Source organism: Pogona vitticeps, chromosome 3 (genome assembly GCF_051106095.1).
Source record: "Pogona vitticeps strain Pit_001003342236 chromosome 3, PviZW2.1, whole genome shotgun sequence".
In the NCBI taxonomy this organism is placed as follows: Eukaryota; Metazoa; Chordata; class Lepidosauria; order Squamata; family Agamidae; genus Pogona; species Pogona vitticeps.
This window is the reverse complement of record NC_135785.1, coordinates 220,288,532-220,576,889: the sequence shown is the minus strand read 5'-3', so window position 1 is coordinate 220,576,889 and position 288,358 is coordinate 220,288,532. Positions and strand designations below refer to the sequence as shown.

General features: G+C 40.6%; 7 protein-coding genes across 15 annotated transcripts; 5 read left to right on the top strand and 2 right to left on the bottom strand.

The window, feature by feature from the left end:
* Positions 1–14,564: 14,564 nt before the first annotated feature.
* STYXL2 (serine/threonine/tyrosine interacting like 2) lies at positions 14,565–42,077 on the bottom strand. The gene is made up of 6 exons (XM_020810626.3): positions 39,850–42,077; positions 37,006–37,130; positions 23,211–23,305; positions 21,363–21,594; positions 19,169–19,386; positions 14,565–18,497 (listed from the first exon to the last, which is right to left on the bottom strand). Exons 1-6 carry the CDS (start codon positions 39,886–39,888, stop codon positions 15,670–15,672), a joined length of 3,537 nt encoding a protein of 1,178 aa, XP_020666285.3. The 5' UTR covers positions 39,889–42,077; the 3' UTR covers positions 14,565–15,669.
* Positions 42,078–42,090: 13 nt separating this feature from the next.
* On the top strand, positions 42,091–76,157 carry GPA33 (glycoprotein A33). Of its 2 annotated transcripts, XM_020810647.3 has the most exons (7): positions 42,091–47,070; positions 54,446–54,600; positions 63,315–63,525; positions 64,802–64,966; positions 68,924–69,037; positions 71,612–71,735; positions 74,393–76,157. In XM_020810647.3, the coding sequence occupies exons 1-7, from the start codon at positions 47,028–47,030 to the stop codon at positions 74,544–74,546; spliced, it is 966 nt and encodes a 321-aa protein (XP_020666306.3). In that variant the 5' UTR covers positions 42,091–47,027; the 3' UTR covers positions 74,547–76,157. The 2 variants fall into 2 exon arrangements, with proteins under 2 accessions (XP_020666306.3, XP_072850091.2); XM_072993990.2 differs by lacking the exon at positions 68,924–69,037.
* An 11,376-nt stretch (positions 76,158–87,533) lies between these two features.
* On the bottom strand, positions 87,534–121,296 carry MAEL (maelstrom spermatogenic transposon silencer). 2 transcript variants are annotated; one of them, XM_020810711.3, is made up of 12 exons: positions 121,018–121,296; positions 119,940–120,023; positions 116,717–116,810; positions 104,845–105,000; positions 104,597–104,638; positions 100,172–100,299; positions 98,074–98,128; positions 97,820–97,961; positions 92,980–93,042; positions 91,502–91,634; positions 90,693–90,771; positions 87,534–88,626 (listed from the first exon to the last, which is right to left on the bottom strand). In XM_020810711.3, the coding sequence occupies exons 1-12, from the start codon at positions 121,147–121,149 to the stop codon at positions 88,526–88,528; spliced, it is 1,209 nt and encodes a 402-aa protein (XP_020666370.2). In that variant the 5' UTR covers positions 121,150–121,296; the 3' UTR covers positions 87,534–88,525. The 2 variants fall into 2 exon arrangements, with proteins under 2 accessions (XP_020666370.2, XP_072850094.1); XM_072993993.2 differs by lacking the exon at positions 104,597–104,638.
* Positions 121,297–121,429: 133 nt separating this feature from the next.
* Positions 121,430–207,850, top strand: ILDR2 (immunoglobulin like domain containing receptor 2). Of its 6 annotated transcripts, none has more exons than XM_020810689.3 (10): positions 121,430–121,549; positions 149,399–149,731; positions 151,147–151,266; positions 176,342–176,398; positions 183,346–183,492; positions 185,382–185,552; positions 191,102–191,215; positions 199,830–200,040; positions 204,203–204,884; positions 206,825–207,850. In XM_020810689.3, exons 2-10 carry the CDS (start codon positions 149,422–149,424, stop codon positions 206,858–206,860), a joined length of 1,848 nt encoding a protein of 615 aa, XP_020666348.1. In that variant the 5' UTR covers positions 121,430–121,549; positions 149,399–149,421; the 3' UTR covers positions 206,861–207,850. The 6 variants fall into 6 exon arrangements, with proteins under 6 accessions (XP_020666348.1, XP_020666338.1, XP_072850092.1 ...); XM_020810679.3 differs by lacking the exon at positions 121,430–121,549 and adding an exon at positions 128,678–129,079; XM_072993991.2 differs by lacking the exon at positions 121,430–121,549 and adding an exon at positions 136,030–136,391.
* A 1,611-nt stretch (positions 207,851–209,461) lies between these two features.
* On the top strand, positions 209,462–229,986 carry LOC110088694 (uncharacterized). 2 transcript variants are annotated; one of them, XM_072993994.2, is made up of 5 exons: positions 209,462–213,126; positions 214,319–214,612; positions 215,390–215,698; positions 226,833–226,976; positions 228,813–229,986. In XM_072993994.2, exons 1-5 carry the CDS (start codon positions 213,030–213,032, stop codon positions 228,908–228,910), a joined length of 942 nt encoding a protein of 313 aa, XP_072850095.2. In that variant the 5' UTR covers positions 209,462–213,029; the 3' UTR covers positions 228,911–229,986. The 2 variants fall into 2 exon arrangements, with proteins under 2 accessions (XP_072850095.2, XP_020666830.3); XM_020811171.3 differs by having other exon boundaries at positions 228,808–229,671.
* A 5,867-nt stretch (positions 229,987–235,853) lies between these two features.
* LOC110088432 (uncharacterized) lies at positions 235,854–256,603 on the top strand. Its single transcript, XM_020810724.3, has 6 exons — positions 235,854–237,237; positions 238,804–239,073; positions 241,619–241,873; positions 247,374–247,511; positions 254,511–254,630; positions 255,435–256,603. Exons 1-6 carry the CDS (start codon positions 236,970–236,972, stop codon positions 255,623–255,625), a joined length of 1,242 nt encoding a protein of 413 aa, XP_020666383.3. The 5' UTR covers positions 235,854–236,969; the 3' UTR covers positions 255,626–256,603.
* A 16,001-nt stretch (positions 256,604–272,604) lies between these two features.
* On the top strand, positions 272,605–283,288 carry CD2 (CD2 molecule). The gene is made up of 5 exons (XM_020810735.3): positions 272,605–272,792; positions 275,030–275,335; positions 277,620–277,883; positions 279,580–279,702; positions 282,546–283,288. Exons 1-5 carry the CDS (start codon positions 272,732–272,734, stop codon positions 282,764–282,766), a joined length of 975 nt encoding a protein of 324 aa, XP_020666394.3. The 5' UTR covers positions 272,605–272,731; the 3' UTR covers positions 282,767–283,288.
* Positions 283,289–288,358: the final 5,070 nt, after the last annotated feature.

Genomic DNA, 288,358 nt, shown 5'->3' with positions numbered 1-288,358 from the left:
GGTCTACAGAAGCTTTCAGTAGCAACCCTCAGGACAGTTGCATTTGACACCATTTTTAATGAGTGCAAATGTTTCTAGATATTTACAGTGGTGCCTCGCTAGACAGTTACCCCGCATGACAGGTTTTTTGCTAGACATTGACTTTTTGCGATCGCTATAGTGATTCGCAAAACAGTGATTCCTATGGGGGAATTTCGTTGGACAATGTTTGGTCCCTGCTTCGCAAACCGATTTTCGCTAGACGATGATTTTGACAGCTCCCTCCATGCTCGCAAAACGGGTGTTTTGGGACCTAAGCTTCGCAAGACAGTGATTTAAACAGCTGATCAGCGGTTCGCAAAGCGGCTTTCCTATGGCCGATCTTCACTAGACAACGACGGTTCTTCCCTATTGGAACACATTAAACAGGTTTCAATGCATTCCAATGGGGAAATGCTTTTCGCTAGACAATGATTTCGCTAAACAGCGATTTCAGTGGAATGGATTATCATGGTCTAGCGAGGCACCACTGTATGTCACTTTTTCACCTACATATTGAGACTTCCTTCCCATACAGTATCAGCATATTATCTTTGTTCTTTATATTTTGCCTGCCAAAAATATGCCAGAAGTTTAGCAGAATTGGAGCTCTCCAAGGAATAACTTTGCAGGATCAGGCAATGTACTCTTCTGCAAAGTAACAGTCAGAACCCTACTGGTGTTTCTGGAAGGTTTGCATTATGTGCAGCAGCTAATTACAATTAAGGGACAAGGTGCCAGGTGACATTATGTCACATGACTGGTCATGGGCCTGATTGCACAGCCATAATGTGTCCCAGCACCTATCAGTTACCTGCAATTAACCAGAAGAACTTACAGAAATCATAAGTAAACAGTAAGATTCCAGCCAGCATGACCAAATATTTAACAGGGTTTGGAGGAACTTGAACTTGGGAGTGATAAACCATGCTATCTCCAACACTTGAGAGTAAGGTCCTCTGCAAATACTTATTGTCTTTCAAGAAAGATACTGTATACCCTCAGTGGCAATCATGATGTTCTGTACACCACTTTCTATTTTTGACAGGATGGCTTGTGGCATTATAGAGACCTGCTAATTATCTACTGAAGGGGTAAACACTGATGTAGATAGGGAAAATGGACTTACAACAATCTTCTAATGTCTGCTCTTCAGATCAAGGAGATAAAGCTGTGGTGCACAAGCCTCCCTAAGGACCGCTTAGCACTTGGTCAGAGAGTTCCACAGGCCACTTACCTTCCACCTTTGCAAGTCTTAAGACCTCAGCAGTGCGTAGCCCAAGAACCTTGAACAAGTCTGACCTTAAACAAGTACTTTACATCATGCAACACACTGCAAATACTGAACCATGGGCTTTGTAATTATTTAGAATTCACAACAGCTCAGTTAGGTAGGACTCTTAATGATAGCTAGTTTGTGGCCCTCTCCACTCTCCTTGATTTAGCCATATCCTGCTGTTCAAGAGTCCAGTCCTTTGTAAGAATTTTTATAATTATTTTTATTAGAAAAATAGAGTTTCATAGAATCAGTTTATTTTGCTTGAGCTTTAGCATAAAGAACATATTCAAAGATTATTACAGTTTAATAAAACAACTAAACCCCATTAAAATAAAAAACACTATTAAGGTGGGCTAACCCCACTTCCTTCTGGCAATTACATACTGTACTTTACCATCCAACTACATAATGCATTCCAGAAAGAATCATAATCTTTCAGAAATCAGTTAGCTTGTAGCTAAGTTCTAACACACACTTCTCCTTCCATCTTTTCTACATTCTCTAACTCCTCCCTTGTTCTTGACACTTCATGGCTGTTAACCAATTAGCCTCAACGCGATGTAACACCTTCCTCCACTCTCAATTCCCATGAAGATCCAGGTGTGTTATCTCTTCTCCAATTAGCTCAGAAAGTTAAGTCTTTTCACAAGCCTCTTTGTCCAACCTTTAGCTTTTCACGAATCATGCTGTACCAGTCTTCAGAAAAACACTCTCACACCACTTAGAAAAACACATTCCAATGCCTCTCAAATTATCTTCACACAGAACCTGTCTGACTCCATTTTACATTTCTCTGACTACATATCCCACACTGCTTCAGCTCCATCACAAAAACCACTTAGATCCAACAAACAACACCAAATCTTCTTCAGTTCAGGATATAGGATAAACATTTCTCCTGATGAGATACTTGAAGTTCTCTCACCACCCTCCTTAACGTACTTGAGCATAGTCTCACCATCTGCATCCACACAAACATTTTGGGCAGTGTGATTTCATAAGGTGTTTCATTTGCTGACAGCCAAACTTTCTTACCGTTCACCTTTCTCTATCAACTGTTTAATCTCCTTAACTTCTCAGCGGAATGTTTCATGGAGTTTGGAAGGTCAGTAGAAATTGCACATATTGTTCATTGCCACCAAAAACAAACAAAAACAAAAACAAAAACAAAAACAAAACAGAGCCATATGGCTTTCCTTGTTTTGACAAGCCTTCTCGTGCAGTAACATTTCCCTGTACCAAAGATTACATTCCAAGCTATATTCTATTAATGTTCCTTTTCTTATTATTGATAGCATTTCTGAATCCTCCAGCAGTTGTTTTACTTGCAGTTTCTGGGTTTCAACTGGGAATTGGAGAATGACATGAAGAAACATTCGGTCTGAAGGATGTGTGATGGTAAGTGGCAGTTTCCTCATTAGACTTTACCACACATTCTGCTATTGCCTTTTGCACTTCTACAAAAATAGTAGAAAAAGCTGTAGAGCATACATGCTGACTGGGGAAGGAGGAAGAAAAACCCTGGCTCACTAGAAAACATGGTACAGCTTTAATGATCTGCTTTTTTTTTTGTTATCACCAGAAATGACAGGAGAAATGTTTTTTTATATTCTATTTCATCTGTGCTTTCCAGTTATCTACCAGTTACTTTATGCAGAATGTCTTACTTTATTGTTTGATTATACAGTATACTATTTCATTCTGTACCTTTACAAATGGCAATACTTTCCTTATTAGACTGTTGTTGTTTTTTAACTCGAGACAGACAACTTTAATGGGGCCAAATTTTTACCCTCAGTAGTCCCAGAGAGCCACAGCTGGCCTAGGAATTATTTTTTTAAAAAAAACTGGAAGTAACTGGACACTGATTTCTGATTTTGCTTTTTAGATTTGGGCATGCTTGATGGTCTACAATCCTCCAATGCAAAGATTATTGCTCATCGAGGCCTCCAGGAGTAGGGAACACATTTGTTGTTGTTGTTTTAACCTGCTATGGAGGATCTGGGTGTCTCAGGAGCCTGGGCCTCCACAAAAATGGCCTTGATCCCTGCTCCCATGGGCTGCATTTTTCATCCCTATCAGAGTCGTGGGTATATTGAGGCCGTCAGACTGCAACACCCAGCAGCATTAACCAGGATAGCCAAAGATGAAGGATGAGGGGAGTTGTGGCTTATCAACATCTAGATGACATATCAGATCCTTATCAATATCAGCATGAAAAACTCTACTCAGTCTAATTTACTGATCTGTAGCTAGACTGCAATGCTCATAAAATTCTATTCTGCTGACAAATATACAGCCAAACAAGCTTACTTCTACAGAAACAAGGTAGTTGGGGGGGGGGGTATGCAGTTATTTTCCCAAGCACCAGACAGAGCTATCCCTGTTTGGACAGAAATACAAATTTAAGATTTTGTGTTCATTCTTTCATTTTTACAGCTGTGATTATATGACTATCAAGAAACAAAATCACTCAATGATTCATTCATTCTTTCCTTTAGTACAACTGAATTTGTCAAAGTAAAAAACAGATGAGATACAAATGCTGTAAATATATTTTATGACAAGATAAAGCAGAATTGTGCACAATGAGACTGTGCAGCCTCTGAAATATATTATTACTTAGTGCTACAGGCTCCTAATACATTATTGCTTAGTGCCAACAAAGCAAGCAGTGCATGAAGAGATCCACAGGCCCAGTTTGGTGCTGTTTTGGTGAGGTCAGCCTTTCTCAATAGGCACCAAAATGGAAGTAAGAGGCCAAATGAATGTACAACAACATTCCAGTTATGTCTCGCTGGTTTCTGAAGGGTGTGTTCTGCTTCCTTCACCTGACTAGATCAGTCCATTCACCAGAGTTCAAGGAATGTTACACTCAACAGTGTGACACAACTCTAGTTATCATCCCCACTCTCCAGCATTTTACCAGAGTGGGGCAGCCTGACATAGGGCAGTGAGCCAAACATGATGTAGTCGTTGCTTTGCCAAACTAAAAATTGGGAGACCTGGATTCAAATTCCCATTCAGCCAAAAAACTCATTGGATGACATGGCACCATTTTTCAGGCTAACTTCAAGCTTATTATGAAGATAGAAATGGTGAAGAAGACCATAAACATACACTGCTTAGAGGAAAGATGCAATAGAAATGTAACAAACAACTTTTAAAACAGGTAACAGCAATTATATAAACACCTTAACATTCATACTAGTAAGATGGGTTTAGTACCATGCAGGTTGTGTGGGCCCCAAATGTCTCAGCAGGTTCTGTTATTGAGGCCTCCCTAGCCTCCATTTTGCAGCACTCCAGAGATCCCTTGGGTGGCTTGAAGCCATCATTTAAACTTACTACAGCACTTCAGAGCACGCACAATAGTGTTTCTCTCAGGCAGTTTAAAATGTCTATGATACGGTAAGGAAACACTACTATTCTTGTGTTTCCTTGAATGTGCAAAGAATTGGATCAATGGTGGAGACAGGAAGATGCAAACATCCTCAGCACCTGGAAAGTCAGTCATGCACCATTCAGTTATTCATATATGGGAATGTGAAAAAAAGGGACAGTGAGCAACCCCTGTCTACCATGTCGTCATTCTTCTCATGCAAAATGACAGGTTCGAAGAGAACCTATGTTCCGGCTCATGTGCAGAGTCTTGACAGATTGAGGAACCTCCTTTCTTGAGATCTGTCACTTCCTCATAAGATTGTTCTATCTAACTACTGTATGGCTGTATAGGGCTGTAGACCTTCGCACACTGAGTACAAAGATCTAAAGAGGATTTGGAAAATGTGCTTGGCTGAATGGGCTGGCAGTGTTTCCATGATGAGTGCTCTCTCTCCTACCACTTCATCACAGTAGCTCAGCAAGGGTGTCTAGTCAAATACACTCAGAGAATCCTCTTCAGATCTTCATGCTCAATGTGTGAAGGTCTACATGACGTCTGAACAGTGGGGGTGTTTGGTTGGGAACACTTTTATGCATTCAGATGGATAAAGCTCATGCTGCAGTCTAGTAAGCTTGATGAGTCTCAAAGCAGGGCCCACTGACATAAGAAGAAACCACCACAGTCTTTCTTTAGTTCTGAATCTGGCACTGTATAGCAGCATTACATTCAACAATATGGTGTTCTAACAATATAGGACTAAAATTCATACAAAATGTGGTGGGGGAAGGGAGATAAAATTAACATTAAAATTAACAGAATTCTGGATAATCAATTGTTGAAAGTGTTGTTGTTGTTTAGTCATTTAGCTGTGTCCGATTCTTCGTGACCCCATGGACCAGAGCACGCCAGGCCCTCCTGTCTTCCACTGCCTCCCGGAGTTGGGTCAAATTCATGTTGTCCAACCATCTCGTCCCCCATCATCCCCATCTCCTCTTGCCCTCACATTTTCCCAACATCAGGATCTTTTCCAGGGAGTCTTCTCTTCTCATGAGATGGCCAAAGTATTGGAGCCTCAGCTTCAGGATCTGTCCTTTCAGTGAACACTCAGGGTTTAATTCCTTCAAAATGGATAGGTTTGTTGAAGGTAGCTTTGAATAATTTGGTTTTCACCAGTTTCCTAAACATAAAGAGAGGAGGAACCTGGTGTATCTCAGTTGATAACTTATTCCAAAGTCTGGGGGCCACAACCAAAAAGGCCCAATTCCTTGTTGTCACTAGTACTGTTTTCAAGGGGAGCCCTATGTAAACTGCTTTACATTAGTCTATTTTGTAGATTACTAATGTGTGAACGACTATTACTAGGCATTTTTTATCCAGGTAGGGGCACAACTGGGTAATTAACCAGAGTTGATAAAAGCCATTCTTGGCCATGGCTTATATACGATCCCTCACCGAGAATGCCAGGTGTTGGAGTATCCCTAGGTTGATCCTTCAGAGGGAGTGAAACCCCTTCAAGGTCAGACAAGTTTCCTTCTTATCCATCTGACAATCTTCCTAACAGCTACAACAAAGAGGCCACTGAATACAGTAGCTTATGTAGAGTACATAAACTCTTTGGAGGTTTGCAATACTCTGTTCATTAATATGACTCACCTTTTCTCACCTGCAATTGGCGAACAATCTATCATTGAACAGTGTTGTCTGAATTTTCAACTAGGGTGAGGGAGAGCCCGCAGTAGCCTATAGACGGTTACTGCCCAAACTCTCTCTGATTCTGTGTGGTGGCTCTGCATAGGCTCAGATCCACATATGTGAATGGACAGAGACCACGACGAAGAACCACTATTTTGGAAATAAACGAAAACAGCTATCATGGAGCAATGTGTTGAAATAACTGGGGAAACTGGGAAGATACAATGGAATTATTCAATAAAATGAACAAAGAATCTTTATTTGATAGCAGCTTCTTGTCATTTTAGAATATTCCTCACATATGGAAATGACAGCTACTTGTCATGAAACAGGAATCCAGAAATGTTGTATAATTTTTCCATCTTCATGTCTTATGAAAATCTCATACAAAGGAGAGAAGAAGGCCATTGAAAGAGAACAGGAAGGTCTACTGTGACAAAGTACAGTGGTGCCTTGCTTAGCGACGTTAATCCATTCCGGAAAAAAGTCGCTAAGCGATTTTTAAAAGCCCATAGAAACAAATTAAAACTTGTTTAATGCATTCCTATGGGCTTTAAAACTAACCTTATGCGAAGATCCTCCATAGGGGCGGCCATTTTCGCTGCCTCTAAAGCGAGGCAATACAGCGGGTGGCCATTTTGTTTTCTGGCGGATAAAAACTCATTTATTAAATCAGTGTATCATTAGACATGGAATAAACTAAAGGGGAGAACCTTTGATTTTGGTAGTTACCTGGAAGAGGCAAATCAACCTGATATTCCCCTACCACTCTTTGTCTACAAATCCAGATGTGCAAATGGAAGCATTGTTGTTTTTGTTTGTTTTCAAAGACTTGCGATATGCCCAAGGAAATGATAGCAATACTTGTTTTTTGGGTTTTTTTTGTGCATAAAGATGTAGAGATTTTAGACAACAATATCTGATTAAAAACTGGCCAATCAGGTAATGTGGCATCCAAAGACTAAGAAAACAATTCTAATTGGCTAACACCAAGGACCTGCTGAACTGATACTAGGCCAGCTGAATCTTTGCTGAATCCAAACTCCTCCCAGCCTGAGGATGTTGGAAAAATGAGGTAGGACTACTCTCAACCGGAGCTCCTTTTGTTCCAGCATGGTGGCTGCATTCCTGGGCTGGAGGAGGTTAATGTGACATAACACAATTCATCCTTCACTCTGCCCCTGCCGCACCTCGACTTTTGGCTGTTCTGTCAACATGTTTTTGTTTGTTGATTTGCACAGCTGTTCTCCTGTCCAACAGTTTAATGGGAAAGAGGATATGGTTGCTTGCAGTCATTTGTAAATGTAACCGGAGATTTCACTACACATTAAAAACATGAATCACTCGGTTATGTTACAATTTGATTGGCAGGAACAAATTGCAAATCACTTACCATCAGATGAATTCTGATATTAGTTGGTGCTAATTTACAGCACAGTATTTAAAAAGAGAATGAGGGAGATCATTTATTAAGTGGTGTTAAAATAGTTCAGGAGCAGATACCTTTAAATGGCATGGGGGGATTTAATCAAGAAGATCTCCCTGCCTGTACCCCATCAACATTAGTTGTTTTCCTTCTTACTGTCACCATTTGGTCAGCCAGTTTTCACGGAGAACCCAGACTCTCTGTACCAAGGGTCTCAAACATGCAGCCTGGGGGCCATTTGTGGCCTGCTGGATGATAGTTTGTGGCCCCCACCTTGCCTCCCCCCTGAAGCGCCCACGTGTCCTCTGCTGTCAAGAGTAAAAAAAAAAAAAAGCCTCGCCTCGCTCGCTGGTTGTCTCCCAAGACAGTGCCTCTTGCAGCACCACATTTCAAATGGATCAATGATTTTCCTGCCAACCTTTTCTAATTGTCCAGTTTTCACACACATATATGGTGACAGTGTGGATGATCTGGGTCTGCAGTGACACATCCGGACACTTTAGCAATATCAAAGTTGTGTACTTCTTCTGTAATGATTTTTGTGTTCTTAACATTCAGTTACAGTTCTGGTTTGGCACTTTCTTCATTCACTTTCACTTTCACTTGAACTTGTTTCAAGTCATTGTTGCTTTCTGCCAGTAAGATAGTGTCAGCACATCTTAAATTATTGATTTTTCTTCCGCAATTTTCACTCCTCCTTCATGTGTTTTGAATACAGATTGAGTAAATAAGGGGATAACTGATACCTTTCCGTTTGAAAAATAACCCATAGTTTTTAAAGATCCACTTTCCTATAGTCTATAAAGCATAGACTGATCTTCTTCTGAAATTCTTTGGTGTTCTCCAGTAGCCAGCAGATATTTGCAATAAGATTGTGAGCACCTCTTTCTTTTCACAATACATCCTGAAGTTCAGGCACGTTTCTGTGGCTTGAAATAGTTCTATTGGCATTCCATCCACCCTGGTGATTTATATCTTCCTAATACTTTCAGAGCAGGTTTCACTTCACTTTCTAGAACCACAGTTTTTTCTTCTATTCTTGTTCTCCTCTATTTCTTTGCACTGGTTATTTCAATATTATCTTTGTCTTTACATCACAGTTGCTGGAAAACTTTATTCAGGATTCTGACTCTATTTTTGTCACAGTTTACTTTTGCTTCTCACCTATCTTTTACAATTTTAAATGTTTCTTCCATCATCCGTTTAGGTTTTTCTTTTCTTTTTATTGTAAAAGTTGTCTTTTTGCATATTCCTAATAATATTTCTGGTTTTACTCTACAGTGTTTCTGGTTCATGGTCAGTTGAGTTTAGCAAAACTACTGCTTATTTGGAGTAGTCATCAGGAATGTTGTTTAAATTATATTGGAGTAGTCATCAGGAATGTTGTTTAAATTATATTTTGGCACTATGATTCTTTTAGTATTCTTTTTCAGCTTTACTCTAATGTTGGATATTGACCATTCATGATCAGTACCAAAAACCTGTAGAGTATACAGCTTCTCATGATTCCAATTATGTGGTCTATTTTGTTTCTTTATTGACCATTTGGTGATGTCCATGTGTACAGCTGTCTGCTCTGTTATTTGAAGCAGGCATTTGCAATAAAGAGATTGTTGGTTTCACAGAACTGTATGAGTCAGTATTTTGCTTAATTTCTGTCCCCTAGACAATGTTTTCAAATGACATTTGGTTCTGTTCCCTACTTTTGTGCTCCAGGCACCTACGATTATAAGCATGTCTTGCTTATAATCATAGGTTCCTGGAGCACAAAAGTAGGGAACAGAACCAAATGTCATTGAAAAATTTGGTCTCAGTGTCTTGTTTCCTCCTGGATGCTTGCTGAAAAGCTTTGAATTTCATCTTCTTCAGTATTTGTACAGTAATTGGAGGATAGATTTGAATAATGGTTATGTTGATAGGTTTTCCCCAGAGTCTGAATGATATTATTTGGTTAGATCTTGCATTATTGGCCCTAACTGCCTGCTCTATATCTTGCTTTAGTATTAGAGCTGCTCCATTTCTTCTGAGTTTGTAGAATACTTTTTAGTTGTCTGACTGAAAATATCTCACTTTATTCTACTTTAGTTCACTGACACCAAGCAAGACAATGTTTATAAGTTCCATTTCTTGCTTTATGATTTCCAGGTTACCCTGATTCATACTTCTCATGTTCCATGTGTCCGTTATATATAATGTGCAGCATCAGACTTTCCTCTTACATCTGTACACACCAACCATTAGACTTTGTTTCAGCTTTAATCTAGTTGCATCATTAGCAACAGAATTATTCATACTTTTCCTTTTATCTTCTCCAGTAGCTGATTGAGTGCTTTCCAACCTGTGTGGTTCATCTTCCAGAACTATCTCTTGTTTTGTTTTGGACTGTCTCATGATAGGGTTTTCATAGAAAGGAAAAGTCCAGCAGAGGTTTACCATTATCTTCTTCTGTGCAGTAGGAACAGCTGTTAGCTTGAGTGTCACTGCCATTGCCTCGTCCACCAGTTTACCTTCAGCCATTGCCACTGCCCTGTAGCTGCCTTGAAGAGGGTGGATGTGTCCTGGTCGGGTGACTCACCTGTGACCATTCTGCCTTGGGTGACCTTGTGAAGAGTCTAGGCTTGTAATGGAGTCTGGCCTCCTGACGGCATTGCTTTCAACTTCACTGACACACTCAGACCCCTTCAACATATAAAGGTGGGCATCCAAGAAAGGGAGCTGCTGTATGAGACATTATTTATTTATATAGGAGAACCAGATAGTCCAGGGCTGTGGAAGTTATTTGGATGACATAATTATAAAAGAAAGGAAAATCATTGGCTCTTGATTCTGTTTGATAAAGTGAGGATTTCCTCATAAAATCTTTTAAAAAGAGGTAGGTACAAAATTCTCCTCAGCCTTGCTACCAGAGTCAATTTCTTATATAGAAAAGGGCCAATTTTCTAAAGCTTTTTTTTTTTTTTTTTTGCACAAAAGCTGTTCTACTCCAGAAGGATATAACTCTCTGGTTGACTGAAGTGTTCCCCTTGCATTTCCACAGAGACCCTCCACAGCAAGTAAATTCTGGACTTATCCAAAGCATCCCATCTCAGGTTTTAATCCATGCTGCCAGGAATTCTCTAACACCTGGGAAGTCAGATCCCCAAAGGATTCCAGACTTGGTAAAATGAATTGTTTAAACATTTCTCAGCCAAAAATGTACTCTGGACTGGTAAAAAAAAAAATTTTCCACTAGATCTTGTCTCCTTTTGGCTATGTCACACTGACTGGACCAACAACAGAACTGGGCCATTGTTTCTACCTATTCCTGCTCTTGCAAAATGACAGCTATCACAAACCACATTTAATACTCTGTGATGACTGTTTCTTGGTTATATCTTCGAAAACTAGCAACGCCACGGTCTGCTAATCTGCATTTTGTTCATCAGGTATAGTCATATATATGTACAGTATTAATTTTATATATTTGTTTGTGAGGCGTCTTTTTGGACCTTTTAATATACATTATTCCTCCCTGCCTTCCAGGAATAGATTCCTGAGAATATACAAAATAAACTGTTTTTCCTGTATATTACCAGTCCTTCTTCACACCTGCAAAAGCATAGAGAGCCATGGCACAGCGTGGCCAAGATGATGCTAGGAACAAAACCCAGAAGACAGTTTTCGGATGCAGCTACTTTAACACAAGAAAAATTCTTCAAAGAGCTGAACTCTTTCTGCCCCTCTCACAGGAAGGGGTCTTGTGGGACGAAGAGAAAACAGCTTTCCTTTTAACGAGTCATCGTATTTATGGACCTTTCATGAGTTTTGTTTGAAAATATGAAAGTAGATGGACAAACCTGTTTCCAAAGGGAGCAGAGACGAGGTAGGAGTATGTGAAGGGCAAATGGAGGATGAATCATCATTTAAAAAAAGAATCAGGTGCCCTTTTTGCCTTAAAACAAATCTCTTATTTCAAGAATGATAGATTGCCATAATTATATGTAGCTATATATCCATGTTGTTCCAAAGCAACTGATAATCTCAAACATGGGTCAAATTGGGAGGGGGAAAAAAAGAATGGCATTTCTGTTTGGTCAGATATTTCAGGTTTAGGTTTATGCTGATATATATTTACAAGCAAAATGAGGTGGTGAAATCCAGTAGAGTGAATGTTGTCTGGCCCAAGCACAGTACACTTCTCCCTTCAGCAACGCTGGTCTCCTGTGTAGTTCAAAATCTTCAGGAACAGGTGATACTTTTATTGGACTACCACGTAAAGAAAATAAAACAAAAGCAAAAATGAAAAAAAGCTTCCTATGCTAATTTATCTTCCTCAGAATGTGCACCTAGTGCTTGTGGGTGGTTCCAAAGAACATGATTTACAGCCTGAAGAAGATGAATTATCATTGATTATCACTGTTTTTTAATTATTATTATTTCTTTAGTGATCCAATAAAGGTATCACCGGTTCCTGCATTGTTATTGTTTTGGGGACCACACAGCCTTTTCTTGACAAAGCATATAGACCTGATACACAAACACACAGAGACACAGAAAAATTCTTTCTATCATGATCCTCTTCCGTAGCATTGACAATCCTTTCCATACAGTACCGTGAGCCATAAAGTTGCTTGTTAAAGTTCCTTGTTAAAGTTCTGATCTACAAGCTGAATTAGAGAAGCTGTATTTGAGGGTATCATTGACTATGCAAAAGCCTTTGACTGTGTGGACCACAACAAACTATGGCAAGTTCTTAAAGAAATGGGAGTGCCTCACCACCTTATCTGTCTCCTGAGAAACCTATATGTGGGACAGGAAGCAACAGTTAGAACTGGATATGGAACAACTGATTGGTTCAAAATTGGGAAAGGAGTACGACAAGGCTGTATATTGTCCCCCAGCTTATTCAACTTATATGCAGAATACATCATGCGGAAGGCTGGACTGGAAGAATCCCAAACCGGAATTAAGATTGCCGGAAGAAATATCAACAACCTCCGATATGCAGATGACACCACTCTGAAAGTGAGGAGGAATTAAAGAACCTTGTAATGAGGGTGAAAGAGGAGAGTGCAAAAAACAGTCTGAAACTCAACATCAAAAAAACTAAGATCATGGCCACTGGTCCCATCACCTCCTGGGAAATAGAAGGGGAAGATATGGAGGCAGTGACAGATTTTATTTTCCTGGGCTCCATGATCACTGCAGATGGAGACAGCAGCCACGAAATTAAAAGACGCCTGCTTCTGGGGAGGAAAGCGATGACAAATCTTGACAGCATCTTAAAAAGCAGAGACATCACCTTGCCAACAAAAGTCCGAATAGTCAAAGCTATGGTTTTTCCTGTCGTGATGTATGGAAGTGAGAGCTGGACCATAAAGAAAGCAGACCGCCGAAGAATTGATGCCTTTGAATTGTGGTGTTGGAGGAGACTCTTGAGAATCCCCTGGACTGCAAGGAGAACAAACCTATCAATTCTAAAGGAAATCAACCCTGAGTGCTCACTGGAAGGACAGATCCTGAAGCTGAATGTCCAGTACTTTGGCCATCTAATGAGAAGAAAAGACTCCCTGGAAAAGACCCTGATGTTAGGAAAGTGTGATGGCAAGAGGAGAAGGGGACGACCAAGGATGAGATGGCTGGACAGTGTCTGCGAAGCAACCAACATGAATTTGACACAACTCTGGGAGGCAGTGGAAGATAGGAGGGCCTGGCGTGCTCTGGTCCATGGGGTCACGAAGAGTCGTGACACGACTAAACGAAACGATTTGAGGGTAAGTATACCACTATGACACCTTAAAGTGTTGAACTCACAGGATTCTGAGTGGCCTGTATTTATTAAATATTTATTTATTTGTTTATTGGAATATTTGTTTATTAATTTAAAAATCCATGTATAACCAAAACTGTGCTGTTCAGACCTGTGCAACCCAAGAGAGAAGCGTATCTGGAATCCTTGGTTAGTTGCTGCTGTTCCAGAACAATGGCAAGGCTCAATGGTGCCAATTGGCTTATGCCAAGTGGCTATGTTGACAAACTGACATTTTAAATTCCCTAGAATCTGGAGTGATGCTGCATCACTTCCAACATAAAGCCATACACTCCAGCTGCCCGGCAAGCTTGTAGCCATAGCGATGTTAGGATAATGAGTGAACCACTAGAGGGCCCGTTGTCAAAATCTCCCTCAAACCTAGAGCACATCCTTTAATATTTGAAAATGGGTTGCAATTTAGTGTGCAGGGAGAGGTAGGACATTTTTTTATTGCTCTCCCATGAGGCAAACGTCTTGCAAATGAAGAAATAAATAAATGCACCAAACTGCTTCTGCAAGGAAGGGTCTATCCTAGTTTATCCCTTGTTGTGCTAATTTTCTGTCTGCAGTGCATTCTTAGTGGAATAGAGCATTCAGAAAAGGGATTCTTCAACTACTGACTTAAATAAGATTGTCCATTCTGTCATTTCAGGATTCTTGTGTGCTATTCCATCCTCTTTTATTGTGTGTGAAGTGAAGTCATTGTCAAGCCCTCTCAATTTATTTGGGATGATAAGAACCAAGGAACAAGATTAAGCACTGCAAAGACTAGAAAGCTCCAGACAAAAGCATAGGCTGTGCCAGGCACATCTGAGACAGGGATTGGCAGCAAACTGAGGTGCTTTGCTGGTGAGCCCAAAGAAGCGGGGCTGACTTCAAAGCTCTCATAGGGCTGTCCATATCACCTGATCTGCTATGGTTCATGGCCTTTTACGAATTTTTCCATACAAAATGAAAGAAATCTACTGAAGCATTTTTACTGGTATATTTTACTTCGGTTTCAATGTCCTTCACTGTGCATACACCAAAAAGCAATCTGGGCACATTCGGATTTAAAAGGAACACAGACCACTACAAGATGTTCTTCATAAGGTTAGGCCTAGCATTCTGTTCGAATGGTAAAAATGTTCTCATCTGGCATTGCCTCCTTTATAGCAAATAAAATTCAAGTCCTTAAGAAAGTCTCCCGATACAACTGATGGTGGATGTTTTGCTCAGTTACAAGTTGCCATGGGAACAAACATTACATTCATTCCCTCTGTATTTCCTCTGTATTAATACTTGCAGGAGAGAGAAAATGCTTGTTGGTTCAGAAGGAATGGAATATTAAAAGTCCGCTCTTATTTTCCACATGGAAATAGGGTACTCAAGATGTAAGAGTGACATTTTCAAATTGGTTCTGAATGCTGCTTGTACTGTTTGAGTATTAAGAATGACATTACACAAAATCTTCAATTACTTTAGAAAACAGAATAAAATGTATATCTGTAACAAATTATTTCGGTCAATAATGTTTACTCTGACTGTTGGTGCTAATTAATTTACTGGTTTGTATAAGACATCGGCCAGTATCCTACGAAGCTTCCATTGAGCAGAAAGTCCCACCAACACAATAATGCAGGGCCTTGCAGTGTTGCCACTGTGCAAGTTCTCACCATGGAGGTCACTACTCCCACAACAGCTATGCTTGCACAAGCAGCACAATCCTGATGCGAGTATGTGATCCCACCAATATCCTGCTTATATTGGTGGGGCCTTTTGCTCAGCAGAAACCTGATTACATACTAGCCATTTTTCTTAAATAGCCCTGGAAACATTTCTATATATCAATAACTGATCATTATTGACACACAACCTGCTTTCTTTGGGAAGGGCAAAGATTACATCCTCCCCTATTGGCAGGGAACAAAGAATAACAGAACATCTGCAAGGCTAAACACTGCTTTGCTAAGAATGATGATATAAAATACAGTGGAAGGTGATAAAAACAAGACATTTGAGTCTAGGATCCTTGCAGAGATCTGAAAGATTTCCTTCAAACGAGAGAGACACGGATTTTGCATCAACTCAGCTCCCCATCACTCGGCTCTTCTTCGTCGGAGTTTTGCCTTAGTTTCTTCTTGCCGATTTCTCCAGGCAGCAATGATAGCATCATCATCCATTTCTTCTTCCTCCTCCCTACGAGTACTTTGCCTGCTTCTAAATGACTGCCTTGAGGAAAAACATTCTTTCCTTTCTTCTGACTTTTCTTCTTCTCCATTTTCTTCAGACTTCGCAAAACTCTGAGTGAATTTTCTCTTGGCTCCAAATTCAGCCACATCTGAACTGGATTCCTCCTCATGCTGTTCCAAGTGATGCAATTTGACCCGACTCCGTGTGGATGGACCAGAGGATTCTGAGCTGCTGGATTGTTCTGGGGTTCTTCTGTCAAAATATGCCTCTGAACTGTCTTCTGTGGAACTTGTTTCACTTTGTTTTGACCGTGTAAATGTATATACCTCCTTGTCTTCCCGTGCAGTGGCAGAGGATGTTCTTTGCAAGTTATCTTTGCCCTGATAAGCTGAGTATCTGTCTATTTCTTCTCTTTCAGTTCTGGAAATTCTGTAGCTAGAAGCTTCAGTGTCAGTTTCTCTAAATGTGGATGATCTCCTGTATTTCTCTCCACTGGTGTCTGTACAGTCCTGGTATGAGGACCTTTCATCTGCTTTCAAACCTTTCAGCCACTTGTTTACATTGTTCTCTACCTCTGACCTTACAACATAATCTACATTGGCAAATTGGCCAGAATGAATGGACGCTGTGTCACTCCGATTAGGATCTGACTGCAAAGAGTACTTGCCAATGATTGTGTTTCCTATATTATTTTCTGGCTTCTCATCTTGTTCATAGCCTTCAGATTTTTTCTTCTTAAATAAAGTGCTACGTTTATTATCACTAATAAGCTTCTCAGTCTGGTAATCTGACATTTTCTCTTTCATTTCCATTTGCATCTTCTTTTCTTTTCTGCTAAGGTTCTTTAGGTCAACTTCACCGGCAAAGAGACTGAAAAGAGGTTTGCTGGTTTGTGTGGCTTTCCTGCTTGAGCTGCATTCTCCTGTTCTTCCACTCAACGAGGTGTTACAAGACAGGATGGACTGAGTGTCAGCATACTGGTTCTCTTGGTGAAGCAATGAACTAGCTAGGGACAAGCCACTTTGTGAACTAAGCAAAGATGTCTTGTCATCATCTACATACCTAACTGGATGACCTGACTTAATACTAGAACCCATAACTGAAGAAGGACGGGACAACATCAAGATCTCACTTTGTTTCTGAGCAATAGTTTCACTAACAACATTTGCAATCCAATTCTGAATACTGGCTACTGATATTGTGTTGTCTGGCCCAACGGGCAGGTTGGGTGCACTTGTTGCTACTGCATGAGTTGACATAGCCCCACAACTACTTTGGGCTGGAAAGAAAGATGAACGGTTGGTCTGCATACTCAATGCTGAAGCAGAATCCTCTGCACTATTTATAGATGCTGCTGATGGACCAAATGCTGACAATGGGATACTTCCACTCACTGTGCTCTCTGCATCCCAACTGCAGAGTGATTGGCTTTCTTCCAAGAGTTTCTTTGAATGCTCAAGTAACTCCATTCTTTTTTGCTTTCTCTTGGCAGATACAGAGTCTTCACCTTTAGCAAGCTCCACAATCTCATCCTTATTCTCACTGCCAATTTTTTTCTGGTGTTTGGCCTTCCAGGCCTGATAAGCGGTCAAGTTGATTTCAGACAAGTTCTTCTCCTCTTCTGCATCCTCTTTACTTTGCTGGCTGCTGTCTTCAGTTTTGGCTTGCTCAGAGGCTTCCAAATCTTTTTTGTGAAAGCCAAACTGGATTCTTTTGATCTTCCATCTTTCCAAAGCAGTCAACTTGTCTTTGTTCTTCTGACAGAAATTATAAAAGGTACTAGCATCAGATAATACACTTTCCTCATCTAGGTCCTTTTCCTTTGTTCCATTTTCTGGCATTAGATTCTCATCACCATGTCTCCTTCTGGAACAATATCTCTGAGCAGCTTCCTTTTCTATTGCCATCATCCTCTCATTCCACATATCCCAGCTGCTTTCTGTAGACATAGAATCTGTGCGTCCTCTCCTCATTCTGTTAATACCACTTGCTTCCAGGTGCTGTTTCAATATTCTGATCTCTTGGCTACTCACACTTTCAGCATCACTTGCATCATTTATGGGGCATGGCCTTTCCCCTATGCTAGATTCTCTCTCTTCTTCCTTGGCAAACAAGTAGCTTTCCATCTGGTACTTCTCATTTCTGCACTGCCACTCTTGTATCATCTGACCTGTATCATCCTCAGATTTCTCCTGCAACTGAAAAGTAAGGTCTGAAGATTTCCTTTCTCCATCCTTGTTGGAAAGGTTCCTTGCAGGCAAACCTTGCTTCTTCCTCCATTCTTCATAGAGCTCTTCTTCCTCTTCTTCACTGATAAGAGTAGGCTGTTTAGAAACCAAGCTTGATTTTCCAATTGAAGAAGCACTCATTACACTTCCCAGGAGGCTTGTTGTGTCTTCTTCCTCAACTGTGATAGAATGGGCTTTGGCTCCCATAATACTCCCAGAATCTTCTCTACCAGATAACAAGGAACAGCTGCCAGCTCTAAGAACAGAACTTTGGCTACCAGCTGAGTCATCAGAATCTTCTGCACCTTCCTCTTGTCGTTCCTCCAATAACTTTTCATTGAGCTCCCGGAGCTGTTTCAGAAAGCCATCATTTGGATAAATGGCCCTTTTTTTACGTATTGTCATCAAGGCTTCTAAGATTGTCATGTGATGGAAGATCATCAGATAAGCAGCAACTAGCACAGCTGAGCGACTGATTCCCATTTCACTGCTGACCAAAACTTTCCCTAGAAATAAAATTTAGTAGGTGATTAACTGCTTTCAGTGTCACACAAGGGTATTTTTAAACGGTTTCAGGATCAAATTTCAATTGTTGTTTTCTGGCATTAGATATTTATTTAATTTACCATTAAGACTAATGTATGTGTGTGTATATATAACTTGTTATCTGAGCCTGGGTTTTTAAGTTTAGAGAAGGAAGTTCTCTTAGTTTTTCAAAAAACAAAAAAAACTTTTAATTGATTCAGAAGAAAGTCCCTGAATACACATTTGCTTCAAAACTATTTAAAAACAATATTCATATTTAGGGTGGATGCTGGATATCTCCTCATTGTGAGAAAAAAATAAAAAAATTCTGCCATTTTAAATTTAGTGCAATTGATAAACCACAGGTGTGAAATTCCATTCAAATGTCATGTTGATTAATGATGTTTGAATCCTTAGGGGATATTTGTTCCATCTTACCAATACTAAATATCCCTGTGTCTCAAATTTTTCCTTTTATTATATGAAAACAAATAATGCAAGCACTGTACTAATTTTCATGCTCCTAGATTAACACATTTGTCTTTCCACAAGCTGATAGAAATATTTAAATGGCACGTTTTCTGTTCATGTTTACATGGACAATAATAACAGGTTAATGAGAAGCAGAAGGAGCACAACTTGTCCCATTTACCTCTATAGGTTAACAGTGCTTCATCAAGAAACTCAGCAGCTTGGCGGAAGTGTTTAGAGATGTCCATGTCTGGGAAATCATCCACCTCTATGCCCAGGTACTGGATATCCATGCCACTGTAGAAGTCTGGTCCGGTGTACACACCAGTGCCATGAGCTGCATTAAGGATGTGTGTAATTCCTAGTCTCTTTAGGCGACCCTTATTCACTGCAACACTCCTTCAAGGCAAAAAAAAAAAATAGAGATTAGAGACTGGCGTCTATCTTGAGTACTTAAAAGCTAATCTTCCATCCAAAGAGAAGAGAAAAGAAAATTGCTTGAGTTAATAAGAATCTGATAAGGAATTAGTGCAGACCCAGTAAAATTATGCAAATTGATAATACATGTGAGCCACCTCTCAGATGGTTAAAGTAGCATCAGAATTGGAAAGAACAGAGCAGGTTTATTATGGATTGATTGACTGATTTAATTTCTACCCCATCTGTCTCCCTGTAGTGCAACTCAAGGTGGCTTACAAATGGTTTGAAAACACAAATATTGAAAAACTACAGATCTAAAAATCACCTTTTAAAAATAATTAAACATATTATTAAAAAGGCCCAAAATAAAACCCTCTTACAACAAGTTAAAGCACCCACATTTTAACAAAGACATTTTAACCATTGTCTTCTTAAAATCCCTTCTGCAGCAAAAGTTTGCATATTAAAAACCTGCCTAAAAAAGGAAGATCTTTGCATGGCAATGGAAACACAGAAAGGATGGGGACAGCCTGGTCACCCAGGGAAGGGAATTTCATAGCCTGGGATCAGCCACAGAAAAGACCCTCTCCCATCTCCACATCAAGACTGCATGTATTGATCATTATAATGTTTTCTGCATGTGGCTATCCTTTAAAAGGGTCTGGGATCTTCAGCTGGTGCAATAGGTTCCCCTTGACATTTTTAATCTAGTTGTGTCTGACTTTAGGGGGCGGTGCTCATCCCGTTTTCAAGCCGTAGAGCCAGCGCTTGTCCGAAGACAGTTTCCATTGTCACATGGCCAGCGTGACTAGGGAACACTGTTTTACCTTCCCACCGAGGTGGTACCTATTTATCTACTCGCATTTACATGTTTCCGAACTGCTAGGTTGGCGAGGAACTGGGACAAAGCAATGGGAGCTCACTCCGTCACGTGGAATTGATCTTATGACTGCTGGTCTTCTGACGCTGCAGCACAGGCTTCTGCAGTTTAGCCCACAGCGCCACCATGTCCCTTGCTGGTGCAATATGCAGAAGCTATTCTATTAAATGTCACAGCATTATGGTCCTATGATCCAGACAGTGAAAGACTTGCACTGGTTGCCAGTTGCTTATCAAGTACAAGTCAAGGTTTTGATATTAACCTTTAAAGCCCTAAACTCCTTGTGACATGGTTATCTAAGGGCCGCCTATCTCATCATGAGCCTGTCTGGACTTTAAGATATTTAGGAGAGACCGTTTTTAAAATGCCATGTGTTTCAGAGGCCCATTTAACAAACATGTGGGAAAGAGTCTTCTGCTGTGTGGCTACCAGACTATGGAAGACACTCCTCCCAAGCTGTGATCTGTTTCCATTGTGGCTGAAAGAAATAAAACACATATTTTAAAACTGGCTTATGCTGTGTCTCCTGCACTGTAGTATTGTTTCAACCATATTTTTGTGCATTTTAATTGTTTTTAATGTATTTACTTGTCTTAATGATTTCCCATTTGGGTTGGTTGTATGATTTTACAATGTTTAACTAAATGGGTTTTTTACCTTTTAAAAATTCTTTTAAAAAGTTTGTAAGTTGCCTTGAGTGCCATCTTTTCAAAGAAAGAAAGAAAGAAAGAAAGAAAGAAAGAAAGAAAGAAAGAAAGAAAGAAAGAAAGAAAGAAAGAAAGAAAGAACCTCATAAGTGGCCTACTGGGGAAATTCTTGTTCACTGGGCATTGTGACAAATATAGGAAACAAATCACCTAAAAGTCATCTAATGACCCTCCCTACTCACCTCCAATATTTTCTTTGTATTTGATTTTTTAAATGTAACCTTTGCATTTTTATTGCCTTCTTACCATAAGTTTAAATAGGTAGATGATAGAGATGATAAATATTTTAATTGTTGCCTCTTTTATACAACAAGGCTTGAGATGAGAAATTCATTTCTAGGAATTTTATTCAAACTATTCATACTTACTTTTCTGCTATGAAGACATTTGGCCAGACCTCATCAATAGCATCCCTTGGAGATTCAAGACGGTCTTTCACAAGTGCCCTTTGCAAATCCATGACACAAGGTGTGTTGAATAAGCTGGTGTCATCTATTTTTTCCTTGACCCGATTGTACAGGTCTTCTACCAATAGTTGCTCTGCAGATTCAAGCATTCCTGGACACACGGAATCTACTTTTACCTCCTTTGTCTTTAATTCTGGAATTAATCAACATTTCCATTTTCAAAATTACAAGAAATCTCACTTACCCTTAAAAAGGTCTCTTAAAAAGTGTTCATCTCATCCCATTGGGCAATGCACTGGGAAGCTGCTTTCTACTTAATGAGATGACTAGTTTCTCTACCTATGTATTCACGAAGGCTTTCACAGCCGGGATCTAATGGTTGTTCTGGGTTTTTCGGGCTCTTTGGCCGTGTTCTGAAGGTTGTTCTTCCTGACGTTTCGCCAGTCTCTGTGGCCGGCATCTTCCCAAGCCAACTACACCAGAGCACAGGTTGCTGTCCTTTGAAGATGCCAGCCACAGAGACTGGCGAAATGTCAGGAAGAACAACCTTCAGAACACAGCCAAAGAGCCCGAAAAACCCAGAACAACAATTTCTCTACCAATGATTCCCAACCTTGGGTCCCTAGATGCTCTTAGACTAAAACTCTCAGAAGTCTTTACTGCTAGCTTTGCTGGCCAGGATTTCTGGGAGTTGTTATCCAAGAACATTTGGAGACCCACGGTTGAGAACCACTGCTCTAAACCAGTGTTGTCAATCCCAAATAACAATAGTTCAGAGAGGGATTTCATTAGCAGAGATTCCAGAAACTGAGACCTTCTGCATGTAAATCATGTGTTCCACCAATGAGCTATGGTTTTAGCAATTTGACGGACTGTTACACTTCATCATCCTACCACACAGCAGCAAGAAATAATGAGATGGAATTAAATTGATCACTGAGAAGGTGGCTGAAAGCAGTTTGTTGAACTGTTTGGTAAGACATTTGACTAGTACTTGCACATCATTCCATATTGCACCTTGATGCACCATGACACTTATTATGGTGCTATATTATTTAGCACAGACAGTTCCCATGATCAAGATTCTCCTCAGAAGTAATCCATCCTGACTTTAATTTTTTTTAAAAAAAACAACCCTCCCCATTACAGTTTTTGCTTCCAGTAGCTTCTTCACCACCATTACTAATAAAATACCGCTTAATAACCCTTTGTAGCTCAAGGGAGAATGTTTTAATAACTTAATTTATCTCACTTATTTTTCTTTTGTTTAAAATTGGCAAATAGTACTATTTTATGGGTGTTTTTAAAAAAATAAAAAATAATGATTTTCTTATGGGAAGTAAGCATTGACTGATTAGGAAATCCATCAATAATTCTGATACCGGGAAAAATAGGAAGCAATTAGGAAGTTAAAAAAAGCTTCTAATTAAACTCATATTAGGTCTAGAAAGTTACTGAAATAGCAGTCCTGTCTACATTTAAATTAAAAAAAAAAAGAATTACAGAGCAGGTCTAGAGTGATAGAACAAAAGTGATGAGAGCTCACATTATCTGAGTTCTATAATTTAAAAGTGAGTGAAGAAAGAATAACAATTCTAGATTAGATTTTTTTTGGTATGGAAGCAAGCAATCCCATTTATTAGAAATAAGGATTCTGTAAATTCTCTGTTTATTGTACAGTTTACTTTGAAGGAAGCAGATATCATCTGGTCTACTCCTTCTCTCCAAAATGGTCTAATGAACTCACATATTTCCCTTCAGTTTAAAACCCATTTTCTTATCTTCCTTAACTTTTCCCTCTGCCCCTACCTTCCTTGATGATCTGTTTTGCAGCCACGGCAGATGATAGATGGATGGGCTCCATGAAGATGCTCTCAGTGTCTGTATCTGATATCACCGAGTATCTGTAGATCAATGATAACTGTATGAAGAAAGCTTTGGCAAGTCTTTCGACACAAACCTCTTTGACAGATAGGAGTAGAGTTTTTCAGCTTTTTCAAAACAAGTTAATATAGGGGGAAGTTATGAGGAAGACAGTGGGTAAGTCACAAGGTTATTTTGGTGGCAGGCTCATGTTGGTGTGAGTTGCACACTGTTCAATTTCCATGTAATTCTTTCCTTATTCTTGTCAACATGCTCCTCCAACAAATGCACCAAATTACAATAATACAACAACATTTCAAGAACAGAAATTAATACTGCCATTTCCATTGTTTTATATTGATGGTGCCACATTGATGCATGAGGAATGATGGGAGATAAATAAGGAAACATTTCATAGAGATTTCCCTGAGGGAAAAGAATGCTTGTATAGACTGACCTCTTTGTCTGTTCCCAATTTATCCTCTGTAAAATGGGAACAGTAATGTTCACGTACTTATGTTAGTAATGGCGATCACAGATATTGTGAAACATAAAACTCTTTGATGTATAGGGATGAAAAAACTTGTGGAACACATTGTGTTGCTAAAAAGCAGAGCTAAGGCACATTTCACCAGGCAGCTCTAAAGCAGATGATGGCTGGCTGCCTCCATTCAGCTCCAGGGTTATTAGCCCATGCCCCCTCCCTAGGAAATAAAGCAGGACACTGAAGAGGATAAAATAAGCAAGCAAAGTCTGAGACATCTTCTGCCCTCAACCAACACGCTCATGTATTCAACACTGTGGTAATGTTAAGGAGCTAAGGATATACTCTCTCTTTTTTATTGTTGTGGATGAGGTTCTTTTCCATCCACCAGAGGGTCCAGACAGCTCTGTGTGTTGTAAACACAGGCAGCTGCATTAATCAAAATTGGTCTCCATAGCAACAGGTCATGAAACATTATATGGACAGCCAGTGGCAACTAAGAAGGCCTGGACAAGCAAGAGGTCTGGCCTATCTTGAGTTTAAGAGCACACAATATTTGAGAGCACAGATTTGGGCTGATAAAAAGCTGGACCAAGCAAATTTCTATTTCCTCCCTCAAAAGTAAATAATATTTGCCCTATTTCCCCCCCACCCCTTAGCTCTTCCAAAATCAGGACAGCTATTTCATTGAGAATTTTTGGAATACCATTTAGATTTTTGTAAAGGGACATGGTGGCGCTGCAGGCTAAACCGCAGAAGCCTGTGCTGCAGGGTCAGAAGACCAAGTAGTCGTAAGATCGAATCCACGCAATGGAGTGAGCTCCCGTCACTTGTCCCAGCTCCCGCCAACCTAGCGGTTCAAAAGCATGCAAATGCGAGTAGATTAATAGGGACCACCTTGGTGGGAAGGTAACAGCATTCTGTGTCTAAGTCGCACTGGCCATGTGACCACGGAAGATTGTCTTCAGACAAAACACTGGCTCTGTGGTTTGGAAACGGGCATGAGCACTACCCCTAGAGTCGGACACGACTGGACAAAAATTGTCAAGGGGAACCTTTACCTTTTTATTTAGATTTTACTTGAACAACCCAAATTATCAATACTGAAGCAATTGCCTTGGTTCTCTTGTGCCAAAGAAGTACCATGTGGGAGGAAACAATTTTATCTCTGTCAGTACCCTCTATATCTGAACTGGAGAATCTGCAGTTCAAGGGCAGCATAAAATCTCCTGATTTCATCTGGCTCTCAGCACCATCCCATTCTCTAGCCATTGTGGGCCCAATCCTTGCTTTTTTGTTTTATTACCCTCTATGAATTACTTCCTTTTCCACTCTAGACCTACTCAGTTCTTGCTTCCCCAGTTGCTCCTTAAAAAGGAGCAACAGATACATCCTTTGTCAGTTGCCAGCTACCCCATGTGGAGAACTGGGTTCTTGCTCATGTGAAGAGTCTACGGGCAAGTAGGAGTTTTCCCTCTTTGAACATTTTGCTCTCTACAATACAAGGAGAAAGTGATGACAGAGAATGGAGGGGCTAGTTACTCTTCTCTAAACCTGTTGAAAACAACCAGTGAGGGACTTCCAGCTTCTGGTTGATTAGGGAGTTTCCTGGATCAAATTAAGATTTTATATCTCACCCAGTGGTTACAACGATGTTAAATTGGCTGATCTATTGCTTCTTCTTTTGCCATTTGATCCAGGAAACTCCCTAAAGAACCAGCAGGTGGAAACAAGCAGCTGAAACGGCTTGCTTGCAAGTCGTTGGCAGCTGGCAAAAGAAGAAGCGATATATCAGCCAACTTAACATTGTTGTTACCACTGGGTGAGATAGAAAATCTTAATTATATTGTTCTCTCACCATCCCTGGATGGAATAATTCCTTTAAGAGAGAGAAAAAAGTGTCTTTTAGCCCAACCACTAAATTGAGCAGCGGTGGATCTGGAGAAGGGAAAAGAGACACAAGAGATGCAAAGAAAATAAATTGGACATTGACTAAATAATTATACTTCAAGGAAGGAAGTTTAGTAATATTTTGGAGTTAAAATTAAGAAATTCTCCTCTTTAAACTATTTTAGCCTAACTAAGCTGCGAGTTTCAAACTGTTTTGACTATCTACAGAGTTTGCAAAATGCCTAGAACATGACCTTGAATACTCAAACTTGGAACTCTTATTTTGACTCTCCTTTTTTTCCCTGAGAAATGACCCAAACATAGACAATTAATTCTGGGAAGTCTGAATACAAGCATTGAGTGAACAGGGCTGCCAACTTATGTCAGAGACTGGTGTCAAATTAACCCTAAAGGTGATCAACTTCCTAAAGTGACTTACTGAAGCAATTACTGGTGGAACTGAACTGACTGCTCTAAGCTACTGGACATGTTTTACTTGGAATACAAATACTTGTCATCTTAGGACATCATGCTACAACAAGGACAATTTTGGGATGAAACAAAATCTACCCTTCAAGCAATCCTAGAAACAGTGAGATCTCATAAAGATGTGAAATCATTCAAGACGCAACTAAAGAACTACTATATTCAGCATGAGACTTGGAATAATGAACAAGGAAATGTGAGGGTGGAGGACGATGTATGCCAACCAACAGAAGGGCTGGAGGAAAGTAGAGAGGAAAAGGCAGGAGATTTAACTCCAACCCTAAAACCAAAGATAATCTTAGCTGCACTAAGGGGAGAAAACAGCAGAATTAATTAAACATAGCCTGGAAGATTTAATGGAGATAGATCAAGTGCATAAAGATCTATTGGAGATCTATCAACTGTATAAAATGACACAAGGAACAGCAGAATCTTTAGGGAGACAGAAACAAATATTGGGAAAAGACAAATAACAGAAGGAATCACTTAGATGAAAAAGGGGGAAATATTAAGGTGGCTCTCAACACTGAAAGCATGTATATACTTAACTTCTGGAATTGTAAAGGGGCATACCTTATACATTAAATGGGGGAATTAAACTGAAATAAGGGATTACAAATCAGGGTAAAGTCATAACACGGTGGTTTACAAGATCAATTGAAGCTGCATATAAGGATGGAGCAAAACAAATAGTACTTAATGAATATGCACTAGATATGATACTGATATAGACATGCTAGAAAATACGGTGATAGAAATGGCTAAACAATTATATAAAGAAATTCGGTATAAAATGGTTTAGATAACATCTATTATGTGTTAGAAATCCACTCAGTTATTAGTGGTATAAAATATAAAGTTCGTTGGTTAAATCACCTCAAAGTTACGTATATAGATATGAAACTGGAATTACTTTTGTTGGGTATATTTCCAGAGGATTTCGAGAGCATTATATATTCTGAGAGCAATATCATGATAGTAGCTAATACTGTATATTAAAATACACAAATGAATGTTTTAGATGTTTAAAAAATGTATAGATTTTGAAGAGATAACCAAGACACAGAAAACAAATAGTTGTGAGCAACCCATGTAACAAGCATGATGTTTAACAAGCATGAATGGAATCTAGATAGACTGAAAAAAAAAGTTTGAAAAAGAAAGAAAAGAAAACAAACCAGTGAGGAAACAACTGAATAGGGCATCTATGCATGCATCTAAGGACTAAAAAACTGACTGGCCGATACAGAAAGAAAGATCTATGCATTCCTACAGTGTTGTAAGCCCTGCACTCTGGGCTCTACTACTGAGCCCTTATCCAGTAAGAGCGCTCACTCCACCCAGTACAAACTGGGGATCCTATCTGAATTCTTCAATGGGTCAAACCTGACTTTCTTCAGAAAAGAGCATCTAGTTCTGCTGTGGACAAACACTTCCATTTACAGTACCAAAGGTCCTTAAACCAAGGAACTATTAAGTGTTTTTCTGACACAATTGATAGGCAGTGCTTGCACATTCTCTCTCTCTCTCTCTCTCTCTCTCTCTCACACACACACACACACACACACACACACACACACAGAGAGAGAGAGAGAGAGAGAGAGAGAGAGAGAGAGAGAGAGAGAGAGAGAGAGAATTTCCACCACCAATTGTGTTTCTCATCTATTTGGTTTTCTGAATAAACCGTGCTGGCTGAGTTATCCTGATGAAGCAAGCTGTAGTCCAATATCCCTAGAGAGGGTTCCCTAAGGGATTTGCGACTTAAAATACCTCAAGGACAATGTCTTCCCTTTCAAGTTGCCCATACGTTGAGATATTCTGCTGAGGCCCTGCAGAATGGGAAATATGGCATTTAGCAACACAGGCAAGGCTTTTCATCCATGGCCATGTCCACTTGTAGAATGCCTTTTAAAGACAGGCCAGTCTAATCTTGAACTTATGATTTTTATAATGAAAACCCAAAGCAACAAAACAGGAGTAATGCCTAACCCAAAAAGTATATTCCCCAAACTATTATCTGATTTTTTTTACAGAGCAGACAAAACCACTTTTGTTCATTCGGATATTTATAATTCATGTGGATATTAGTTCATTTTAAGAATTTTGTGTTTTATTATTTTTATTACATTTTAACATAATTGGTTGTTTATCCCCCTGAAATCCTAACAAATAGCAGAAGATACCTGTTATGAAGAAATTAACTGAATAAATATGCGATATTTTATTTTTGAAGATAATAAAACAAGTAAGTGTCAAACTGAAGATGTGTACTCTATACCTAAAGAATGGAATGAGCTGTGATGAATAATTGTTTAAGGATCACTTCAATACTCCATTTTTGATGTGTATACAAAAAAGGTCTGGTGTTATTCAGATTTACTTGGAGATAAGTCCCACAAAATTCAATGTGACTTTAAGCAACGGAGACTTAATCTGTGTATCTGATTGGAAGGGCTGTATCTCTGAGGATATCCAACTACCCTGTCCACCCCCCAAATAAGACCTAACCTGAAAATAAGCCCTGGTATGATTTTTCAAGGGACGTGGTGGCGCTGTGGGCTAAACCGCAGAAGCCTGTGCTGCAGGGTCAAAGATCCGGCAGTCGTAAGATCGAATCCACGCAACGGAATGAGCACCCGTCGCTTGTCCCAGCTCCCGCCAACCTAGCGGTTCGAAAGCATGCAAATACGAGTAGATAAATAGGGACCACCTCGGTGGGAAGGTAAACAGCGTTCTGTGTCTAAATCACACTGGCCATGTGACCACGGAAAGATTGTCTTCGGACAAACGCTGGCTCTATGGCTTGAAGAGCGGGATGAGCGCCGCCCCCTAGAGTCGGACACGACTGGACAAAAATTGTCAAGGGGAACCTTTACCTTTACCTTTATGATTTTTCAGGATGCTCGTAATATAAGCCCTACCCCCCAAAATAAGCCCTAGTTAAGTGAAACCCCACCCTTCACCATTGTGCAGCAACCGGAAGATGACATGACCCTATTTGGATAAATGTAGGTTGTTGTAAGTGAAAAAAATAAATAAATAAAATATGCCCTAATGCATTTTTGGAGCAAAAATTAATATAAGACCCTGTCTTATTTTCAAGGAAACATGGTAGAGGAGGAAAACAGCTCAATAAGAAGAAATACGTTCTGCCTTTCACACTTTGTTTGACCTGGGTACAGTATGCCTCTGAATACAAGTTGCTTGGGAATATAAACGGTGTGTGTAGGGATGTTGTGCTGATGGACTATTGTGCATTTCCCGAAAGTATTGCAAGTTGTTCACTGGAGTACACACTTCCAAACAACGAAATGTCATCCACCTCATGCACGTACACATGCACACACACGCACACAAAAGGCAGAAGAATTAAAAGGTATTTTCAAGCTGCTACTCTTGATAAGAACTGTGGCTACGACATCAGTATTTAGAGGAACCTCAAGTTCTGTCCTCTATGAAGTGGTAGCACCATGTATTTCTCTGACCTCCTTGATAAAGGGAAAAGCCTGTTAAAGCAATGGGGACAAAAAGTACCTTGACAGTTTTCCAGCCATTGTCTCTTGATTTCTCTTAAGTTGTGGATTAGTGTCCCAATAACAACTACTGTCTCATATACACTTATAAACTCTTATATATTTAAAGGAATCCAAAACATTTTTCAAAAAGTAATGAAAAGTGTGTTTAGGGTTTACTAACAATGCACACTCCTTCATGGATTGCTGCCTTGTCGTGGCGAAGGGGCTTGAGTAACTCAGAGAAGCTATGGGCTATGCCGTGCAGGGACACCCAAGACGGACAGGACATAGTGGAGAGTTCCGACTAAATGCAATCCACCTGGAGTAGGAAATGGCAAGCCACTCCAGTATCTTTGCCAAGAACGCCCCATGATCAGAAACAAAAGGCTAAAAGATATGACGCTGGAAGATGGGCCCCTCAGGTCGGAAGGCGTCCAACATGCTACTGAGGAAGAGTGGAGGACAAGTACAAGTAGCTCCAGAGCTAATGAAGTGGTTGGGCCAAAGCCGAAAGGACGCTCAGCTGTGGACGTGCCTGGAAGTGAAAGGAAAATCCAATGCTGCAAAGAAAAATACTGCATAGGAACCTGGAATGTAAGATCTATGAACGTTGGGAAGCTGGAGGTGGTCAAACAGGAGATGGCAAGAATAAACATCGACATCCTGGGCATCAGTGAACTAAAATGGACAGGAATGGGCGAATTCAGCTCAGATGATTATCATATCTACTATTGTGGGCAAGAATCCCGTAGAAGGAATGGAGTAGCCCTCATAGTCAACAAAAGAGTGGGAAAAGCTGTAATGGGATACAATCTCAAAAATGATAGAATGATGTCAATACGAATCCAAGGCAGACCATTCAACATCACAATAATCCAAGTTTATGCACCAACCAGCATTGCTGAGGAGACTGAAATTGAACAATTCTATGAAGATTTACAACACCTTCTAGAACTGACACCAAAGAAAGATGTTCTTCTCATTCTAGGGGACTGGAATGCTAAAGTAGGGAGCCAAGAGATAAAAGGAACAACAGGGAAGTTTGGCCTTGGAGCTCAGAACGAAGCAGGACAAAGGCTAATAGAGTTTTGTCAAGAGAACAAGCTGGTCATCACAAACACTCTTTTCCAACAACACAAGAGGCGACTCTATACATGGAAATCACCAGATGGGCAATATCGAAATCAGATTGATTATATTCTCTGCAGCCAAAGATGGAGAAGCTCTATACAGTCAGCAAAAACAAGACCTGGAGCTGACTGCGGTTCTGATCATCAGCTTCTCATAGCAAAATTCAAGCTTAGACTGAAGAGATTAGGAAAAACCACTGGGCCACTCAGGTATCATCTAAACCAAATCCCTTATGAATACACAGTGGAAGTAAAGAACAGATTTAAGGAACTAGATTTGGTGGACAGAGTGCCTGAAGAACTTTGGATAGAGGCTCGTAACATTGTCCAGGAGGCAGCAACGAAAACCATCCCAAAGAAAAGGAAATGCAAGAAAGCAAAGTGGCTGTCCAACGAGGCCTTAGAAATAGCAGAGAGGAGAAGGGAAGCAAAATGCAAGGGAGATAGGGAAAGCTACAGAAACTTGAATGCAGACTTCCAAAGAATAGCAAGGAGAGACAAGAGGGCCTTCTTAAATGAACAATGCAAAGAAATAGAGGAAGATAACAGAAAAGGAAAGACCAGAGATCTGTTCAGGAAAATTGGACATATTAGAGGAACATTTTGCGCAAAGATGAACATGATAAAAGACAAAAATGGAAGGGACCTAACAGAAGCAGAAGACGTCAAGAAGAGGTGGCAAGAATACACAGAGGAATTATATCAGAAAGATTTGGATATCCCGGACAACCCAGACAATGTAGTTGCTGACCTTGAGCCAGACATCCTGGAGAGCGAAGTCAAGTGGGCCTTAGAAAGCCTGGCTAACAACAAGGCCAGTGGAGGTGATGGCATTCCAGTTGAACTATTTAAAATCTTGAAAGATGATGCTGTTAAGGTGCTACATTCAATATGCCAGCAAGTTTGGAAAACTCAACAGTGGCCAGAGGATTGGAAAAGATCAGTCTACATCCCAATCCCAAAGAAAGGCAGTGCCAAAGAATGCTCCAACTACCGTACAATTGCACTCATTTCGCACGCTAGCAAGGTTATGCTCAAAATCCTACAAGGTAGGCTTCAGCAGTATGTGGACCGAGAACTCCCAGAAGTACAAGCTGGATTCCGAAGAGGCAGAGGAACTCGAGACCAAATTGCTAACTTGCGCTGGATTATGGAGAAAGCCAGAGAGTTCCAGAAAAATATCTACTTCTGCTTCATCGACTATGCGAAAGCCTTTGACTGTGTGGACCACAGCAAACTATGGCAAGTTCTTAAAGAAATGGGAGTGCCTGACCACTTTATCTGTCTCCTGAGAAACCTATATGTGGGACAGGAAGCAACAGTTAGAACTGGTCATGGAACAACTGAGTGGTTCAAAATTGGGAAAGGAGTACGGCAAGGCTGTATATTGTCCCCCAGCTTATTTAACTTATATGCAGAATACATCATGCGGAAGCCTGGACTGGAAGAAACCCAAGCCGGAATTAAGATTGCCGGAAGAAATATCAACAACCTCCGATATGCAGATGATACCACTCTGATGGCAGAAAGTGAGGAGGAATTAAAGAACCTTGTAATGAGGGTGAAAGAGGAGAGTGCAAAAAACGGTCTGAAACTCAACATCAAAAAAACTAAGATCATGGCCACTGGTCCCATCACCTCCTGGGAAATTGAAGGGGAAGATATGGAGGCAGTGTCAAATTTTATCTTCCTGGGCTCCATGATCACTGCAGATGGAGACAGCAGCCCTGAAATTAAAAGGCGCCTTCTTCTTGGGAGGAAAGCGATGACAAATCTGGACAGCATCTTGAAAAGCAGAGACATCACCTTGCCAACAAAAGTCCGAATAGTCAAAGCTATGGTTTTTCCTGTCGTGATGTATGGAAGTGAGAGCTGGACCATAAAGAAAGCAGACCGCCGAAGAATTGATGCCTTTGAATTGTGGTGCTGGAGGAGACTCTTGAGAATCCCCTGGACTGCAAGGAGAACAAACCTATCAGTTCTAAAGGAAATCAACCCTGAATGCTCACTTGAAGGACAGATCCTGAAGCTGAGGCTCCAGTACTTTGGCCATCTCATGAGAAGAAAAGAGTCCTTGGAAAAAACCTTGATGTTAGGAAGGTGTGATGGCAAGAGGAGAAGGGGACGACCGAGGATGAGATGGCTGGACAGTGTCTGCGAAGCAACCAACATGAACCTGACACAACTCCGGGAGGCAGTAGAAGACAGGAGGGCCTGGCGTGCTCTGGTCCATGGGGTCACGAAGAGTCGGACACGACTAAACGACTAAACACACACACAACAATGCACATGCAAATGAGGTATATGCAAAGAAAAAGCTGAGTTTGGCCAAGTGTAGCTAAGCTGCAGCAAAGACAGATGGCTTGGCTACCGGTGCTCCCTCTCATTGCCAATCGTGGGAGCACAGAGGGATGGCGGGGGGAATGGATCAGAGCTACAAAGCACGGTCTTTTCATTTCTCTAGGAAGAAACATAACAATACTCCAGAAAATTGAATTCCTTTCAACACATGCAGGAAAACACTCAAGGGATAAGGGACTTGTGCTTGCTATCCTACGTCTTTTCCTTCAAAGCATCATTTTAAGATCTGAATAGAGCCTGCAAGTTCCCAAGTGTATGTGCATAAGTTCTGTTTGAACCTTCAGTGGAATGTGTGGAAGCTGGACTGGATATAGCAGGTGAGGTCCAATTCTTAGTGCATTCATAGGATGTGCTATCATCTCTGTCTTATTGCGCAAACAGCAATGTGTAAGTGAAGATATCAGGATATGTTCAACTTGTGAAGCACAGCTTTTGCTAACAATTACCCAGTTAACAAGAACTCTTGTTTATTTATGAACACTGAAAACAAAGTCATGGCAAACGAAAGCCTGAGATGAATGAGATTAAAGTGACTAATGGGGAAATAGCAACACGTGAGGTGAATCCAGCCCACTAGGTTTCCTTCGCCAAACTTGAATCCTGTTTACTCGCCTTCTGTTCTCACGACTTCAAAGCCTTGTTTCCCTGCTGTTCAGCTTCCCCCTCCCCCCAGTCATCTGTGGTGGGAGGAGATAATATGTCTAGGGATTCTACGTTCCCTTGTTGCTTAGTTAGAAAAACATATGAGAAATAGGGAAGAGAGGTATTAGCTGTCACTGAATTGCCTGGAAAGGAGAGGCAACTTACATCCTCCAGAGGCAGCAGGCTTTCTCAGCCTGGGGCGAGGAAGTATGCTCCCCGTGTGTCTGAATGGGAGTGGAATGTCTCTGGATGTATGTGGATGGGTATATAAGCATCAGAGATGCATGATTCTGGGAGTCGTAATGCATGAACAGAAATGTTCCATCTCTGCTATGTACAGATGTACAGTTGGATACATATATTTTAATGAGACATGTATCCATATGGTCATACCTACTCTTAGCTTTGCTACCTCCCATCTCTGCCATAAGTTTCCCCATAAGTGAATGTGGCCCTTGCACGGAAAAAGATTTCCTACTTATGGAGTAATCTCCTTGACTAAACTCACTTATACCACCTGATCCTCTCTTCCCCTTGCATTAACCAGCAGTATTCAACAGCAATATTGCTGTTGCTGCTGAACTAGAATAACAAAGCTACCTCTCTGAAAACTTCAACTGTTGTTTTTAACACATGCAAAAAGGTAGGAAGTTGCAATAGAACAGGAGATGACACATCTCCTGTGGTGTACTCGCTAGGTTGAATAAGTTTCTTAGCCTTATCAAGCAGCTAACAAATTCTACCAAGATGTAATGCTTTCCTTGACAATTTTTTGATTCAAGGATCACTGTCCTAGGTAATGCATACCATCAAAAGTCATTAGGGATAAAAATTAAAAGCATCTTCCTCTAAAGTAGGGATGTGTGGATTTTGTTAGTTGCTCTCCATTAAAATGGCTTAGTAAAACTGGAACAATAGTCAAATGAAACACTAGGTTACAAAAAAGCATACACACCATATACCTTGAAGCATCTTGCATTTATTTCTAGTGCAAAAAATGAAAGAAAACTGAATAAATTTTTTCCAGTGCAGCAAAATCGTGCACATATTTACTGAGAAGCAGATCCCACTGAGTTTAGTGGGTCTAACTTTCAAGTACACGGGAACAGGATTTTGTACTTAGAACTGGTCCATGCAATAGTGTCGTCTGTGATTGTTCTAGGATTGTTCTAGTATTTTTTTAATGTTGCAGATTGGAATAATCATCTTGGTATTTTCATTCAGACAGCGGGAGGGTAATTGTTGCTTGAGATGTTGGGTTGTCCCAGTAGCAAATGTCCACTCACTTTCCCTCTATTCTTGTTCTCAAAACTGATCACCCCCCCTTTTTTTGCCTGTCTTCTCACTGCACTTTTATCCCCTTGTTTAATTTGCCCATCATTCCTGGAGTTTTGCATTTTACCTACTTTGCTCTGTGATAGTATTCTCCTTTTAATTTTGTTTGCTTGATTTTTTTTAATTTTTTCACTGTTGTGCATTTAATTCATGCTTGGTATATTTTATAATATTTTCATATTCTAACTTATAGTGCCTAGGTGCATTCATGCAGCACTTATTCATACAAAAGACAACACACACACACAAACAACTGAAGGCAGCAACAGTAGATGTCTCAGCAATACAGGGAGAAAATTGAACTGAACAAACAGGGGAAAGTGGTGCAAAGATGTAGAAGGCTAGAGGCTGACAAGCAGAAACACACTGACAAGAAATTGTCATCTGATGTTGTTGTTATGTGCTGTCAAGTCACCTCTGGACTTGTAGCGACTCTATAAATGAGCAGTCTGAGAGCTGTTTCATCAACAGCCCTGCTCATCTCTTGTAAACTGAAGTCTGTGGCTTCCTTTAAAAAAAAAAACAGTCCAACTTGTATTTGGTCTTCCTCTTTTCCTGCTACCTTCCTCCTATCCCAGCATTATTGTCTTTTCCAGAGAATTCTGGCTTCTCATGATGTGTCCAAAGTAAGACAGCCTCAGCTTCAGCATTTTTGCCTCCAGAGATAGTTCAAGCTTGATTTGCTCTAGACCCCACTTGCTTGTCCTTCTGACAGTCCAGGGTATCTACTAATCTCTTGTCCAGCACCACATTTCAAATGAATCAATGCTTTTCATGCCAACTTTCTTTACTGTCCATCTTTCACACCCATACATAGTGATCAGGAATACAATAGTGTGGATAATCTTCATCTTGGTCTCCAGTGACATATCCTTACACTTGATGGATCACCTAATTCCTTCATTGCTGCCCTTCCAAGTTTCAGACTTCTTCTGAGTTCTTGGCTGCAGTCTCCATTTGGATTGATGATTGAAGCAAGGTATACAAAATCTTTAACAATTTATGCTTCTTCATTGTCATTATTAACAATTCTTCTGTAATCATAATTTTTGTCTTCTTAAGCAGCTTTGGATCCAATCTGGGACATAATCTAATATGACACACAGTTCAGCATAGATAGACATGAACAGATATAATACTAAGGTCCATGTGAGCAGATTGTACATTAAGCAAATCGATCCAATGCAGAATAAAAATATGCCACCAATTGGCAATAGTGTAAATTAGCCCAGAAGATAAAGAGTATTCTGTTTTGACTGAATAGTTAGCACCAGTTTCAGCCCTTTGTCATGTGGACAGCAGGAAAAATATTGGTATCATGGATGCAAGGACAGTAAAACAAATGCTGAGTATGCACACAAGATACTGAGACAGAATGTCTTGAACAAAAGAAGGTGCAGATCACTGTTTTGGTGCATTGAGAAAGGTTAGCTCAAGCAGACTAAAATAACACTGGTGAAAGAGTGGCAATTTGAAAGTTATGCTGTTTCACTCAGGATCCTTTTTTTACAAGACCCAACAATCCTGCTGCATATCTCAAATCTCTGTAACCAATCAAATCATAGCCTTTGAACCCAGACTTGTTACAACTAAGGCAAGACAGTAAAGGACAGCAGTTTGACTGGGCTCTGCTTCTTCAGTCTTGCCTTAAGAAATATGGATAATGCTTCCCCAATAGCCAAGAGTATTTGTAGAGACCCTCTGTGAAATCAGTTAGATTAGCTAACTGCACCATGCCTTCTGAAAAAGAGCACAAAAGATTCTTGGTCAAATTTGGATGATGTTCTGGGCTAAGTGTTAAAAAGGGAGGTGAGGAAAATTGGCTGCAATTCATTTCATGCATTCAGAGAAGGGGTGGCGGCTTGGACAACAGAACAGAAAAGAAATCCAACACTCACCGGCTGGGTGAAGGACTTCGAAGATAGTGGGCTTGCACTGCTTTCACATCAGGCCCTTCTTCGTCTGGCACCACCTGCTCACCATCTGAATCCATACCATTGGCCATAGCTGCTGTGGGAACTGGCTGGAGTCAGGGAGAGGGTAGGATTAGAGGGATCAGAATCAATATACTAAACCACAAGAGCTCTATAATGGGATCCACCTGTCAAGTTGCACAAAGCAGTTCAGTATATTTTAGAAGAAGGGGAGGGTAAGTGCAAATATGAAGCATGCAAAGCTTGGAAATTTTATTTGTTGAATTCCCAGAATCAGTATGAGACGTGAGGAGCTGCAGTCCAAAACAGGAAATTTCCCAAGCTCCGGAACTATGATGACTTTGCCTTCCATAGTAAAAACAGTCCAAACAGTCAAGGCCACACCTCTGAGTTCAGAGACCTTTAAAGTTTAGGACTCAAGAGTCAACCTATAGGAGATGCTCAGCTTGCATATAGAATGTGAGAGTACATTAGCTCCCAAGTGACAATTCCCCAGGGTAGGGTTATCTGTTCAATCAGACTTGGATAAGAAGCTTGTCTTTATCTCCCAATGACCAATCATAAAAAGCAAGTTAATTTGCAAAATACAGAAGCAAAAAACTAGTACCAGGACAGACATCATTTGCTGCATAAGGAAGCTTCATGTCTAAATGTGGAGCTGTGCATCTTATTCATCTTGACTCTGAGTTTAAAATGTCTTTTTTCATGAGCTGATATAATCAGATGGAAAGAAAAGAAGGTGAAAAAACTTTCAGGATTTCCTAAGTAAATGCAGAAGGCAGCTACAGTATATCCATCGCCAACCCACTAGCTGTTCTTCAGTCACAGTCACACTAACAGACTATTAATATAAATAGGTCTATCTGCTAGGGACACCTGCCAAACCCCAAGTAGTTTTCCTTTACAAGAATGGCTGAAGTCTTGTTGCTTAGTGTAGTAAGTCATACTAGTGTAGGCGCACTGAATCAGTGGGGATTCGGTAAACCAATTCCTCTGTAGGTTCCACTAATTCAAATGGGCCTATTTTAATTGTGATTTATTTTAGCATAGAAAGTCACACTAGAGTTTTGCTGTTGTTTAGTCATTTAGTCATGTCTGACTCTTCGTGACCCCATGGACCAGAGCACGCCAGGCCCTCCTATCTTTCACTCTCTCCCGGAGTTGGGTCAAATTCATGTTGGTCATGTGGATGACACTGTCCAACCTTCTCGTCCTCTGTCATCCACTTCTCCTCTTGCCCTCACACCTTCCCAACATCAGGGTCTTTTCCAGGGAGTCTTCTCTTCTCATGAGATGGCCAAAGTATTGGAGCCACAGCTTCAGGATCTGTCCTTCCAGTGAGCACTCAGGGTTGATTTCCTTCAAATGGATGGGTTTGTTCCTTTGCAGTCCAGGGGACTCTCAAGAGTCTCCTCCAGCACCACAATTAAAAAGAGTCAGTTCTTCAGTGGTGAGCCTTCTTTGTGGTCCAACTCTCACTTCCATCCATCACTACTGGAAAAACCATAGCTTTGACTATGCAGACCTTTGTTGGCAAGGTGATGTCTCTCCTTTTTAAGATGCTGTCTAGGTTTGTCATCGCTTTCATCCCAAGAAGCAGATGTCTTTTAATTTCGTGGCTGTTGTCACCATCTGCAGTGATCATGGAGCCCAAGAAAGTAAAATCTATCACTGCATCCATATCTTCTCCTTCTATTTGCCAGGAGGTGATGGGACCAGTGGCCATGATCTTGGTTTGTTTTTTGTTTGTTTTTATGTTGAGCTTCAGACCATTTTTTGCACTCTTTCACCCTCATTAAGAGGTTCTTTAATTCCTCCTCACTTTCTGCCATCATTTAAATCAATGGAACCTACATAGGAAACGGACTCACCAAATCCCCATTGATTCAATGGGCCTACACTAGTTCTGTTGTAAAGTAGTTAATATTCACTAGAATTTCAGCTAGTGAATATTAACTACTTGACTATAGAACTATAATTATTTTAAAGCAGTGGTATCCAACCTTGGGTCCCCAGATGGACTAAAACTCCCAGAAGGCTTCACCACTAGCAGTGCCGGTCAGGAATATCTGGGGACCCAAGATTGGGAACCAGTTATAAAGTATAAAATATAATTACAGAAAGAACCAAAAACAAAATGCTCTTTACAATGCAGTTCCAGGCCTATTTACTCAGCATTAACTCCCGTCTGCTCCCATATGTGTGAATAAGGCTATAACCAAAAATATACTAACTATATGGAATGTAATTTCCACTTATTTAACAGTGGGCCTTTAAAATTTTGTCTCCATACTGAAATCACTTTCTTTCCCATCCCCAATATGAGGTAGCACCCTGGTTTGGGATCCTCTTCTGGGTTTCCTGTTAATCTTATTTGAAGTTTTTAACTAGTTTTAATTAGCCTATTCTGAGGACTTTTATATTGATACACACACACACATTAAGGTTGTTGTTAAATGTGTTGCATTATATATATGATTGATTTTAATGGAATGCACTCTGGTGTAGAGCACAATATAAATAAATATCGTTCTTATTATTAATCTGAGACACAGCAATTGTATTGTCAGGTTTCTTGTTTGTAATTCTTTTGGTCTCTCTGTAAAAAGATCTCCATTTCAGCCCCCAAAGACCTCTAGCTTATCTTCCCTTGCATAGCTCCCATTACCACCCGCTTGTAACTTGTCTCAAATGTCAGGAATGCAGTCAGGCCTCCATAAGGAAGGAGTGGGTTGTTGTTACCACAAAATGACACAGAAATATCAAACACAGAAGTTATGAGACACCTTTCACCCACAAGCAACTTACTGTTTGTGCTGGGGAAGGGAGCGTCTCCTGATAGGACATTTTTCCTGAAGCAGTGAACTGGAAAAGTAGGAAATCGGTGCTAGGATAAGGGCAGTTGCCTTCCTTCTCTTACTCTGATTTCTTCTCAAAGAGGCAGGACAACTGTCAGCGTCAAACTTTATCAGCCTTCTAAATATAGCATTTCTAGTCATTGCCTGTTGGGTTGCAGAAGCTGAATTGCAGTGCCTCACAGACAGAGCTTGACAAAATCACTTTTTTTGGATTACAACTTCCAGAATCCCTTGGTGAGCATGGCTAATGAACTTTTAGTTATTTCCCCACTAAATCAAGGAACTTCTTTTAGCTATAGGGTGGACATTATATGTGTGATGCTTTACCCTGTAGATGTCAAGAAGGGAATTTCTTCCCTGCCAAAAATTTTCAGATCCTCTACTGCTCTTCTCTTTTTCGTCACAAGCTGCCACAAAATAAGACAAAATACTGAATAACAGTTAGAAACAAGACTGTTTTTTAAATTTTCTGTATTGCATCAGATGGGTATTTTAATTCAAACTGCTTAGAGAGTTTATTACATTGACCAGCATAAAATCTTTCTTTCTTTCTTTCTTTCTTTCTTTCTTTCTTTCTTTCTTTCTTTCTTTCTTTCTTTCTTTCTTTCTTTCTTTCTTTCTTTCTTTCTTTCTTTATTTATTTATTTATTTATTTATTTATTTATTTATTTATTTATACCCCGCCTATCTAATCATTTCAACCACTCTAGGCGGCTATAAAAGCAACTATAAATACATATACACATACAATGCCACAAATCTTCTATGAGGAATTACAGTGGTGCCTCGCAAGATGATTTTAATTCGTTGCGCGAAAATCATCATCTTGTGAAATAATCTTGTGAGGTTCCTTATGCATCGGTCTCAAAAAAAACCAAACTTGCGAAGCATCGGTCTAAAAAAAAGTCTTGCGAAGCATGGTCATAGAAAAAAAGTCTTGCGAGGCACCATAGTGATAGCAAGAACCAATTGTCTTGTGGGTTTTCGTCCCATGAGGCAATCGTCTAGTGAGGCACCACAGTAGTTTAGAGTGCTGCAAGACAAGATCAGTTCTCTTTTCTCCTCCAGCAGCCCACTTGATGGGGGGGGGGGGGAAGGGAAAGCGTAGAAAAGGACAAGTCAGGGGGAAGAAGAGGGAGAAGGAAAGAAGGACGGAAAATGGTTCACCCTATCCACTGTTGGCTTTGGGCTGCACACAGTCTCCAAGTATAACATAGTTTGTTATTGTTCTTTTTACTTGGACTCTAATTTCTCTGCACTATTGACATCTGTGCATGCCTGAGGAAGTGAACTGTAATCCATGAAAATTAGCAGATTGTATGATTTTTAAGTGACCTAATAAAGGTATCAACTGTGTAATGACCGCATACAGCTCTCTTCAGTTTTTTTTGGAAATTATGAAGGTACCAGGAAAAGCTGCCCAGTACAGCCTCACAAAGACAACATGTACTTTTAACATCAGCCAAGCAGGACTACAAACTGAAGGAAACACCTACATCCAACCACTAGGTAATAACATTGTTAATTTGGCTATAATTTGGCTCCAGTTGGCTCTAGTGGGTCAACTAAATTTTCACCTCAGTTCCCAGATGGAGGACTCTAAGTATTTTTGCATTGCCTTGTTCTCTAGCCAAATAAATACTTGTAGTTTTAAAAAACCACATGGGTGTGGGGGTGCCATTCCAAAGGTTGCTAAGCCACATGGGTGTTGTAGTGTAGAGAAAACTCTCCTAGCATCCTGTGGCTGTTTCTGAGGGGAGGAGCTGCCACCATTCTTCCTCTTTCTCATTATCATAGAGAGCTTGCCATAGAGGCCTTTCCTTAGGCCAATCAGAGGGCTTGATTAATTGCCTTTCCCCAGACCAACCCTAATAACATGATGTAACCATTGTCCTATCTGAACCCTGTCTACTATCTGTAATGCTGTCACCAATTGTGACCTTGTAATGTTAATAAAAGAGCAGTCTCCTGGGGCAGGGCAGACGGAGAGAGAGAGAGAGACGGTCAGAGAGAGAGAGAGAGCTAGAAGAAGCCAGATGACTTCTCATTCTGCTTCCTTGCTGTGTCACCCACCAGGAGTACTGCTGGCAAACATCCATCTGTGTGTGTGGCTGACTTCTTTATTGCTAAGAGACTCTTTGCTATCCTATTATCCATTATCTGGTGATCACCACAAAGCCCATCAGCCTGCTCATTGCCTGAACCCAACACACGGGTATGTAGGCATCCTTCAGTCTCAAGAGACTATTGTAACGTGCTCTGAACAGAGGTCTTGGAACTAGTGTGGCTGAGAAGGCCAATAGGAGAGTAACAATCCCTTCCACTCTGAAGACAAATACAATCTGTCCCCTGTCCAGCTCCCAGATTTTGCTTGTTTCAGGACTGCCTCTTTGCCTTGGCCTGCTGAACAAGTGTCTCTTCAAAGTGGGAGAGGCCACGATGCACCACCTCCCTCCAGGCTGAATGCTCAGATGTCAAGGATTCCCATCTGTTGAGGTCTATTCCTAAGGCTTTCAGATCCCGCTTGCAGATATCCTTGTATCGAAGCTGTGGTCTCCCTCTGGGGTGATTTCCCTGCACTAATTCTCCATACAGGAGATCCTTTGGAATCCGACTATCAGCCATTCTCATGACATGCCAGAGCCACCATAGACATCACTGTTTTAGTAATGTATACATGCTAAAAATTCCAGTTCATTCTAGGACTACTCTGTTTGGAACTTTGTCATGCCAGCTGATACCAAAAATGTGTTGGGGACAACGCATATGGAACATGTTCAGCTTCCTCTCCTGCCACGCACAAAGGGTCCAGGTCTCACTGCAGTACAGGAGTGTGCTCAGGACACAGGCTCTATAGACCTGGATCTTGGTCTATGTGGTCAGCTTCTTATTAAGCCATACTCTCTTTGTGAGTCTAGAGAACATGGTAGCTACTTTGCCAATGTGTTTATTTAGCTTGGCATTTAGAGAGAGAGTGTCAGAGATTGTTGAGCCAAGGTACACAAAGTCATGAACAACCTCCAATTCTTGTGAAGAGATGGTAATAGAGGGAGGTGAGTCCACACCCTGGTCCATGACTTGTGTTTTCTTCATGCTGATTGTTAATCCAAAATCTTGACAGGCCTTACTAAAACTATTCATTAGTTGTTGGAGGTCTTCAGCAGAATGGGCAACAACAGCTGCATCATCGGTGAAGAGGAACTCCCGCATGCATTTGAGCTGGACTTTGGTCTTCACTCTCAAGATTAAAGAGCTTTCCATCTGATCTAGTTCGGAGATAGACACCTTCTGTTGCAGTTCCAAAAACATGTTTCAACATGACAGCAAAATATATCCCAAACAGAATTAGTGCGAGGACACAGCCCTGCTTCACCCTGCTTCAGATGTCAAAGGGATCCGATGTTAAGCCATCAAAAACTACAGTGCCCTTCATTTCCTCATGAAAGGACCTGATGATGGACAGGTCAAGGTGGACATCCAATCTTGGGAAGTATTTTAGAAAGGCCATCCCTGCAAACCAAATCAAACGCCTCTGTAAGATCTGTGAAGGCCACAAAGAGTGGTTGTTGTAGTTCCCTACATTTCTCCTGCAACTGTCTATGGGAAAATACCATGTCAGTGGTGGATCTATTAGCCACACTGTGATTCTGGATAGACTCTGTCTGCAAGCACCTATAGCCTCTTCAGCATGACACGGGCAAGCAGCTTCCCTACAAAGCTGAGAAGAGAGATGCCATGGTAGTTATTATTCGAAAAAAGGTTTGAGACACTGAGACAAAATATAAATAATAAACTTTATCTAGTTTTCTTAGGAAAAGGGTATCTGTATATGAGAGCACAGCGGAAGCCAATAATCATTAGAACATCTCATGGCAGTCTGTTGGACTTTGCTAGGAGCAACTCGAAGAACCCTCAAGTTGTACTCACTAGCACAGGCTTGATCCTGGATGCTGCTAAAGCTCTCCTCTTTTCCTCTATGGCGGGCATCAACACCTCCAAATGGGCTTCAAACCAGTCTGCCTTCTTTTTGGTCTATAACACTGCCAAATGTGGACAAGGCAGTGTTATAAACAGCATTCTTGAAATATTCCCATCGTTCAGGTACATTTGCATGAGCTGGGTCTGGAAGAGTTTCCTCAAGCGCTTGGGCAAATCCCTCCACTTTTCTCTGATCTTGCTAATCTCAATACGTGGTCTTCCTTCCTTTTTTGTGTGATACAATGTCTTTATCCACATTTTTATTCTGCTACACACCAGGTAGTGATCAGTATTGCAATCAGCACTCTGTGTGATCGTAATACTAGGAAGGCTAGAGCCTCTAGTTAGGATCAAATCAAGCTGATGCCAATGCTTCGATCTTAGATGTCTCCAAGGGGCTCTGTGTCGAAACTTCTTATTAAAGAACGTGTTGCTGACATAAAGACCATAATAACAGCAAAACGCTAGCAAGCGTTGGCCATTTTTGTTCATCTTCCCAATGCCAAACCAAGTGGGCCAAGAACTGTGATCAGTACCAACTCTAGCATTAAAGTCTCCAAGAAAAAAGAGTAGCTCTCTCTCGGGGATTTTTTTATAGTAGCTGGCAAATAGTCATAGAATTTGTCTTTGACTTCTGCTGTAGATGACAAATAAGGGTAACGGTCCTGCTGATGAATGGAGCTGCAGAGAAAGGATTCTTTTACTCCCCACAGTAGGTGGAACAATGGATCTCAGCAGAGTATTACTATCTGCAAAGCCAACACCATATTCCCTGGTCTCATTCAATGGTTTTCCCTGCCAGAAGAATGAGATTTTTTTTTCTTTGATGGATCCCGAATCTGGCAATCTCATCTCTTGGAAGGCAACAATGTCCATCTGCAGCCTATTCAGTTCCATGTCAATGACAGCTGTCTTGTGCACGTCGTGTATTTCCTGCATGTCATCAGAAAAGTCAGGGGTCATTGTCTGAACATTTGAAGTGCCCAACTTTAGGGAATAAGTTTTCTTATGATTGTTGTATGGTGCAGGGTTATCAATCTGCTTGTTGGCTTTCATCCTAAACCCCACATACCTGTGAGGTTAACAGACTATGGTGAGGCAGCACCTTATTGGCTGGGGGCTGCCCAGCTTAAGGCGGGTGGTAGCTGCCTAGTGAGGTGTAATGACCTCTCCCACCATCGGAAGTAGCCCCTGGCATCACTCTCTATGCCAATCGAGCAAAGACTTATAATTGGTAACTGCTACTTCCCATGTTGTTTCAATGCTGTATGCGAAACTGGAGTGTCCTCTCCAGAGCACAAGGTCTGGGTAAAATAATATGGAGGATACGCTGTTATGCAAGCAGAAAATCACCCCTCTCCATGTCACTGAAGTAGTCCAATGGAAAGGCATGAGCCAATACAACTGGTTCCAGCGACAATGCAGGAGTTGCCAGAGCATGACTGTGCACAGTCACGAACTGCCTCCGGGACACCGGCTCCAGATTTTGCTTCTAGGTTAACTCCTAAAGCCTTTCCCATCAGTAGATATAGCCACAAGGCAGTGGAGGTTTGAAACCAGAGGTTTGAAATCAGTCTTTTAAAAGACCACATGGGGGGGGGTATATGCACAAGGCCTGAGTTTCTTTGAGGAGCTGAGATGTGATAGCCAATCAACAACTACCTGTGTTGTAGTTTGGAAACCACATGTGTAATGAATCCTGAATCTTTTCTAACTTACCTCTAAGAAACAAGTGTGGCACAACCAACTGCCATAAACTTTTGGGACTCTAATTTCTCTGCACTATTGAAAAGACACTAATGCATGCCTGAGGCCATCAACATTAATCCACAAAAAGCTAGCAGACTGTATAATATATATAGTGGTCTAATAAAGGCATCACTTATCCCTGTGTTGTATTACTATTGCTGTTATTTTTTCTCAATTAATTATTTATTTGTCAAAAATCCATTATTTTCTTTTTAAAATTTGACATTGCCCAGATATGATATGTTGAATAAGGACTCAGAGCAAGAAGGAAAATGGATATGGGTGGCTGTCATTTAATATACACCTTAATTGCCATTCTCCTCATATGCATTGGGCACTTGACCTCCAGAGATCAGAATACAGGAAACATCTTCCTATTCCAGAATGCTAAATAGGGAAAACCTTATGCTAAAGAGCTGTTAATCAACAGCAGTGCAGGCCTTGACTGATAAAAGGGTTCTCCATTACTAGATGAGATATATTCGATGAAATAAATAAAATAAAGTGACCTTTCAGAAGATGAGGAAGGAAGTATGACCAGTTAGCCTCTATTTCCAAACATCTACAGATGCTATATAGGTGCTGGTCTAAAGAACTTGAGCAGAAGCAGTGGTGCCTGAAACAGAAAGCAATTTTGTAATCTTTAGTTATAATGTACTCAAAACAGTAAATTGTAACACAGTGGGTAAAGAGAATGGCAAGTATTTAGCAGGACAAAACAATGTTGAATAAAGAACACAGAATGCTTCAGCGAACAATTTAGGTTAGTAGAAGAAATAGAAATTAGATCAGGGTGTAATTGGTAATAACTAGTATTCAGAAAAGTGCTATACAAGTATTAATGGGTACAGAAATCAGTATTTTAAAAACTATTGCTCTTTCTTTTTAATTCACTGCCTAGAACCATACCACTCATCTTACTGCAATGTTCCTTTCATATCAGGCAAAAGCAAAACAAAAAAAAATAAAGATGAAAACGTTGTGGCACCTTAAAGACTAACTGTTATATTTCAGTGTTTTCCTTTCATAGTACTGTATTTGCACAAACATGTTCATCTAAATGTTTGAGATCTCTTATTCCCTCTGCCTGTCAGGTGGATTCAAGGAAGGTGGCTTGTTTGCTTAGGTGAGGGCAGGGCCAGTGAAAAAAGCACAGTTGTTTTCTTCAGTTAGCAAGAGAAAGATAAGGAGACAATCTTAGTGGTGAAAGTATCTGTCAGAGGGGGTGGGAAGGTGAGCAAGGGTGAAAAGGAAAAGGAAGTGGGGAAAAAAGAATGTGCAGGGCGGAAGCGGACAACGAGGCCAAACTGAAGCTGGGAGCCAGATCGTCCTTCCTTAAACTCCAGAAACAAACTAATACTTGCCAACTCAAAAAGGCTTAGAAAAGGCTAAGGAGGCACCATGAAGACAAACAAGGAGCCTGTGTTGTTTATGCTCAGTGCAGGTAAGCAGTTTGATTGCCCTATTACTAGTGTGCGCACTGATGGGAAGGGTAACTGTCAGTGGGTTGTCTCTTTGGTGTGTGTGCTTATCTTGTAATCCAAATGCCAGACTTTGTAATGCAATTGTGTAGGATCCAGAGGTGTTTTCAAAGGGATACCAGGGAAAAGACATTTTGTAGTCATGCCAACTTTCCTTCTTAGTGTCTTCCTCCCAGCAGAGGAGGAAGGTCACAAACCGAACAATGTTTGGACTAGAGCTCAGGAAAGATTCTTTTCGGATATCATTTTCCAGGCTCTCCACTCATCATGGCCATTGCCCTTGTTGGCTGAGGGATTCTGGCGGTTGTGATCCAAAAAATTATATTTCCCCCACCCCACGGTTTGGTCTGGAGTTCCGTAAAATTCCACCAGATTTTGCAGCTATGTCTGGAAGAACCCAGAATATTTTCTGAAAATTTTCTCTTAGTGGGATATGCATTTGCTCTGTGTTCAGACCACAAAACATTTCTCCTGACATTTGAAAAATGCTGCTTTTTCCCTATTGCACTCCTTGATTTTGCAAGTACTGCTTGGAATGCGAGCATATCAATGTCACACCAGGCAACTATTGTCAGGAACAAAGAAGCAGAGGTCATTTCATGAGAGTTTGCTTTTTTACATTTTATTTTAAATCTTGTCTTCAATAGTATCATATGTGAGGCAAAATCAAAAGAAAAGTAAAAATTAAAAGAGACAAAAATGGCACCTTAAAGACTAACTGGCATATTTAATGGGTTTCCACATGAACTAAAAAGAGCCATGGGCTAGATTAAATAGCAAATGAAATCTAAAACGGCAGGACTACCCTGACCTGCTTCTGTGACAAGTAGTTACGTGTCAGTTTGTTTACAGTGTTTGACATGGGATAAGAACACTTTGAAATGGCTTTACTGGTCAGATTAAATATGATTACTCAAGGATGCTCGGAAAGACAGCCTGCATTCTATTTGTAAAAGTGTGTGTGAATGTGCTGCCAGAGAAAGAGAAAATCAATAACGTATGTGTGTGTGTTAGAAAGAAAGCAAAAAGATGTGAACCAACCTACTGCCATACTTCCATTCCTTCTACTTGTGTTCACCATGAGCCTGTAGACTCTGAAAAACTGCTCTCAGGGCGCACTGTCTCCTGAGATTTGTCACCACACTCTTGTCTTCCTTCTCCAATACAGAAACACTGGCTGAAATCCTATTCACATAAATTTACACCGTGCAGCATGGATTATGTGATCACCTGTCGAAAAACATTTTTACTTTAAAATCATCTATTCTCTTCCCCTCAAAGGTCCCAAATCCTTTTTGCCCATAGGAAGTCTTTGGGAGTCTTGGGACAGAGAGACAGCCTTTAATACTGGAAAATCGCCAGCATAGGTCCCACCACCAGATGGGGACTGCTACTGACAATCTGGCAGCAATTTTGCAATTTAAATTCTCCCTCCCATCCTGAAGTCCACAAAAGCTCACCCAGGCAGAAGGTACCCCAGGAAGCCTTGGAACCTGAAAGGGAGGTGTAGGAAGTTTTAAATTAAATTAAATTAAATTTTTCAACCATCAGATGATGGTATCATTGAGTTGTGCAGTGTAAATTTACACCAACAAGTTTTAAGCCATTGTATCTCATATTGGTTGAAATCCTGTTGTGCTGCTCCTTTGAAGGCTATGGAAGCAAATTGTATAGGCATTTGTTGCCTACTGAGCTGTGTGACTCTGCATACAACAGCTAATGTATATGGGGATTTTTTCAAACCAAATCGCTTCCTGAAGTTATGCCTTTTGTGTACTGGCACAATAGAACTGCAGCCACTGGATATTTATAGCAATTGAAGAATGTTTTGGTGTTGAGCTTGTTTCTAGTGAAGTGAAATTAATACTGTGAAAACTCACTAATAAAGAAAAAGGAAAGAAAATGTACACTTTATCATCCATAGAAATCTATATAGTAAAGCTCAGAAAATGAAATCTTACCTGAGGGCATGGTTACACCATTGAAATGAATCAGGAGCTGGGCCTGGGTATTTGAAGTTGGTTTAAAGTCATGCGGTTTTTGGGCTGGGGTATGCTTCTTCTTGGACCAATTTTTATTCCAGTTGTAAGCTGTATATATTGATAGAGGGCAATACATAGAACTTCAAATCATTGGATAGCTCAGTAGTTTAGGTCTCTGTCTGTGGAACCAGAGGTTGGGAGTTCAGTTTCTAACTGTGTCTCCTTGACGAGGCTGGACTCGATGATCCATCAGGTCAAATATTCTCTCTTAAGATGTGTGCTTGTGTGTGCACAACTCTAGCAACCTCCGCACACTGATAGTGATATAGTAGTTTGCAGCCCCTTTGGTTCTGGTCACAACAGAACTTTGTGTGGGTGTGCAAAGTTGCACATATGAGAGGCAGAGCCACACCCAGTGGAGCTGAAAATTAGAGGGAACATTTATAGGCTCCCATCCAGCTTTGCAGTTCTAATGTGCATTGATGTTGCATTTACAAGTATGGTGCACTTATATATAATGCCTGCCATCAAGTCGATTCCAACTTACAGTGACTCTTGCCAGGGTTTTCTAGGTTGAGAGTACTCAGACATGGTTTACCATTCCCTGGGACTGTGCAGGTTGCCCAAGGCCACACAGGCTGGCTCTTCTCCGAGGAGGCACAGAGGGGAATTGAACTCTCAACCTCTGGCTCTGCAGCCAGATACCTCAACCACTGAGCTATCCCACCAAAAAAGGCTATTAAGGGTATCTTGCAGTTTGAAACACATGATCCTGGCATCCAGTATTTGGCAAACCTGCAGACAGCATTTACTCCAACACTGCTATTTGTATATGCCAAAATGATTTGAAATAAATTGCATCAAGAATTGAGTTAAAATAAACAATCCTCTCATGGCTGTTTAAAATACCTTGCTTTCTGATGAAAAAAAAGAGGGGGTAGTTGTATGTCATGCAAACAGATATTTGTAAATTGATTTTAACATGCTAAATGTGACTCAAACCCAGGAATATTTCAATGTATAACCAATGTGTAACCACACCCTTAGTTTACAAAGGTTTCTAGAACTGGCTTTCATGAGTGTGGGTGTGTTTGTACTCATTATGGAGTCAGGTCAGTGAGATGTTCCATCCACCTACTCTTCTGCTCCTTCCTCAAAGCAAACAACATCAACTACAACTTTCTGTTAAAGAAGGAAAACAATGAGATGTGTGTTTTTGTTTTTTTTTTGGAGGAGTCAAATAGTCCCAGTGACACCCAAAGCATATTTTTCTGCTTAAGTCTTAGCACTCCTAGGATCCCTGGTGAAAAGATCCTCTGGAAGTCATGTGGATCCACTTACCCTGCCCGGAATTCTGGTAACTGAAGTCAAGTCCCAAATGCCTCTAAAAAGACGTGGCACTCTAAGCACCCTTCTCCTGCCAGGAATCCTGGGATTGATAGTCCACTTTTGCAATTACTGTACTGAGCTCCATACCAGGAAGAACTGCATGAGGAGGAGGATCAATCTCCAGTTCAGTGAGAGGGACTGGAGAATCTGTAGTCCTTTTGTGCCACATTACCTGTGGTCTGAGCAGAGAATGTGCATCATCCCACTAGTTCAGGGTGGGAGGCATCCTATCTTGCTCCAACAATCAGTTGATACTACATCATCTGTATCTTTTATTGTATTGTAATTGATTTATCTTTTTATCTTTTTATTGCATTTAAATTGTTGTAAGCCGCCCAGAGACCTTTGGTTGGTGCGAGAGGCATATAAATTAAACAAATAAATATTGTGCTTCTAAAGAACAGTGCTGGGATAAAAGGCAAAGCTGCTTGAGGGCTTGCAATACAGAAACCAACATGAGGAAAAGGTTAAGCACCTTTTGTTTTCCACTGTCGCCTCCCTAAGATAATTTTGGTTATTTAAAAAAAGAATGTTGGGACTTATTCACTAGTGTTTGTACATAACGTATAGTTAGTTTCTCAGTTTATTTATTTTGAGACTTGTGGGATTTCCACAAGCTTCTGAAAAACCATTGACTCTTCTTTGGGGATTTTATAATATAGATCTAGTGTATTCATGATTAAATATGGTATTATCTTCCCACCACTCCCATTGTGATGGCGTTTGATAAACATTAAGCACTGAATTTGTGCTTTTTCAATCTCCTATGTGGCATTCTGTTCCTGCACTCTAACAGATGCATGAAAAACAAAAACAGAGGCTTGGGTGAAAGTTGGGAAGGGAAGATGTTGGTGGGGGAGGCAGCAATGGCAAAGGCATTTGCATATGTTGGTGCTTGCTTACTCTGGCTGACTTGCCAGCCAGAGGTAAGTGGCTGGGAGAGTCACTGGAGGGCTCTTTAAAAATTAATGGAGGCGTTCACATATGGGGAATTGATTTAAATGAGTTGATTCCACATCTGAGTTAAAATAAATGGCCCTCTAGTGGAAGAGTAAAAAAAAAGCTAGCTGTCATTCAAAACAACCCACAACTCCTATGTCATATTAATCTGTGTTTCCACATGCCTCATGTATTCACCCCTTTTTACACTGATTTAAAACATGCTAAACCCATTTTATACATTGTGGATTCTTTTAGTAATATAACCACATCCACAGTTCCTCTCACATACAGTTTCCTTATTTTAGGTGTTAAATATATTGCTTCATTAAAGCTCATCAACTCCACAAAGGAACTGGTAGATAGCTAAATGGTTTAGGTCTCTGACTACAGATCCAGAGGTTGTGAGTTCGATTCCCCACTCTGCCTCTTTGACAGGGGCTGGACTCAATGAACCAGTTCTAAGATGATTCTGTTCTTAACACCCTGAATGAGTGACTCTCCTTGCCTTGACTGCTGGACAATTTTTGATGCAGAATGCTACTTTTGCTGGTTATGCTTCCTTGGTGTTTCTTCTTAATTAGATTCAGTAACAGGCAGATCCTTGCTGGTAGATAAATGGCATATTAGATGCTACTATGATTGTTACTATATAGGAAGGAAAGGTGCATATGGAGCCCACAGTTTGCTAGTGTTCTGAGCTTAATGGAAATGGCTATTCAGTTTGACTGCAAGCAATTAGTTCAGATATGGAAAACACACCAAATGGAGGGAACTGAACCTCACTATATTCCACTACCCTGCCACATGCTTGTTGAAGTCCTAAAATTATTTCTCAACAATTATTTTTGAAAATAGGCAACTCTGCATCAAACAGAAGCTGTAAGGTGAGAAGAAGACACAAAACCCCCTAGATTTCAAGTTAAACATCATACAAAGTCAGTGTTTGCCTGTCTAGCCCAATTTTGTCTACTCTGATAGTCATGGGCCCAAGTGCAGATCTTTTTCATCACCTGTCTATTATAACCAAATCAGATACTTGGAAAAGGCAGGTATTTGCTCTGCCACTGAACCATGATCATTCACTTGAGGAGACTTGCCTGAGAAAATACTGCAAACGTTCTGACATCCCAGCAGGGTATAGTTTCTTTCTCATTCTCTCTCTCTCTCTCAAGACTGGTTTCAAGTGTAGGAAACCAGTTTCACCAGCATAAGTGAGCCATAGTAAAAAAATATGAATACTGTGACAAAACAAACACCTTGTGGGCACCCTTGCTTACTGTCTTTCTTCTGATGAAGAACTGATAGGGAAGCCAAGCGCTTCCCACAGGCAGCAAGCTAGCATTTTGTCCAGATACAGTACTGGGAATATCCAGGAAGTTTGACAGATACTTGAGGGATCAAGGAAAATATGTCAAGTTAGCATTGTAGAGTTTGAAGTGCCCAACAGATTGCACTCTAGCCTCTACCTGAAGATATCTGGTGAGGGGCAGCGTGCCCCCCTGCAGTTAATTGGTGTTACCACTGAATTGTTACAATCAAAATATTTTATGTGTGCAAACTGGATAGTGAGGAATGACTCAATGCTGGTTGGGTGTGGTGTGCCAATAAAGATGTTACTAAGCAGGACCTTGTCCTCTCGTTGTTACTTCCTTCTTGACACCAGCAGGCACACCTTATTGCTATGAGTCAATAGACTCATAAAAGTAGAAAAATGAGAGATCTGAGAACAGATGAATGCTAATCACAGTTGAAACCACACTCTACCCTGACCTTTTCTTGTGTTGTGTTTTATTCAAAGCTCGGGGGGGGGGGGGAGAAATCCTGTTTCAAGTCCAGCCCTCAGAATATCCTTACCAATATGGCCACTGTGGGATTCTGGTAGTGCAAGCAGTAACTCTTCAAAGCTTTGGTTTTATTTTATAAATTCATGAAATGAAGGGCCACTTGTGAACTTTCCCAATCTTTTGGTTGGCAATGCCCCCTGCTGTGGTCATGAGCTGCCTATGCACGTGATTTTACACTGAAAAATAGCTGCTGACTTAGAATTAGGAACACTGTGGTTGTGACCCTTTAAAAATCAAAATCCCCTGTTTTCTGGGTCCCTCTGTCTGTCCGCTGCCTTCCTAAGAAAATAATCAAAGACCCATTGGTGCTGGCATAGTTATTTTCCTTGTGATCCTGTGAAACCTCATGAGAAAAACACTGGCAATATTATCAGAAGTACAAAAAGGCCTGCACATTGCATGGAGGCTGTGATATTTTTGGCACTGCCTTCTCTCTCTCTCTCTCTCTCTCTCTCTCTCTCTCTCTCTCTCTCTCTCTCTCTCTCTCTCACACACACACACACACACACACACACACACACACACACACACACACACACACACACACACACACACACACACACATTGATTCATGAGGAAGGGCCATGACAACTTCATTGAAAAAGAAATGATTTGTGTACAGCATTTCCAGATTTAACCCATGGTGTATCTAGTTACAATGTTTAGTTGAGATATCTGCCTGAGCACCTTGCAAGCTGTCATCCATCAGAGGAGATGATATTGGAGTACAAGGACCAAAGGTTGGATGGAGGGAAATATGGCTTCTTGGCATTTGTATTCAGCCTGGTGAATTACTAAGAGATTGAAGGAAATTGTTCATCTGGAATTTATTTTGGCATGAAAAACATTGGGTAGGTTGGGTAGGTGCAGGGAAGATTCTCTCCCTCTCTGACTCCTTAAGCTAACCATCTGTTATGGAGAAGATCATAATGCTGCCCAACTAAGGAAATTGAGATGATCTTGCCTGCTTTCTCTAGAACAGTGCTTCTGAACCTTTCACATCCCAGAGGCTTTGAGCTTGCATGGGCAAGCAAATGAGATTGTCTGCTATTTCAGATACAGCACAGATTTACTTGGTTACCTTAGCAGTGTCCAGTCTCATTTACTTCAGTATTTTGGTTTTCCAGTCAAGGTGGAAGAAACCAAGATGGATTTTCTGCTCTCTCTCTCCCCCTCTCTAGTTGTGGCAGTTGTTCATGCCGTCACAGTGCAAACACCTCAGGTGAAAGTGGAAGCAGCAAGAGACAAAAATGCCACCCTACAATGTATCTTCCACACTTCTGCTACTAATCGAGTACCTGGAGACAATGTTTCCTGGAGGAAAGTACCTGCTATGGTGAGTTTTTATGGTCTATAGCAGTGGTGGCGAACCTTTTTGGGCTCGAGTGACGAAACTGAAAACAAAAAACAAAAAACCCAGTTAGCAGGCAGTGGCACTGCTGGAAGTAGCGGTGGAGGAACCAGAAGTGGCGGCGGAAGGGGGAATCCTGGGCACGTAGATGCCTCTGGATCCACCACCAGCGCTAGCTGCTCCGGATCCTGGCCCACCACCTGTTGAAGCACCAGCACTGCAGCTGCAGCCACCTCCTGAGGTTTGGCTGCGGGGGGGGGGGGAGTACCGATCTGGCTACTTACAGCTCACGTGCCCGCAGAAAGGGCTCTGTGTGCCAGCTGTGGCATGCATACCATAGGTTCAGCATCGCTGGTCAATAGCTGCAGTGCATGAATATCTGTAAGGAATATAGAAGTGAATGAAAAAACAGACCAGTCAGGGAAACAAAGAACATTCAAAGGCTTTTTTGGCTTTGGCTGAAAGCAGAACAGGACAGACTGTAGCATAAGATCTGTTCAAGCCTGATTTTTTTGGGGGGGGGGTGCTATATCCTGTAACACAGGACAAACGCTTTGGCCCCAACGCTGCCCAACTGGTGGTGATGGATAGGGATATACATCCCTGCATATAAAAGTTGCATCTAGCCAGTTAATTAAGCCTAGATGAGTATCACTTTATAAGTGATGTTGATTCAAAAACAAGTTTGTGATTGTTAATTGTGGGGCTTATTGACAAATAAGCATGAATACTGTTATAGGTATATATACCAGCTCTGTGCATGCTGATACAAATTTACGTCTTCTTGAGTAAAGTGGGCCTTTCAGAAAAGTTGTGCATTGAAGTCAAGGCTTGCTAATGCTTAAGAGATCAGAGAGGAAGATGCTGATTGTTTAAAGGTAATGTGGCAATTGGCAACACAGCACGTTGCTTTCAAAACTCTTTTCTTGACTTCAGAGTGTATCCTTTCCTTCCCTCCACCTCCCCGGAGAGATGGTGAATCTAAAGAAATAAAAAACCCCTATATTTCTGTGGTGATCACTTGTGAAAATTCAGGAAAAGGATGGTGGTGGGGGGAATGTCAAAACTGCCCAGAGTGCTTCAAATAAGGCTCTGAAACTGGATTCCAGATTTTGAAAACAAAAAGCACAAGCTATCTGAAGTGCATTCAGAGCTGCACTTGTCTTTTGCACATATACACCACTTGGCTGAAAGAACCTCACAGCAACTTAAGTATGAAATCTGCAAAAAAATAAGGGCTGCATGAAGAGACCCTAGCAACTTTGATTCTGCTATGAAGAAATAAAGAAATGAACCCAAATTCGAAATAGAAATGTTTCAGAGAATCAGTCAGACCATTATTTCTGTAAGCAAATCCCTGGTAATTTTGAAGTTTTTGCTGGACAGAATTACAGTTCCTCTAGCATGACAAGCAAGGAAGTGAAAGCAAGCGGCAGCTAGCTTTGTCTTGTTGCCTAGGCAACACAACTGGACGTGGTGCTCACTGCAACTACCTTTGCCTGGTAAAAGAGACACGAGGTGTGGGACTGCTGTGGAAGAATGAAACTCTCAAGAACATGTAGCATAGGATGTGGTTTCTTGAAAGACATTTGCACATCTCAGTAGTAATACATCACAAATAACATTAACTGTAACTCATTACATTTTGTAGGGGGAAAGAGGGCATAATGATGTTCCTTCCCATCCCCCAGGTAATGGCTGGTACTGGTTGGAGGAGTGTGTGTGTGTGGGGGGGGGGGGGAGATAATGTTTAGTTACTTTTTAAAATTACTTTTTGAGTCTAACAATACTTTTTTGGAACACTTTGATGCTGCTCCCTTCCTCCCACCCTCAAATGTCAGGCCATTTTCTAACATTTTAATAGTTCTTTTCTTCAGAATAAGGAACTAAAAAGCAACCAGCAAAGGAAAAAAATTCAGCTTTAAATATTCCCTTTCAAGATAATGAATTTTTTTTAATGATAGTCCCAATCATGATGCAAACTTGCAAATGTAAACTCCTTAATGCGATAATTAAATTGTGAGTAACAATTTTGCTTGGAAGGTGCTACTTCCAAACTTAGCAAGAATGATTATTTGGGACACAAGTGAATCTACCTTTCAGTAAACATATTTATACTTAGAATTATATTATATTTACAGATCTTGGCCATCAGCACATTGTTGTTCTTATTCCTATCTGAGAATGGGAAAGAGTTAGATTTCAGAGTACTGGTGAACTATTTCTGTTCCCTAATATCTCTGTCACACACAGGAGTGTATGTTTTATTGCACATTAAGAGGCTATTTAAGGTTACTGGTTAAAGAACTGCAGAAGCATTAGTCACACAAAGACAATATACAGTAACTCTCACCACAGGAGGGAGCAAAATTTTACTCAGGAAATCTAGTTCACATACATAGGACAAATACTCATCTGATATATTCTTAATTGAGATACAAATCAAGGGCTCTGTGCATGTGCAGAGTAAATTATGATCAGGTTCTTTAATCAGGCAGATGTAGGCATCCTTCAGTCTCAAGAGATTATGGTAAAGTGCTCTGAATAGAGGTCTTGGAACAGCATCTAGTGTGGCTGAGAAGGCCGATTCAAGAGTGACAATCGCTTCCACACTGAAGACAAATACAATCTGTCTCCTGTCCAGTTCCCTGATTTTACAGGTTTTGGAACTGCCTCTTGCCTCAGTCTGCTGTACAAGTATCTTTTCAAAGTGGGAGAGGTCATGATGCACTGCCTGCCTCCAGGCTCAACGCTCAGATGTCAAGGTTTCCCATCTGTTGAGGTCCATTCCTAAGGCTTTCAGATCCCACTTGCAGATGTCCTTGTATCGCAGCTGTGCTCCCACTCTGGGTCACTTTCCCTGCACTAATTCTCCATACAGGAGATCTTTTGGAATCTGACTGTCAGCCATTCTCACGACATGCTCAAGGCAACGTAGACATCGCTGTTTCAGTAATGTACACATGCTAAAAATTCCAGGACTACATTATTTGGAACTTTGTCCTGCCAGGTGATACCAAAAATGCATCAGAGACAATGCATATGGAACGTGTTCAGCTTCCTCTCCTGCTGTGCACAAAGGGTCCAAGTCTCACTGCAGTACAGGAGTGCACTCAGGACATAAGCTCTATAGACCTGGATCTTGGTATATGCTGCCAACTTCTTATTAAGCCATACTCTCTTTGTGAGTCTAGAGAACATGGTAGATGCTTTGCCAATGAGTTTATCCAGCTCGACATCTAGGGAGAAAGTGTCAGAGATCATTGAGCCAAGGGACACAAAGTCATGAACAATCTCCAATTCTTCTGTAGAGATGGTAACAGAGGGAGGTGAGTCCATGCCCTTGCCCATGGCTTGTGTTTTCTTCAAGCTGATTGTTAATCCAAAATCTTGGCAGGCCTTGCTAAAACGATTCATGAGTTGTTGGAGGTCTTCAGCAGAATGGGCAACAACAGCTGCATCATGAGTGAAGAGGAATTCCCACATGCATTTCAGCTGGACTTAGATCTTCACTCTCAATCTAGAGAAATTAAAGAGCTTTCTATCTGATCTAGTCCGGAGATAGACACCTTCTGTTACAGTTCCAAAAGTGTGCTTCAGCATGACAGCAAAGAAGATCCCAAACAGAGTCGGTGTGAGGACACAGCCCTGCTTCAGATGTCAAAGGGATCTGATGTTGGTACTCCACCTTCCCTCCAGCAAAGACAAAACATTTCATATAGTTCAGTGGTGATGGTCTCTTTACACCACTTCAGCACTTCAAGAGGGATGTTGTCCTTCCCAGGTGCCTTGCCAAGGCCACTTTTATTTCTGCTAAAGTTGGTTCACTGTCCAACTCTTCCAAGACAGGCAGGTATTCAATGTTATTTAATGGCTCTTTGGTTACTATGTTCCCTCTGGAATATAGCTCAGAGTAGTGCTGCACCCAGCAGTCTATCTGCTGTACTCAGTCCTAGATGATCACGCCCGTAGCAGTCTTCGAAGAAGCAGATTTCTTCTGTACTGAACATAAAGCCTGCTTGATAGTGTCATACATTCCCTTGATGTTACCAGTGTCAACTGATATCTGAGAGCAGAGCTGAAGCCAATAATCGTTAGAACACCTCCTGGCAGTCTGTTAGACTTTGCTACTCAAAGAACCTGCAAGTTGTACTTACTAGTACAGGCTCGGTCCTGGATGCTGCTAGAGCTCTCCTCTTTTCCTTGATGGCGGGCATCAACTCCTCCAAATGGGATTCAAACCAGTCCACCATCTTTTTGGTCTTCTTGCCAAATGCGGACAAGGCAGTGTTATAAACAGCATTCTTGAAATGTTCCCATTATTCAGGTGCATTTGCCTCAGCCAGGTCTTGAAGAGTTTCCTCAAGCATTTGAGCAAATTCCTCCACTTTTCTCTGATTGCGAATCTTGCTGATGTCAATGCTTGGTCTTCCTTCTTCGTATGATACAATCTCTTTATTCACAGTTTTACTCTGCTACACACTAGGGAGTGATCAGTATCGCAATCAGCACCCTGATAGCTGTGTGTGATGGTAATGTGAGGAAGGCTAGAACATCTAGTGAGGATTAAATCGAGCTGATGCCAATGCTTCGATCTTGGATGACTCCAAGAGACTCTGTGTCGAATCTTCGTATTAAAGAAGGTGTTGCTAGCACAAAGACCATAATAACAGCAAAACTCCAGCAAGCACTGGCCATTTTCATTCATCTTCTCAATGCCAAACCAACCTAGACAAGTGAGCCAAGAATTGTGATCAGCACCAACTCTAGTGTTAACATCTTTTAGAATGAACAGCAGCACTTTCTTGGGGATTCTCTTGATAGTAGCTGCCAGATCACCATAGAATTTGTCTTTGACTTCTGTTGTAGATGACAGTGTTGGTGCATATGCATAATAAGGGTGACCTGTCCTGCTGATGAATGGAGCTAATTAGACAGGATTCTTTCACTCCCCGCAGTAGGTGGAACAATGGATCTCAGCAGAGTATTTCTAACTGCAAAGCCAACACTATATTCCTTGGTCTCATTCAATGGTTTTCCCTGCCAGCAACAATGTCCATCTGCAGCCTACTCAATTCCATGTCGATGACAGCTGTCTTGCTCATATCATCGATTTCCTGCAGCTCATCAGAAAAGCCAGGGGTCATTGTCTGAACATTCTAGGTGCTCAGATTTAGGGCAGAAGTTTTCTTATAATTATTGCATGGTGTAGGGTTATTGATCTGCTTGTTGGCTTTCACCTTAAACCCCACGCACTCTGTGAGGTTAACAGACCGTGGTGAGGCAGCACCTTATTGGCTGGGGGCCGCCCAGCTTAAGGCGGTAGCTACCTAGTGAGGTGCAATGACCTCTCCCAGCATTGGAAGGATCCACTGGCATCATGCTCTACACCCATCGAGCAAAGACTTATAACTGGTAACTGCTACTTCCCGTGTTATTTTGATGCTGTATGTGAAGCTGGAGTGTCCTCTCCAGAGCACAAGGTCTGGGTAAAATAATATGGAGGATAGGCTGTTATCCAAGCAGAAAATCACCCCTCTCCACGTCACTGAAGTAGTCCAATGGAAAGGCATGAGCCAATACAACTGGTTCCAGCGACAATGCAGGAGTTGCCAGAGCATGACTGTGCACAGTCACGAACTGCCTCCGGGACTCTGGCTCCAGATTTTGCCTCGAGGTTTACTCCTGAAGCCTTTTCTGTTGATGGATATAGCCACAAAGCAGCACTGTTAACGAGTTTTCCTTCTCCTGGGTTGGGTGCCTTCCAAGGCTAACGAGCCCCATCTACCCAGAGGAAAGGAGTTTAGAAGGGGTGGAAAGGAGTTTTGAAGATGTGGAAATGGGAATGGGATGGAAAGGACTTTAGAAAGTGGAGGGAAAGAAAGAGGGCAGAAAGGAGTTTAGAAGGAGTCAAAAAGGAATTTGAGAAAAGAGATTTGGAAGAGGTGGAAAAGGAAAGGGGCAGAAAGAAGTTTAAAGGGGTGGAAATGGGAAGAGAGTGGAAAGGAAGGAAGTTAAAAATTGGGCAATCTGGCAGAATGACTCAGTCAATAAGTGTGTAGTATTCAGGGTTTGGCATAAGTCACAAGGAAAAAAGTTACCCTACCTAGTTTATTTTTTGTAGTAATGAGGACGTAGTGAAGTTTCTATTTAGAAATACTGTAATAACTAGCGGTGGAGTTATTTTAGTGGTGTCATTACTCTCATAACTCACTTTCAAAGGTGCATTTCAAGGGATTTCCTCAAGGTTTATGCCACTTTCTTATCTATCCAAAATTTTAAAATAAAAAAGCAAAGTGGTAGAAAACTAGCAAGCAGGGCAACAAGCAACAGAACAAATTACATTTCCAACACTGTGGCAACAATAGATTATATAGCATTGTTAACTAGTAAGGTTGCCACATCCCAGATCCTGACTGAATTCTTTGGAACTAAATATGCTGCTCTGGGTCAACAAGTAAAGAAACGAATCAGAGTTTGAGAAGTGCTGGAGGAGGAGAATGGTTGGTTTTTGTATGAGAGATGATTTTCAACCCTGAGTACTCATGTCGAGTTCTTCCCAGCGTATTGTGAAGGTGTTAGCCTATTTCTTTGGTAGCCAATTTCTTCTCATGCCAGTTTACACAATCAGCTGGTCCAAAAGTTATTCCAGTCACTCTTGCTTGTTCCTCCCCTCTGACATCGTAAGGACATGCACCTTTGTCTCAGAGGCTGAGTGGAAAATGTCAATAGGATGCTGCTGATTTGACAACTATAATAACAAGAATAAACTACTTTCTAAAAGTAACTTTCTAAACTCTGGCAGAATGAGCTTTGAGCTCCTATCTTTTCTTTCACCTGCAGGAGGAAAAATACCTGCTATCCTTACTGTCTTACTGTAGATATTTAAACAGCACAGTATATGAATTGTATTTGTATGTTGCTTAAGAGGAAGAAAGTAAGGATCCATCTATGTGCATATAATAATAGTCAGGACCTTAAAAGGTTCCAGAAAAGCAAATTTCCTCAATATTTCAGGTGTGAAAGTAGTGTTGCATTAAACACCACAATGTACTGACTCTTCATGAAATAGGACAGAACATTTTAGTCCTTTAAAGTCATGTTTTGTGGCAATATCTACAGTATAAAAAGGGAGACTTACAAGACAGTATAGGCATTTGATGGCATTGGCAATGGAACATAACAAAGAACCCTCCAAATTTCAGTCAGTTTCCATGAATAGTTTTTTTTAAAAAAACAATAACAATAGCAGCCTCAACAAATTGTTTTGTGCCATTGGGGTCCTTTTTTTGTCCCAGTCAATGTAGTGAACTGGAGCATTAACAAAAGAAGTTCCAAGCTGGTTCTAATAAGACATGATAAAGAGAAAATGAAATGATATATTCTAGCCAGGCCGGGCAATTGAGGGGCCTAACTCTGAGGGAGGCTCGGAAGGAAAGAACAAGGAACCTGGCCTTCTCGGCAGTGGTCCCTCGCCTCTGGAACAACTTGTCCGTAGAGATCTGCCTGGCTCCCTCTCTGGGTGTCTGTAGAAGTAAACTAAAGACATGGCTATTTAGGCAGGCTTTCCCTCCTGCTCTATTTTAATATCTATATTTTTACATCTTGAATTTTCATGTGTTGTTGGTTTTATTGTTTTTAAACTTTGTTATGCTGCCCAGAGTAGACTATCTGTCTAGATGGGCGGAGTATAAATCTAATAAAATAAAATAAATAGTTTTAAATAGGTGGAGGAAGGATTGGAATTCTTAACTGCAGTGAGAAAATACAAGATGTGTACATGAAACACAAACTTCAGTGCCAAACTTAATAGTCAGTAAAATAGAATTCAATTAGAATGTTCTTCCTTTTTTTAAAAAAAAACAAAACATCTGACACATGAGGTTTAATTCCTATGAGCACGTTTAACATTACATTTGTTAAGTAAAATGAGCTTATGAAAGAATAATCTCCACAAAAGTTTAGAGTGTGCTCCTCGAATATTCTACTCTTATTCCATGTTTTGGTACCAGTGGATAGGAGGAGGCACAGCCATTTTTGTTTTCCCCAAATGAAACCAAACGACATGGTGGATGCCAGATTTTTCAGATATTCTCTCCTCTCTCTTTCTGAATCCCTGTTGTAGATTCATAGAACGCCTCTATAAACCACAATGCCAGGTAAGATGAACATTTTTATTGGCCTTGATCATTTTGGGCTGGCTGGAAAGCTCAGCGTTTTTGGTAGGTTGGGAGTTCAATTCCCCACTGTGCCTCCCTGGAAAAGAGCCAGTGGCCTCAGACAAGCTGCGTGGTAGTTTCAAGATGCCTCCAGAAGAAAGGAATGGGAAATAGCATCTGAGTGCTCTCTGCTAAGAAAACCCTAAAAACTGCTGCTATTGTCTGAATGGACTTAACAACAAATAATTATTCTTATCCTTTTGAGCCACTCTTGAAAGCCTCTGTGGGAAAAGAACCCAAGAGGGTCTATGTAGAGTACTAATAAAGGGTGGAAACAGTCACCAAGGATTGTGATGGGACTGGAAGGGAACCCCAGGGTCTATTCAACTATTTTGAACTTTTACAGATTTAATAGTGAGGTGAATCTCTATTCAGAAGACAGAGGTTCATTCCTTTCTCCTTATTAGTGTATTTAGCCAGACAAAGATTTGTGCCACAGTAATTACATATTTTAAATGGGTACCCTTCTCTCTAATCTAGGAAGATTTTGCTTACAAGGTTATTGGTAGTGACTTGGAATACAAAGGAAATTATGGTGATCGTATGACCTTCTCCGGAGATCTTAATCAGGGCAATGGCAGCATCACCTTCAGTGAGTTGACCATGGCTGACAACGGAACCTATGAATGTACAGTCCAGCTTTTCGAGGATCCTCCTCCAAGAAGTGTGCTGATTGATCTTTTGGTCCTTGGTAAGATACATTTTGCCCTTTGTATCAGTTCCAGATGCGTAGTTTAGTGGTAAATTACAACAAGCAGGAATAATACTTTCAAAGACCATGAAAATACTGTTTCTTACTAGTCTGTTGCTCTATTGCAACACTATTGAGACACCAATGCCCAATCATTCTATTAACAACTTCTGAACAACACTTGTACCATAATTAGATATTTTAGCCCATTTTCCTTTGAACCGAGATATGGCAAAGTGAGAAGATAGGAAACTGCCTCATAAAAATTATGGCAAAATTTGTAACTGGGGCTGGTTACATGGATCTCAAAATTCGTGTTACAGCAGCTCCAGCAGCTGCCAATCTATTTCTGGGCACAATTCAAAGTGCTGGTTTTAATCTATAGAGCCCTAAACGTCTTGGGTCCAAACTGCTTCCCTCTATGAGCTTACCCAGGTCTGAAGATCAGCCGGCCTTTTTCTTAGTCCTGCCATCTTCACAGGTGTGTTTGGTGAGGACGTGGGAGAGGGCCCTTTCTGTGGCTGCTCCCAGACTTTAGAACTCCTTCCCACAGGATGCCAGGCTGGTTCCATCCTTGACATCCTTCTGCAAACATACTAAGGTCTTTCTCTTCAGGCAAGCTTTCCCTTAGTGACTGATTGTCTAGGAGACAATGCTTTTACCTAACATTTTAAATACAGTATGTCACTAATTCTTCTTTAATGTTTGAATAATTATTTGTTTTTAACCTTTAATATTATGTTTTTAATTATATAAGCTGCCTTGAGTCCTTTTTTTTAAGGAGAAGGGAGGGGTAAAAATATTTGAAATAAATAAACAAACAATATTCAGTCATACTAGCTCAGTATTGTCTGCTCTAACTAGCACCCTCTGTTCATGGTGTCAAACACAGGCATATCTTGCCAGGAGCCAGGGGAGATTCTCTGTAATTTGGAGTGAACCTACCCCTCCTAGTTCACAAGGTGCTTTGGGTCTCAAGCAGAAGCTTCTCCCATCACCAGCTCTTTACCCTTTACATGGAGATGCATCTGAATGGGCAAATGAATCTAGGATCTTCTAGGCTAATGTAAGTTAGCCAATGAGTTATGGTCTCTGGCCATATTAAAAAAAAAAAAAGGTAAATACACATTGCAGATTTCAGCAGAAACATATCACAGATTATTCAGTTTACAAAAAGCAAAATGCATTCCTACTAATGATGGGAGGAAAGGAGCTCCAAAGATTCCATGTTTGTGATATTAAATCTGCTTGACTTATTCTTTCTCTCCCCGTTTAGTGATTCCATCAAAGCCTACATGCAAAATTATAGGGAAAGCAGAATATGGACAAAACATTAACCTGACTTGCCATTCTGATGAAGGATCCCCCAAACCTACATATACTTGGCAAAGATATGATGCCCAAAATCAGCCACGGCAACTTGTGGGAACACCAATGGAAGGTATGGAAAATTAAATTAGATGACTGTACTTAGGGGAAACATGCAGGTTATTTTCATATTTCAAGTGTATTTAAATATTGCTGAAGACTGTGCCCATGATGACCTCAATTTCCAACTGTCTTTTTTAAAAAGGCTTCTACAGAATGGGATACCTGTGGCTCTCTAGGTGTTGTTGAGACCTACCTTACTTCACCTTTGACCACTGGCTATGTTGGCTGGTGCTGATAGAAGCTGACTATCTGGAGAGTGACTGTTTCCTCCTCACCCCTGGTCTAGAGTTTCCCAAATTACAGGTCACAGGTCCCACTGACATAAGCCATTAAAGCTTTATAAGCAATAAATTCATTCCAGTAGTGGGAGCAGTCTTCCACGTGGCATCACACTTGGGCACATCTCATTCATCTGCAGTACAGTATATTCTTGACTTCCTTCGCTGTTTCCTCGTATTCTTCTCTACTGCAACCTCTGTACCCATCCTTTCCTCTATGGCAATTCTTATGTACTAAATTCTTTTGATTGTGGCTACAAATGTGCAGTTTTGGATTTTGCCTTAATCACGGGTGCAGAACAGAAGTGATCCTCCAGTACTCTTTAACCAGAATGTTCCCCCTTTTTTCTTTCTAAAGGGATGTGGACCTGTAATTTCTTTCACAGCCATTTAAGTATGTTTTGCATACAAGAGTGTGCCATCCAGACCATTGTCTAGTTCTTATTCTCCACTGTAGAATAAAAGTCATTACCTTCAAAGCCGAGGATGGTATGATGAGCGCAAATGTCCACATCTGTGGTAGCTTAGCACAAAGGGCATTTAACCACTTAGTCTGTTTGTACAATCTTGGTTATTTCTTGCCTCCCAAACCACTAATGTGCATATTCAAGATCTTTGTTCTGTGCTGCTGGGGCACGTACACCATTCCCCTTGAGGTAAGATATGAAGAGGTATCTCAAGATTTTTATTTTCAAGAGCTGGCTTGGTTTGTTGGAAGGAAACAGATTAAATCGCCCTGTGCTGGGATCTCTCTATTGCATGGGTTCTTAACCTGTGGTCCACAGACCCCTGGGGGGGGGGGATGCAATATTGTCACAGGGGGTCTGCAAAGGCTAGAAGAAATGTTATGATATTTCACAGTTAAAGAAGAAAGAAAGAAAGAAAGAAAGAAAGAAAGAAAGAAAGAAAGAAAGAAAGAAAGAAAGAAAGAAAGAAAGAAAGAAAGAAAGAAAGAAAGAAAGAAAGAAAGAAAGAAAGAAAGAAAGAAAAGTAAACATCAAACAAAATCTTAATTTCCCTTGCTTGTTTGTGTAAAACCTGGCCTTTCTAACCTACCACTTCCATTAAAAATAGACAACAGAAAAAAATCAGTTATAAAAATATCTGTTTGATAGCAATAATTGTTTGATATCTCTGCACATGGTTAGAATTTGTATTGAATCATTCCAATAAAAATATTATAACAGGAGTTTGTGCATTAACTGATTCACTTATTTTTCCCTTTTCTCCAAATGTGAAGACCCTTAATGAGAAACTTTAAATATATATTTGATATAATTTTAAATCTTGACTTAACTCTTGGCGGTCCGCAGCAACAAAAGATACTTAAAGGGGGTCAATGGTAAAGAAAAGATTAAGAACGCCTGCTCTTTCAGAAGAGTTAACACAACATATTGTGACACATGCTGCCTTTTTTGCGCACAAAATGTCAAATTATGACATTGCTCCTGTGCTTCTTTTGTGTGTGTTGAGGAGACTTGCAGAAAAGTTGCACTAAAAAAAATTACAATTTTTTAAAATTACAGTTCCCAAGATTCTGCAGTCAGCATAGCCACTAGCTACTGGTCCTGCTGAATTCTGGGAACTATAATCAAAAATCAACTTTTCCAAGTTACGTTATGCAAACAGTGGTGATGACAATACAGCATGCATTTCCCCACTAACTGCAAACTTCGCTCTGATCTTTTTGTTCTGGTTCTTTTCAGTTAGCCCTCATATTGGAAGTTTTGTTACCCCTTCTTGCTTGATTGGACAGAATTCTGCTAGGGTCTTTTTTTCTTTTTGGCATGTGTAAATTGCACATGCATAGGAAGCAGCCCAGAATGAAGGAAGGAGGTGTATGAGTGGATTATTTATACCCACTAAAGAATCTTGTAGTACAAACATGTTTCCATAGTTGGCTGGAGCACCTTCCTTCTGATCCTCTCAATAAACTGATAATTGTTCAAGACGGCTGCAAAAGCAAAAATGAATGGCATCAGTTTGTTGTTCTCCAGCTTGACCTATAGGTGGCAGCACTGCACCAGGAAATAGAGTTCCTCCCTGGTGCTGCCAAGTGCTTAAGTATTTGTCTCTTCCTGATGAGAAGGATTGATTATGTAGTTTAGCCTTTTTTTCCCTTTCATTTTAATTCAGCAACAAAGGTTTGTAAAAGATTCTTGTTTTTTATATAGAATTTCATATAGACTGTAAAGACAAATCAAGGGAAAAATTAAATGGTAAAGAGTGATTGGGTTACAGCAATTACTGGCATCTGCAATGGAGATCAGGAGATAAAGAAGCCTGGTGTGTGTATATGTGACTGTGTACACATCTCTCTGCAACAGTCTTCCTCAGCCTGTGTGTGTACCGCAATCTGTGCTGTTAAGTCACATCTGGCTTATAGTCACTCTAACAGGACTTTCAATGTGAGATATTTAAGGAGGGGTATTACCAGTGAACATGCACCCTCAATGAGTTCCCATGGCTGAGTAGGGATTCAAAGCCAGGACTCCTGAATCCCAACCTGTTACTCTATCAAGTGTACCATACCAGGTCTTCCCCAGCCTAGCACCTTGAAAACGTGTTGCACTGCTACCCCAGAAGCTTCTAAGGGTTGTAGTCTAGCACCATGTTGGGGAAAGCGGATCTTTGCTTTCGGCTTAAAGGGCACGAATATAAAGAATGTGCATAAATATTGGTAATTGTCCACGTGAATGGAAGATGTGAACAAACAGGGTAAATGCTAAGTGCTGTAAAACATGAATTTACCCAAGATACTCACACATTTCCTGCTCAATATACATTTAGTGTGTCTGGGTGCAAGCAATAGTTTCTCTACTATCTTATGAAAGTACTGTATTTGCTGACGTATAAGACTACTTTTTTGCCCTGAAAAACATGCCTCCAAGTGTGTGTGGGGCGTTCATCTTATATGCCGGGTGCACTTCAGTTGGGATAGACATAGCTGCCCATAGTAGCCTTCCGATGCTCGCCCAGTGCCCATAGTGGCCTCCAGATGACTGCCCACCTCATTCTACATACCATCCAGTATCACGCAGTATTCAGCGTGGCCGCAGTGAGCATCAGCAGCAAGACAGGGGTGCCAGCCTTTTCGACGTGACCGGCCTGTTCTGGTCAGTGGGAAGCAGCAGTGCTCCGGCCTGCCTCTTGTCTACGCAGAGCTCACACATGTGCACTTGCGCACTAGTGCCGGTCACAGGGAGATGCAGGGGCAGGCTGGAGGCGCTGTGGTCGCGCTGCGTCCGTACAATAGTGACAATGAATAGCACCTTTTATTTGGTGTGTGGAAGGTATGCGGAAGAGGGGGTAGTCGTATATGGTGAGTATATAACAAATTCTATATTTTGAGTGGAAATGTTGGGGGGTCGTCTTATATGCCCAGTCGTCTTATACGGCGGCAAATAGGGTAACAGATTCTAATTACAGAATATATTTCATTGTTACATTGGGGAAATCTTTCTGGCATTCTGATAACTCCAATACTTCCTAAAGATTACACATAGCTGCATTTGCAAAGGCAATGGATGAAAAAATATAGTCCCCAGGAATGACGTCAAAATTATGATCAACTTGTCAGGCTGCTCACATAGTCTGGTGTTAAAATAGCAAGACAGATGAAGACGCTGATCTGTTTGCACGCACCATGTCATCATCGTGACCTATTTCTGTTTCTTGTTTTGCATCAGGAGGACTGCTTATGTTGAAGAACATCTCTGCAGACACCACTGGCTACTACATCTGCCTTTCTCAAAACTCGGTTGGGCATGATAATTGCAACATCAGTCTTGCTGTGGTACCCCGTAAGAGCTTGAGCTGACTGGGGCATGGTTACATGAAAATGAATCAGGAGAGGGATTGGAGTTTTTGAAAGCTTAAAGTCACATGATAGTTGTGTGGATTTTGAGTCAATGAATGCATCCTCTTGGAAAAACCTTTGATCTTTTTTTAAAAACTGTGTTGTATATCAGTCAATGAGACTATAGCAGCTTTTAAAATCTTTTCATTTGAGGCTTTTTTCCTGCACCTGCCTGCTCTCATGCTAGCTCTCTCTCACGGCTATTAGCTGTTGAAGCTGTGGTGTTATTTTCAATAAAAAATAATTTCTTGCAATAGAACTAGTTTAGTATGACATATATATATATATATATATATATATATATATATATATATATATATATATATATATATATATATATATATATATATATATATATATATATATATATATATATATATATATATATATATATATATATATATATATATATATATATATATATATATATATATATATATATATATATATATATATATATATATATATAATTAAAACAGATTAGACTGCAAACTTTCCCTGCAGCCCAATACATGCACATGGAAAGATAGATAGATAGATAGATAGATAGATAGATAGATAGATAGATAGATAGATAGATAGATAGATAGATAGATAGATAGATAGATAGATACATAGACACACACACACACACACACACACACACACACACACACACAGAGAGAGACAGACAGACAGACAGACAGACGCAGGTGGTAGAGAAAGAGAGGGGATGACACAACTTGTAGTATGCGGGGAGGGGGCTGGTGAGAGGGAAGGCACACAAGTGAGTAGCAAAGAGAAACTGACCAGAGAAATTGACAAGATTGGCAGCTTCTAGCCTTGAGAAAGAGAGAGTACTTTCCTCCACCCAGCCCTTCTCTCTCTGCTGGCTTTCTTTTCAGATTGGATTGCAAGGTTTGCCTGCAGCCCAAAATCTGTGATCCTGGTACCCATTGCTTGACAAGCACCACAGACACAGTTTACACCAAGAGAGGCTTTCACATAGGCCAAAATGATTCAGAATACAGTAAATTGATTTCCCAAGTGATTTAAAATAAATGACCCTCTCATAGCTAAGTAAAATATCTCACTTTCTGACCACAAAACATGATTCCTGGCCAAAAAAGTCCACATTTCCCTGTGCATCATGTAGTTAGAATTTTAAAAATTGATTTGAAATATGCTAAACCCGATTCAGAAACAGACTTTTCCCTATGTGTACCCTTCTGTCAGGGTACTTCAAGCACTTCATATAGGCCTGTCACACTGTATTTACCCATTATTTGTGGGGTTTCTAGATGATGTCACAATCAAATTGTCTACCTTTTTTTAAAAACCATGAATTATTTTCTTTTAATATGCAGAAAAATCTGGTGTTTGGGGGAAGAATAAAGTTGTTATTGGTGCTAATACCTTAGTATTACTTTTCTGTTCTTAGTTTTTAAATGTGCAGTAATGTTACCATCACCTTTATGCTTCTGCAAACTTTCATTATTAACTTTCTGGTCACAGTATGTTTAGTAATACATTTTAAATAGATCTCTTATATGTGGCTCTCCTTATATTTCAAATTAACCAAATACTTTTATAATAACACTTAAGTAAGGAAGCATTTTCATACTTAATTAGTTTGGCAACACATAATTTATATTTTAAAACAACCTTTAATAAAGCTGCCTTTTCCATTAGTGCCATTTTTATCATCATTTGTAGGGAAGGGTTACTTTATTTTATACTTCTGCATTTTAACCAGAGCTTGGAAGTTATGTTATGGAATATAACCCCCCCCAAATCCCATGATTGTTGTGAGATTCTGGGTTATTTAGTCCAGAAAAACCATTCTCAATGGACGGGGGCATATGTACCCCTGGGGGACCCTGGCACATCTAAAGGGGGGCAAAGACTGGAAACAATTTTCCACACATTTGTTACTTACACAATCCTGATTTGTCCTATGTTTCTTTCATACTGTGTTTATGGCAAAAAAAAAAAAGTTTGAGAATAGTTGGTCTAGAAAGTAACTCATTCAAGCTCTGTTTGTAACATTAATTGGATAACTGGGCAGCAGTGGTAAAATTAATTAGACATTTTTGTGCTATAACATTTAATACTCAAAATTAATTTTATCAGAGTAGGGTGAACAGAGGTTTTATATCCTGCCATCAAACAGGGAAATGAAGTGCAGTTAAAATCAATAATGTAAAATTACAAAATGTCAAAAGTGTGAATATTCTGAAAAATATTTAAGTAATTCCACCCGTAGAATTTGGAAAGGTGTTTTTGGTTTTTTTTGGACCACAGCACCAGAACATGTTGGATTCTGGAAGTAGTGGTCCAAATAATTGCCTTTTTTTTTTTTTTTTTTTTGGTTGATGATTGACTCAAATATAAGCCAGACACGTTGCTTCTTTATTTTACTCGCAGGATAGACTGAGAATAGAAATAGAGAGACAATTTGGTCTAATGTCTTCCTGCACAGAGAAAGTGAGTTGGTTTCTCAATACTGAGGTGACAAAGTGCTGTTTTCCCTCCTCAGAATCCATGAATATTGCTCTCTATGCTGGAATCATTGGTGGAGTTGTTGCTGCCATCATTATTATTGCAGTTCTAGCTTACTGTTGCTGCTGCAGGAGTTCCAAGGACAAGGAGTACGAACCAACGTAAGTGCATTTCACTTGAAGGTCGGGTGAGAAAAGAGCAGCAGAAAGAATGTCTGTTCTTGAGGGAACAGTTCAACATAGTTCTTCCCACATTCCTTTGTGTTAACCTAATTCAGTAAAATCAATCTAGTCTAAGCAGTCCTTTTGGATAGCAGGCCAGACAGCTTTCTTTATTTTTCTCCCATAACCTTCTGCTATGCCACTAGGGGGAGTTCTTCATGCAAGACTATATGTAACAGAAAAAAACATATATAATGTTGAGAAGACTCACACATTTAAAAATGTCGATATTAAATCCAAATAGTATTATGGTTGTTTCATAAAGTAATTAATTCCTACTCCATTGTCAACAAAAAGTCCTACCTTTACATCACTACCCTTGATGATATGCCATATACTGTAAATGTTCTCATGCTTAGAGTCTAGACAGTTTTTTCTGTTAGGAAAAACTACAATCTTAAGCAGGAGAGCAAATAAATAATTGAAAAATAATTCAGAAAATGCATTAGGCTACTCTTAGATCACCTTAATTCTACCGCCGAAATGTCCAGTAGTATTTGCCTTATTCTAACTGTTGTCATGGAATGCATAAAGAGATCTGGGACATACATTAATAAGATGGGCCATATGGGAGTCCCATGGTATCCTGCCCTCCCATTAAGGGAACATTATGTGCAGAATTGAGAAGCTTCCAGGAGAGCACAATTTGCCATGAAGTAAATACCACAAACATAAACTTAGTGTAGTAGATTTAAAATACAGTGGGGTCTTGACTTAAGAACGGCCCGAGTTAAGAACATTTTGACTTAAGAACCAATCTCATAGGAAAATATTGACTTGACTTACATACTTAGATTCGAGTTACGAACTGAAAAAAAACCACGTGGGAGGCAGGGAAAGTGCAAAATTTGAACTTTCAGTTAACTGTTGGCCAGTGAAAAGGGTGCCTGTCTGCTTCCTCACTCCTCCCAGCGTTTAGAGAGTGGATTGGGAGACCGTCTTCAGACTGCCTGGTACTGTCCTGCCTGGACTGTATTTTCCCTGCCTTCCCTGAACCTTTCTTGACCTAAGAAAAAAAAATATCCCCCTCTAGTGGTCGAAGGCACAATAGCAGCTTGCCATTAGTTTCTATGGATGGAAAAGAGCAGATACGGATCAAATGGTTTTCAATGCATTCCTATGGGAAATGCAGATTTGACCTGAGAATGTTTTGACTTGAGAACCGCCTTCCAATACAGATTAAGTTCTCAAGTCAAGACCCCACTGTAGAAGTGAACGTCTGGTTAAATTTGGTTTTTAAAATTCAGTTGAAGAAATCATAATTTGAACTGGGATGCTGGGCCCCACATGTGGGCAAACTGACTACTACATTGCCCATCTCTGGCTTATAAGTACAGTGTTTCTGTCAGCTAGTAATTTCTGTCTGATAAACTCAATGACATTTAAGCCACTCACTCATAATTAATTATGAGATGATGAAGACACTACTTTCATTGTGTTTGTATATATACATACATAGAAAGAATGTAATATATGAGTAGTAGCATTCATATGACCTCAGACCCACATACATGGAACCTGGAATCCATTCCAAGATATTTAGATTGCACAAATCTGAGCCCAAATGGAATATATAAGCTGCCTGTTTCCATTATATGTGCTGTCCAAATTTGCAGAAAGAAGGGTGATACCAGTGGCTTCCAACCTTGAGTCCACAGATGTTCTTGGGCTAAAACTCTCAGAAGCCTTCACCACTAGCTGTGCTGGCCAAGATTTTGGGGACTTGTAGTCCAAGAACATCTGGGGACCAAAGGTTGAGGGGGCCATCAGGCTACACTGATGGCCAAAATTATTAAAAATAATCTATTAGAAGAAAGCAATCCTATCAGCTCCATCCACCCTCTTTCAGATATTTTTCTGATAAATCTGATTGGAATTTATGCTGAAGGGACATCTTTCAAACAGAGAAACAAAAGCTGTAAACAAAGAGTTTTACAATATCTCAAAAGGAAAACATTGGTCATATGGCATAAGATTTCACAGACGACATCCCATGTCATTATAAAGTGGGCTGTAATTCCCAAATGCTTTATGGCGCAACAAATATATTAACCTTTAAGGTGCCACAAGGCTTTTTAATCGCTTCAGCAAATCTATGTGATGACTGCTCTGAAAATTTCACAGAAAGCATAGTGGATTAAGAACTAGTGAACTCTGAAACACATACAGACAATATGCACAAATCCAATTTTAAATAAGGACAAACAAAATCTACAAAGCATGGTGAACAGAGCAGGTGATGAAGTGAAGAAACTGGTTTTATAAATGAAATGCATTTATATGCCAGTTAATTTTTAAAAAAATAGCATACCTAGTTTTTAGTTTAAAAAGTGTTGTGCAGGAGTAGAAAATGTGTTGTAGTCTGATAATTGAGAACTATTGGCACAGTTATTAGAGAAGAAGTAGTGGCCTTGCTATTGTAAATGCCTCTTGCCATCCTCTAACATCGACACTTCCCAGGGAAGGATTTGTTTCTATCTACAAGAAAAGTGAAATAGTGTTTGGCAGTTCCAATTCTGCGGTGCTGAATCACTGCCTACAGTTATTTAAAATAAAACCCACTGTAAACTCTATCTCTTTCTATTTCAAATGTTTAGTGAGACAAACGATGGCTTCCTACCCCACCATGAACCCGTAGAGATCCGAGGACCATCTGAGGAAGAGATTCAGGAGGAAGGTGAAGAGAGGCACAGTCCACAAATGCCACCAACTTGGAGGCCACCTTCAAGGTCTTCAGAAGCTGTGGCCTAGTGGCAAGCATTTCAAAAAGGGAGAAAGGAAAGATGAACATAGTATTTCATGCCCCTGTAACCAATGCATCCTCCCTTCCCAGAACATTATGTATAAGAGGTGTGGGATGATGTTGATGTAAAGATATGGCTAATACTGTATTTGTAATGCATTTAATGTACAGGAAGACTAGCCAGTTGAAAAGGCACACCGGCTTCTAGAATTTCTTCTAATCCACCCATCAAGATCTTTTCAAAAGGCAAAGGGAGGATAAATCCACTATAACAATTTTATTGACACATTGCAAGTTTCCATATATAGTTGCTGTTGTAAGTCACTTAAAATTGGTACTATTCATACAGCACAGATGGAAATTGTTTTCTGGTCCAAAAATGCATTGGCTCCAAGCAAATACATCAAGAGTAGCCATATGCCAGCAAGGACAACCAAAACACATGAGGCAAATTGCTGCTGACATGCACCCCCAAAGTGTCCTTGCTTGGACACAGATAACATTCACATACAGAGTACTCATACATATACTGCAAATCAGTCCATAGTAACACTCACTTCAGCAGAACAACTGCATCCGTGGTTTACAGTGAGCTGGCTTTGCTCGGCTCTTGTGTTTCCTAATGGGTGAGTGGAGAGTGATGAAGCTCCATCCTGAAATGCTTTCAGCACCTTGAAGCAGGGAGCTGGCCTCCTACCAACACTTCCCACTGCAAAAAGGAGAAGAATGAGTCAAGCTAACTTGAGGAATGCCTTGGTCAAGACTTAAGTTTGACTGGCCCTCAACTCTTCTGAGAGAGGAAGGAATGTTTGAGTGCAGGTTCAAGGACTGTTGCTTCAAAGTGGCAACAAGCTCTGCTCTCCTTTCTCAAATTTAATGGAAAGACCTCTGAAGACGCCTTGAGAGGTTGGACTGAACCTAGCATACTGGTCAATTTTTCCATTCCCTGAACTAAGGAGAGAGTCCTTTTGGAAAGTGGTAGAAAAAACCAACTCAGCACAGAGATGTTTTCCATTAATACTTTCATTAACTGGGCCACCAAGATACAAGAACTATACATATGAAACAAGGCCTCAAGAGGATGAACTCATAACATTGGTGTTACTTATTCATTGGGTGAGATCCAGAGATTACGTATCTTTTATGGTTTGCTTTTATGAGGATATTGTCTTTTCTAAAACTCAGACCACAAATTTAATTGCTTGAAAGATGTTAATTCCCCTGTCAATGTACCTATTGGCTGAAATCCTGTAGCTTAGTGTAGTATGTTGCACTAGTGTAGGCCCATTTAATTGGTGGGGATTTGGTGAAGGTACTCTGTGAGTTCAGTTTGTTCTAAGTCACAGCTGGAGTAGGCCCCTTTGAATCAATGGAACTTATGGGGAAGTTGACTCACCATATCCCCACTGATTCAATGGGCCTATCTACTGTGATTTACTATACCGAGCAACAGGATTTCAGCTACTGTGCTTTCTGCTGGAATTTCATTATATGATTGTCACAGGCTAAATTACAAGTACAGAGTCTTTGATGTATGGGTTATTAATTATTTCTTTTCTGTATAATTTGCTATTTGGAAACTTGCTTTTTTATTAAAGAAATATTTCAACATACTGTAATTCTAAGTATTGTCAATGATATAACTGGTTCAAACATGACCAACCAATATGCTAAAGAAAGCTAATTCTTTCCACTTCAGTGGAAATTCAGCTCTTGCTCATTGATCCACATTGCGAGATCTGAAGGCCTTAGGAATGGACCGCAACAGATGGGAAACCTTGACATCTGAGCATTCAGCCTGGAGGCAGACGATACCTCGTGGCCTTTCCCATTTTGAAGAGACACATGTCCAGCAGGCTGAGGCAAAGAGGCAGTCCCAAAACCAGCAAAATCAGGGAGCTGGACAGGGGACAGATTACATTTGTCTTCAGTGTAGAAGTGATTGTCACTCTCTAATTGGCCTTCTCAGCCACACTAGACGCTGCTCCAACACCTCCATACAGAGCACATTACTATAGTCTCTTAAGACTGAAGGATGCCTACTCATCTATAATCTAAATTGTTTTCCTTTTACCCATATCACTACTCACCATACAATCCCTATCTCTACAGTCAACTATCTGTATTCCTATTTCTTTCTCTCTAAACACACACTCAGCTGGTTGAACAGCTCAGTGGAGAGCCAGAGTTGAAGAATTTGATTCCCCTCTGTGTCTCCTGGGAGAAGTGCCTGCCTGTGTACGATGAGCAAGCTGCACAGTTCCACAGGACCATCAAAAAAAGGACTAGCAAAGCAGTCATCTTACCTTTCTCTAACCAGTATGTGCTACTACCAAAATGGCAAACACTTCCATACCCCTTCATGAAGTTTGGGGTTGCTGTTTAACTTGTAGTAGAGATTCCTCCTATTTTAGTATATCCTGTCCTATTTAGAAAGAGTAAAAGCACTTACACTTGATATTTTGGTGACATAACTTTGACTGTGTCCCAGTGTTAGCCAGTGCTACGTGGTAAAACATCTTGTGAGGGGTTGTCTTCAAAAATAATAGAATGGCATTATATTTTTAAAATCTTACCAAAACCCCTGAAAGAATCAATATTGGAAGCTGTTAAATTCTTAGAATACAGCTAAAATCTCATTCACTTTTCTCTTCCTTATAGCTTAAGCAAATTTAGTTCCTTGTGTATGTATAGATGCCTTGTTTTACACACGTTCTTGTGAAAAATACATTTCCACAGCTTCTTCACAAAAAACAGGCACCCCCTCACAGATCTCTAAACTGCCTCAAAGCTCTCACTTGCAGACTTCACTCCATCCCAACACAAATCTCTCATCAAAATGATTGCTTCCAACACAATTAACTGAACTGAGCAGCCCCCCCTTCTCTCTCTCTCTCTCTCTCTCACACACACACACACATCTCTACAGTCAGGCAGCGTACCAGCCAATCAGAGCACATTCAATCCCCCTTCCCAACAGGTTTTGACAGACTGTTTTAGCAAACAACCAACTTAGCACTGCCAATCAAAACCATCTCTAATGCATTTTTTTCCCAGCACTATCCACAAAATCATGGTGCACAGCCTGAGGAAGATGTATTAATGCTGAATGCTAGCTGTTCATATTTTTTTTGTAGTCCAAAAATATGGTACCACCTGCTCTTTAATTTGTATTACATAAGGACCATACAGCTTTTTTTAAAAAAAATCAAAATACAGTCACTCACCATGACTACCAGTAAATATCTACATACATATATAATGAGGAATCACAATTGCTAAACCTTTGCTGTGTGTTCTGCCTCCGGAAAGGGTCACTATATGTCAGAATCAACTTGTTGGCAGACAGTTATTATTACTAGAAACTTATCAATCACTCTATCCTTCTGCCCCTGATTTGGGGAAACAGCTAATGAAAATGTGGTTCTATTGAGGCATTTTCTTCCTATCTGCCAAAGCCATAACAATCTTATTAGGTGTCCTGTGCTTGCCTGTTACTCAGCATTTATTCCATCATTCATACAACCAGCTTACCTACGAGGGAGTGCTGATAAATATTGAGCCTTTCCCAGAAAACTTTTTAACTAGGAAGCTGTAACTGACACACTATCTACATATTCCCCCAGGAAGTCAATGCACTTGTGATATCTGTCCTGCAGCTTCTTAGGTTCCTGCACACTTCCGACTGTTGATGTAACTACTCATTTGAAGCATTAGTTGCCTCCAGAACACTCCCAAATTGTTGTCCCTTTAGGTGTTTTTTGATTTTGGGGAACATATAATAGTCAGAAGGAGCCAGGTCAGGAGAATAGGGTGGATGGGGCATCACTTGAAAGCCTAAGGATATCAGTTTTGCCATTGTTTTACCTGTAGAGTGTGACGAGGCAACACAATGACACCTTTGGAGAGCTTTCCTCAACGTTTTTCCTCAACTTTGTCAATAAAGCACAGTAATATTTTGCATTGATGGTTGAACCCTGTTGGAGGAAGTCCACCAGCAGAATTACCTTCTTATCCCAAAACACTGTTGCCATTTGCTTCTGCACCGACCTTTGCACTCGGAAATTCTTCGGCCTGGGGGAACCACTGTGCCTCCATTCCTTAGACTGTTCCTTTGTCTCAGGATCATAACAGTATATCCATGTCTCATCACCATTTACCAGTTTGCCCTGGAAATCTGACTCACTTCTTGCAAAATGTTCCAAAACAGCCACCGATGACTCCACACGTTTCTTTTGTCCAGTTGTCAAAAGTTTGGGGATCAACTTTGCTGCCAGCTTTCTCATTTCCAAGTCATTGTGGATAATGGCACCAACTCTCTCACGTGATATTCTCAGATATATAGCAATACTTTTGGCTGACACTTGGCGGTCCTCTGTGATCATGTCATGGATGGCTTTCACATTTGCAGACACAGAGACAGAAACAGGACTTCCACTGGGTTTCTCACTTTCAACACCGAAATGGCCAGTTTTAAAACTGACAACCCAACATTTACCGGTAACTGTTGCATATGAAGGGCCACTGTCACCCATAGTTTGTGACATTTCATCATGGATCTGCTTTGCACCTTTCCCTTGGAGAAACAGGAACTTGATTATGGTTCTGTGCTCTTCCACATTGAACTTTTCTGGAGGTGCTGCCATGTTCACTTTGGATCTGAATATGAAAGAGAAGTTAAAATCATTGTAGTTATTTTTGCACCATTGAATACAGATGCAATTTGTCCTAGCTCAATTTTTTTTCTGGGAAAGGCTCAATACTTATCAGGCCCCCCTCGTATATGCCTATCATCCAAAAACAACAAACATGAAGACAACTATCAGAAGGCCACACAGAGACCATTGGTAATGGTGTGGGTAAAATATCTTGTAAATAAGTAAGTAAGTAAGTAAACAAACAAACAAACAAACAAGGCCGCAAGGTGACTTAGTTATCCCCAAATCAGGAAACCTTTCTCCTTTTAATACAAGCCAGATACAACATGGGAAAACTCAAACCACCAAAGTGGTGACAGATTAGACTACATTTACTACCTCCAAAATCTGCAGAAAACTATAGTTCAAACTATAAAGGCTGAACAGTGTATATCATATAAATGTATATGATGGTTATTGCTATTGTCCTGGAACAGAGATGTATGATGACGTCGAATAGAAGGTGATGGATAAAGATCTCAGTACAGTAAAACAATACTGTACAGTAAAACAGTACTTAACCCCTCTAAACTTGGGAAATGTATGTACCTTCTTTAAATGTTTATTAAGATCAGGCTTTACTGCTGTGCACTGATGCCTTATTTTCTTCCATAATACTTATTTAGGAGCTACCTAACTCAGAAGAGGTACAGGTTCAGGAGTCTTAGTTAGTTTCACCCTCTTTCCAGCTTTCTTTGGAGCACAGCCCTATAGAACCATAGATCACATTCTTCCCATTTCATACATCAGGTAAAAACTAGACCAGGCACAAATAAAATCTCTACTTTCCTCTCCCTGCCTTTCTTTCTGTCTCCTTCTCTCTCCCCTTTTCCCCCACTAGTTTTTCTCTAATTCATCCTTCTGCTGTTTAATTACATGGAACTTCAGTACTGATTTTCTACTCAAAATCTTACTTCTTTTAAAGAAAAAGTGCTGCTGTCTTCATAGGACCCTTGGTAATGCACTAGCTTTTTATTAATAGGAACAATAAATGTTTCAAAGAGAATACTGTACAACTGACAGAAGCACCAGATTGAAAAGCAAGTGAAGGATGTTCTGTACACAGAGATGAAGCTATTTCAAATAAAAAGTGAACAAAAGGAACAACCTGTAAGACTGAAAAGAAAGGGCAATGAAATGCTAACATTTATTCAGACTTTTAGGATTGAAGTCTTCCCTAAAAACGTATTTACATAAGTGATATGAATGCTAATTTTATAAGATGGTTACAAAATATTTGTACCAAAAATTTAACTCAAAAACTGATTGCTACCTAAGAGATCAAGGTCCACATCAGCAAAGATAGGAAAAATTAACTATCCCATGATATAAAAAAATTATTCAAGTTTTCATGTAACTCACACTTGCATAACCTGAAACCTTAGATCTACACCCCAGCATTTCCCAAGTCAAAAAAGTTTGGTGCTTATGGTATTTATGGGTTGGAGAATTTTTTACAGCCATTTCCCCCACATCACAGAGAAATTCAGGATTCTTTCCAACTATGCAGTTGTTTACTAAGAATGAAAGAACTCCAGGTCCACAGCAGAGCTCCCTTCAGAGGCAAACAACAACAACAACAAAAAAAACCCTTTTCTAATGTGAGCTTTTCTCATTTCTGAATTTTGCTAATTTGCTTCGTCTTGTCATCAGGAGTTGACCAATCATGTGACACCAAGTCAATTCTGACTTAGGGTGACCCTTTCTAGAGTTTTTAAAATAAAGAACACTCAGAAGTGGTTTACCATTCAGTTGTTGTGGGTTTTCCAAGCTGTTTAGCTGTGTTCTTAAGGTTTTTCTTCCTAATGTTTCACCAGTCTCTGTGGCTGGCATCTTCAGAGGTCAAGAGCAAGAACTCTGTCTGTGCACTAGTGCAGTTTGTTGGATAGTTGAGTATTTATAGCCATGGGATCAGCTTTTGTCCTTTTCAGGAGATAGGGTGATTATGGTGATCAGCGTGTTTTTTGTTGTGGGTGTATTTTTGTGATGGGGGGGAAGACATGATTTGTTACTGTGATTGAGGAGTGTGATTAGCTGGTATTTTGTGTTCAGTGATTACTGGTCCATGTGACTGGGTAGAGTTCGTTGAACTTTTGCAGACTGTACTTTTTAGTGCTGGGAGCCACTTTGTTGAGTTTTAGATTTTCTTCTTTTTTGTTGAAGCGCTGCTGGTGTTTGTGGATTTCAATGGCTTCCCTGTGCAATCTAACATAATGATTGCTGGTGTTGTCCAGTACGGTGTTTGTGGATTTCAATGGCTTTCCTGTGCAGTCTAACATAATGATTGCTGGTGTTGTCCAGTACTTCAGTATTTTGAAATAGTTTCATGTCCAGCTTGTTTTAGGGCATGTTCAGCTACTGCCGATTTTTCCAGTTGTTTTAGTTTGTGATGTCTCTCATGTTCTTTGACTCTGGTGTGGATGCTGCATTTTGTGGTTCCAATATATACCTGACCCCCACTGCAAGGGATCCGGTATACTCCTGCAGTGGTGAGGGGGTCCCTTTTGTCCTTTGCTGACCGTAACATTTGTTGTATTTTTGTGGTGGGCCTGAATACTGTTTGTAGGTTGTCTTTTTTCAAGTTTCCCCATGTGGTCTCTGACCCCTTTGATGTACGGCAGAAATACTTTATTTGTGGGTGGCTGTTTTTCTTCTTCAGTTTGGTGTTGTTATCTTGGTTTTCTGTGGTTTAGTAAGAGTTTGGGGATTTGATTCCCTACTGTGCTTCTTTGAGAGGAGCTGGTCTTAATGGTCCCTTCCAGCTCTGTTACCCTTGATTATTATACATTGGTTTATTGCTGATTTTAAAATCTATTGTATTGTATTTTGCAACTTGGAGCACTGCAGAAAGATAAGCCTCTTTAAAGACCTTTTGAAATCTGGGATACCCAGATCCAGCAATTGGCCTTTCAATTTGTTTTTGGTAGTACTACTTAGGAATAGTTTGCATTAAAGAAACATTTTTGTTAAACAGTTAATTTTAAAAAATGAGAACTAAGATTTAGTTTGAAGATATATAACAGCAAATAGTTCATGGTGACTGGCTATGCTGGGGAGAGCCAAAATTACTGGTGTAATATGGGCACAGTGTGGTGTACTGGATAAACAGGACTCAGGAAGTCTAGGTTTAAATCCCTGATTAGCCATGGAAGTTCATTAAAGGAAGGTAAAACCACTCCTTAAACAACTCTTACCTTGAAAACCCTAGTAGGCTTGCTGTAAGTCAATTCTGACGTGATAGCACACAACAATATGAGTAGTCCTTTTCCTGCTTGTTTGCAATGTTAGTGCCATTAATATATACCTGATAATATTGCAACATGATGTGTATAGTAACTCAATAAGAAAATACGTGCCAGCCCAATGCAAAGTATTTTATATTAATAAACCCAAGTTAAAAGCAAAAACTTCCATGTTGGCAAGATTTCCTGATAAGCTGCAATTTGAATTTAAGGTATTTTTATCTTTTGCTTATTTACCTTCAGAGTAACTCTTCTTTTACACATGTTGCTTCAATATGCACGTCAGGGATTGCTTGTGGTCTTACCCAGCATATACAAAAACAATATCCAGGAAGTTTAGTCATATTGGCATCATTTGTCCAGATACTTAAGCTGATATTTTTAAAATTAGAAAACTTCTGTTTAAACAGGACATGCATGTTTTCCTGTTTGTGGAGAACGTTCAAAGCTCTTGGGAGGTTAATGTTTTTACCACAACTAAATGGGTTTCCTGGTGTAGTATACCATAGATTAAACAACCTCGAAGAAGCACCTGCAATGCACAAATAGGCAACCTTCCCTCCTTTTACCCAAAAAAAAAGAAAAAAAGAAAAGAAAAAAGGGAACAGACCTGAGTTTATTTTATTTTATTGTCCTGGGACAATTTTGACAGTCATACAAAGCACCTAAGAATCAATGAAGAACCATGTTCTGTTCAAACTAAAAGGGACTGGGAAGAAAATCTCACATCCCACCTTGGCCTGCTGCCCTGCTTGAAAATGGCAACTACAGTAGGTTGCTAAGGCTTATGTAAAGAAGATAATAATAGCATTCTTTGTTCTCATTTAAAAGAACTTTATAAGATGACTCCTCAAAATGAGCTGTTTGGGTTTTCAGGATGTTGTGGTTTTTTAAATACTAGTGACAATATTATGCAGACAAACACCAGTGAATTCGGTCAAAAGGAGCATTTTCCCTATCTTGTATTTCTGCAGCTGATACATGCTGCAAAGATGATTCTTTCCTTGTCATATTCACACATCAGCTAGGAATAAAATTATCTTATTTACATAGATGCTGCCCATAATTGCAATCCCAATTATTAAAAACTGAAACAACTGAATATGCACAAAACCTGGACCTCCAGTCTGCCTTAAGTAATATATGACTATGAATTCACTTTTGGAGGAGGGAAAGACTAAAACCACAAATTCACACCTTCAGAAGGCAGCAGTTATATGCAGAAAGAATGAAATAGACCAGTGGTTCTTAACCTTTTTGAAAGGATCGCACCCTTGAGGAAGTTATTGCCCCCCTTCCCCAGCATAACGGCGGCACCCATCACCCCACCGAAAAACGAAATCGCCGAGGTTAAGAACCACTGAAATAGACTGTAAGCAAAAAAAAACAAACAGACTGAAAATCCAATATCATGCAGACACTCCTATAATGGCAAAGTATTGGCACGAACATATAGGAAGATGTGGTCTTTCAGATACATTGGTGCCTCGCATAGCAATCGCTCTGTTTAGCGATGAAATCGCTTTGCGACACATTTTTTGCAATCGCTTTGCAATGTTCCCTATGGGGGAATTTCCCTTTGCGATGATCGGTTCCCTGCTTTGGGCACCAATCATCGCAAAGCAGTGATTTTGTAACAGCTGATCGGTGGTTTCAAAATGGCCGCCGGGTAAATAAAATGGCCACCCGCTGTTTTCTGGGGTGGATTCCTCACTTAAGAGGCACCAGAAATAGTCGCGCTATGGAGGATCTTCGATGAACGGTGAGTTTTAAGCCCATAGGAATACATTAATTGTGTTTTAATGTGTTTCTATGGGCTTTTTTGTTTTTTTATTAAACACAAACATACAAAACAAACACAAAAACATATACAGTGGTGCCTCACTTAGCGACGTTAATCCGTTCCAGGAAAAACGTCGCTAAGTGATTTAATCACAGCGATTTTAAAAAGCCCATAGGAACGTATTAAAACGCGTTTAATACATTCCTATGGGCTAAAAACTTACCTTAAAGCGGAATTCCTCCATAGTGGCGGCCATTTTGGGTGCCTCTAAAGTGGGGCAAAACAGCAGCCGCCATTTTGGAACCACCAATCAGCTGTGCTTCCTCCAGGGAGACTGAGGCACCGCCGCTGCCACCCCAGCCGAGAAAGACCCTCTGCGCCTGCAGCAAAGGTTGCTGCAGGCGCAGGTCTTTCTCAGCCGGGATGGCGGCGGCAGTGCCTCAGTCTCCCTGCCGAGGCTGGAGTTGAAAGGGGTGAGGAGAAAGAGAGAGAGAGAGAGAGAGAGAGTGGGGAGGCGGAGGTTTGTGAAGCTGGCTTCCCCGTGATCTTTGCAAACAACTGCCCATCAGCTGTGCTTCGGGCTGCTCTCTCTCCCCTCCCAGCCTGGGCTAGAGCTGGGAGGGGAGAGAGAGCAGCCCGAAGCACAGTTAATGGGCAGTTGTTTGCAAAGATCCCGGGGAAGCCAGCTTCACAAACAGCCGCCTCTGCGTGCTCTCTCTCCCTCTCCCCACCCCTTTCAACTCCAGCCTCGGCAGGGAGACTGAGGCGCCGCCGCAACCCCGGCCGAGAAAGACCCTCTGCGCCTGTAGCAACGTTTGCTGCAGGCACAGAGGGTCTTTCTCGGCCAGGGGGCGGCAGCGGCGTGGTGCCTCAGTCTCCGTGCTGAGGCTGGAGTTGAAAGGGGTGGGGAGAGGGAGAGAGCACGCAGAGGCCGGCGGTTTGGGAAGCTGGCTTCCCCTGGATCTTTGCAAACAACTACCCATTAACTGTGCTTTGGGCTGCTCTCTCTCCCCTCCCAGCCTGGGCTGGAGCTTCCCATACCCCCGCGGGCCAGCTGTACTTCAGTGTGCGCTCCCTCTCTCTCCCCCCTTGCAGCTCCACCCACGGCAGGGAGACTGAGGCACCGCGCCACCGCCGCCCCCTGGCCGAGAAAGAGCAGCCCGAAGCACAGCTGATGGGCGGTTGTTTGCAAAGATCGCAGGGAAGCCAGCTTCCCAAATCCGCGCCCATCAGCTGTGCTTCAGGGCTCTCTCTCTCCACCCCTCGCAACACAGCTGATCAACGGGGCCTTTGGGATGATCGTGGGGAAGCGCTTCCCCATGATCATCGCAATGCGGTTCCCCCCCCATTTAAACCAGCTTTTAGCCCAACAGTTTAAAGTACAACCATGGAAAAAATGTTCCTTCTTCTCTAAAATCCTAGCAATGATGTCATGTTTTTCAGCCTCTACTACCAGTCCTATGCAACCCAATGAAGAAAGTCCAAGCTGACAAGAATTACAGGGTTTCAAACCTCAATATTTGTACAGTTTTAGCCTCAATATGATAAACAAACAACATTGCAGACGTCAAGACAAAGCTAGGAAAAATTTCCGGCTATCCCACCTCAATATTTGTACAATTCCAATCTCAGTGTGATATTGCAAAGTTCCATTGGCTTCCCCTGTAACAAATCCAATATAACATAGAAGGTGTATTGAGACCGTCACTCAGCTTTCCTCCAGGTGTCCTTATAATTCACTGTATGCTCCTTCCACCATAAATCTAACCAACAACTCCAGTCCTGGTTTTCCCAGTTCCACAGTCCACCCTCAACGACGGTATTTTCCCAGTTATCTTTTCACAATATATAAAATAATCCTTTACAGCCATAACCTCTGGGGGGGGGTGTCTCCCAAGGCTCCCCCACTCCAGGAGTATTATACAGTTCCCAAGTTTTGTTAGTACTGTTGAGAAGTCTAGGAGCACGGCATTATTATTTTTCCAGGTTTTTTTTATTGATAAGAGCTTTAAGTCCCGTCTGTTATTTAATTCATCCTGGGATTTTTCCAGGCTCAGATTTTTTTTCTTCTCTCACTTTGGCCTTGACCAGCCTGCTGTTTAAAAGATAGTTTCACTTTTGAGGCAGCAGACTGGTAAGCAAGATCACTTCTTTCCGGCCAAATATTTTCACTCTAGTTTCTCTTTCTGCTTTATAGAGCTATTCATAGAACAAAGGCTTCAACTTTATTGTTGTGTATTTTCAATGCTGTATTTGTTCTCCTTTTCTGCGGGGGTGGGGGGTTATTCACAGTTAACTGCCCAAAATGGCTCCCGCATCCAATCTGTGCTCGGGTGATCTCTTCAGAAGGAAGATATACCAGGTTGCTGCCCAGCTTCCTTCTCCACCGTTGCCCACCAGCTGCTCAGGTAGACTTCTCCTAGCCTCCCCCTCGGTTCCCCATGTCCTGAAGGACCCCCAGGTCGTGTGGTTCCAGCTTTTCCTGGGAGCTATTCCCAGGAGCTGCTGACAGCAACACGACAAGCCCCGCCTCTCTCCAGTTTGAATTATTCTTAATAACAATTTAAAACTGTATGAAGACCAAATTAAACAAGATGCAAAATGTGTGATCGTGTTCCATGTATATTTTTGTCTTGTTAAATAACAGCTATATACTACCGTGTTTTCCTGAAAATAAGACAGGATCTTATATTATATTTGCTCCAAAAATGCATTAGGGCTTATTTTTCAGGGGATCTTTTATTTTCGTCATGCCATCTTCTGTTTGCTGCACAGTGGTAGAGGGCAGGATTTCACTTAACTAGGGCTTATTTTTGGGGTAGGGCTTATATTAAGAGCATCCTGAAAAACCATACTAGGGTTTATTTTCAGGTTAGGTCTTATTTCCGGGGAAACAGGGTAGAAGCAATCAGGATGGGGATTTGAGGATAACAGGGAGAAAGGTTTTCACATTCTCTGTACCAATGGCAGCTTCCTTTTTTATAGCAAGTAATTGCTTTAGGAAACAGTAAGGATTATTGTGTGTGTATGTGATTGCCTGTGTGTAAACCTCCTTTCCTTGGAATTGTTACCAAATAAAAAACAGTCTGAGATAAATAAATTGCAGCCATTCATTTCATATACTGGTCCTCTGTCACTATTACAGATCCTTGTTTTATATTATACCAGCAGTATACTGGGCTACTTAAATGTGTTCTGCTTTTCACTGGGTGCCTGTTGTTCAAATGGCTTAACCTCATTTCCAAATCTGATAAACCACTGCACACACAAGGATTTCCAGTACTCTATATTTCACAAAAACATTGTATTTAGGAACGTGAACATTTACAGTAAAACATATAAAATGAAAATGAAACTAAGTACTTGCAAGAAAATAAGGGTACTGTAATCTATCATGGTTTAGACTTAAGCATTCCAAAAAGAGAGCAATGACATGAATGTATACTCTGAAACAATAGGGGGAAAAATTAAGTGACTGAATTTCCCTTTTACTTTCCATCTTGAATGACTGTCTATTGTTGCGAAACTGTTGTAAAATTCTTGTAATATTACTATTGTTTTATTCTATTTGTTGTGAGCCGCCCAGAGTAGACATTGTCTAGATGGGCGGCATATAAGTCTAATAAATAAATAAAATAAATGAATAACTAGGTTAGTGGTGCCTTGGCATTTCAAGCTGCCAAGTGGATGAAGATTCCCTAACTGCTTATTTTACTATAACTGCCTGTTTGATTTTATTGTTGTAGAATATCTGAATATCTTCTGATAATAAAACTTTGATCCTTGGGCAAGAGTGTATTCCAAGGCACACCAAGTCCTCTGGGAATAAATTGTATATAAAAAAATTACAATTACAACAATAGGCTCCGTATGCTACAGGTGCAGCAAAGATTTCCAATAATGTGGCACACTACTGTAGGTGTAAATAAGCATTGGACTCTGAATAATGTACAACCGTCTTCAATAATCCAGAAACTGTTTCAGAAAGCTGTCCTACTGCTTTCACTGTACTCAGTCTTCTACTATTTCCATTGAACATTCATACCTATTAAAGAATATTCTTCTCAACTTGCTCTTGACTTAGTATTTCTTTCTGTAAATATTTAAGAGTTTCTCGAACAATGGAATAGGATTACTTTCTTTTCATCAAGGATAACAAATATCTGAGCATAAATGATAAAGCAAATATATTTTTTTAAACTCTCTAATATGGCAAGAAACAATGTAAAACTGTTGGATGAGAGGTACTGCAGTGCAAGTTCTAGCTACTTGGACTGCTTGGAAATGCTTTCCAGAAATTGCGCAATTCCTCTTCCACGCCGAATGGTGGTTTCACCCACAGTCTTCACTCCTGAAGGATGATCACCTACACAAACAACGTATGTTCATCAGCATACAGACTATACCAATTAGACAAAATGTCACATACTGCATGAGAAATTTAAAACTTATTTATATCCAACGGCCAAATATAAAAAGAAAGCAGTTACAACTAATACCACTGATTCTGAATGGCATTTCATATCAAAAAAGTCAAAACCACAAGATTTTGTTCCATCCTAACACCCCAAAACTACATGCAAATTTCTTTTCAGTAAAAACTATACAAACTTAAAAACCTTTAGACTTCAGAATCATGATGATTCGTCAAAATCTCAAAGGCCATATTTTAGATTTCTAAAATATAAAAGTACTAATAAATGTTAAATGCAGGATTCTGGAGCCAAAACGTGGCTAATACACTACACTAGGAAATATGCAGAATTTGCAACAGCTAAAGAATTACAAGAGTGTGGGGCAATTTAAGCAAGTTATGATTGGCCAAACCTATTCTGCAAACATACAGTGGTGCCTCGCTTGATGACATTAATTCGTTCCAGCGAAAATGCTGTAGAACAAAGTCGTTGTCAAGCGAAAGTAAAAAGCCCATTGAAATGCACTGAAAACCACTCAATGCGTTCCAATGGGCGAAATACCTCAGCGTCCAGCGAAGATCCTCCATAGGGCGGCCATTTTCTGGTGCCAGTAATGCGAGGAATCTGTCCTAAGCACAGTGGGGAGCCATTTTGAACAGCAGGTGGCCATTTTGAAACCCGACGACCAGCTGTTTTCTGATCGTCGTAAAGCGAAAAACCGATTCCCAAAGCAGGGAACAGATCATCAGGAAGCAGATTTTCCCCATTCGATCATCGTTTTGCGATAGCAATCGCAAAAAAACACATCGTGAAGCGGATTCATTGTTAAACGGGATAATCGTTAAGCGGGGCACCACTCTATTCATAATAAGGCAAAATTATTAAGTATTATATATTAAAATGAACATATACTTGTGCTGTAAAAACTCTTAGTCATCGTATCATGCCATTAATATTTTTTAATCCACATACAGTATTTACACTTCATTCTACACAGACCTGCACACTGCAGTCTGGGATTGGCATGGGAAGGATTTTTGGGATTGATTCATTTCTAATTTTTGCTGTCTGTACATGCCTCATTCATTCTCAGGTCCTTCATTTTACCAGTCCTTTTGGATTTTTTTTCTAATTGTGTTTCTGGAACGAAACCAAATTAAGCCCTACAGAACCCTCAAGAACTTCTCCAAAAAATCAGGGCCAAGGTAAGAGACAATTATTTATACCAAAAGAAGTTTCATCACAGGCCATAACGCTTCACCCATACAGGTCACATAGACAAAGTTTCCCATGGCATGAGGCAGGCAAGCATTACTTAGTATGGCAGCTCCTTACTTCTAGCTCCTTTTTGCATCACCTTTTTTTGTGATTCTTCTCAAATTTAGCCACAACTTCATCTGGCCAAGGCAAATTTACCAATGACATAATCTCCCACCAATGTTTTTCTACATTACGCTCCAGAGGCATTTTGTCACACATTGTGTGCTCACTCAGTATTCTAACATTCAGAAGTCAAGGAGGAAGGGAGACTTTTAAAATATATTTCAATGAAGTGTAAAGTGGGTCCCTATCCATAGCGGAGCCTAGGGAACTTTAAAAAACAAAACAAAAAACAACCACTGGGATAGGGAGGGGTCAGTGGAACCCATATTACTCTTGCAGTGGAAATAAACTAACCTAACTGAAGCTGCTGTCCATGAAGATGGAAAGGAAATAAAGATGAGGCAGGAGCCCCACCCTTTTATCCCTAAACAGACATGAACAGGTCTCCCATCTAAGTATTTTTGCTTTTGTTTTAGCCATAGAAAATTCCGAGATGTCTTTGACTATGTAGAATAAACACATATGTGTGATGCACAGGGATTATGATGAAGAAAACATCAGTTAAAGGATGCATTAGGGTTAGAGTATACAAGCATATTCACTTATACCAAGTAATGCAGGTGTGAAATATATTAGTAAGAATTTTAACAGCAAATGCAATTTTCACTGTATTTAAAATTAAAGCTTCACTCACCAATACAAGTTCTGGAACTGTGATCCTCATTAAGAGATCCGAAGTACCTATCATTTCCTGTCCACTCAGTGCTCAGTTTCTGAAATTGAAAGACAAAAATTACCTAAACATTCATGCTTTGAACAGAATTACAAAAATTCATCTATTTTTCACTTATTCACTGTTTAGCTACTCTCCTATTCTTTGCATCCAAAGGCGAAATGGATTTAGTATCTAGTATCTAAAAATCTTCTAACCTGAAAAGAAGAAACATTAAATAGTATTCCCATTTCTATAACTACCATTGTTAAGCTCTTGGTCAAACCAAAGCTTTTGCAAAGGATTCTTATATTACAGCTTATGCAAGTATTTTCAAACATCAATCATAGCATCATTTGTTTACCAGGCATCTGACTCTTGATGGGAAACACAAACAAAATCACTTTTACTGCTAAGACATTTCTAAGTATATTCCAGGAAGCTTAGCAATTACTATAGAACAGCCTTCTTCAATCTCTGCTCTGCAGAAATGTTGGACTTGCATTGCCATCAAACTCAACCAGCATGGCCAATGGTTAAGAATGATAGAAATTTTAGTTTAAAACATCTGGTGGGGATCAAATTGGAAAGATAGCATAACTTTTTAAAAAAATATTTATTTATTAGATTTTTATCCTTTCCTTCTAGACTATGGCTACTCAGGGCGGCTAACAATAAAATTATTCATAAAACAATTAAAAGCATGAATTAAATTGACAATGTTAGTATTGATCAAGATGGAAAATAGAACAAAAATCTAAGTAAAAGCAAGCTTAAATTAAAAGATTAACCTGGAAACGTCTGGCATCCAGTACTATCATCTTAGGATTCACTGTGTTCTTGGAGCCCATCTCATGCAAGGGTAAATGAGATGCCGTTAACTGAATATTATACATACTAGCTAGAGAATTGCTGATGGAATATCTATAACAAAAAGGGGAAAAAACACTAAAACAAAAACTGCACAATCACTTTCACATATTGAAAAGAAATATCCCAGTGTACACTAACATACCAATATATATGTGGAGGGTGGAGTACCTTTAATGCCCTAAGATCATGATACACAGTAACAAGACCTTTGCCAGGAAAAGTACAGGAGGAGGAGGATCCTGGCTATAGATTTCTACTGTCTTTCCCTGAAAATAAGACACGGTCTTATATTAAATTTTGCTCCAATAAAAGCAGTAGGACTTATTTTCAGGGGATGCTTTTTTTTCCATGTACAACAATGTACATTTATTCAAATAGTCATGTCATCTTCTGGTTGCTGCACAATCCTGCACAATGGTAGAGGGACAGCTTTCACTTAACTAGGGTTTATTTTTGGGGTAGGGCTTATATTATGAGCATCCTGAAAAATCATACTAGGGCTTATTTTCAGGTTAGGTCTTATTTTCAGGGAAACAGGGTAGACATCTACATCAGTTGGCACCTTCTTCCAGCAACAGCTGTAATCTACAGAAACTGGGGCCTGAAACATTTCCTCTGCTACAGACAGAAAGCAAGGCCTATTTGCACTAGAGATAGCTGAGTGGCTTAGGCTGCGGAGCTAGACGTTGGAAGTTCAATTCCCCACTGTGCCTCCTGGACAGGGGCTGGATTCAATAATCCATAGGGTCTGTTCCAGCTCTGCAGTTCTGATGGTGATGATGATTTTTAATAAGCAGATAAAATGCAATAGGAAGTGGGCATGATTTTGAAATGTAATAGGCTCAAGCTAGAGGAACATTTACTGAATTGCTCTAATAATATAAAGATACAAAATATGCTATCTCTTGTATCACACATGGCTGTTATGGATATAGTGAAATAATCCAAATTTTATCCGTGTGATAAACTATAACTTCACTGGAAGAAAGACAGCACAAAAATGTACTAAGTAAACACATAAATGTAAGGAATACCTCACCACAAAAATGAAGACATTTTTAGTGACAATACAAAACTGAAGTTTGTCTAATGGCACTTGAAAACTTAAACTGAAATCCTAAGAGCTTTGATATTTCAAATTTTGCACTTGCCGCAGTAGCAAATACACTACAAGAACACAAAGCCTGCCGTCCATTCAATTGGAGTGAACAAACAGCTGACTACAGAACATTCACCAGAACACACAGGCAAAGTGTTCAAGACAGACAAGATTATCCAAGCCACCATGTCAATCCACTACGTGGGAGCAGGATTAATGTGAAGCCCAGGAAACTACTTTCCTCTTTTCTAAAGGTATGAAAAACATTCTAAAATGCCCACTGTATTTTATACTCACGCAATCTTCTTGCAAGCAGCCAGAGCACAGTATAGCACATCATTTTCTTCATGCCACTGGCACCTAAATATAAACCAATTTTCATCACAACTCTAGTATTTCAAAAACATATTTATTCAGTTTATTTATAATTCACCCTTCCTCACACACAATTCAGAGGGCTAACAACTTAACCATACTTCAAAACTTAGATCACATTTTGAGTTCTAGATAAACAGGCTAGCTAGCAGATAATATTTTCATTTATATTACCATTTTGCATTAGAAAAAAAATCCCTTCATGCTTGGAATTTTAATCGTCTTTCTAATCAATTTGGGCAAGCAGAACTGTTTTAAGGCTATAACCCATGCATTTAAGGGAGAGCAAACTGTTATTTGTTCTTCCACAGCAAATACTAGATTTCACCATACTATTTTCAAATACAGGTAAAGATAAAGATTCCCATTGACAATTAAGTCCAGTTGTGCCAGACTATAGGTGCCAGTGCTCATCACCGTTTGTAAGCCAAAGAGCCAGTGTTTGTCTGTAGACCCTTTCCATGGTCATGTGGCCAGCATGATCTGACATGGAACTCTCTGACCTATCTACTCGCATTTACATGCCTTCAAGCTGCTAGGCTGGCAGGAGCTCATCCTGTTGCGTGGATTTGAACTGCCAACTAGAGATGGGGGTATTTGTATACGAATATCCCCGCACAAGTGGCATCAATGAGGGTCCAGCCCCCGGAGCCGGACAGTCCACTCACCGATCTGCTGCGGACTGCACGATAGTGCCTATGGAAATCTGAGAGTCAAAATCTTTGTTTTTAGCAGGTTTGTATTTCAAAGAGGATGGTAAAGACTACCTGGGTTGGTATGAAGAAGACAACCATTTATGGTTGCTGAAGTACAGAGGAACTGGTACCATGGCTATATTGGCCAGTGCAAGGAAAAATCAGACTTATCTATTTTGCAAGAAAATGGGTCTTGGCCATTGAAGGATACCTGCCACTTTCTCTCTACTTGTGACAGAATGGTGCACTGGAGCCAAGAATGACAGCACAATGTAAACGCTCCTACAAGTGTTTTAGCTGAACATCTGGACACCTGGCAAGTTGAATTAATTTGCTGCCAGGCCATCTTCCCTGTGTCTAAACAAAAGTGCTGTAATCATCTGATATCACAGGTACTGATGATTAGTTGTCATGAGGCCTGGTGCACTGGAATTGAAATTGCAGCCAAGTATGTCCAGGCACTGTTACTCTTTATCTGGGGAGGAAATGGTATTTTCTTACCACTGAAAGAGGCCACAATTACTCAGTTCAAAGGAAGATGTTGAATGAGGAACTGTGGAGGCTAATGGACGAAATAGAAAGATGGATGTCAAAGTGTGTGAGACAATATTGTGGCCATTTTCATTGTGCAGTGGTGCCTCGCTTAACGAGCGCACCGTTTAACGACGAATCCGCATAGCGATCTGTTTTTTCAGATCGCTAATGTAATCGCACTGCGATGTTTTCAATGGCAAAACATCGCATTGCGATGATCGGTAAGCGTTTCGCTTACCGATCTTCGCATTGCGATGTTTTTTAAACAGCTGATCGGCGGTTCCAAAATGACCACCACACGCCCCAAATGGCCACCACAACCATTTTCGTGCCCTGCCCTTGCTTACCGAGGGCGCGAAAATGGCGGCGCTATGGAGGAACTTTGCTGAACGGTGAGTTTGGGGCCCCATATGGGGTTTTTTATCTGCTTAGCGATGTTTTTGCATAGCGACGATTAATCCGGAACGGATTAACGTCGCTATGTGGGGCACCACTGTACAAGTGCTAAATCTTATTGATGTGATGTTCCTTGTCTTATAGTGTAATTACCATAAGAATACTGGCTTGGTGAGCTTTGTTTGCAACCATAGTGTATGAGAGAGTACAGCTGATCTTAAGAATATGGAGACCTGACCCATGAATGCAGTAGAGAGTAATATATACCACACTCTTGCAACCCTCTAAATGAACAATATGAGAGTGGTGCTATTGCTTGAGTATAACGGTGATAACCAGCATAATGTATATAGAAGGAGCAGAGCCAGGACACTCGGGTGCATATTGCTAGGCCAGTACAGCCAAACTGGCATCTTCTCTATTTTACCTGTGATATGGGCCATTGAATAGGGGGACCAAGAGGCTGAATGTTTGCCACCACAGTTTGACAAAAATAGCATGCACCTCCTCATTTTGAAGTAAGATCAAGGCAGCATGTTCCACTTTTTTTCGGCAATTCTGTTTTCTCTGTTCCCTTCAATTTGTGTACCTTAGTCTTCCATATCTATGGGGTCAGTACCAAGGAGACCTGTCAACAGAAGCACTGACAACAGCATTAATGCCTGCCTTGTTGGTAGATCCACCAGTGATGCTGTTGTGGCAGATGTGATGGATTAACTAGTATTAGGACCCCTGTGGAGCAGTGGTTAAACTGCACTATTGTAGTAAAGACTCTGCTCATGATCTGAGTTTGATCCTAGGCTCAGGTAGCTGGATCAAGGTTGGCTCAGCATTCTATCCTTCTGAAGTTGATAAATTAAGTACCCAGTTTGCCGGAGAGTGGGGGAAATGTGAAGCCCAGATAACTAAATTGTAATTAAATTGTAAACTGCCCCCAGAATGCTTAAAGCACTCTGGGGCAGTATTCAGTATAAGCGGCACACTTCCTAAGGACTTTCAGAACTCCAGGTGATTCACAAATAGGTGAATTCACAAACTGAATCAGTTCTGGGATACTGTTGCCAAGTGTCTTCTCAAAAAGAAAATACTTGAATCTGATATGATCATTTCTCTAGCTTTGACTGGAGAAAGTCAGACAGATTTTACAAGTGGGGGTTATGCATGCCTCCCCTAAGCAAGCAAGACATATTTGTATTCGCGAAGGTTTTCACGGCCGGGATTTAATGGTTGTTGTGGGTTTTTCGGGCTCTTTGGCCGTGTTCTGAAGGTTGTTCTTCCTAACGCTTCACCAGTCTCTGTGGCCGGCATCTCGAGAACACAGAGTGCTGTCCTCTGAAGATGCCAGCCACAGAGAATGGCAAAACATTAGGAAGAACAACCTTCAGAACACGGCCAAAGAGCCCAAAAAACCTACAACAACCACAATACATATTTGTGTAAATCTGTGACAGGAATCTTTACCTTATACAAGATTTGAAAAAAGATAGGCCCCGAAGGAACAAAGAACAAAACAAATCCAGAATGTATTAAGATGAAAGCAATCAAAATAAAATGTTGTAACTGAATAACTACAATAAATAAATCAAAAGAAGACACACACAGCTCCACAGTGATTTTCCTCAGGAAATCTCTCTAGCTGAGAAATTCAAAAAATTTGGCTGCTGTGGCAAATAGAACTGTGCACTGGCACATGCCCTGTAGATAGGGACCATAGCTATAGTCAAAACTCTTCACCTAGAAGGTTTCACATGGGGGGCTTGCACAGGCCCGAACTTGTAAGCAAGGATGCACAGAGACCATGAAGAACTGTTTTTTTCCAATTTACAACTGATATAAAATGATCTTAAAGAAATGGGCGTGCCTGACCACCTTATCTATCTACTGAGAAACCTATATGTGGGACAGGAAGCAACAGTTAGAACTGGATATGGAACAACTGATTGGTTCAAAATTGGGAAAGGAGTACGACAAGGCTGTATATTGTCTCCCAGCTTATTCAATTTATATGCAGAATACATCATGCGGAAGGCTGGACTGGAGGAATCCCAAGCCGGAATTAAGATTGCCGGAAGAAATATCAACAACCTCCGATATGCAGATGACACCACTTTGATGGCAGAAAGTGAGGAGGAATTAAAGAACCTTGTAATGAGGGTGAAAGAAGAGAGTGCAAAAAACGGTCTGAAACTCAACATCAAAAAAACTAAGATCATGGCCACCGGTCCCATCACCTCCTGGGAAATAGAAGGGGAAGATATGGAGGCAGTGACAGATTTTATTTTCCTGGGCTCCATGATCACTGCAGATGGAGACAGCAGCCACGAAATTAAAAGACGCCTGCTTCTTGGGAGGAAAGCGATGACAAATCTTGACAGCATGTTAAAAAGCAGAGACATCACCTTGCCAACAAAAGTCCGAATAGTCAAAGCTATGGTTTTTCCTGTCGTGATGTATGGAAGTGAGAGCTGGACCATAAAGAAAGCAGACCGCAGACGAATTGATGCCTTTGAATTGTGGTGCTGGAGGAGACTCTTGAGAATCCCCTGGACTGCAAGGAGAACAAACCTATCAATTCTAAAGGAAATCAACCCTGAGTGCTCACTGGAAGGACAGATCCTGAAGCTGAGGCTCCAGTACTTTGGCCATCTAATGAGAAGAAAAGACTCCCTGGAAAAGGCCCTGATGTTGGGAAAGTGTGATGGCAAGAGGAGAAGGGGACGACCGAGGATGAGATGGCTGGACAGTGTCTGCGAAGCAACCAACATGAATTTGACACAACTCCGGGAGGCAGTAGAAGATAGGAGGGCCTGGCGTGCTCTGGTCCATGGGGTCACGAAGAGTCGGACACGACTAAACGACTAAACGAATAAAATGATCAAAAGGCCAGTATAGTTTATTTTGGAAACAATAGTGAATACGAAGCATTGCATTCACTCAAACACTCCAGGAAGCTATTTGGATTTTTTTTTCTGGGCTTGTTATATTACTTATCTTGCAAAATACTTTTAAGACCCACCAGCAATCCATTAGCTAATGTTTTCCAAAAATTTAAAAGCCACAACACAAAAACATTTTGTGCAGTGATATACAGCAGTTCTAACTGGTAGAGAAAAGAGGGAAAGGGCTACCCATTATACCTAGTGTTTCCTGAGTAATCCCACATGCAGCAATCCAGGATGTTGCACACCCAAGTCTTTGAAGGTTCTTTTTGAAGCTTCTGATTATACAGCTCTACAATCAGATCTTCCACATTGAGAAGCTCTAAGTGATTTGCTGTGCCTATCAGAAAGAAAATGCATTAAAAGCAGAAACAAGTTTTTAAACAGATAAATCCATATTTAAATACAGAAAACTAACATCCTTTCTATGGTTAACAAAAGCAGTTTCTTACCTGCTTTTGTAGCCATATGCGTCAGACACCAACTGATCCTAAAATGATCATCAGACTAAAAAAATAGGAGTTTATAGACATCAATTAATACAACTGAAATAAATAATGTGTCACTACCTGAAACCTCCCATTTCAAGTCCATTAAATAGATTCCCCTCTACTTACAAGATATCAAACACAGTATTCTTGAAACACTGTAAATTTAACTAAAAATAGGAAACCTTCTCCCATCAGCAACACTGCAGATACCTGTATCAACTGGGGCATCAACAGAAGTCTAACAGAAAATTCTATGAAAATGAACTGGGGCATGGCTTCTGTTCTGGTCCCTTCAACTCTTTATTAACCAAATAACTAGAAACAACATGCTATGTTCCTGCTCATCTCCAACTCCAATCCATTCATGAACAAATCAAAAAGCAACCCTATGAATTATAATAATTTTGACTTGCGGCAATCCCTTCTAGGGTTTTTGAGATATAATTTTCCAATATTAAAGGCTGCTGCACCATTCTAAAGCTCCCAAAGGCTTTCCCTGGTCAAAATGGATCTTTAGGGAGCCTTGGAACCTGAGGGAGGGAAAAGGGGGGGAGATAGGAAGTTTAATACAGTGGTGCCTTGACTTACGAACATCTTGACTTCCGACCATTTTGAGTTACGACCAGCTCCAGCCGCAAAATTTTGCTTTGACTCGCGACCGGAAAAAGGCGGAAAATTTAAACTGCTAACCGTTGGTTGGCAAAGAGGCTGCTTCTTTGTAGCTTTTTCACCCCAGTGGTTAGAGAGTGTGCATTTGGAAGTGGTTTCAGGCTGCCTGGTACTGTTTTCTGCTTTTTAAAATGTTTGTTCTGAGTGAGTACAGGGTTTTGCAGCATGGGTTTGGGCTTGGGTGGGGGGTTATGTTTCTGTGCTGTGATGGGTCTTGCAGTGTTTGCTTTTCAGTGGTTTTTCCCCCTGGCCGGAATGGATCAATCGCATTTCCGATGGGTCTTGCAGTCTTTGTTTGCTTTTTGGTCTTTTTTTCCCTTCCGGCTGGAACAGATCAACTGCATTTTCAATGGGTCTTGCGGGGTTTTTTTGCTTTTTGGTGATTTTTTTACCCCCAGCCGGAACAGATCAATCGCATTTCCAATGGGTCTTGCAGTGTTTGTTTGCTTTTTGGTGTTTTTTTTTCCTAGCTGGAACAGATCAATCGCGTTTCCAATGGGTGTTGCACTCTTTGTTTGCTTTTTGGTGGTTTTTTTTTCTAGCAGGAACAGATCAATCGCGTTTCCGATGGGTCTTGCAGTGTTTTTGTTTTTCAGTGGGGTTTTTTTTCCAGCTGGAACGGATTAATGGGGTTTCAATGTATTCCTGTGGGAAATGGTGCTTTGAGTTATGACCAACTTGAGTTACGCCCATCTTCCGGAACAATTAAGTTTGTAACTCAAGGCACCACTGTATTGAATTCAAGAGTCAAGTTGCAAGCTAATGATTTCACCATTTTTTTCAGCCTCAGTATACCACACCATATCCCCAAATTTCTTTTTTCCTTGAGTGGTGGAGTACACCCTTTCAGATTCCTGCAGCAAAGACATTGAAAGTGACTAGCCTTTCGGGGGGGGGCGTGGAAGTAGAGGAACAAAGAAGAGGTAGAAATAGAACATCTAGGACACATTATTTACTATTCTGATATTTAAACTGAGTGAGAGAAAGATTGATCTTTCTTACTAATCCAAAAACTGAAGAGCTTCTTGAAAGTCTAGAAAAAGTAAACTATGTTAATCCCACCGGGGGGGGGTGTTCACTTTTTCTAGCTAGAATGAACTAACTGGGCTTTCCCCCTTGTGGATGTTCTTGTAAAGATTGGGTGTGTCTCTAGTTGGTTTTTTGGATGAGTCGGGGCATGATGTTCAGGACTGGGGGAACATGTCCTCTGAAGTTTTTTCCTAGCTGAGCAGGCAAGTAGTTAAGTGAAAACTTGCCACTGGCTAACTATTCTAATAATAAAAAAATTAGTACTACCTGCCTGTGAAAAAAATAAGTATTTTGGTGGATATTTCTTACTATTTCTAAAAACATGAAGCAAATATCAACAACTGAAGGTGCTATACTTTACCTTACAATAGACAGGTGGCCAGATCCCCCAGCGTGGCTGAATAAATGTGTATAAATCACGTAACACAACAGAATAATTTGAAGTTGCAAGCTGAAATCCAGTTATAGGAATCCTATGCGTAGCATCACCTAATTAAGAAAAAAATTTAAGTGTTTTAAGGTCGCATGGTAATTATTTATGACATACACATTCATATTTTGAATATACTTACACTTAACACTTGCAATTTACAAGATTAAAAAATCTATCAATTTTCAAGATTTAGAAAATTTTTAGACAGGATGAGAACTAATTCAATCTCCTGTGTAAGAAGCAAGTATTTATGAACAAGAAAATTATTATATGTAGGGATCACCTTGAACCCATGGTAGATTATCCAAGGACTACCAATGGTTGTCATTTACAAGCACAAATCTACTAAAAAATGATTGATTTTAATAGTTTAAAAGAGCTTTCTGCTTAACAATAATGACCAAAATCCTGTATCACCCAGCACAACTCAATTGATGCAAATCTCAAAAACAAATTGTGACAAGTTAAGAGTCAGTGCAGGCATTTGCTATTGTGCACTGTGATTCAGCATGTATTAGCAAACGCACATGATGACTTCTTAACATGTGGCAATTTGCAGATGAAATTTACAATAATTATGTTTTGTTGTTACGTGTCTTTGTTTCATGGTGACTCTTATGAATGAACATTTTCCAAAATATCCTGTCTGCAACAGTCCTACTAAACTCTTGTAAATTCAAATATCAACAATCTCAGATATGCAGATGATACCACTCTGATGGCAGAAAGTGAGGAGGAATTAAAGAACCTTGTAATGAGGGTGAAAGAGGAGAGTGGAAAAAATGGCCTGAAACTCAACATCAAAAAAACTAAGATAATGGCCACTGGTCCCATTACCTCCTGGGAAATAGAAGGGGAAGATATGGAGGCAGTGACAGATTTTACTTTCTTGGGCTCCATGATCACTGGAGATGGAGACAGCAGTCAGGAAATTAAAAGACGCCTGCTTCTGGGGAGGAAAGCGATGACAAACCTTGACAGCATCTTAAAAAGCAGAGACATCACCTTGCCAACAGAAGTCCGAGTAGTCAAAGCTATGGTTGTTCCTGCAGTGATGTATGGAAGTGAGAGCTGGACCATAAATAAAGCAGACCGCCGAAGAATTGATGCCTTTGAACTGTGGTGCTGGAGGAGGCTCTTGAGAGTCCCCTGGACTGCAAGGAGAACAAACCTATCAATTCTAAAGGAAATCAACTCTGAGTGCTCACTGGAAGGACAGATCCTGAAGGTGAGGCTCCAGTACTTTGGCCATCTCATGAGAAGAGAAGACTCCTTGGAAAAGACCTTGATGTTAGGAAAGTGTGACGGCAAGAGGAGAAGGGGACGACAGAGGATGAGATGGCTGGACAGTGTCTGCGAAGCAACCAACATGAAATTGACACAACTCCGGGAGGCAGTGGAAGATAGGAGGGCCTGGCGTGCTCTGGTCCATGGGGTCACGAAGAGTCGGACACGACTAAATGACTAAACAACAACAACAATAAGCTAAAAGCTTTTGTTGCAAGACTTTGAGCATCACTTTGCTTGCATGGGAATTTACAGCAAGGGTCTTATAATTATTACACTTCTTGGTATCTCCTTTCTTAGGGACTGGCATGTATATTGAGCATTTTCAGTCCTGGGGCCATTGTTTTGTTTTCCAAATTTGCTGACATTTTCTTGTCAGGATTTTGACACATTCATTCCCTGTGGCTTGAAGCAGTTCTATTGATATTCCATCTACTCATGGGGATTCGCTTCTTCCTACTTCTTGCAGAGCAGCTTTCACTTCGCTTTCTAGAACTGCAAGTTCTTCATTATTGGCTTCTTCTTCAAAGGAGTTTGTCATCCTTTTGCCCCTTCTGTATAGATTTTTGGTATATTGTTTTACCTTCTTTTTATTTTCTTCTAGTCAGACAGTGTGCTTTTCTGTTGGTCATTCAACATTCTTAATTTAGGCCTGAATTTCTCTGTGATTTCTTAGATTTCTGGGGAGATATCTTTATTTTTCTCTATTTGTTGTTTCCTTTATCTTTGAACTGATTGTTGTAGTAGTTCTCTTTGTCTGTAACGCTCACTGAAAAACTGCATTCAGGGTTCTGACCCTACTTTTGCTTCTTCCTTTGTAATTTTAAGTGCTTCTTCCAATATCCATCTAAGTTTTTACTGTTACTACAAGACTTGCCTTTTGCTATCTTCCTGATAATATCTCCAGTTCCAGTTCATAATTCTTCTGGTTCACGGTCAACTGAGTTTAATAATGCAGGTCTGTTCCTTATGTGAACATTAAATGGATCAGGAATGTTGTTCAGATTATATTTTGGCATTATGATTATTATAGTGTGTATGTTTTTTTCTATCTACAATGCTGGATTTTAACAGCTCATGATCAGTACCACAGCCCACTCCTGGTCTTCTTTTAGAATGCACAGGTTTTCCATCTCCTGTTTCCAACTACATAGTTCATTTGGTTTCTCTATTTACCATCTGGTGACATCCACACTACGTCACAGGAATCTAGCCATTGGTTTTTCTGGTTAGTTCTGTCCCACACAGCCCGCTGATACATGAATCCTGAAGGGTCAGAAGAAAGCCTGGTTTTCCACAGCAGGCATTCCTCTTTGCAAGAGAGAGTCTTGTTTTTGTGGAACTCGGATCTTAGCACATTACAACATAGATTCATCTGGGTATCTCTGTATAAATGCTTCATCTCTCTTTTGTGCAGAACTGCTTAAGTATCACTCATGGTGAAGCAGCTTGCTCTTCAAACATTTCACCTTTTTAGTCTATTTTCTGAGTATAAAAGTGAATCAGTCACTTTTTACATGCTTTTATTTACTTTCCATTTCATATACAAGAAAACTGTCAATTTCAAAAAAAGTAAAACTGTATAAGCATAAAAATTCAGATATTTTATTCACATTCTAAAATCTAAGTAATATAATTTTTAGCCTTAAGCAATTAAATTAACATATAGCAGAAAATCTAAACTGAAATGTCTTACCCATACAGTAATGCCCACATAACTGCAAACCACAGTGCTACTTCTGCTCTCTTTTAGATACAATTAAAAGAGAGAAGTAGCACTGAGTAATTTCAGTACTCAACATCACCTGCAGCTTGACCATCTTGTAACTCATTTCCATTAAACAACCCCATACTTTCTTTTTATTATAGTGCTGGCAAAGCAATTCTCCTAAACATTTTTCTATTTATTTTGCGGGACAAGTATAAGGTTTAGTAACAAGAAGTCTAATCTAGCTTATAGGGCATTTGATAGAATCAGGACATTTTTATCCTAACAACAGTGTAAATAGAGAATAACATCTCACTACTTAAGATTATTTTCATGATGGTAATATAAACATGACTGTTCCCATGGAACACTGAGTAGGTGGTTGGACTTGATGGTCTTGTAGGCCCCTTCAAACTTCACTTTTTTATGATTCTATGATATTTGTTTCTTCTGTAGTGAAGTACTATCCATTAATTTTCACTCCATCAAATGGCAGCAATAGAGAACAACTGGAGTCTTTAGAATCTCCCAAAAGTTGCTTTTGACTTTTCTCCAAATCATTTTGGTAGCATAAATACAAATGCTCATATTCAAAACTGTTGTCAAAAAAGAGATTGTTCAATCTACTTTTCCTATTATTTTTTTCCTACTGTTGTCAAAAAAACATTCTCTAGACTTTGTTGACATTTGTTTATCTCATAGATGCAGCTGATATCATCAACATCTCTTCTCAGAGAATCAAGGGCAAAAGAACACTTCATTGTTTATTTATAAGTTCATTAATGATTTTATGAACAAAATCCTATACAGTACTTTGACAGATTTACAGCATTTTAGGGTGAGTTAAAAAAAATTGCATACAGAAATATAGCTCAGCATTTTATTGAAAGGATCCTGTGCAATGCTTAACCATTGACAATCAAAAACTGAAGTGCTAGACTAAAAATCAGAGAAAAGGGTTCTAGAATAACAATACCTTACGGGTAACATGTTAATCATGACATATTACATTAGGACCCCTGTATCCGTGGGATCAGTATCCACAGCTTCACTTATCCAGGGACTGAAAATATCACAAATATGAAGAGAGAAAAAGAAACCCCCAATACATATTTCCATGATGTAGATATCAGAAATGACCACTACAGGGAGGTAGAAACCATTCTACGTAGAGGCTCTGCTACACATGGTTTTCTGCATCCACAGAGGCAGGAGGATTGGAACTGTTCCCTTGCAGATTTGGGGGTCCTATTATACTTTTAATAGTCAAATGAAATATCCCAGGAAATCTAAAATACATGCAAGTCACACAAAACTTTGATAATCCATAATTCCTATCCCTTTTGCCCAAAACCTACCTGCAGCTTGGCAATGAAACCGAAAACCCAGTGGCACTTCACCTGCAGAAGACCACAAAGAATATATACAATATATATTAAACAATGCTAAGCTGTTAGTTGTTGCAAAGTTGAGCTCTTTCTGTTCTAAAGAAAGAACAGGAACCAGCTAGCTTGATAAAACTGAATTTTCCTTCTGCTAAAGCCTCTTTCCCCTCTATGCAGATAGAAAACAAAGAATCGACTTTCACTCTCTCCTCAAAACTCACCTGGATCTACAAAACGATGAAAAGCTGCAATTATGCCTTCCTTAAGTGAGTATTTAACACAGCCGATTTCACAAGGCAGGAAACGTTGATTGCAGTGAGGGGGCAGTACTCCATGGCTGAAGATATTCAGGAAGTAAAATGGGGTTTCAAGCAAAACTAGAGAAAAAAATATAAAGGTAGCAGCAAGTAACATCCTGATGAATAAGTTTTGAATTTGCACTAATAGAAACAAAGTCTTTAAGTCAAGCTAAAAAGTTGCTTAAATGGTTAAAACTGCTTTCTTCAGTAAAAGCCAGTGGTTCCCAACCAGAAGTATATGTACCCCCCACAGGTACAAATTAGGACATTTAGGAGTACGGGGGGGGGGGAAGAATGGCAGGAATAGGCATATCTGTCAACTTGTTTCTTCCCACATGTGCGCAAAAGAGGTTAAACCCATTGTTCATTAAAGAGTGTGAAGCAAATCATGGACACATTTACTACTTTGCCTCCCACTAATGCCTATATGGTGGCCTTTGCGGGACTGGGCTGGAGACACAGATCTCCTGCCTCCCCACATGCATTCCTCCACGCATGCATGCTCCCCCACGCCTGCAACCACCCGCGTGAGCGAGTGCCCCCCACGAGCAGGGGGTTGCCCCTTGAGCACAGAACCCCCCCAACCGGTCCGCAGTTCAGAAAAGGTTGGGGACCACTGGTGTAGGACACGCTTGCATTTGTTTCCTTTGCAAGCCCTGCCCCTTCACTTTGACCAGTTTTCTGACAGCAGCAAGTACCTGAGGCAGATCCTGGCTCAGAACTGCTGAGGGGAGGAAGGAAAGGAGCACTTTGGCAGAGTGCCTCAGGTTTGAGTCTGGCCCTTTCTGTCCTTATAAGGGCTGAAAGAGGGCAGGCAAACAGGTGAGGGTGCGTTGTGGGGTATTAAGAGGCTTTCATGGGTCCCTGGCGGAAGGAGGCCTAGAAGCCAATCTCTCTCAACACTTCCTCTCCCCTATTCCTTCCACGGGTATTGTGCATCCTGCATGTCAGGGAGAGAGGGAGGGGGAATGAGGGCTAGGAAAGGTAAAAAAATTGCTGCATCTTAGTGGATGAAGCAAGCACCATTGCATCCTCTTGTAGCTTGTCAGGAAAGGAAGGCAGCAAGAAGTTTTTTTTGCGCCGGGAAGCCTGTTTTTGAGAAGCTGCCCCGTTAATTCTGCAAGTGTTACTGTTGCTGCTGGTAACCACACTTATTGTATACTGGTTGCTCCTGTAGCCTTTGTGTTCAGCCTGTTAGGCGAAGCTTGGTTTTGAGGAGCAGCCATGTGTTAGAGCTGGCTAATATGAAGGATAGAGTTTATGGAAATAGGCTCCCAAGAGATACGTAAGTGAAAAACGGTTGAAACCACTAGTATAGACTATAAGTTCCTCAACAGAAAAAAGGTTTCGTTTTTCATAATTGACACTTGTTCGCTCACAAAAGAGGTGCATTTTAAGTGACTTATTTAAAGCATTTATATTCTGCCTTTCCAACTAAACTGCAAAATATGGCTTACGGCAATCAAAAGAAATATAAAACCACTAAAGTCACAATATCACTAAACTAAGGCTCTGTTCTCCTTCACAGATTGCTGCCTTGTTGTGGCGAAGGGGCTTGAATAATTCGGAGAAGCTATAGGCTATGCCGTGCAGGGACACCCAAGACGGACAGGTCATAGTGGAGAGTTCCGACTAAACGCGATCCACCTGGAGTAGGAACTGGCAAGCCATTCCAGTATCTTTGCCAAGGAAACTCCATGGACAGAAACAAAAGGTCCGCATAGTCAAAGCTATGGTTTTTCCAGTATCGATGTATGGAAGTGAGAGCTGGACCATAAAGAAGGCTAACTGCCGAAGAACTGATGCTTTTGAAGTGTGGTGCTGGAGGAGACTCTTGAGAGTCCCCTGGACTGCAAAAAGAACAAACCTATCCGTTCTGAAGGAAATCAACCCTGAGTGCTCACTGGAAGGGCAGATCCTGAAGCTGAGGCTCCAATACTTTGGCCATCATATAAGAAGACTCCCTGGAAAAGACCCTGATGTTGGGAAAGTGGGGAGGCAAGAGGAGAAGGGGATGACTGAGGACGAGATGGATGGGTAGTGTCATTGAAGCGACCAACATGAATCTGACCCAACTCCGGGAGGCAATGGAATACAGGAGGGCCTGGTGTGCTCTGGTCCATGAGGTCATGAAGAGTTGAACACAACTTAATGAGTAAACAACAACAAAAGGTCTGTTTCCATTTCTACTATTCAACTCCTACAGAAAGTGATCAAGAATGGGGCCTATATACTAACAGCAAGCTTTTTCACTGGACAAGAATCCTTAAGAGAGCCAAAACTAAACTTGTTCACAAAAGGCAAAGAAATTCCTAGGTTTAAGTAATTAGGTGGGGGGGGGGAGCAGAGGAACTTCTTCTGAAACTGTACATTTTACCTAGCTGCAGTGAACATGTAACCATGGTGCAGAGCAGATAGTTAACAGGGGTATGGCTCTCTATTTCTTTAACACAGGCACATGAACTTATGCTAATAAATGAGATGCTCCTTTTTTCCAATACTGAACTATAGCCAAGCAGTATCAGAAGGTTTTTAGATCTTTCCCTATTGCTCCCTGTTCTGCCATGAATCATATTAGTTCCCACATGGCAAACTAGAACATCAGTTTTAGTTTAAAAAATACCTTTGGATCTCACACAATTCTTTCCTACTGTATTTCACCTGTTACTCAGGTTTATCCACACAACTTCAATCTAGCCCATGGGTGGATCCACATAAGCTTTTTTTATTACTATATTTGAATCATTTGATTTTATGACTCAAAATCTACAAACTGCAATCCTGAAACACACAAAAAACCCTAAACACTTTATTTCTTTTCCAAACCATACTGAAATGGTGTCACCATGTGTGCCAGGGGTCTTTTTTAATTTTCAGAATGTGTGCAACAAATGAGGTGAAGGCACTGTGAAATTAAAAACAAATCTCTAATTAGTGCCAATTTGCCAGTGCCAGTAACATTATTCCTACTTTGCCAGTGGGGCTCCACAAGAGAATATTGGGCAAACTGAGCAGTTTTGGGATAAAAGTAGTCCTCTTATGGAGAGGAAGGTAAACACGAAGAAGCAGAGAGTAGCAATAAATGATTAATTCTTGCACTGGAGAGATGCTAATGCTGCTCCTTCTAGAGCAGGGGTTTTAAACTCAATTTACCTGGGGGCCGCTAGAGACAGAGTCTGGGTGAGGCTGGGCTGCATCAGATTTTCCGCCAAGTGGAGCAAGAGCCCGAGGAGGCCGACCAGGAGTTTCCTTAGCCGACAGACAGGTGGGCTGGCTGGCAGGCTGCAGTTCTGGATGGAGGGTGCAAGAGGTGCTGTCTTGGGAGAGAGCCGGCGAGCGAGGCAAGGCTTTTTTTTTAACGCTTGACAGCAGAGGATGTGTGGGTGCTTTGGGGGGGGGCAGGCAAGGCAAGGGCCACAAACTATCATCTGGGGGGCTGCAAATGGCCCCCGGGCCGCATGTTCGAGACCCCTGTTCTAGAGGCTGAACTGGGGCCGGTCTTTTTACCTTGTTCATAAATAGCACTGAATTAGACATGAGTAATTAGGTGGTCATGTTTACAGATGACACCCAATTATTTTTAAAAATTAAGAAAATAACAGATTGCAAAGATCTGTGGGACTAAGTATTAAAATAACCTGTGAGATAGCATAAGGAAATGTAAAGCTTTAGATATTAGATTAAAAATAAACAAAAATAACACATTTTGATATACCATAATAAAATTTGATCTGGCACTGACAAACCAAGGAAGTGATTGTAAGCAGCCCCTTATCTCCAAGAAGATTTATGGGGGTGCCGGAAATTGGGACGAGTACGAAAACCAGACAAACCTCTAACTGCTGAGCAGAGCCACTTGGAACTCAGCCGGGTTCTGTCTAAATTTTCTTCCTCAGAAGCCAATCTCCTTAGTAAGAAAGCAACACACACAGACACATCCTTGAGCTATACTCAGAACAATCTGGCTCTATAACTTAGGGTAGCAAACACACGTGGCCAATTAGACATTCAGCCCGTCTGTGCAAGAACTAACACCTGCAGTTTCAAACATTACTGCTTTATTGAAAAGATTTGCTTTAGAAAAGATTTCAGTTGATAGTAAAATAGTTTAGTAGGTACATTTTCATTCAAGACCAACGGAACACTCCACTCCCCCCACTCCAGCTGAAAAAATAAAGAAATGAAACTATGCTAACTAATATAAAGGATAACATAGTCCATCTCACGTGTCTTGGGTCTTCAAAGGCTGATGCTAGATGAAAACCAGTCCATGGTAGGAAAAATAGTCCATTTAGGGAAAAGCACGTGTCTGCCCCTTTCTCAGGCAAACTCCATCTTTTTTTTCTCTCCTCACTCTTCTTCTTCCCAGAATGCCTCCTGGGTCATGTTGTCCCGCCTAACTTTCTCATGGATCTTCAGTTGTTATCATTCTTTGTGGCAGAATTATTTTGACTACGAAAGTCTCTGCTCTCTACTCAGCTTAGCAACGAGATAACCAGAGAGCGAAGCTTCTCTGAAACAGCATGTAAAACTTTCCTACTACAGAACAGACTTTAAATCAAAATGGATGCTATTGGGACAATCTTAGGACTACATATCCCATTCTAATACACATAAAAACACAAATCATCACATGCCCCCCCTGATTATCGTTAAAATTCAGAGCAGTTAATCTGATCTAATTTTAAGAAATCAAGCAAAAGTAACTAAAAAGTAATTCAAAGTAATTAACTGGTTACATCTCAAAATTCAACTACAGATTAACTATTACAATACTGAAACATAGCACACTGTTGAATACATCGTTTCAACGTTCAGGTTCATAAGAATCTTCACAGTACATTCTAGAAAGACCATCTGCCACTACATTCAATTTTCCAGGAATGTGTTGAACTTCAAAATCAAAATCTTGCAATGCTAGACTCCATCTCAACAATTTTTGGTTGTGAGATTTCATCTTCTGTAACCAAACTAAAGCTCTGTGATCTGTTTGGAGTGTAAACTTACGACCCCATAGGTAAGGTCTAAGTAAATTGAGAGACCAAAATATAGAAAGAGCTTCTTTTTCAGGTACTGCGTAACTTCTCTCTCTATCCAAGAGTTTTCTAGAGAAGTATGAGATAGGGTAAAGGTTCCCATCTTCTCCTTGCTGTAACAAAACGGCTCCCAGTCCTAATTCAGAAGCATCTGTTTGTAAAATGAATGGTTTGTCAAAATCAGGGGATTTCAGTATAGGTGCATCCATAATCTTAGCTTTTAAAGCTTCAAAGGCACCTTGACACTCTGGTGTCCACTTTACCTTGACAGGCTGTCTCTTCCTAGTGAGCTCTGTCAGAGGTGAAGCCAAATGACTGAAATCAGGAATGAATTTTCTGTAGTAGCCACCTAGGCCCAAAAACGAGCGTACCTGTTTCTTAGTTTTTGGAATAGGCCAATCATTAATAGATTGTACTTTAGCTTGCAAAGTCTGAATTTCTCCTTGCCCAATCAAATGACCTAAGTACATGACTTTTCCTTGCATCCATTGACACTTGCTGGCTTTGACTGTCAGTCCTGCTTGTTGAAGTCTGGACAAAACAGTTTCAATGTGAGACATGTGAGAATCAAAATCAGAACTGAAAATGGCAACATCATCAAGATAAGCACTTGCAAAAGGTAAACCTTGTAAAAGTTTGTCTATCATCCTTTGAAATGACGCACCGGCATTCTTCAAACCAAATGGCAATCTGCGGAAACGGAAAGTTCCCACGTGCGTGATGAAAGCGGTCTTATCTCGTGAATCTTCAGCTAAATCAAGCTGCCAATAAGCATTCTTTAGATCGAGAATGCTGATAAACTTAGCCTTTGAAAGATGTTCAATTAAATCATCCATTCTAGGCAATGGGTATGGATCTGGAACAGTAACACTGTTTAACTTTCTGTAATCAACACAAAATCTTACTTCCTCGAGAATTTCACCCAAAGCATTACGTTTTGGCACCAGAACCACCGGAGAAGCCCAAGGGGAGAATGACGGTTCAATCACCCCCAAAGATAACATCTTTTGTATCTCTTGTTCAATTTGGATAGCATGATTACCAATTGCTCTATATGGGCTAGACCGTATGGGCTGGGCATTGTTCTCAGTAGTTATCACATGACTGATCAATTTGGTGTAACCTGGTTTATCTGAAAACACATCTTGGTATTGTTCTAAAATTTGAAACAACCTTTCTTTCTGATCAACGGTACCTGTTAAAACAAGATTATCAGACCATGTACCTGCATCTTGCAATTCAGATAACATATCAATAGGTTCATTTGCAGCATGAAAATATTCAGCATGACATTGAAAAACCATTGCAGATCTATCTTTGTACAGTTTCAAACTATTGACATGGTAAAGAACAGGTTTCTTATTAGAATCCAACATTTTGACAAGATAATTGACATTTCCCAATTTTTGAACAATTTCACCTGGACCTTCCCAGACAACTTCTAGCTTAGAAGGTCTGAGTGGGTTCAGAACAAGTACCAAATCACCCACAGAAAATTCCCTGTGTCTGGATCTCTTGTCGTGGAAGAACTTCTGACTTGCTTGAGCGTCCAACAAATTGTCTCTGGCTAACTCCTGGACAGCCAAGAGTTTCTCTTGAAGTTTTCTAACAAAATCAGCAACTGGCACAGTACTACTTTTAACCACACCTTCCCAATCGGATTTCAGGAAGTCCAATGGTCCTTGTAGATTTCTTCCAAACACCACCTCACTTGGAGAAAAGCCACCTAGTGAAGAATGAGCTGAGCTACGGTAAGCAAACAAAGCAAAAGGCAAAAGCTCATCCCAAATGTTTCCATATTCTTGGGTCAAAGTTTTAATCATCCTAAGCAAAGTTTGTTGACCTCTTTCCACCATACCATGAGATTGAGGATGATGGGCCGTGCTAAAACTGATGGTTATTCCACTTATCTCGCAGATCTTACGCATAAGTTCACTTGTAAAGGCTCCTGCTTGATCACAAATTATTTTGGATGGTACTCCAATACGCGAGCACAAGTCCACAATAATTCTAGCTATGGTGGTAGCTGTCAGGTTGCTAATAGCGTAAGCCTCGATCCACCTACTGGCAGAACAGATGAAAGAAATGATGTATTTCTTCTTAGATTTAGTAGGAATAAAAGGTCCTAGCACATCCATTTGCAAACACTGGAACACTTGGTCAGGAATTTCCATAATCTGCATTTCGGCCTTTACCTTGTCAGTTTGATGGCCTGTGCGTTGGCAATAGTCACAAGAACTGACATAGTCCTTTACAGTTTTTGAAATACCAGGCCAGTAAAAATGTTGAGAAATCCTCTTTAGGGTTTTTTGTATTCCCTGGTGCCCACTACTTGGATGGTCATGAGCCATTTCTAGTATTCTCAGTCTATATTCAGTAGGCACGACTAACTGTTGAACAGGTTGGGCATCCAAGTTGGATTTGGGGAAATATTCTCTGTACAAAAGTCCATTTCCTCCCCACAGGAAACTAACTTGCTGATGCGCAGGGCGTTCAGCATAGTTGTCTGCTTGTGACCTCAAAGAAGCTAGAGAGGGATCATTAAGTTGCTTCAGTCTAAAGTCCTCTGATCCCTTAGGTATCACCTCCTCCATTTTAGTTTCTGTTGTAGCTGCATTATCAGGTTCGGTCACAAGAGGCTGCTGTTGGGTAAGGTCTCCATCTGAGCTATCCTCAGTGGATTCCTGCTCCCGTTCAGGATCATGCATCTCCCTACTTTGAGAACGCGTAACTACCGACATTGAAGTTGCATTTTGACTCTGCATGTGATCCAAAAAAGCAAGATCATTTCCAAGAAGAAAATCAGGTTTTCCCTCATGGGTTAAAATATGTTTTGCACCTGACCAGCTCTTATAGGAAATTTTGACATAAGCTAGAGGAATGAAACGCTGATCAGTCTCTATAGATCCATAAGTTTTTACTGGACACCTCAGGTTGTTCAAGATTAAGGTGGGGTCTAGAAAACGTTTGCTTATCGAAGAAATGTCGGCACCCGAATCACGAAAAGCACTTAAAGCCATATCACCTCCAGGTGTGTGAAGAAAAACCACCTCAGAAAATGTGCGGGTTGCCCAGTCCCTTTGCGCAGTTGGTACTATGCAATCAGGATCCATAACAGAAAACCTCTCTCCTGATGCAGTCTCTTTTACAATTTCTGAGGAAATTGAAGCAATTTGTAAGTCCAAAACTCTAGGCACATATTGGTTTACTGCTGCCTGCATTCCACTGGCTTGCGAAGGGGTTACAGTTAGGTTAACTCCTTCCTGACTCTGTGAAGGCACAATGCTTGACTGGTGAGGTACAGAAACTGCATTACTGGCAGCTGGCACTTGCTGAGTTCCTGCTGGCACAGAACCTACATACGCCATCTTGGGTGTGCCTGCTTTAGATCTGCGTGGAGCTGGCACAGGTGTTTTTCTAGCTGGCTCCTTAACTTGGCTAGCTGGCACATTCAACCTTGGGCAATCTCGTCGCAGATGAGAGCCACCACATTCAAAACATTTAAGAGGCGTTTTACTCTGGCTAGGAGCTAGACTCCTGCGTTGCTCAAATGAACTTTGCCTGGGCTCTTGAGGAAAAGGCTTTCTAAATTCAGGCTGACTCTGTCTCTTAGGCGCTACTGGTGCAGTCTTTGGCCTAACAGCAGGTTCATGCGTTTTAAAGGAGAGAATTTCATCAGTCTTTAAAGCAAGGGTTTGCAAGTCTTTGTATCCTCTCTCCAACAAAGTACTCCTTATTTCTGAAGGCACTAAATTAAGAAAATGCTCCATGTACAACACAGTTCTTAAATCCTCAAAAGTACTGGCGCCCAAGGAGCTCAACCACTGATCACCTAGATGTTCTATTTTGTCAGCTAGTGCAGAATAACACTCATTAGGCTGCTTTTTCAGCTTTCTAAAGTTCTGCCTCAGTATTTCCGAAGTGAAACCAAATTTTCTCTTCACCACCTCTTTAAAAGTAGGCCAGTCAGGGTCCTCATCAGATAATTTGGCTACCAAGTTGGCAAGTTGCCCAGAACACTGAGTACGCAGTAGCTTGAGGTGCCAGGCCTCCGGTATCTTAAGATCTCGACACGCTTGTTCAAATATCGATAAAAATGATAAGATATCATCACCATCATGGTAGTAAGGTAGATTGCTTCTATCAACACTGGCTATTGAGTTCTTAAACTCCTCTTTTTCCTTCAGCTCATTAACCAAACGCTCCACCTTTGCCTCTCTGTACTGCTTCAATAACTCATCAGCAATGCTCTGATTACGAATAGTTTGAGTGTGACAAGCAACAAAATCAGCAAACATCATTGTTAACTTATCCACTGGTGATAGACTCTTGTTAGGATCAGGGCCCTCAGCACCGGCTGCTGCTGCTGCTGCTGCTCCTGCTGTCCCATCAGAAATGCCTCTGCCTGGCACTCCCCTCCCTACTGGAGTGCTGGCACCCGCCATTTCCTCTGCCTGATCCATCTGTTGCAACTTAGTCCAAGTCCGATCTGAATCAGATCTAAGTAGATCCTGGATGTCCTGTGCTGGGAGTTTAGCCATTATATTTCCCTTTTGTAATTCCCTTCTCAGTTGTGAAGAATCATAAGTAATCCTTTGCTTAGCTCCACTTGGAGTCAAGACGTCGTGCTCAAGAGCCTCCAAAAGCTCTTGGTGCCAGGGCTTCGTATCTGTACTAACCAAAGGCAGCTTAGCAGATGCACTACCAATCTTAACTTTTCTCTGAGTCACAAACAGCTCTCCAGGCAATTCCAAAAATTCTTCTCCTGCTAAGTGTTGCTCCATATAAGCTGCAACTAACGCAAACGCCAATCCGACCCAAAAGGAAAAATCTTCTCCCCACTCCTGCAGCCTAAACTGTAGGGTGTGGGCAAGCCACAAAACATTCTGGCAGGAAACAGCCCTAAACTGGAGCTTAAGAAGGGCGACCGTTTACTTGCATGAAAATGCCCACTCATTAAACAGCCCAATTACATAAACAAAGTATTAGTTCTTACAGACTTGGCTTAAAGCTAAGTCTTTCCATTAAGACCCTTAGCTTAAAAGAAAAATGCAATTTGGCTAGTTTATAGCTCTTCAAAGTAAATAGCGTGGAAGAAACCCCTTTGCCAAAGCTTGGAAGTTTCCTCTGTGAAAAGCACATGCATCGAGATGCTTGCTGCTTTCAACTTAAGCCAAAGTAAACACAATAAATCAAAGCCCGTGTTTCATCCCACCGCTGCCACCATGTAAGCAGCCCCTTATCTCCAAGAAGATTTATGGGGGTGCCGGAAATTGGGACGAGTACGAAAACCAGACAAACCTCTAACTGCTGAGCAGAGCCACTTGGAACTCAGCCGGGTTCTGTCTAAATTTTCTTCCTCAGAAGCCAATCTCCTTAGTAAGAAAGCAACACACACAGACACATCCTTGAGCTATACTCAGAACAATCTGGCTCTATAACTTAGGGTAGCAAACACACGTGGCCAATTAGACATTCAGCCCGTCTGTGCAAGAACTAACACCTGCAGTTTCAAACATTACTGCTTTATTGAAAAGATTTGCTTTAGAAAAGATTTCAGTTGATAGTAAAATAGTTTAGTAGGTACATTTTCATTCAAGACCAACGGAACACTCCACTCCCCCCACTCCAGCTGAAAAAATAAAGAAATGAAACTATGCTAACTAATATAAAGGATAACATAGTCCATCTCACGTGTCTTGGGTCTTCAAAGGCTGATGCTAGATGAAAACCAGTCCATGGTAGGAAAAATAGTCCATTTAGGGAAAAGCACGTGTCTGCCCCTTTCTCAGGCAAACTCCATCTTTTTTTTCTCTCCTCACTCTTCTTCTTCCCAGAATGCCTCCTGGGTCATGTTGTCCCGCCTAACTTTCTCATGGATCTTCAGTTGTTATCATTCTTTGTGGCAGAATTATTTTGACTACGAAAGTCTCTGCTCTCTACTCAGCTTAGCAACGAGATAACCAGAGAGCGAAGCTTCTCTGAAACAGCATGTAAAACTTTCCTACTACAGAACAGACTTTAAATCAAAATGGATGCTATTGGGACAATCTTAGGACTACATATCCCATTCTAAAAACACAAATCATCACAGTGATCTTGATAGTTTGATGAAAATGTTAGCCCAGTTTGATGAAAATGTTAGCTCAGTGAGTTGCTGCTGCTGTGTGTGTGTATGTGTTTGTTTTTTAAGTAGATTCCATGTTGGGTAAACGCAGAAAAACAACATAAAAACAAGTGATAATATCTTACAGTATTTGCCATTTTGTAATTATGAGGCGCAACCATACTTTGAAGATTGTATTCAGTTAGTTGTCAAACATGAAAAATGACAAGAGTTGAAAAAGGTGCTGAACAGTCAAACTACAGTACCTTACAAAGTAGTTAAGAGGGTAGGCACCAAATGCTACTAGACTTCAACTGCCATCAACCCTAGCCAAAATAATTAGTGAAGAGGAATGTTTAGAGCTATGGTCCAATGTTCAGAGGGATGTACTCTGTCCACCATGCCTACAGGTACTTTACTATGAAGTATATTACATCATTTAAGGCTGCACTGGTAACGTAGATCATTAAGAAATTATGGCTTACACACCTGATTAGAAATGCTTTGCTGATATGCACCATTCTTCTGTCCTGTCCCTCTTAAGTTTAATGAGCTTATAAAAGGCAGAATTGTTTGCATCAACTCTTATTTAGAAAATATACAAGATAGGCAAATAATTGAAGAGACTTACCACATTTTCACTATACTTTACCTTGATCATATGTTCTGAGTGCTTTGACAGGGTTTGCTACAGGAGTGCTCCTCTTAATTTGTTTGGGGAAAGATTCTGGAACTTGGCTGGATGACTAAAAAAAAGTTGAAATAACTCATTAGTTCATCTAGTATTGAATAAATGAAAAGGGACTACAATATTGTCATTCTCTAGTAACACACGTGGAAAATCATCCTGTCTAGTCTAACCAAGAGAAGACTGGGATAATAGAGAAGACTTACAGTAAGTTAAAATCCACTCAGCTATTAAGCTCACTGCGTGACCTTGGATCAAACACACAGCCTGACACATCTCAGAGATGGGAGAAGATAAAGGGAACAAAAGAAAGTCATGTACATCACCTTTAACTCAGTGGAGAAAAAAAATGAAATATATGTAATCAAAAAAGAAAGAAATAAAAGAAAAGAAAGAAAAAGAATTGTGGGCCTGATGTGAGCAAAGTCACACAAGGTACAATTCCACCCTTTTCCTTCAGTAACTTCTGCAGCATCTGAATCTCTGGGATAATACAAATACTGTATGCTATTGCTATTTTCTCATAGGTGACATATTGACGGTAGAAGTGTAACACAGCCACTGACATTCTAACGTTCATGACCACATAACACTAGAAAATTCCACAGATGAAGTGGCTAGCATCTGTCAACTTACCTACAAATCTGGTAAACTGGATTGATTTCTAATAAGATTGTTTTAATTAAATTAATTTGTTGCTATTATGCGCCATCAAGTCACTTACAACTCATAGTAATTCTATGATTCAGAGATCTCCAAAATGACCTGTCTTCAACTGCCCTGCTCCGCTCTTGTAAACTCAAGCCTATGATTCCTTTAGGAAGTCAGTCCATATTATACATGGTCTTTCTCTTTTCCTGCTGCCTTTCATCTTTCCTAGCATTATTGTCTTTTCCTAAGAATCCTGCTTTGTCATTATGTGCCTAAAGTAGGACAGCCTCAGCTTCAGCATTTTTGCCTCCACATATAGTTCTGGCTTGATTTGATCTAGGACTCACTTTTTCATCAGCTGCTAAGAGACCAGGTGAAATGGTGGTGACTTACCTAGTGGCCAGTCTAATAATTACACCTTTAAAATCTATACTTGTAGGTATTTTTAAATATTTTTAGCATTTTCAATCTGTGGATAAGTGAAACAACAGATTTTGATCCAGTGGATACTACTGTACAAGAGTGTGGATGATTTTGGTCCAATGACACATCCTTCTCTTAGATAATCTTTTGTAATTCCTTCATTGCTGCCCTTCTATGTCTCAGTTTCCTGGCTGCAGTCTCCATTTGGATTGGTGACTAAACCAAGGTATACAAAATCTTTAACTATTTCAATTTATTCATGGTCAATACTGAAGTTGTATAGTTCTGTAGTCATTATTTTTGTCTTCTTAACTTTCAATTGCAGCCCTACTTTGGCACTTTCTTCTTTCATTTCACTAAAAGTCATTTCAAGTCATTGCTGCTTTCAGTGAATAAGATGGTCTTATCTGAATATCTTAAATTACTGATGTTTCTCTTGGGGCAGAATGTGGCGTTATAATTAAAATTTCTCAATGAATAAAAAAGTTTCATGCAAGGAGATACAGAGCAGACTTGCCTTCAAGTCTTCCTCAGTAGATTATCTCTTATCTGTTAGTTTACATCAACTGAAGCTTGCTGTCTCAATACATTCACTCAGAGACTTTGGTAATAATAAAATGTTTCTATTTACCTACAGTTCTTCACAGATACAAAACAAACATCTTGTGTAGAAAATATTAACTTGTTACACTGCTGAGCTGGTTACCTGATTTGCTTCATTACTGACTAGCTGCCAGAACACATCACTCTGTCTTCAGACTCCATAAATAACATTAACAGAAACCTGACTGGGAAAAAAGGCAGGAAAAAGAATCTGAGGTAGAGAGGTGCCTGACACCTCTGCCTGTAGGTAACCATTGTCTGTCCATATTCTGTCCCAATGGCAGTTTCTTGTCCACAATACTTGTTATACATCAGGACAATCAAGGGCTGAGGCACACCCATTTCTTTCATAACAACCCATAGTTTCTCATGATCTACATATCTACATTGTCAAAAGCTTTGCTGAAGTTTATAAAGCACTGGTTGCTCTTCTGAAATTCTCTGGTGCTCTCCAGCAGCCAGCAGATATTTACAGTAAGATCCTGAGTTCCTCTTCCTTTTCAGAATCTGTCTTGAACATCAGGCATTTCTTGCTCCATATAAGGGGAAAGCTTTTGTTGCAAAACCTTGAGCATCACTTTTCTTGCATGGAAAATTAAATCAATTGTCTTATAGTTACTGAACTCCTTGGCATTTCCTTTCTTAGGGATTGGAATGTATGTATATTGAGTGTTTTCAGTCTGTGGGTCATTGCTTCATTTTTTATATTCTATAAACCTACATAACCTTAAGCATTCACAACATTTAAGTGCAGAGAACATGTGTTTGACAGCCTTAAATCTCTCACTATGTTCATCGTGTTCCACTGAGCAGAAAGTCTCATGGAAGACTGCACCTATTTTCAGATGAATATTGTCAACACTTGTCCATGCAGCTCAGTAGTTTGGCACTGGTATTCCTCAACACAAGGAGAAATGCAACTACATTGAGCCAGTTACAATTGTGGTAGCCCTTATAACTTTCTTGCTCATCATGTGAAAATCAGGAGGTGGATGGGGCAATCCTTCCAAGCCTGTTTTCACTTACTGTCTGAACACCTGCTTAAATAGAGCTTGTGATACTAATCCAATTACTAGTACAACTTCTATACATCTCATAATAATGTTGTGCCTTTTTAATTTTAAATATTAAAGTTAAAAATATTATCTTCTAAATCTGACAAAATAACCCAGGCTTCTAAACTTGAAACAACTGGTACCTTATTTTTTATTCAAAAAATAATCACCCACTGTTTTAGGGCCAGATATTATTCCCTTCTCTATCACAATAAGCATTAACCAGCTAGTCAACTTGCTAAGCTTTAAAAAAGGACTCAAGCACCCTGCCATTGATTCATGATGGAACCACTCACTTAGTAACTTTCTCAAATACCTAAGAATCACTTTGCGCTCACCAATGTTATTTTAAACTATTGTCAATTGTGTATCTGTTTTCAGTATTCTAACTTGGTCCCAAAGAATATATTATAAATCCTAATGTACTTCCATTCCAGGTTCATGGTTGCATTTACCTTTTTTGCTGTTCCTTCCGATTTCTTTGCTTTCCACTGACGAGCCATTTCAGCATACCTTTCTTTCTGCTCTTCAGTGAGAATCTTGGGAGTAAAACAAGCATTATTTAACTTAATTCCTTTCCAGCTAGAAAATTTAAAATTCCCTATACTTCCTATCAATACATACACAATTATAATCTATTAAAACTCTATTGGTTGTTGTGGGTTTTCAGGGCTGTTTGGCCATGTTCTTAAGGCTTTTCTTCCTAAAAACTCTACTGATTCAACAGAGAATACTAACCACAATTTAAACTCACTGAAATCAATATGATTTATAAATGCTTGACTTTGTTGGGTTTTGATTATCAGTTTCTCACAGGTCAATCCTGTTATAAACAAACTGGAAGAAATCCCATTGGGCTTACTCCACAAAATGCTTAGGAAAAACAGCTCAACACTGAACAACTGGTTTATGGTTTGGTTATGAACGAGGAAGCCATTATTTACTGTAATTCCTGGTGTTGACAAATAAATATGGCTTCATTGATAGCAACAATGCATTGACAAATGTGACGCTCAAAAAAGGTGGAATAATTCAGAAGGACTAGAACAAATCAAGGACATCTACAGCCAATCTTGAGCCACTGCAACTTGCAACAGAAGTTGCTGAAGAGCTTCTCCCCCCCCCCGCATCTTACCAGACCCTTATGAATTTGCAACACAGCATGACTACAATCAAGCCGTCAGTCGTTGTTTTTTCTTTTTCTTTCGGCGTTTAGACTAGAAATGACAGAAAGCCAGGCCTTTTCACAAAAGGTCGTATCGTTAAAGGAAAAGAAAGCGCCCTGTGTGGGACGGCGCACACCGCAGAGAGAACCGATCATTTCCCTCACACTCCCGTGAGGACTGAAGGGGTCTATTAAACCCAGGGCGGGGCAGTTAACGTCCAACACTATATTTAAGCCCCTTGGTTTAAGGGCACGTTGAGTCTCTTTTGACCAAAGTCAGGCAAACGCGGCCTCGAAAGTTGCTGCACCTTCCCGCCTCCCTCAGGAATGGCGAAGGGGGGGGGGCGAAGAGGCCCTGCTTCCCTCACCTCCCAGTCGCCAGCGCAATGCGGGATCGCATCCGCCACGCCAGCCACGGCCAGGCCCCGCCGCCTCAGCTCCTCCAGCTTCTCCAGCGCGAAGAAGTAAAAAGCGTTGCGCGCCCCTTTGCGATTAGGCATCGCAAGAAACGGGAATGCAGAAAAAGCGAGGGAAAGAGAGAGAAAAAAAAGAAAAAGGGGGTGGCGGGAGAGGTGGTGATGCCGCAAGTCGTAGGAAGAAAAAAAAATGAGACGCTTCCAGTAATTTTAAGAAGAAATGCACCAATCGCGCGGCGCCTTTTAGGAAACCGCCGCGCGAAGGCGCCACGTGCCGGGGCGGGAAAGGGCTCGGCTTATTTATCTCTGGACTGGGCCATAGCTTTGAAACTTTCTGATTGTTTGCTCCAAAACTTGGTTTGGTAACTTGGCAGTGGGCGAAGAGAGTTGTTAGTCAGAAGAAATTCTTGATAAGAGCGTGGACGACTCAAGAGGAAGGAGTAAATGAACTCTGTAATGCGACCAAGCCAAAGAGACTAAAAACGTACGCCATCTTAATCCAATGAATTTGAGGGGGGAGAAGTAACTGTCGTCCCTAAGACTGACGGGATGGATTGACTCAGTAAGAGAAACCGGGCCTTTAAGTTTGCAAGACCTGAGTCGACGATAGGAACTTTTTGGAAGTTATTAATTCATAGAGTCGCCATGAATTGGAATTGCTCAATGGAAAGTAACGTAAACGTGGACACTTTCAGACGTCAGGGGGGAAGTGTTTCAATTTCTTGGAAAAGAAAGAATGTTGATTTGTAGGAGTAAAATTTAAAATCCATTAGTGGGTAGCATCTTTATTAAAGTGAACTAAAGAGAAGATGCAAGCCTGTTAATTCACCAGAACTCTTCATCAAGGCCACTGGGTACAGTACAGTATTTTAAAAAGGGAAGTAGGAAGACTTGGAAGTCCATACATTTGGGAAATGTTTTAAGCAGCAGATGTCTGCAATTATCTTTATTTCAAGACAAATGATAGGGGCTTGAAGAATAAGAGAGTGTGCAAGAGCTAGGAGAACGTGAAGGAAGAAGACAATGATCAATTCCCCTTCTCTATATTAAATGCAAAGACAACAGTAACAGACATTTGAATCTAGCCTTGGGTGAAGAATCTAGCCTTGGGTGAAGCATACAGGTTTCTTTGGTAGCATTAGTAGAGAGGGGGGAAATCAGCCTTTGCATAACAAACGTTGAGATTATTTTTGTACTTAAATTCCTCAGGATACTGTGCTACTAATGTCAGAAAGGTCCATTGGTGAAATAGTCTTCAGGATATGGTATGGGGGAAAGAGTTGTCAGCCAGACATAAAGAAATCTGGAAGTGTTAAAACACTCTTGTACCAGCAAGCATGAGATTTGACCATACACAGACTCAAGAGAGAACAAGCGCTGTTTATTTTCGAATGGCCATTCGGGTCCCCCAGGCACGAGGGACCCCGATCAAACAATGCAAAGAACTTTTATTACTTCTAACCACAAGGAAATAAGGTTACAAAAAAATATCTATTGGCAGACAATTAGGTAAGGGGGTTTGACTACAGAGTCTTCTACCTATAGGAGTTCAAGAGGGGCTGGTTTTTCTAAGTATTACTCTTGAGCGGTTCCCCCGCCCTGGGTTATTCTAATTTTGATTGCAAACCGTTACTTTTCAAGAGGAAACAAAATACACAGGATATCTATGGTTTGGCCGATATTAACCACAAACTCAGCCATCTGGGCTGCAAACCGTTGCTCGGTGCTCCAGACATATAGAGAATAACAGGATATTCTGTGGTTTCTGTAGGAACAGGTGTTCAAGATAAGCAAGTTCCCAACTTACACGAAGAAATTCATTTTCTGTTAATTTTTAGAAGAATTGGTGTCTGGGGTCTTTGTGAAGCGTTCTATAATCAATATTATCAGCTCACAGCTTCCCCCCTTTAGGACGCTTCACTAGACCCCTTAGGTTGTCAGAGAGCAAGTTCAATAGATTCATGGTGCAATCTATCAGTTGGCTTATAAACTTTGTTGGGAATGCAGTTCCTGAATAGAGGCAATAACTGAATACAGCAGCAAGAAGCTAACACACAAATGATCAGGAATGTGACTCCCACCAATACTGTCTGCAACCACCCTAAGTTAGGGATCCAGCTGGTCAGCCAACTCCAGTCTAGACCTTTGTCCTAGGTAACATGAATAGCCAATTCATGCAACTTGTCAATGGGGCGGGAGATTGCTTTGGAATTATCTGTCACGTTAAAGCAGCAAAATCCCTGAATTTCCTCACATCCTACATGAAGTCTCAATAGGAGGAAGTCAATGGCCGCTCGGTTCCAACAAGGCAACCGAAGTATGATTTATAGTTTTGACCAGATTACAGGTTAATCAGTTGATGGATTTGGAATCCAGACCACTAGGCCAGGGGGGCATAATTGCCGTTAAACGACTGAGACAACAAACCCCAGTTGCATTTCCAGGAATGTATGTATAGGATCTGTCTCCACAGGTAAAGAACCAACCTCTCGGGAGAAGCCTATGATACTTAACGGATTTTACTTTTATAATAGAGCTGCAATTCATGCGTTCCCCTGCATCAACTGGGCCTAGAGCGATGCAATGGTGATGTTTGTCCCTCTGGCATGATGTAGTATTGACACAGGGCTGTCCTCCCCCTACACTTGTATTTCCTAGAACAACCATATACTTAGTCTTTTTATCCTGATAGGTGCCCCAACTTTGGCTATTTGATTCCAGTGGCGTTCAGGGTATCTGGGGACACACACACTGGGACCAGGCAGCTGGTTGACATGTGACCTGTATCGATTCCGCCTTCCAGGCAGAAGTCCTGCTGATCCCCCACTAAGGCAGCCACTCGCAGCCAAATGTTATCGTCCCCCTCTAAGAGTCCCCATTCCGGGCCTGAGAGATGCTTTGGGGTAGCAGTGCCTTCCACCTTCACCATTTGGGTGGCGTTGGTAGTATCAAGGCCCGACCTTACTATTCCTTTTTCTGTCGCTGCTCCCCTCAGGAATTCAGCTCCACTCAGGGATACTCTAGGAGGTGACCGGGACTTCAACTTCTTCATCATGGGACCCATCAGTTCCATAACCCTCTTTCCCATTGGCCGGTCTGGGTTTAGACATATTTGCACAGCCAGCTGCTTGGCAGTTAGGACAATTTCATGCCGTGGGCAGCCTTTTATAGGTGCTGTCCACTCAATCTGCTTAATCTTGTCAAACCCGAATGCCTTGAGAAGGGTCTTTTAACCTGTTATCATGAACCTCCTGCATAAGCAGCCTGGGTTGAGTGGTATCCCTTGAGACTGGCTCACTCTTAGCACCAGGAGAAAGACCATCATCCACGCTCTCATAGCCCTCATCCTTGGTTTTGGATGATTTAAAGGTACAAGCCCAACACCCAGATCCATGTACTCGGTAGCAGGGGAAACAATCATGCATCCACAATACGATTATTCCCACCCCACCAAAGGATTGGGGCAATTTGGCATCCAATATAGACCCAACTTGTATCCATGCAAGCTACCTGTACCCCCTTACTGTGTCCAGATCAGGACTATTGTGAACTTACACACCACCTCGAATCAGGTGGTGGTACCTGGAGCGTATCAGGAACACAATGACTACAGAAACAGACCTCACAGGTTTAGGGTCACCTGGCAATCGAGGCTCTGGCAACAGAAAAGTTCCTACAGGTGGGACTGGTTCACTTGACATCAGGGATTTCCTGTTCCCAACACCATTTGAATTGCTGTACCCAACAACAGAAGAAAAACAGAGCAACAAGAACACCTAATACAATGACAATGCAGAATCCACCTCCCAAAAGTCAAGAGTCTTTACTGAACAGAAGCTTTAGTCCTTCCTCTGGGTCTCCGTCCTTGTTCCGGAACTCTACGGACGTTCCAGGTGTCCGGAGTTGTCACCTTCTTCACTTGGGTGTGATGGATCCATGACCTTAATCCCTCCACCTTCAGTGCTGTATCAGAAGTGAGTAGGACTACCGCTGGGTCCGACCATTTGGGCTCCAACGGGCGTGGTTCCAAACCTTGACCACTACGTAGTCCCCTGGCTGGATCTCATGCATGGGCCCACCCACATTAAAGTGTCAGCCCTGCTGAGTGAAGAGAAGACAAAAAAAAAAAAAAAAAAAAAAACGCGAGAGAAACTGCACACAATTTTGGATCACTGCATCACTTATCACATTTGCATCTACAGTTTGTTCCAAATCTGTGAGGGGCCAGGCTCTCCCCTAGACTCTCTCAAAAGGCGACAACTTAAGCTTTCCCTGGGGACAGGTCCTGACACTAGTAAGGGCCATAGGAAAGGGCCTGTGGCCACTTAATGTTGCTATCCTGAATAATTTTTTTTTTCCACTGCTGTCTTAAGCCGCCCATTAATTCATTCAACAATTTCTGAGGTTTGTGGTCAATACCATGTATGAATCTTCTACTGAATTCCAAGGACTGATGACATTTTCTGGGTTGACCCTTGTGCTGCATTATTTCTCTGGCATTTCAAACATGATGTTACAGTTCCTTTTAAGATGGGCCATACTGGTGCCTGGGTGAGAAAATACTTTTTCTATTGTACTGTCAAGTTGTCCTCCCCTAAGCGCTGTTGTTCATGCTGTTTCCTGACCAAGGAGGGGATCATCGCTTTGGGGGCCAGCAATCAGGCATTGCTGTCTGCCCACCACTGATCTTGATGGATCAGGTGTCCCTCCTGTGTCCACTGTTGCTCTTCCTCGCTATACGAAGGGAATTCTGGGAGGTCCAGGCCTACAAACAGGACCAGAGATTCTACCTTCTCTCCAGCTGCTGCTTGCCTTGCTTCCACATCAGCAGCATGGTTTCCAAGTGCTATGGTAGAGTCCCTATTCTGGTGTTCTTTACAGTGTGTATCAACTAAATGACTAGGATAACAAACAGCATCTAGGAGGCATTGCATGAGGTTGCCGTGTTTGACCGGGGTTCCTGCAGCGGTGAGGAGACCTCTCTCTCCTTCCACAGCTGATCATAGGTATGCAAAATACTCCAGAGGTATTTGCTGTCTGTATAGGGGGTCAGAGCTCTTCCTTCGTCAGCCTCTAGGGCCCTGACATAGCTCTGCTGCTTGTGCTGGGAGAGCTCCTGACAGCATCACCTCCCCCCTTTTGTCAACCACCGCCCAACCTGTCTTCCTTATCCCATCTTCCACAAAGCTGTTGCCATCAGAGAACCAGACATAGTCACTGAAATCTAACTCCTCGTCTCTGAGGTCAGGCTGTGCTTTGGTCTGCAGATCCACTGCTCCAAGACAATCCTCTGGGGTTCAGACAATGGCTTTCTCACAGAGTCTATGTGCTTGTAGGTAGGTGGCTGGGTTCCACCTCTCTGCCCCATTCAAGGAGACCTTTCCTGTTTCTAGCAGGAAAGCTTGGATTTTGAGCAGCCTCCCTGAGGTGATCCATACATGGCCATGAGATTCTAGCAAATTTCGGATGGCGTGGTGTGACACAACTTCCAACTTGCCTTCAATAGTCAACTTTAATTACTTGGTGACCAGGATGAATACAGCAGCTACAATTCATAGGAACGCTGACCATCCCCTGGCTGTGCCATCAAGCTGCTTGCTGAGATATCCCACCACTCCTGGTCCTGCTGATTTGAGGAGGACTAAGATGCCAAGCACCACACCCTGTTTTTCATATGTAGAATCAATAGGATCCTCCAATTTCTGAAAGCCAGAGCTCTGGGGGCTCTGTAAGGCATGCTTTCAGCTTTCTTACTCCAGCTGTCACTTCTTTCTGGCTAGGCAGAGTGGGAGCCCGGGCTTCTGCTGCTTGCAATATTCTACAGGGGTTGGATGTATGTCCCATACTCCGAGATCCAGAGGCAGCAAAAGCCCACTAATCCTAGAAAGGACCTTTCTTTCCACAATCTGTGCCTTTTTCTTTGAGACCCGATAGTCCCTTTCAGCTAAGAAATTCAAGAGAACCACAGCCAAATCCCGACACTGTTCTTTATCCGAATAGGCTCCTTGGGGTACAGGGGCATTTTCTCCTGTATTACATCTGGATATGAGGACAGCAAACTTGGTCCTAGTGTGGCTAGGAGAACTTTTGACTTGGGGACTGCTTCTTTGGCAACTAATCCTACAAAATCTGGGACCTGTACCTTTCCATCCCCATTACCTGAACCTCCTTCTCTCTCTTCAGGAGAGCCTGCCCCCTTTACATGCTGAACCACATCTAAGATCATTTTCATGTAAAATGTATCATAGTCCCTTTTTGGGACCTACGTATCTGAAAAAAAAATCTAGATAGTTACTAATGATCAGCTCATCAAAGGTTCCCTCTGGCAACCGGTTGGCCATGCCCTGGAACCTGTCTAATGGCCACGTTGTTTGGCACATCCATACCAATTCCTTCTTTTTCCTCCCTTTACCTAACACATCCCAATGTTTCAAGGCTATTTCCAAGGGAATCTGTACCGTCATTAGAGGCCCTGCGGGAAGAATACTCATTTCCCTGGCTGGACTTTCTCTATTGTCCTTACTCTAATGAATTCCAAATGCGACTATCACACCACAATCACACACTCACGCTGCGGGTAGCCTAGCTGTCGCCCTTCCCAATACCAAGACAGAGGAACCCTGGGCCACCCCGGGTACAGTTGTGGAACACACAGTCTCACATTCAAGCCGCCAAAACAAGATCTTTTCAGGCCTCAGAATACTCACCAAAACCACCACCACCTTTGACGATCCGATGGTCCCTCAGGCAGGTGGGATGTCTGTTGAGTCTGGGAAGGAGATCCTGAGCCAGGCTGTTTGGCAGACCAGACACGGCAGGAGACCTCCACGTTCAAAAAGGAACGATGCCGGCAGGAGGTCTGCAACTCCCTTGTCTCTCCCCTGATCAGCCACAACTTAAGAATCTCATTCAGTCAATTCTCAGAGAGGTGATAGAAAATGGTTTTTGAAATCACCTCCTTAAGCCAATTTAAGTGCTGCCCGCATTCTCCACCATTCTGTCAGCCAGACATAAAGAAATCTGGAAGTGTTAAAACACTCTTGTACCAGCAAGCATGAGATTTGACCATACACAGACTCAAGAGAGAACAAGCGCTGTTTATTTTCGAATGGCCATTCGGGTCCCCCAGGCACGAGGGACCCCGATCAAACAATGCAAAGAACTTTTATTACTTCTAACCACAAGGAAATAAGGTTACAAAAAAATATCTATTGGCAGACAATTAGGTAAGGGGGTTTGACTACAGAGTCTTCTACCTATAGGAGTTCAAGAGGGGCTGGTTTTTCTAAGTATTACTCTTGAGCGGTTCCCCCGCCCTGGGTTATTCTAATTTTGATTGCAAACCGTTACTTTTCAAGAGGAAACAAAATACACAGGATATCTATGGTTTGGCCGATATTAACCACAAACTCAGCCATCTGGGCTGCAAACCGTTGCTCGGTGCTCCAGACATATAGAGAATAACAGGATATTCTGTGGTTTCTGTAGGAACAGGTGTTCAAGATAAGCAAGTTCCCAACTTACACGAAGAAATTCATTTTCTGTTAATTTTTAGAAGAATTGGTGTCTGGGGTCTTTGTGAAGCGTTCTATAATCAATATTATCAGCTCACAGAGTTATTTGGCTCCCTGACACCTTAAATTGACTTTCCTCAAACTGACTATTCATTATAGAGAGGAAAGAGGCTTTCTTCTGTAGCTTTATGTTTATTCCCTATTTAGTCAGAAATACAACTTTCCTTATGAAACTCAGCTCAGGTTTTTCCTCTTTTTAACTGAAGACATGCTGACTGACTAGCTTTTTACAGCAACATCACTAAACCATCCCTCTCTGTGTAGAATTGTGTTCAAAATGGCAGAGGGATGTCTCCACACACACCCCCAAGTTTCTACTTCCAAATAAACGTTGAACATACTTAACAAAGTGCCTCGACATACAGTTGATTTAAACTGAAAGTTTGTCCAGTGCATTAAAGTCTATGAAGAGCTCTACCATGAAGAAACATGTTTCAACTGTAAGTATCTTTGCAGAATCTGTGTATGCTGTTTCTTCATGACAAAACTTGATGAACTGTTAGTATGGTGGAGCAACTTGTGCTAGAGGAATAAAACACTGGTGGGATCAACAATGGCTTTTCTATTAAGATCCTCAGAGTTTTATATAGTTTCTCTATACAATCTGTAGCTAGGAGTGAACATTTTTCTTTCACAATCCTTTTACTCTGTTCCTTGATTGGGCCTAGCAGCAGCACACGAGTGTCTACCTGTCTTTAGCTGGCAGAACAGAAGCAGCTCAGACAGTACTTGAGCAACCTTCTTAGTTTTGGAATCCTCAGAGTAATTTGTTTGATTTTATTTCTTCATTTTTGTGTGTGCAAACAATATGTATTTTGTGCAACAGCATATTTTAGTTTATGTTGTATCAGAGGTCGGATATCACCATGTATGCAGATTTGGATGCTGTCATCTAAGCACAGGTGTTGTGCTCCATCTAAATCAATGTCTTGCTTTCTTCTTCCACCATTTCTTTTTCTGTTTATATTACAGTGGACTCTTGATGTACGCACAGCTCAATGTGCATACTTGTCAAGGTACGGACTTTGGCTGCAAAATTTCCAATCGACTTGCGGCCGGAGAATCGACCTATGGACCGGAAAGGGGAGGCGGGGAAAGCGCCAAATTCAAATTTGCCGCTTTCCCCGCCTCCCCTTTCCAGTCCGTAGGCCGCCGATCGTGCCTCTGGATGCCTTCCAGGGCTTCTCCGCCGCCATGGAAGGCATTTTGGAGGTCCCCCCAGTTGCTGATGGTGCTTCGGCGGCACAATTGGCGGCGGCGGGGGACTTCTGAGATGCCTCCCATGGCGGCGGAGAAGCCCTGGAAGGCATCCAGAGGTTCCCCTCGCTACTAATCATGCCTTTGGAGCTTCTCAGGAGGCACGATCGGCAGCAAGGGGGACCTTCGGATGCCTTCCCCACCGCCATGGGAGGCATCTCGTGATTAATGGTATCAAATGCTTTAGAGAAGTCTGGAAGAACTCACAGGGAAGTACAGTTCCCTGTTTTGGTTCCTGATATTATGCATCTGTCAAGGCAACCAAAACTATTTCTGTCCCAAACCTCAAACTTGAAAGCTGCCTGAAATGGATGTAAATCTGTTTCATCCAGAAATCTCTTGAACTGAAAGGCCACTGTGTATTCAGCCACCCTTTCTAAGAATGGGATATTGGAGATGGACTGGTAGTTAACCGGGTGGGGGAGGGGTTCAGTGAGTGCTTTTTCAATAATAGTTTTTTAGGTAGTTCAGAGTCTTGCCTTCTTGAAGAGAAACATTCATCACTCCTGACTGCTTTTGTGAGCTAGGAGGGGCGGAAATCCAATATGCAGATGATGACTTTTACATCTCCAAGGTTTCTGTCCTCATTTTCAGGCCTATACAAGTAGAAATATATCCATTATTACTTGGCAAGCAGGAGCCAAAGTAACATCCAATGGGACTGCCTCAATTAGAGTTAGATGTTAGAATAGATAGAAGCAATTTTATTGCAAAATACCATGCAAATTGTTCATGGGCTACTGAGTGGCATACAATTTTAATTGTTGTAAGCCGCCCAGAGACCTTTGGGTAGAGTGGGCGGCATATAAATTAAATAAATAAATAAATAAATAAATAAATAAAATAAATACATTTTTCTTCAGTGAGGGACAGTGCATAAGAGGCCGACCCAGAGCAGCTCTGCTTGATGACTCTGAGCAGATACAGTGCTGACTGAGAAAAATGGTTTTATTTGCTACCAATATTGCCCTGAAGTGGGCCTTGCAATTAGCTCTAGCCCATGTTCAATCAGATTTGCTTCAGGTTTTCTGTCATTGTTGCTCTGGTCTCCATCCCACTAATCATCACTGCCAGCTCCTTGGTGAATCAGGGGGCTAGTCTAGCTCTGCATGGGACGGACATCCAGGAACAATTGTGTCTAGCACACTGGCCATTTCCTAATTCCACAGGTTAAAAAAAAGGCTTCCACAGAAGTGCCTGCCAAAGCAACATATAATTCCCCAAGAGCCGCCAGGAAAACAGAGGTTATGAGTTGCAGTTGGCTGAAATCACCACCACTGGGCCATTGAGTCAGTAAGCTGTACTTACAGGAACAATGTGATAGCACATTGACAACATTGAGAGAAAAATATGTCCAGGTAGATGTGATGAACACGCATAGACAGTGAGCCTATTGTTTTGAGCATCATCAAGAAGAAATACAGTGGAATATAAATTGACTAGATTCAGCCAGGAACAAATGTATGTTGAGACACGGTAACTAAGTGCTTCAGTAGCAATTTGTTGAGAAGGTGCTAAGAGAGGAAAGAAAAATTCTGAAATAGAGCGCTAGCTGAGGAAAGCTTTTATGGCACCTGACAGTCGTCTTAAATAAACTGGTGGAATAATATAAAGTTGCTGCATTATTAAATGGTACTTTTTGTGACTCGCTGCCCTTTAGTGAATGTAATGAAGCAATTTGGAGATATTTATTTGTGGAGGATTGCCTCACATCTAAAAATGTCGTAGAAAGCACTGTTTCTATGGAAATTGCTGCAAGGTAAATTGAGACTGCTGAATGGATGTTCAGCAGAATACTGTACAAGGAAAAGGACTTTCCAAACAAAATGTTAAAGGATGATTAAGTGCAGGCATGGATATCATGCTGTTTTATTACATCTTAAGTCAGACAGTGGCTGAAATCTTAGCTATGTAGGTGCAATTGGATGATCTGCCAGTGGTAACTCAGCTGGAATTGTGCCTAGGCGGAATGCTATTTACAAAGCACTTCTGCTGGTGCAGTCAGTCGAAATGGGGACTGTGTGATCAATTGTACAGTCCTTGTTGCCAGGATGGAACTGCTGCCACATTTATGCAGGAGTAATATTATAGTGTACTTCGTTGAACAGGACTCCAGTCAATAGTTTACTGTACTCTGGGACAATTTCTTGTACCACTTTCTTCCTTACTGATGTGTACATACAGGTGCAATATTGATGCAGTAAATTTCCTACACAATTATCTCTCATGTTCTGTATAGTGTGTATGTATTTTGATTTTATTTATTTAGCATTTCTCTCAATCAATGGACTGAAGGTGGCTATAAAAGGAGTTATAGTATCATACACTTTCCTTTTCTTTTTCTTCTCTCTCTCAGCTGTCAGCACTCAACCAATAAGAAGCCTTCACGTTGGTTGACAACTGGAGCTAGCAAATGGTTGAGGCCAGAGTGATTGAAGGTTAAACTGTAGTTTGTAGCATGCCAATTTGTGCTAAATAACTGGAAAACTGTATTTCTTGGGCCAATTTTAGATTATATTTGTTACCAAATAATTGGTTAGTAAGTTGGGAGTGTTTTATACAACATTGTTTAAATTTCGCTGAAAACAGTATAATAGCATTTGTTGCTATAAAGAGAGGGAAAACATCACAAATGTTTAACTGTTGATCCCTCCTGAGTTAAGAAAATGTTGTTTCTGCTATTTTGAGTGCAACTGAGACAGTACAAACAGAGGGTTTGGCTTATAGCCTTTACATTTGTCTTGTCAGGACAAGATCCGTTAGTCTGTACTGTCATTGAAGTCCCTAAGAAGGGTCACCTCAATGTAAAAAATCTGCAACACTGGCCAAAATCCTGTTGCTTAGTACAGTATAATAAATCACACTAGAATAAGTCCACTGAATCAATGGAGATTTAGCTAGTCAACCCCTTTGTACGTTTAATTGATTCAAATGGGCCTACTCTAATTGCAACTTACTAGTAAGTAGTTGTTAGAGTAGACTCTTTTGAATAAATGGATTTTATCCTTATTGATTTAATGGGCCTACTGTAGTGCAATTTACGCTAAGCAACAAGATTTTGATCATTGTATTTCTCTACTAATTCATTACTAGTGCTCCCCCCCCATCAGTTAAAACAGGAGGCAAGCATATAACTGTTGATTGGGACATACTATGGAGAAAGATAGCTTATTGCTGTACTTCCGTGTAGAAAGTGTCAAACAGGTACTTATTATTTCTCCTGACAAGTGTTTATGCCTCCATAGGGAAGTCTGTGGAACTCTGTTTTTCAAAAATGTCCAAGAAGTAGCTGTGAAGAAAAACCAAAGCATCTTGTGACACCTTTAGGACTTACAAGTTTCATTTAGCATAAGCTTTTGGAAACAGCCTATGTTTTCAGATATATAATATGAGTACAATATGCTTGCCACTGATTTACATGCACACTGGTTCTAGTACCCCAGGTGTGGCAGGATGAAACTATAATAACTGTAGTATCAACTCTGGTCATAAACTAAAGACTGGTTAGCATAAACATCCTGGTAATATTAAGTTTAGTTACACAAGGCAATTATTTTTGAGGTGTTAAAGCAAGATTTTCTGCTTTGACGAGTATGCCTGGTTTAGCTGAAGACAGAATTCTCCTGTTTTGATTCATACTCTATAGCAAATTGCTGTTTGAAAAATAATCTAAGCCATGCACAACACTGTAATAATACAGACAATTGTAATTTTCTATATCTCATTCTATTATCTTGCAGTCCCATTATATTCAGTAATATGAATATAAAGCTGGGGCTTGAGCATTTTCTGAAGAAGTTCATGACGGATAAAACTTGTTAATCTCAAAGGTGCCAGAAGACTCTCAAAAGTTAACTTTTAAGCAGATGTTAGAAAGGAGATTAAAGGTCTCATCTGGAGTGAATTGTGGCCTGCGCTAAAGAGAGATTATTCATTTGCACATACTGAGCCTATCTAGCGTACACCCAAAATATAAGCTTGTTTTGAAATGAAAAGAGATCAGAATTTCATGAAGAACAATGCTGTTTCCTTGAATTGGAAATCTTTTTCCTTAGCAATGAGTCAGTGTTTATTTTCAACAAATCAGTGCCAAGTTTGCTTCCCATTGCAGGAAGAAAAAGAAAAGTAGAAAACACGAATCAAATACTTATGCTAGTGTTTTAAGTACAAACTGTGTTTATAGTTGGGAAACTACCAACAGGTTTCTTCTAAAATGGGGCTAAGAGTAGGTATTTATATTTGATCAAAAAGGGGGAAAGTAAAAGCAAAATCTCATTTTATATTTTTGTGCTGCTAAGACTATATCTTGTATGATGTTTTATCTACAATATTTTATTATAAGACAGGAAACTAGCCTTTGGGAAATATATATCTAAATAACTCCATTATTGCTCTGATTTTTATTGAAAGAAGGTGACTCATCCAAATGCAGCATTTCTTCCTCACCTGTTTGTGCTGGTTCGTCCTGAATGAGCATGGTCCTACCAGAGTTTTAAGCCACATTTTTAGGAATTAAAAAAGATCCCCAAATTTCTTTTCTTGAACAAATCACTTTCTTTTAAAAGAATGGTTTAAAAAACTTTCAGAAACCTTGAAGCAACACTTTTAAAATGATACCCTGTGCTGTATATTTTTTCTTATTTTAGTAGATTGGTGCTATAATTGAAAGCTTCTGTTCCGATTCTTTTTCAGCAGAGGATCACCCACTGCTAATTTACTTTTGAAATGCCTGTTTTCAAAACAGCTTTTAAAAACTGAGGAACTCCTTTAGAGAAAGATCTGTATTGGATGTTTGTTTTTTGTTAATTTGCCTGTTAGTGGATTAGCACTAAATTTATTGGTATCATTAGTGTACCATTGAGTATATTTAGGGGAGCAAATGCATTATCTGAATCAGTCTGAGTAATTTCCCCCTTTCCTTTCCAGCTCCTTTAAGCGTAGTTCCTGTGAAGCAGGATTGGCCTCTGTCCCACTCCACAGGGGTGGCTCATTGGAATCTTCCTCCTTCCACCTGAGACCATGCTTTCAGACTGCCCTGTTGCCAAGGTCTTCCTGAAGTCCAGGGAGGGGGCACTGGCACAGGACCATTGCAGATGGCCCTCTCAGGAAAGCCAGAGCATCCTCCTCATAATTAGTACTTTCACCAGTTACTCTTGCAATCATCAACACCTCTTGCTTGTATAATATTAAAATTATTCTATTTTGAGTATTGGTGAATCTATACAAAATACACAGAACATATTTCACATCCTAATTGACATGGTATCCTGCTAATGTTGTTTTATAGTTTGCATATTTAATCTAGAAGTTTGAATTAAACAGGTGTCTTCCCTAATAACTATATTCACAGAAATATTCTTAGTGGTTGAAATCCTGATGCTTAGCATATTTAAGTCACAACTAGCGAATGTCCATTGAATCAGTGGGAATTTGGTGAATCAGCTCCTTTGTAAGTTCCATTTATTCAATGGGCCTGACTTATTACACAGATTTCAGTAACGGAATGATAAATGAATAATAAGTATGGGGTTTCTTCATTAATGCATGTTATTTTAGTTTTATATTAAATAGCCAGTGTGGTATAGTGGATTGAGTGTTGGACTAGGACTTATGAGACCAGGGTTCAAATTCCCACTCAGCCATGGAAACTTACTGGGAAGTGGCTGCAATAAATTATTCCTTCAACGTCTCACATCTCTTGACTTGAAGTATTAGAGTCAGCATAATTTGGAAACTACTTGACTGTACATGACAACAACTTAATGCTTTTGTATGCGTCTGTGTGCACATTGTGAAAAGATTAAATGAGAGGTTCTCTTTTCGCAACTACAAATATCCTTGAACTCCTGAAAAAATTGATTCACATGCCTTTTCTTCCCTTTGAGCTTCACTTCTTCTTTCTTTTAAAATTCTACCCAGATGCTTTTTAAATATAATTGGTTTCTTTTAATAAGACTCTCTCAGTCAATCCATTTGTTCTTTAATATTAAGGTTGTCTAGTGATGAACTCTGGTGTTCCTAGATAGCTTCTGTGGACAGCCATGTGATTTAGAAACTCCTTTAGTCTTAGAATTCTGATGTCAGGGGAGGAGAGAAGTTAAAACATAAGAAGCTTTACTCTTTTTTTCAATCTGGGCTTTATATGACGAGTAAAGCTAGCTAATAGTTATTTTTCCCTTGCTTAAGATTCATAAGTAAACCAGCAGGGAAGAGATTAACCAGGGAAAAGCAATGCTTTCTTTGTTTCCCCCTAACAGAGTGGTATTTCCCATTCAGAACTCTGCCTATTCACAAGCTGAGTTTTGCATGAGGTGGAAGACCGGCAGATAACGGGGAGAGAAGAGAAGACTTCTAGCTCCCAACTGATTTGTTGCAGGGAGCCTTATTCTGTGTCTCCTATTTTCTGTCCCTTACCCGTTTCTGTTCCTCTCTTGTCGGGAATGACCAAAATGGACGGGGTTTTGTTAGGCTGGGCTGCATTCTTGTGGGTAACAGGTAAGACCTTTGCCTTCCCATGTCATTGTTAAAGTTAATAACTTCAGAGTTAACTTTTTTCTGATCCTATGTCTGATTCATTATAATGTGTGTGCTTGTTTCCTTAATGTTGTATAAGGGTCCAGGGCTGTTCTGCAAGTGGGAGATACAGATATAAAATATTGTAACTGAATGGTAAACACAGTGTCTCTCTCTCTCTCTCTCTCTCTCTCTGTGTGTGTGTGTGTGTGTGTGTGTGTGTGTGTGTGTTTGAGACACCCATTTTAATTATCACTGTGGCTGATTTCAAAGCATAGTGTGTTCTTACACTGCCTCTCTGTCTAAAATAAAATTCATTTTAATTTGAATAAGAATAGGCAAGCTTAATTAGGGTATGGGTTGCCATGGAGTGAAGCAAGGGATCAGGAGCTGTACAGAAAAATTTGGTGGTTGTGATTTTAACAGGGATTGTTTCCCATGGGAATCCTTCAGAGTAGGACACACATCTCGTAGATATGAATTGGGGAGGGGGGAGGATAAGGAAGGAAGGGGCAAGTTCAGGATTTTCATGGGCTCCCAAAAAGAGATTTCGTGTGTGTATCTTACATAAACGTCTTGTTCATTCAGGCAGAATCAGTACTACTCCTATTTCTGTTCTCACAGTTACTAATGCAGAGTAATATATACAATAGAATACAACATTGTGGGGGAGGAATCTGTATGGGGAGAGTTGAGGCTGTCCAAATATTATCACTCAGTTGACTCTCAGATTCTTGCCTTTCTTTGCAATTGTCTGAGCACTAGGAAACTAGTGAGTCCTGAGCCAAGATTTCCCCGCTAGATTTGTCTGTATAAAGCTTGTATTTAACTTAGGTTTTTTGGATAGGGAGTAACTCCTCTAGAACCCCCCCCCCCAAATTTGCCATTCATCCTAGTCCCTAGTTGGATTACTGCATGTCCAATATTGAAGAGTTAGTTGGTTTTCCTCTCCAGGTTTGGGGGCTGCCCCACTGAAGCCCCCTCTGATGTTCATATATGCATCTAACTATTTAGGGACCCCATTTAGCCATAGTTTGTTGTTTTTCCTGCTGAAAATGTAGCCCACTAGTCTAGGCTGACTCCCATCCCTCTGTCTTTCTAGAGTAAATGCAACCCAGCTGCTTTGACATATCATTTGTTGCAACTGCAGCATGCCAATATGAGCTAGTGCTTGATCCCCTCTTCTGCTTCTGTTTTCAAGCTGTGATTATGGTTTACACATGGGAAAGATAAAGAGTGTTGTGTTAAGGCAGGCAGTAGGCAGCTCACCTGAGATGTTCTGCTCATCATGGATGCTCTCATTAACACAGCATAGCATGCCCATGATTTGAAGTTGCAAGAATCAACGGGCCTCTGTACAAAAGGCAGATAGAGGGTAAGGGTGAGATGCAACAGTCTGTGTTTTCACTAGCTGTTCACAAAGGTCTTGGTGGTGGTGCTCTGAGCTTTTTTCTGTCCTTCTCAGTCGTAAGGAAGTGTCAACATTCTTGACAAGTAATTTCTGTTACTATCTTTGCGGGGAGGAATTTAAGGATTTGCTGAAGCAAAAACACTAAGATGTGCTTACACTGGGACATGTACATTATATTTCTTATTTTATCAGTTCTAACTGCCTGGAGAAGAATTTCCCTCTTTCTTCATTGACTAGTAGTGGTCTTTCTTGTTCCTATTTCATTAGATAAAACTCTGCTGTTTCCTCAGTTTGGCATCACCTGTTTTGCTGTTATGAGATGTATCCATGTTATTTTGCTCTGGAAAATATCAGTGTTCACAGCAGAATATTTGACACCTCAATACATGTAAGATTTACATCTTCATGGCTTTCATAGTTCGTATTGTATGAGTTCAGTTATTTTCCTGCACCCATGTATACCCATATAGGCATAATGGTGTTACACAAAGATGCCCTTAGATGACTCTCCATCAGTAAGTACACAAATAGGGAGGGAGAGGGAATCCCCAGGAATCACTTTCAGATTAGCACTGCTGTGAATGGAATGCCATTGGCTCAATTGTTTTTTTTAACAAGGTATTGAGACATGTTGCTAGAAATAATTGTAGGAATAATCAGCATTGTAACGTTCAGTGAAGTTGTATGTGAATTTATGAGAGAATACATGGGAAGCAAAGCTGGGGATTTTTCAAAGTGAAGCACAGCACCAGGAATCCAGATTTATCCCAGTCGCTTTGCATATCCAAGCAGGAAGTAGCCCTGTCCACCTGTACTCTCTCACACAAAGCACCAGCAACTCTTTTCTTTAACTACACTCTGGCAGTATGTGCCATTGTAAAGGGAATTAGTAGGTTCTGGGATTGTGGCTTTCATTTGCATGAAGAAATCCAGACATATTTCATGATATGCCTTGGCTTGTCCCTGCCTTCCAATTCTGTGCAAAGATGTTAATTTTGCAGGGTTTGGGTGAGGATTAATCTTTTATTTCTTTTCCTGATTCTTCTCTTTTCAATCTCACAGACAAACTATAGATATAGCACTGTTCACACAATAATTTGTGAGAAAATTTATATTAAAAAAAGATAAAATGTGAAAATGTGGTAGGGCATACAAGTGAAACAGAAGAATATATACCCTGTTTCCCTGAAAATAAGACCTAACCTGAAAATAAGCACTAGTACGATTTTTCAGGATGCTCTTAATATAAGCCCTACCCCAAAAATAAGCCCTAGTTAAGTGAAACCCCGCCCTCCATCATTATGCTGCAACCAGAAGAAGATGGCATGATTATATTTGAATAAACGTAGGTTGTTGTACATGAAACAAATAAAACATCCCCTGAAAATCAGCCCTAATGTGTTTTTTGGAGCAAAAATTAATATGACCCTGTCTTATTTTTGGGGAAACATGGTACCATAGAGGTAGAATTTTTTAAAAAATGAAGTAAGCACAGGAAATGAAAGGTGCTATTTTGTACTGTTTGATTTTTTTTTCTTTAGCTACAAATTGATCTCAGGTTTTCAAACTTTTTGGTATTATACCTTCTTTTGATTTTGAGAAAGCACTTATACCTCTATATCTTTACCAGTGGGCCAAGCACCAGATGGAAAACCATAGTTATTTCTGCTGGCTAAAGCCAGCTGTTGTGTGGGAATGCTCAGCAGCAGAGAGGAAGGTAGTAGAATTTGCTATAGGACATGGTGATGAGAGGTTACACCAGGTGAGAAGAAGATAGATGGAGGGAGCAGCAGAAAATCCTTACTACAGATGAGGACAGGCAGGCAGGAGACCATGGGGTGGAGTGGATACAAGCAACAACAATAAAACATTGTGAGCAGTCAGTTTTGGAATTGGCTGTGCTGCTTCCAAAAGGCACAGCAACTCCACAAGAGCTCTGCTGACGGCTGGTGAGATAAGAGAGCAGTAATTGGGATAGTACTTCCAGCCCCTCTGCAATCTCTACCACCCCTCTGTTTCTACGCTACTCTAGAAACTTCCCAATATATAGCAAAAAGAGGAAAAAGTATCCAAAGATCATTTTAAACAATTTTGGTTGCACAAATACGCATCCCTTTTAAATGTCCCAATATTAATATCTTTACCCTACTTTTCTCCTTGAAAGGACCCAGTGCAGCTTACATAATTAAAAAGGCAATATTTAAAAGCTAAAAAAAACACTAAGTATATAAATCTTTAAAAAAGAATTAAACAAGTATCATCAGGGCTTGAAAAATTTTAGAATGTCTCGCCAGTCAGTCAAAAATTTTACCAGTCAAACACATATAAGTTTATTGCGTGGCACACAGGCCATTGCAAAGTACTGTACATCAAATAAAAACAATACAACACAGTACAATTCAATACACTATAGTATGAGGGGGAAAACCCAAATCAAGTTAGATTTCTATCACAGCTAAAAACTGTAACGTCAAAAAATAAATAAATAAATAAAAGAACCCTAAGGAAAACTAAGTGAAGGCAGTTGATAGACAGTATCTGATGCCAATAACAAGCATCGATCGCAGAAGGGGGAACCCCAAGGATACATGAACCTAAATAACCACTTGATTAGTTGTAGTGGAGATTACAAGTTTCATTTTCATAAGTATAGATATAAACCTTGCCATTTGAAATGTAATAAATTTATCTTTGTCTGAGAGTAGGATCCTGAGCTTTTCCTGGACAGGTCTTCCAGGATATTTTTCCAAGATAGGCTTAAGGAGCCTTTCACGGTGGGTCGTGAATAAGGGACATTAAAACACAACATGTAGTAAGTTCTCAACTGATTTTTGGTCGCAAGAACAAACTCTCTCATAGTATGAAATTTGTGTGTAGCGCCCTTTTAAGCTAGCAAGCGGCAACATATCAAGACGTGCCTGAGTGAAGGCTTTTCTACGGTCGAAGCTCACTAAATCGGCAAAATAAGAAGGCAGATTTATTTATTTATTTATTTATTTAATATCCCGCATATCTAGCCACTTAAGACCACTCTAGGGGGCTTACAACAAGTGTAATTACAATATGATTAAAAAAATATTAAATAAGGGGAAAAACTTAGACAAGGTGGGACAAAGACGAGGGGAGAGAAAAAAGAGGAAAGATCAGGAATTGGCAGGGAAGGCCTGCTGAAACATCAGTGTTTTAAATTGATTTTTAAAAATACCCAGCGAGGGAGCCGTGCGGATGTCAGGGGGAAGGTTATTCCAGAGGCGAGGAGCCACCGCCGAGAAAGCCCGATTTCTTGTCTTTTCTTTCCGGGCCTCCCTCGGCGTTAGGCTCCTCGGCCTCACCTCCTGACTCGCGCGAGTGACACGGGTAGAACTTGGTGGAAGTAGGCGTCCCGCCAAGTATCGAGGCGAATATGAAATAATCTTATAAAATGGCTCTTTTTAGAGTGCCTAGCAAACCTATATCTGTCTGGTAACAGAGGTCAAATAATCTCTGCTTTAATGAGCTTTTTGCTGCAGACAGATCACGGTGCCTTACATACTCTTCTGAAAATCTAGTTTGGCTACTAGTTGCAGTATGGAGGATTTCCATGTTCCAAAATTCATTTCCCCATATGATGATGTTAAATATTCTGAGTGAATGGTAAACAAAATTTTCAGCCAATAGTTAATTATTGATTTGTTGAGTAGTGTCATTGCAGTATTAACATTATTGCCAATTCTAATCTAAGCACTGAGGGAGTTGAGGGAGGTACTGCCATCAATAGTTGGGCAAATCTATTTTGGGTTACTTCTGATGGGTATAAGTTTCCAATTCCCCATATTTCAGCACCATACAGAATCTGGGGGAGTAACTTGGTTTTATAAATTTCACGAGTGGGAGGAATCAAATATCCTCCTCTAGTTCTACAGAATCTAAGTACACCAAACATGGCTTTTTTGAATTTCTGCTTTGTAAAATCAATCTGAAATGCCCAGGAACCTGACTGATAAAACATCACGCCTAAATATTTAAAGTGAGTTACCTGTTCCAATATTCTCCCATCCACTGTCCATTTATGTGCCTGAGGTCTTCTATTGAAAACCATATTTTTGGTTTTCTCATAATTAACATTGAGTTCTCCTTGCAATGATTACTGAATTATTTTAATAATCTTCTAAGACCTATTTGTGTGTGGGATATTAGCAAGGTATCATCTGAATAGAGTAATATTTAAATAAACTTTCCACCTACTCTTACAGGGAAAAATTGCACTGCAGTTAACCTGGCTACCATATCATTGATGTACAAATTGAAAAGCAATGGAGCTAGGATACAGCCCTGATGGACACCTTTAGATGTTTTAACTATGTTAGATAGTTGACCAGAAATGCTGGCTCTGACCTTTAGGAAAGTATCAGTATGGAGGTCTTTGATTCTTTGTAGCAATCTAGTATCTATTTTAAGATGTATAAGTTTTCCCCACAAACGACCTCTTGGGATGGAATCAAAAGCAGCTTTGGGGTCAATAAATGCCACATATAATTGTCTTGAAGATAGCATATTTGTTAATTAGATGGTTAAGCAGAAAAATATGGTCCAATGTTGAATGCCCCTCCCTAAAATCAATCTGTTCAGGAGCTAAAAGATTATATTCTATTACCCAATCTTCCAATTTTAAAAGGAGATGTCTTGCGTAAAGTTTGCCTATTACATCAAGCAAACTTATAGGTCTGTAATTGGCTGGGTCTTTTCACTCGCCTTCCTTATAGATTGGCACAACAAGTGAAGATGACCATTCTCTAGGGGTGCCACCTACCATATCTATATAAGTAAATAGGGTAGCTAGAGTCAGGGCCCACCAGCCCTGAAAAGAGTTAAGTATATCCAGGAGGGATGAAATTTTCCCCAGGAGCTTTATTGCTCTTGATTGTTGAAATCAATGATTTTATTTCCTTAATTGTGACTGGAGGCCACATTGTTAGATCACTGGGGGATATTAGAGGTAGAGATATTTCACTAGTAGAGGGTGGCTCTTTGAATAATTTGAAGTAATACTCTTCCCAACATTCAGTGGTTACACAAGAATCCAGATCATGGCAAAACCTCCCTTCTGCTGATGTGAGCAGTCGCCAAAATTTTGCTGTATCTTTGTCACATTCCCAGGGGTTTCAATAGACAAAAGTCCAATAAGCCAGTCCAATATCAGAAGTCCAGAAGATGCAAGACAGATGCCAAAGCCAAAACACAAACCATAGTCAGAAGTCAGTCCAAAGCCAAGGGTCCAGAGAACAAGGTTCAAGGTGGTCAGGAGCGTGGATGCGAGCCAGAGATTTGACTTGTTGCTTCCACAAGCTTCCTAGCCATCTGGGAGCTGATTATATAGAAAACAGTAATTGAACTCCTGGAAGCCTTTCATCCTGTCAAAACTCAGGACTGGCTGACTGGATGTTTCTGCGGGCAGCATTCAGGCAATCCTCTGACCTTTGCGTGATAAGTCTTTGCTGAAGTCTAGCCCTTATCCTGGCTACTGGGGAAGGAGAATCTGGTGGCGATTCAGCTGTCTGTGCTTCTTATCACTCAGCATTCTCCTCAGCTGTAGTTAACCCCTCAGGTTCCGGATCTTCGGCTGAACTCATGATAATAGTCCCAGAAGAAGGGAATGGTAGACCACTTCTGAGTACTGTACTCTCTACTTGGAAAACCCTGAAAAGAGTTGCCATTAGTCAGAACTGACTTGACAGCACATGATTATCATTGTAACTGACACAGTACATCAGCAATGCTTTGAAATGCCTTTTTTTTTAAAAAGAGCCCCTTTTTTTTAAAAAAAGAGCCCTTTCAAAGCATTGCTGATGCACTAGCAACAATTAAAAAGAAATGCAAAACTTCCTCTCCCTGCCTCTTTTAAGGCAAGTGGCAAGACTATTTTGAAGCCGGACCAAACTACGTGACAAATGCCTGTCTGATCTCACCCACGGTCCTTTAGCTACCGCATCCAATTGATTTATTAATTATTCTGTTTTGTCGCTGCTGCTCTCCACTGTTCCAGCACCCTCTCTTCTCCACCACTATCCCATTTTGTACCTTTTGCAAGTTCATGAGTCCAGTCCCTGCCTTGAGACTTGGCACTGTTTGGGGAATAAATAGGGAAGAAAAGGAGAGAGAGGGGCCCTTCTTCCAATAGCTCACAGTAAACCTCATTCTCAAAGGTACCATGCACTCATCTCTTTTTCAGCTGTCAGATTGGCAGTAGGATAAAGTTTGAAGTACACAGTGGACTGCCCCAAGGCCTGCTTGGACCACACAATCTAATGGAGTGCCAGCATGCCAGAATGTGGAAGTAATGTGTTATAGGTTTCCTGTAATGTATTTCCTTCAACAGTAAATTTTAAATTAGTGTTCCACACTTTGTTCCACACTCTGCAACTGGTGGCAATGATCCTTTCAGCAATTCTCAAACTAAATTCTTAAGTGGCTCCTCCTGACTTTAGCAGTACAACACTGGACTCTTGTACAGGATTTTCCTTTAGCACTCTGAGATGGTTAAAGCAAAAAAAACAAAATATGGTGCTTATATGCTGCCCCATAGGTCTTAAAGCACACTCTGGGTAGTTTACAAGTTAATTATGCAGGCTACACATTAAGTCTGACATGTTTTATAATCATAACTTAACAGAATATAATGCCATCAACAGTCCGAAAACCAGTCCTGCATTATAGTCATGCTGACAGAAGAGGTGCTGTGGTCATCAAAACCATCTTCAAGATTATGTATGTGGAGTTTGAGAGTCAGATTTCCAACTCTGATCTATTCTATTGACCATATTCATGTTATTCCACTAAACATATTCCAAGGAACTATGAGATCTGCTAAAGAAACTCCTTATAGGGGTGCAATAATACATTTATGCTGACAGTCTAAGAGTCTCTTCTAGATTAAATAATTCCTGACTGCTTTCCCTGAATCCACCAGCAGTAGTTTTGAATACAGTATATCAGACACAATAGCAGAAGTGTATGTGATGAGAAACATTTGTAGATGCGGGACATAAAAAATGATACTTTTGATGCTCTCTTAATTCTATTAATGTAGAAGCTTTATAGACTCCCAGACAATCAAAAAGGTGAGCAGGCTATATGAGAATGTTATCCCACAGCTGGCTGCTTAGTTTTCTTAGGTTTTCCTTATCCTTAAATATTCCAGGAATATGTAGCAGTACAGTGGTGCCTCGCATTATGAGCGCTCCGTTTTACAATGAAATTGCTTTGCATTGAAGGTTTTGTGATCGCAAAAGCGATCGCAAAACGATGTTTCCTATGGGGGAATTTCGCTTTGCGATGATCGGTTCCCTGCTTTGGGAACCGATTCTTGCAAAGCGATGATTTTCGGCTAGCTGATCGGTGGTTTCAAAATGGCCACCAGGTAAAAAACATGGCTCCCCGCTCTTTTCTGGGACGGATTCCTCGCTGCACAGGCAGCAAAAATTGCCGCCTTTGGAGGATCTTCCCTGGACGGTGAGTTTCAAGCCCCTAGGAACGCATTAATTGCATTTTAATGCGTTTCTATGGACTTTTTAATTTCGCATTATGACGTTTTCGTAAGATAGAGATTTCGCTGGAACGAATTAACGTAATGCGAGGTACCACTGTATATGCAAGTTGAATATTCAGATTAACAGTACTTCAACAAGTAGCTACATAGGTCTGAAAATGCCAGCATTTTAATGACAGATCTAGCATAGATGTTCTTTGATTCCCATCAACTCATGTTTCATCTCTTCTGAGTTAAGTCAGTGTCATCATGATCTGCACTGATGGAAGACGTACAGTGGTGCCTCGCTTAACGATTGCTTCGTTTAATGAATTCACTTAGCGATGGCTTTTTCGGATGTTCCCTATGGGCGATTTTCGCTTAGTGATGTTGGGAGCAGCTGGGCGGCGGGGCAGAAAGGCAGGAGCCGATCCAGTCTTTCTCCCCCACCATCAGGCGCAGCACTTTGGGAGAAGCCTCCCAGTGGGGGAAAAAGACCGGATCGGCTCCTGCCTTTCTGCCCCGCCACCTGGCTGCCCCGATTGTGCTTGCAGCAGCGGAGGAGGTGCCCAGTGGAGGAGAAAGGCCAGATTGGCTCCTGCCTTCTCTCCCACCGGGCACCTCCTCGGCTGCTGCTGCTGCAATCACAATCGGGGCAGCCCTTCGGGAGGAGCCGGGCTGCGGTGAAGGAAGGCTGAAGCCGATCCGGTCTTTTTCCCCCACCGGGAGGCTTCTTCGAAAGCGCTGTGCCCGATGGTAGGGGGGAAAGATCAGATCAGCTTCTGCCTTTTTTCCCCGCAGCCCGGCTCCTCCCAAAGGACTGCCCCGATTGTGCTTGGAGCAGCGGAGGAGGTGCCCGGTGGGGAAGGAAGGCAGGAGCCGATCTGGCATTTCTCCTTGGAACTGCGCCGCGCCCACCTATCCCAGCCATGCACCGATTCCCAGGAGTCCGAGCATGGCTGGGATAGGCAGGCGCGGCTCCCGGCGGTGGGGGCAGGGTAGGGGGGTCCGGATGGCTTCCAGTGCTTTGCCTGGAAGCCATCCGGACACCCCCTGCCGCCGCTGCCACTGAGAGCCTTCCGAGCTCTCAAAGGGCTTTCCCCAATGTCGGGGGGGGGAGCCCTTTGAGAGCTTGGAAGGCAAATGTCGGCGGTCGGCGGTGGCTTCAGGGTCCTTCCAAAGTCACCGCTGACCGACCGCCGACATTTTCCCCCAGCTGAGCAGCAGGGCTTCGAAGCTCCCGCCACTCAGCTGGGGGAAAATGCCAAAGGCCCCATTTTCAGCCAGCTGATCGGCGGTTCCAAAATGGGTGCCCACTGTGTTGCCTCACTTTAGAGGCACCGAAAATGGCCACCCCTATGGAGGATCTTCACTCAACGGTGAGTTTTAAGCCCATAGGAACGCATTAATCGTGTTTTAATGCATTTCTATGGGCTTTCTTGTTCCGTTTAGCAATGTTTCCGGATAGCGACGATTAATCCGGAATGCATTAACGTTGCTATGCGGGGCACCACTGTATCTGAGAAATTTCACAATTCCATTTTGTTTCGTCCCCATCATCAACTGTGTCCAGAACACTGTAGTACCCTTGTTTCCTGGACACCAGTGCATGTATGCAACAGGCATCACGGCCTCTCCCAATTTGAAGAGCCTCAGCAGGCCGAGGCAAAGAGGCAGTCACGAAAGCGACAAAATCAGGGAGCTGGACAGGGGACAGATTGGATTTGTCTTCAGTGTAGAAGGGATTGTCACTCTCGAATTAGCCTCCTCAGCCACAAGTCCTCCATACAGAGCACGTTACCATAGTCTTTTGAGACTGAAGGATGCCTAATCTAAAATTCCAGAAACCAATTCACTGGTACATATTCCTATGTGGCTCTAATTACTATGTGCAATGGTGACAGAGCATATCCCATGATTCATTGTTTACAGCAAAGCCCTAAGATATTTTCTTCAGATAACAATACTTGCGAGACTTACATCAGGCATTCTTTACAAATCATGCTCACACAGGAAAGTAAAGAAATAGATCAATAAGGGTGGAGAGGCGGGGGTTGCCTACAAGAGAACAGACGCCACAGACAGATTAATAGAGTACAAATTGTTCTTGTCACCAGTAGTTCTTGCTTAAAATCTGTAGAACATTTTGAATCCACATCCCATCCAGGAAAAAAATCCTTGATAGGAATATAAAATTCATTTAGCTTTCACATAACTCCTCAGTTCACCAACACCGTTATGCTGTCTAACAAAAATGTGAATTCTGGTACCAAATCTTCATATCACCACAGAATGGGGAGAACATAAAACTTTGGCTTTTCAGTTGGATATGTGTGTCTTCAAAGTGAATAACAGTGTCAGTTCTAGGCAAAGTGTCTATAATGGAAAATAATGTGCATTCTGTATCTGCTTTCACCTTAGCATCAAGCAAACTGATTTCTTTGTCTCCAGTCCACCGAAACAGCCAAAACTAGTGGTATGTTTTCTTCTAGATGTAATTACTATTTTCATTGGTTCCGGATGGATTCAAGCAAAGATACTCTGCACTGGATGGTAGCTGTTAACTATATAGTCTGGTGTTTTGAAACTTCCATTATGTATGTTCAATCTAGGAATACAGTGCCTTGAAACAGTAGCCAACAGTGGCTGAAAGCTTAATCTGTGAAGGGTTCATCATTCTGTTACACATCATGAGATATCTACTGAATTTTCATTGGAGTTTCCAGTTTTTCATGCTAAAAACGATCCCCACTTCTGCTTTTGTACTGAACTTCCCCTGTACTTTGTCAGTAACACATACATGGTGTGTGTTAATGTTATAATTAGATCGTCTACCTTTGTTCTTAATCTAACTGTAGTTTCGTTGAGCAATTCCTCACACCTCTTATCATGAGAAATCTCACCCTTGGTATGAACTGTGAGATTATTTATTGAATTGCCTTATTTAGATATATAAGTGTTTTAGAAAGGGAGGGCTTATTTAAAAAATCATGTATGCTTTAGTACTGTAGATGCTTTTGAAAAACATAGCCCAGATGAAGGTGCTTTTTGCCTTTACCGTGGAAGTATGTGATGGCTGGTGAAACAATATTGTTTGCATTGCCAGCGTGTTCTTTTCTAAATTGGCTGTGAAAGTAGCTCTGGATGTCTTCCAGCCAGCACTTTTACATTGAAAATTAGTCTTGAAGTAGGGGGATATAATCCTCACCAGCAAGAAAATGAATTATCAGAAAAGTTTATCTTCATTGAATATTAATGGATGGATAGTTTGTTTCTTTTCCTTTTATCTTAGGCTGCGATCACACCAGGGAAATGTTCAACTCTGTTAATGATACTTTCCATCCCTTTCTTGTGCTTCATGGTCATGTGGCATATACTTGATCCTTTCTTTTCATTCTTTATTTATTTATTTTTTTTTACTCTATTTTCTGGTTTGTAAATTGTCATTCGAAGATTTATGTAATTTTTGTGTTATTTTATTAGTTGTCTATGTTATATTGGAAGCCGTCTAGAGTGGTCGTATAGACCAGATGGGCGGGATACAAATCAAATAAATAAATAAATAAATAAACCTGGGTGAGCATCCAGATGTGTTTTCAGATTACAGATTCATTTCCTTCAGTTTGAATTATTATGACAGTCAGGTCCTCTTCTTTTGTTTGCTGGACAATGGTGGAGGACGGGGTTTCACTTAACTGGGGTTTACTGTATTTTTGTGGTAGGGCTTATATTATGAGCATCCTGAAAAATACTAGGGCTTATTTTCAGGTTAGGTCTTATTTTCGGGGAAACAGGGTAATATTGTCATGAGTGGCAAATTGCTGCCCAATTAAAGACAAGTCACTGCTGATTAAAAGTGCTTTTGGGGTGCCTGTGATTTCTACAAAATATAACAACATCATGCACCTTGAAATTATAAATGGAAGTCTTTCATCAGTGGTAATTTGCCACTGCTGCTAATGTCATCCCTGTTGTGCTTTGTGGAGCTTATTACTACCAGTATTCTTTCAACATAATTTCTTTGTCCTACCCAAATGGCATGATTATTTTAACACTGTTGGTTTTGTTTTGCAGCTGTAACTGAAGCACTGGATGTCATGGTACCCGAGAAGAAACGGGTAGCCATGCTCTTTCAGCCTGTTGTACTTCGCTGCCACTTTTCAACTTCTTCCACACAACCAGCGGTGATACAATGGAGGTTCAAATCCTATTGCCAGGATCGCATGGGTGAAGCCCTGGGAGTGGTTTCTGCAGGAATACAGGCAGTGAACAAGAGGAACTTGGAATGGGACCCTTACTTGGACTGTTTGGACAACAGAAGAACAGTTCGAGCAGTAGCTTCCAAGCAGGGCTCTTCAGTAACAATAGGAGAATTTTACAAAGGAAGAGATGTCACCATTGTCCATGGTAACTACCTGCCTGGCACTTTATTGATTATTGGAATCATTCTTGGCTATGACATTTTTCATTTTTGCTGTAGAGATCAGTGTGCTTATTATAGGCATTTCTATACAACAACTCCTCATCTTCTTACACTAGTTTAAATGGGGGGAAATCAACAAAAGACTTAAAATTACAAATATCAACAAAACATAAAGGCCAGAATCCTATTGGTGTCATTCATTTTTGCATTCATTTTTAGTATTTGTAGCCAACCTTTCTCCCCAAAATGATTAAAGGTGGCTTACCATATTAAGAGAGACAGTATTGAAAATTTCATTTGTTACAATATTATTCCAATATTAAAAAGCAATTAAACATAATGTTATGCATTAGTACTTAAAATAGTTTTAAATAGTTTTAGAAAAAAAATGAAAAAGAAAAGACATAACTACCCTGTTTAAAAAGCCCAACAACTCAGAGGAAGCTGGTTGCTGAAAGAATGCCTGCCTGAAGAGAAATGTCTTTACCACATCGTGATATCTAAATTGGCCATGTTCACGTGCACTGAATAGAAATTGATTTATTTTTGGTGATTTAAACCAGTTTTGGCATCTACACTGCTGAAATCAACTCATTTCCTTTCTGTTTTAAGAGCATGCTCTTCTTAAAGGTTTTGATTTTATTATTTTTTTAAGTAAGTGATACATTGATAAATTGAGTGTCTAGGAGGTGCCACTTGGTGTCATAATAGTCACTAGAATCTATGGGGAAAACATCAGACAAGGGAGCATCAAATTAATAATGAAAAAATAAGAATGGGAGGGGAAGGCTCCCAACTTCTTTGGTGGATGATTCTCCTAATATTCTCTATGTCCAGACTGTCCTCCATGTCCAGGCATGCCTACTTTGTGCCTATTGGTCTTTTGCTGCTTCACTAGCTCCTTCATTTGCTGAATGGAGAGAACAGGGTAGGTGGTTGTAATGCCAAATCTATTGATGGAGTGATGCATCAATAAACAATTTAAGAAATATTTTTTTAAAAAATTGAAAGGAAAAACGGTCGTGCCCCTGCCACCCAAAATCCACATAGGCACCAATTAAAATGACAGCAGCATTCACATCCACAAAATTGCATTGAATTGAATGAATTTAAGAAGTGAGATATTTTTAAAAGCCCCTGTTGGCCAATTGCAGCCCATATAAATCAATTTCACCCTTGTGTCATGCAAACGATAAAATCTAAATTGATTTAAATTATGCTTAAATGTGGTTTTTATTGCCAATGAGACCATAGCCTCATTTGCATGGGAAGTGATATAGCACTTGAGAGGAGGGAAATTTCCTTCTTGGCAGTGGCTAGTGATGATGAAAATTTTATGTTTAGCCCTTTGCTTTCTCTGCTGGTCTGATTTTATTTTTTCTGTTACATCATCTTTTAGATGCAGATCTTCACATTGGGAAACTGATGTGGGGAGACAGTGGACTGTATTACTGTCTTATTATCACGCCTGATGATGTAGAGGGCAAGAATGAAGAGTCAGTGGAGCTGCTTGTTCTTGGTAAGCTATCTTCCCAGCTTTCTTTACCACTAAACGTAGCCTCTTTCTCTGGTCACTTCAGTGTACTTAGATGTAAAATTTGTATTGTCTTTATTTCATTAGTGTCTTCTCTTTCTACTGATACCAGTACCCAAGGCAGGCTTGTCATTACCTGTTGTTCTGGACATGGTATTGCTGTCTTAGGTTGTGATCACATGGACAAATAAAAGGGGTAAATTTGAAGTATTTTTTTACTGATCACATGATGCAAAGACTGATTTGAATTGGTCCAATCCTTTTTTGCTTTCAAAGCAGCTTTTTTCTCTCTCTGCTGGTGGGGGGTTTCTGCTTTTTCAAGCTAGAACAATTCAAATGAACTTTTTTCCCATGTGGTTATTTATGATATGTCCTTGTAAAGATGTGGGGCAAGTTTGTAGGTGGACTTTTGGTGACAAGGGCAGTTGGGGTGTAATGTTCAAGACTAGGGAACAGGCCCTCACATTATTTCCTCTCCCTGATTACCCTCTAACTTTTAAAATATCTTATATATATGAGATTAGCACTAGTTCATCCTATCACCATATTGCTGGGTCATTGTTGTTTTCTGCACTTATGCCCATATAAGGTTTGGCAGAGGTGGGACCAGAGAAGGAAGGAAGGGTCGGCAATGGTAGGACTAGAGCAGAAAGAAAAGGAGGGGAGCAGTGGGCTGGAACATGAATTTCATCACACCCATGAGCTCAATCTAGCTACAGTCCCTGTTTTAATACTGTGATTTCAAATGTAATGGCGTTTGTGAATCAAATCATACTCTCATTTGGCTTTCTAAATTCTTAATCAGAGTGAAGCTGATATAACACATAAGGTGTAACTATGTTGCATTTTACCCCATGGATTGTGTCGGAGTTGGCATGGTTAAAATTTAAGTACGATGGTGCCTCGCATAGCGATTGATCCGTTTAACGAAGAAATCGCTTTGCGATGATGTTTTTGCAATCGCAAAAGCGATTGCTTTGCGATGGTCCCTATGGGGAAATTTCGCTTTGCAATGATCGCAGGGAAGCGATCATTGCAAAGCCCCCATTTTCGGCCAGCTGATCACCGGTTCCAAAATGGCCGCCGGGTAAACAAAATGGCCGCTGGCTGTGTTTAGGGAGGGATTCCTCGCTTAAGAGGCAGCGAAAATGGCCGCCGTATGAAGGATCTTCGCTTAAAGGTTAGTTTTTAGCCCATAGGAATGTATTAATGGCGTTTTAATGCGTTTCTATGGGCTTTTTAATATTGCTTAGCGATGTTATCGCTTAGCAGTGATTTTTTTCTGCACAGATTAACATCGCTAAGCGAGGCACCACTGTATTTACTGACAAACAACATATCATGAAGCTAAGCATAGGGAAGCCCAGTCTTACAGCAGAATAATTCCCCTTGATTGAGTGTCTGTTATATTCTCTCCTCCAAAGAATTTATTGTTTTTCTATTATGCTTGTCAAATTTAACACCATATCAGATAATTGCTATCTAACTTCCATTAAACAAACAAACAAACAAACAAAGAGGACAAGGGAAGATGTGGGAAAGAGGGCATTATTTATGGGGCAGGACTATGTTTTAATTGGAAATTAAGCCAGTTCGGAATTATGATATGCTTTTTTGCAACAGGATAATTAATTGTATTAATGTAAAAGTTAATAGTGGTTTCAGCAGCAGAAACTAACAGGAACCTAGTTTAAAAAGAAGCAAATACTGTCGTGTTTTACTCCCTGTGTAGTTGCACCCTAAGCTTCGTAGTCATTTTGTGTTGCTACAAGAAACAAAAAAATGGGAATACTGATTCTTACACAATTCTCTTGGAGACGTATCCTGAGATGCCATCTTTATTTACCTAAATTATTTATCCTGTATTTTATCTTCTGTAAAATTCCAGGTTGCTTACTGTGACAGTTGCCCCACGTCACTCCTGTCACTCATACCCAGGATCTCATTTTCATGAGCCTATGAGAGGAGTGGAGAGGCGGAGTCAGCAGAGATAAGAAGGTGGCAGGGAGAAGTGGAAGCATAGAAATAGAGAAAGAAGCAGAAAGAAGCAGAGAGAGAGAGAGATAGTCGGGGAGATAGTGAGAAGAAATAATAATAGAGATAAGCTGATCGAGATAGATAGAGCAGGTGGTGAATGTGGCAAGATATATGATATTTGAATGATTAGACTGCATGCATTGAATATAGAACATCTGTGAATCTGATTAAAGTTAATACACTTCAATAAATAAGTTCTGTTGGCAGCAAGTGTCTGACTAAAGTTCGTTATATATTGTGGATAAAAGAAATCCACTGGTGGCAGTGAGCAAAAGGGGGAACATCCCAATTGTTATCTGCTGGTGGGAAGATATAGCGTGAGCCCTTTGTTTGGAGAAACAAGCAGGGGTTACATGGCAAACGTCACACTTACGTTAAAATAAAAACCAGAAATACATAATTAAAAATACATGTACAGTAAACCCAATATGCTACAATATCAGTACTGAAGAGAATGCCAGCTATATACTCTAAAAATTGCCATCAGGATCCACAGTTGATATTATTTCAATTAAAAACTTTCTGGAACAGGAAGTTTTTGACCTGGCACCAAAATGTCATCAGCGTCAGCGCCAGATGAATCTCAATTGGGATGGAATTCCATAGTCTCGGGCAGCTGCCAAAAAGGCCCTTCTATGGCAGCTCTTCCAGATAGAGAATATTCAGAAGTGGTTTACCGCTGGGGGCATCCTGGGATTGTGCAGCGTGCTCATGGTCACACAGTCTGGCTCTACTCACAGGAAGCACAGTAAGGAATCGAACTCCCCACCTTGGACTCTAGATATCTAAACCACTGAGCTATCTACCCAACTATAGTGATATATATTTTCTTCAAATCATGAAAAAACAATGAATGCAACATTCTGAATACTATAGAGAAAAGAGTACCCTTGCTGGTGTTATATACGTGTAAAAATTGCCCTCATATTTTAAATCAATGACTTCAACGTGGTTTGTGGGCTTCTTAGAAGCGGCTGATCGGCGACCACAAGAAACAGTTTACACCTGTCAGGAAGGCACCTGTTTGTTTTCATATATACCATTCCAATGTGTCATGAAAGCATACAGTGGGCCCTCGACTTACATACGGCTCCACTTACAGGCTTTTTGAGTTACAGACTTCTCTGGCCGCAAAATTTAGGTTTGACTTGCACCTGGAGAATCAACCTACAGACCAAAATGGAACAAAAATGTCCGGTTACGGATTACAGTGGTGCCTCGCTTAACGAGCGCACTGTTTAACGACGAATTCGCATAGTGACACGTTTTTTGCGATCGCTAATGCGATCGCATTGCAATGTTTTACTAGGGAATGTGATGTTTTTAAACAGCTGATGGCAGTTCCAAAATGGCTGCCGCATCCGCAAAATTGGCACCCGTGGTGTTTTCGCGCTCTGCCCTCGCTTACCGGGCAGCGAAAATGGCGGCCGGATCGAGGATTCCCCGCATAGCGGTGAGTTTTCGCCCCAATAGGAATGCATTAAACCCGTTTTAATGCGTTCCTATGGGGTTCCCCCCCGCATAGCGATGAATCCACATAGCGATGTTAATCCTGGAACGGATTAACGTCGCTATGCGGGGCACCACTGTAATTGGTTTTCAGTGCATTGTAGGTCAATGGAGACTCGACCTACAGACTTTTCGACCTGCAGCCACCGTTCCAATATGGATTAATTCCGTAAGTCAAGGGTCCACTGTATTCCCATTTTCTGCACACCCAGTGTCATTTCATTGCCACTTTTCATTTGGTGAACTTCTGGAATGCTCAGACCTCATCCCAGATTTAATGAATTGTAGGGGAAAGCTGAATATAAATAAAATATCTAAATCCTAGTAGAGTTATAATGAGAATCTCAGCTTTTGTTTATTAATGCTCAGATGGGGGATTGATTCCCTTTGAAGGGAATGCAAAATAGTAAAAGGATTAGGGACTGCCTATAAATTATGGAACACGTTGGGGGCAGCATTGCCCCTAGGATATATGTGATATGTAGGGATAAACCCCTTGAAGGATAAAGCCCTTGAAAACCACCAGATATGTGTTAATGTAAGATAGTTATGGGTAATCAGACATAACTAAAATAATTTAATTATCTCCTATTTCACCAGCCTCCTTTTATGATTGCATTTGAAACCTATTAAAAATGTGGACTTGGAAACAAGATTCCTCCTTCAAACACAATCATTATGGACAATGCAGAATAAGGCAAAACCCATTTATAATGTGATTTTAAACAGATTAAAGTGAACATGTGGTCATTTTGATTTTTTTCCCATAAGATGAAACTTTGTATATGGGTTTGGCATTTATGTTTTATATTTATGTTTGTAAACCACCCAGAGTAGTGGTATGCCACTAGATGGACAGTATAAAATGCAATAAATAAATAAACAAATCTCTGATGAGGTCTGTAGCTGCTAAATTCACAATTTGAATTTTGAAAAGCAGCTAGCCTTCCCTTTAATGGAAGAATCAGCCCTGTGCTCTTAGTCTAGGTAGATTATAGCTGTAGATTAAAGCAGTGTTGCTAGAGATTGTATCAATGGTCCCATATGAGCACTTTTTAGCATAATCCAGTATTGAATGGATAGGCTTGCTGCTTAAAAGGTGGTGAGCAGATGACTTCCTCAGTAATCCCTCAAAGCATTTTGTTTATGAAGAAAAGAACAAGATCTGTTTTCTTTTTTGTTTTTGAGACATTCAATCATTTTGTTACACTTGTTAGTGGAGTTGATGTAGAAATTACATACTGTTAGCATTTCAGAATTTCATTTTGTTTTCAGAGCTAGAAATATGTTACTTCCCTGCCCAAATGCTGTTGTGGGGGGATATTCTTTGATACTGATATACTATAATGATCTCCCAGTAGGTTTATGAAAATTTCCACGAGTTGTATTAATTGGTTAATCTTGTTCAGATAATTGAATTGTTTATGTTATGCTGAATCCATATGGCCTTGAATCTGTATAAGGCCTGCCGCTCAGTGGAACTGCTGGATTACTTAGTGGTTTAGACATCTGGCTGCAGAGCCAGAAGTTGGGAGTTCAATTATCCATTGTGACTCCTTGTCTGGACTTGATGATCCATTGGGTCCCTTCCAGCTCTGTAGTTCTAAGATTATTTTAAGCTAGTGTTATATAAAGGATGGTAGATACATATTTTATCTGCTGTTGAGCACAAGGTCTGATGAAAGCTGAATTCCCTCTCCTTAGTTGAATGTGTCTGGCTTGGTGATCAAGAGGTAGGAAGAGAGGATGTTTTTTCTTAGGCCAAAAAAATGGGAGATACTATATCATCTGGATCATGCCGAAATATGACTATTAATGTTGTGTGGTGTTAGAAGAAATTATTATTAAACCATGGTAAAGTGTCTCTTTAGTGTCAGCAGAAAATATATTCTATAGTTTGTTATGAAATATAATAAAAATATTTCATTTCAAGTTCTGCTTTAAATATCACAATTTAAAGAATTAATGCTGATTTTATAGTATTTTGCTGAAAACCTCCAGCAGTCCCTTAATAGCTATTGGTCACACTGATTAAAGCAATTGTTGACATCTATAGTATATATAGAATATAGAATCCATAGGATTCAGACTGCAGAAATTGTAAACTAGAGATTAGCAACTGAAAACTTCTAAAGCAAATCTCCCTTCAGCATTAACATTTATTCAACATCCAGCGCCCAATGCAGGCATACTCTCTTTTCAGAGAGTAGCTCTGGGAAGGGGACTTAGCAGTAGGCTGTGTTGGGACCCTTCTTCTTAAAGTCATCAAGTTGCTGACCAAGTCTTATAACATTTAAAATAACCATTAAAATTAAAGGTCTCTTATCTGCATAAGATAAGTGGTTGAAGTACTGTATATGTATGTGATCAGGTACAGCAGAGCCCTTTGGATTCCTTAGATTTCACTAAAAATGAAAGGCATTGACAGACTGGTTATTTATCTCACACACTCTCATCGGCTTGGCCAAAACATAGTATAGTAACACACAGGCTTTGTACTCAATATGATGAACTTAGAACCAGAGCCTTAATGCAGAAATGAAGCAGTGCATTTATGAACAAATCAGTAAGTAACTCTTATAAGTAAAGATGAGCACAGAGGTTCATGCCAGTTCATATGCACAGCACTACAGGTGCTGCATGTTTCCTTCCCCCACCTCCCCAGCCTATGCGCCACTCACCAGCCAACATGTACTCCTCTTTTCCTCCTCTTCAACTGTTTGACCAGTCCCCAACAGGTTTGCCTGTCCCACTTCCTTATCTGAGTGGGCGATCAGCCAAGGAGGTGGAGCAGGGAAGCCGTGCTTCTGCTGGAGACTTGCTGAGCAGCCCAAGAGGAGGGGGAGAGGAGTGCGCACCGTCTGGTGAGTGGGTGATCCAGCTGGGGAGGTGGAGGAAGGGAATACATGGGCGCCTGTGGTGCCATGTGTTCGAAATGGCACAAACCTCTGAACCAAGGTTAATGCCCATCTCTAATTATAAGGATACAATAAGGAGGAAATTGTAATCTGTAAAAGCAAAATAGAAATAAAAAGTAAAAAAAGACAAAAATATGGTGGCACTCTAAAGATTAGTTTTTATATTTTTAATGTAAATTTTTGTTTGTCTTTTTAAAACTTTTTATTTCTCTTTTGTTTTTACCTAAAATGCTTGCACAGACTAACATAACTACTCTTTCTACAATGAGGAGGAAATACTTTTTTGCTTTTGTTGGAAAGGGAAAAAAGTCAGTGTTTTTTTTTTGTTGACATTTGTTAACGCCTTTGTTTTCCAAAAGGGAAGTGATTCTCCTTAGTTTCCTGCAGCTCGCAGAGTGCCGTTACTCCATCAGACTTTCTGCTGGATACCCATATGGCACTGTTGGCAATGGCTGTGTCTCTGTACAACCTTACCCGTGCCTGCAGTAAGAGTGTTTAGAAATGCTACTTGTTGCCCAAAGATTTCCCCAGTATTCCTTCTGACTTGCCAGCCTCAGCCACACACTGCTAACAAAGGGTACCAATGCTATTCAGTGTCCTCGGTTACTAATGTTTCTATGGTAACAGCCTGCTTGGTACTCTTTGTTGCCAGTTAAAACTTTGATCTCTGGGAATAGCTGCTGCCGTTTTCTCCTTGATTGACAAACCAAGAAAACGAGGAATGAGAAGAAAGGAAAAGTTTATTTCTGTTAAAGGAAGCAGGGAGAAATTCAATTAAATGGTCACACTCTCCCAATAAATCTCCTGGCAGCTTTCTGGATGCCCCTCTGAGTTACAAGAGCCATGTTTCCTATTCAGTGCATTTTAGTGTTGTTAAGAATCATTGCAAAATGCCAAGACCCAAATAGTGCCACAGCTTGGCCAAAGATCCACATGTTCTCAATGCAGGAAGTATAATAGTTCTTTGTGTTCTTCAAGGCTTTCACGGCTGGGATTCAATGGTGGTTGTGGTTTTTTTCGGGCTAGTTGGCCGTGTTCTCCAGAACATGGACAAACAGCCTGAAAAACCCACAACAACCATAATAGTTCTTCGTTTCTTTTAACCTCTGTGGTGTGTTCTCTATCACAGGTTTATAAAATCAAGTTATCGTAAAAAATGATATCATAAGCTCTTCTCCTAAACTTGACTTATTGTCCTGTTTTATGCTTATGTGCATGCTTATGGTTGCACACAGGTTATTTTTCCCACTTTGACCATGTATCTTATTTTTTACTTTTCTGTGACCTGTTTCATGATGTTATGTGCACCAATATAACTTCTAAGTAGTGACATTTTCATTTAGCAATACGGTTTGGTTTCCTTACACTAACATTACTGGATACTGACTAGTATTTTGTAAGATTTGCATATATTTATACAGTGGTGCCTCGCTTAACGGGCACCCCGTTTAACGACGAAATTGCATAACGATTAACTTTTTGCGATTGCTTTGCGATGTTCCCTATGGGGAAAAATCACTTTGTGATGATCGGTACCCTGTTTCGCTTACCGATCATCGCAAAGCGATGATTTTTTAACAGCTGATCGGTGGTTCCAAAATGGCCGCCGGGTAAAAAAAAATGGCCGCCCGCTATTTTCTGGGACGGATTCCTTGCTTACCGGGCAGCAAAAATGGCTGCTGTATGGAGGATTTTCGCTTAAAGGTGAGTCTGAAGGCAATAGGAACGCATTGAAGGGGTTTCAGTGCATTCCTATGGGCTTTTTAATATCGCATAGCGACAAAATCGCTTTGCAGCGATTTTTGCTGCACTGATTATCGTCGCTATGCGAGGCACCACTGTAGATGCTAAAAATTAGGTGAAGGCTCACAACATTAATAATTCCAAAAGATTTTTTGCTCCCCAAATAAATTGTAGTATCTTTCTCTGTATCTGTTGTCTTTATACAACCCTATAACCAGACCAAAATAATACAAGCTAGCTGTTTCTCTTTCTTTCTTTCTTTCTTTCTTTCTTTCTTTCTTTCTTTCTTTCTTTCTTTCTTTCTTTCTTTCTTTCTTTCTTTCTTTCTTTCTTTCTTTCTTTCTTTCTTTCTTTCTTTCCTTCCTTCCTTCCTTCCTTCTTTCTTTCCTTCCTTCCTTCCTTCTTTCCTTCCTTCTTTCTTTCCTTCCTACTTACTTACTTACTTACTTACTTACTTACTTACTTACTTACTTACTTACTTACTTACTTACTTACTTACTTACTTACTTACTTACTTACTTACTTACTTACTTATGCACATCCTTCTCCCCATAGGTGTCCCAGGTCTTTATTTAAAAAATAAACATATATCAAGATTAAAAGCAAGATTAAAAAAATTAAAAACCTTTAAGAACCTTTAAAAATTTGTAAGTTAATCAACAAAGCATTTCTGAGACACTTATTGCTTAAAAGCCTATGTGAAAAAGGTATTTGCCTGGCAATAGAAAACAAGAGGGAAGGGGCCAACCTAGGTTCTTAGGGCAGCACATTCTAAAGCCTTGGAGCAGCCATTGAGAAGGCCTTCTCTCGTGTCCTCACCAAACAAGCTTGAGAAGGTGGTGGGACTAACAGAAGAGCCTCTGCAGTGGACCTTAAGAGCTGAGAAATCTCATGTATAGGTAATAACCAACACTTTGAATTGGGCCGAGAAACAGACTTTATAAACAAAGGCCTTGCTAGTGCCTCCTTTAGGCATGCTGGTAACCTGCCTTGCTCCAAGGAGCCATTCACCACTCCCTTAACCCACTCAAGCCAGTCTCCCTCTGGCTGCTGTTAAAAGTCAGGAAGGGCAAGGATCTGGCACACACGTGGTGGGTGGCCTTCACCTCTCCAAAGACTCTGCTCACATCTTCATGCTTCACCAGCATATCAATTATACCTTGTAGATCTTGCTATATACTTCTTGAAGTATGACTATTTCCATGGCTCAAACTTACACTTCAAGCTGAGAGGCAGAAGGTGCATTTAGGAAAATGCTGCCGGATATACTATATTTATATACCCGTATAAATATATACGGATATATTTTACTGTAAAAAAGGTATAATCAGTGCAGCGGGAATAGAGACAATGACAGTATGTCCTAGTTTTTTTTTTATGAAACAAGGACAAAAGTGCCATTTAGATAAAACCATCTGGGACAATCTGAATAAACTGGGCCATCTAGTTTGTCTAGCAGGAAGGTAGTTGCTGTGAGTCACTGATACATGAGAACAAGAAGCGTTGTAACCCTCAGTTGTAAGGAGCTGTTTGTAGGAAAGACTCGGAAAACCATGCTACTGTTACAATCCATTTATCAAATTTCTGTTGTTTCCTTTCCTGTGAGAAACAGCAACAGTAAACTGGAAGCCAAGATGGATGATCTGTTATCTGGATAGCTTGATATGCCATTTTCCCTGTGCCAGCTTGTTCCTACTTTGTGCCTCCCCTGCTTTTGATTCTGAATTGAATTTGGCACCTTTGCTAAGTGCTAGACTGAAGTGTAGTTCCGGCATATAGTTGTGGGAATAGGTGAAATGGCAGAATACACGTCCCTGCGGATGTCTGCACAGAAATAAGTGTTTGTTCAGATTATCCTTTAGCCTGAAGAAGTTACCCTTTAATAGACGCAGTCACAAGGGGTGGGGTCAGGTCCCTCTTCTGAAATAAGTTGCTGACTGTAGTACTTCTACTAAAATATATACATTGTTCATACTGATTCATATGAGGCAGGAAATCCCAGTAGTCACCCTCACAGAAATATGAGAATTTTGACATGTTGGAACAATACATTTTGGTACAGGTGTGGAAAAATCAATCCTGAAATGTAGTTTTCCCAGTTTCGCTCATCATCCACCAGACTTGCAATAAAATATATTATTCTTGCTGAGCATTTCTTGAGGGACCTTGTTGTGGACTAAGGAGTTTGCAGCTCTAAACCATCATTTTCTTTTGTGGGGATTTTTATTTATCATTCTGTATTACTTTCAGTGTGTGTGGATTTTCTAAGAGTAAAGAAAAAAGATCAAAAAGAGCTTATTTCTTAGCATTTAATATAGTGCATTCAAGAATGGAGGGGGGAATAAAATTGTACAGTACAGTGGTGCCTCGCACAACGATGTTAATTGGTTAAAAAAAAAAACGTTCTGTGAAAACATCGTTCTGTGAAACACCATTTCCCATAGAGATGCATTGAAAACCGGATAATCCGTTCTAATTGGAACGGATTGCCGTCCTTAAGCGAAAATCCCCATAGGAAACATCGTTGTGTGAAACAATGTATCCACCATTCAAATACATTGAGTAGGCTTCAAGGCATCTCAATGGGGGAGAAAAAAATTCACCAAAAATTAACGAAGACTCAGAACAAAGCCAGATTAAGTTTGCAAAGGTTTCACAAGCTGCACTAACGAGTCCAAGCATTTAAAACAGTTTCTGAGTCTTCGTTAAATTTTGGTAAAAAATTTTCTGCTCCATTGAGATGCATAGACCCCCCCCCAACCAAAAAGCAGCATGGCAGCAGTTAAAAATTTTTTAAAATCAGATTTGAACTTGGGCATCCGAATCCCAGAGGCAGGCATGGCCACAAGAGAACAGCAACCATTTCCTTGCAGAATTCCACACACACAAAGCATAACCCCCACCCCAACCAAGAAGCAGCATGCAGGAAAAAAAATTAAAATCAAGTTTGAACTTGGGCATCCAAATCCCAGAGGCAGGCATGGCCACAAGAGAACAGCAACCATTTCCTTGCAGAATTCCACACACACAAAGCATAACCTCCCCCCCAACCAAGAAGCAGCATGCAGGAAAAAAAATTAAAATCAAGTTTGAACTTGGGCATTCAAATCCCACACAAATCCACAGAAACCCCCAGCCAAAAAAACCCCTGCAATTTCCCCAATGAAAAAAAACCCCATAACCAAAGCCAGACAGACCCAAATTCCCCCTTGCAAAAATCATCAGAGTTTTGCAATACAGTACAGTACAGATACACTGTAAAACCCACCACCCACCCAGGAGAAGAAATGCAAGCTTACCTTTGAAAGTTCTCTAGCACAGAAAGCACCCACAAGACAGAGCAAAGAGGCAAAGCCAACCTTTGAACTGCATGTGGGAAAGTAAACCCAGGATGCATGGGGAAGGTTTTTTATCCTTTCCCTGCACAGGCGCAATGCATCCTGGGTACAGGCAGTTAGAAGAACAAATTAGCATTGCCAAACAGCCACCTTTCCCGCTTTTTTTTTTAAAACATCGTTAAGTGAAACAGGGGACCCAAAATGCAATCGTTCTGTGAAGCATGGTCCCAAAATCGTTGTACGAAAATTCCCCATAGGAAACATCGTTGTGTGAGGCGGCAAATTTTTCAGAAAAAGCCATCATTGTGTGAATTTATCGTTGTGTGAGGCACTCGTTGTGCGAGGCACCACTGTATAAGTAAACAGGAAATATTATACCTTCAATTTAGTTGTACCTCTTTGTGCTTATATGTGAGCTGTGGTAGATAACAATCCACTTTCCTGACATAGTATTATATTAAGACCACAGATTTATACATGAAGTATCCATAGGTGAGGTTATGGGACAGAGTGAAATGGGATGCAGAAAATGACAATGGCATTTTTGACATTGGTAATGATCTTTCAGATAGTTTCAGCGAACATTGAACATTCATACTCTCTTAATGCAGTTGTCATTTACTGTATCTCATTTTACTTGATCCCCGCACCTATACTCATGTGCTCTATAAGTGAACTAGGAAATTAAATCCTCACTTGTCTCATCTTCTTTAGAAAAGATGAGGAATTACAGCATTCTTCCTGCTGGTTGGGGAGGAATTTCCTGGGGCTTTCAGTGGAATTCTTCCAGTAGAAAGTGTGATGTTTTTATGCAAACATTGCTGATAGTTCATACAAGTGCCTGCATTTTCTACATTTGTTTTGCCCACATTTGTGAAGTTTTCAAACTACATAAATTCCCCAAATGAGAATGATTATTGTTTTATTTCAGAATTCAAAACATTAGATGGGTGGTTATCGTGTGTGTGTGTGTGTGTGTGTGTGTGTGTGTCCGTGTCCCTAAATCACACAACTAGGGGTGGGGAGAGTACTGGCTTCTGTGTTGCATGGGTAATTTGTGAATAATAATTTTTTTGGAGCAAATCTATCAGATTGTCTGGCAGGTGAAACTGTTTAATTCAGAAAGTTCTCCCCCTAAATGTCTGTATGGGTAGTTCCAAAGAGGAAACTTCTATTAGCCTTGCAGCAAGAACAGAAAAGAAAGCAAACTTCCAAGATTCCATTTAGTAACCCTGTTGTTGGTCGTTAAAAGTGGTACAAGGCTTTGTCTTGCTGTAACTAGAAATGCTAAAACCATTATTGTCTGTGCTACAGAGCAGTAGAAGCCTACATTTAGGGCTTCTGAGGTTTCAGACTATAATTTCCACAAGCTCCTGAGAAATAACATAGACGCCTAGCTGTGGTAGTGAAGGCATCTAGGTGTTATTGTCTGGATATGTTTATTCAAGATTGTGACCAACTACTTTTCAGAGACAGGCATGGGTGCTTTTTTCTTCAGAGGTGTTGTTGTATATATTAAAAACTCAGGCTTTGATCCAATGAAACCTCTATAAATATTACTTTTAATACATTATCTTTAGAATATTACTTTTATTAGATGCTTTTCCTCCCATTTGACAAACAAACAAGCAATCTAAATTTCATACTAATGTTTTAAATCTAATGCATTAAGCTCAAGTTCTGGTTGTAACAACCGGAGTCAATGAGCTAAAAGAATTTAGCAAGTATTCCTTCCATATCTTGTTTAAAGTTGTGACCTAACTGCTTTATCCCTTTGCCTAAAAAAGAGAACTTTGGTACACAAAAGATCACAGTGAAATAAATGTAGCAGTCATAAAGATACCACAAGACTTATTCTTGTTATTGTCATTATACATGCAAAAAATAGACTTAGAGACTATCCAGACTGGCTGTATTGGGTATGGGATCAGGCTACATAGGGTCTGTTAAGGTTTGATGGAGGAGCAATGTGCTGTTTGGCATGCTCTTCCTGTCCAAATGGCAAATGATCCCTTGTAGCCCAATCAGCTGTCAGTTAAGCGTTTGCTCTTCTGCAAAGGGTATGAGGAAGTAATTTTTTAAAATATATTTCTCCACTCTCTGCTCTGTTTGTGCATTTCCATTTTCTCCCTTCTCCCCTCCCTGCTTCCCTTCCCTCGTTCTGCAGCCATTTTCTCTCTATATCTCTCCTTCAGCTGTTATGGCAGTTGGAAACTGAGGCTGCTGTTTCTTGGCTAAACAAACAATGAGTATGCCAAAAAGAATGCATGCCCAGTTGCTCGTCTAGAAAGGTGCACAACAACTCTTAAAGGAGAAGGATGGAATGTTCTAAATACAAACACTTGGGGGGGGTTGCCTTCCCAGTGCTAGGTTGATTTTAGATCCGTTTATTGGTGTAGAGGGATTGCTTTTCCTCAGTTGTTTGGAAATGGAACTAAAATAAAGGTTCCATGTAGGTACTTAAATATACTGCAAGCATTCCCCTTCTAAGTGAAATACTCCTATAGTGGTTGAATAGAAAACAACTGAATGGTGGAAATGGGATAGACTTGTAACTGTGTCAGGGACAGTTTGGAAACCAGGTGCTCTTAAACATAATAAACCTCCTAAAGAATCTGACAATACTTGTTGACCCTTCCTCTTTCTGTCTCACTTCCTCAAAATACAGAAATATCTCAGCTGGCTTAGGTCTGAATTATCTCATTTCTAGCTGGAAAGTGTCTGTACTTCTGCACAAAAAAATCTTAAGGTTTTCAAACCTCTTTCTTCCCCACCCAGAGTGTGTTCTTTTGTCCTCTCTTGTTATATATTTTTGGTTCACTTGTTGCTCATCCCTGTGGGAGGAAAGTTGGCCTTCAATTAGCACGCATTCATGACAAGCCTGTGTGTTACCTCCCCCTACCGTTGCTGTGGAAACCACTGGTATGAACAAGAGCGGCTGGGTCAGCTGTAGTGTTTTTCAGCAGCCTACTTAACAGCCGGTTTTAAAAATTAGAATTGGGGGAAGTTTTGTGAAGAGGAAGAAACGCATACCAGTTGAAGAAGGGTTATCACCGAATTAAATCTGCCTGTGAGAAAAAATAAAATGCTGAAAGCCAGTTGTGGTGGCACAATTATTTATTCTTTGTATCTCTTGTATCTCTTGTTGGGTGGTACATAGGGGAAATTCACTGACATATTTGGATCAACAGGTTCAGATTGAGGCATAGCCTCTGACTGGCTTTTGCAAACAAAACTAGCTGCTAAGAAGAAGGCTTAGTGAGTTTCATTACAGCCTGAATTTCTCATGAGAGGGGAGGGTTGGAGGGGAGGGTGAGAAAAATCTATGAGGCTAGGAAAAGGAAAATATTTTCAGTAGGGTGTGTGTATTGTTCCTGTTCTGGAATCCGGTTATTTAAACTTTATGGGGGAGTGGAGAGTACAACATGGCCTCTGACTATCCAGCCTGATTCAGTTGTTTTGTGAGGATATGCTATAAAAAAAGGATTGATAGAATGTCTACTGGGTTATTGTTTTGGAGTTCAGAGTGTGAAGATGTGGTCAGTACCAGATGCACTGGAAATGAAATGCAAGTGCCTCAGGGTTTTGAGAAGTGAACATCCTTATAGTGCACAGGATGTTTACCTATTAAGATCCGGAGAGTAGTATTCTTGTTCAGTATCAAGTGCAAATGGTACCAGTGAGACAAGTCCCTGTACTGATTGTGGTTCTTCTTCATGGTCTCAGTGAATCACATATATAGGTGTTTCTGTGTCTGTGTGAAAGCTGTCAGAACATTTTAGAGCTTAAAGAGCGCACACATGCAGGCACATGCCTAGGAACATTCATTAGAGCTAATTTTTTCTTTTACCGTTTTGAAAATCTTGAAAATCTTACCTTTTGTTATTGTCATCTTCCTCATCATCCTTCTTCCTTTGCCTGTAAGTTCCCTTTAAAAAGTTGTTACTGTTTTTCGTTCATTCTAAGGCCTTCTTGCCTTTGTCATTGTAAGGATTCTCCATTCCTGTTCATTAATCTAAGGCCTTTCTGCCTTAATCATTGTAAGGCCTTCTTGTCTTTTATGGCCCCAACAGGCCCATTCAAAAACTGCAAACAGTTCATGAAGATTGTGATTAAAAACTGGCAATCTTGTCTTAAATTCCACCTAATCACTTTAGGTGGTTGGTTCGCTATCTCAACAGGTGTCCTCAGTTCCAGCAATATCTATTTGTAAGACATCCTCCAAGCAAATAATAATGGAAGACCTCCAGGCTGAACTCGCCACAAGTACAATCAGAGGCGTAATTACCTTCACTCAATACTGATAGTGTATGGTCAATTTCAAGGGCACTGTCAGCTCCAAAATCTACTTCTTCGAGGGCAGTGTTGGCATCTGTATCAAAAGCAACATTGCATTAGTTTCTAAAAAGAAATAAATCTATTGACGTGGATTAAATTTCTGCAAAGAAACCAAAGCAGAAATATAAGCTGAAAGGGTCTAAAGAACATCCAAAGGTTCTAAAGACATCTAAAGAACTGTGAGTAGCCAGATCTTTCCTGCAGCCTTTAGATAAGAACAAGATGAGCTTGTATGCCTCTGTTCAGCCTCAGAGGAAGAGATGTCCTAAATGCAGGCACCATCTCCAACATATTATCAATCTTCAGAGTGAAGTTAGCTTACCCAGCAAACACTGAGTAAGATTTCTCCACTACAGGAGAGAAGTGCTCCCCATTGAAAGAGTATCTCCAAAACTCACCTCCAGCCAGAAGAGGTCACATTGGAGTATATGGTGCAATGCTCTACTTCTATCCGGTGCCATATGCAGGACCTGAGTAGCATTTTCCTTTGCCATTCCATGATTTCCTAGAATGCAAGAGTAGAAATATCCTGGCTTTCTCAGGGGTATGCCATTGTATTCTCCTATACCCTATTGGTATGAAAGCACAGCCAAAGGCAATGGAATGGAAGTCCTTGGAATTGAGGCCACTGGTAAGGAGCTGCAGAGACTTGACTTGTAAACTACCAGTTCCCCAGGAATAGAAGTGGTGGGTTTTGAAGTCACAGTCTGATTCAGAGTCTCATTCTCTGTCAAAATCTCCTGTTCACACCAGTGCGTGAGAGTCTTAAGAAATCGGCATAAGTTTGAGATGAATATATTGAGGGATTCAGAACTGTCCACTAGGTTAGCTGCGCATAAACACAGCTGCCAACATATACCTTGGTCACTGTTCTGATCCTCCAAGTGGTCTCAACATTGGTGGTCAGCTGCATCCTAAGATGGATCTTTTCTGTCTACAGAATAGAATAAATTTAAAAAGACACCACCATCCCCAAATCCTGGTCCTTCTCTGGCTCAGGATCAGAGTTGACGAAGGACTCTTGCAGTTGTGGCCCAGCAAGACAATCTACAGCCCATAGGGATGCTACTCAAGACCACCCTATTTCGAACCTAGGTCACAAGCACAAACCCTCTTCCAAACCAACACATCTTGCAGGAAAGTGCTCACATACCACTACTGCTTTATCATTTGAAAGTCTCAAAGCATACTACAGAATTAGAACATTCAATAGTTAGTGAAGATTCACATCCCACTGCCTGTAATTCAGACAGTGAGTCAGCAGGAAACTCTCTGTCTGTACTGATTATCACCTCAGAGTCCGATGTGGTAGATGTCAGTCCTCCCTCATGTACCATTCTTACGCCAATCTAATGCTAAAAATGAGAAAGTATCTTCAGTTCAAAAATAAATTTCACCCAGATCTGATTCAGTTTATGCTGCCACTCCTGTCCAGATTGGTCATATTTCCATCTTTACTTGCTCTGATTTAGAAATCATGGAAGAAACCGTCTACCTCACAACCCACCTTGAGATGCCTGGAAAACATACAAAATCCATGATAAAGAGGTTGCATTTCTTCTCAAGCATTCACATTCCTTCCATATGGACCTACCCAGCAGTTAAGATCTAGCCAGGGGGCCTGTTGAAAAAGCCGTCCCTCAAGGAAGTAAGAGGGATGGCTTGTAGACAAAGGGCCTTTTTGGCAGCTGCCCCCAGACTATGGAATGCCATCCCAATTGAGATTCGTCTGGTGCCAACGCTGATGACATTTTGGTGCCAGGTCAAACCCTTCCTGTTCCAGAAGGCTTTTAATTGAAATAATATCAACTGTGGGTCCTGATGGCAATTTTTAGAGTAAATATTGTAATTGTATTTTAACTTATTCGCGAAGGCTTTCACGGCCGGGATTTAATGGTTGTTGTGAGTTTTTCGGGCTTTTTGGCCGTGTTCTGAATGTTGTTCTTCCTAACGTTTCGCCAGGCATCTTCAGAGGACAGGAGTAGCACTTTATTTTAATTTTTATCTTTTTTACTGTATTTTAATTGTTGTAAGTCACCCAGAGACCTTTAGGTAGTGTGGGCGGCATATAAGTTAAATAAACAAACAAACAAACAAACCAAATTCAGTCATTTTGAAGGCTTCTCAAACCAGGACAAAAGGGCATCACAACACCATACCAAATAACAGAGATGGCTACAAGATGGACATGTTGGGTAGGAGGATGTATTTTATCCTGGTCCTGGGTGTTTGTTTCACTAATTATCAATGTGCAATGGGAGCACACTAGTTCTTCCTTTGGGATAAAATCAGGCAGCCAGTCACTCAGGGAAAAGCTTGTCTAAAGAGAAAGGTCTTCACCTGCTTGCAGAAGGACAGTAAAGATGAAGCCAGGCTAGCCTCTTGTGGGAGGAAGTTTCAAAGTCTGGGAGTGGCAACAGAGAAGGCCTTCTCCCTTGTACCCACCAAGCGCACCCGTGAAGGTAGTGGGACTGAGAAAAAGGCCTCTCCTGATTATTTTAACACTCAAGCTAACTCATAAAATGCCTCCAAGTCCCATTCCAGAGAGTTGGGTTGGGAGAATATCATGATCAATGGTATTGAATCTGATGAGAAGTTCAGCAGAACAAACAGGAACACATTACGTTTGTCCAGGTCCCAGCTTAAGACATCCACCAGGGAGACCGGAACAATCTTCATTCCATAACCAGGCCTCAAACCAGATTGAAATTAATTTAGATAATCTGTCTCGTCCAGGAACCCCTAGGGCTGAGAAGGTGCAACCCACTCCAACACCTTAACCAAGAATTGAATATTAGAGACAGGTCGATAATTGTAGGCCTAGCTCCACTCAGCTAGCCTCTTTGAGGATTCAAGGGCCAGAACCCTATTTTAATGGTCCCAAAGAAGGATGGAAGCCTGAGCCCTGTTTTGGACTTGTAAATTCTTAGTTAGACCTAAAAAATTCAGAATGGTAACGCTAGAAACAATACTACAAGTTCTCAAGAAGGGAGACTGGTTTGCTTTGTATATTTTCCATGTTTGGTCCTAAGTGTTGTTGTTGTTTAGTCGTTTAGTCGTGTCCGACTCTTCGTGACCCCATGGACCAGAGCACGCCAGGCCCTCCTATCTTCCACTGCCTCCGGGAGGTCTGTCAATTTCATGTTGGTTGCTTCGCAGACACTGTCCAGCCATCTCATCCTCTGTCGTCCCCTTCTCCTCTTGCCGTCACACTTTCCTAACATCAAGGTCTTTTCCAAGGAGTCTTCTCTTCTCATCAGATGGGCAAAGTACTGGAGCCTCAGCTTCAGGATCTGTCCTTCCAGTGAGCACTCAGGGTTGATTTCCTTTAGAATTGATAGGTTTGTTCTCCTTGCAGTCCAGGGGACTCTCAAGAGCCTCCTCCAGCACCACAATTCAAAGGCATCAATTCTTCAGCGGTGTGCTTTCTTTATGGTCCAGCTCTCACATCCATACATCACAACAGGAAAAACCATAGCTTTGACTATTTGGACTTTTGTTGGCAAGGTGATGTCTCTGCTTTTTAAGATGCTGTCAAGGTTTGTCATCGCTTTCCTCCCCAGAAGCAGGCATCTTTTAATTTTGTGGCTGCTGTCTCCATCTGCAGTGATCATGGAGCCCAAGAAAGTAAAATCTGTCACTGCCTCCATATCTTCCCCTTCTATTTGCCAGGAGGTGATGGGACCAGTGGCCATTATCTTAGTTTTTTTGATGTTGAGTTTCAGACCATTTTTTGCACTCTCCTCTTTCACCCTCATTACAAGGTTCTTTAATTCCTCCTCACTTTCTGCCATCAGAGTGGTATCATCTGCATATCTGAGATTGTTGATATTTCTTCCGGCAATCTTAATTCCGGTTTGGGATTCCTCCAGTCCAGCCTTCCGCATGATGTATTCTGCATATAAGTTAAATAAGCAGGGGGACAATATACAGCCTTGTCGTACTCCTTTCCCAATTTTGAACCAATCAGTTGTTCCATTGCCAGTTCTAACTCTTGCTTCCTGTCCTACATATAGGTTTCTCAGGAGATAGACAAGGTGGTCAGGCACTCCCATTTCTTTAAGGACTTACCATAGTTTACTGTGGTCCACATAGTCAAAGGCTTTTGCATAGTCGATGAAGCAGAAGTAGATATTTTTCTGGAACTCCCTGGCTTTCTCCATAATCCAGCGCATGTTAGCAATTTGGTCTCGAGTTCCTCTGCCCCTTCGGAATCCAGCTTGTACTCCAAGGCCAAACTTCCCTGTTATACCTTTTATCTCTTGGCTCCCTACTTTAGCATTCCAGTCCCCTAGAATGAGAAGAACATCTTTCTTTGGTGTCAGTTCTAGAAGGTGTTGTAAATCTTCATAAAACTGGTCAATTTCAGTCTCCTCAGCAGTGGTAGTTGGTGCATAAACTTGGATTATTGTGATGTTGAAAGGTCTGCCTTGGATTCGTATTGACATCATTCTATCATTTTTGAGATTGTATCCCATTACAGCTTTTCCCACTCTTTTGTTGACTATGAAGGCTACTCCATTCCTTCTACGGGATTCTTGCCCACAATAGTAGATACGATAATCATCTGAGCTGAATTCGCCCATTCCTGTCCATTTTAGTTCGCTGATGCCCAGGATGTCGAGGCTTATTCTTGCCATCTCCTGTTTGACCACATCCAGCTTCCCAACGTTCATAGATCTTACATTCCAGGTTCCTATGCAGTATTTTTCTTTGCAGCATTGGTCTTTCCTTTCACTTCCAGGCACGTCCACAGCTGAGCGTCCTTTTGGCTTTGGCCCAACCACTTCATTAGCTCTGGAGCTACTTGTACTTGTCCTCTGCTCTTCCTCAGTAGCATGTTGGACGCCTTCCGACCTGAGGGCCCATCTTCCAGCGTCATATCTTTTAGCCTTTTGTTTCTGATCATGGGGCGTTCTTGGCAAAGATACTGGAGTGGTATTGCCATTTCCTACTCCAGGTAGATTGTGTTTAGTCGGAACTCTTCACTATGTCCTGTCCATCTTTGGTGTCCCTGCACGGCATAGCCCATAGCTTCTCTGAGTTACTCAAGCCCCTTCGCCACGACAAGGCAGCAATCCATGAAGGAGTTGGTCCTAAGTAACCTCTATTAAAGGAAAATTTGTTGTCCTTAATAGCCAGATGCCTTCCCTTCCCTAAACTCCTTAATACAGTAGTGCCTCGCAAGACATGTGCCCCATTTAACGACGAAATCACATTACGATGAAGTTTTGCAATTGCAAAACGATGTTTCCTATGGGGGAATTTCGCTTTGCGATGATCAGTTCCCTGCTTCGCAAACCGATTCTCGCAAAACGACTATTTTCAGCCAGCTGATCGGCGGTTTCAAAATGGACGCCGGGTAAAAAAAATGGCTCCCCGCTCTGTTCTGGGACAAATTCCTCGCTGCACGGGCAGTGAAAATGGCCGCGCTATGGAGGATCTTCCTATGGAGGAGTTTCAAGCGCATAGGAATGCATTAATCCGGTTTTTATGCGTTTTTATGGGCTTTTTTATTTCACATCACGATGTTTTCGTTCTACAGCGATTTCGCTGGAATGAATTAATGTAATGTGAGGCATCACTGTATTGCTGACATGATGAATGAGCATTTGTAAACACTTCATTGCTTTTTAATAGTTGTAAATATATACAACAAGCTGCTTGGCTAGCTCAATGTGTTATTTATGTGACTGCAAATCCAGAGGTCAGGAGTTTGATTTCCCCACTGTGCTTCTTGGGAGAAGAGTCAACCTATGTAACTGTAGGCAAGCTGCACAACCTCAGGGTGTCTCCCACATAGTTTCTCCAACAGTGTTTCAAATACACGTTTCTTTCTTGGAACATGCATTTCAGACCGCATTGACAGAGGGAGCAGAGGGCAAGGAGACATTCATGACAGTGGAATAGTGTCAGTAGAAAGAGTTAAGTGTCCTGTATCTCTTTTCCACTTAGTCCTGAACATGCTTTCTTCCAGAAAATGAGTGATGCATGCATTTCATCCCAGATAAATAATTGTGAGCACTGCTTGCATGGGAATAGTTCTTGTTGTAAGAAAAGATTAGCATATTATCTGAAGTACATATCAGCTTTATCTTCTACTGCAGTCCAAGAGCCACTCATGATTGATGGTATTACAGGGATGATAAAAGAACTGTTTTGATGAATTGCAACAAGTAGCAAAACACTGCTAGAATTTGGAGTACATTTATTATTGCTTTAACAAAAGACAGTCATGTTTAGCTAACACAGATACAGTCTTCAAAAAAATAATGCTAAGACTGATGTTAAATCCATTTGTAATAATCAAAGTAAAATCTAGATATAGAGGAAATTTGATTTCAGTTGATGGTCTTTAATTCAAACAGCTTAATGTAGGAATGAACCGTATGTTTCCACAAATCCTTTTTGTGTGTGCACAAACATACATGCTTAATAATTAACATAGCCTGAAGTGAGCTTGTAACCAAATATGTGGGATATACAAAGCAGATGCATGCCCTATATTCTTAACTAGGGAATAACTTCTAATTTGGAGAAATTATCTCAAACGCTAATTTTAAAGTCCTAAATTATAGATTCAAGGCTGTTCTTTTCAAAGCTTTAGAACAATACAAGACAAAAAGTCTTGTGTTTACTAGCACAAGGAGAAATGTACTGTTTTTGGAGCCCTGTTGAACAGATGGGGAAGGATGAAGATTGTGGGAATTCATATGGGATCATAGAATAATGGATCGGCTTGTAAAGCCATCAAAACCACTCCTCTGTTCAGTGCAGGAATCCAAGTATAAAGTACATTGGATAGATGGTTGCCTAGCTTTCTCTTGAATGTCTCCAGTGTGATGGATCAGTCATCAACTCCTGAGGTAATTGGTTCCTTTGTCATGCTGCTCTTGACAGGTAGGAAGTTTTCGCCCCTGATATTCAAAGTCTGGCCTCCTGTAATGTGAGCCCATTGTTATGTGTCTTGCACTCTGGAATGATTGAGATCAAATCCTGCCCCTCTTCTATATGACAATTTTTCCAAGTATTTGAAAAGTGCTATCATCTCTCAGTCTTCTTTTCTCAAAGCTAAATAAGTCTTTCCCCATATGATTTGGTTTCCCATCCCTTGATCGTCTTTTTGCCCTCCTCTGAACTTCTTCCAATTTGTTTACATCCTTCTTAAATTCTGTATCCAGAACTGGACACAGTACTCAAAATAAGCCCTAACCTGTGCAGAATAGAGAGGAACTAGTCCTTCACAGGATTTAGAGACTCTACTTCTGTTAGTACAGCCTAAAATAGTATTTGCATCTTTTATAACCACATTGCACTGTTGACTCGTATTCAGCTTGTGATCTATAGTAATTCCAAGATCCATCTCTCGTGTACTGTCACTGAGCCAAGTATTCCCCATCTTGTAGCTTGCACTTGGTTTCTTCTTCTTAGGTATAGAACTTTGCACTTATCTCTGCTGGATTTCATTCTGTTGTTTTCAGCCCAGTTCTTGAGACTATCAAGATATTTTTGAATTTGTTTCTGTCTTCCAGGTTATTACCTATTTCTCCCAGTGTTGTGTTATCTGCAAATTTGATAAGCATTCCTTGCACCTCCTTATCCAAGTCATTAATAAAAATATTGAAGAGCATCAGGCCCAAGACTCCATCTTCCAGTTACCTTCTTCCAGTTTGAGAAGGAGCCACTTTCTGAGTATGATTCTGTAACCAACTGCATATCCACCTGACAGTTGTGCTGTCCAGTCCACATCTAGTTAGCTTGCTAATCATAATATAATGGGGCACTTTGTCAAAAGCTGAATTGCACAAAATGTAGTGGTGTGTACCGTAACAATTGCATACTGCTGTGCAATTTTCTTTTTGAGTCACCCTGCACATAACTCTACAGGGATGCATGCATTTGTTGTTAACACTGATCTCTTTAAACAGGCACGGGATAAGTATACTTAGCAGCCAGAGAAAGTGCTTCTACATTGGATATGTCTTCCCTGTATATGTTAATATATTTTAGATTCCTGTAAATACACATTTCATAATTAACGAGAGCAAAAATAGTCCATGTTGAGCTAGATTTTAGTTCAGTGCTCATGTAGCCTACTCCTTTTGGGAACAGGATAGGTAGCAGCTATAACTTCTGTACAAAGCCTTTGAGGTTTACTTCCAGTTGACATGGAAACAGCCTCTGTCAGAATCACTGTTACTTTACAGAAGGGAATGGCTTGACATGCCAAAAATGCTGTTAACATGCTCCCATCTGCATTACTGTATTGATGGATACTTGGGTCAACTTGAACTAGCTTGTTTATGCTGCTTTCAAAATACTTAAAAATAGCACTGTGGTTTCTTCCAGAAAATATATGTAGCATAGTAACCTTCTGTACTGCCGTATTCCTTGAAACAGATTTTGTTGCAGTTAAAGCATTAAAAAAACCCAAACTCATTTAAAATGGAAAGTTCAGAAAATGGAATGGATTTCCACCTTCAGCTCAGGCTGTTTGAACCATTAGTAGCTCACACCATCTCTTTATCATACAGACACTATATACAATAATAACATGACAAAACTCACAGGTTGGAATATCTACAGTATGTGTTCCTATCATCTGCTATTTTTTCAATGAGAGCTGGAATTAAGAATAATCCCAATTATTTTGAAAAGTATTTGAAAATAGCTCAAAATCAAAATAAAAGAGTATTGTGGCACTATATAGAGTTATTGGTTTTATTCTAGTGTTACGTTTTCAGCGCAAATTAAATGTAAAGTATACCTTAACAGGTCTTGCCCTTTATAAATGCATTATGTTGTGCTGTGCCTACACTGAGAGCCAGTAGAATACAGTGGACAAAGTGATACACTAGGATTTAGGAGACCTAGGTTCAGATCCCTGCTCAGTCATGGAAACTCATGTGGGGAGGGCAGCATTTGTAAAACCATAAATATCTCGTATATATTGAAACCTCTAGTCTGTTTTCCCCAAGTCAGACTGTATGTAACAATAAAAAGCCTATACTGTATCAGATAATACAGTTAAAGCTCTGGTAATGAGTTCCCTAAAGCATTTAATACCTGTCACAGTTCATGGTAGGCATGATACCATAGGACAGAACAGGCTATGGGTGGGGAATGATTTTCCTATGCTAACAACTCTCCTTCTTTCCTTTCCTCTGTCTTTTCTAGGCAGGACAGGGCTGCTTGCTGATCTTTTGCCCAGTTTTGCTGTGGATATTATGCCAGGTACTCTGTCCTCTAACACTTTATTTATTTGTTTGTTTGTTTGTTTGTTCGTTCATTCATTCATTCATTCATTCATTCATTCATTCATCCATCCATCCATCCATCCATCCATCCTTCCTTCCGTCCATCCGTCCTGTCCGTTCATCAACATCATCTTGTGCTCTTACTTATTCTTAGCTTGGGCATGTGCCCTTAGTTCCTGGTCTTTGCAATAAATGGTAGCTGGGGAGAATGGCAAGACCTTAAATAAATGGTGCTTAGGATGCAAGGGCAATTATTTTTAAAAACAGAATAATAGTTTTATCATAGACAAGACCATCCTAGTAGCTTCTGTGTTCTGCTTGTATTAAGTAGTAACTCATGCTTTTCTTACTTTAAAAAGTGGGTGTTTTAGGTTTTCAGAATTATTACATGATACATTGGTGGATTTAGGCCCTTCTGGGGAAAAATGCTTTTGGGGACAAAGGTATATTTGTTTTTGGTTTTCTTTTTAAAATTAAAGTGTAAATGAGAGGTTACAATGTTACTGGACTTTCAAAAAATGTTTTCAAATGTAGGCCTATAAAAGAGGTTGTCTTTAAAATGGTGCCTTCTAGATGTGTAGATGGCAAATTCCTATCATCTGCTCCCAGTGTTGGTAAGGATAATCATGGGTATATAGTCTAACATATCTGGAGGGGATGTCAGTTTAAGAAAGATTGGAGGTGATGGTAGCCTCTGGGGGGTGCCAGGCTAAAGGAAAGGTTTTACATCAATGAATAATCAACCCACATAAACCTAAATTCATCCCAAAATGCATTACATTCAACCAAATAGTGATGGGAACAGGAAACAGAGATAAATATTAATTTAAGCAAGGGTGCATTTAAATGCTTCTCAAAAGCAAACAGTCTTTAACATCCTCTTAAAGCATAGGAGAGAGGGGATCTGACATACTTCTGGTGGGAGCCCATTCCGCAGAGATGGGGCCACAGCCAAGAAACCACATTTTCTTGTAACTGTCTTTTTTGCCTCTCTCATTGAGGCCCTGCAAGGCCTGTGAGGAAAAGCTGGGACAGACTGATGAGGTTCTGAGGGAAAGACGCTCCAACAGATAGTATGTTCCCAGACCATTGAGGGCTTTGTAAGCTAGAACTTGGCCTGGAAAACAGCAGAAAGCCAATGCAGGCAAACCAGAACTGGTGAGATGTAATCAAACTTGTTTACACTCAACACCAGTCTGGCTGCCTCATTTTGCATTTGCTGCCGTCTTTCGGACAGCCTCAAAGCTGTCAGTGATTCCTCATCAAGGTAGGAGCATGATCAATCTAAGTTGGTTGAAGGCTAACCTGGACACGGCCCAAACCTGTTGTTCTGCACAGAAGGCTACATAATATATTTGTGATATTTTTGAGGGCCAAAGAAATGTGTGCATGTGCAGTCTGCCCACCTGCACTCCCGACCGACTGCACACCCACCCACAGGCATGCCCACGCATGCACACACGTACGCACGCCCTCCTCCATCCCCTGCACGCATGCATGCACAAAAGCCTGCCTTCCTGCTTCTGGCGCCCACACAGATGCCCGCACCACTGCCCACCTCCTCCCTGCATGCATGGGCTGAACGCAACGGGCAGGACAAAACAGCACCAGGGGCTGGATGTGGCCATAGTTTAGGGACCCATTTTCTAGACAAAGGAGTTCAGGAATCCACTCTAATTATGCACACAATCCTTAGCACATAACTCCATCACTAAACCAAGGCTAGACATGTGTGGATCACAAACAGCTCCTCCATATAATGTCATGGCAACTGAAATCAGTTCTCTCTGTTTTCATGTTAAAATAAGGCATGCAGGAAATATGCACATTGTTCTAAAGGACAAGGATGCTTCTGAAATGTGATTTTCATTTAGAACAAGTTGTATATTGGTATTGTTCTAAAAAGTTATAAATGTTTGCTCTTTGATAACAGATTGCAGTGTGTACTGAATCCAGTGTTCCACAGTCTTAGATGTTTATTTTTTAAAAGAACTATTAATAAAAGATACATATTTTTTAATTTGTAGTAAAACTATGACTGCATATAAAACAATGCACAGAGAAGATGAGTGCTAAGATGTAAATGCAAGAAAAACAAATGTCCTTATGCAGTGCTGAAAAGACAAAAATGGAAGCACCTAGCGAGCTTCTAAGAGAGGGCATCCACAAAGGAGTGCCATCATGGAAAAGGTTGCCTTTCCAACCAATCTTACGTCATTTGACTGCTGCCTGATAGGGAGGTATGGGAGGAGGCACTGCTTAGGTATTTAGAAGCCATTTAGAAGTGTTGGAGTAACCAAGTCAACACTTATGAAAATCCCAATGGCTCACTGGGATTCACTGACATTGGATTTAGTTGCAAATGTTTGCCTCTACATTAACCCCTTAGTTTAATAATTGTTTACCAGTTTTTTATATCTAGCTCCAAGTATGAAGATGCTGGTGGAAAAGGGAGATTTTGACTCATTGATTTCCTCCTAGATACCATCATATGCCATTGTGATTTCATTCTCCACACTTATTAGACCACTGTTTTCCCATGCTGCCTATTAAAAATGTTATATCTCTTGTACTTAACAAGTCTAGGGGTGAAGTTCCGCATTATATGGAATGGTTGTGAGTAGGGCAGTAGTAGGCATCCTTCAGTCTCGAAAGACTATGGTATCGTGCTCTGTATGGAGGACTTGGAACAGCATCTAGTGTGGCTGAGGAGGCCAATTCGAGAGTGACAATCCCTTCCACACTGGAGACAAATCCAATCTGTCCCCTGTCCAGCTCCCTGGTTTTGCTTCCTTTGTGACTTCCTCTTTGCCTCAGCCTGCTGGACAAGGGTCTCTTCAAATTGGGAGAGGCCGTGATGCACTGCCTGCCTCCAGGCTGAACGATCAGATGTCAGAGTTTCCCATCTGTTGAGGTCTATTCCTAAGGCCTTCAGATCCCGCTTGCAGATATCCTTGTATCGCAGCTGTGGTCTCCCTCTGGGGCGATTTCCCTGCACTAATTCTCCATATAGGAGATCCTTTGGAATCCGACCATCAGCCATTCTCACAACGTGCCCAAGCCAGCGTAGACGTCGCTGTTTCAGTAATGTATGCATGCTGAAAATTCCAGCTCGTTCTAGGACTACTCTATTTGGAACTCTGTCCTGCCAGGTGATACCAAAAATCCGTCGTAGGCAACGCATATGGAAGGTGTTCAGCTTCCTCTCCTGCCGGGCACAAAGGGTCCAGGACTCGCTGCAGTACAGGAGTGTGCTCAGGACACAGGCTCTATAGACCTGGATCTTGGTATGTGTTGTCAGTTTCTTATTGAGCCATACTCTCTTTGTGAGTCTAGAGAACATGGTGGCTGCTTTCCCAATGCGTTTATCCAGCTCGACATCTAGAGAGAGGGTGTCAGAGATGGTTGAGCCAAGGTACACAAAGTCATGAACAACCTCCAATTCTTGTGTGGAGATGGTAATAGAGGGAGGTGAGTCCACACCCTGGCCCATGACTTGTGTTTTCTTCAGGCTGATTGTTAGTCCAAAGTCTTGGCAGGCCTTGCTGAAACGGTTCATGAGTTGTTGGAGGTCTTCAGCAGAGTGGGCAACAATGGCTGCATCGTCTGCAAAGAGGAAGTCCCTCATGCATTTCAGCTGGACTTTGGTCTTTGCTCTCAATCTAGAGAGATTAAAGAGCTTTCCATCTGATCTAGTCCGGAGATAGACACCTTCTGTTGCAGTTCCAAAGGCATGCTTCAGCATGACAGCAAAAAAGATCCCAAAAAGTGTTGGTGCGAGGACACAGCCCTGTTTCACTCCGCTTCGGATGTCAAAGGGATCTGATGTTGAGCCGTCAAAAACTACGGTGCCTTTCATTCCATCGTGGAAGGACCTGATGATGTTAAGGAGACGAGGTGGACATCCAATCTTGGGAAGTATTTTGAAAAGGCCATCCCTGCTAACCAAGTCAAATGCTTTTGTAAGGTCTATGAAGGCCACTAAGAGTGGCTGTTGTTGTTCCCTGCATTTCTCCTGCAACTGTCGGAGGGAGAATACCATGTCAGTGGTGGATCTATTTGCTCGAAATCCACACTGTGATTCCGGATAGACTCTGTCTGCAAGCACCTGGAGCCTCTTCAGCACAACACGGGCAAGCAGCCTCCCTACAACGCTAAGAAGAGAGATACCACGGTAGTTATTGCAGTCACCCCTGTCACCTTTGTTCTTGTACAACGTGACAATGTTTGCATCCTTCATGTCCTGTGGTACTCCACCTTCCCTCCAGCAGAGACAAAAGATTTCATACAGTTCGGTGATGATGATCTCCTTACCGCATTTCAGCACTTCAACAGGGATGTTGTCCCTTCCAGGTGCCTTGCCAGAGGTGAGGGAATCCAAGGCCGCATTTATTTCTGCTAGGGTTGGTTCGCTGTCCAGCTCTTCCAAGACAGGCAGGCACTCAATGTTATTTAATGCTTCTTCGGTTACTACATTCTTTCTGGAATATAGCTCGGAGTAGTGCTGCACCCAGCATTCCATCTGCTGTGCTCGGTCCTGGATGATCACACCTGTAGTAGACTTCAAGGGAGCAGATTTCTTCTGTAATGGACCTAAGGCCTGCTTGATACCATCATACATTCCTTTGATGTTACCTGTGTCCGCTGCTATCTGTATCTGAGAGGAAAGCTGAAGCCAGTAGTCATTGGAGCATCTCCTGGCAGCCTGTTGGACTTGGCTACGAGCGGCTCGAAGAGCTTGCAGGTTGTACTCGCTAGGACAGGCTTTGTATGCTGCTAGAGCTCTTCTCTTATCCTCAATGGCTGGCATTAACTCCTCCGAATGGGCTTCGAACCAGTCAGCCATCTTTCTGGTCTTCTTGCCGAAGGTGGACAAGGCGGTGTTGTAGACAGTGTTCTTGAAGTGTTCCCATCGTTCAGGTGCATTTACATTTGCTGGACCTGGAAGGGTTTCCTCGAGTGCTTGGGCAAATTCCTTCACTTTTCTTGGATCGCGAGTCTTGTTGATGTCAATACGTGGTCTTCCTTCCTTTTTCATGTGATACAATTTCTTTGTTCGCAGTTTTACTCTACTACACACCAGGGAGTGATCAGTATCGCAATCAGCACTCTGGTAGCTGCGTGTGATCGTAACACTAGGAAGGCTAGAACGTCTAGTGAGGATCAAATCGAGCTGATGCCAATGCTTGGATCTTGGATGTCTCCAGGAAACTCTGTGTTGCAGCTTCGTATTAAAGAATGTGTTGCTGACACAGAGACCATAGTAACAGCAAAACTCCAGTAAGCGTTGGCCATTTTCGTTCATCTTTCCAATGCCAAAACGGCCTAGACAAGTGGGCCAAGAATTGTGATCAGCACCAACTCTAGCATTAAAGTCTCCAAGAATGAACAGTGACTCTCTTTCAGGGACTTTTTTGATAGTAGCTGCCAGATCGTCGTAGAATTTGTCTTTCACTTCTGGAGTGGATGACAGTGTTGGTGCATATGCACTAATGAGGGTTACTGGTCCTGCTGATGAGTGGAGCTGCAGAGACAGGATTCTTTCACTCCCCACAGTGGGTGGAACAATGCATCTCAGGAGAGTGTTTCTGACTGCAAAGCCAACACCATATTCCCTGGTCTCATTCGATGGTTTTCCCTGCCAGAAGAATGAGAAGTTTTTTTCTTTGACAGATCCCGAGTCTGGCAGTCTTGTCTCTTGCAGGGCAACAATGTCCATCTGCAGTCTACTCAGTTCCATGTCAATGACAGCTGTCTTGCGCACATCGTCTATTTCTTGCAGGTCGTTAGGAAAGCCGTAGTCAGGAAAGCCAGGGGTCATTGTCCGTACATTCCAGGTGCCCAGCTTTAGGGCAGAAGTTTTCTTATGATTGTTGCATGGTGCACGGTTGTCGATCTGCTTGTCGGGTTTCACCCTAAACCCCACGCACCCCGTGAGGTTAACAGACCGTGGCGAGGTAGCACCTTACTGGCTGGGGGCTGCCCAGCTTAAGGCGGGCGGTATCTACCTAGTGAGGTGCAATGACCTCTCCCACCGTCAGAAGTAGCCCCTGGCGTCCTGCTCTACGCCAATTGAGCAGAGACTTATAACCGGTAACTGCTACTTCCCGTGTTGTTTCGACGCTGTATGCGAAGCTGGAGTGTCCTCTCCAGAGCACGAAGCCTGGGTAAAATAGTATGGAGGATAGGCTGTTACCCAAGCAGCAAATCCCCCCTCTCCACATCGCTGAAATGGTCCAGTGGAAAGGCAAGAGCCAATACAACTGGTTCCAGCAACGTCGCAGGAGTTGGCAGAATGAAAGAAAATGCCTCCGGGACTCCGGCTCCGGATTTTGCCTCGAGGTTATCTCCTGAAGCCCTTTCCATAAGTGGATATAGCCACAAGGCAGTGGAGGTTTAAATTCGGAGTGGTCCTTCTCCTAGATGGGCTGCCTTCCAGGGCTGACGAGCCCCACCTACCCGGCTTACATAGTTAAAATGCAATATTAAAGTTAGGAACAATATTTATTTTATTTATTTGATATGATTTCTACGCCGCCCATTTAGACCAAAAGTCTATCTTCTCTGGGCAGCAATTGTTTTTTTTAAAAGGCCACTCTGAGAAATGCAAAATACAAAAATGGAAAACGCAAGTAGTAAACACCTAGTCAAAGGGCAGATAACGCTTGTTATTGTTGCGTATTTTGTTTCTCGATGGGCTGCTATAATAAACGAAAATATAGATGGTGGCCTTTCCTTCCCATCATTAATAGTGTTTTTTTCAACAGCAACAATAATAATTTCACATATTTCAGTTCTCCTCAAACATATCCAGGTTGAGGTATTTATAATATACACATTTATTCACATTTAATTGATTTACACTTACTATATTAAACTTTCTTAACTGGTTCACTAACATTTGACACGTGTCTTTGTTTGCAGAATGGGTGTTTGTGGGTTTGGTGATCCTGGGGGCTTTCCTCTTCTTTCTCCTTGTTGGGATTTGCTGGTGCCAGTGCTGTCCTCATAGCTGCTGCTGTTATATCCGGTGCCCTTGCTGTCCAGATACCTGCTGCTGCCCACGGGCATGTGAGTGACTGTTACAATGTCTATCAGTTTATCAAACAGTCTTTCAGTTTTGCCAACTGTCCTCCTCTTACTGTAATGCTATTACGTAATAAAAGCAACAGTTCTCTTTCTTGGTCTCCATACACCTGACAGTTTCACTCAGCCGTGGTGAAATACTGTTGTCTGTAAACACCAGGCCTTAGGAGACATGAAGCTGAATACACATGAAGCCTGTTCAGGCATTGTAGCATATGGGTTCATCAGTATACATGAGGGGAGGGTTTAATTCCATATTATCCGCCATAATATCCCTCCATGATCAGCGATGAGTCTGAAGAGGAAAAGTTGCTGCTCACATGAATGCTCTACATATGAAAAAAAAAACAACAACTCTGGGCTCCTACTTGCAAGTAAAGCAGTTTTTCTGCTTATTAGTAGAGCTTACATATAAGCAGGAGCTCTTTCAGATGTGGTGTTAATTTCAGGGAAAGAAGATAATGATGGGGTGGGGTGGGGTGGGGTGGGCTAGAGTTCACCTCTTAGAATGTTGACAAACTCAGATGTGTGATGCCTGAATAGGTCTACTGTTTTGCCTTAGGCCTAGGTTTCACATAGCTGTCATCATCAATGGGTGACTGCAAAATACTGCCCCCAATATTTTAGCTTTGCAATTAGTAGGTTTTGAATGCATTTGGACCATCTTTATCCTTATGTACCTGTAGAATAGGCATTAGAGGAGGTTTTTTTTTCAGTATTTCTTACTGCTGGCCTCTTGAGAGAGAGAGAAAGGTACATTTAGTTTTTGTTCCCATCTAAACGACTGAACAAACAAACAAGTTTATTAATACCTCCGTTAACTGCTCCTGTGCACCTTCTAAAAAGCTGCTCCAGAGGGTAGGGAAAAGTATGTGAATTGGCTAGGAAAGTATGTAAATTGCCACAGATATTTGGAGTCTGCCAGGGGATTAGCAAAAATTGGGTGTCCCAGTTTGTATTAATAGAAGTGTTTCCCATTTGTGCAAAGCTGCCACTGGGTGCTAAGCAGTTTTTACTGTTCATTTTTTAAAGGGTCCTTTAATTAGTAACTGCGTAATTGTTGGTAAATGTTTTCTCTAATGTTTGTGGACTGGTTCAATTAATAACATAAGATACATGTATCTGCTATAATTCAGTACATACACAAAGACAAATCCACCAGTTTAATGGGGTGAGAATGACAGTAGCAATGTGGATGAAATGGGGACCTAGAAGTATATTTAAATCCACAATAATTTACATCTACAGAAGATTTCGTCCTATCAGTGTGGCTTGATTATGGAAAGATCAGTCATACAAATGGTCAGCACAAATGTGTGTCTTCTATTGTTGTGAATCGCAAAATCCTATTCTGACTCAAGCCAGCTAGTTCCAGGGCTATTACAACTAGGGGTTGCCAACATTGTTAAAAGTGATGCTTAAATGACAAGGTAAACAGAGTACAGTATATTTACATGATTAGTGTTTTTGTTAATTAGGTTGCTGGGCAATTCCCCTGAAATTCCATTTAGGCTCTGGTTTTGAATATTTAGTGGTTTGTGTCTTAATTACTGCCTTCTTTAAAAAAAATTAAATTAATCCTCTAGGTGTTTTATTCAAATAAAGCTGCTTTAAAGACTTATTATGATCCCAACTTAATTTTACCAGTGAACTGCAAAATTCATATCTGTTTATAAAACAAGATAGCTGCCCAAAACGAAGGCAGTGCTGACCTCTCCTAGATTCAAACAAATTAAGTGTCATGCAAATTAAAAGATCAAGGTAGACAAATAGTTCACATTACATTTGTTAGTCACCCGCTATCTTAAAGGGTGCTAGAAAGCTACAACTTGATAATTGTAGAGCTCTGTCTAATAGTTATTCTTTTTTCCCAGTGTATGAAGCAGGGAAAGCTGCAAAGGCTGGCTATCCTCCAGCAGTCACCTCAATCCCTGGACCTTACTATATTCCCACTGTGGGTGGAGTCCCATCTCATGCGGTCCTAATGGAAAAGTCACATCTTCCACCTTTGGCACCAAGTGAATCCAATCCAGGAGGACAAAGTGGTAATCTGGAAACTTTCTGCATCTTGCCTGTCTGCTTGCCAGAACATCTGGAGATCTCTCAGTGGAAGTAGATCTGTATTCACATATGATTATGTGTATTCACATTGCAAGATTAGGAAGGGTACCTGTTCCAAAAAATGAAGAGGCAAGCTTCTGTACTTGTTTTTAGAGTTGATCCTTCTTTAAATATTTACTATAAGCAGTTGTTCTGTGTATTACAAAATTGTCCAGAGAATGTAGGATGGCATCCATAGCTATCATCATACCCACAAGTTTAGGTTGAGAAATCAGCTGTGCTGCTTTTTTCCCTTTTGAAGAATCATTGGAATGGGATGAAAGCCTATTTTCATGCTACACTCTAAACAAGAGGTTGAAGGGTTTGATTTTGTGCTACTCTCCCATCCATAGGACTGCAGCTGTATAGACCTACCATACTAATCCCTGGTCACCACATGTGTGTTTTTTTTCCTGGCACAGGAATGGGTATCATGCCAATAATGACCTTGTGGCGTTTTGTTATGGTTAATATGCATATTTAACAACTGAATGGTCTTCTGTTTTGAGTTTGGTGATATACATATTGTAGATGAACACATTTTCTCCTCCACTTCCCAGCTCATGTGAATAATATATAACACATCAACCAGAAATGATTGGAGCAATTTTTTGTGATTAGGGAAGTCATGGAGAGAGAGAGAGAGAGAGAGAGAGAGAGAGAGAGATCACAAAAACTGCTCTGCGATATTTTTAGACCCTTTGATTCATACCTTGTGCATCATTTGGGAATAGACTACTGGGATTTTGAAGCTGTTAATTGGTACTCATGGGGGCTTTCAAAATGTGTGGGAATTGCTGGTTTTCCGTATTTTTCCTGAGTTTGCTTTCTCTTACATTTGTATAGTCCTTTATTTTTTATTTTATGTTTTGCAATTGTTTTGCATTTTCTCTTATATGAGGTTTGTGAATTTGCAACTCATATAAAGTAAAAGCCAGACAGTGACTTGTCTCCACGTACAATGGTTTCAACTGAGTCCATTTTAGAAAAGAAATGTGCCTTTTTAAAACTGGTTCAGCGCTCAATGAGGTGGCGGCACACCTACGCAAATGTCTGTATTCTTCCAGTACAAGCTAGATTAAGCTTCCTGAGCTTTCATTGAGCACTATCTGTGGATTAAGAAAGCTAAACCTTGTGCCTTCAAGGCTTAAGGCTGGATGTTATATGCATATTGTTTAGAGGTAAATCCTGTTGGACTCCATAGGCCTTACTTTCAAGTAGACATGTTTAGGATCAGGCTTCATACCATTTTGCCCATTGTTAACAGAAAACTTGGAAGACTTTGCCAGTGTTAACTGCTGAGTGCTTTAGGATCAAATGCTTGTACAATGGGATGTTAAAATCCAGATGGCATTTCTGAAGAAGAAATCTCTCAGTAATAGGCACAAGCTTGACTTTTCCCATGGCTTAGTACTGAGATGATATTGCTGAAAAAGTAATTAATGACCATGCACTGGCAATAATATTTTTGAACCCTTGTGCTAGTGTAGTGACCTTTTCAGGGTTTTGCAGAAAAGTTAGGCTTCAATAATCAGTGCATTTCTGTTGTTCTTCTCAGAAAATATGAATAAATGAACTAATGAGAACTGTCAAAGCACTTAGATTAGATAATTTAGGAGTGAGAAATCAGTGGGTAGCCTAAAGCAGAATTATATCTAATTGAAAAAAAAATCATAATTAGACTACAGGGTGATTCTTGTGTATGATTGTGTGTGTGTGTGGTTTTAAATGTCAGCGCACAGGAATTGCTATATAGAACATACAGTGTAGTTCTTAGAGCCTCATTTCATACTGACATTGATTCTATAAAAATATGTCACTTCACATCTTTTTGCATTGGGCTTGCTTTTAAAGACTGCTATAAGCACTAAATTTTCACTTATTTTTCAGAGGTGAGAACAAAACATTTACTGACATTTGTCCCTACCAGGCTGGATTACAATATTGCATTCACTTTTAATACCCTTGGACATTAAAAAATATTTTTGTGCACAAAGGTTGTATTTTGCATTGAAAAATTGTATCTTGTACAAAAAAAAACCCTTGTATTTTTGTGCATAATGTACGTTTTTAAATATGTAATACAGAGGCTTTCTGCGAAAGTTGTTGTTCAACAACAAAAGCCTTTGTCTTTTCCTTGTTGTGCAAGAACAAAAAAATCTTGCAGTGCTTGACAGTTTTTAATAGGATGTCTCAATGTTTCAAGATACCCTTTTTATTGAGAAGGAGAAAAATTATGAATATTTGTCAGGGATGGAGACTTAAGTCGGGTGAGTCGCTGTTGAGTCGCAATTAAGTCACACCAGTGACTCAGCTTGGACTTGACTCATGGGTTTTAAAAATGACTTGGACTCAACTCACAACTTTTTTTCTGAGTGAGTTCCTATTGTTTTATTATTATTTTTTAAAAAATCTTGCTTCACATATCTTTTAAATTGTTCCGTTTTCCAGCTGGAACCCTGCAGAGAGAAATTGCCGTGCAGAAGCTGCTTCTGGTTCGCACATGACTCCCTTTCACTTTGCCCAGGCTCCATTGTGTGTATGTGACAGTGAGAGAGAGGCTGCATCTCCAGGACTGGGTGGGCAGAGCTGCTAATAAACTCTTGCTATGTCTGCAAGTTTTTGCATCATTTTGCAGAATGTGTGTGTGTGTGCACACACGTGGGTGACTTCTTTTCCTCTTGAGCTGTACTCCTGCAAGATACACATACTCTCTCTCTCTGTCTGCAAAATGATGCAATAACTTGGAGACACAACTTAGCAACACTCACACTCTCAAACCACAGAACAGCTAAGAGCAGCTTGCCTGCATCCCTTCCTCAGTCTCTTTCTTTCTGTCTCACTCTCACACACAATGCAGGGGGAATTTCCTTCTGTCTGCAACCTGTTAAACAAGAGGATTCTGGACCTGTTTAAAAGATAAGTGAAGCAAGATTTTCTTTACTAATTTAAAAACTTTTTTTAGTTTTTGGGGGAAGGCCAATGGGAAACAAAAATGGATGGTTCACCAGCCTCAGACATCCACACACCCCTCTCTTTTTTTTTCTGGGAAAAAGCTTGTTTTTCATAGGGAAGTGAAACTCAGACTTGGGACTTGACTTGAGTCTTGGTACCAAAAACTTGCCAACATCCCTGGTATTTGTTATATCCTTACATTGCTTCACAAAATTTATGTAGAAAACCTTATGGACAAAGAAGGCAGAATTAGTCACATAACTTTGCTAATCATTGTATACTGCTTATTTTTTCTTTAAGGCTGCACACATGTTGTATTTACAGAGTAAGCACTTTCAAATGCTTCTGAGTAAATGAACATAAGAGTGTACTGTAAAATATATACAGTATCTCGTCAGAACAACAATATCCTGGAAATGAGGAACATGAGAGAAACAGAAAAGGAATGAAATATAACTTAGAAATATTTGCTGCTACATCAACTACAATTCAGCACAAGTTATCATTTTGTGCAATTTTATCTTTTGCAGCCTGATCTTAAATATATTTACCCACAAGCAAGCAACACTGATTTCATTTGGAATTAATTCAAGTAATTGTGCTTGGCTGGATTTGGGAGGAATAGTGGTGCCTCACAAGACTATTTTAATTCGTTCTGCGAAAATTGTTGTCTTGTGAAAAAATCATTTTGCGAGGTTCCCTATGCATCGGTCTTAAAAAAAAAGGCTTGTGAAGCATCGGTCTAAAAAAAAATCTTACGAAGCATCGGTCTAAAAAAAAAATCTTGCAAAGCACGGTCATAGAAAAAAAGTCTTGCAAGGCACCATAGTGATTGCAAAAACCAATTGTCTTGGGATTTTTCGTCCCACAAGGCAATTGTCTAGCGAGGCACCACTATATATATTTTAGGGCTTAGTCATTTGGAGGTGACATGTTGCCTGTTTCTCTTGTATACCAAGAATCTAAAGCAGATGGAGCCCTTTTGGCTTTCCAGGTGCTGTTGGACTTCAGTTCCTATTAGTCTCATTTAACCTGATAGAAGCTTTAGTTCAGCAACATCTGGTTTGTGACTAGAGATGGGGATATTCGTATACAAATATGAATACCCCCGCAAAGGTGGAGATAACAAGGGTTCGCCCCATGGTGCCGGACGGTCCACTCACTGATCCGCTGCTGCTCCCGTCCTATCGCTCTGGAGTTTGCGATTGGTGGGCCACTCTTCAACCTGACAGAGAGCCTTGTTGTCTCACCTCCAGTCAGGAGTGACTAGCTGATTGCGAGCTCCAGAGAGATAGGATGGGAGTGCAGAGCTTGTGGCAGCAGCGGATTGGTGAGTAGACCTTCTGGCACCATGGGGCCGAACCCTCGTTATCTTCACCTGTGCGGGGGTATTCATATTTGTATACGAATACCCCCATCTCTAGTTGTGACAGATTAACCACATCTGTCATGCACATGCCTGCATTAGCTTATTGTTAGGTCTTTTCATTGGGAACTAAATGTTTACTACAATTTTATAAGGGATCTAACATTTTAAAACAAATGCTTGGCATATACATGTGGAGCATCAGCACAGCATGTGAAACCTTTTTGCATTCTTCCAACAACTGATGGTTGATGCCAGATGCATGGAAATTATACTCTGCCTATAACTATGTCTTGCACATATTTATGTGTAGTCTTTGGAGAGGTTTGAATGTCCTCCATCAGGGCTCCATATTCTTACCAGCCCCACGGCACTTTATGCAAGCTATATCCTGTGCCTGAACTTTAGATGACAAGAGTCAAATTGTCAGTGTGGACTTTCATTCCATACAATCCTAATTAGTGTGGGTTTGTTTCTCTCTTGTGATCAAATACCATTTCAACAACTTGAGCAAGCTGCCATTCTTGTTTTAGCAAAATACGTGTACTTAGGAACAGATCCTGTGGATGTCAGTGTCATTTTAGTGCCATTTTTAGTGGACTTGAGATCACATAAACTACAGACATAATCTTCTGATACTAATGTTTGCATTTCTACAAAATTGTGTAAAGAACTATTTTTCTAATACATTCCTGCAGCTCAAACAAAATGAAACAAATGAAACTTTTTTTGAAACAGGAAAACAAACAGCAAAATTTAAAAGTAGTGAAATTGGCTAGTTTTTTAAACATAATGTGGGATACTGATACTCACCTTTATTTAAGCTTCGTGTGCCTTTCATTTTTGAAAGGTCCCATTTATTTCAGTGTATGAGGAAAATAAAGTGTTAACTCAAACACAGAAATCTACAGTCTAATTTTGTCTGAATCAAATCCTATAGAATATCTTTTCAGGGGAGGGGATGTCTCCTATACTATTAAGTCAGCACACAAAAGATGCAGCTGTCAGGAGCAAGCCGCATATCCTTGCTTGAAGGATACAGTGCATTTCTATGTGTACTGATGTTTCCGAGACAAATAATAAAGCAAATTGTGGAGACATCCAGATGTGATATTTGAAATCTTATTTCTTGGAAAAAGTAATAAGCTAACTATTCGCTTCTTTTCTCAACAGTGCGCAAGGGTTACCGGATCCAGACTGACAAAGACAGAGATTCTATGAAGGTGCTATACTATGTTGAGAAAGAACTGGCGCAGTTTGACCCAGCCAGGAGGATGCGGGAGAGATGTGAGGAATCAGTTTGTTCAGCAGTTTCTAGTAAAACTTAACATGGCTGCATTTAAAACATAGTAGATCATGAACGCAGATTTCCTTGTGATGCTCAAATGTTTCCTTTATAAAATGGTAGCTGAAGTAGTATAGACTATATGGTGCATATGTAGGGCTCTTCCAGAAATGCCACTTCTTCTTTTCTTCTTTCATTCTCTGCATTATTCTTATTGGTGTATCTTGTCATTTCCCCATTCAAATTTTACTCCCACCAATCTCCACTTTCCCTGCCACCCCCACCCCCCTATTTTCTTTTGCATCTCTGGAAAACAGATACACATGCATGCAAGTTTTCTCCTGGCTATGCATGAGTTTGAGGAGGAGAATCTATTCAGCTCTGCTTTTTCCACAGGCACACACTGAAAGCACAAATGGGGGAGCAGGACAATGAGTGCAGAGCTGTCCAGGCAGCCACACACAATGAGGCCATACTGGCAAGAGAGTTGCATGTTTTGCCTTAGAGCCAAAGCCAGTGCCGTTAGATGGACATTTAGCCCACTGTTTGGACCATTCAAGGGACAGCCTGGTGCCCTCTTAAACATAGTCATCATACAATGTATTTGCTGAAGTGCCTGCCCCCAGAATGGTTCTGCCCACACCTCTCTGGCACCTCTGTCAAGGGGCTTCTACTTTGTTGTTGTGAGCAGGATCGTTCTGTTCTGTTTTGTCTCGTGATTGCTGGGAATGGACTAAAGGAAGCCTTCTTTCAATTTGCTAAGACTGTGAAGTGGCTTAATAAGAGCTGCTTCATGATACAGGCAAATTAAACACTTTCTCAGGTCTACAGAAGTTTTTAAATTTCCAAAGGCAATGCAGGGAACTCTCCTTTGGAAAGCCGAATCCCCTTGTCTAATGGTGGGGGGCTTGGCTTGGCTTTTTAAAGAGGGCAAGTGGATCAGAGGAGTGGGATTTTCAAAGGTAGCATGATGAGGCTACATTCTGAAAGCTGAACCTTCCTGTGCACATGTGTGCACCCCTTGTGTGTCTGTCTATCCCTCTATGTGGCTTAGCTTAGCTTTTTAAAAGGAACAAGGGGAATAGAAAAAGATGAAGTAGAAGACAGAGAAGAAGGATTTGTGTCTGATTTTCTTGAGTGGCTCTTTGGAGAGAAAAGCAAAAAAGTCCCCCCCCCCCCAATTGCTTCAGGTTCATATGCCACTTGGATGCAAAGACTGCACTGAATGCTATAACCTAGCAACCCTGTTTAGTCCACTCCAGCCCACTCCAAAACGGATGTGTAGACAACCCCATGCAAAGTGAGAGAGGAGGAGGAATAAATCAGCAGCCAACTTGAGAGACTCCAGAGACCCCTTTCACCGTGCATTTCCGAATTAGCAGTTAGAGAGCATTGTAGTGCTGGCACAAAGGCTAATAGAGTTTTATCAAGAGAACAAGCTGGTCATCACAAACACTGTTTTCCAACAACACAAGAGGCGACTCTATACATGGAAATCACCAGATGGGCAATATCAAAATCAGATTGATTATATTCTCTGATGCCAAAGATGGAGAAGCTCTATACAGTCAGCAAAAACAAGACCTGGAGCTGACTGTGGCTCTGATCATCAGCTTCTCATAGCAAAATTCAAGCTTAAACTGAAGAGAGTAGGAAAAACCACTGGTCTAGTCAGGTATAAGCTAAACCAAATCCCTTATGAATACATAGTGGAAGTAAAGAACAGATTTAAGGAACTTGATTTGGTGGACAGAGTGCCTGAAGAACTTTGGATAGAGGCTCGTAACATTGTTCAGGAGGCAGCAACAAAAACCATCCCAAAGAAAAGGAAATGCAAGAAAGCAAAGTGGCTGTCTAAGTGCCTTAGAAATAGCAGAGAGGAGAAGGGAAACAAAATGCAAGGGAGATATGGAGAGTTACAGAAAATTGAATGCAGATTTCCAAAGAATAGCAAGGAGAGAGAAGAGGGCCTTCTTAAATGAACAGTGCAAAGAAATAGAGGAAAACAATAGAAAGGGGGAAACCAGAGATCTGTTCAGGAAAACTGGAGATATTAGGGGGACATTTTGTGCAAAGATGAACATGATAAAGGACAAAAATGGGAGGGACCTAACAGAAGCAGAAGATATCAAGAAGAGGTGGCAAGAATACACAGAGGAATTATATCAGAAAGATTTGGATATCCTGGACAACCCAGAGAGTGTGGTTGCTGACCTTGAGCCAGACATCCTGGAGAGTGAAGTCAAGTGGGCCTTAGAAAGCCTGGCTAACAACAAGGCCAGTGGAGGTGATGACATTCCAGTTGAACTATTTAAAATCTTAAAAGATGATGCTGTTAAGGTGCTACATTCAATATGATAGCAAGTTTGGAAAACTCAACAGTGGCCAAAGGACTGGAAAAGATCAGTCTACATCCCAATCCCAAAGAAGGGCAGTGCCAAAGAATGCTCCAACTTACCATACAATTGCACTCATTTCACACGCTAGCAAGGTTAAGCTCAAAATCCTACAAGGAAGGCTTCAGCAGTATGTGGACCGAGAACTCCCAGAAGTACAAGCTGGATTTCGAAGGGGCAGAGGAACTAGAGGTCAAATTGCAAACATGCGCTGGATTATGGAGAAAGGAAAACAAACCTATCAATTTTAAAGGAAATCAACCCTGAGTGCTCACTGGAAGGACAGATCCTGAAGCTGAGGCTCCAGTACTTTGGCCATCTCATGAGAAGAGAAGACTCCTTGGAAAAGACCTTGATGTTAGGAAAGTGTGACGGCAAGAGGAGAAGGGGACGACAGAGGATGAGATGGCTGGACAGTGTCATTGAAGCTACCAACATGAAATTGACACAGCTACGGGAAGCAGTGGAAGATAGGAGGGCCTGGCGTGCTCTGGTCCATGGGGTCACGAAGAGTCAGACATGACTAAACGACTAAACAACGACGACGTAGTGCTGGCAAGTCTGTTTCTTTTCCTTGGTCAGAGAGGTGGTATAACAGAAATGTGGGTCCTTAGTCACTCACATTCTTTCATGGGAAGGTTCCTAATTACAAAGTTTCCTCTAAAGTTTCCTCTAAAGATTTTTTCTGAAATTTTCATATCAAGGTTACCTGTATCAGTTATATCACTGGAAGTGCCATGCTACTAAACTTTACCTCTGATAAAAAGTACTGTAATACCAAAAAAAAAAAAAAAAAAAAAAAAAAAAAAAAAAAAAACCAACTTGTTTGGGAGGAACAAAAAAGTCAAGAGAAACATATTGTGGATGTCAGGGAAATTTCTGTTAAGATTGATGCAAAGTCTGGTGCATAATGAGACACACACATTCCATCTTTCCAGAGTATGTGCTCTTATTTTCAGAAATGTTCAGTAGGAATTTACCAAAAAAGTAGAAGTACCAGTCAAAATTCTGCCGGAAAGGAACTCAAACTCAGTAGCAAGAATACTTCTGTGTTGCATTTATAAGAGTACAAATGTGAAAAGGGATCTCTTTTTGTGAATGCTGATGACCAAATATCGTCTCTTTTCACTATTGTGATACCTGCAGTAGAGGCACACATGTTTATGTATTTTCCTTCAGGACTGGGTCGCTGACAATAAGGAATGACAGATGGGGAGGAAAGTCCAAAAAGGAAGTTAGTGTTAGTATCAGTGATTGAGAAATCTGAGCAAAAATACAAAACTGTTTTCTTTCAAGATCAGTATAGGAAAGGAAAACATGTAAATGAACACACAGCAAGTACACTTACACAGAAGGCTCTCTGCTCTCATGCATCCCTATGCACATCCATCATTTCTAGTAGAAGAAGACACAAAATACAGCTCTACAGACTGAAGTGGTCCAAGTCACTGACTCAACTAGCTCTTTCAGATTCAGTAAATGCAGAATTTTATTCAAAAAGATAATAATTGTTGCCTTCTGTTTTTAGTGCACATATTCAATTGAGTCAGTCCATAAATGCCAGTAGGTCTTGGCAGTCATAGACGCGCAAGCTGCCTCATTTAGCTGATCGACAGACTCAAGGAATGACTTTAATCACAGCTCTGAGAAAAACTAACAAATTACATGGTGTTCTAAAACAGTCATCACTGAACATGCTGCCATTTCCACCCACAAGAAATACTATAAAAAGGCTTCCTCCAGATTGGAATGCCAAGAATCCAGATGCCACTGCAGGCTGTGGCATTGACAGTAGGGGTGATGGGAGGGAAAGATCAATTCATTCTGTAAAGCTGCTTTTGGTTCATCACACAAACCTGGTCTGTCTTCCACTTGAAATGAAATGATGGCGAGGGCACATAGTTTTCATACACTGTGGGCTCGTTACCCATATTTTATAATTGTACCATATAAGAGTACCTATGACAAACAATGTGTAAAACAGTAATTCAAGCTTACATCAATTTTGTATTCCCATTTGGTTGTTCATAATTCAAAGAGTTCCCCTACATGGATTGCTGCCTTGTCGTGACGAAGGGGCTTGAGTAATTCAGAGAAGCTATGGGCTTTGCCGTGCAGGGACACCCAAGATGGACAGGTCATAGTGGAGAGTTCCGACTAAACGCAATCCATCTGAAGCAGGAACTGGCAAGCCACTCCAGCATCTTTGCCAAGAAAACCCCATGAACAGAGACGAAAGGCTAAAAGATATGAGGCTGGAAGATGGGCCCCTCAGGTCGGAAGGCGTCCAATATGCTACTGAGGAAGAGCGGTGGACGAGTACAAGTAGCTCCAGAGCTAATGAAGTAGTTGGGCCAAAGCTGAAAGGACACTCAATTGTAGATGCGTCTGAAAGTGAAAGGGAAGTCCGATGCTGCAAAGAAAAATATTGCATAGGAACCTGGAATGTAAGATCTGTGAACCTTGGGAAGCTGGATGTGGTCAAACAGGAGATGGCAAGAGTAAACATTGACATCCTGGGCATCAGTGAAATCAAATGGACGGGAAAGGGTGAATTCAGTTCAGATGATTATCATATCTACTATTGTGGGCAAGAATCCCAAAGAAGAAATGGAGAAGCCCTCATAGTCAACAAAAGAGTCGGAAAAGCTGTACTAGGATACAATCTCAAAAATGATAGAATGATTTCAATATGAATCCAGGGCAGACCTTTCAACATCACAGTGATCCACGTTTATGCACCAACCACCGATGCTGAAGAGGCTGAAGTTGACCAATTCTATGAAGACTTATAACACCTTCAAGAACTGACACAAAGAAGGATATTCTTCTCATTATAGAGGATTGGAATGCTAAAGTAGGGAGCCAAGAGATAAAAGGAACAGCAGGTAAGTTTGGCATTGGAGTTCAAAATGAAGCAGGGGAAAGGCTAATAGAGTTTTGTCAAGAGAACAAACTGGTCATCACAAACACTCTTTTCCAACAACACAAGAGGCGACTCCACACATGGACATCACCAGATGGGCAGTAGCGAAATGAGATTGATTATATTCTCTGCAGTCAAAGATGGAGAAGCTCTATACAGTCAGCAAAAACAAGACCTGGAACTGACTGTGGCTCTGATCATCAGCTTCTTATAGCAAAATTCAAGCTTAAACTGAAGAAAGTAGGAAAAACCACTGGTCTAGTCAGGTATAATCTAAACCAAATCCCTTATGAATACATAGTGGAAGTGAAGAACAGATTTAAGGAACTCTATTTGGTGGAGAGTGCCTGAAGAACTGTGGCTGGAGGCTCGTAACATTGTACAGGAGGCAGCAACAAAAACTATCCCATGGAAAAGGAAATGCAAGAAAGCAAAGTGGCTGTCCAACGAGGCCTTACAAACAGCAGAGAAGAGAAGGGAAATAAAATGCAAGGGAGATAGGGAAAGTTACAGAAAATTGAATGCAGATTTCCAAAGAATAGCAAGGAGAGAGAAGAGGACCTTCTTAAATGAACAGTGCAAAGAAATAGAGGAAAACAATAGAAAGGGGAAAACCAGGGATCTGGTAAAAAAAATTGGAGATATTAAAGGAACATTTTGTGCAAAGATGGACATGATAAAGGACAGAAATGGTAGGGACGTCACAGAAGCAGAAGAGATCAGGAAGACATGGGAAGAATACACAGAGGAATTATACCAGAAAGATCTGGACATCCTGGACAATCCAGATAGTGTGGTTGCTGAGCTTGAGCCAGACATCCTGGAGAGTGAAGTCAAGTGGGCTTTAGAAAGCATGGCTAACAACAAGGTCAGTGGAGGTGATGGCATTTCAGATGCTAGCAAGGTTATGCTCAAAATCCTACAAGATAGGCTTCAACAGTATGTGGACCGAGAACTCTCAGAAGTACAAACTGGATTTCGAAGGGGCAGAGGAACTAGAGACCAAATTGCTAACATGCGCTGGATTATGGAGAAAGCCAGAGAGTTCCAGAAAAACATCTACTTCTGCTTCATTGACTACGCAAAAGCTTTTGACAGTGTGGACCACAACAAGTTCTTAAAGAAATGGGAGAGCCTGACCACCTTATCTATCTCCTGAGAAATCTATATGTGGGAGAGGAAGCAACAGTTAGAACAGGACATGGAACAACTGATTGGTTGAAAATTGGGAAAGGAGTACGACAAGGCTGTATATTGTTGCCCAGCTTATTCAACTTACTGTATATGCAGAATACATCATGCGAAAGTCAGGACTGGAGGAATCCCAAACCAGAATTAAGATTGCTGGAAGAAATATCAACAACCTCAGATATGCAGATTATACCTCTCTGATGGCAGAAAGTGCGAGGAATTAAAGAAACTCTTAATGAGGGTGAAAGAGGAGGGCACAAAAAATGTTCTGTAGCTCAGCAAAAAAAAAAAAACTAAGATCATGGCCACTGGTCCCATCACCTCCTGGGAAATAGAAGGGGATCTGGAGGCAGTGACAGATTTTACCTTTTTGGGCTCGATGATCACTGCAGATGGTGACAGCAGCCACGAAATTAAAAGACGCCTGCTTCTTGGGAGGAAAGCGATGACAAACCTCAACAACATCTTAAAAAGCAGAGACATCACCTTGCCGACAAAGGTCCGCATAGTCAAAGCTACGGTTTTTTTCCAGTAGCGATGTATAGAAGTGAGAGCTGGACCATAAAGAAGGCTGACCGCCGAAGAATTGATGCTTTTGAATTGTGGTGCTGGAGGAGTCTCTTGAGAGTCCCCTGGACTGCAAGGAGAACAAACCTATCCATTCTGAAGGAAATCAACCCTGAGTGCTCACTGGAAGGACAGATCCTGAAGTTGAGGCTCCAATACCTTGGCCATCTCATGAGAAGAGAAGACTCCCTTGAAAAAACCCTGATGTTAGGAAAGTGTGAAGGAAAGAGAAGGGGACGTCAGAGGATGAACTGTTTGGTCAGTGTTATCGAAACGACCAATATGAATTTGGCCAGACTCTGGGAGGCAGTGGAAGAGAGGAGGGCATGGCGTGCTCTGGTCCATAGGGTCCTCGCCTCTGGAATAACCTTCCTCCTGAGATTCGTATGACCCTGTCAGTGGGTATCTTTAAAAATCAGCTAAAAACATGGATGTTTCGGCAGGCCTTCCCCTCAGTTAATTCCTGATGTCCCCCTTTTTTCCTCCCCCCCCTATTGTTTGCCCCTATTTTGTTGACATGTTTTTATTATGTAAAAACTGTTTTATATATATTTTCATTGTGTATTTTTATGTTGTAAGCTGCCTAGAGTGGTCTTAACCGACTAGATAGGCGGGATATAAAATGAATAAATGAATAAATGAAGAGTCAAACATGACTTAATGACTAAACAACAACAATTCAAAGAGTTGTTGTTAGGTCTAGCCATGGGCTTATGCATGTTCTGTGGCATTTTTTCTTTTTGAATTGCAAACTATAATGTTACAGATTCCTTTCAAATGATTCAAAAATGGTTTGCTGTGCGCAAGAATGACAGCTGTTTGATCAAAAAGAGTTTAAAGTCTGGCGAAACGTTAGGAAGAACAACCTTCATAACATGGCCAAAGAGCCCGAAAAACCCACAACAACTATTAGATCCCAACCATGAAACCCTTTGTGAATATATTTTAAAGTCTTATTGGGGCACATGGAATTGATTGTGTGATTCTTTAAATACTGCTTTTTGAATTTTTGAAAATTCGTGTTAATCAATCCATATAATTCCATTGACCAAAATGCACAACAATTGGTTACTCTAATTTGACAGTTTTCAACCTTGTCTACATATCTAAAGAGAAGGTGGTAGTGGTGGTGTTGTCAGCATGATTTCTGATCAGCCATGTATTTTATATAAGACCCATTCTTATTACACAAAAGGAATTTATAGGAGTTCCACCTAGATTATCTAGATCAGTATCTGAATGAACAGGGATGAAGTGCACCATGATTTTTATAGTGTTCATAATTTCTTTTGTAGAACAGTGCTTATTTTAGTAAAAGAAAATATTCAGATAAAATCCCTCCAGAGAGAAGACTGCAATTAGAAAATCTCTTAATGCAGTATTTAGTATTTCATGGCAAACTTCTTAATGTGATTTAAAATACGTTCTACAACTGTCTGTGAGTATATCTTATCTATTTTCATTAAAGCCTTTTACAGTAAGCAATTTTCATCGTCACCAAAATGTCTTGCTTTCAAATTCCTTTTTCTCTTCCAGATAACAACACTATCTCAGAGCTCAGTTCCCTCCACGATGAAAATGGCAGCTTCCGCCAACCTTACCGGCAGGTGCGCAGGAAGCCGCTTCCTCCTTCAGGGGACATGGATGGTGATGCAGAATATTGGGCTGGAGTTGTCAGTGGCGGTGGCATGTCCAGGCCACAGACATGTTCTGATTATAGAGAAGAAAGAGGCAGTTTCAAGTTCAGGTGAGTGAAATGCTTTGGAGGTAAAGTGGTGGAACAAGAAAGATGAGTGTCTTTCCAACACTTTTGCTTTCTTGGTGAGGAAGAGATTAAGAGGCTGAAAAAGCGTTTATTTTGTGTAAATCTCTTAGGTAATTCAGATCGTGGTCAGCAGTGGTTTCCCTTGTTTATCAAGACTGGTTTTTCAAGCAGTTCAAAAACCAGACATGGTTGTGTTGGGCTACCCTTATATGCCACTTGTTATGTGCCATCAAGTCAGAATTGACTTACAGTATTTTGACCCTTATAGGGCTTACAAGGTAAATTAGATATTTAAGGAGTAGCTTTACCAGTTCCACTCCCCCAGTGAGTTTCCTTGGCTGAGCAGGGATTTGAACTCAGGACTCCTGAGTTTACTGTAGCAACTACACCACACTGGGTATGGTATACACACTGCACATTTCAATATTAAAGTAAGTTAAGTTGTTGGTACCTTTATTGTACAATAGAAGAACTGAAGTTAAGTGGCTGTGTTTTACCAGAGGGATAGATAGCCCTCTGGGATTTTATATATGCTTCACTTTTGAACTTTTGTTTGGCTACTATGCATATCAAGCAGCAGCAAACTAGCCTATTCCATCTACACACAGCAAGAATATTTTTTGGTCCTTGATGATGTGCTTACCTGTATTTACAGTACTGGCACAAACATAATATTGTCATCACAGCCTTTATTGCTGAGAAGAGAAAGAAATAAACACAGACTTCAATTTCTGTTTAGGAAACCACACCACTCTGGCCTCTGGATGGTGTGAATCAGATGCTGCTTTTCTTTTATCAAGTTAGTTTCTGTTGTTATTACAAAGATATGGAATGGAATGTTTCCACACTATATACAACGGTGCCCTGCAAAACGGTTTATTCGCTAGACGATGAGTTTTTGGGATCGCTATAGCGCTTCGCAAAACGGTGTTTCCTATGGGCGATTTTTGCTGGATTATGTTTCAGTCCGTGCTTCGCAAGACGATATTTTTTTGGGACTGTTTTTCGCAGGATGATGATTTTGACAACTGGCCGTGACTCGCAAAACAGGTGTTTTTGGGACCATTTTTTGCAAGACAGCGATTTTGACAGCTGATCTGCGCTTTGCAAAACGGTTTTCCTATGGGCGATTTTCGCAAAACGACAATTTTTCCCCATTGGAACGCATTAAATGGATTTCAGTGCATTCCAGTGGGGAACTGCGTTTTGCAAAGTGATGTTTTTGTAAAACACCGATTTTCGCGGAATGAATTAACATAGTCTTGCGGGGCACCACTGTACAGTATGTATTCTCGAAGGCTTTCATGGCCAGGATCCAATGGTTGTTGTAGGTTTTGCGGGCTGTTTGGCCATGTTCTGGAAGTTTTGCTTCCTAACATTTCGCCAGTCTCTGTGGTCAGCATCTTCAGAGGACAGGAGTTAGAACTCTGTCTGTGTTCTGATGTAGTGTAAGAGATAGTCAGGCCACAAAGACTGATGATGCCAGCCACGGAGACTGGTGAACCATTAGTAATAAAAACCTCTAGAATATGTCCAAACAGCCCAAAAAACCTACAACAACTGTATACAGTATGTCTGCATTTATCAACTGTTGGTAGGGGCTGTTGTATTGCAGTCAGTCACAGTAGACTGACTAAATGGAGAATATGAATGCCTGTAAGTTACTGTTTTAAGCCAGGGGTCTCAAACATGCAGCCCAGGGGCCATTTGTGGCCCACCGGACGATAGTTTGTGGCCCCTGCCTTGCCTGCCCCCCTGAAGTGCCCATGTATCCTCTGCTGTCAAGAGTTAAAAAAAAACCTCGCTTTGCTCGCCGCTTGTCTCCCAAGACTGTACCTCTTGCATCCTCCATCCAGAATTGCAGCCTGCCAGCCAGCCCACCTTTCTGCGCTGCTGGCCCTTTTCCCCGAGCCACCGCCGAGCGATGCCTGAGAGCGGATCTCGCTCCTGGCCCGTCCTCAAAGAGCGCCTCCAAGCCACCAACAGCAGCTGCCACTGCCTCTTCCACGGAAGCAGCTTTCTGGCTCTCTTTCTCTCTCGGCACCCCCAGCACCAGCCCAGCCAGCAGCCGCCTCCGTGCCTGGTGGTGCTTCCTCCCCCCTGCTAGGCAGTCACCAGCGCTCCATCCCTTCTCTGCTTCTTCATCCTGCTGGTGGTAGTGGTGAAGCCGGAGGGGGTCGTGGCTGGCGATGAGGGCTCATGCGCCCCTCCTCCTCCTCCTTGGAACCCCAGCCAGGCTAAGGAAACTCCTGGGCAGCTTCCTTGGGCTCTTGCTCCGCTTGGCGGAAAATCTGATGCGGCCCAGCCTCACCCAGACTCTGCCTCCAGCGGCCCCCAGGTAAATCAAGTTTGAGACCCCTCTTTTAAGCCAAACATTGATAAATTCTAGTACTCAAATATAAGACACTATATGTGCTTACTAAGGGAAAATGTGTGTTATTGAGTGATTGAATAAGTCAGATAGTGTTGCCTAAAGCATCCAGTTCTTCTCCTGTAAAACCTACATCCCAATTAATAAACACATTTCCCTAATTTCAGTCATTATGCTCTTAGATAGAGGGCTGTCCAATATCAGCTCAATAGAACTACGGCTGTTTTACGATTTGTATTATGGTCAGTATATGACACAGTAGCCTTTGGATCACCCTTGCTGTTTTAGACCATTTGGAGAAGTCTGAGATGCAGGGAAAACTTCTATGTTTTGTGTGCAAAAGGCTTCAGGTTACATCCCCAGACTCTCCAAAGATGATAAAAGAGTTTCCTGAGGCCTTGAAGAGCCACTGTCATTCAGAATAGACTATATCAAATGAATACCCTATACCGGATATTTTTTTCCTGAATTCTAGAACTGGGACTGTCAGTCTGTAGAGTTGTAGACAGTATGGGCTATGTGCCAAATTGGAAGAATGCTGGACAAGTATTTCACAAGTTCTTATTTCTGTTTTTAAAAAAGCCTTCCCACCCACACCTATGATCTTTTTTTTGCTACCAATTTTCATGGCTCATAGTGAATTTGGTAGTTATTTTTCAAATGTTTGCCACTACTTTCTGAAAAGGAAGGGATTCCTGCTATGTGCTTCTTAAAAATGTGAAGTTGATCCATCCTATTTTGTTTAGGAGAAAGGAAACCTTAAAGATGTTTGTTCCAGCTGCATGTGATCACTGTGCCATTTCCCAGTATCTCTTCCCAGTACTGTAGGAAACTAGTGTGTCTCACTGAGTTTAATTTGACTTTTTTCTGGGCTAGAAGGTAGATTGGGACTTCAGCAATGTTCCCTCTAATTTTCAGCTAGCATGCACACTGGATTCTCACTGCAACCAAAAGCAAAAGCAACTCTGGCTTAGCTGCGCAGCCCCAATCAGGAACTGCACAGCTTAGAGGGAAGTTCAGGCTTACCATAGGAATAAGTGTCTTTGAACAAATAAACACACACAAAAAAGACCCACAGAGGAGAATGAGAGAGGTGAGCCAAAGCTACAAAGGGGGCAGGGGCTGTACAGAGGAGAGTAAGAGAGAGCAAGTGGGAGCCACAGAGAGAAAAAGAGAGGCTCCATGGATAGAAGAGAAGAGGACCCAGAGAGAGAGAAAAAGGAGCCACAGGTATGGGAAGGAGGGATAATGGTAAGAGGGAGTGGATTTGGGGTAGGGAAGAGAGAGTGGAGTTATGGGTTGTGGGAGAAGGGGCATGAAGAGACAGAGAAACCACACACACAGAGAGAGGGGGGGGGAGTTCATTACTTAACAACCATGAAAACTGCTTTGTGTTTCAGTCAGATGTGGTTCACTGATTTTAAAAAAGAGTCAGGTTCTGGTATTTTCTGTCACTTCATTTCGCTTTGTGAATAATAGTGAGCACAAGAGGGGATCCAGTAGATCACTGCTGACATTGGAGTTGTCAACTTTCAGGCTGGTCTTTGCCATGTAAAGCTTGGCAATGCAGGCATGATATTGCAATGCAATATCAGAACATCTCCTTGTGTTTTGAAAAGTGGACACAGCAGCAATATCCCACATTCATATATCAGAGGTTGTTTTTTTTTTTTAAAGATTAAATATATCATTCAGGTGCTTGCCTAGAGACTGTTGCAGGACGTTCTTGCTTTTAAACAAAAATATAAATCTTTCCTTTTCTCTCTCCTACAGCCAGCAGAGATCAAAGTCAGAAATGCTTTCAAGGAAGAGTTTCTCATTAGGGATGCCAGCTGTCTCTATGGATGAACTTGCAGCCTTTGCAGAGTCCTATAGTCAACATGCTCGTCACACGGGAGGGAGACAGGAATCCAGACGTTTTGAGAGATCAGGGTCACGAGGAACCCATGGAGGGTCTGTACAGCACCCAGGCGACTCAGATAATTACTACAGCAAACGTAGAGGAGGAAACCGTGAGCCATTGACAGATTCAGGTCAAGGTTGGGCATATAGCCCATCCAGAAGACATACCCAGGAAGAGAAACACTTACCTAGACTAGTGTGTCGAACACCTGGAGGGAGTCAGAAACATGATCACTCCTACCTCACTAGTGCTCTAGAGAGGAAATCGCGAAGCTATGATGAGGGTGGTGAACACAATGAGACACCTTCGAAACTTAGCTCACAATCTAGTCAAAGAGGAGGAACATACTATGCTTGGTCGCCACCATCTACTTACCAAAGGGGACAGCAGCAGCCGCAGCAACAGCAGCAACCTCCACAACAAGAGGAAGGAGAGGACACTCTGCCACCCTACAGCGAGATGGAACTGAACCGGGGCTCTTCATACAGAAGCAGAGAACAATCTAACCTCAGTGCCTCTGATAAGAAGAGGAAAAAAGAGCCCAAGAAGACAGTAAGGACGTGTTTGACTCTCCTAATCCATATGAGTTTTACAGGGGTTGTCAGACAGGGTGTCTGGGTTGCCTGCCTCTTAGTAAACATTTTGTACTCTAGTTTTGATATGCATGCAACAACTGTAAGCATTTTGCAGGGTAAGCTGAAATGCATATGGAACTGCTTACAGAAATTTTTGTTTAGCTTTTGGAGAAAAAGCTACAGTGGTACCTCGCTAGACAATGACCTCATAAAATGACGAATCAGCATGACGATGAGGTTTTGCGATCGCTATAGCGATTTGCAAAACAGTCATTCCAATGGGGGATTTTTGCTGGACGATGATTTGGTCCGTGCTTCGTGGACTGTTTGTTTGCAAGACGACGATTTTTATAGCTGATTGGTGGCTCTGCAAAATGGCTTCCCTGTGTTTTCGGGACCCATGCTTCGCAGGACAGCCAATATAACAGCTGATCGGCGCTTGCAAAATGGCTTCCCTATGAGTGATCTTCGCAGGACGACAAGGTATTTTCCTCATTAGAACGCATTAAACGGGTTTCAATGCATTCCAATGGGAAAACAGATTTCACATGACGATAATTTTGCTAAACAGCGATTTCTATGGAACAGATTATCATCGTCATGCGGGACACCATTGTATATTCTTTCATACAGAAGGGACATTGAAAGCATAATATTACAGGTTTTTTTTAAAAAAATTCATTTATTTTCAATGTTTTCTCTAGTGAGCTGAAGGCAGTATACATTGCTGTTCTTCCCCAATCCATCTTTGAAGCAACCCTGTGAGACAGGTCAAGATTAGAGAGATTGCCTGGCCCAAAGTCACCTACTGAGTTTCATGGCTGCGTGGGAACTGGAATGTGCATTTTCCAAGACTCATCCTATCACTAACAAGTATAAACAAAAGTGCCCCAAGTTAGTAATGGATAAATAAGAAGGCAGCAATATAATCTGAATTTAACAAAATCCAAGCCGAATTTCCTTAATTAGCGGCAAGAAGCCATTGTAAGTTACGCTGTTTGCTTTGCACAAGTGTAACTATGAGACAAAATTTTGTCCCTTAAGTACATTATTTGAAATATATCTGTCATAGTACAAGCTGTCTTGCAAATTAACTTGTCTTTTTTGGTGATTGGTTACCCAAAGGTAAGCACAGGATTTACTAGTTTGATCTGCTAGTTTGCTAGTTTGATTTCTCAGGTGTGAAGCTCTTGTGGCATGTGAACTGTGCATTGTCTTCATAAGCTTTCTAAAATGCTTAATAGAACACATGACATTCTGTTGCTGGAATCCAGTAGTCAGTCATAAGTAGAGTAGGTTAATTGAATCAATGGGGCTTTGGTGAGTCTGTAAATTCCATTAATTCAGTTTGGTTAGTCTAGTTGTAACTTACTACTGGATTTCATCCTGAGGCTTAGTACCAGCTCATATTCTTGCAATTGTGGTAGGATTTGTTAGTTTTTGTGTAGGCTGTCTGATAATCCTGTCTTCCAGGTAGTTAATAGGGACATTTCAGCTGTTTTTCTATAGAAAGACTTCTGAAGGGTATTGAATTGTGAATTGTAAAACGGCAGTCCTTGTGCTTGATGAGTACCTCAAATGAACAGTTATCATGGGCAGATATTGTACCTTGAATAAAGCCAAGGTGTCTCCAGACAGATTTTCAGAAGGTTTATATGAACTGATCCTTAATGTTGTGGTTGTGGGATTAGTGGAAAGACAGGTAAAAGAGAAAGACAGGACAAATGCAACTGTTCAGGTTAGTTAGCTGTTTGATCTGAAATAGATTCCTTAATACCCTCTTAGCCTGACAACACTAGCAGGTGTGAAATGTCCACTTCTATTATATTCCAAGTTGACTCTATGTCTCATTTTCATGTTAAGGCTTATGCAGCTTAATGTTTCACAATTTCTTTTTTTACTCTCTGTTTTTCTCAGAATGAGTTCCCAACAAGGATGTCCCTTGTGGTGTGATGGAGGAAGAGTTACATTAGTGGATTTGGAAAACAGAAGCAGTTGTAGTTCAAAGCCATACAGGCATCAAGGAATGTTTTGTTTTGTTTCATCGTGGACTCAAAGTCTTATGAGATGGCTCATTCAAACCAATTGCTGTCATCCTATTAACTCCTTGAAAAGGAGCACCTCACTCAGCCAAAAAGTAAACACAGAGATTTTGTTTCTCAAACTCACCCTCTGATTTTTCTATTTATCTTGGGTCTTATCTGCAACAGGGAGCTGCTTTCATATATCATATGTATTCTCTCTCCTGTATGATATACTTCTTACCTATGATGCTTTGCAGGGAAAGTTGCCACAGGTTTTGAGGACCTCGCAATTTGCTCATTACATCTCGTTCTGAGAAGAATAAGATATTTACACTTAACAATTACTTCAGAATGAGTGAAATTTTCAAGGAAACTTGTACTGTAAAAGGAAATCTTAATCCTTTTGTAAATGATTCAAAGCTGAGACTTGGGGCACTGCACTAAGAAGGACAGGGTAGTGTTTAATGACTCTTAGAATTCTTGGGTTCTTGAAAAATGTCCTCATTCGGTATCATATCAGGAGCCACCAATGAGATTATTTTGTTTTGAAAGTGAAACACAGTGGATTTTGCTGTAATGAAAACGTGCCGTGTTATTTCACTGTTGTCTGATATGATGATGTATTAGCATTGCCTTACAGTTGAACTATAGCCATAAAAGTTTCAGCTGTGACTGCTGATTGGTTGTAACCAGAGCTTCAAGCTAAGGCTCTTCTGACAGTATTTTCTGGACAATGATTATTTTTTAAAAGCCAAATAATAGAAATTAAGAGAACTAGAATGAGAAAATATGTGTGCAAAAGTTGCACATCCTCTTACTTTTATATTTCTACAAAGACCAGTATTAATTCTTTCTTGTAATTGGTTGAAGCCATTTAATGAGGCAGCAAAAATGTGCAAAATAAATATGTTGGATAAAATATCATCTCTGAAAGTTAATTCATTGCAAATCTTTTGGTTCTTGTTTTGAAACACTAGCAGCCTAAGTATCTGTGACAAAGGGTAAAGAGTCTGCATTGTACAGCATTCTCAAGACAATAGGATTAACAGCCATGAAGAATAATTTTGTTTGGTTGCAACATTTTTCCACTTTGCTTGGGATCATAACATAAACCTGATGCATGGGCTTATCACAAGTCTGAGAGCTAACTGCATGGTTTGGATTTCTATGGTGAAATTTAAATCTTCTAATAGGCATTTACTTATCAAGGTCATAACACTCTTTAGTGTATGAAAGCATTTAACCATTTACTAGTTGTAAAAAGTAGCTAAATAATCTAATGATTTAAAAGTGTTCACTTGTTATGCACCAAAGGTCTTTTAAGATGTGCTAGTAACAATCTAGTTTCCTTTATATAGGCACAAAATTTTCCTATTTAAAAAAATTACAGTCCATTCACAGATGAAAGAGGGTGTATGCTTCCTCATTGAGTTTAGAAGGCCACTGGGCATATCCCGAAGTCCTTTTAGCAGCTGTTCTTTTTTTTTTTTTTTTGTGATTGCATGGCTGTATCCTGTTCACCATAAATTGCACAACCTTAGTGAAATGGTGAGTGCATCCAGGTTCATATTATTCAGCAGTAACATGGCCTGGAGAGAGTGAAAAGAGTGTATGTTATTTTAAGGTGATCTCACAGTTTGATATAAGTCTTCTCTATGCTAGCAATGCTATTATACATTGAACCTTTGTGTTGGACATACGTCTCATTCTCTGTAGTAGAACAAAAGGTGGTCTTCAGGTATTCAGATATTCGGTCGGATATAAGTCAGATATTCAGTTAACATCCAGAGAAAAGAGCAGTCCAAATCCAGACTTCATTCTTAAAAACAGTAAATCCACTGAAGCAATAGGAACTTTTCAAGCCAAAATTTATGTAAATTGCATAGATTCAGTAGATCTGCTCTAGTTGGAACTAAAATTTGGATTTAGACATGGAGTACAATCTTTGTAAAGCACTCCAGTGGGCAATTACACCTTGCTATTCTGTGGTTTTATCTTATTTTAGTGAAACATTGATATTATTTAGGATTTTTCTAGAGAGGAAATAGCTATCACATCTTCATCTGTAGGGTCTGGTTCTCTCCAGACTGAGATGGACTTATCTGGTCATAAATGTCTTGTTCTTCCAGCATTTTAAGGGGGGAGAGCCTCCCCCCCTTAAAAATAACATTTCACTTCTCAAGAAGAGATTATCTCAGAGGTTCCAGTTGATACTTATAAAAATATTATTTCACAATTGAGAAGAATATCTGGTGTGGAGGTGGGGAGTCTACAGACCAGAGTTGCCTTCAACAACAGTAAGACAGCTCCAGCTCTGGAAAGCTGTTACTGATTCTCAACTGAAACTATTCTGAAGGTGATGGGTGAGTCAGGCCCAGTGTTAGTCACTTCTAATGCACAATTCCTTGAGTGTGTTGAATGTATTAAAGCAGCAATGTTAATTCAATGTCATATACATTGTTTAGCACATCTGAATTAAAATCTTGACTTGTAAGAGCTAAGTGCTCAACTGTCTGGGCCTGGCTGGATAAATCTATCACCTCTTATTTCTTCTGCATTTGATATTTTAAAATATTGAGTTATTTTTATGGAATTTACCAAAAAAAGAAGTAGATTTGGGAAGTCGTTAAGGAGAATACTCCCCATCTCTGAATTACACATTTTTTGGAGTAAAATGTTGAAATAACAGCACCATCTTGTGGACATCGGTCATTGGCTACACTCTTTCTAATAGTATTTAAAGTCCTATTTTATGGCAGGCTTATGTCTTCAAAGTAGTAGCTATGTTAGCCTGTGCAACCATAACCAAGCAAAAATAAAACCAAAAAGCAGAAATAAAAAGTTAAAAACGTTGTGGCACTTTAAAGACTGCTGTATTGCCTGCAATGTGAGCTTTTGAGGTTTTATCCACTTCTTCAGACACATTTGTCTAGTCGTTTAGTCGTGTCCGACTCTTCGTGACCCCATGGACCAGAGCACACCAGGCCTTTCTATTTTCCACTGCCTCCCGTAGTTGTGTCAAATTCATCTTGGTTGCTTCGATGACACTGTCTAACCATCTCATCCTCTGTCGTCCCCTTCTCCTCTTGCCCTCACACTTTCCCAACATCAAGGTCTTTTCCAAGGAGTCTTCTCTTCTCATGAGATAGCCAAAGTACTGGAGCCTCAGCTTCAGGATCTGTCCTTCCAGTGAGCACTCTGGTTTGATTTCCTTTAGAATTGATAGGTTTGTTCTCCTTGCAGTCCAGGGGACTCTCAAGAGCCTCCTCCAACACCACAATTCAAAGACATCAATTCAGACACATTAGAGTGAAGCAAAATCATAGGTTATATACAAAGTAGGCACAGGAAGGAGATTAACAAGGTGACAATAGCACTATTGGCCCAAATAATAATAGTAAGAATGCTGGTTTCAACAGATAGTCCCACACTTCCTATGAAGTGTGAAATAGCAGGAGGCTCAATCATGAGTCATGTCTTAGAGAGCCCATTACCCTGCACAATGAAGCAGGAATTAATTACCAGAGTCTATTGTCTGTCTATCTATCCCAACACACACACACACACACTCACACACACACACACTCTGAGCTAAACAATCCCTGTCTATATTTAGTTTAAGTTATTTATTCCTTTGGAAATGTTCTGAATTTTATGTATATATCTTACCTGTCTCTCTACACTACTCACATGCAAATCACACTGTTGTATATCACACTCCACTTGTACACCCTGTATTTTTAAAATCTAAAAAAACAAGCCTTGGAAATGGCCACTGAAATGAATCAATTCTGAATCAACCTTAATTGTGGTAAATGTTTATTTGAATCCACTTTCTGTTATATTTGCACTCTTGTCTAATCACCTGTTAAAATATGCTTGTTAATCCCTTCTCTCTGTTCAAGTTGCTGAATTGGTTTAGCTAAAATCCATCAACTCGTCAGAGTCTGTACGTATATTGTTTGTTTGTTTGTTTGTTTAGTATACAACCCCCCCTCCCCTATTAGTGCAAAGCACTATTCTGGGCAGTTTACAACATGCTGAATAAAATGCTACAAAACAATAAGTTAATAACTAAAACCGATCAGACAAATAAAATATTAGAAAAGTTCAGTATCAGAAGCTGAGGACAATGAGGGGAATAGGCTTTAAAAGGAGAGTAGACTAATTCATGGAGGATAAGGCTATCAATGGCTAATAGTCAGTGACAATACAGCATATTACCTTCAATATCAAACAGTGTGGTAGCGGGAATGTAAGAAGATGGTGCTATCATGCTCATATCTTGGTTGTCAACTTCCCATAGGTATCTGACTGTTCTAACAACAGAATGGTGGGCTTTTGGTTTGATTTAATATGGGTCTACTTATTTTCTTATTTCCATTTCCGCTTTTTATCACATGCTCTTTTATTGTATGCTCTTTTATGTGCTTTTTATTTTATGCAAGCTATCTGTAGGGTTTCCTGTGATATTCTGAATTGTCATATGAACACAATAAAGATATACTAGTAAGTAGTAGTAGTTAACAAGACTTTTAAAAGAAACTGGAAACTGAGGACTCTATTCAGTGACGGATTACTAAACTAAGACTATGTATATATTGCAGATGGAAGATTTTTTTGTAAAACAACAACATTCTATTTTCCTTAGAAAAAAAACTATTAAGTGTTAAACTGTAAAATGACCTTTTCCATCAGGGAACCAGCTGCCTCCATCCTCCTTTTAGCTGCTCTGTGAATTCTATTTTTGCTCTAGTATGCAATTATCTTAAAGGGTTTTCTTTATTCTGTAGTTTTGCTCTGCATCTCATTTGTCCATTTTAATTGCAGAAGGGGGTGGATACATTTACCAATAACTTGCTTCACGATTGTTTGTTACAGTGACTAAGACAGCCTGTTTTGAAGAACCTATTCTCCCACCCATCACTATTTTGAAAATTATTCAAAGCCTGGAAAAAAGAATTTAAAATCAAGATGAAATAGTATTTTATCATGTCTAGCAATGTATTGGAACCTCTCTTAATGTAAGGGGATCTTTAAAAGTGCAGTGTTCCTGTGTACTGTACTTAGAATAGTTGAGTACACAGCATAATGCATTCTGAAGCAATTTCTAGTTTTACTATCCTGTCAGTAGTGTGTGTATTTTTCAAGGTAAGTTCCTTTTTGCTATAATATTAAAGAATTATATCCAGGTAACTCTAGGTCATGGAAATCTGTAACTTATCTATCTATCTATCTATCTATCTATCTATCTATCTATCTATCTATCTATCTATCTATCTATCTATCTATCTATCTATCTATCTATCTATCTATCTATCTATCTATCTATCTATCTGTAGAATTAGTTCAGTAGTGGATGTTATTGATGACATCCACAGTGCTGAGCTTCAGGGCAATACAGAGTTTCATTATAGAGTGGATTCAAGAGCATTAGTGTCAGTTATTTCCGGATTGAAACTTACTTGAGGTGATAATGGAGAATTATAATTAAACCTCCAGTAGCTTACTTAATACACAACATTTCTGGTTATGGTAGAAAATGCTTATGCAGTACTTCATTAAAGTGAAATATATTTGGCTACCCAGAATTATACACAGTATAGCAGAAATATAGCATGTACACAAATAACAGTAAGAAAGTGCAGTCAACATTGGTGTGAGATTATCTTTTGCCTAGCATTTTTGTTTCTTGATCCACAAATTTCTTAAATTAGCTGTTGCATATTTTTGTCAAAACCTATGATTGAAGTTCACAAGTCTGTTGATCCTGGAGGAGCTTGTACCAATGACTGATGAATGTCAGAACTGGCTGTAAAGTTTCTACTAGATAAGAAGAGTATCAAAATATATTCATTGCTTGGAAGACCAATGAATTGATTATATTGACCAAGGCCTCCTTGTGTAAAATCCAAAGAAGTGAGGCAACAAGAAATGATGAACTATGTGTTCCTTGTTCCCATTCTAAAGTAACTACACACTAACTATAGAGTTTAGAAGTACTTGCTTTTACCATTCCCTGTGAGGAAAAGAATCATTAATACAAGTTTTTCTATCATGTTTTTGCTTTCATTATATTTTCAGTCAATGGTGATGACATGCATGGAAAAGAGACTCTCGGTAAATTTGTTCCTTTCCCACAGAAGAGTCAATACTCTGCTGATACCAGGTGGAAAAGAGACAGTGTTACTAAAGGTATTCGTGTATATGCCACTGTATTTAACTATATATTTGGATATTTATCTGTTTGTCCATTGTCAATGTACTCTCCACTTTCGTTAGACTGGGGTCGGAATTGTTTTCTGTGGGAGGACAGTTTGTGGAGGCCCCAATATGTGGAGATTCCTGAATTTGGTATAATGGCCATAGGGCCATTTTTGACTCATTTATTTTTCTTGTAAATTTTATATAATATAATATTGCAAACTATTATTAAGAATAAAATGGCAGCTGAGCCCACTGTAGGAATGGGTGTTGGCTACAGAGAGTAACCATTTTTTTTACCACAGCACTGACATCACATGAATAGCTGACTATCTGTAGTATCTAGCTAGCCACTTGGTGAAGAAATTTGACTACGTCTCTTGTTTCTACATCTGGTTCACTGGGCTCAGAAGGCCATGATCAGCTATCTTCATGACATGACCCTTCAGACAACCAACTTCTCATATAGTTTCACATAATTGTTTTAATAAATCTTCAACAAATTGTTGTCTAACCAATCAATATTAGGGTTTTTTCAGGTGATAATAATTGGGGTGAATTAACTTTGTATCAAGGTGCCTTTCTTCCAAATCAAGTAATGAACATTGACTGTAAGGCACCTTGTTTCTGTTTTTTAAGGGAGTTAATTAATAATATCATCATCATTATAGATACATAATTATGTTCCCCATATCAGTGGTAGCCCATCTGAAACAGCATCAGATGCCAGTGGGATTTCCACATGTTCTAGGAGTGATCATATAACAAAATAACATCCAGATAGTGTGGAAAAACCTGCCAAGCAGGCTGAATATGCCACTGAACACTGACTGTGTGGAACAAGCAGTAAGTCACACCTAGAGTAAGCCAATTGAATCAGTGGAACTTATGGAGGAATTGACTCACAAATTCCCCATTTGTGGGGGAATCAATGGGCCTATTCTAATTGTGATTTACTACTGGATATCAGCCAGGGTGTAGTGTTGGATTTATCAGGGCTCTCTACAGTAATTTTACATAATCCATTTTGAGATTCATCTTTGAAACAGATTTTAATTTCCTGAAATACTAGTGCACATGAAATGTTATACTTCATATTATTCTCATACATCATACATATAATATACTATTATATTAATGTTTAATTGATGCCTTTTCTTTTAATGTTCACAATCCAAACTAGATAATCATCTCATCAATGGAACTGTCGGTGATTGTATGCTCCTTGACCCTAATAGCCAGAAACCAGCAGTCAATGTGCATTACTTGATTTGGAAGAAAGGCAGCTTCTTAGGGAAGATGAAAGGTCCAAATGTAACACCCTGCAAAACTGACAACAAAAGATGTATTATTGCTAGTAATGGCAGCTTGAGTTTGTGCCCAGCATGGCTGGAGGATAGTGGGCAGTACGTGGTAGAAGCTTATACCAAGGATGGAATACAGGAATACACTCACAGATTTCAAGTAGTGCTTGCTCGTAAGTAGCAGATCGGTGATTTCTTCCCTTGGAATTATTGCCATAAATTAATCACCAAGCATTCATGGTGTTCATTGCCAAAAGACACAGAAGAATGATACCAGAATTTTTAATAATTGTTGCTATTTTAAGTGTGTCCCATATGGGCTGGCAATATGGGTTTACTGATTTATGCACAAATACATAAATGCATATGTAATATAAATATATATTTTCATGAATAAATTAACAAATCTTACTATTAAGTTTGACAAAGAATGGTGTGAGAAAGTTTGGCCTCCTTATTGAAAGGCTTTTGGGAACAAATTATTAAGGACAAAGAAAAGGGGTGAACTACTCATATTGAGTAAGAGCTGATTAATATATTGGGGATTTATTAATGTATGGCAATGCTGAAATCAGCTTTCTAACACTTGAATCTGTTGCATTAAGTTTCTTAAAATATTTTGAAACTTTGTGTGACAGAAATCAATATGATTGTCACTGTTTGAATAATGATGCTTGACATGATGAGCATATTTTCAACCAGATTTCATGGCTCAAATCTGAAATGCAGTCTTCATGTGAGAAACTCAAATATATTGATTTTGGTGTTAGTATTCTTGAAGCCCATTTTAAATCTATTTAATAAGTTAGTTTGGATCCAAGCTTGATCACACTTAGGGTAAATGTGCTTAAAATAAGTGGGATTTCTAACAGTGACTGAATCTGAATCCAACCCATACATTTTAGGCATTAACTGTCTGCTCTGCTTATTTTTTTTAAATCTGCATCTAGAACCCAAATTAAGGAGTAATCTCATCAATGGAACGCCTGGTAATTGTGTGCTATTTGATCTGGACAGCAGAAAACCAGCAATCCGCATTAGTAATGTAACTTGGAGAAAAGACCATATCTTAATGGGGAAGATGAAAGGTGGCAATGTAACCGCCTGTGAAATCTACAGCAAAAGATGTCTTATCTTTATCAATGGCAGCTTGAGTTTGTGTCCCATGTGGCTGGAAGATTCTGGGCAGTATTTTGTAGAAGTATTTACGGATGATGGAAAACAGCTGTACAATCAATCAATTCATCTGGTTCTTACTGGTATGTGTTGTAGGCTATCCTCATTAGATAAGCACCAGAGGTCACCAGCTTTCACTCTGATGCATTTTGTTCAAAGAATATCAGAGAACAAGTAGGAGAACATTGTTGCTATCCAGTTAGTACAGAAGACTGTGCTGAATTAGGTTAATGCTCACCTGGCTTCCTATGAATTATTCTCAGAATGCTAAGGACTTTGTGGATGTTAATTGTTTCTCATGAAACGTAATTTCGCATTGGTAGACTTGTTGCAGGAATCTCAATACAAGAATGCATTCTGTATGATTTTTCAGGCAATATTCAATACTTTTATATATTATCAAGTAATGAGCTTGACTGAGTTAGTGTAACTTTTTTTATAGTTAACTGATGGAAATGTTTGAAGCAAAGTGGTTAACTGAAATAATTTAATCAATTGACAAGCTCATTAATATTTGATACAGTGATGTGTGCTATTTAAAGTGGGTACAGAGTTCTTTGCAAAATGTTGTGTCAACAGTAATATAAAATAGTTGATTATATCCATTTGCATTCTAATTTTTGAATTGGAGTTAAAGCGAAAGCCAAAGAAGACAATACATTTCATCTTAACAGGAGTTTATGTGGCACTGTTTCTTGTTGTAATGGTTTCCTCTGTACATCATTTTGGAAAATGGAAAAAGAAGATAGGGTTTTTTTTCTTTTTAGTCATCATTATGGGGGGAGATATACTTAAAACATACAATTGTTAGTTGAACATTAGCACGTCTTCCTTTCCCTTTACAATACCATTTTTGCTTTTTTGATACATGCAGCTGTTTTTGACACGTGCATATCTTGTTCAATGCATGTGCAGGCTGCAGATCAATACAATATAGATGTGTAGCTGATTTATTTTCTTCCAGAATGCAAAAAAATAAATAGGATCCGCATTCTTTATCTATCTCACGTATTCACTGCAGTGGGCAAAACATGCCATTTTGATGACGATATGGGTCTGCTGATAGACAATATGAGCAGGTCATCAAGTTATGAGGTTAAGGGAAGATGGTTTCAGCTATAACAGACAGTGGGGAGATGAGTAACACATCAGTATCTTGTTCAAGAGAAAGAAAAATAAAGTGATAGAAATTCTACAGATTTACAAACAATACTATATCAGACATTTGTGCAGAAATATTGGGAGTTAGTGAGGCTGGATTAGAAGTGCTTACCTCATCAGTAGAGAATGCTAAAGAAGAAACTTCTTGTTTTTTTTTACATGGATTAAATTCTCTGGGAAACAGGAAGGCTGCACAATGAAAATCTGAGAAGGTACCATGTGGACTATGCAACAGTAAACAATAGGAAACAAGACCAATGTGAGCATTGCAACAATGGTGTTGTAGGTTTTTCGGGCTCTCTGGCTTTGTTCTTGAGGTTTTTCTTCCTCTGTGGCTGGCATCTTCAGAGGACAGTGATCTGGTGCAGTTTGTGGGATAGTTGAGTACTTATAGCAGTGGGATCAGCTTTTTGTCCTTTTTAGGAGATTGGGTAATTGGCTGAGCACCGCACTCAACCATCTGAATTGGGACCTACAGGCAAATGGTTATACCAAGAATGAAAGCACAAAAGCCATCAAACCAAGAAAACAACATCAAACTGAAGAGGAAAAACAGCCACCCACAAATAAAGTATTTCTTCCATACATCAAAGGGGTCACGGACCACATGGGGAAACTTTTGAAAACACACAACCTACAAACAGTATTCAGGCCCACCATAAAAATACAATAAATGTTACGGTCAGCAAAGGACAAAAGGGACCCCCTCACCACTGCAAGAGTATACTGGATACCTTGCAGTTATGGCCAGGTATATATTGGAACCACAAAATGCAGTATCTACACCAGAATCAAAGAGCATGAGACACTGCGAACTAAAACAACTGGAAAAATCAGCAGTAGCTGAAAATGCCCTGAAACAAGCTGGACATGAAATTCTATTTCATAATACTGAAGTACTGGACAACACCAGCAATCATGTTAGACTTCAGAGGGAAGCCATTGAAATTCACAAACACCAGCAGCGCTTCAACAAAAAAGAAGAAAGTCTAAAACTCAACAAAGCCTGTCTCCCAGAACTGAAAAACAGCCTGCAAAAGGTCAATGAACTCTACTCAGCCAAAAGAACCAGTGATCACTGCACACAAAAGATCAGCTAACAACACCCATCAATCATAGTGAGAGATCATCTCTCCCCCTTATCACAACAATACACCCACAACAACAACAACAACAACAAAACACGCTGATCACCATAATCAACCAATCTCCTGAAAAGACAAAAAGCTGATCCCACAGCTATAAATACTCAACTTTCCCTCAAACTGCACCAGGAAGATGCCGGCCACAGAGACTGGCAAAACGTTAGGAAGAAAAACCTCAAGAACACAGCCAGACAGCCCGAAAAACCTACAGCAGCCATGGGATCCCGGCCATGAAAACCTTTGAGAATACATATTCCAACAATCCCAGCCCTGACTTTAGTGCCTCCTATTTTACAATGTTAAGTTTTTTTTACCTTGGCTTTAACTGAAAATTGAGAGCAGTAGAGACTGAATGAAGAACATTAGTGTCTCTTCTCTGTAGTGCTGCAGACAATCTGTTCTAAAATATCAGAGCAGTGGAGTGTGCCACTCGTTTGGAACGTTTATAAAGTCTAGAGTTCCCATAATGTTATCATCATATTTTGTATTCCATTGCCCTCTAGGTCTGATATGGAGATCTAACTGCTTCCCTTCCAGGGTTTTTTGACATGGGGGGGGGGGACAGCCAAAATATCAACCATGTTACATTTGTGGCCAGAATGGTCCTGGAACCCAGCCAGATATCAGGAGTGCTAAGTCCACTGACTCTCTGTATGGTATTGGAGATATCATGGAAGTTACTGTTTAGTTTTGGAGATGCATCCCACAACACATTGGAAGAAGAGTCATGTGATAGTGTGAAATTGGAAAATTACCACAGTCTTTGCTTGACTTTTGACCTAAATAGCCATAAGGTCATAAGGGTGAAACAGTGGTAGAATTGTGAAAGTCTGTCTTGGTCTATCTTTGTGCTGAATCAGGATTCTCAGTTTTTTTCCCTTGACAGAATCCTATTCTCTTTTAGTTGTTGTCTCAGTTCCCTGGCTCTTCTGCCATGTCATTCCTAGAGTCAAACTGTATGTATACATTACCTCATTGAAAGCTGAAATCGTATTAGTATTCCAGAGGGGCGATTCTTCCAGAACTTTGTATCTGAGCAATCATACTTGCAAAGAAAGTCTGTGTTTATCTCTCAAGGACTAATGACAAAACAAAGTAAGCTAATTTGTAAGTTGTTTGTGTTTGCATAACTTGCCACCGCTAATTATGGTTAATTGCCAAGGTGTGCTTGGTTGTGTGTCTGTCGTTGTTGTTCGTCGTTTAGTCGTGTCCGACTCTTCGTGACCCCATGGACCAGTGCACGCCAGGCCCTCCTATCTTCCACTGCTTCCTGTAATTGTGTCAATTTCATGTTGGTTGCTTCGCAGACACTGTCCAGCCATCTCATCCTCTGTTGTCCCCTTCTCCTCTTGCCGTCATACTTTCCTAACATCAAGGTCTTTTCCAAGGAGTCTTCTCTTCTTATGAGATGGCCAAAGTACTGGAGCCTCAGCTTCAGGATCTGTCCTTCCAGTGAGCACTCAGGGTTGATTTCCTTTAGAATTGATAGGTTTGGTGACCCAGCATCTTCTCAATTAGCTGCAATTAGCTGCAACATTTAAGCAAACCTTATGTCAGTACCAAGAATATTCCAACCTGTATTATCAGAGCACAGACATGTTCTGATGATATTTTGCCAGCAGGACAAAATAAGATTCCATAAGGCAAATCTAAAAAAGCTGGCAGTACAAAAAAAATCTAGCTTTAAAACCAGGCTTCAGATCAGCACCAGATTTGGCACAGTGGGAGAGGACAGTCTACACCCTGCTCTGTGTCAAATCTGGTGGTGTTTGGTCAAATATTTATCAGTTTTAAATATAGACGTGCTTTATACACAAACCTGGGCAGAGCTATTTTTGTCAGCAAATAAGAATCTTTCATCATTTAAATAATTAATTTCTCTAATTACGTGCTATCTATAATGTATATTTGATCATCTATCTTTCTGCAGGTTCTTTGTATTCCAAATATTTCCTGCAAAGCATCCCTCCTGTTTCTTCATCTTTCTTGTCCTTTGGCCTCCGTCTTTTCTACATCATCACATGACCTTTCTTCCAGTGTGTTGTGGAGTCAAACACCATCTCTGAAACCATTTGGTAGCTTTTTTGGGGGGGATCTAGTTAGTCCTTAGATTGCCTTTGTGTAACGTCTTAGTCAAACTACCAGTTTTCATTTCCCACATAGAAGGTGGTGTGCCAGTTTCTTTGTTCAGTTAACAAGTGAACATTCCATGCCACGGGCTTCACTGGCACCAGAACTATTCAGTAAAGACAACTAAGTGCTGATGTTTACATTCTAATGAGCTTGGGTCTTCCAGTCCTATCTGCTTTTTATTTATTAGTGATTTCTGTGCATAGCCTGCATGTTGTCCAAGTGAGGAGTGTATCTCCTCTATTTCTACATCGTGTGCCTTTTGATGACATTCACTTTCCCTTGTTTTGCTTCTTCTCATTCTTTTCCTTTTTGCTATTTCCCTCTCCTGTTTATGGCACCTATCCTTCTCTTCTTTCCCATGTTGAAAAGAAATAGTTTTGGAAAGCACTTTAAGAGAAAATTGGACAAACATCTGTCAGATCTGCTTTGATTTGGATTCCTGCATTGAGCAGGGGGTTGGACGAGACAGACTTAAAGGCCCCTTCCAACTCCCATTATTCTATGATTCTATGATTAACAGTTTTAAAGAAGTTGTCCACATCTTTCAGTTCTAACGTTGTGTTCATAGGAGGTGCAGCAATTAAAATTTGCACCATTGTTCAGGTACTTGAAGTTCTCACATGATGCTTAGCAACTATTATTGTACAGAAAAACACTTGCAAAGAAAGCTTAAAGCAAAATGTCTGTGGAATAACTGCTTGATGTTTTATATTGTCAGTCCCCTTGGAAATGTAGCTACAGCTTCTGTTATGACATATATCAATTCCAGCAGTTTCTGCAAACTGAGCAAAACCACAGTCCTTCTTGCCTTGCTGGAATATTATTCCTTTGTCATATCTCATGGCATCTGCACCCATTATTGTGCTCCTCTGCTTTGGTATCACAAAGGATACCGGGAGACAATGCACCTTAGGCAACAATTTAATAAGGCTTGTTGACTCCATTTTGCTGGAGCTATCTATTCCCTTCTATTCTTCATTGTCAGTAAAAGAAATATGAGCTATCAAAAATACTTTGCTATGCTTGTTTTGAGAGAGTTTCTGTGTATCTTTCCCAGGTTTAGTTTTTTCTTCATTATGGGATGATTCATACATTCTACTCCCACTATGTTCATTTAACAGTTCAGTGAGCAGTATATATTCATGTGAGTAGCATCATGTTGGAAGAGGGAAATTCTACAGTATTGGAGATCAACTTCTACTAGTAGATTTTTGAACACCAAGTGCCCCCTACTCAATGAAGTTCTCACTTTGCTTGTGTTTCTTGTTAATGGCACTTGGACTGTTCATGTGAATTGACCACTCCCACAAAGTGGTAACTGAGCATATTAGGAATAGGAGGTCCCCTAATATACTTTGATAATCAAAGTTAGCTCATATAGTCAGCAAGGCACATGGTGATGTTCTTATGAGCCAGGATGGATTAATCAGATGAAATTTTAATTTGAAAACCTTTCATGAGATGAAAACCCAGTGGAGCTTATTTTTTAATAGATTTCTACAGGACAGCACTCATAATCTACTCACCAAATTTGCATGTGTGTAGAACAGTATTTCTGAAGGATGAACTATTATTTATTTGGTTACAAAAACATCACCCATGTGTCATCGCTGGAATAATGTGTGGAGAGGCTTTCATCCATGGGAGAGAAAAGAGGGTCTGAAAAAGAATATTTTATTTCAAATGATGCTTGCAATCCACATTAAAATCAAATAAAAATTTAAAATACATTCAAATTACAGTGGTGCCTCGCAAGACGGGCGCTCCGTTTAACGATGAATCTGCATTACGATGAGGTTTTTGCGATCGCAAAAGTGATCGCAAAACAACATTTTGAATGGGGGATTTCGCTGCGTGACGATCGGTTCCCTGTTTCGGGAACCGATTTTCACTTATTGACGATCAAAACAGCTGATCGTCGGGTTTTCAAAATGGCCACCGGGTGCTCAAAATGGCTCCCCGCTGTGTTTAGGAGCCATTTTTCGCTGCACAGGCACCCAAAAATGGCCACCCCTATGGAGGATCTTCGCTGAACGGTGAGTTCTTAGCCGATTGGAACGCATTAACCAGGTTTTAATGCGTTTCAATGGCTTTTTTCTCTTTACGACGTTTTCGTTCTGCAGTGATTTCACTGGAATGAATTAACGTCGTAATGCGAGGCACCACTGTAAAACTAAAAGCTGCTGCCAAATTAATGTGCTAGTTATTTTAATTGAAAATAAATAATAAATGAATAACTATCAATAACACTTTTTTTGTTACTCCATGGCAACCCTATGAATTAGTGACCATCAGAAGATCCTATCATTAATTGTCTTGCTCAGCTCGAACAAACACAAGTTTGTGGCTTCCTTTATTAAATCACTCAACCTTATATTTGGTCATCCTCTTTCCTGGTTCCCTCAACTTTCATTGGTGTTACTGTTTTTTTTCCCAGTAAGTCTGGTCTTCTTGTGATATGCCCAAAGCATGCCAGTCTCAGTTTAGTTATATAGAGAGTTCAGAATTCATTTGACCTAGTATCCACTTATTTCTGACAATCCATGGTATCCATAATGCACATTCCAAATTAATAGGGGTTTTTCCTCCCATCAGTTTTTATCTAGCTTTCACATCCCTGTGTAATGCTTGGCAATACCATAAGATTACATTTATTTGATTATTGTTATTGTAATAATGTTATATTCAAAAATCACCCCTCCTTTCAAGAGCTCAGGTTACCAGCTGTGAAGCAGCTGGGAAACAGTTACCAGTTTTTCAATTTAAGTGGCCACAAATGCACTGCCCATCTAGGAGAAGCTGTTTTTTAAAAAAGAGAGAAGTGTCTTGGGAAAGAGGCTTTATAGAGAGAGGTGAATGCTGGTGCTGCTTATGTGTGTGCATGCCTCATCCTCACTTGTGAGGCAAGAAGTGAGGGCTACCACTTTCTCTCTGTGTGCAAGAGCTCTGTTCTTTCTACATTGGTTCAAAGTAATCACATACCTTGAAGCAGGTGAACGGGTTCAACTTTTTAAAAAGTAGAATAGTCTCTGGCATGGAGGAGAAATTATGGATTGGGTATTGGAATCAAAGCCGATTTGCATTTTCTGTTATGTCATGTGATCAGTGTGGAAAAAATGTGAATCAGCCCACCCCAAACCCATAGTATTTCCTGCATTTTTTTTCCTAAGGTGGTCAGGCCTCTTAGTCAGTGGTATTGTTTGCAGTCACAGATGTATTCAGTGATGCATAGCGTAGTAGTTAATGGGGAAATGAAATACATACAGAGAGAAGGAAATTGTACAAGCATGTCTTATATCTCTAGGGAATTAGGTGCAATTCTTTGCAGTTTAGTGTGTCTGTACACTTGCAAGAATATAAACTCAAATATGATCACAGCAAGAGGAGACTTTTTAATCTTTCCTTGCAGGACTTCTCCCCAGTCAGAGTCAGCCCCATGATTAGGCCAAATATATTCTCCCCTGCAAGGGAAAAGTGGAACTTGGGTTTTAGCAGGAAAACCTAACCCAAAAACCAATCCCTCTCTTTTCCATCTTGCTATTGCTGATCAAATTTGGGAGTTCCTTACATGAAAGTAGAAAAACAGCAACACGTTTTAAAATTACAGTACTTGCAAGCAACCAGAAAAAATAATGAGAAACTTGTGATTAATTCCTTCTAGCAGTAATAAAGGAAGAACTGTTATATTATGTTGGGTTCAGGCAATGAGCAGGCTGATGGGCTTTGTGGTGATCACCAGATAATGGATAATAGGATAGCAAAGAGTCTCTTAGCAATAATAATAATAATAATAGGAAGTGTTTATTTATCAACTATAAGTCATTAAAATACGTTAAAATAAAATAATAAGCAGCAGGTGAGATAGTTAATTAAAAAAGAAAATACAATAAGGCGTAAGCAGGAATCAAAGAGACAAATGTACAGGGAACAAGCGAGCTCGAATGTTAATTGCAGCCGCAATAGATTAAAGAAGTCAGCCACACACACAGATGGATGTCTGCCAGCAGTACTCCTGGTGGGCGACTCAAGGAAACAGAATGAGAAGTCTTCTCTGTTCTCTTTCTCTTCTGTCCGTCTCTTCTCCGTCTCTTCCTGCCCTGCCCCCAGGAGACTGCTCTTTTATTAACATTACAAGGTCACAATTGGTGACAGCATTACAGATAGTAGACGGGGTTCAGATAGGACAATGGTTACATCATGTTATTAGGGTTGGTCTGGGGAAAGGCAATTAATCAAGCCCTCTGATTGGCCTAAGGAAAGGCCTCTATGGCAGGCTCTCTATGATAATGAGAAAGAGGAAGAATGGTGGCAGCTCCTCCCCTCAGAAGCAGCCACTGGATGCTAGGAGAGTTTTCTCTACACTACAACACCCATGTGGCTTAGCAACCTTAGGAATGGCACCCCCACAATATTACAGTTACAGTGTAACTTCTGTGTTGTATAACTGTAACTTTGTCAATTTATTTCCCATTTTTACTTCAGTGCGACTGTAATGTAAGTGTGCAACCAGGCAGCCCAATCCTAAATTAAAGATCTGCCAGCTAGGATTAGGCAGAAGCCTACTTTGCCTGCAGAAATCTCCTTCTGCTATTGTGAAATCCGCTGCTGCTGTCTGAACCCAAGAGATCTGCCAACAGAGCAATTTGCTGGGGAGACTGCTCTGCCAGCTAAGATCTGCTAGCAGAAGAACTGAAATCAAGTAGAGTAGGGCTGGAGAAAAACAGCAAGGTTACATCAGATCCAACTTTCTCTAGCCCAGGGACACAGCCACAGTGCTGTCACAAATTTAGGCTAGAATGAGGGAAATCCTAAATAATTTCAAAAATCCTATGCTGGGAAGGATTTTGGTTCATCAAAGCTTCTGGTGGCTTTGTTGTTGGCTCAGCTGGCATTGAACATTTTTGCCAGTTCAGGTTGTTCTTTAGTTACTTTTGAGAACCTAATAAATAAGGGGTTACTTTAAAACTTGTAGCTATAATGGTAATTAGTTATTTTGGGTTGCCTCAGAATGACAACAGTAATTATTGTTAATTAGAATTAACTGTAGTTATAGTTAACAGTAGTTATAATTAACAGTAATTAATTATTGTTAGTTAGGATGCCTAACTAACTAATTCATGTGTCTCTCCGGTCATACCTAGTCTTGACATTTAATGGTCTCACAAACATTTGCTGCTGTCATATTCTATACATTTAAAAGTCCTGTTCTTTATGCATTTTGCTGCTACTTTTTTTCAATCTATTGTTCTTCAGAAAGGAGTCAATTTACAGGATCCACTGCTGGTCATGTTCTTTGCCCATAGCACTCTTTTTCTCCCAACAGGGCAATCATAGTCATGATTCATAGCTTCGATCTGAAGGCTATCAGTGGTACAAGTCAGGGTGGATATATGTTATTTCTAGTGATCTATTGATCAGTCCTCTTGGATTAAGAGAGTAACCAATAAAATAAGAAGGAAAAATGATAGCGAAATCATAAAACACATTAAAACACATAAAATACAGATAGAATACTGTACTTCAATCATTTGAAAAGAAACAAAAGCACAGATTGCTACAGCTGATGAAGGTAAACAGGAAAATAAATGCAGGATGGAGAATAGCTAATTAGTTTTGAACTTGGTTTTGAGACTGAATAACATCTTTGTTTAGACCCACATTTCAGACCAGGAAAGCATGATGACATTCAGCCCCTAGCAAGAACAGAGGGGAATAATAACAAGAAGAATGAGAGATGGTTTGCTTGAGGAACACAGTAACGCAGATGTTGCCCTTATGTCTTGCATGTGGTCTTCACAGAGTAATCTGATTGGCTGTTGTGAGAAAAAGGATGTTGGACTAGAGAGTCCTTTAGTGTTATCTAACATAGTTCTTCTTAAACTCTTAATTCTCTTCCACAAAAGTAAACAAGATATGAACTTGCTATTTAAGCCAAAAAGACCTCTTAAATCTTTTCAGGCTTCAGAGATGGCTACTTACATCAAAGTAGCTGCCATTGAGTAACCCTTACTTCAGAGTAAAGATGTCTGGCCATTTAGAAATAGTTGTTTTAGGAATAAAATGTTGCAGAGCTTTGAATTTCTGGTATAATTCGTTTTGCTATGTAGTAGAAATATAGAGATTCACAGAGGAGAATGCCTACAGATTCCACAGTCCAGCCATTTCTCATTAACTGGCACTTAATGTCTCAATAACTCACTCTGAGATATTTTTAATAGAAATAGTAAAAACATTTCTTCACTGACAGTTGCTGGAAATTACACACATAGGTATACTACTTTCTTTACTTAACGAATTTGTAGCAACCAGCTGAAAGAGATAAAAGCAAACAAATAAACTCTGCTTTGAACAGACTAAAGAGAGGGAAAAAGCACTCAACAAAGAGGCATGTCCTGAAATCAAAGCCTGGAAGGAACAGTTGGTTGTTGTTCTTCCCAGTCACACAAACTACAGACAGCATGCAACGTTGCAAATAAAACTCAAACATAAAAATGGAGAGGAAAAGAATCATGTATTCTGCCTTGAGCTCATAAGAAAATGTGATATAAATTAAATAAGTAAATGATAAGATTGTGCTTTCAGAATGTTTGTGTAACAACAATATTATGAAAAACCCGGTCAAAGCCCAAGTCAGGGCTTCAAAATGGTGAACAAAAATTTGTATGTCTGTAACTATATCAAATCATTTTTTAAAAATATTTTCTTACAATGTCCACAATACATTCTTAATGTCCTATGTTACCAGCATTTACATGCCTGTTTGTTGCTTGCTGCACAGACATTGAAGGTCCAGCACAGCATGAACTCTACACCGCTGCGGAAGGCCAGTGGCCTATGATTAGGAATGAGGAAGAGACCACAGCAGCAGCAGCTCCTTGTATTACTAAGAACCCTACATCTTTAAATATTTCCACTTTTCAAGGTAAGCTGGAAACCAAAATCAAGCTAAGAATACAATTACGGCATATTACAGACAGAAAAACCCTATTTTCAGTTTGTATCAACTTAGTTGTGAGAGCTGCTTGAGTATATTTGAGTTTTTATCTGGGCTTTTGACTAAAAGCTAGGAGGCAGATGGAGCAGAACTGCTGGTTTAAGAATCAAAGGTTATATCTACATTACAAACACATTGGTTTTATTACATGTGTTTAACCATCATGGCTGCCACCATCTTCACCCCTGAAAAAACATCTTGGAAACTGAAGTCTGGGAATGCCATTTCTAGAGAAGGAAACTAAGAAATGTATGGGATTCTGATGTTATGTTACATCTCTACAGAACCTTATACAAACCAGGTTTTTAGAGGCGAAGTGGAAACTGGAGTGTTGGCAGCAGCATGTTTGTTGGGTTCCATTTGGAATATATACACATGCTATATCACGTGAAACAGCTGCATTTTGTGATATTTCCCCTTCCAGTATCCAGAAAAATAAATCTGTTGCTGCAGTGCTTATGTGGGGATATGAGGAACTGACCGGTATTCTGCTGAAAAATCAGACCTCTGCTTCTGGGACAATAGTGATAGCGATATTTTTCCAACTCCTGCAAACTTTATGTGAATATGATTGTCAGTCATCCAGGTCTTCCAGGTGAGGTTATCTAGAAGCTGAGTCATGGCAACTCAATTTCTTTCTTATTAGGTTGAAATGTTTCACTACTCATCCAAGTCAGAGTGAAGAAGCTACTTGGATGAGCAGCAAAATGTTTCAACCTAATAAGAAGTCCAGTTGCCAGGACTCAACTTCCAGATATCCTGTGAACTTGATTTTGTGGGGTCTTTATGGCAAAATGAAGGAACAAACATGATGTCTCCTACCTACCTGTTGTGATGCAAAAGGAGACAATAACTGAAATCCTGTTACGTAGCATAATATGTCACACTAAACTAGACCTATTGAATCAGTGCAAATTTTGTGAATCAATTTCTCTGTAAGTTCCATTGATTCAAATGGGCCTCTTCTAGTTGTGGCTTGCTACATTGAATCTGCACAGGAATTGATTCACCAAAGCCCCTCTCATTCAGTGGCCCTACTTTAGTGTCATTTACCACAGTGTGATAAGCTACAGGAGTGCAGCCAATGAAAATACACAATCACTTGAAATGGAATCATATACTTTATGCTGGTGTCAAACCATAGGAATGCAGTAAATTCAGCAGTTAGATGAAGGCTTTCCAAACATGTTTCTGTAGTATTATGATTTCTAATTTCCATATTAGCCTTGATTTTAAAAAGGCCATTTTACCTATTCCCTGTGTTGAGAAGCTGTTATTTCAATACATTTTCACATATTTACCAGCATAGGAGCTGTAATCTAAATAGAATTTAGTAGTTTCTTCTGTGATGCAATTGTACCCTATTTCTGAGAATTAAAAGTAAAAGACCCATGTGCTCTATACTGCATGTGCACAAGCTGTCCTTATTTACCCACCTGTCTTTATTTTTTGTGTGCTTGTCCTTGATTATCTGTCCTTTTGGATATGACTTGCTAAAATTATTCAATCTGTGCTCAGCTTGTGTTCTTTAGCTTCTAGCCCCCTTAATCTAAGTCTGAATAAGTTAGATCTCTGCATGTGCCATGGGTGGGATGTAGCTTGTCTTTAAAGTACTGTACCTTTAAATGTGCATGCCTGAATATTTTAAGAGGTTTGTCATGCTCATGTGCTGATGAAGTTAATTCTTAAATGGTTGAAAATGGACTGTAGACTGGAACAGTTTGTGTTTTCCTGACATGTCATTTCGGTGTTTAAATAGTACAGGAGAGGCTACTGGTGAGGAATGGGGAGAAACCATCATGAGGAATGGAATGGAGTGTCACATCTTGTTGGAAGGCGCAATTTGTTCAGAACCTCAGTAATCAAGGTAATAATATGGTAGATCACCATGCCAACCCGAACATGCAATCTTGCCTGATATAAAGATGCCAGACAGGGTCAAGGTCAGACTTCATTAGTACTTGGAGGGGAGGAATCCTGACTCAAACCCTGCAGAGGTGTTGCTACCAGCCACAACAGATAATGCTCTGCTGGATGAATGATTCAGCATAAGACCACTTCCTGTATTCCTATCTTCTGTTTGGTATGAGTTAAATAATATTTGGCAAAGACATCTGGATTAGTCTTTGAATACAAAAAAGTATCTGAGTAAATACTTTTAATTTCCTCTGTAATGAAAACAAGCAGTAGCATAGCTGAGGACTACCATTTTCACAAGTGGTTGTTGCTTTGCTGACTGATTAGACAGCTTGAGTCATATTACGCATTTTCTTTTTTTAACTAAGAAGTTGTTGACTTCGTAAGTTAGTTATTTTTGCTAAAGTTGGAAATATAATTCTGTATTGCTGCCTTTTATTGTCCTTTCTGTCTGAAGAACAGCTAAACTCACATTCCCTTGCTTAAATAATTAACCTATAGTATCTACAAGTGTTTTGGAATCATTTGCTATGATCTTGAGCTAAGATCTTGAACAATACTATATTTGCATGATATGTATGAAACTGTATTTTATTGATTGTATAAATAGCAATCTTGACTGTAAAAGCATCCATCTGGTCTGTCAACTGTGTATTAGATAAAAAAGTTAGATTTGTTGAATTAACTTTGCTTTCTTTTCCAACTCCCCTGGAAATCCAGTTTGTGCCTTTTCTTAGTCTCTTTGAATCATAATGCTAAAAGATTGTGCTTTTTGTCTTTCAGCCAGTAATCTTCATTGCTTATCTTGTTCTTCCTAAGGACATTTCCCATTTAAAGCAGTTTATCCCAAGGCATTTTATTTAATTCCAATCCATAGCACATTGGAAGCCTTTTTAATGTTTTCTCAAATATTTTCATGGTCAGGATCCATGTTTCTTTGATTTCTCTTTATAGTAAAAAAATTATAGTGACAAAAATAAAATCTCGGTACACCATATAGTAATTCTATAAATAGTATGCCTGCTTTGATACATTTATTTATTTTCTATGATTATTTATTGCCTTTGCTATAGTGATTTTGTCACATCAATCCAAGGTCATGCCATAAGTAAGGATCTAAATGAGAGCCTTTCCAGGCCTGTTCTACCGCTGTTGAGATGAGAAGTCTTGTTCCTCACAGATAAAATCTTTGGTTGGAAGCAAAATGCCATAGCTGGACCAACACACCCCAAAGTTAAAAAATTCAGACCACCGCACCACCCTTCTCCTTGATCGAAACGTGAGGAGGAAAAACTTCCATTTACCTAGTACTAAGCCCATTAAACACGAAAGGACTTCCCTCCCCTCAGAAGGTGCCAGGACTGAGAGGCAGAACTGCAACATCCTCTACTATACCCTTTTGTGGAAGAGATCATAAGAAAACTTTGCATCAGCCGTAACTTTACAGTCGCTAGGGCCATTGTATAAATACTACACTAGCTCTTACAACTCTGTGAATCACAAAAGCTTTCTGGTTCTTGGGACTCTGCTTCTTTACATTTTATTCACAAGTGAGATAAATGGCAGTCTGGAATTTTGTAATAGATGATGGGTGTAGGACTAACCTACTTTAGTTTTAGCTCAGCCTTTCCTAAGTTCGTGCTCTACTGGTATCCAGCAACACTCATAATCCCCAGCAAATATCACCAACAGAGAGGGATCAGGAGAACCAAAGTCAAGAATGTTGCAAGAGCACTGCTATTTATTCTATAACTTTCCATTCTTTTGAATTTGTTTTTTTCCCTCTCAGAGGTGTGCATCTAGGGACACACAAAGTGAAATAGCCTGTGCAATGCAACACACACACACACACACACACACACACTATCTGCTCAAACAGACATTGTGATTGTCTTTAGATCCAGGTGTTCCACACCTTGTAGTAGTAGAGCTCACTCCTTACTAGTGCACAGCTGGTGGAATAGCCACCCCTCAGACATAAGGCACATCTTATTATATTACTGTTTTAGCAGATAGGAGGCATAATGGCATATGAGCACAATGCATGTATGTAGCACACCTTTGTATTCTTTTGGACACTTTCAACCTTAGCACCACATTAACTAGTATTTAAAAGACTACATACAGGAAACCTCCAGAAATGTGACAGTGATAATGTAGAACACAAGAGGTGTCATGAACTCTAACAGAAGCTGGTGTTTGGGATGTGAACTGTATCTGGCCACATACTAAAACATTAAAGAAGAGTAATTCATGAGTCTTCAAGGTGACCCCAGGACACAGCAAAAAGCTGGTGGTGTGGAACAGCATCCCACACATCCTTTGTGTTAAGTCTGGTAAGTTAAGGTAAGAAAAATGTGATGTGATTAAAGGCAGGGAAAGGAAATTGAACATAATAGTATTTTATAAGGAAAACACTGAGTCAGAACCAAAGGAGAAGACCGAGAGCTTTACATCCCATCTGAGGCCCAAAACTGCTCCTTCAGTTGCTGAGGTACTTGGTAGATTCTTTGTGTGAGGTCACCAGGTTGTAGCAGCTGTTGTCTGCATTTATTTATTTATTTTTAGATGCAGTATGGAGAGGGGGATTTTTGACAGTATAACTAGTATAATGCCTCGGCATTGCCCTTTTTCTTTCTTGTCTTTAGACCCAGGTGTTTCACAACTTGTAGGAGGGTAGTTTGCAGAAGAATACTCAGAATGTCTATAAAGGGGAACAAGGTGGAGCCAGCCAAGTAACCACATGGACATCCTGTTGTCATTTGAGTCAGTAACGAAAACCTGCCCCCTTTTCTTCCCCTATTGTGCTGTGTCAATGCCCTGCTCCTCCTTCTCCTCTTTCTGCTTCTGTGATAGTTTCACCCCACATCTCCTGAGTTTCTGTGACTGAGTGAGGATTCTTCTGTATCCTACTCCTTTATTCTCTACACTACACTGCACTAGGTAGCCCTATGAGGTTACTTATGGGATTATGAGGATGTGGCTGAAATCCTGTTGCTCAGAATAGTAAGTAGCACTAGAGTAGGTCCACCGAATTTAGTGAGTCAACTCATTGATTCAAATAGGTTAACTTTAGTTGTAACGTCCTTTAGTGTAGTAAGCCACAACTAGAGTAGGCCTGTTTGAATCAATGGAACCTACAGAGGAGTTGATGCAGCAAATCCCTGCTGATTCAATGGGCCTACCTACACCAACGATGGTGAACCTATGGCATGTGTGCCACAGCTGGCAAGCAGAGCCCTCTCTGTGGGCACATGAGCCATAAGTTACCATCAAGAAATACTTACCCATCCTCCAATCCCGGATTTCAGCCCTCCCCTGTGCTGGTGCAGTGGTCCAGCAAAGGGGTGCAATGGACACCATTACTGGTCTAGCCCAATGGGGGATTGGAGGACCGGTAAGTATTTCTCTGTTAATACCTCCCATTAAAAAACACAAGCATTTTACCCTTGTAGTGCAAGGGCAGTTGTTTTTTCTAAACAAAAACTTCAGTATTCAGGTTTAATTGCAGTGTTGGCACTTTGAAATAAATAAGTTGGTTTTGTGTTGGCAGTTTGGGCACTCGGGCTCAAAAAGGTTCGCCATCACTGGCCTACACTAATGCAAAAGGCAAAAGAATTTCAGTCATTGTATCTAAACTATAGCAGCGTTGTCACAACTTTATTGAGTAGTTACAGATCTAGGAGCCTTTAGTCACTGTGTGACTACTCTGGTGGGTGGATTGAGGCATTGGGCTAGACCCAGTTTAGAGAGAATGTGGCCTTTCTGTTCATATCTCTTATTATGGGGGTCCTCTTGTGGGGTATGTGAATGAAGGCTTTAGGAGGCAGGCTAAATTTCTTTAGGAGGAATGTTTTGGGAGGTAGGTCACATCCACTTAATTTGCTGGTGTCAAAGGGCCCATGCCACATTTTTGTGCCCACGTGGAACCCACTTTTCTACCATCCTGTGTTTTCCCCAGCAGGCAGGTCATCTGATATGTCAGTCCTTCACTCTCCCCTCAACCACCTACCACCTACTGGATGGCATGCAAGGAACTATGAACAGAATAAGATATAATCATGAGTAAAAACAACCAGAAAAGACAGGAAAGTTTACAGAACATATCTACCTGCTTAAAGAAGTCAGAAGGGGAAAGTGGGACAATTATGAACTTTAAACACATGTATGAATGAATACTTTATTACGATCAACAGATCAGATGTGAATAACACAGAACAACCGCACAAGAATAAACAATCAATACAACTATAATATACATTATGTGCAGGAGACTCTTAGGGGAACAAAATCCGTAAATAAATCTTAGGAGTATATCCCTACCCCCAGTTCATACATATTCATATATGGGTACATACATGTATATATCTATAGGATTAAGACACCATTTCTCGCCTGCAGACTAGTGCCCCTGCACAGAAGCTGGCCACTTTAATCATTACTGATGGACATTGGTCTGCCAGCAGATAGCATGTATAGTATTCATCATCTCTACCGGGGATGCATTGCAAAATTGGACCAATAAAAGTATCATGGATACCAGTATAGAAGGAGCAATACAACAGAACATGGCCAACCATGTAGCAACCAAATAGCATGGCAACCAAATAGCTAGCAGGTAAAAATGCCTGACCATAATCTCTAAAGCCAGGGTGGGTCGTAGCTATACTGACATGGTGTTGTAGCTCATTGTCTGTGATTCGCACATGTAAAGTGGCTAAATGGCTATTTCATTTATCATTTGTTACATTCTGAAAATGTACAGTAAGTAACTGGTAACCTAAATATTATGGTGGGGAAAGGAGAGAAGCCACATTTCCTTCCATAGTTATTCATTATATTAACATAGTCTTATGTTTCTGTTCTCACACTTTTACTTCAGATGGAGGAAATAGCCTGTTAACATAGAGGTTGCAGTTTTTGGATACTAGTCTGAAACATAAAGGACAAGTGCACCCAAGGGTGACTTCCTAATTGCAAATGTCTTTTTTCTTCTCTCCACTGCCCTGCAGATATCTGAAGATTCAGATCACTGCCTTTCTCACAGAAGGCTATTTTTGTCACACCGTAGATCACAGTTAAGGTTCCCTCCCCCCTTATAGTGTGTGTGTGTGTGGTAGAGGCAAGTTAAAATTATCCTGACCTTCAATCAGACTATAGATTTTTTAAAATGAGGTTTAATAATGTTGTTTTGGGGAACATCCACTAAAACTCTGCTTCTGAAGCTGGCTTGGCAAATTTTTGCACAATTGCTTGACAGGAGGGGTAGAGGAAATTCTTGTACTGCACATTGTACACTATCCACTACCACAATCTACCCAGCCAAGGTTTGTGTAAATCACCAGCTGAATATTTGCAAGGGCAATTTATGTACAGTAAAGAGACAGCATGACCAGGAGGACAGGTAAGTGCCGGGGGGGGACGCCCCTCTCCCCCCATCCATGTTTCGGTTATGGACGTCGGGTCTGCATCCTCCTCCAGTATAAGGTCATAAATAATCTGGAATTTATTCGATACAGACCTGGCATTCAATAGCACCAGTTTTAGAGTGGAGGGTCGGCTGATCTGACTACTGGTTTGTTTATTGGCCAAACAGGTATTCAGTGCTTCCCAGCCCCACCTCCTCCAGCAGGCACACACTCAGAGGCAGCACCTGGAAGCAACAGGGCAGGGAAGCTGGACACTGCTTCTAAATGGGCACTTAATGGAGGAGGTAGGCCTGAGAAGCTCCAAACACCTGCTTGGCTGAAAAACAAACCAGCACAAACCACCAGTTTGGCAGTTCATGCCCATCCCTATTTACTATATTACACTGCAGCAGACCAATAGTAGTAGTTTTTAGTGATTTAAATTGGCCAAAGATCTGGTTCACTGAGGTGTGAAAACATTTTCTATAGTTGTTGCTCTTGTTTCAATTGCTATTTCTGCTACTACTGTACATTCACTATTTTTTCTACATACTTCAGTGCTGAAGCTACACAATCCTCTATTAAGAGGATCTGCATCTTAATTAAGAGAGAAGAAATATGAAGGGAAAGAAAGAGGGAAAGAGACAGACAGAAAGACAGACAACAAATGAACATGCGACACTTAACAGAGTGACAAAGATTTCAAAGGAAAGGGCTAAGATGAAGAGGTGTGGGAAGAAATAGAGGGAATCATTCTTTAAAAAACATGAGTTGAATGGCCATCTGCCAGGGAAAATTTAGCTGCAGATCCCTGCATTGGAAAGAGATTCCTGAGGTGGCTCTTAGGATCCCTTTGAACTCTGGAATTTAAAGATTCTGATGAGTGCTGAGGAAATAAGTGAGGCAAGAGAATAGCATGGTGGGGAAGGACAAAGGAAGACACTGGGAAAAAGAAAGCAAAGAACACAGCCATAATTTGGATGGGAGAACTGGGACATCTATATCTAGAAGTGGCTCTAATGAATGATATGGAAACAAACACCAACACTTCCCCCCATTTTTGATAACATAAACTTTCCTTTTGGGGGAGATGTGTGGCATTTACTTCCTTTTTTCTTCAGGGAGCTCATTCTGCGAATCAGGACAGAGTGCTCAATTGCCCTGGATATAGTTATGGCTCTGGCAAAGGAGCCAATAGCAGAATAGGGAGGATTCATGAAAGTCTGTAACATGTAGATGGGCAATTGTCTTTTTTCTTTTTTTAATATTTGTTCCTTTTTTCTTTCTTCTTCTTCTTTAACAATCAAAATGATACAAATATCTAATAAGCAATTCACAAACATCTACTAAACATAATTCTCCACCCTCCCCACTGGGGCTAGCTGGGAGTGGCAAACTTTTACTTCGTGGAAACCCCTTTCACTTCCAAAATTGTAATAACTGTTGCAAAGGGGGTGGCCCCTTCTCCCTTTTTAGTACAAGCTCAACAAATTCTCCCCATATGTCTCCCAGAAGCCTTCCCCAATATATGTGCTGGCTGGGGTTGCTAGCAGTTTCAGTCCAAGAACATCTAGGTTGCCCAAGGTTGAGCACCACTGCTCTAAGGGGAGGAAGGAAAGAGACAGTAGTGGATCATGCACATTGTTTTTAGTTTCCTGTAAATAACAGCATCCAATGGGAGATGGAGGCCAGGGTAATAGGCTGGAGTGGGCTGGCAGAAGGGTGATAGTGCTTCACATGCCCTAATGGGCCCGACTCTGCAGGAGAAAGGAGATGTTCCAAGCTTCATCGCACCACATAAAATTGTTCCTCTTCTCTGCAACAATGTTTATTTTGTGTGGATTCTCCAGGTATTGACTATACAATTTTTTCAGGCATCATGTTCTATCAAATGTGAATACTGTATATTGTAATTGTTCTAGCCAGCTGCAGTGAAAAACTGCATGCAGCCAACTACAGATCAGTTATCAGCTTCCATGTCATTTTGGTCAGGTTGTGTGAGCATTGTTTTGGATTAATATGAGGCTGTAAATGACTTGATGTTTTCCATTGGCATGCTCTGGTGATTACCCAGCAGTTCTTTTTCTAATGCTAGAGAATGCTTTCTACTCTCATTAACACTGATAATATAGAAGCAGAGCTTATATACACAGAAACATGCACAGGTATTTTACAGTATATCACAACAGATTTTTTAAAAACTTATTTTTTAGCTTTTGGTTTCAATCTACTCAAAACAGTTACATCTAACTAATGCCATTCCTGTCAGCACAGTTAAGTGACATAGGATGATTTGTTACCTTGCTGGTTTTGCTTTCAGTGTTATTAAATTATGACCATCTTTAACTAGATGACAGCTTTTACATTGCCTTACATTTTGCACTCCATGTTATACCATAGAATGGGCCCAAGAATGAAAGGCTTCAATGAACAGAGAAAACTGGCAGCGAATCAAGATATACTTTAGATAGTTCTGAGCTCTAATGGGTTGGCTAAAGATGGTGTTGCTTAGACCATTATTTCATCATTTTTTCCTGAGTCCTGTTCTTGCACACCCCAATTCCCACACACAGGGCCATAGAAATAGATCATCAAGATGATGTGGCTACAGGATGAAATCAGTCAACCAAATACCCTTCCGCTCTATTTTGAATCTACATTACTCTTGCATCTTTCCACTCTATGTTCTTCTTCTTTTCTTTTTTTCTTGTACCTGCTTCTGACATCATTTCCTCAGTTGTATATTGGTTTAACAGCAAAGCCAGATTTTATTTTCAGCACACGATGCAAGAAGATGTTTAAAATGGATTTCAGTCTTTCTTTTCCCTTGACATTCATGCTGGTGATTCTGACCATTCTTGATGGTAAGTGGGACATTTCTTTATAAAATTGGCATAGCTTTGGCTAAAGGAGCAGAAGTGATCATGTCATTCAGATTTACCCCCACCCCTTCCTTTTGAAAATCATGTAAGAAGACTCATGGAAATATTGGTGGCATAGTCACCAAAGCATGAAAAGCGACAGTCTGAAGTAGGACAGATTTTCTTGTAAATTAATTGTAACTATGTCCTCTTGATGTACTGCATTTGTAAATGCTAGAGAAGTAAGAATGGTTAGAAGGTTGGAAGCTTTGCATGTCTATAAAGTGGTCAGAAAGGAAGGCTGGGTGATAATGATTCCGGGAAACTTGTCTTGTTTTACAATGTGACCTGGAACAAATAATTTAGAAAGCTAGACAAAGAATCCCAAATCATTTAGGTTGCTATGTCCCATATACCAATGTTACCAGTGGGTCTCAACATCTGGTCCTGTTTTACATTATTTTTGAAAATGGTACTCCATTTGTATATCTAATCATGTGTTCAAGGAGAATGACCAGTTACTATCCTAAATTAATTTGTTTTTGCAAACACCACTCCAACATATATAGAGATGATTTCATTACTGTATATGCAATATTATTATTATGTGTCTGTGAGGTCCATAACTATTGAACAATTCCTCTTTCCTGAAACTGTTGACCTATTTATTTATATTTATTTATTCATTTGAATTTGTGAATTAGCAACTGCATATGCCTGTAGTAAAATACCTGGGAGGTGGGGTACAAATGCAGTGCAGTATTTTAATACACGTGATAGTTTAAGGCTATTAAAGATAACATCCATTACATTTTGCACAGTGGTCACTATTCATCTACTCTTTAAAAAAGTATAAAATGCTTTACTTGAACTGAAGGCTATGGTTGGACGTCCGACAGGAATCTGGATAAGCAGATTTGCCGGACTCAGATTGGGGAGCATTCTTTCAGAGAACAGGCTCATATAAATCTGAGAGCTGTGATTTTATTATCTGCATTAATTTATCAATGTAGGTTTTCATTCTTACTTCTGAGTAGATGTGTATAGGATTATAAAAGGGGCAAAGTATTACCATGCAACTGTATACATTCCATACAGTAACCACACTGAATTCAGTGGGACTTTCTCCCAGTCAGTTAAATGTCGGGCTGTGCAAAAGATGGAAGCCTTAGTAATTAACATTTTCGACTTTACAATGTGTGTGTGTGCCCGTGTGTGTGCACACAGACAGACAGACAGACAGACAGACAGACAGACAGACAGACAGACAGAGAGAGAGAGACAGACAGACAAACAGACAGACAGACAGACAGACAGACACATACACACACACACACACTCACACACACAAAAACACCATTTATTCCAATACCTCTTTGGATTTTCATTCAAATTATGTAGTTATAAGCAAAGAGGAGAATTAGAAAATAGATGGTCCTTAGTCCTTTCCATCAAGGTAAAGTTTCTCATCTTTTTGTTAGGTATCACACTGTTATCTATTTTGTCAAAATTAACACCACCACAAAGTTCTAATTTTGCAATAATAACTATATTTTGTTATTGTTTCAGCCCAAACTTGTACTGGCATGATCCGGATTGCTGGAGACATTGGCAGCACAATTTCTGTTCCTCTGAAAATTCTAAACACAACCGATTTTTCAGTCACAAAAGACTGTCCTCACTTAATAAACGTAAGCACGGACTGTTGCAGTGACTATGAGAAACGGATGTGCCTGAGTAATGGTACCCTGGAGATGAAGAATTTAACTGACAAGGATGAAGGGAGATACACACTTGCTGTTGGAAATGAGAGCAAAACCTTATTACTTAGAGTGTGTGGTAAGTATGCTAATTTTGGAACCACCAATGGCAAAACCTTAGAGCATGGTATTCCTGTATAAAGTACTTCATGAGCCTAAGTGAGAGGGAAGTACCACTGTTTTCAAGAGGTCTTAGGCCCAAGTATGTATCCACCTGAAAGCTATGATACACAAACTATTTACAGTACTTGAAATTAAGTTTAAACTCACTGCTCTTCAATAAAGATGAAAGGCTAATTGATATTCAGCCACATGCAAACAGGTATTTTCAACAATTAGCTCTGCCTATAATAAAGTGCCTGTTCACATCCAAATGGCCATGTGAAGGTGCCTTCATTCTGCTTTTAATCCAAAGTTCTCACTTTGTATGGATAAATATTCTTTGGTTTTAGCAGCTGTACAACACGCAGAAATGAACTGATAATTTTTTTACTTTGTGTGGAGTCATGATAATGGATAGCCTCCTTGTATCACTGAAGTAATTCAGAAGGCAATCACACTTTCTTGGAGGGCAAATTCCCTTAAGCTCAGCAGTATTTTTTCTTGGTGTCCATGCCACACAAACTTGGAAAATTTACTTCAGGGGAGCTACATATAGATCTCAAGATAAAAGTGGATAAAGACTAGGACTCAGGAGACCTGCGTTTGAATCCCTGCTTGGTTGTGGAATCTCATGGGAAGTAGGGACAAGGAAAACCATTGCTTAAATATCCCACTTATCTTGAAAACTTTACTAGGTATGCTGTAAGTCAGTTTCAACTTAATGACACATAACATCACAACATATAGTTTTCTGAAGCTCCTAGATAGCATGGCCACTGGGGGATTCTGAAAGTTGTAGTCCAAAAAAGTAACTTTCCTTAGTTCTGTCCATACATAGATTTTGGCTGTTAGGAAACTGATTTGTCATCTAGGCTATCTGAAATGATCTATGAAAAGAAGAGTGTTCCATCTTCAATTCAAACTTGAGGTCATAGACCAGGAAATAAATTTTGTGAATATGCATTCTAGAAGCATAATCCCAAAGAAATTCATTGCCTGACAAACTGATTAGAATAAGGTCATTCTTACCAACTCCCAACATCACTCTTAACCAAATTCCATTTAAATAGGTGTTTGGTAGAACATGGGGAGTGTAGATTTTCATTCAAACATGTAGATTGGTTTGGTTCCTCAGTAAGTTAACTGAGGAACAGCTTGTTTATTTTTTGGTCACTGTAGTAAAGTGAAATGGTGGCTCTGCATGTATTTAGATCAGCTCATAAAAAAGCAAGAATAGAGACTGGGAATGAATAGAAAAGGGATGATATTATAATTGGGGCTTTCAGGAGAGCTTGGGCTTTTCAGTAATGCTTGAAATGGTCAATCTCTTTCTGTTTTATAGTTTCAGGTTCTTCTGTTACATTATTAGTTTTGTTTTCCCAGTAGGTGCTCCTTAACTCTACCACTCCATTTCAGCTTTTCAACCCACTGGAAAAAAATTTGGAACCTCAGAGAATCCTGGTTTTATTTGACCATCACTTTGGGCTTCCTTGTTGCCCTTTGGATCAGTTTGCAAATGAAAAAATGCTTTCACTTTGTGTTCCCAATGATTTCCAAATCTGAAATACATCCCCAATTCTAACAAGGTTCCTTAAACGTTTTGTTTTGTACAGTATATGCAAGCCCCACCTAAACTGATGCCCTAAACTATGGCTTACTTGTGCATAAGTGCAGCACACATCAACAATTATTAGAGCTGTGTAGTCCAATAATATCTTGGGACCCAACATTGGGAACCAGTGGTGTAGGATATAACTTAATGGTGCCTCTTCCTTGTATCATCTGAAATACAGCCCTATCTTGACCCATCTATCTGTGTAGCTTGGTGCTCCTGTTAGCATAATTAAAGAATAACACAATCCTCAGTCATTGGTGAAGATTCTCAGTCATCCAGGTGAGGTTATCTGGAAGTTGCCATGGCTCAACTTCCAGGCAACTTCAGGGCTTTCCATATAGGAAATAAAAACGAATTGCCCAGTCTGGTCTTACATTTCAGACAAAGATGCTGGGTTAATTTATGTAGTTCTCCAGTTTGGAGCATCAGTTTAGAAAACATGATACAATTTTGGTATGGAAGATAGGGCCATTAAAATGTTTTCACTTTCATAGGAAGCAAAGAAAAGTAGAAACATATTATAATCTATTTATGTAGTCAAAAGACTTTCCACCTGAAAAAGTGATAGGAGATTAAATAAGAAACATAGCAAATGCAAATGAAGAAATAATAATTCAGTAAGTGTGTCCTGATTTTAAGACTGTAGAGTAATAGGAACACACCATGTGCTATGAGTAGATGATTAATTATACAACTTTAGAAGATGAAATTTAATAAGTTTTTTAAAAATTCAGAACTGTTCAATGAACATATTTCACACCTTTTCACAAGCAGAAGACTTGCAATTGTTCTACAGTTCTCATTCTTGTGATCAACAATTCTTTGCATCACTCAGAAGCCATATACAATTGACCTGTCATATTGACTCTTTATCAACAAATTTGGTTGTTGTTATTTTACCACTTAGAACCACCTTTAGTTGTTCGTATTCACTGTCTTTCTGATGGAAGAGCTGATGTCTCCTGTGAAGTGGGTGGACACCCCAATGACAGTGTTCACTGGACTCTGAATGGAAGAAAGATGAATGATACTGAGGTTTGTCAGAAGGATGGTGGCAAGAGGATTATTTTGGAAAAAGGAACCCATGGAAAGCTGGTTTGCTATAGAAGTAATGCCTGTAACAGCTCCTCCATTGAGTTGTCATGTAATGATGGCAATGAAGGTAAGCTACATTTTATCTTCTTATGGGAGCTGAAAGGGTTATTTTGAAGTATACACTTACATCTGCCTTTTTCTGTATCCTTCACATGAATCCACCAATACGAAATAATTTCCCTAAATTTTTCTTCTTCAAGCTTCCCATAATGCAGTCTTGCAGGGCCACCTGACATTTTCCTCTGTTGAAGGGCAGAGCTGGGTCTACCATGCAGCCCTCTGAAAACAGTTTGACACCTACAGGTGGCGAATGCCATCTTGTCACCAGCATTGAAATCAAATTCATCTGTTAGCCAAGGTCATTTCTATACGTGGAATGTATGAAGCGCTATTCTGCCCTCTCCTCAGGAAGCAACTTATACAGCTGCCACTGTTGGCATACCATCAGCTGAAGCAGCATGGGTGCTTGTGGGTCTAGTAGCCAGCCTCAGATCCAGTGTTTATACAGGGAATTTTAAATTCTCAAAACTGAGAGAGCACACTCTATGCGCTTTTCCTGGGGAATAAGCCACACTGAGTTCAATGGAACTTACTTCTAACTGACCTTCCTTACAATTGACTTGAAACTACTCTAAACACTTCTTTCTCGGTTCCAAAATCAGAATGTCATGAGGGGGCCCTGTAGAGAACATTTCCAGACAAACATTTATGATGCCATCAGCTCATTCATTGAATTATATGGAGCAATGGCATCATCCCTTCATACCTTTTCAGTGTTTTCCATTGCTTTTTCTGTCTTTTTCCCCCCTCACAGAAATCTGTGATGGAAAAAGAGATGAAGTGCTTTCTAATTACATTGTTTTCTAATTGTTTTCTAATTGCAAACTTGAGGTGGCTTCCACCTGGAAATGTCCAAAGGCTACTTCCCATTTGTGGTCCCAGTGCTAATAAATCATTGCTCTCTCACTGTAAACCATAAATGGAATTTCCATTGACTTTCCCCACTAATTAGGGATGTTGCCCTTTCCTTCCAACATTAATTTCCCTGGTTTTTATTCACACCACCAGGTGTGACATTGTTGGTGATGACAGGGAAATAGAGGAGCAAATCCATTTGAGGTGTCACTTGTAGTTAAAAAAAGTCTAAGTGATCCAATTAGAAACAGAAAGCATTTTTTCACCACTACACAGTTATATATATGTATAGATAGATAGATAGATAGATAGATAGATAGATAGATAGATAGATAGATAGATAGATAGATAGATAGATAGATAGATAGATAGATAGATAGATAGATAGATAGATAGATAGATAGAGGTAGAGATTAGATATATGTCTGGTCATATTAGCAGGTACATGGCTGTGTGTGACTAGCACATCAGAACGCTGCAACAACTTCAACAGTTGGGGCTCCATGTGAAATACATGTTTAACAGGATACTGGTCAGTTATATTAAAGTATCTGAAAATACTGTGCATTTTGTGCTGTTTGTTCCAGGCACCAAAATTACTAGTTAAAGCTCTGATGCTAACCATACATTTTTTAAAAATAGTACCTACTGCAAAATTATAGTAGGTGTGTGCTAGGAGGTGGGAGGTTTATCTGCCCAATAAGTTGCTACCATGGTCAGAACTACATGATAAGAACAAGATGGAGAGTAACATTAAAGGAATCTGGGGTATTTTTCTTTTTCTCTCAGAAAAGTCAGACTTTATGAGCTAAGAAAAAAAGATTTAGGAAGCACTGAGGAAATATGGGAAGAATACTTACGGGGGGATGGCATTATAAGGACACTCAATAAAATGCATATGAATGAGATAATGGCAGTCCCACATCACATGTCTAATAAAGAAGTAGCCGCAGTTGTAAACTATATTATAGGGGAAAACAATATGTGTTCCATAGGTCATATATAGCCCACAATGTTTTTTCCTGCTTCCTAAACGTTCCCAAATTCCCCTCAAAATATTTTACAAGAAAATGCACCACCCATGTTTTTTTTTCCTCTCTCACCTCCATTTTTATATAATGGGAAATGGAACTTCTGGGCAGAGCTCCTCTTGGATTCTACTGCAGTGAAATAGACATAACTGCATAGCTGTATATACACTACACATGCTTGCTTGGCAGTAAGCGCCATCAAAAACAAGTGTGCATGTGAATATGATGTAACTAAACAACGAGCTACAGAGGTGTAGCGAAGATTTACTGTAAAAGAGGTCTGGGAGTTCAAGATTCAATCCTGTTCCAAACAAACAAACAAACATACTATGAATCCTGCACTGTAGTTCCATGTATGCTTACACAGATGCAAATTCCACTCTGTTCAGCAGAGCATAATTTTAGACGAGAGTCTTGGGTTTGCCCATAGCATGCTCCTTTCCAGATTTTCTCTTTTGTCTGGTCAGAGCTTTCAGTACTTTGGCTTCTTTTGATAATGGCTGCCAATAATTCCAAAAAGCTTTGCATTGTCTCTACTGTTAGCAGTCCACTCCACTTCCAAACTAACTGCTCTCAATGGACAGCTGCAGCTTTTTGTTCAGAAGGCAGTTTGAAAGGTCAAGCTCATTTCTGTCTAGATCTCAAACACATGACCATCCTTCCTAGTATGTTTATATGTTTATCACAAACATGGAGATTGAATGATGAACCATATTCCACCAAAATACAGGTGCAAGTACAGTTAGAATGCAGTATCTGTGGGGAATCAATTCCAAGCCCCCCCCCCCCCCATGAATGCCAAAAAGCAGATGTACAGAAACAGTACACACTAGGAACTCCGCATCATTGGAATAGCTCCAAGCCCTACTTGTCCTGATGCCAAAAACCATGGAAAATAGTGAATGCTATACACAGAATGGTGAAAGGTGGCGGGGAGGGGGGAATCTAGAAACACATATTTTTACCATATTTCACTGGGACCAGAAACCATGTTATGTATTTCTCATTCTAGCACCAAACTGGGCACAGCAGCCATCAATATGATAAACCAAATGCTCCAAAGCTAAATCACTTCATTGGCCCCAACTTGTAATTCTTGTCTAGACAGTCCTGGCAAAATAATTACACATTTGCAACTTGCAATAGCATTTCCTTTCCTTGGCACAGCTGGGAACCAGTTATATCATTCAAAATGTGAACAATGTATTTTGCTTTTAATGTTTATGCCCTGGACCATATAATTTCTTTGCTATTCATTACCTCCCAATGTTTTGAATAAGTTGCAGTGAATGGGTTGCTCACAGGCTGCTAAATGCAAGCAGTCGTGCATGGCTTTGATATTAATGGTTCAATAACTGCTGTGCAATCCCCTCAGTTAACGGAGAGCTATTTCTGTTCTTTTAAATCTTTGCAAACCTAGCAAGATACAGCAGCAGATGCAACAATCAGCCAACAATGTGTTCACTATGTGAAATAAAGACTTAAAAATGTGTACATCTCATCTGTGCTGCCAAACAGCTTTAACAACTCCTGCCTTCATCTCCACTTTGTCTGTGAATTTGCCTTAACATAAGAACCCAGAACAACTGTGTTGTCCATTTATGTTTCTAACTGCTGAAAAATGGAGTTACATAGCTCCAGGTCAGTGGAAAAGCAGATACTGTAGAGAGCCAGCCAACCTGTACCAAATGAGATTGTACTCCATCTGAAAATTCAGGTTCACTGCTTTGGTGTACACTTGGACTCAGTCCTCAGTTTGGACGATGTTTGGCAATGATCAGAGATGCATTTGCACCGCTGAAGCTAGAGAGTGCCGGTGTGTCAGTTCCTGGGGACATCTGATCTAGCTACAGTGACATATGCCTTAATGACATCCTGCTTGGATAACTGTAACATGCCATTTGTGAGGCAGGACACTTTTTAAAAGTTCTCAGAAACTGCATCCAAAAGAGGCTATCAGATCTGTGTTAACGGCTAAGGCTAGAGAATGCATTTTAAGAAGCAGAAATTCCTTAACTGTTGAAAGACATCTGATTTGTATACGATAACTAGTTTGCTTTGTTTTGTAGTAAGTTACTGGGAGCTAAACATAGGTTTTCTTGATTGTATGTGCTGATTGCTCAAGAATAAAGCTCAAGAGGTATAGAAAATTAATGAACTTTAACCAATATGCAAGCTGTATGGGTTAGATTGGCTCTGAGCTCTAAGAAAATGAGGCGGTACATGGACAGAAGACTTGAAAGCATGACTCTTATTTATTATTTACTGTATTTACTTGAAGTATTTTACCTCACCTTTCTCCTAAAAAAAGGGCCCAAGGTGGCTTACATGATTAAAACACAATATCAAAAGCTAAAAACAGTAAACTATTTAAATATTAAAGAAGAACTAATAACATTATGTTAAAAATGTTAGGTAAAATCATTACCCCCCCCCCAAAAAAAAGATTTAAAAGCAACAAAATATAAACCATCCTGTTTACTGTCCCATAGATAGTCCTTGAGGAAGGACAGCAAAGATGGGGCCTGCATGGCCTCCCATAGGAAGGAGTTCCCAAGTCTGGGAGCAGCAACAGAGAAGGCCCTTTCCTGTGTCCCCAGCAAGTGCATCTGTGAGAGTGATGGGCCTGAGCAGATTCATAAAGGGAGATATGGTCTTTGAAATACATAAGCTGTTTAGAGCATTATAAGTTAGAACCAGCACTTTAAATTGTGCCTGTAAACAGATTGGCAGCCAGTGGAGCTGCTGTTAACAGGAAGGTTACATGATCTTGGCAATGAGCTGCTGTTAATAATCTGGCTGCAGTGTTTTGGCTCTTATGGCAGTATTGTGCATTAGCCTTAGATCCATACACTTGTCTCTCCCTGCTTGAGCTGAGACAGGTTTGAGCTCCAACCAAAATGGGCAATGAAGGCTTGGTAAGAGTTGTATGAAAAGATGGCCATGGACCACCCACTCCTGCTTTGAATCTTTGGGTCTGGAATACCTAAAGAATTGCTTTGTTTCATATAGACCAGTTATATACTGTACTGATTTTGTCAATAGAGGGCTTGTGTTCACCATTGTTTCCATTTGAAATATAGGCAGAGTTGAACTGGAACATGGTGTTTTCAGCAGTAGCATAAGGAAGTACTATTGAAAAGCTATAGTTGGGGAGCTAGTTTTCAAAATAAGTACCATTTGTTTAGGTACAAAACTATTGATAAGATAACAAGGCAGAAGTAGCACACTCAACTCCATGTTGGGTTTCCCAAGAAAGAGTAAACAACAGAATGATGATGTCATGTAACAGAGAGAAAAGAGAAAAAAGTGAAGTGTGTTTTAAAATGTTGCCTGTGTTGTGTTTTACCTACAGTGTTAATTAACAAAGAGATATCACATCATAGATGTGGAAATCTGTGTTAGGCAAATGAGAAGAGCAATATATTGTACATTAGAAGCGTTTGTAGCATGTTATCAAAGCTGCCTGTGAAATGCAAAGATTAATTCGATATAAAATCTTACCTGACCCTTCTGGTTTAGGAGAATAAGTAATGGCATCCACTACTGTTGTTGTTGTTTTAAATCAAACCATTTTGTCTACACTGTTGTTGTTTTAAATCAAACCATTTTGTCTACCAGGGGATCTGCTGCAGCACCCACTCTTCCTCTACATTCTGGCAGCATGTGGAGGGGGTGCGCTCCTTCTGGCCATCCTTGCCTCCCTGATCACCTGCTGCTGCATGAAAAGCATGCATCATTTTGTTCCCGTGCCTGCAGGTCAGTACTAATTCCCCTGATTTTTCCACAGTGATTCACAGTGCAATTCTACCATCCTGTTTCGGTGGTGGTGGGGGCAGTAGGAGAGAATTGCGTAATAAACAGATTAGCCAGGCAAGGGAAACCCAGCACTAAGTCTGAGAAGAGAGCAAAGATCAAGAAACAGACATACTCCTACCAGGGAACAACATATGCCAAGCCACAAAGACCCAATATCAACATCTAATAATTTTATTTATTTATTTATTTATTTTATTGAACTTGTATCCCGCCCATCTGGACAGTGTCTATTCTGGGCGGCTCACATCAAATAGAATAAAAACAGTTAACACATAACAACAATTTCACAACAGTGAACAATCATTCAAGATGGAGATAAAAGATAAATCAAGTGGTGCCTGGAGGGAAGGCCTGCCTAAATAGCCAGGTTTTGAGTCGGCTTTTGAAAATACCCAGCAAAGGGGCCAAGCAGATCTTGGAGGGGAGATTATTCCAAAGACGGGGAGCCACTGCCGAGAAGGCCCAGTTTCTTGTTTTTTCCTTCTGGGCCTCCCTCGGCGTTAGGCTCCTCAGCTGCCCCTCCTGGCTAGAACGAGTGTTACGAGTAGATCTAGGTGGGAGGAGGCATTTTGCCAGGTATCAAGGTCTTAAACCATTTAGGGCTTTATATGTAATCACTAAGACTTTGAAATCAATGTGGAAACGAACGGGCAGCCAATGCAAGGCGGCCAGGTATCATGAGTTCAGCCAACGATCCAGAACCTGAGGGGTTAACTACAGCTGAGGAGAATGCTGAGTGATTAGAAGCACAGACAACTGAATCGCCACCAGATTCTCCTCCCCCTGTAGCCAGGGTGAGGGCTAGACTTTGGCAAAGACTTATGACGCAAAGGTCAGAAGATCGCTTGAATACTGCCTGCAGAAACATCCGGTCAGCTACTCCTGGGTTTTGACAGGATGAAAGGCCTCCAGCAGTTCAATGACTGTTTTGCTATGTAATCAGCTCCCAGACAGCTGGGAAGCTCGTGGAAGCAACAAGTCAAATATCTAGCTCACATCCATGCTCCTGACTACATTGAACCTTGTTCTCTGGACCCTTGGCTTTGGACTCTGACCCTGGACTACGTTGTGTGATTTGGCTTTGGACCCTGACCTCGGCTTATGGTTTGTGATTTGGCTTTGGACCCTGACCTCGGCTTATGGTTTGTGATTTGGCTTTGGCATTTTGGTATCGGCTCTGCATTCTCTGAACTTCTGATATTGGACTGGTGAGTGGCCTCATATAGATATTAAACAGCATTGGGGAGATCATTGAGCCCTGCAGAACCCTACAGTTGAGGCTCCACAGAGCCAAACTTCTCTCCCCAAGCTGTACTCTCTGGGGACGGTCCTCCAAGAAGGAACGGAGCCAAGTGACTGAGGCTTATACTGCTGAGCTGCTGAAACACTGTCAGAGCTCAGCTACAGGGACTCTGGGAGGAGTTTTCTTTTACTGAGAATGTAATTACACAGTGAGGAAAATGCAAACACACTCCCATTCACTCACAGTGAAGTCACACCAGAGCATTTGGGTCTGCAATTTAAGTAGCCACGCAGAAAATAAGAGAGAGCCTTTCCCCCTCTGTTTGCTTACAGTTCTATTTATCGCCCAGTAGGTGGTGCCATTACAAAGAATTGCTTTACTAACAATTAAAAGGTGTCCTATAAGAGATGGGCACAATTTCACAAACCATCAATTTGGTGGTTCATGCCAATTTGTTTATTGGCCAAACACAAGTTGGCACTTCAAAGCCGCACCTCCTTTGGCAGGTGTCCACTCAGAGGCCGTACCCAGAAGAGACAGGTCAGGGAAGTTGGACCATGGCTTCCAAGTAAATGCGCACCAGAGGAGGCTGGGCTTTGAAGCATCGAACTAATAAATAAACTGGCATGAACCGCCAAACCAGTAGTTCATGTTCCTTTATATTTTCTACTTCAATTTCCTTATACTGTAACTTCTTAGCCTTAAAACAAACAAACAAAAAAATCACAAACTCTGCGCCTCTGAGAAAAACTCCGTTTTTAAATCTGTTTTACAAAACAAATCTTCAAAGTGTTGCTGACAATGGAGAATGGTAAAAAAAGAAAAGAAAAAGAGAGGAAAAAAAAGAGAGGTGTCTTTAGAAAGGGGCTTTCTGCATTTTCCTCCCTGTGAAGTCAGGCTCTCTGCTTTGAGGGGTTGTGTTGTTTTTTAACAAAAAGATAATTATTAGAACACTCAAGTAAATTTCAAAAATTGCTCTACATCTTTCACATGCTCTAATCCCATACATTTTATGCAGCTCGTGTTGTGCACAGGAGTACATCACGACTTTATTAATGTGACTGTTCCAAAAAGAACATAAGCTCCTCCTGTCTTTACAGGTCCTACATTTTGACAAAAATTGAAATTCTGTATCTGCACTAGCTACAGTTTGCAATCAGCAAGGATAAAGTTCTTGCCTTTACTTGCAGGGGTCCCCTTGGACCTTGCCTTTCAGGTTTTACACTTGGCTGAATTTCTGCAAAAAATATTTTTCTCATAAAATTCCATCATTCTGTGTATTTCAGTGTCCTCGGGTCATATTCCAAGCTTGTCTCTGAAATATGCTGCTGTTTGAGCAAAAGCACCACATAATTCACATCCCATCTGTCTCACAAAGTTGACTGGGTATTTCTTTGAAACCCTCTACATACCTCCTGACAGAGTTCTGTTGGTATCGTAGAAATGGTATCATAGCATGACTTTTGGGATCAGCAGAGATCCAGAGGTTTCATCATGATGAACTACCTTGCCTACAGACACCACAAACATGATGACTATCATCCCACATTGTTTGCAAGAGGCCTATGAGAAGGCTTTGGTAATGAATTAAATTTGTTAAGCTTAACACTATAACACCATCATAATGCCATCTGTTCTTGAAGTGTGTGTATTCATTTAGCAGATAGTCAATAGGCTATCTACGTAGATCTGTTGGTCTTATTTCAAAAGGTTACCTGGAGATCCTGCCCATCAGTGCTAGATGTTTTATTAAATTGTGTCTGCTTGCAATCACTTTATGCAAACTTGGATTTCCCTATTCCTCTTTGTTCATATTTATTATGCCCACTCCCTTTTGGGTTGAGCTTAGAGTGTAAAGTTTGCAGAGAATGAACTTTTTTTTTTATTTTGCTCCATAAACCTTCACATACTTGAAGATATTATATATGGAATATGTGTTTGCTTTACATTCCACCTTTCTCTCAGTAGAAGCAGGCAAGGCAACCTAGAGCAGTGGTTCTTAACCTTTTTGAAAGAAACGCCCCCTTGAGCCATTGAAGAAGTTATCATTGCCCCCTCCCCATGGCGATATCTTTCTTATTTATTTATTTATTTATTTATTTATTTATTTATTTATTTATTTATTTATTTATTTATTTATTTATTTATTTATTTATTTATTTATTTATATTTAAGACACTTAAATCCAATGACCCCTGAAAATAAAATTCAATTGCAAGAAAATGAAATGCCCGGGGGAAAAAAACAGTAACATTTAAGTGAATTTTGAGATGCAAAAAGAAATATAAAAAGGGCTTAAAAACAAACCGCAATGCAGGAACTAAAAATTTCAAGATCAAAACTCTGAAATTAAATTAAGATTCAAGGAAAATACATATTCATGCACACTATAAAAAGGGTTAAAAAGACACAAAATTTTTACAGAAGGAAAGCAACAAAAATCAGAGCTACAAATTATATACAGTGGTGCCCTGCTTGACGATTACCCCGCTCCATGACGAATCCGCTTTACAATGAGTTTTTTGTGATTGCAATAGCGATCACAAAACAATGTTTAAATGGGGGAAATCCACTTTACGACGATTGGTTCCCTGCTTCGGGAACCGATTTTTCGCTTAATAATGGTTTTGAAACAGCTGATCGATGGGTCACAAAATGGCTCCCCGCTGTGCAAAATGGCTCCCCGCTGTGTTTAGGACTGATTGCTCGCTTTACAGGCACCAGAAAATGTCCTCCCTATGGAGGATCTTCGCTGGACGATGAGGTATTTTCCCCATTAGAACGCATTAACCAGTTTTTAATGCATTTAATGGTTTTTTTACTTTCGCTTGATGATGATTTTGCTGTACAGCGATTTTGCTGGAACGGATTATTGTCGTCAAGCGAGGCACCACTGTATATATATCTCTACACAAAAAGTTTACACGAAGAGCACAAAAAATTTGAAATCATAAAACTGAGAAATCAAAATATAATATCGAACTGAAGTGCACATTAAAAAGTACAGTACTATACAAAGAGAAACACAAAATGTTTTACAGAGCACAACAAGAATTCAAAAGCGAACCAAACATTGTCACACTGTATAAGAACAAAGGAGACAGGAGCGACTGCAATAACTACCCTGGCATCTCTCTTCTCAGCGTTGCTTGCCCATGTTGTGCTGAAGAGACTGCAGGTCCTTGCAGACAGAGTCTTTCCAGAATCACAGTGTGGATTGCGAGCTAATAGATCCACCACTGCCATGGTATTCTCCCTCAGACAGTTGCAGGAGAAATGTAGGGAACAACAACAGCCACTCTTTGTGGCCTTCATAGATCTCACAAAGCCCTTTGATTTGGTTAGCAGGGAGGGGCTTTTTAAAATACTTCCCAAGATTGGATGTCGACCTTGACTCCTTAACATCATCAGGTCCTTTCATGGGGGAATGAAGGGCACCGTAGTTTTTGATGCCTCAACATCAGATCCTTTTGACATCGGATTCCAAAATATCTCCTGTATGAAGAATTAGTGCAGCGAAATCGCCCCAGAGGGAGACCCCAGCTGCGATACAAGGATATCTGCAAGCAGGATCTGAAGGCCTTAGGAATGGACCTCAACAGATTGGAAACCTTGACATTTGAGTGTTCAGTCTGGAGGCAGGTGTTGCATCACAGCCTCTCCCAATTTGAAGTGACCCTTGTCCAGCAGGCCGAGGCAAAGAGGAAGTCACAAAAGCAGCAAAATCAGGGAGCTGGACAGGGGACAGACTGTATTTGTCTTCAGTGTGGAAGGGATGGTCACTCTCAAATTGGCCTTCTCAGCCACACTAGATGCTGTTCCAAGTCCTCCATACAGAGCAATATACCATAGTCTCTCAAGACTGAACGATGCCTAATCAATCAATCACCAATGGACAAAACACAAAACAAGACATGAAAATGAAAAAAGGGTGCTGAGGTTTTTATCCAGTGGAAGTCACTCCACTGATAGAAGGCACTGTCCCCTTTCAAAAGAGGGAAGGAGACAGTTTTCAGTGATGCCCCTCCCTCTTGCAGACCACTTCAGATCTGCTGTTAAGTGTGAGTTGGGTAACTGAGCTTGGTGTCGTGGCAATGGAGAATGAGGGCAGCACAGGAGAAAGAAAATTAAGGTAGGGAAGCAGCCTAATTTCTCCTTCCACCAGCAAGATGATCCTTACTGGACACAAGCCTGTGTATTCCAAAGCTTGAAAAATGCAGCTTGATAAAAGCTTCACTTTATCTTCCACAAACTGCCTCTGATACTAAAGGGTGGCAATGAAAAACAATATGTCTCCATGGCTTCTGGCCACATCCTGATGAAAACATAGCCAGGACTATGTAATAATGGCCCATTCTAGTTTCACCAAAAGACTTAGTCTTCATACTGACCAATAATATGTCAGCTAGCATATTATTGTCATTGCTGGCAACAATATGCTAGCAGTTGGTTTTGTCACTTCAGCTACAAGTCGTAACAGAATTTTAAGAATCGGAGAATCTTAGAATAATAGAGTATTTGTTTGAAAGGAAAGGAATATTGATTTTGCTGCTGTCTGAACCCTAAATTCAAGATAGCAACCCACTTGGGTCTCAAAATAATTTTTTTGAAAAAGCAGAGCAATGTTAGAGAGAAATTCTGTAGATAGTAGACTTTATATTAAGGAAATAGAGAAGCAAATTAGGGTTGTATATTGCCTTGTAGCAGTTTAAAATTCTTTTTTTTAATTCAGTGAGCAGCACCATGGCTGCAGCTGCCTTCATAGGTTTGGTTTGCTCCAGCGCCCCCCTACCGCCCCCTTCTGCTCCAGCGCCCCCACACCGCCCCTTTTCGTTCTACCGCCCCCCTGAAAAATGAAATTGCCCCCTGGGGGGCATTATCGCCCACGTTAAGAACCACTGACCTAGAGAATGGTTAAAAAACTTATCTATCTAAAATTACAGTTCAGCTTTAGAACTAAACTCACTTAAATCCATCAGATTAAATAATAATAATAATTGTGCGCCGTCAAGTCAGTTCTTACGTATAGTAACCCTTTTCAGGGTTAGAATACACTAGGTAGAGAGTACTGCACTCAGAAGTGGTTTACCATTCCCTTCTTCTGCAGGGATTCTGGGACTGCACAGCTTGCCCAAGGCCACACAGGCTGGCTCTTCTGGAATGCACAGAACCACAAACCTAAATCACTGAGCTATCCACCCAGCCTATCATATTAAAACAACTAGTAAATTTAAGTAATTTAAAATAAAAAGTAAAAGTAAAGTTAAAAAGTAAGAAAACACAGCATTTCCCATTAAAGCCCCCTTCCCCAGTGGCTTATTCAGTTGCACAAAGTCTGCCTGAACAGTAAGGTCCCTGCCTGCAGTGGAAAGAGCAAAAGTAAGGGGCCAGACTGGTTTTCTTTAGAAGGTGGTTTTGTAGCCCGGAAGCAGCCAATAAAAATTATGGAGATTGATGGCTGTCTCAGGTGTTTCATGCAGAAGCCAGGTATAAAGTTAATATTTATTTATTTATTTATTTATTTATTTATTTATTTATTTATTTATTTATTTATTGGACTTATATACCGCCCCATAGTGCTACAAGCACTCTCCGGGCGGTTTACAATTTAATTATATGTCTGAACATATTGAAAGGAAGGTGGGAAGAATAACTATATTTGCTCCCATCAGTTTCATCATGCTTTTTTAAAACAGAGGATGAAAAAGATGAGGGGATCACTCTGTCTGCCATTTCCAGTGAAGGTCCAAAGAGTCCACCTAACGGAGAACACTGTGAAGCCACAGGTGCCCTTCCTGCCAGTATTCCGAATCCTGGTACGTACAGTGGTCCAATGGTACTTAAATAACAAAAGGGTGGGTAGAGAATTTGGCTTTATTTTTGTAGCTGCTTCTCATATCATTTAGAAATTACCTTCCTTTCATAGTACCCTTCAATGGAGCCAAGATATATGCTGTAGGTGCCATCGGAGAGCAGCTTAAAGCAGATTAGTTTTGAGTAGAGATTGGCACAAACTGAAAAACAAACCAGGAAGCTCGCTAAAAATTGCTGGTTTGTTGGTTCGGGTCCATCAAAACCAATGAACCTGAGCCAAACCAAATCACAAACGTTTTCATGATTTAGCAAACTTCCTGGTTTGGTACCCTCCACCTCCGCAGCCCACCCTGCCCCCTTCCCACTCCCCTTGTCATCTCCCTACCTGGTTCTGTTGCCTCTTTTTGCCTTCCACCTCAGCCACCATCTTGAGACACTGTAGGCCTAACTTCCCTTCTGGGAGCTGAGCCTTCAGTCTCTGTGTATGCCCCCACCTGTTAGCTGTACCCAGAGGGTAAAGGTGACACTTTCAGGGTTTTTTTTTTTAAGTGTTTTGGGTTTACTGAGGAGGCGACACTTTGCCCATCTCAAATTTTGAGGTTTTGTGAAGATTCTCTATGAAGGCTGATCCTTAACCAGTGCCTAAGCAGCCATTCAGGAAGTAAGAATGTTAGAATATTGCTGTTGTGAAATTAGTGTTGAAATGAAGAGGATTTTTCATGCATGAAAAATTGAGCAAAGGCAGAGAAATAAGATTGTGTAAAATATATGTATTGTGTGCACTTTCCTAACTCATTTTCTTATAGATTCTGAGACCTGTGGGAGTTCTAAACAGCAGCCTAAAATGGATCTGAATCCTACTGCTGGCTCTGAGGGGAAATCAGAAACCAAAACAGAAGAAAAGACTGGAACAGAAACAGAGTTTCGAGAGGTTATGGTTGACACTGCAGCCCTAGAACTTGTGGATGATTGTTTTTCTGATCCTGTTGATGCTTGATCAGATGTTCTCCTTTTATGCCTCCCCACAGTCTAGGGAATTGGTGGTTCTTCATTCCAACCTGTCTCAAAATGACCATGACCTTATAAATATCTGCCTTCCAATAGCTAAGCCTGCAAACCTGCTTAATAGTTCATATAGGCCAAGGCAGTAATTGTACTCTAAACATTAGATTTAGAATTATATATGAAGAATCTAGATGTAAGGCTTCTTAGCCTCAAATGATCTAAATAATGTCAGCTTTATTTCCATGTCAGTGTTTTCTGGTTTTCTTGAACCCTTGAGATTCTTGGTTCTGCTGAGACTTGGGCATGCAACTTATGAAACACCAAAGAGGAATTTCAAAGCATTTAATGCTGAAAATCATGACAAGCAACACTGTAGAAAATTCCAAATGGAAAGAGAGAAATGTGCTTTTGCAAATTCTTGTGATCAAGAAGTAGTATCATGCATGATGCTGAATGTTTACGAAAACCATCCTGACCCATAGGTTGTAAGCAAGGTTTCCTCTAAGGTCTGCACCTGTGTGTGCACAATTTTACCTCCCTCTGCACATAGATTGTTTTCAGCCTCTTTTATTCTTGTTGTGATGGAACCCTGCGTGAGGGGCATGGAGTTGCACATGCACACAGGGGCAAAGTCGCGTGTGAGAGAGGCAAAGTCCAGCCCAGTGAGGCTGAAATTAGAGGGTACATTGGTTTTAAGTCATCAGGTAAACTATATACAGTGGTGCCTCGCATAGTGACGATAATCGGTGCAGCAAAAATCGCTGCAAAGCGATTTCGTCACTATGCAATATTAAAAAGCCCATAGGAATGCATTGAAACCCTTTCAATGCATTCCTATGGGCTTCAGACTCACCTTTAAGCGAAAATCCTCCATGCAGTGGCCATTTTCGCTGTCCGGTAAGCGAGGAATCCGTACCAGAAAACAGCGGGCGGCCATTTTTTTTACCTGGCGGCCATTTTGGATCCACCGATCAGCTGTTAAAAAATCATCACTTTGCGATGATCGGTAAGCAAAACAGGGTACCGATCATCGCAAAGTGATTTTTCCCCATTTAAAACATCGCAATGCGATCGCAAAAATTTCGTCGGTATGTGATTTCGTCATCAAATGGGGTGCCTGTTAAGTGAGGCACAACTGTAATAGGCTTCTTTAAGATGGAAAAACAAATGGTGTCTGCAGGCTTCTTCTAACCTTTTCAACTGCTCTGTGCAAAGTGAGCATATACATTCATCACCTTGTGGCACCTTCTCCGACAGCAGCTAAACTTGCAGTTCTAAATATTTCCTTCCTTTCATCCTTCCTTAAAAAAGAAGAATCCCTGACTATATTCTAGCTCACAGCTTGTGATTATCCAGTAATATAAGGCAGTTTTGCTTCATTTGCTTTCTTTTGTTCACATTTATAGATGAAGTTCTCATGATAAATTAACTGCTGAGTTAAGCAACATAATAAGTCATACTAGTCATCTTATGCTTCTTAGAGAGTTCCACTATAATTTACAGCAGGTGCTTCATGACAAAGTTTGTCTTTATTGTGAATTTGCTTGTGGTTTATTTCCAGTGAAAACTCTGAAGAATCCAGGTCCTTTTTCTTGTGGTGTGACTGCCATGGCTGTTACTTAGATATAATGGCTAGGCTGCTGCTGGCTGAAAACATAGCAGTTACATAGAACAAAAGCATATCAGTGACTACAAGACAACTGTGTTTTACTTCTGGTGCCAGAAGTCAACTGTATTTTACTTCTGCTGTAACACTTGGGACTCAGTGTGGTGTATTGTCAGAGTAGGACTCAGGAGATTTGGATTAAAATCCCACACTTCGTGTGTGAGTATGGCACTGGGAAATAAGTGAAATGATGCTATCAGACTTGCAACCTTCTATGGTCTTCCTATAGGCAGTGGGTGTCCTTATGGTCTACCATCTTTATATTAGAAATTAAAATTTCTTTAAAAATTTACCATGGTGTCTTTGAAATGATGACTGAAATCTCTTGGTGTCGTGAAGGAAGGAAGGAAGGAAGGAAGTAGGCAAGTGAGCAAGCATGCTATAAGAACTGTACATACAAGACAAATATATGCATAATGTAATTTGAAATGGGTTTTCAATCTATCAGCTATACATTTCCAAAAACCATGGTAATAGCAATCACCAGTGTGGTCTTACACTAGTGCCAATTATTGGGGGGAGGAAAGAGATATGCTAAGCAGTTTTGAAGAGGCTAAGTGGTAGATTTAAACTAGGCAGGACTATTGGCTCCTTGAAGCCATGTTCCCTGACCAATAACCAGTGCCTGATTGTCTTAGCACAGTGGTCCCCAACCTTTGGCCTCCAGATGTTCTTGTACTACAATTCCAGAAGCTTTCACCACCACCTCTGCTGGCCAGGATTTCTGGGAGCTGAAGTCTAAGAACATCTGGAAGCCCAAGGTTGGGGACCACTGTCTTAGCACATGCTTTTCTTCCATCAGCATTTTGCAAATCAGTTTCATTCATTTGGTGACTGCTCATCAGAACGTAAAAACAGGCTTCATTTGCACATGTGATGGATCAGGCATGAAGCCTGAAAGAAATCACATTGCTTGGTACAAAATGTGCTGTCTAGGAGCTCAGCATCTTGTGAAGTTTAAGCCCTGAAAAGAGGCTGGTATTTCTTCTGTGCCAGTTACGTTCCGTTCAGAGGCCAGTTGTTATCACAGATGTACTTTGGGGGGTGGGATGTTCATATTCCCTACATTTTCTGAGAACATTCCTCAGTGACATTGAATGAGAATGTTTGTTTTGCTTGCTAATATTTTGTTGCCTCCTAGCAAAAGGCCTTCCTACTGATTATTGTAAAAAATACCAACAGATTCTTATTGTCATTGAGTCTTAGAAAGCTTAAGTAGACTTGCCTCCTGAACTCTGTTGTGGAACTTCCAGGATCCTGCTTTGCTTTTGGAACTGGGAACTGCACGCTTACAGTGCTAGAGAAGATGCACAAGAAGCTGGGAGATAAAATTGCTTCAGTCTCTTTGCAGGACAGTTAGAACTTGCCAGAATGCTTCATTTTCTTACTCCATTTTGCAGCCATATACAGTTGGAAACTCCATTCTGCTGCAATGTTTTTATCTGAGTTTGTGCTACAGTGGTTTTTTATGATGTTGTACCTACATAATAAAGAGATTATTTTATATGTCACACGTGGAACAGTACTGTCATTTGTATCTAATGTCTGTTCCTTCTGCTGGCAAAAACACTGCCTGAATAGCTTATGACAGAGAGACTCGGAAAAGTTGAGATGCAGGAAGCTTTTCCCCTGCTGAACCATCCTCACTCCCATCACAGTTTGTTGCCATCTTTCCAAAGCTCCTCCTAACTTGTCCACTCCAGCTCTACCCACTGAATCCCTGTCCCTGTTAAGAGATATAAATACATTGCTTCAAAATAAAGCAAAGCGTGCTGCTTATATACCGCCCCATAGCGCTTCAAGCACTCTCTAGGCGGTTTACAAGTTAATTATGCAGGCTACACATTGCCCCCCCCAGCAAGCTGGGTACTCATTTTACCAACCTCGGAAGGATAGAAGGCTGAGTGGGCTACTGGGATTGAACCCAGGTCTTGAGCACAGTTTTGGCTGCAGTACAGTGGTTTAACCACTGTGCCACGAGGCTCAGTGTTGAGGAAGAATTACAGAAGCCTGTTAACCTTGTGTCTAAGCATGGAAAAGAAAATTGAATTGATCGAGATTTTTAAATGAATATGGTATGTTTAATTTTTGCTCTGTGAGTCTTTTAAGAAAAGGACATGCATTTTGGTTTTTTGATTATTGGTAGGGAATTGTGAGCACCAGTTGTTTCTTTTTTTTTTTTTTAATGTATGTGAATAAATATGTCCCTCTAAATGGAGATATTTGAAAAATGCCATCTTTAATTGAGAACATTTATATATCAAGAAGCAGGTATTAAAATGCGGAACCTAGGAACCTAGGAAAATGTGGATCAAAATACATGCAAACTTCCATGAGGGATTGAAAAAACATTCTTGAAACTTATTTGGGGAACTTGGAGAGGACCAGAATGATCATGGGATTCTGAGGAATGCAACCAAAATGTAGCTCACGTATTTTCGCATCCTTTCTTATAGGGTTTTTTCTGTGGGAAATGAAAATCCAGGACATTGTAGAGAGTGTTAGCACAACAATTAACACCAAGGAGCAGCTAAATTAGCTTGTGAATTGTGAATCCTTGCAAAATTAGCATGGTTAGCAGAATGGTTAGTGTACTGGAAACAGAATGGCTTCTGGTATTCCTTGGCAAGCTCTCTTCTTTCTTACAGGACATGGGGCTGCCCACAATGCAGCTGCCAATACAATGTTTTCTTTCTTGGGCTTGAGGCACAAGGCATGAATGCCTTATCATTGTCTGTCAGGGCACTTTGCTCCTTCTTCCCAAGCAGTGGGAGAGCTTGCCCTGACCTTGTGGAGAACTTACCTGACAATAGGGTTGGGAGGTGTTGCAGTTTATTTGCCTCATATTCACCAGCGCAGACACCTTTAGATTTCAAACTGTGACACTCTGTGCAAAAGCCCAGCTGACCTGCCCTATATCAACAAGATACATACAATCATACTTACTAATCTTAATAATTTTTGAAAATCAGCTCAGAACATCACCAATGAAAGAAACTCATCCTCAATAAGCCTGAATAAAGCTCCCTGCACTTACCCATCTGAAATGTAGCAAAAGTAATCACCTTAGAAGGGGCTACAGTTGCCAATTAACCAACATGGTTAATTTCATGATTCACTCATTTAAATGGATGAAATTCTTTCAATATGTTAAGCAAGCAAGAATAGTAAAGGAGGAACCATAACAAGAAATGAATTCCATCAATGTGAAAACACTTTTTAAAGATATGGGCCCTGCTTCTAATGAGGTTCACTTTTACAACTATTACTTGGCCATCTCTTTTACTCCTTTTCAACCCCAAACACCTTCAACTCTTGAGAAACTGGAAGAGAGCACCAAAGCAAGCAAGGTGCAGGGCTCAGAACAGATAGATGAGTCACTGTGTGTTCATGCTAGTTCCTCTTGTTCTTCGCTGAACCATATAATTAGGTTGAACAAGCAGTGTCACTTCATTCCCATAACAGCACAATGAGCTCTTGAGTTTCAGTTCTCTCTATCCAGTGGGGATCTGTGTGCAGTCCTGCCTGGAGACCATATCTGGAACCATATTTGGAGCAAATGCCTTTTCGGTTACGGTGCCCTTCTGATGGGAGTCTGAGAATGCTTCAGACGTCTTCAACAGCTCAGTTTTGGGGTTCATCATTAGATCTATGGTGGGGTTGGCAGCTTCAACAGTTCCAAGGGCCAGTATTCCCCCTTTGGGAAAAAGTGCTGGCCACCATTTCAAAAATGAAACTTAAAACTAAAAATAACTGTTTTAACTCTTCCCCCACTTCCTTTTGTGGTGATCAAAATTTCTGCACTGAAGGAATTGAGAGCCTCAAAAGCCTGCTCTGCCTACTTGTTCACACTTCCCAGAGAAAAGGATGGCTTCCAAAGTATGGGAAGTATGGTAGGTATAGGTGTGCCTGGGTGTAAATGCACTCACTGCGAGATCCATTTAGGAGGGAGAAGGGAAATGTTTTAAGGAAGGAAACGTGACAGAGTCTTTAAAAGTGATTAGGTCTAAAAAATTTAGGAGTCCACAGAGGTGCGACAACACGTTGTACAGAAAAACCTCTAAACCCATTGTAAGAGAAATAGTTAAGGCGGCCTGGGCATTTTCCTTCTTTCCTTTTCTGTCCTGTGTACACTTGTGATGTAGTGATGCTTGTAGGATTAATTTCAGTTCCTTCTTTATTGAATCCTGGCATGCCTCTAGTTTAGCTTAGCATACTGAATGGCTTTTCCATGCATACATTCCTATAATAAAGCCTACTCAGTTTGCTTATCCTAAACTAATTTCTTTCCACATTAATCAAGACATCACAGGCAGATTCCTCCGTGAGGAGGGATCTCTCCCTTTTTTGGGGACGAGGTACAAATCACTGAATTTTCCCCTCTGGGAGTCCCAGACTGGTGAAATGTCAGGAAGAACAACCTTCAGAACATGCCAAAGAGCCTGAAAAACCCGCAACAACCGTCTTCTCCTTTTCCTTTTGACTAATTTACCAAACCTTTCAGAAATGCTATTATTCTCTTACAGCTATTAGACAGCTGTATTATTGCTTAAATAGGGGTTCGGGGGGGTTGTTGCATTCTGGGTCAGTCGTTTTTCAACATCTAGAAGGCCACAGATTCCACAGTTCCAGTTTAAGAATAGCCAGTTTTTTAATCCTCTTCCTTCAAAAACTTGAGGAACATTTAACCAGAGTAGCTTTTGCAAGCATTTCATCTTGAATCAACAAGCTGAGTTTCATCATACTATGCATGTCATCCAGGTTGGAAGAGGGAGAGCTGGCATTTAAACCTTTTGGCGCAGTGGTTAAATTGCTGTACTGCAGACAAAACTGTGCTCACGACCTGGGGTTTAATCCCAGTAGCCGGCTCAAGGCTGACTCAGCCTTCTATCCTTCCAAGGTCAGGAAAATGAGTACCCACCTCGCTGGGGGGGACAATGTGTAGCCTGCATAATTAACTTGTAAACTGCCCAGAGAGCGCTTGAAGCACTATGGGGCGGTATGTAAGCAGCACACTTTGCTTTTTGCGATTTGCTTTAAACAATAGGGCCCCATTTCTCACCTTATCCTGACTGCAGAGACATCTGAACTGGATCGCATATGGTTAGAGGAGCTGAACCGCAAGTTTCAAGAAGATTAATAGTTTCCTTTGAAAACACTGTTAATGTCCACTTCATCAGACATAAAGAAACAGAATGAAATGTAGATGAAATATCAATTTCACATTCTAAATGTACCTTGGTTACATGCTGTAATTAGACCTATGTTTGTTTTAGGGTCCTGTTGTAGCAATTCTTCAAGGAGACAGAAAATAGACACCGGGTCCGAGTAGAGAAGTAGGGTGGGGTGAAGACTCATGATGCAAACCTCAAGAGGGGAAAGAAAGAATGAAAGAAGTTAGCAGAAGAATTATGTGTGTTAATGTAGGGGATTCAGACAGTTTTTACTTTAGAACCTTGTGATAAGAAATAGGCTTAGTAGTTGTGAAGAAAATAACAGTGGCAGTGGATAACAGCAGAAGTGTTTACATTTGGTAATGACTTAAGAAACTTTGGCTTATATTCAACCCGTTTATATGGTTGTCCATCATATATATCAATTTTATTTCAGCTGTTTCCCTCTGTATTTATGATCTGTAATGATCCTGTTCTAAAATAGCAACTGTTATGTCTTACACAGAGTGACCTGGTAGACTGAAATGGTTGGAGACAGGTTTCTGTGTGTTGTGGTTTCTGATGTCTGATTTGTGGCCATTGATCCATTTCTGTAAAGATTGTCCTGTTCGTACTCTATGGAGTGCAAAGAGGCACTGTTGGCAAAAGGTGGCATAAATCACATTAGCTGAGGAAGAAGTGAAGGTACCCTTGATATTGTGTGTGGCACTGTAGATCCCGTGATTGTGTTGCCAGAATAAATGTTAGGGCAGATGTTATTTGTTTCTTCCATGCACTTACGACACAGGCTTCAGAATTTTGTCAGTAGCAAAGTATGTATAAGGCATTTCTCCCCCTTTTTGATTTCTGTTGTGCAGTCTTGCTGGCATTCCACAGGTCCAGCATTTCTTTATCATGGGGCTTATAAAATCACGCTGGGAAAGAGATTCTGTGTCTGGTTGTAAAAATATTTTAAAAGATATTTTATAACAGTTTTTTTTTTAAAAAATCAAAAACAGTGTTGTCAAGTGTTTTGTTTTAAAGCAGTTAATGATTGGGGGCAGGGAAAGGAGCCAGCTTCTGGAATTTTCCACTGCTTTATGCCACTTTCTGAATGGTAGTGAGCAGAAGAGGGTTTCCTCTTGACCACTACCACTGATGGTGTCAACATTCAAGTGGCCCTGTGGTATGTAAAGCTTGGCATCCTTTTTCCTGTTGGTAACATGGGCACAATATTGTGCAGCAACATCAGGACATTTCCTGGGGTTTTGAAAAATAGATACAGAAGCCAAATGTCCCACATTCATAAATTGGGGAGGTTTTCTTAAGAAATGCACTTCTCATCTTTTCAGCATGAAGTTAACATATTTCTTCACCTCACAGTCAGCTGATGGGAATTGACTGGCCATATTTCAAATACTGTAGTGGGTCAAATCATTAATCCCATAATTTGTTTTTGCAGTGATAAGCTGTTTTGAATTGTGCTCTGTTTGTAATGTTTTAAACTTTTCAACTGAAAGATGTTTTGAATGTATATAAGAAAAAAGCTGCCAATAAATATTTATGATGATGACAATAATTGATAGTAGCAGTCATAAACACACCTGGGTACAACTGAACACAGTCCAAAATACTTTTGAAAAAAAGTGTTATACATTATTGTTTGTGTCAAAGAGAATGCCATTTTTCTGCTTGAACAAGTAGAAATTATACAGGACAGTAGATGGCAGGCTGCATCAAGCTCAACCCAAGATATTTTGATGGCTGAAGCAGAAAATTCAATTGGTACAGAAGCCACACACGCAAATGTACACACAGTGAGAGATATTCTCATTCCCCTCACCTACAACATGCACTATTAAAGAAAAGGAGTAGAAGCTCAGAACATGGAGTTCTGGCCGTCTGTTCTTGAGAAGAGCATTGATTGCCTGAGAAAACTGTTGGGGCAGCTTCTCCCCAACCTTCCTACAGGCCTCCTTAAAACTGCTATGGTCCGCATCCTGAGGGAAGGCAGAAGAAGCCCAGGCCAAAAAACCTGTGCCATTGGCTTCTGAAAAAGTGAGCTATTGTGTGTGTTGTGGCAACTCCTCCCCAACTTTCTTGGTGTATTAAAAAAGCCTTCGGAGCTTATGCTTTTGATTCCTGACTCTGAAGAGAACACAGCTGAGGAAAAAAGCTGAAGCAGACGCAGAGAGCTTGCAACCAGAGCGAGTGAACAGGGAAAGCAAACAGGAGTTTTCCAGGGGAGAGATAGGAAGGAAAAGACTACCGGGGGGAAGGGGAGACCAAGGAGACAAGACAGAGGTGAGTGGGTTTTTTTAAAAGAGTTTCACCAGAAAGGGACCTGGAGTAACCCCTAGGAATTTCCCAAACAGAAGCGCTCTGTGCTTATCTTAAGAGCCACGTTCTTTCAGCAAAACAGAAGGGTGTGTATTCTTAACATGAAGAACAGTGTGACGGCAGAACACCAGGGGGTATGTTCAACAGGAAGAGCCATGAGATTGGCCTAACAAAAAGGAGAGTGTCCTGATTACTGCTGAGAGCTATAAGTAGCGCTGTGAGTTCTGGGGGCTTTTAGATTCCTGACTCTGAACAGAGCACAGCTGAGGAATAAAGCTGAGGCAGACCCAGGGAACTTGCAACCAGAGTGTGTGTGTTTAGTCATTTAGTCGTGTCCGACTCTTCGTGACCCCATGGACCAGAGCACGCCAGGCCCTCCTGTCTTCTACTGCCTCCCGGAGTTGTGTCAGGTTCATGTTGGTTGCTTCGCAGACACTGTCCAGCCATCTCATCCTCGGTCGTCCCCTTCTCCTCTTGCCATCACACCTTCCTAACATCAAGGTTTTTTCCAAGGACTCTTTTCTTCTCATGAGATGGCCAAAGTACTGGAGCCTCAGCTTCAGGATCTGTCCTTCAAGTGAGCATTCAGGGTTGATTTCCTTTAGAACTGATAGGTTTGTTCTCCTTGCAGTCCAGGGGATTCTCAAGAGCCTCCTCCAGCACCACAATTCAAAGGCATCAATTCTTCGGCGGTCTGCTTTCTTTATGGTCCAGCTCTCACTTCCGTACATCACGACAGGAAAAACCATAGCTTTGACTATTCGGACTTTTGTTGGCAAGGTGATGTCTCTGCTTTTCAAGATGCTGTCAAGATTTGTCATCGCTTTCCTCCCAAGAAGAAGGCGCCTTTTAATTTCGTGGCTGCTGTCTCCATCTGCAGTGATCATGGAGCCCAGGAATATAAAATTTGACACTGCCTCCATATCTTCCCCTTCTATTTCCCAGGAGGTGATGGGACCAGTGGCCATGATCTTAGTTTTTTTGATGTTGAGTTTCAGACCGTTTTTTGCACTCTCCTCTTTCACTCTCATTACAAGGTTCTTTAATTCCTCCTCACTTTCTGCCATCAGAGTGGTATCATCTGCATATCGGAGGTTGTTGATATTTCTTCCGGCAATCTTAATTCCGGCTTGGGTTTCTTCCAGTCCAGCCTTCCGCATGATGTATTCTGCATATAAGTTAAATAAGCTGGGGGATAATATACAGCCTTGCCGTACTCCTTTCCCAATTTTGAACCACTCAGTTGTTCCATGACCAGTTCTAACTGTTGCTTCCTGTCCCACATATAGGTTTCTCAGGAGATGGATAAGGTGGTCAGGCACTCCCATTTCTTTAAGAACTTGCTATAGTTTGCTGTGGTCCACACAGTCAAAGGCTTTCGCATAGTCAATGAAGCAGAAGTAGATATTTTTCTGGAACTCTCTGGCTTTCTCCATAATCCAGCGCAAGTTAGTGCAACCAGAGCTAGTGAACAATGAGAGCAAACAGGAGTTTCCCAGGGGAGTTCAATGGGGGAGGCCCCTAACAAATTTTTTTGGGTTCTTTTGGATATAGTTATATATTTGTAGGTGCTTCCAGCGACATTCAAGGTCACAAAAGAAGGGACGGGCATTCAGAAACAATAAGTTGAAACCAAAAAACTAACAGGTATTATGGAGCGTGGAGACAATTCAGTTGTAGTAACCTGCAACGTTTGCACTATGTTTGTCTTTGTTCCTGAGTGTAACATGACATATACATGTGACAAGTGCAACTAGTGGTACTGTAGAAGAAAAAGTGAGAGAACTGGAGCAGCAAGTAGCCACACTCAAGGCTATAATGGAAGATGAAGCATACATTGACAGAACCCTTGAGCAGCAGCAGTTGTCACAGGGGGCACTGGAGATGGAAGAACACCAAAACAAAGCAGTGGAGGAGAGTGCTGAGGAGAATACAAGCATAATGGAGGAAGCAACATGGAAAAGAGCCACAGTTAGGAGTAAAAGAAGAAGAAAGCCTTTACCAGAATCTGCTTTCAGATTCTTGAAGAAGAGTCTGCCGGACAGCAGGCAGAGGAAGCCCCATAGGAGAACATGAGAAGGGCTGAAGCACAGCAAAGTATGTACACTGAACCTGCACCATACAAAAAGAAGAAGAGTAGTTGTAGTACGATGAAATTGAGACTACTGCATGAAATTGAGACCGAAATATGCTGGGAAGTTCCATGTACTCAACAGGTATGTTGTCTCTTAGAGGTCAGATAAAAGATATGACAGGACTGCCATTACTCATAAAACCCACAGATACATATCCTATTCTTCTTGTCCACGTGGGAACAAATGACACGGCCATGAGGAGCTTTGAAGAAATCACATCAGACTCTGAAGCTCTGGGAAGGAAATTCAAGGATTTGGGGCCCTGATAGTTTTTTTATCCATCCTACCAATACTATGAAGAAGAATAGAAAGGGAAAAGAAAATACTTCAGGTGAATGACTGGCTACAAAGGTGGTGTCAGTGTGAAGGACTTGGTTTCTGGGACCACGGGCTAAGCTTCCTAGAAGAAGGAATGCTAGTAAGAAATGGCTTCCACCTAACAAGGACTGGGAAGAATGTGTTTCGCCACAGCATGAACTTCATCAGGAGGGCTTTAAACTGAACTGGAAGGGACAGGGAGACACAAGCACAGAGTTAAAGATAGATGAAGCCTTACTCGCAATAAGAGAAACAGACCAAACTGTTCAAATCGGGGTCAATAATAACATTATCATTAATAATAATATTAATAAAAATATTCAAAGACAAACAGGCTACAAATCACACAAAATCTGGAGTCTATATACAAATGCCAGGAGTATGGGTAATAAACAAGATGAACAGGAAATTTTAATTCAGGAGGACAACTATGACTTGCTAGGAATAACTGAAACTTGGTGGGATGACTCCCATGACTGGAATACAGCAATTTTGCCTCATCTAAATCAAATGAACATAGCAAAGTGATATGTAAATAACTTTGCATGTAAGATAAGACTGCAGCTGATAATGGACTGTTTAAGAACTGCATTTTCACAAAGCTGCCACAAGATGACAGTAAGCTATCAAGACAAAACTGCAGCTGTTGGTGTATGGCTTCTCAGAAAAATACCTTTCCAAAGATGCTGTCTTCAGCTTTTCTACTGTACATACGCATTCTGTGCCTCAACAAGATAAATGTCTTCTCTGAATTAGTGTCATACATTTAGTAAAATGCAGTTTTATAAGAAAAATAACAAGGATGACGATGAGTCAAGGGACTTGTCAAGTCAGACTTAAGTCGCACTAGCGACTCGGCTCACACTTGACTCTGAGGTTGTTGTTTTTTTCCAATGACTCAGACTCAATTTGTGACTCAGAACCCATCCTTCCCTCCTTTTCTTCTGGGGAAAAAGGCTTGTTTTTAATAGGGGCTCAGACTTGGGGATTGGTACCAAAGACCCAAACTCGGACTTGAGACCCAAAGATTTGCCAATATCCCTGAAAAATAATGGATGGAATCCTGGTGTGTAATGTAAGCAGATTTGAAAGTCTCAATTTGTTTCTCACAGGTAAATAAAAACTTGCCACTATGATTCTTGGGGATGTGGCATGGTGGCATTGGCAGAAGTGAATAAGAAATCACACACTGAAATAAACTGGATTTTTTTTTCCAAAAAAGACTATGCATTTCACCCTTTTTTAATCTCTCAAAGTGATGGATAGGCCATGTTAATAAACTGTTGTGCATTAAGATGGCTGAAATTGTGCCAACATGGTTAATTTCATTAATCACTCATTTAAATGGATGAAATTCTTTCAATATATTAAGCAAGTAAGAATAGTAATGGAGGAACCATAACAAAAAAATGAATTCCATCAATTAGATGTGGGTCTTGCTTCTAATGTTCACCTTTACAGCTATTACCCGGCCACCTCTTTTACTCCTTTTCAACCCCAAACTCCCTCAACTCTTGAGAAACTGGAAGTGAGCATCAAAGCAAGCAATGTGCGGTGCTCAGAACAGATAGATGAGTCACTGTGTGTTCATGCTAGTTCTTGTTCTTCGCTCAACCATACAATTAGGTTGAACAGACGGTGTCACTTCATTCGCATAACAGCACACTGAGCTGTGAGTTTCAGTTCTCTCCATCCAGTGCTTACTATGAGAATTAAATGATCTCTCCACTCCTTTGCTGATCTCTGTCAGTCAGCTCTGATGGGAAGAGAACCCAGTCCTCATTTCCAGCACAAAACAGAGGAAGATTGTAATGTGGGAGGAGTGTCACCTGGGACAAGAGAAACAGCCAAGTATGCTTGGAAACACAAAGGCTTTCATCTCCGTTTCCAACCCATAGAGCTAGTGTTTGTCTGCAGACAATCCTCCGTGGTCACGTGGCCAGCGTGACTAGACACAGAACGCCATTTACCTTCCCACCAAGGTGGTACCTATTTATCTACTTGCATTTTTTCATGCTTTCGAACTGCTAGATTGGCGGGAGCTGGGACAAGCGAGGGGGGCTCACTCCGTTGCATGGATTCGATCTTACAACTGCAGGTCTTCAGACCTTGCAGCACAGAGGCTTCAGCGGTTTAACCCGCAGCGCCACCTCTACATTCCCTTGAGCGACATCACATCCACATTGGCTAGAGTATGACACTGTGGTAGACTGGATCTGGAACATTCTTTGGCTACCTTAGGCTTGTGGGCTAAAGTTTCCCTATCCCTCATACAGATGGTCTACAATGATCCTCTGAAACTGTGACCAAGCATTTTTCTGGACAACATCCCTGATACTGCTGGGTTACAGTAGATTTGAAGAGGGGTGGCCTACGCAACACATTCTGTCAGTGCTAAACTTTTAAATAGCAAAATGTTATATTTCCGTCGCTTCTTACATTCCTCTAGTGGAAACCTATGAGAAAAAGTATGCAGCAGGCTTTGTTTCCATTATGTAGGTAGGGAATGGCTTGGTGTTGCTATTTTTTCTTTCTTTCAATATGACAGCAGTTTCCTGGTTTTGTAAGTAAAAGCTGAGATAAGAAGAGAAATAGCTCATCTGGAGAACCATTTGATGATTATCAGCAGAAAATAACGGAAAAGCTGTGTACTCTGCTCTGATGCTCACATCTATGTCTGCAGGTTTTCTGCAGGTTTTCATGCAGCTTGACAATCTATGGAAAAGTAAACTTCATGATACAAAATATACGTTATAGGATTATGGTAGATAATTACAATAACTGAATACATGTACTTCCTTGATACAATTTCTTCTGGTCTTGTATTATGGAAACAGACTTTTGAAAACCTTCTTGCATTTCTAATATTGGTAAACAAGGGAAGGAGGGTATAAAGCTGCATGGTTGTTAAAATAAAGAAAAATACTTACTGAGCTACAGGAAAAATAGCTAAAGTAAATGATCAATAATGTAAATGTGATAGCCATATTTTTGTTCTCAGCAAGACGAAAACCTCTTTTATTTCATATTTTGGCTCTTGTTTTCCAGGATGGGAAATCAAAAATTTGCAAAAAATATTTATTTTTAACATTCTTGTTCTTGTTGACTTCAAGTGGCTAACCCAATCTTATTTTAGCAGGCTGCTTGGAACCTTCTTTGGAATTCTGTATAAGAAATTCTTTAGCACTTTAATTAATTGTAAACATGAATTATGTTTTTTGATCTATAGCAAAATGTTTGGCCTTGTGGATCATTAAACCGGTGGGTTGTTCCAAATGACGACGCCGCAGCTGAGCCAAAGCTTCAGCAATGAGGCGGGCCTTTGCCCCGGTTCCCCGGATGGCACGTGAGACCATGAAGTGGCTGTCTCGTGAGAGCAGCCTTGGAGGAGGGAAATTTTTGCCTATCCCACACTGGATTAGGCGTGTTGGCCTCTTTAAGGGTGGAAAAAGTTGGTCATACTGGCGGGTAGTGCAGATTAAACAGGTATTGGAACAGGGAAGTTTAATGGTAAAGGTAAAGGTAAAGGTTCCCCTTGACAATTTTTGTCCAGTTGTGTTTGACTCTAGGGGGCGGTGCTCATCCCCGTTTCCAAGCCATAGAGCCAGCGTTTTGTCCGAAGACAATCTTCTGTGGTCACATGGCCAGTGCGACTTAGACACGGACCGAGGTGGTCCCTATTGATCTACTTGCATTTGCATGCTTTCGAACCGCTAGGTTGGCGGGAGCTGGGACAAACAACGGGAGCTCACTCCATCGCGTGGATTTGACCTTACGACTGCTGGTCTTCTGACCCTGCAGCACAGGCTTCTGTGGTTTAGCCCACAGCGCCACCACGTCCCTCAAGTTTAATGGTAATGGAGAGTAATTATAGCTCAGCTGAATTCTCAGCACTGTGGATCGTGTGATTACAGTGCTTGGGGGGAAAGATGCGCTGGGGACACACCCGGACCCTCAGTCAGTACAGAGAGAGTGGTACGAGTCCGGGGTGGTCAAATTTGGACCAGCAGTTATTCTGCTGTCTTTAAGAAGGGGATAACTGAGATCAGGGTTTTAGCGCATTGGCTGTTTGAAGGGTCATTTTGGAACTCAAGAGGGAAACCTAAATCTGCACTACAGCAGGACCCCCCCTTTGCCAAAGGATTGGCAGCAATGATGAAATCTGAATAAATTTGAATAAAATGTGGCCCGTGTTTAACCCACATGCTTGGTCTCGGGTGATTATTTTGGGGTAAGGGGGCAAAGAAATGTGTGTGCCTCAACACTAGATAAGTAACCTCACTCTAGTCTACACTAGACAAGAAGCTACTGTTAGGACAGAATATGGAGAAACAGAACGGTTTTCGATAGGCAGAAGTGTCAGACAAAGGTGTTAATTCTATACACATTCTATTTATTTAATCATTTCTAAATTCCATATGAAAAACATAAAGTTCAAAAATATTACAAACATGTAACTTTTAAGAACATCCGTACAGCTAGAAACAAAGTTGTAGGCAAAAATACTTAATGCTTAAAAGGTGAATGTAAGTTCTGCTTACTTGAATACAAAACATAGGAATGTTGAAATACAGGAGCTAATATTGTAGAAAATGTAAGAGCATTTACAACAAATACAACAAAATATTAAAAAATGGATTTAAGTTACATTCTGAACAGAACCATCTTCATTAAGAGTATAAATTTTCTCAAGAGTACAAATGAATAATAAGTGCTTCTAGCCTAATAAGGCAAAGAATACATCTTTAGAACATTTCAAAGTTCTTAAGAATAAAATCGTAAAATGCAAAAGCCTTATCGTTTTCAGTGAAAGGCATGAAAAACTATTTAAACTTTAAGGCAAATTTCCTTATCTCTTCCTCCATCCAGGATTTCCATGTTCGAAAGAGCTTTCTTATACTACAGAGAAGCTTGTGGCAGTGGGTTATGTACATGTGGCCTCTGAAGGAGGCTTGGGGGAGGCAGGGATGCTAAATGTCTGTTTTGTTTTGTGAAATTCCTTAGACTAACTCCTCTTATCCTATGATCCAAGCCACTGTAATTGGTGATTTAGACTTTATACTACAGATACCATAAGCTGTGCCTCCACTGGAATTAATAAATAGGTCCAAATTTCTGATTTAAATGTTAGAGTTTGGAGTCTTGCCCAACATGTCAAATAATGTGCTTAACTATAAAGTCTGCTTTGTTCTGTGCAAGAATACGTGTATGCATTTGTAAATTTGGAGAATTTGAAACAAAGGAGAAAAGCTGATCAACCAATTTTGCAAAATTTTCACACTGGAGGAAACGAGAGCCTCAAAAGCCTGCTCTGCCTCCTCTTTCACACTTCCCAGAGAAAAGGAGGCCTCTGTGGAGCCTCAGAGGAAGTGCAAGAGGTACGGTAGGCTGTTTGCAGAACTTCATGTGAACGGCAAGCTCAGTTAGAAGAACGAACCTCTTCAGCTGGCTGCAATTTTCTTTGAACCAAAAACAGTGCCTTGAAAATGAACCTCTGCACCGTTCTCCTCATTACATTCCTGGTGATTTTTTCCTTCTGCCTGAAAGGTGAGTTTCAAACCACTTCCTTCCTTGCTCCCGCTTGAAACAGGCAAAAATATTGCTGCAGTGGAGCAATTGCCAGTTGTGCTAAATCCTTTGCTCTCAAGAGATATGCAGACATGACATACTTTAATTCAGCTAGCAGGTGGAATGTTTGGGGCTGATGATTTACAATGTGGATGTGATTTAACTACAGTGCTTTTGCTGTGATGGAGTTTTAGGAATTCTATAGTATGGGGGATAATTCAAACTTTGTGATTTGTTAAGTACATTATTTACAGCTATGTACATTGCAAATATCAAGACTACGTACAGTGGACCAAATGAAGTCGACTTCACAGATTGGTGATACTGGGCAGAGTGCACTGGGGAGTGCTGTCTAGCGTCTCCCCATCACTCCAACCGGACTGTGCAGCAGAATTTTGGAAGTAAAAAGGGTTGTATTCATTTAGAAAGAAAGATCAAAACTTGATGATATGTCCTTTGTCTTGTATTCCAAATGTAGGCGAAGTAGCAAACTTGAAAGGAAGCAAGGGAGTTTGTAGCTCAGCATAATGTTGAAGCTCTTTCTTTATTTGTGCCAGAATGTTGCACAATTTAAAGTTATGGGCTTATGGGAGATATAGTTAAATTAAAAACAAGTTAAAATGTTGAGACAATTAGACTATTTTTGACCAGAAGGAAGCTAATTAAACAGTGTTATTTTGGCCATTTGCTGGACCTTCTTTTCATATGTGTGGAGAGGCATAAATTGCATGCACATAAGTGCTGTATCAATGGAATTTCTCCCTAGTCATAGAAACACTGTCTTGTATCCAAGTAGCCCTGTTCTACTTACCCCCCCACCTACTCTGTAATTGTTTTTTTGGGGGGGGGAAGACATAGAAGGAGCCTCCTCAAAGACTGGAAAAGCATTGCAAGTGCACTTGGGCATCCCCTAGGCAATGGCATGCAGACAGACAATCCTTTATTTCCAGAAACATCCTATTATGTTGAGATAAACAACCTTGCATCAAAGTGAAGGAAGGAAGGAAGGAAGGAAGGAAGGAAGGAAGGAAGGAAGGAAGGAAGGAAGGAAGGAAGGAAGGAAGGAAGGAAGGAAGGAAGGAAGGAAGGAAAAGGGTAATCCTACTGGTGGACCAAAAAGGTTTAGGCTGAGTGAAGAGCAGCGTTCAGTTGGTTCGGGATTTCTTGTATATTGTGTAGCACTGGAAAATTGTTTGAATCAGATTCTAGCACAAGTATTCCAAAGCAAGAACAGTATCACCATCTGACTGCACTTTTAGTTTGCTGAGATTTATTGCTGATATTGTTCCAGCCCTGCTAACATGGATTCACTTTTATAAAACAAGTTGTCCTCGGACTTTTCCTTGTAACAAGATTTGGATTTATCTTACAAATAATGGGATGGACAATTATTTTTTATTTTTGGTGTCTAACAATATAAGCAAAGTAATGAATAATGGAAGGAATTCCTTTCTGAAAGTAACCTGCCAAACTCAGCAGTTGTCCGGTCAGTGTGGGATTCTGGGAATCATAGTAATTTTCCTAGGCTAGGCTAGTCTCACTGGGCTAAATCCAAACGTCCCCACAGACAGTGGCAACAAAAGTGTTTAGTTTAGTATGGCAAGTGAAAACTGTACTGTGTGTGCAAGCCCGTATACGAAGACGGGAGTTTCCTCTGTATGCCAGTCATTCTGAATGCTATGGCTAGGATTACACAGACACACAAGCTTTTAATGCAGCAACTCCAGTCAATGGTCAAATGCTTTTTATGTACATTGTGATTGCACCTGTTGGCTCCTTTAGACTGAAGCTGATATATTTAGGTTTGGGTGCTTATTACTTTTGAGAACTTCAGATGCAATGCACTGTATCGCTGCACAGTGGCATGAGAGCAAACACAAGATTTTAACATTCATGAATCAGCGGGGGGGGGGGGTGATGACCTGAAACACAGGAGTCACTGTCAAGTCAGATTTAAGTCACACCAGTGACCCACCTTGGAATCGACTTGGTTCCTTCTTTCTGTTTTTTAATGTCTCAGACTCGACTTGTGAGTTGGAACCCAAACACCTTTCCTTTTATTTTCTGGGTGGAAAAAAACTTGTTTTGAATAGGGAATCATACTTGCGGACCCAAAGACTTGCCAACATCCCTGATCAGTAGCATCTCCAAATGAAGTCCAAGATGGAAAGTGTGTAAAAGTCCCTGTTTCTCTCTGTGTGTGTTTTTTTCTGCAGGCACTATGGCTGGGAAAGAAATTCATGGTCTTCTGGGTCGGTCAGTTCTTCTGCCTAATCCCGATTACGAAGGAACACCTTCCATCTTTAAATGGTTTAAGCTAACCAGTAATAAACCAAAGGTAGTGAGATGTATTCCACCGAATACAGGAGAGAACTACACAGAAAAATGCAAACAACTGTCCAATGGTAGTCTCATTATACACAAATTGCAGCAAGATGATGCTGGAGATTACAGGGTATCTGGATATGCAAGCAACGGAAATGCGTTATTTCAGGAAACTACCGTAACTTTGAAAGTGCACGGTGAGTCTGCAAAGTCTGTATCTTTTCCTTGAAGGTCTTGAATGCTTGGCAGATTTACAGAATCATAGAATTATACAGTTGGAAAGGGCCTAGAAAGCTTTCGAGTCCAAGCCCCTGCTGAATGCAAGAATATGCCAGGATATATGCCAGGTTGTTTTCTCAATTTCTCTTGAATGCCTCCAGTTTTGGAGCCTTCACCACCTTTTGATGGTTCTATTGCCATACTGCTCTAACATTTTGGATGTTTTTCCTGATATTCAACTGAAATCTCACTTCCTGTAACTTGAGCGCATTGTGCTATCATAAAAGTGCTATCATTACTCCCCTCTGTCTTATTTTCTCAAAGCTAAACATACCCAGTTATTTCAGTCATACCTCATAGGGCTTCATATCCAGCCCCCTAATGATCCTTCTTGCTCTCCTCTGAACCTGTTCATATTCAAATAGCTTCACTCCATGGCTAACTGAGTTTTATATATCATTACTAGAACTCCTAGTAGAACTACTATAACTAGAACTACTAGGACTGCAATTCCTCGAAGCCTTCACCACCATCTGTGTTGACTGGGGTTTCTGGGTTACCCAAGGTTGGGAACCACTGCACTGTGTCCAGGAAGGACCATAGGTGGTGAGTCAGACTCAATGCACACTTGTCCCTTATCAAATCTTGGCATCCTGAACAGGACAAAATCCAGGAAAAACACCCAGACTGTGAATCTGAGAGCCTGATCTCATTGACAATAAATGCCTCTCTTTCTGCAAAAAAGAAACCGAACTCAGATTTAGGCATATATGTGAGAGATGTACTTGTGCAAAGTAATGTGCCAGGAGAAGTTTCCTTCAGAAATATGTTTATTATGAAGCGGATATGGAATCAATTCATCGGAATTGATTCTACATGTGTGAACACCTCTGACAGGAGCAGAAAATCTTGCTTTCACTTTCTTGCCCTCCTTACTCACTTGCCCGGTCACCCTGGAGTCAGCCTGCCAACTCGCCTGCCTGTCTCATAGCCCCACCACGCAAGCCGAAATGCCCCCTTCCACTTCTGGGAAGTGATGGAGCTCCTAAAAACCCCTGCTCACCCATAAAGTCCCCCTTTGTCCTCTTGGGAACATGGAGTTGCAATTTTGCTATCTTTTCAGGTCCCCACCCACTGAGGGACTCCCCGATCTCCTAAATGATCTTTAAAACAATTCTTCGCCATTCTAATGTAGAAATACTTTAAAAAAAAAAAGAAGAATGTTTCTGGAGTGGGGCTATCCCTTGAAAATACCTTTGCTGAGAAGATCACAGGTGAAGCAGGCAACATGGGTGGGGTTAAGTCAGATTGCTTGCTGCATCAGAAGATGACGTAGGCAGAGCTGTAAGGAGAGAAGGAGCCGAAGGAGAGAGATGAGGAGATTGGAAGACCCCATACACCCATTAATCTAGAGTGGGCTGTTTCAGAGTTCTGGAGGCTGCACATGCCAACCTCAGGACCTTAAAAAGCCACATCCAATCCTTGGTCCTCCCTCCAGAAACATTTTTCTTTTAACAAGTTCATTTATACCTTAAAGTGGCAAATAATTTTAAAAAAAATTGTTTGGGGAGAATGCTTATTCTGTTGCAAATTGCGGGTAATTGTTTGGTATAATTGCCTCCTCAGTTTCATTTTTTGTGCTAAAATATCAAACTGAGGGATGTGCATATTCTTGAAGGCTTTCATGGCTGGGATCTAATGGTTTCTGTAGGTTTTTTGGAGTGTTTGGCCATTTTCTGGAGGTTTTTCTTCCTAATGCCTTGCACAGAAAAGACAAGCTAATGACACCCATCAATCACAGTGACAGATCATCTCCCCCCTTATCACAACAATACACCCATAACCAAAAACACCCTGATCACAGTAATCACCCAGTCTCCTGAAAAGAACAAAAACCTGATCCCACAGCTGCAAATACTCAACTATACCACGCATTACACCAGAACACAGACAGAGTTCTAGCTCCTGTCCTCTGAAGATGCCGGCCACCAAGACTGAAGAAATGTTAGGAAGAAAAACCTCCAGAACATGGCCAAACAGCCCGAAAAACCTACAACAATCATTAGGGGTGTATGCTTGTGCATATGTTTTATACCTAGCTCTTTCTCGAGATGCCTCATCTTTTTTATCAATCTTCATTGTCTTGTACTTCAATAAGACCTAATATTATTCCTGAAACAGCTCCAGGTCTTTTGATAAAGGTGTGATTTTAACTAGAGCCACTCTTATAGTCTGTTCCTTTTCTTCTTTTCTCTCTTTCAGAACCTTTGCCTCAGCCACAGTTAATCAAGGACTGCTCCAACAACACAGTGGTCTGTGAAGTGAAATCTGATGAAAACCAAAGCCTCAAATTTATTTTGCATCAAAATAATAAGATGAGAACATTTCAGGGACCAAAGTATGTCAATGGAACCTGGAGGGTGACATCCCAACCCAAAAATCTTTCTGGGAAATTCAAGTGCGAGGTTGTCAGGCACCAGATAGACAAGCAATATGCGGAGAATGAAATCAACTGTCCCGGAACAGGTAGAAATCTGTGTTGCTAAACTGCCTCTTGGGTACGGAAGAGAAAGTGTACTTTCTCCAAAGAGTGTTTGACATCAGTGGCGATGTCACTGAGATGTCAGCAGGACTCTGGATAAATCTTGCATCCCTCCTTCTGGTCTCTGCTGACTGTTCGGGCTTACCCAGTCAGTGGCAGCTGGCACCCAGTAGAGTAGGGGGTGCATAGGGGCAGGTGTCCAGATGCTGACCAGAGGGGTCATCACTGGTGTGGCCAGCCACATTTGGTCTGTTATTGAACCCCATATGTTGCAAGGGAAGGGTGTGGGGAGAGGAACCATCTTATGGCAAAGGTCATGCTTGGCATGCTAAAACACAGAGCAAAAGTGTCAATAAAGCGTTACACTATAGGGCCCATTTTTGAAAAATTAAATACAAGGAAAAGGCTTCATCAGAAACCAGTTTCACAAAGAAAAACCCTGAGGCATATGGCCAAACCATACAAGGAAGTGTTTGGGGCTCTTTACCACGACAGAGTTAAGGGGTGCTTTGAGTCCATGTCTGATAGTTCCTCAACAACAATCATGAGGGATGCTGATTTTTAAAAAATTATGCATGTTTGTGTGTTTCTAAAATAAATGCACACAGTAACAATACAGAACCAGCTTTTGGAATCCACAACAGCCAGCAAGCCACACCACAGAAACAAGAAATGTGTGCACCTGCACTTTGGGTCATGACGACAAAGCAATCGGTGTCCCTGGATGAAAGGGACATTTTTTACAACAAAGCAGTACATGGCACAAAGGAGAAATGGGCCAAAGGTAACACCTTCAAAGCACAGGGTCATCATCATCATCATCATCATCATCATCATCATCATCATCATCATCATCATCATGGAATTATAACAATAGTCAACCATCTTCAAAGAACACAAAAGCCATTCCTTGTCTTCACCCGCAAGCAAGTCATACCACATATACAGGAAACTGTGGCACATGTAGTTTAAGATTATGCTGTGAAGCAGATCAACCACAAAAGCTGGGGAGGATGGAGAAAAACACTAAAAAGTCACACAAAGCAGTCACAAGCAAATTAAAAAAAACAGAATGCAGCTAATTACGATTGGCAGAAAGCTGCTTTTATTCCCCTTGTCTCCTCTGGCCTCAATTATTTCTTTTCTCGGAATCATTTTGAGAATAAAGGAACCACACCTTTATTCTCATAGTACAAGGATAGCATGGCATGGGTCCTCAGCTTTATAGGTGTATGGCTATAAACGTACTAAGTCCCCCTACTCAGGCAATAGTTAAACAGGAATGGAACACTTTATTTACAAAGCTGACATATAAAAATAAAACATACAAAATTGTTTGGCTGAGAACATACACTTGTTACATTGTAGCTTCCTTAATCTTTTCCTGGATCGATCGATCGATCGATCGATCGATCTATCTATCTATCTATCTATCTATCTATCGATCTATCTATCGATCTATCGATCTATCGATCTATCGATCTATCGATCTATCGATCTATCTATCTGTCTGTCTGTCTGTCTGTCTGTCTGTCTGTCTGTCTATCTATCTATCTATCTATCTATCTATCTATCTATCTATCTATCTATCTATCTATCTATCTATCTATCTATCTATCTATCTATCTATCTATCTATCTATCTATGACCTGATTGATTGTTTCCTTGTCCACCTTTCAGGCTCTCTCTCAAAATATATGATTTACTTACTGCTGATTGGAGGAGGGGTTCTCCTTATTATCTTTGTGGCTCTGATTGTTTACTTTGTCCGAAAGAAGGCAGCAAGAAGACGTGAGTTGGAAGGTATGTTACTGTTTGACTACTTGAAATCTAACAGTTGTTGTCTTTATACAACCAAGTGTCTTAAAGCAGTCTGAGGTTTATGAAATTGTTCTCAGTGGGTTACAGTCAATTTGCTAGCAATGTCCAAGTTTTTAATTTTGGGCTATCTCTCCTATGGGGAAGGATTGTAACACAACTTTTAAACTTTGAGTTACTTGGCAAACCAAAAACATGCACTGCTTAGGGAAAGAAAGATGCTAGAGAGACAAAGATTTCCAAAAAGGCATTAAGATGTGTTATTTAGAACTAAAGAATGTGAAAGAAAGCAGGAATTTAATGGACGCTAGCAACCCTAGTAAGTAAGCAGGTAGATGGGCCTGAAAATATAACTGGAAAGCACATCCATGTGCTTCATGACTTGGAAAATAGAACTTTGCTGTGTGACTCTCTATGACGGTGAAGCACAGGCAAGGTAGAGAAGATCTGGGTGCAGGCTGGTGATTTTGTCCTAGATTCAGGTGTGTGTGTGTGTGTGTGTGACACAAGTTTTCCTGCCACCAGAGGAAGGGAAGAAGTGCTGCCCCTGCCCTAGACGTTGGTGCTGCCCAGCTGCCCCTGCTCCCACAATAGCCACAGGGAAGAAAATGATGAAGTGGGCAATGGCAGAAAATGACAAAACACGTTTCTTCTCTGGGTCCAGTTCTAGTAGGGATAAGTGGATGGCAATAGCAACTTCTTCATAATCATCATCCCTAGCACTGCACCATCTAAGGCAATCATCATAGCACAGCTAAAGACAGGGCTGGCCCTGCTTGTGGTAATCTGGGCCTGGGGGGAGGGGAAGCACCAGGCTTGGCCCACAAAAGGACAGAAAATGGCTTTATGTGGGAGCATCGGAAGAGAGGCTCCAAAGTATGGGAAGTACGGTAGGTGTAGGTGTGCCTGGGTGTGAATGCACTCAGTGCCAGATCTATTTAGGAGGGGGAAGGGAAATGTTTTAAGGAAGGAAACGTGACAAGAGTTTTAAAAAGCGATTAGGTCTAAATTTTCTTAGGAGTCCACAAAGATGCAACAACACGTTGTACAGAAGAACCCCGAAAACCCATTGTAAGAGAAATATTTAAGGCGACATGGGGATCTTCCTTCCTTCCTTTCCTGTTTACGCTTGTGATGTAGTGATGCTTGTAGGATTAATTTCAGTTCCTTCCTTATTGAATCCTGGCATGTCTCTAGTTTAGCTTAGTATACTAAATTATTATTATTATTATTATTATTATTATTATTATTATTATTATTATTATTATTATTATTATTATTATTATTATTATTATTATTATTATTATTATTATTATTATTATTATTATTATTTTTATTTTTATTTTTATTTTTATTTTTATTTTTATTTTTTTTTATTTATTTATTTATCTATTTATCTATTTATCTATTTATCTATCTATCTATCTATCTATCTATTTATTTATTTATTTATTTATTTATTTATTTATTTATTTATTTATTTATTTATTTATTTGATTTATACCCCGCCTATCTGGCTTTTCTACGCATACATTCCTATAATAAAGCCTACTCAGTTTGCTTATCCTAAGCTGTTTTCTTTCCACATTAATCAAGACATCACAGGCAGATTCCTCTGTGAGGAGGGACCTCTCCCTTTTTTTTTGGGAAAGGGTACAAATCACTGAATGTTCCACTCTGGGAGTCCCACCTGACAGACAGACATCTAAAGACTCCTAAATGTGACTCACTTGAGAGAAAAGCTTAAGCTGGTAGGCTTCATGGCCTAACACAGACCCAGCTCCACCTGGCTAAATGCTCAGCTTCCCAATTTTATCTGGAATATGGGACCAAATATAACCAGAAGGTGGTAAACAATGGAGAAGTGGCTAGATAGCTCAGTGAGCCACAGGTTGGGAGTTTTGATTCCCCACTGTGCCTCCTAGGAGCAAAGCCAGCCTGTGTAGTTTTAGGAAAGGTCTGTAAATCCAGGGTGCCCCAAAGGAAGGTCATAGTAAATTGCTTCCGAGTACTCCACTTAGAAAACCCCAGAAAGGATTGCCATAAGTCAGAACAGATTTGATGGCATGTATTTATAAACATGTGACTTTGTGTTTCCTCACCCCCCTGGATCTCATGGGAGAGACAAGGGAGTTCTAAATTAAAATATAAGTGAAAGCATTCTTTGTACATCCTGCCTTGGTATAAGCCAAGGAGAAGCTTAACTTTTTAGTGGATGGCATGAGCGTGGAAGGGCTGGATATGATGCTGTAGATTTTAGAATTTCAGGTTAGATTCCCTCCCAACCAAACCTACTAAAGGCAGCAATGCAAGTTTCAAAAACTCCCAATAGATGAAGGTAGATAATTAAAGCCAGATAACTGAAGACACAAGGGCTAGAATCCTGTTGGTGTAGCTCTGTGCTCATATGGCCAAGAACTTCATCATATATTTTCTTTTATCTTTAATTCAAGCTTTCTTATTCACCCTTCCACGGTTCCAAGATTTCATAGGGATCTCTTTTGACCTGGGGAAGTTTTTGGGAAGCTTGGGATGGGGAGAGTGACCTTTAATGTCTGAAATTCACTGTCAGTGGTCCTAGTCTAGCGGCACTCCTGGTGGGCAATGATTTTTAGACATTAAAATCTCCTCACGTTCACTCTGAGGCTCTGACGACTTCCCTAGGTTGAAAAAGATCCTTAGGGAGCCTTATGCAAGAAGCAATTGTCACAAGTTACTTTTAAAACATTGTAGTGAATAAAAACTTGTTAGTTTATGAATACTGTAAAAAGTAAAATCGGCAATTTATTTTTAAAAAGTAATTTACCATACTCTGGTCTTTACTGCAGATGAAGAAAGAGAAATACAGGCCCAGCTTACAGAGAATACATTGAAACACCGGAGTCTTCCTCAGCCTTCCATTCAGGCTACCTCAAACCATACAGACAAACAACAAAGGCCACTACCACTCCCACCTCATTCTGAACAACAACCACAAGGTAGACCCCCCCAGCCCAGACCACGCCCTCCTCAACAGAAACCTCCACGACGAATGAAGGAAAGATCCTAAACACTGACCACCATACACTTTGCTGAAAATCAGTGTATATCCCGGAATGGAGAAATAAGTTCGAATAGCAACAATCCCGGTCAATACTTGTGTGGAAAAATATAAGCTGGAACTTAGACTCTGAGCTCTGACATGGATTTCCTGTTTCCCTTACTTGGATTTTAGCTCACTTTGTTACTTTCTGCTTCAAAATGTTATGAGATCCAGTGTGGAATAATGGACTAGGTCCTGGGAGATATGGTTGAAATCCCACTGTGGCAATCACTGCTTTGGCTCATGTAGGGGATTATTTGAATGGGAGTGAGTTAGTCAGTTAGAGTCGGATATGAGAGTCTGAAATGAAGAGTTAGTCTGTGGGAGTTAGAGAGGAGGTAAGGTAGGCAAGTTAAGAGTGTGGAACTTATAGAGAGCTAAGAGAGTTAAAAGTGAAACAAGTTATTACTAATCCAATGAATACTTTAAAGTCTGTGAAGAACCTGTTTAAGCGAACTGTAACCAATAAACCTGTTTAGTTCAACTTTATACTCAGCTTGGACCTCAATCTTTCTAATTAAAGGGCGTTGACAGAGGTCAGCTGGTGGCAGCATAAAGGAGAGAATGTATCATGGACCTCAGGCTAGTGAAATAATCTGGGGACACACAAGGGGCACATCGCACCCACCTCAGATACGACAGTCACAGGATATCTTTGGGCCTTCTTGAAAGTGTTCTTTTCACAACAAGCCTGTAAGATAGTTCAAGCTGAAAGGAATGGTTGAGAAAATGACTGTGCTTCTCTCCTTCCTCCTAAAATATTCCAGAGTGGCAGCTGGATATCAATCTGCACTACTACTGTCCAGGACCCCTCTGCCACTACTGTGAAACTGGGTGTCCAGCTGGTTTTTCAGAAGATGCCTCCAGGTATTTTCCAAATTGTCTCTTAAGGGCAAAACCCACTCAAAAGCCAAGGTCTCCATTGCTGTTGTCATTTAATCAATTATGTCCTCTTACTTCTAAGGGTGAAAGAATGCTTAATACTCATTCTCCCCATGGCTCTTTGCTCTCTTTTACTCTTTCTTGCTCCCTTTATTTGTGCCTCCCTCTCTCTTTTTGCCTCTGTGTGGCTTCTCTCTCTCATGTGCATGCTCTGTTTCTCCTTCCTTCTGGTGCCGGTTTGGGCAATGCCTACAGAATATTTCAAAGACACTTTATGAAAAGTCATTTATTCCTGTTCTCCTCTCCACTGTGTCTTTAAGGAGGAGATGCTTTCATGTCCCCGTTTGATTAATTGCAGTTTAGCATTCCTTCCAAAATCCAGGCAGACTGCAGTTTTTCTTAACTATCTTTTACAAGCCAGCTTTAAGCCATGGATTGTGAAGCTAGGTTGTTTTAAGAAACTGTAGTTAAGATTTACCCTCAAGTTTACTTTACCAAGTTAAAATGTAATTCTTTAGCATAATACTAAACTGTGGTTTAAAAACGGGGGCCAAGAGCTTCTAGTCTCTCAGCATCGGGGTCATTACATGCTAACATATCTCATGGTATGTGATTTTTTTGCGTGAATATTTGTCATCTTGTTCATGCCAAAAAATCTGTGGTGAATAATTATTTGCATTCATTTTGTAACTATGCTTCATTTAGGAATGTTATGTAATATTTCAGGAAATAGTGTGGGTGTCACAAGATGTTTAAGTATATACATCAGTTAGATGCGGAAGAATGAGAACACACAAAATTCTGCTAAAGTTCTCCATGTACATATACGAGTTGCTTTCTTATAGGCTGCTCAGGGTTCTTCTTCCAGCCAACAGACAAAGATTCGGTATAAACACTCAACAATGTTTTCAAAGGAAACCATTAACCTTCTTGCGGTTCAGCTCCTCTAACCATATTTGACCCAGTTCAGATGTCTCTGCAGTCAGGATAAGGTGAGAAATGGGGCCCTGTTGTTTAAATGCTAACTCTCCCTGTTCCAACCTTCATAACATGCATAGTATGAAGAAGCTCAGCTTGTTGATTCAAGATGAAATGCAGGCAAAAGCTACTCTGGTTAAATGTTCCTCAAGCCACATTTTTTAAGGAAGAGGAGAAAAAACTGGTTACTCTTAAACCTGGAACTGTGGAATCTGTGGCCTTCTAGATGCTGAAAAACAACTGACCCAGAATGCAACAACCCCCCCCCCCCAATCCCTATTTAAACAATGATACAGCTATTTAATAGCTGTAAGAGAATAATAGCATATCTGAAAGGTTTGGTAAATTAGTCAGAAGTAAAAGGAGAAGACTATTCCAGAACACAAACAAGGACATGGAAGCAGCAACACAGCTCTTTCACTTTGTTGTAATAAGAATTGTCTGCCATCAAGTCTACTCTGACCTATAGTTGCCCTTTCCGGGGGTTTTCAGGTAGAGTATACTCAAAAGTGGTTGACCAGTCCCTTCTTCTAGGACTGTGCAGCTTGCCCAAGACTACATAGGTTCCTTCTACTTCCAGGAGGCACAGTGTGGAATCCAACTGCCAACCCCTGGCCAGATCCCTAACCCTGTGATCTCTCCAGCCAGCTCAATTTGCTGAATAGGTCCACGAAACAGCAGGCACTGTGGCTGCAAGAGAACATACAAGGTCTTGGGGATTTCAGAGGAGCCTCTTTTGTGCCTCTGTGGTTTGGAGCCTCCAGGGAGTTCTTCGGTTTCAATGGGAAGTTCAGCTTTTAGTTGCTTTCTCCTTTAGTTCCAAGAATGCAGTGGCCCTCTTCTGACTTCCTTTTCCCCAAATTTATTTGCTTTTGAACCCTATAAACACCGAATGGGATCAGAAGGAACTCTTTGGGGGTTGCTGTGCCCTGGGAATGAACAGCGGTTCTTTACCCCACCCTGTAGTTGCCTCCCCCTGGTTACGGTCTGATTTTCCACGCTTGACCAGAAACTGTGTGCATGCACAGAGTAGGACTGGATCTTGCAGCTCCCAGGTGCATTTTCAGTTCTGCTCCTTTCAGGAGGACTGTGCCACAACTCTCATGCACTGGATAGCACCTGGTGGCAAATATAAATATATGCCAAATAGAATAGGAAAAGGACAAGAAAGTAGAAAAGAAGACATTACCAAAGCGGTCAGAATTGGGTGTGGGTGGGTGTCAGGTGTTTTATTCCACTGATAATATCTCACAAGGAGTAGTCAAGTTTAAGGTCACCTTTATTCCAAGGCTTCTAGGTTTATCACATTTGGGAGACGGGGGGGGGGGGCTTGAAAACTGACTCTTTCCTGTCAGTTTTCAAGGTGTGACAGAAGGGCTGGTTGGAAGGTGGCTGAATACTTATCTTGTGAGGAAAGGCATGTCTTTTCCCCCAAAAGTTCAACTCTCTCCCGTGGCTTTTTTCTCTTTATTGTCACAATAACCTAGTGGGGTAGATCAGGCTAAGAGAATACGACTGGCCCAAAAATATCCTGTGAGTGTCATCTCTGAGGTGGGTGTGATGTGCCCCTTGCATGTCCCCAGATTATTTCACTAGCCTGAGGCCCATGATACATTCTCTCCTTTACGTTGCCACCAGTTGACCTCTGTCAACACCCTTTAATTTGGAACATATTTTAAATTAAAACTATCATGTGGAGTTTTGGGGGGGAAAAGTTTTACAATAAATTCCAACTTAAATGTACAAATCTCATTTTATTTGTATTCTCGAAGGCTTTCACAGCCGGGATCTGATGGTTGTTGTAGGTTTTTCCACTGTTTGGCTGTGTTCTTAAGGTTTTTCTTCCTAACGTTTCACAAGTCTCTGTGGCCGGCATCTTCAGAGGATAGAATTCATAACTCTGCCTGTGCTCTGTTGCAGTTTGTGGGATAGTTGATTATTTTTAGCTGTGGGATCAGTTTTTTGTCCTTTTTAGGAGATTGGGTGATTATGGTGATCACAAACACCAGCAGAGCTTCAACGAACCAGAAGAAAGTCTAAAACTCAACAAAGCCTGGCTCCCAGGACTGAAAAACACAGCCTGCAAAAGGTCAACAAACTCTACCCAGCCACAAGAACTGGTGATCACTGCGCACAAAAGACCAGCTAAAGACCCCCATCAATCACAGTGACAGATCGCCTCTCCCCCTCATCACAACAATACACCCACAACAGAAAACACGCTGATCACTGTAATCACAAAAAGGACAAAAAGCTGATCCCTCAGCTATAAATACTCAATTATCTCACAAACTATACCAGAGCACAGACAGAGTTAGTACTCCTGTCCTCTGAAGATGCTGGCCACAGAGACTGGCAAAACTTTAGGAAGAAAAACCTTAAGAACACAGTCAAGCAGTCCAAAAAACCTACAACAACCATCTGATTTTATTTCTTCGCAGTTTTTTAAGTCATTGTTACTCATTCTTACTGAAATCCCCCAAAATATTTGCCACTGTGTAAATATGGCTTTGTTTTTGCAGAAGTTGGATATGAAGAAACTGCAATAAGAACAAAAATTAAAACAACCTCCTGTGTGCTTATTTTCCATTTGAAAGATAAAACTCCAGATTACACCAGCACTTTTGTTTCCTCGGTTTGAGGTGGTGGTTTCAGCAACTTCTGATGAATTTTGACAGGAAGTCCTTAAAAATGAACGTCTCAAAAACAGTTTAGTTTTATGTTGCAGTTTTAGAGGAGGTAGCAAGCATATCGGGTGAAATACAAAGGAACAAAACAAAAAGACAAAAATGTGCGGTACCTTAGAGACTAACTGGTATATTTTAATGTAAGCTTTCGTGGACATGTCCACTTTGTCAGACATAAATAAGCATAATTAAATGTAAATCAAATATCAGTTTCACATTCTAAATGTTCCTTGGTTACATGCTGTAATTGGGCCTATGTTTGTTTTAGAGTCCTGTTGTAACAATTCCTCAAGAAGACAGAAAATAGATACTGGGTCTGAGTAGAGAAGTAGGGTGGGGTGAGGACTCATGATGCAAACCTTAAGAGGGGAAAGAAAGAATGAAAGAAGTTTCCCAAAGAATTACATGTGTTAATGTAGGGGATGCAAATAGTTTTTACTTTAGAGTCTTGTGATAAGAGACAGGCTTGGTACTTGTGAAGAAAATAACAGTGGCAGTGGATAACAGCAGAAGTGTTACATTTGGCAATAACTTATGAAACTTAGGCCTATATTGCCCACAGAGTTCCCTATGTCTTCTCCCATTGAATTGTTTTATTTTTGAGCATTTAATGATGAAAAAAAGGAGCCAGCTTCTGGGGTTTTCTATTGCTTTATGCTACTTTCTGAAGGGTAGTGAGAAGAAGAGGGTTTCCTCTAGAACATCTTGACTGCTATCATTGGTGGTGTCAACATTCAGGCTGCTTTTTGCTATGGAAACCTTGGCATCCTTTTTCCCATTGGTAACACGGGCACGATATTGTGCGGCAACAACATCAGGCAGTTTCCTGGCATTTTGAAATACAGATACAGAAGCCAGATGTCCCACATTCATAAACTGGAGATTTTTTAAAGAAATCCATTTCTCATATTTTCAGCATGAAGTTAACATATTTCTTCACCTCACAGTCAGCTGATGGGATGTGATTGGCCATGTTTCAAATAATAGGTCAAATCATTAACCCCATAATTTG

Excerpts from the sequence above, each read along its gene's own strand:
- STYXL2 (XM_020810626.3), bottom strand. The coding sequence starts at position 39,888 with ATGTCCTATCAGGAGACGCTCCCTTCCCCAGCACAAACA. Across the intron at positions 21,595-23,210 it reads AAAACAGATCATCAAGGAAG|AATTAAAGACAAAGGAGGTA; the intron begins GTAGGGGCAGAG and ends GATTAATTCCAG. Across the intron at positions 18,498-19,168 it reads AGCACTGTTAACCTATAGAG|GGAAAGTTTTGGTCAGCAGT; the intron begins GTAAATGGGACA and ends TTTTATTTCTAG.
- GPA33 (XM_020810647.3), top strand. The coding sequence starts at position 47,028 with ATGAAGACAAACAAGGAGCCTGTGTTGTTTATGCTCAGTGCAG. Across the intron at positions 63,526-64,801 it reads GATTGATCTTTTGGTCCTTG|TGATTCCATCAAAGCCTACA; the intron begins GTAAGATACATT and ends CTCCCCGTTTAG. Across the intron at positions 71,736-74,392 it reads GACAAGGAGTACGAACCAAC|TGAGACAAACGATGGCTTCC; the intron begins GTAAGTGCATTT and ends TCAAATGTTTAG.
- MAEL (XM_020810711.3), bottom strand. The coding sequence starts at position 121,149 with ATGCCTAATCGCAAAGGGGCGCGCAACGCTTTTTACTTCTTCGCGCTG. Across the intron at positions 100,300-104,596 it reads GTTTCATTGCCAAGCTGCAG|GTGATGCTACGCATAGGATT; the intron begins GTAGGTTTTGGG and ends TTTCTTAATTAG. Across the intron at positions 93,043-97,819 it reads GATTACTCAGGAAACACTAG|GTGCCAGTGGCATGAAGAAA; the intron begins GTATAATGGGTA and ends GTTTATATTTAG.
- ILDR2 (XM_072993991.2), top strand. The coding sequence starts at position 136,337 with ATGACCAAAATGGACGGGGTTTTGTTAGGCTGGGCTGCATTCTTGTGG. Across the intron at positions 151,267-176,341 it reads AGTGGAGCTGCTTGTTCTTG|GCAGGACAGGGCTGCTTGCT; the intron begins GTAAGCTATCTT and ends TGTCTTTTCTAG. Across the intron at positions 191,216-199,829 it reads CAGGAGGATGCGGGAGAGAT|ATAACAACACTATCTCAGAG; the intron begins GTGAGGAATCAG and ends TTTCTCTTCCAG.
- LOC110088694 (XM_072993994.2), top strand. The coding sequence starts at position 213,030 with ATGCATGGAAAAGAGACTCTCGGTAAATTTGTTCCTTTCCCACAGAAG. Across the intron at positions 215,699-226,832 it reads AATTCATCTGGTTCTTACTG|ACATTGAAGGTCCAGCACAG; the intron begins GTATGTGTTGTA and ends CTTGCTGCACAG. Across the intron at positions 226,977-228,812 it reads AAATATTTCCACTTTTCAAG|GAGAGGCTACTGGTGAGGAA; the intron begins GTAAGCTGGAAA and ends TAAATAGTACAG.
- LOC110088432 (XM_020810724.3), top strand. The coding sequence starts at position 236,970 with ATGATGTGGCTACAGGATGAAATCAGTCAACCAAATACCCTTCCGCTC. Across the intron at positions 237,238-238,803 it reads GATTCTGACCATTCTTGATG|CCCAAACTTGTACTGGCATG; the intron begins GTAAGTGGGACA and ends TTATTGTTTCAG. Across the intron at positions 241,874-247,373 it reads ATGTAATGATGGCAATGAAG|GGGATCTGCTGCAGCACCCA; the intron begins GTAAGCTACATT and ends TTTGTCTACCAG.
- CD2 (XM_020810735.3), top strand. The coding sequence starts at position 272,732 with ATGAACCTCTGCACCGTTCTCCTCATTACATTCCTGGTGATTTTTTCC. Across the intron at positions 272,793-275,029 it reads TTTTTCCTTCTGCCTGAAAG|GCACTATGGCTGGGAAAGAA; the intron begins GTGAGTTTCAAA and ends TTTTTTCTGCAG. Across the intron at positions 275,336-277,619 it reads CGTAACTTTGAAAGTGCACG|AACCTTTGCCTCAGCCACAG; the intron begins GTGAGTCTGCAA and ends TCTCTCTTTCAG.